At 46.5% G+C, this 257,625-nt stretch overlaps 5 protein-coding genes and 2 non-coding genes across 9 annotated transcripts; 2 read left to right on the top strand and 5 right to left on the bottom strand.

The window, feature by feature from the left end:
- Nucleotides 1-7,499: 7,499 nt before the first annotated feature.
- On the bottom strand, nucleotides 7,500-37,616 carry PSPH (phosphoserine phosphatase). 2 transcript variants are annotated; one of them, XM_030185744.1, is made up of 7 exons: nucleotides 37,377-37,616; nucleotides 35,651-35,810; nucleotides 22,485-22,644; nucleotides 18,689-18,823; nucleotides 14,817-14,962; nucleotides 12,113-12,261; nucleotides 7,500-7,643 (listed from the first exon to the last, which is right to left on the bottom strand). In XM_030185744.1, exons 2-7 carry the CDS (start codon nucleotides 35,652-35,654, stop codon nucleotides 7,500-7,502), a joined length of 738 nt encoding a protein of 245 aa, XP_030041604.1. In that variant the 5' UTR covers nucleotides 35,655-35,810; nucleotides 37,377-37,616. The 2 variants fall into 2 exon arrangements, with proteins under 2 accessions (XP_030041604.1, XP_030041605.1); XM_030185745.1 differs by lacking the exon at nucleotides 37,377-37,616 and adding an exon at nucleotides 36,926-36,974.
- Nucleotides 37,617-37,733: 117 nt separating this feature from the next.
- THAP2 (THAP domain containing 2) lies at nucleotides 37,734-68,787 on the top strand. Its single transcript, XM_030186192.1, has 3 exons — nucleotides 37,734-37,866; nucleotides 65,794-65,989; nucleotides 68,220-68,787. Exons 1-3 carry the CDS (start codon nucleotides 37,796-37,798, stop codon nucleotides 68,556-68,558), a joined length of 606 nt encoding a protein of 201 aa, XP_030042052.1. The 5' UTR covers nucleotides 37,734-37,795; the 3' UTR covers nucleotides 68,559-68,787.
- Nucleotides 68,788-74,491: 5,704 nt separating this feature from the next.
- On the bottom strand, nucleotides 74,492-178,310 carry CCT6A (chaperonin containing TCP1 subunit 6A). The gene is made up of 14 exons (XM_030222360.1): nucleotides 178,038-178,310; nucleotides 173,638-173,701; nucleotides 132,641-132,775; nucleotides 132,363-132,536; nucleotides 131,316-131,419; nucleotides 129,489-129,599; nucleotides 127,954-128,113; nucleotides 126,923-127,005; nucleotides 126,043-126,139; nucleotides 103,367-103,514; nucleotides 92,087-92,220; nucleotides 91,483-91,585; nucleotides 75,058-75,130; nucleotides 74,492-74,758 (listed from the first exon to the last, which is right to left on the bottom strand). Exons 1-14 carry the CDS (start codon nucleotides 178,172-178,174, stop codon nucleotides 74,686-74,688), a joined length of 1,596 nt encoding a protein of 531 aa, XP_030078220.1. The 5' UTR covers nucleotides 178,175-178,310; the 3' UTR covers nucleotides 74,492-74,685.
- Nucleotides 128,323-128,452, bottom strand: LOC115456928. Its single transcript, XR_003939953.1, has one exon. It is a non-coding gene; the product is annotated as a small nucleolar RNA SNORA22 (small nucleolar RNA).
- On the bottom strand, nucleotides 129,691-129,830 carry LOC115456926. The gene has a single exon (XR_003939951.1). It is a non-coding gene; the product is annotated as a small nucleolar RNA SNORA15 (small nucleolar RNA).
- Nucleotides 178,311-192,753: 14,443 nt separating the features above from the next.
- Nucleotides 192,754-232,796, bottom strand: NIPSNAP2 (nipsnap homolog 2). The gene is made up of 10 exons (XM_030186237.1): nucleotides 232,638-232,796; nucleotides 229,452-229,591; nucleotides 229,320-229,365; nucleotides 225,756-225,850; nucleotides 221,030-221,100; nucleotides 219,992-220,132; nucleotides 219,305-219,336; nucleotides 196,399-196,493; nucleotides 195,072-195,155; nucleotides 192,754-193,210 (listed from the first exon to the last, which is right to left on the bottom strand). The coding sequence occupies exons 1-10, from the start codon at nucleotides 232,718-232,720 to the stop codon at nucleotides 193,146-193,148; spliced, it is 852 nt and encodes a 283-aa protein (XP_030042097.1). The 5' UTR covers nucleotides 232,721-232,796; the 3' UTR covers nucleotides 192,754-193,145.
- A 71-nt stretch (nucleotides 232,797-232,867) lies between these two features.
- Nucleotides 232,868-240,711, top strand: MRPS17 (mitochondrial ribosomal protein S17). 2 transcript variants are annotated; one of them, XM_030186238.1, is made up of 3 exons: nucleotides 232,868-233,137; nucleotides 239,328-239,477; nucleotides 240,264-240,711. In XM_030186238.1, the coding sequence occupies exons 2-3, from the start codon at nucleotides 239,349-239,351 to the stop codon at nucleotides 240,555-240,557; spliced, it is 423 nt and encodes a 140-aa protein (XP_030042098.1). In that variant the 5' UTR covers nucleotides 232,868-233,137; nucleotides 239,328-239,348; the 3' UTR covers nucleotides 240,558-240,711. The 2 variants fall into 2 exon arrangements, with proteins under 2 accessions (XP_030042098.1, XP_030042099.1); XM_030186239.1 differs by having other exon boundaries at nucleotides 232,868-233,132.
- Nucleotides 240,712-257,625: the final 16,914 nt, after the last annotated feature.

Consider the following 257,625-nt stretch of genomic DNA (forward strand, 5'->3'; position numbering starts at 1 on the left):
TAATTTTGAGGGACTATGAAAGAGTTGATATTTTCACAGAAAAGACAGATGTCATTTACGTTGAGGTACCAGCAATTATACCCAGTCAGATTACTGACATGAAAAGAGTTCCAGAACAAATTCAAATTACTGAATCTAAAGAAATAATCCATCAGCAACAAGAAATCATTCCTGAACAGAGGATTTGTTTGGACGATGACCAAATATATACTATTGGTGAGCAACAAAAATTTATCATGACCTCTCACCATGAAAATGGCTATGTTATAGAGATATATAACAAAGAAGATATGTGTTTCATTCAGAAAGTGGAGAGTTATTATGCCAAAGAAGTATGGCTTTTAAAATAATGCTAAAATTTATTATAGTAAATAATTAATTGGTTACAATAAAAATTCTTTTATCCCAGTATTACAGAAAATTGAATTCTTGTTTATATCAGTCCAAATTTCAGTATAAGGATAATAAAATCAATCTTTCTCTCTCTCTCTCTCTCTCTCTCTCTCTGTTTTCCCTTCAGAAGCTGTCAGACTACTGAAGCTTAGTTATGTTCAATCATTTAATGCCTTATATTTTCTCTCTTACTTATCTGGTATTCTTCAACTCTGACCTCTAAGGGCACTTCACATAATTCTTTTTCTTTGGTATTTTTCTCAAATATTAATCATTTGCTCTTTGTAATGAATATCTATAACTCTTTGTGGTCCTTCACTGAAAATGTCTCTGTGCTATGTTTAAAGCATGTTTGACCCAAACAAACAGACACTTTTTAAAGTTTATAGCCCATTACGAGGGTTAAGCAAGCCTGTCTATAGTCTGTGAGAAAACCAAGACACAAGCTAGCTAATTGCCCTACTAAATAAGAAAAAAGAATGTTATACAAAGCTGACTGATCTGAAAAACCAAACAGCTCTATACATCTCCCTCTTTATGGTCCCTAGAAACGATAAGTGAAAACGGACCATAACTCAGTGAGGTTCTTCTCGAATGGCTTCCTATTCAGAATTGGCATGCAAAGCAACAAAGGGTAAAAGTTTATTTTACATCAGTGGTTTAGAAGGTGACATAGAGGGAGCGTGGAGCACCATAACTTTACTAACTGATAACATGCTGCTCTTAAAAAAGATTATAAGGCAAGAAGCAAAACAACAAAAACATACAGCAATAAGGCAAAAACCCAAGAGAGAGTAACAATGTTTTAAATCCAAATCCAAGAGAAGCCCACCAAGAGGAAAGCGTTTTCATAAAATTGGAAACAAAAGCATCTCCTGTAACAGCATATTTTAAATGCTGTGCTAATTTATACAGATCTTGTAATTTCTGTTCTATAAGCAGACTATTATTAGTTAAAAATAAAACAGCACATAGCTTATGAGAACAGAAGCATTATCAAACATGAAACAATCGGTTCCTTTAGTAATGTTAAAGCTGATTGTGCTAACTGAATAAAGGAATTAACATATGAGTTTACATCTAGTAAGCAGAAAGGACTTAGGGTCAGAAGGAGAGAAACAAAGAAAGAAATCATTATAACTCAAAATGTAACTTAATTAAAAATTATACAAATGAGTAATATTCTTTCAAATCAAACCAACAGTTTAAATGCTGGATTAGAATTTAACAGTTCATCCAGTAAATGGAGCAGGTCTTAAATCACACAAATGAGTCCAACTAAAGTCTCCTTCCAGCAATGCAGCTGTAGGTGGCACTGTTTGGATACTATAAGGTCCCGTATAGATTGGGTCTTGCCACATTTTATGGGTGAAATTCTTCTTATAAACCAGCTGGTCAGGTTGATATTTGTAAATTTGCAGTCAGGGTTTCACTTGGGAGATAACATCAAGCTTCTGAAAGGTGTCAACTTAGAGTAAATAAGGGTGCTTTGAATGAAAACAAACAGAGCAGACCAATGAGGACTTCATAGTTGTTTATAGGCATAAGGTCATAAAGGTCACGTTTCCAACAAGTGAAACAATCTACTGAATGTCGGCCCAGTTCCTTATCAAAATGCCATTAGCTCAATGCTGTTCTCAGGTTTTATACTTTATGCAATTCTAGTTATAGTTAATTTAGAATAAAGTCAATTGCTATTCTCTTTAGCCTTTCCTCATACGAGAGGAGTTCCATCCCCTTAATCATTTTGGCCTCTCTTCTTTGAACCTTTTCTAATTCTGCTGTATCTTTTTTTAGATACCGCGATTACTGTATATGCATTACAGCAGTCTGTTATGTTGTGTCAGATTGTGTTTTGTGGCTAAAGATTCACAATCATGTACCCTTACATGGTATTAAAACAGGGTTCTCAACCCAGCCCTTGGGACACAACCAGCCAGTCAGATTATCAGGATACCCACAATGAATATGCGTCACATAAAATTGCATGCACTGCTTCCATTGTATACAAATCTATCTCATGCATATTCATTGTGGATATCCTGAAAACCTGACTGACTGGGTGGGTCCCAAGGACTGGATGGAGATCCCCCGTATTAAAACAATAGCATAAAACATTCATGTTGGCCTACCTGTGTACATTCATTTGGGTTTCTACCAGGTACTTCTGACCCAACTTGGCCACTGTTTGGAAAACAGGATACTGGGCTAGATGGACCACTGGTCTGACCCAGTATGGCTACTCTTATGTTCTTATGTACATTCTTTAAATGTAGCTGTGTGCATGTAGTTTTCAGCACACCACCAGAATGCTTTGATTCTATATGGCTTTAAGCACATTTTCAGAAAGTACTTGTGTTTAACCGCTGAATATCCTCGGTTAGCGGTTAACTGGTTATATTGCGTGATATAACCAGCTATCCGCACATTTTTTTTAATGGTTTGAGTGGCAATATTTGGCCACGACAAACCCTGTAATATCTTTCTCCATTTTGATAACTGGCTAACTCTAACTTAGTCAGTTACCTTCCAACCAGCCATAAATAAACTGGATATTCAATGCCAGTCACCGGAATCGGCCCGGCATTGAAAATCTGGGCTTAGCGCAGATCGTGGGAGTTATTATCCAGTCTAACTACCGCAGTCTGAATATTGGCCCCAATGTGGTTAGTGCTGTGGCAGATCCCAGACAGCGCTTAGAGAGCTACTGCCGAATGTTTAGAAGCTGTAGCTGGATAGCTAGCAGTGAACTTAGGACGGCAAAAGGATACCAGGTAGCAGTGCTGATAATCGATGGAGCCTGGGTAACTCCTGGCAGGCTGCCTAATTGCCTAGACATTCAGGGGCCCTTTAACTAAGGTATGCTGAAAAATGGGCTGTCATAGTGTAAGTGCGTATTTTGGGTGCGCGCAGATGCATTTTTCAGAGCGCCTGTAAAAAGGCCCTTTTAAAATTTCTGCCAAAAATGGACGTGTGGCAAAATAAAAATTGGTGCACGTCCATTTTGGGTCTGAGACCTTACTGCCAGCCACTGACTTATCAGTAAGGTCTCACACAGTAACTGTGCGATAATCTTGTATGCATATAGAATGACGATTACCACCCGGTTTCTGCTGCGAGCCAGAAAATAAAAAGCATTTTCTGGGTTGCATAGCGAATGCGCGACAAAAATGAAATTACCACAAGGGCCACGTGGTAGCTGGGTGGGAACTCAAAATTGACACGCGTTGGAAACACGCAGGTGCCTGCGCAGCTTAGTAAAAGGACCCCTCAGTGCAGTATCCAGATAGACGCCAGCACTTATATCCAGACACAATTCGACCAGGGGTGGCCAATATTAACGAAGCACTGGCCACTGCCAGTCGAACATTGCCCCGATCATTTTTCCTGCCTTTTTGTCACCTAAAGAATTCTGTTTCCCTCTCCTGCTTCTGTCTTATGCCTTCCGCTGACTTTTTCCCATTTTACATTTCATCTGATTTTTTTTATGTCTGTTCTCCATTCCCCTCCAACCTTCTCAGGCACTTCTCACCTCACTCCTTTCTCCCCTCTATCACCACCTCTTCACTGATCACGCCATAAATAAAGTAACACATTATGGCTTTCCTCTCCATCTTTCTGTGGGATATTTATTTATTTATTGAGATTTACTCTAAGCAGTGTTCAGCAGGTACAGTTTAACATAGAACTTAGGGTCCTTTTTACTAAGCTGCGGAAGGGTCTACGTGCCAAAATGGAGTTACCGCAGGGCTCTTGCAGTAATTTCATTTATGCTGCGTGTCCGATATGCACAGTTAAAAATAATTTTTATTTTCGGCCGTGCGTATCGGACGCTTGCCAAGTTGCATTTGGCACACATTGGTCATTACTGCCCAGTTACTGCATGCGACATTACCACTAGGTCAATGGCTGACGGTAAGGTCACAGACCCAAAATGAACATGCAGCAATTTTGATTTTGCCACATGTCCATTTTCGGCAAAAATTTTAAAAAGGCATTTTTTACAGGTGCGCTGAAAAATGATTCTGCAAGAGCCCAAAATCCGTGCCTACACTACCGCAAGCCATTTTTCAGTGCACCTTAGTAAAAGGACCCCTTACAATATTGTTAACAGCATAACAATAGTAAAAGGCATTTTTTCCCCTCTGAAGGGACACCACCTTGTAGTGCTGGAGAGGCTTCTGTGTTTCAATGACTCAGAGGGCTATGCTGAAGGGTTACAAATATCAGACAGGCCTCTGAGGAGAAACCAGACAAAGAGTGTCCCAAACTAGGGAGAGTGGAAAGATGGCGACCTGAAGCTTGTATGGTCAACGGCCCAGTTGTCCTCTGAAGTTCTATCTTTGTTTACTTGAAATTTCCTCTCTTCATTTGCAGTTACCTTAACTGAGAGGAAGGGGACAATGGGGGGGGGGGGGGGGGGTCAGCCGCAGATGGCCAGCGTTTTGTCCCCTGTGCAGCAAGTGCGGGATCGCTATGCAACGAGCTGCCCACAGATGACTGGGTTGGTGAGTCCTTTGATTAGCGCTGGTGAAGGAGCGTCGATGCTCTTGGACCTGGAAACAACTTCATCACTCCTGAATCATTTAACCACCATGTCCAAAGGAGTGGAGGAGTGAGTTAGGAGTGTATGCTGAAACGGAAGTCGTTTACAGCTGAACTCGTGTCGGCTGTGCCACTCCTAAACCCGCAAGAGCTATCAGCTTGGAGTTTTTGGCTCCCGTGGAGGTTACATTGAATATCATCTGGAAGGCGCTCCAGGACCTAACAGTGGTAGTAAATAATTTTGTTTCAGATATAATCTTATTAGTGAGCCACATGGATAATCTAATCAAATCCTTTGAGAATGAAAAATTGATACAGCAAATGAAGTTCTACAGGAGTAGGAAAAGGTTAAGATTTTGAAAATGATAATAGACCAGAAAAATTTGAACAAAATGAATATTATTACAGATGATTAATATCGGTGACTGGGAAGGTAAGTGTCAAGCCCCTTACCTGTGCCGCCCTGCCCGCGGTGATGCCTCGCTCCACGGGCAGGGGAGAGCGGGGTATCGCGGGCTACAGGCGGCATGTTCGGAGAGGCTGGTCTGCCTGCTGGACGGGGCCGGTTCGCCGCTTTAGCGCGGTGGCGGCTGGAGAGCGCCGGTGCTGCCAAGATGGCCGGCGCTCGCAAGCTGAAGAGTCGCTTCCGGGCGCGGGGCCCGGGAGCATGGAGAACGCCCCCTCTGGGTCCGGATTGGCTGGTCGCGGCTGGACTCCGCCCTCTCTCGGTGACCAGCCTATCCGGAGCCCTGGGGTTCGGGTGGAGGCTCCACCTCCCGGACAGCTGATGGTAGTTTCCTGATGGAGGGGGCTATTTAAGGAGAACGCTGGCTGAACTCGTTGCTTCGGCTTCTGCTTATGTGGTTTCCTGAGTTCTGTATGTTTGGATTTCCTGCTTTGAACCTTGGATTGTACCTGGACTTTGCTTTTGTCTTCTGCCTGCCCTGAACCTTGGATTGTACCTGGACTTTGCATTTGCCTTCCGCCTGTCCTGAATCTGGGATTGTACCTGGACTTTGCTTTTGCCTTCCGCCTGCTCAGAACCTTGGATTGTACCTGGACTTTGCATTTGCCTTCCGCCTGCCCTGAACCTTGGATTGTACCTGGACTTTGCATTTGCCTTTCGCCTGCCCTGAATCTGGGATTGTACCTGGACTTTGCTTTTGCCTTCCGCCTGCCCAGAACCTTGGATTGTACCTGGACTTTGCATTTGCCTTCCGCCTGCCCTGAACCTTGGATTGGACCTGGACTTTGAGTTTTCCGGCTGCGTCCCTTTGGTGGGACCAGGACCTGGTCTTTGGTCATCTGTCTGCTTGCTATTTGGGGTTCGCTCTGCTCATCTTTGATATCTCCTATCCTGACTCTTCAGGTAAGATCAGAACTGTCTGGCTGCCAGACGTTGTTTGGCACAGGGGCTCACGTATCGGGGTCCAGGCCTGACAGTAAGGTACCGGGTAGATTAATTTTATTAATCACAATTAATTTATTTTTAATTTTGTGAAGCCTTACTTTGAAGATTTTTTTTCTCTTCTTTTACAAATCCACTTCGAAGGGTCTTTCTTTCTATTTATTTAGAGTATTTAAAAGCTTTTACTGGCTTTGTGGTATATTAAAATGTTAATAAACTTGTCATAATATTTAAATTAGTCTCTAAGGTTCTACAGACTCTGATGTTTTAGATATCCACAATTAATATGCATGAGATAGATTTGCATAGCAAGGAGGCAATATATGCAAATCAATCTCATGAATATTAACTGTGGATAATCTGAAAACCAGACTGGCTGGGGTTCCCCCGGGACAGGTTTTAGGAACCCCTGCTCTACTGGAAGTTTTACCCTCCTCCCTGAGGAATGTCCTGAAGAGACCTATAATGAGAGAGATAATGGAAACTTCCAGAGGGGTAGCCGTGTTAGTCTATAGCAGTAGGAATGTCACAGAGGAAGGTGGCACCTTATAGACCAGGGCTTCTTCAAGCTGTCCTGAGGAGCCTATAGCTTTCCAAGATATTCACTATGACTTTGCATGAAATTGATTTGCATATGTTGAAAATTGATCTCATGCATATTCACTATGGATATTCTAAAAACCCCATGGAATGCCCAGGTTTGGAAAGTCCCATTACAGACTAACTAGTTTATTTAAAGACATCAGTTTTTGAGGACAAAAATCCACTTTGTTAGATACATGAGACATTTAGAGGCATATTTTCAAAGCACTTTGGGAGGCTAAGTTCCATAGGTTTCTATGGAACTTTGGGAGGCTAAGTGCTTTGAAAATGAGCCTCTTAGGCTCCTATATCTGCAGCGTCCCAGCCAGTCATTGTTGACATTACAAACTTCTCACAAAAGCACGGGATAAATTCAGATCCTTTATTTACAGGGAATCACAGTCAGAGGTGGGCAAGATCCTCAAACCCACCGAAGTAAAAACGAGGGTACTTTATTACCTTTACACTGCCCACATCAAACAGTCTAAATTAAATCACTGCACAGCACAATTTTTTGTAAGTATAAAATATATTTATTTTCTATATATATATATATATTTCAAGGTAAGTGTTAAAAATATATATTATTTTGTATCATTTTATAGTTATCGTGATCCAGTTCCCTAAGAAGCTCGTCAAAGTCCGTGATGTACCACGTGGCTTTTTCCCTCACTTGCTGTCTTACTGCATTTCCTCCAAAACCAATAAACCCATCCTAGAAGAAACAAAAGAGAGAAGTTAAAATAAAGAAGAAGAAGATGGGCAGAAACTCAGGGGCCGATGCAGAAAGATTGATCATGGCGTCTAACACAAACATAATGCCTGATTTTTGCTCGCTGATGCAGTCAGCAAATTATATGTAAATTAGATCCATGCAGAACTTGCCTCCTAATCAGGGACCACGTACCAGACACGTGCACAAGGCAGTGGCGTAGCCACAGGGGGCCTGGGCCCCCCAAATTGGATCTGGAGCCTCTGGTTTGGCTGGCGAGATTCCTCAACCCCTGCCAGCTCAAGCCTCTCTCCAGCATTCGCGCATGTCAGTTTCACTAAAACCGAGAATGCACGCGACCTGAGGGGAGGCAGGGCAGGCAACACACAGAGAACAGCGTTGGAAAAAAGCTTCAGCTGGCAGGGGTTGGGGACCCCCTGCCAGCCAAGGTATGTGGGGCCGTGGTTGTGGCAGGGAGGCAGGGCAAACTGTGCCCCCCCCCACACACTTTGGGCTTCAGATCCCCCAAATGTTGAGTCTGGCTCAGTGGCGTTCCTAGGGGGGCTGACACCCGGGGCAGATCGCCGATGCGCCCCGCCCCCCCCCGGTGCAGCGCCCCCCCCCCGGAACAGCGCGACGCCCCCCCCCCCCCCCCCCACCGGCGAAAAACCCACCGATCCCCCGGCGAAATAACCCCCCCCCCCTGTTCCGGGCAAAGGGAGCATGAAAACGAAGAGCCGACAGGCGCGCGGCACCCCCCCCCCCCCAGCTGCTTGCACCCTGGGTGGACCGCCCCCACCGCCCCCCCCCCGTGGTACACCACTGGTCTGGCGACACCCCTGGCACAAGGTTCTGCACTAAGAGCAGCTAAAGCTATGCAAATGTCCAAGCAAAAAAAAAAAGGTATATGTACTGGAGTGTTATTCTGAAAATATCGCAAACAAAAATCCCACCAGTCTCTGGTAAAAAAATGTCAATTGTTCTCTACTGGAACCAGGACAACTGCTACCTAGACTAATAGCTCTTAATTATTTTTTTGAACGAGTACCCTCAGAATTTTTCACAATCTTCGGCAATTAGTAGTAACTTGCCCGGTGGTATAGCACTTCATTCATAAGGCTACTCTTACTTTTTAACACCATGTTACTTGCTATTAGTATCTTTTTTTGTGATACATTTACAACACCTGCACCAGCTGTGGTCATTAACCAATACTTTAAAATAGCACAGTCATTCAGAGAAACTGGACTTATCGTTGTGTCAGCGTCCTCAGTGACTCCATGCTCCAATGTGTCAAAGAGCAGAAATGAATATCTGACCGCCTTCCCTTGGAAGCGCCCGGTGCCGAGGGTTTCATCCTTCTTTCCTCAGGGACTTTGGTTAAAGTTGCCATCTATGCTGTTATCTCTCGTTAAGCTGCTGGACCAGCTTTAACCCGAGTCCCTGAGGAAAGAAGGTTGAAACCCGCGTTGGAAGCGTTGGGTGCTTCCAGGGGAAGGCGGTCAGATATTCATTTCTGCTCTTTGCAGGGCTGCCAAGAGACTGGGCCAGGCCCGGGGCAAGGCTGCCCCGGGGGCCCCTCCCTCGCCGCCCCGCCCCCCCGAGGTCGCCGCCGCCGCTCCCCCCTCCACCCCCGAGGTCGCCACCGCTCCCCCCCCCCCCGGAGGTCGCTGCCGCCGCTCCCCCCTCCGTCCACCACCGGGCCGGGCCCCCTGCATTGAAATCGCAGTCTCACCTCCTTGAAAGCAGCGCTGCAGGCAGCAGAACGCCTCCCTTCAGCCCTCCTTCCCTCCTTGTGTCCCGCCCTTGCGGAAGTTATGTCAGACGAGGGCGGGACACAGGGAGGGAAGGAGGATCGAAGGGAGGTGTTCTGCTGCCTTCAGCGCTGCTTTCATGGAGGTGAGACTGCGATTTCAATGCAGGGGGCAGACGGTCGACGACGGAGGGCGGGTGGGACTGTGGTGCCGGACCCGGGGAATTTTGTCCCCCCTGCCCCCCCCCCCCCCTCTTGTCGGCTATGGCTCTTTGACACATTGGAGCATGGAGTCAGTGAGGACGCTGACACAACGATAAGTCCAGTTTTTCTGAATGACTGTGCTATTTTAAAGTATTGGTTAATGACCACAGCTGGTGCAGGTGTTGTAAATGTATCACAAAAAAAGATACTAATAGCAGGTAACACGGTGTTAAAAAGTAAGAGTAGCCCTATGAATGAAGTGCTATACCACTGGGCAACAGTTACTACTAATTGCCGAAGATTGTGGAAATTTCTGAGCGTACTATTAGTCAGTGGCGTACCAAGGGGGGGCCGCTGGGGGCGGTCCGCCCCGGGTGCACGCCGCTAGGGGGTGCCGCAGCGCGCGCCTGCTCCTCCGCTTTCGCTAAACTTCGTTCGTTCGCTGCAGCCCTCTCTGCCCTGGAACAGGTTACTTCCTGTTCTGGGGCAGAGGGAGCTGCAGCGAACGAACGAAGTTTAGCAAACGTGGAGGAGCAGGCGCGCGCCGCAGCACCCCCCCCCCCACAGCGGTGTGCACCCGGGGGGGGTGTCATTTTGCCGGGGGGGGGAAGGTGTCTTCTAGCGGGGGGCGCGCTGCACCCGGGGGGGGGCGCATCGGCGCTCCGCCCCAGGTGCCATCCAGGCCAGGAACGCCACTGCTATTAGTCTAGGTAGCAGTTGTCCTGGTTCCAGTAGAGAATAATTCTGAAAATATCGGAATAACAAACATTTCTCTTTTAAAAAAGGTTTGGATGGCTTCCTAAAGGAAAAATCCACAGACCATTATTAAAATGGACTTGGGGAAAATCCACTGCTTATTTCTAGGACAAGCAGCATAAAATGTATTGCACTGTTTTGGGATCTTGTCAAGTACTTGTGACCTGGATTGGCCACTGTTGGAAACAGGATGCTGGGCTTGATGAACCTTCGGTCTGTCCCAGTATAGCAGTACTTATATACTTATGTATTTATTTATGCAAAGTTTCAGTAATACATCAATTCAGTATAATCCATGACAAGAAATTAAGCAAACAAATTCTTCCAAAAAGAAATTAAAGACATAAGATCTGAAATAAGAAACAAAAAGAAAGGAAATATACATTACCCTCCCCCCATGAATCAGCCTACACTTGTAACAAAAGCAAAAACCCCCGGGGGCTGCACTTCAGACTATTATTTATTTATTTATTTTTTACATTTTTATCGCACCTTTTCCCACTTATTAGTAGGCTCAAAGTGGCTTACATAGTTCCTGAGACGTGGTTACAGACTCCGGTGTGAACAAATACAGTATAGGGGTACTATCGGTAAATAGGTTGGGGTGATTCAGACAAAATGTTTGGGTGTGATCATGCCTCAGGGTTGAAAACTGTCCGTTTCCTGATTAAAATGCCATATTTCATTATTCGGTGTTTATGTCAGATACTGGGGGGTATGCCTTCTTGAACAGGTGAGTTTTTAGGTTTTATCGGATCCCTAGCTTCAAGAAATTCCAAAAGTTTGGGTCAAAAAACAAAGAAGACTTATTCTGAAACAAAACCACATATTATCACAAACATTTCTGTAAATAAAATCCTTGTGATGGTGGTACTTCGGGGCATAACGCTATAGCACATAGATACAGCTCTTGTCTGCTCAGACATGTGTGCAGAACTGTCACCTCCCCTGCTTGCAGGAAAAAGGACAGGCATTAAATCCTCACAGACACTACTGCCGGTCCCAGCTCGTCTCTTGGTGGCCCTGGAGCATTTCCTAAGGATGGTCCTTCAAATCTGAAGACTAGGTGGAACGCCCATCATGCCCATGCTCTGCCCACTGGTACAGCCCATTTGCTACCATGCACCATCCCCCTAATTCCGTAAAGCAAATATATATCTCAGAATTGTTATATAATGTTGTTAAAGGACTTTGGTATACAAATATAACCCAACCTAATTTGAACAACATGAAGCCAGGACAAAGTTGCCAAAAATCAGATTCATAGTTCTACAATCAAGTTTTGAAAGCTTGACTTCAATTCATCCTCCATAATTGACAATTTGCTTTAAAGTATCTTAGACTGTCCCCAAAATGACTGTATATTCTAATTAGATTGTAAGCTCTGTCGAGCAGGGACTGTCTCTTCATGTTCAAGTGTACAGCACTGCATACGTCTAGTAGCGCTATAGAAATGATAAGTAGTAGTAGTAGTCTTGGGATTCTGGAATCTTGCTACTCTTTGGGATTCCGGAATCTTGCTACTCTTTGTCATTATCCCTTATTTGTCCTGTTTGTCTGTCCTAACTAGATTGTAAGCTCTGTCGAGCAGGGACTGTCTCTTCATGTTCAAGTGTACAGCGCTGCATACGTCTAGTAGTGCTATAGAAATGATAAGTAGTAGTAGTAGTAATTTTCATAAGCTGTAAAACTTCCTATAGTGGCAGAATTAAAGTGAGTACTTATGGTGGGGCAATGCGTAATGTTTTTGAGTACTTACAGCAGGTGGGCAGGCTTCCATATCTGTAGCACCATCTCCAATCATCACCAGCTTTCTGAAGCCAAACTTTTCCTTCAGTAGGCCAATCACTTTTCCTTTTCCACCAGATTCTGCAGTTAGTTGGGACTCATCAAACCCAGCATACTCGCCTAAAAAAAACCCAGCATATTTTGAGATTTTGTTACTGCATTGTGGTTGAAAACCGGGAACCAGATTGTTACCACCTGCTCTATATTTGGAATTTCTTCAGAGGAGATCAAATGCAGGTACAAAGTCAAAGTCTTTTGTGTTGAAATATTGGGCACAACCGAATGGCCAAGTCATATGCAGTGAATAAGGAATTAGGATTTAGTGCAAACCTCACAGAATTTCAGGGTGAGTTACATTCAGGTGCAGTATGAATTTCCCTGACCCCAGGGGGCTTACAAGTTTGTACCTGAGGTAAAGGAGGGTTAAGTGGATTACCTAAGGTTGCAAGGAGCGGCAGTGGTGCTCTGAGTTGTACTCTAACCCTTAGACTACACCAACTGCACAAACAGATCCAAAATATATGGCTGTGTGGCCCTGTGTGTTTCAGGGTCATTGTTAGTCCACTTGGATACACAGAAAAGATCAACGATTTTGGTCCTTCTCATTCCATAAAGTGAGCTACGTAAAGCTGTTGTTTTTTCTTTTGCTATTTGTTAGCAATTGAGCTATTTCTGTAATTTGCTTCATATATTATGGGAAATTGTAATTTTCAACAATAGCATAATAAAAAAAGGAAAAGATCAACAATTAGGTTATCGATGATATAAATATTTAGCAAAACTGGATGCAAACCATTCTATGCAGAGAACAAACTACACACACACAAAAAATATATACAGTGGGGGAAATAAGTATTTGATCCCTTGCTGATTTTGTAAGTTTGCCCACTGACAAAGACATGAGCAGCCCATAATTGAAGGGTAGGTTATTGGTAACAGTGAGAGATAGCACATCACAAATTAAATCCGGAAAATCACATTGTGGAAAGTATATGAATTTATTTGCATTCTGCAGAGGGAAATAAGTATTTGATCCCCCACCAACCAGTAAGAGATCTGGCCCCTACAGACCAGGTAGATGCTCCAAATCAACTCGTTACCTGCATGACAGACAGCTGTCGGCAATGGTCACCTGTATGAAAGACACCTGTCCACAGACTCAGTGAATCAGTCAGACTCTAACCTCTACAAAATGGCCAAGAGCAAGGAGCTGTCTAAGGATGTCAGGGACAAGATCATACACCTGCACAAGGCTGGAATGGGCTACAAAACCATCAGTAAGACGCTGGGCGAGAAGGAGACAACTGTTGGTGCCATAGTAAGAAAATGGAAGAAGTACAAATGACTGTCAATCGACAAAGATCTGGGGCTCCACGCAAAATCTCACCTCGTGGGGTATCCTTGATCATGAGGAAGGTTAGAAATCAGCCTACAACTACAAGGGGGGAACTTGTCAATGATCTCAAGGCAGCTGGGACCACTGTCACCACGAAAACCATTGGTAACACATTACGACATAACGGATTGCAATCCTGCAGTGCCCGCAAGGTCCCCCTGCTCCGGAAGGCACATGTGACGGCCCGTCTGAAGTTTGCCAGTGAACACCTGGATGATGCCGAGAGTGATTGGGAGAAGGTGCTGTGGTCAGATGAGACAAAAATTGAGCTCTTTGGCATGAACTCAACTCGCCGTGTTTGGAGGAAGAGAAATGCTGCCTATGACCCAAAGAACACCGTCCCCACTGTCAAGCATGGAGGTGGAAATGTTATGTTTTGGGGGTGTTTCTCTGCTAAGGGCACAGGACTACTTCACCGCATCAATGGGAGAATGGATGGGGCCATGTACCGTACAATTCTGAGTGACAACCTCCTTCCCTCCGCCAGGGCCTTAAAAATGGGTCGTGGCTGGGTCTTCCAGCACGACAATGACCCAAAACATACAGCCAAGGCAACAAAGGAGTGGCTCAGGAAGAAGCACATTAGGGTCATGGAGTGGCCTAGCCAGTCACCAGACCTTAATCCCATTGAAAACTTATGGAGGGAGCTGAAGCTGCGAGTTGCCAAGCGACAGCCCAGAACTCTTAATGATTTAGAGATGATCTGCAAAGAGAAGTGGACCAAAATTCCTCCTGACATGTGTGCAAACCTCATCATCAACTACAGAAGACGTCTGACCGCTGTGCTTGCCAACAAGGGTTTTGCCACCAAGTATTAGGTCTTGTTTGCCAGAGGGATTAAATACTTATTTCCCTCTGCAGAATGCAAATAAATTCATATACTTTCCACAATGTGATTTTCCGGATTTAATTTGTGATGTGCTATCTCTCACTGTTACCAATAACCTACCCTTCAATTATGGGCTGCTCATGTCTTTGTCAGTGGGCAAACTTACAAAATCAGCAAGGGATCAAATACTTATTTCCCCCACTGTAAACAAAACAACATTAACAACACAAAATCATAAAACAGCAAAAATTATGAAAAACCAACACACTTGACTAAAATAAAACAAAACAAATATGTATTGTTTGTCCAAAATGCAGGTATCTGGTTTTCAAGAGCTGTTTGCTTTATCAGGTCTCCTTTCTAGTGGGTATAAATCCAGCTTAGAGTTCCCAGGAGGGATGGACCTCACTGAGACAATTATCTTTCAAGGCATGATGCTCTAGTTCTTACCATTAAAGTAAAACTTGAGCCTGTTAGCAAACACATTTGTTAATGGAATGTTCAGCCGTCTGGCTACGTTCTCCACGATGCACCGAAATCCTCCCGAAATCAAGAAGACCTCGACGTTTCTCTCATGTAGCCTGTGTACCAGCTCCCTGCAGAGAAAGAAGCCCAGGAGCATTATTATTATTCCATTTGTATCCCACATTTTCCCACCTATTTGCAGGCTCAATGTGGCTTACAGAGACCTGATATGGCATCGCCATTCCAGGGTAACAAATACAATTGGTGTTACAACAGGATCAAGGATGTGACAATAGATCTAAGCAAACAGTTATAGAAAGATGACTATCAGAATAGGGTGAAGTGTTGAAGTGTTATGGTTAAGCTATGGCTTCTCGTTATAGGCCTTGTTGAAGAGATAGGTTTTCAGAGATTTGCGAAAGTTAGTTATTTCATTGATCATTTTCAAGTCAGTTGGTAGTGCATTCCATAGCTGCGTACTCATGTAGGAGAAGCTAGTCGCATGTACTAGCTTGTATTTTAATCCTTTACAGTTGCGGAAGTGTAGGTTAAGGAATTTGCGGGCTGATCTATTAGCATTAATGGGAGGCAGGTCCACAAGGTCAAGCATGTAGTTCGGGGCATCTCCATGGATGATTTTGTGAACAATTAGTTAAACATTTAGGGGAAATGACCTAAAAATCATTTGTGTTTTGTCAGGATCTCAGCTAATGAGAGCTACCAGAGAAGACTTCTAGCACAGCCAAGGAGAAGAGGAAGGGATTTTGCATTTTACCTCACGCCTTTTTCAGTTATAGCTCAAGGCGAGTTACATTCAGGTACTGCAGGACCTGACTGATGGAAATTGTGCTTGTAAGCAAGGCTGGCCTTAGCAACTGTGGGGCTCTCTGCAGACCAGTTTTGTGTCCTCAATCCCATCACTCCCTCCCCACCGGTGGGACTTAAGATTTCAATCAAGATGTCAGGGATTTATTTATTTATTTCAGGCTGGCCTTGTGAGCGGGTGAAGCTGAAAAGGCAACAAAATTGTGTTATCCCTCTGAGAAGCGCAACACCAAAAGGGTGAGGGGGAACCAGAGGGAGGAGCTATAAGGACTGGCCAGTAGCACTGTGGGAGGAGTGTTGAGCATCAGTGCTGAGGAGCACAATCACCGAGGGAAAGGGAGAGAGGAGACCAAGAGGGAGATGGATATAGAAAAGGAAAAAACAGTTGGTCAGCTGCAAAGTTGACTCAGGCGCGGATCCCTGAGCAACCGCCTCTGTCACCGCTACTTAAGGCCAGCCTTCTCCTCCACTGCTAATTCCAGGCTTCATTCCTTTTCCTTCGCGGCACCTTATGCCTGGAATGGACTTCCTGAGCCTGTACGCCTAGCTCCATCTCTACCTGTTTTCAAATCTATGCTGAAAACCCACCTTTTCACCACTGCTTTTGGCTCCTAACTACTACTCAATTCCCCTATCCTTGTTCCTTTTCACCCAGTACTTTCCTCGCCCTCAATTGTCTTGTCTGTCTGTATTTTTAGATTGTAAACTCTATCGAGCAGGGACTGTCTCTCTGTGCAAGGTGTTCAGCTCTGCGTGCGTCTGGTAGCGCTATACAAATGTTAATAATAATAAAGTCCTAAATAATCAGTCAAGAGAAGCCGTTTCATACAGAACTGCTGAAGAGCTTTGAATGTACAAGTTCATTACTCTCACATTTTCTTTCAATGCAAAATGTCAACAATATTTGCCTCCTTGGTAATTTACATCCAGGCTAAAGGCACACTGTGAAGATCTCTCCTGTTTCCAAAGAATTAACTAGAAAGACAGCTACTAGTTACTCAAACAATAAAAGCTAGCTGACTACTCTGTAAAAGCAGTAACTTTTATTGTTCATTTAATTTTAGAAAATATGTCCCACACAAGGGGGCCCTTTTACTAAACTGTTTTTAAAAAAAAGGGCTTAGTGTGCTTTAATGTAGACTTTCCCACACACTAAGCCCATATTTAATGCATTAGTAAAATAAGACTTTTAATCTTTTTTTATTGCAGATCATGCGCTAATGTTGTCATTAGTGTACAGCAACTGTAAATAATTAACATGGGAGCAATTGCCGCTTCCTATTTAGGAGATGCTAAGGACCCCTTTTACAAACTAAAACCTAGCATGCGATAAACACTAAGGGGGGCATAATCGAATGGGGACGAGCATCTCTAATGGCGCCCATCTCTAAGGACGTCCCCACGAAGGGGCGGGGAAACACGTATTATCGAAACGAGATGGGCGTCCATCTTTCGTTTCGATAATAAGGGCGGGGACGCCCAAATCTCAACATTTAGGTCGACCTTAGAGATGGTCGTCCCCTGTTTTCGGCCATAATGGATACCAAGGACACCCATCTCAAAAACGAACAAATCCAAGCCCTTTGGTTGTTGGAGGAGCCAGCATTCGTAGTGCACTGGTCCCCCTCACATGCCAGGACACCAACCGGGCATGTGATCATCAAGGAACAAACAGAGATCTTATATTGTCCAATGGCCTCTAATCATTGCACAGTTTTTTTTTACGTGCCAATACATGACATGTTTTTTTATAAACTCACAATAATAAAAATAAACCACTTAACTTGAGCGGTATAGGGTCTCTATACCGCTCAAGTTAAGCGGTTTATTTTTGTTATTGTGAGCTCATAAAAAATATAGCATATATTGGCACGTAAAAAAAAGAAAAACTGTGCAGTGATTAGAGGCCATTGGACAAGAAAAGACCTCTGTTTTGTCTGTGATGGTCCTTAAGAGAATCTCTGAGCACATATAAAAAATATTTTCATTCAGCTGACACTAAAGGCTAGAGATTAAGTCTCACGATATGAAGTTCTAATGGTTAGACGCATGGATACTGTCACAATAGTATTTTATAAAGGAGCATAGGCACGTGCATTTCTGTATAGGACAGGATTCTAATGCACAGCCCGCTTGTTATAGAATTGTCTCCTTTTGGTGTAAGTGTCAGAGTCTAAGTGTGGCAGAAAGCCATTTAAATTTCCAGGGTTCTGTGAGTTACATGTGTAAGTGGGAGCCCTCCCTATGTCCTGCTCATGCTCCACCCTTCTGCACGCCCCCTTGCAAATGATTGCTATGTAAGTTAAGCAGGTACAGTAATACCTTGGTTTTCGTTGACTTTGGTTATTGTTGGTTTCGGTTTTCATCAATTTTTTCCTCGAAAAATTTGTCTCGGATTTCGTTGGTTGCCTTGGATTTTGTTGGTGTACCCACACGTGGCCTCACTGCTAATTTTGCGAAAACAAAGGGCGACCCATGCGTTCTCCTGCTCAGTGTGGGTCGCCCTTTACATTGATTCATATGGAAATAATTGCCTCGGTTTTTGTTGGTTTTGGATTTCGCCAATTGTTTTCGGACGGATTATCGACGAAAACCAAGGTATCACTGTATTTGCCGAATAGCTCTTAGGTGGCACTCTGGAATTCGTTGCCAGAGAATGTGGTAAAGGCAGTTAGCTTAGCGGAGTTTAAAAAAGGCTTGGCCGGCTTCCTAAAGGAAAAGTCCATAGACCGTTATTAAATGGACTTGGGGAAAATCCACTATTTCTGGGATAAGCAGTATAGAATGTTTTGTACATCTTGGGGATCTTGCCGGGTATTTGTGACCTGGATTGGCCACTGTTGGAAACAGGATGCTGGCCTCGATGGACCTTTGGTCATTCCCAGTATGGAAATACTTATGTACTTATGCTGGCATATAGGCATGCAACAGCTGTTAATGTGAGCAGCTAAACTAAAGAATTGCCCCATTTATCACTGAATTTCATATCGAGCTTGATGTCGACAGATGATATTTCAAGTCCCTGCACTTACTTTATTCCCTTCGTTAGCTTGGGAGGATGATTGTTAATTAGAGCTTCCACCTGCTGCCTGGAAGGCCGGATCAGCGCCAGACGTTCTGTTAAGGCAGCCTTGAAGGTCAGAGAGCCGCCCATCGCTCTGCGGGTCCTGAAACAGATGGCAAAACCTAACATCAGCCAGAAAGGTACTTCAGTGATAGGGAAACAGTGGACACTTGTTTGGCACATTAGCTTCTTAGCAGTTTGCTGAAATAAAATGTACTTGTAACTCTGCTGTTGGTGGAGTGGGGCTGCCTCCTCTCCTGTTGTAAGATTATTAATCTCCCTCAGTTCTTCAGAACTGGCCTAGTGGTTAGGGTGGTGGACTTTGGTCCTGAGGAACTGAGTTCAATTCCCACTTCAGGCACAGGCAGCTCCTTGTGACTCTGGGCAAGTCACTTAACCCTCCATTGCCCCATGTAAGCCGCATTGAGCCTGCCATGAGTGGGAAAGCGTGGGGTACAAATGTAATAATAAAAAATATATATATCAAGGGACAGGTGTTCCATGGGGTTTCTGCTGGTTTTAGAGATATGGAAAGGATGCTAATTACATCTTGCCTAAAAGGGCTATCATTAGTTGTAAAGGTGTGGGGTGGGGAGGGGAATGTGAATTGGGGTGTTTGGCACAGCCTGTGCACATTAGAGGGTCCTGAACCTCCCTCCCCCACCACAGTAGCCTTATATTTACCATCACTTCTGGAGAGATGGTGGAATGATTATGGGAGCTGTCCATCATGCTCCTTAGGATTCACTGGTTAGTTCCACAGCCCAATGCTGCTGTCCTTCGCCCTCCCCCCCCCCCCCCCTGCCCGCCCGCCCTCCCCATGGCTGTGTTCATGGCCACTATCTTGCCACTATTACTGTTTCCTGCTCCTCCAGCTAGAAATCAATTTAATTCCTCTTCCACAGCGCCTGATGAAAAATATATGTGCTGCCTAATGTAGCAGCTACGGAGGCATCCAAACCGGGAAATGTCAAGGACCCTGCCATCAAATGTGAGGGTGGATTGGGACCTGCTTGGCAGATTTGCCTGGGCTCTGCACTCCCTTCCCCTGGGGTCTGCCTTCTCCTAACAGGGCATAGGCATAGCTAGCTCTGCTGCAGATCCTCCATTCATAGGGAAAGGGAAGGGAAATGGGACTTGATATACCACCTTTCTGAGGTTTTTGCAACTACATTCAAAGTGGTTTACATATATTCAGGTACTTATTTTGTACCAGGGGCAATGGAGGGTTAAGTGACTTGTCCAGAGTCACAAGGAGCTACAGTGGGAATTGAACCCAGTTCCCCAGGATCAAAGTCCACTGCACTAACCACTAGGCTACTCCTCCACCTCCGATGGGGAAGGCTTAAGAACATGCCAGTTGTTGGCCCTGAATCCAGTCATGGTGGCTTCATCTATTCTGCAGCAGCTGGATGCCTTGGTGCTCTGCATAACTCTCTGTGCATTGAGATTATTATCTCTAGTTATCACCCTCTGGGCTGCACCCAAAAACATTTCTAGCCTCAAGCATCACTAATGCTTAAGTTACTCAGCCAGTGCAGCCTAACTAACAATAATGGAAAAGGATGTTCTCTTTATTCACAGTGTGAGTTATGATTGTAACCTGACAAATTACTTAATTCACTGACCTCCTTCCCTATTGTACCTTATTAATATTATTGAGTAGCAACCTTGTGTTCTCCTGACACATATATTATAATTAGGATTGTAACTTAGGCCTCCTTACGTGGTATTCCTTTGTTTTGATTCCCATAGCAATATAATTGTTTGACGTCCGCTCAGATTTTAGTCCTAGATTTGCGGGATATCAAATAAAATTGAAATGTATATGCGAGTGTGACTTCAACCTTGCTGTGAGGTGACAGCCTTTATACAGATCACTACATTATGTCCACATGCCAGCTTAGCTCTGGTTCAGTTCAAGAATAAGGTTTGTTTTCTTTTTCTTTTAGCAGTTTTCTTCTATTACTTTAACATTTGATTTTCCAGCTCAGTCAGAAACACTTCTGGCTCTGGTGCTATGAGCCTTCAAGAAAGGGTCTTAAGACGATGTATGAACAGTCCAATTTACTGATGTCCAAATCAATGAAATAACTCAAAGAGACTCAACATATACAGTCAAGGACAGTCAAGGTTCTTACTTTGGCACTAACCTAACTGACCTAACCCTGGATACTCAATGCTGACACTTGCATGGTTCCTGGCACTGAATATCCGGGTATGTGTGCTAACTTGAAAGTTAGCTGGGAGCTGGCCAATATTCAGACTGGTTCCTGGTTAATTTGGCCTATGAAGTTAAGAGAACAAAAAAGGCTGTGATAATGTTATGTATTTGCTTAGCCAGTTAGCTGACTGAAGGGGCATTAGGGGACAGTGGCGTACCAAGGGGGGGCGGTCTGCCCCGGGTGCATGCCGCTGGGGGGGTGCCGCACGCCGGTCAGCATCGTTGGTTTCCATGCTCCCTCTGCCCCGGAACAGGAAAAAAAAATAACCTGTTCCGGGGCAGAGGGAGCATGGAAACCAATGACGCTGACCAGTGCGCGGCACCCCCCAGCAGCGTGCACCCAGGGGGGGTTCTTTCGCCGGGGTGGGGGGTGTCCCTTCGCCGGGGGGGGCGCTGCTCCCGGGGGGGGGGGGGGGGGTGTCAGCGCCCCTGGGAACGCCACTGTTAGGGGATGGGATTTGATATACTGCCTTTCTGTGATTACAATCAAAGCAATTTACATATTATATACAGATACTTATTTTGTACCTGGGGCAGTAGAAGGTTAAGGGGCCCTTTTTCTAAGCCATGCAGGTGCCCTATACAAGCCCAACGTGCACCAATTCGGAATTACTGCCCGGCTACCGTGTGGCCCAGGCGGTAATTTCATATTTTACGTGCGTCCAGTATGTGCACTGGAAAATATATTTTATTTTCCGGCATGTGGTGCTAACCAGGCTGTAGTTGGCATTGTACACGCACTGACGATTACCGCCCGGTTAACGCATGACACCTTAGTGCTAAGTGAATGGGTGGCGGTAAGGTCTCAAGCCCAAAATGGATGCACACCAATTTTCATTTAGCTGCACGTCCATTTTCAGCAACAAAAAAAAAAAGGCCTTTTTTGGACCTGCGAGCATCCAAAATGTGTCTAAACCAGCGGAGGTCACTTTTTGGCACACCTTAGTAAAAGGACCCCTAAGTAACTAGCCAAGAGTCACAAAGAGCTGCAGTAGGAATCAAACCCGGTCCCCCTGGTTCTCAGACCACTGCATCAACCATTAGCCTACGCCTCCACACCACTGCAGCACGGTCCACTCCCAGATCATGCCTAACAGGTTAGGGAGTGGCACTGACATCACCCTATCTGACCAATCAGCAGAGAGAGTGTGTGGTAATGATCTTTGGTATATGCAGAATTAACCCTATGAAGTGCGGTTTCCCTCTGCACATTGTACCTACTGTTCCCGAGTGTAACTCACTTTGAACAACTACTGAAAATGTGCGAGTTAAATCCAAATACCTGGTTCTATGCTTGCTAATTAACTGGAATTCTTTCCCAGAAGCATTATATATTGTAAGCCACATTGAGCCTGCAAAGAGGTGGGAAAATGTGGGATACAAATGCAATAAAATAAATAAATAAACCTTATTAGCTAAAATATTATTCTAAAAAGGTTCACTCTGTCCTCCGAGTACTTCCAGATGCGTTAGGTACTGACTCGTCTGTCCCCATTCACATTGTCTACCCAATCAAACCCAAAACAGGAGCTGCTCGTACATTTCCGCCACAGCATTCCCAACACCACAGATCTTTGCCAGCTCGTCTATGCCTTCTTCTGTAATGACCGTGCTGTCCACGTCGAAGCAGACTGCGTTGGCATTGCGAAAGAGCTCTTTGAGCTCAGAGAGGGTTGCCATCCTCGCAGGAACCTTCAGCGCTGCAAGAGATGAAGGAGAAGGACAGGATAATGCAATGCTATGAATGACTTGTATTCTGCAATATCTCCAGTTAGATTCATCGAGGATTACAAGCAAAAAAAGAGATGGAATTACAAAAGAACATGAAAAATGCCAAACCTAAATACATCCTGTGCCTATGTCAGAAAATGTATGAGATTTCAGACGTTTCCTAAATAACAAAAAATAAGAAATAGTCAACCTTACATAATTTGGCAGCCCATTCCAAACCCTAATGGCTAGATATTTAAAAGAAGAATCTACATTTTTTTGACTCCTCTGCAACTTAGAAATAACATTTGAGCTAAACAAAAAGCCTTGCTGGATCTTGTTCCAACCTTTGTGAAGTAAGTTGCTGGTCTTGCTCAACAGCCCAACATCCAGGGGTCCGTGCCACTATCCTGCTTATTTTCGAAGGAGATGGCCGGCCATCTCCTAAACCCGGCCAAATCGGTATAATTGAAAGCTGATTTTGGCCAGCTCCAACTGCTTTCTGTTGCAGGGCCGGCCAAAGTTAAAGGGGGCGTTTCAGAAGGGTACGGAAGGCGGGACAGGGGCGTGGTTACAAGATGGCCAGCTTTGGCCGATAATGGAAAAAAGAAGGCCGGCTCTAACGAGCACTTGGCCGGCTTCACTTGGTCCATTTATTTTTAGGACCAAGCCTCAAAAAAGTGCCCCAATTGACCAGATGACCACCGGAGGGAATCGGGGATCACCTCCCCTTACTCCCCCAGTGGTCACCAACCCCCTCCCACCCAAAAAAAAAAAAAAATTTTAAACATTTTTTGCCAGCCTCTGTGCCAGCCTGAAATGTCATACCCAGCTCCCTGACAGCATTATGCAGGTCCCTGGAGCAGTTTTTTGTGGGTGCAGTGCACTTCAGGCAGGTGGACCCAGGCCCATCCCCCCCTACCTGTTACACTTGTGGTGGTAAATGGGAGCCCTCCAACCCCCCCCCCCAAAACCCACTGTACCCACATGTAGGTGCCCCTGTTCACCCCTTAGGGCAATGGTAGTGGTGTAGAGTTGTGGAGAGTGGGTTTTGGGGGGGATTTGGGGGGGCTTAGCACACAAGGTAAGGGAGCTATGCACCTGGGAGCAATTTTTGAAGTCCACTGCAGTGCACTACAAATGCTGGCTCCTCCCATGACCAAATGCCTTGGATCTGGCCGGGTTTGAGATCGCCGGCATTAGTTTCCATTATTGCTGGAAACCAATGCCGGCCATCTCTAAAGCCGGCCCAAATGCTGAGATTTGGCCGGCTCCGACCATATTATCGAAACGAAAGATAGCTGGCTATTTTATTTCGATAATACGGTTGGGACGCCGCTTTACGGGGCCGGCCATATAGATGGCCGGCACCATTCGATTATGCCCCTCCACGCTGCCCACTACAATTGTCATTGATCCCTTCTTCTAAGGCTCAAAAGAAAGACCAGGGATATAAAACAAGTCTTACACAGAGTGGAGGAGTGGCCTAGTGGTTAGGGTGGTGGACTTTGGTCCTGAGGAACTGAGTTTGATTCCCGGCACAGGCAGCTCCTTGTGATTCTGGGCAAGTCACTTAACCCTCCATTGCCCCATGTAAGCTGCATTGAGCCTGCCATGAGTGGGAAAGTGCGGGGTACAAATGTAACAAAACAAAAAAAATAGGTAAATACATATGTGTACAAAGCACAAATAATAGGTTTACATGAGTAAATGGCCCTCTATGGATAAGAAGGCTGCTACTGACATATGTATATCCTGGTACGCATTGATTTGAAGCAGGCATGTTCTGGGTGTCATACATGCAAGTTCTCTGGGTGCAGTGGGTACTGAGGGAAATTTGTATGGATTTCAGCACCCCTTAACTTCTCGTAAAGTTGGCTCCTCTGTTGGTTTACAGGGTGTTTATTTCTTATTTTGCAATGGCAAAACACATATACTTCAAACAATGTCCCTCCCTCCTCCCCCCCCCCCCTTGGCATTTCCCCTGCAAGTGTCAGCTCACTGTTCTTGGACCTAGGTTTAGGAGAAGTGATTGACAGGGAAATTCTGCATACATCTGCGGTGGTCAAAACCACTGACAAAAGCCAAAAATTGAAGTTTTGTAGTTCATGAAGGTTCAGTTTTGTGAAATCTGGCACTTGCACGCATAGGTAGAAAAAAAATGTCACTTACAGCAGTACTTGTCAACTCAATCCTTGGGGCACACCCAGCCAGTCAGGTTTTCAGGATATTTACATAGAATTTGCATGAGTTAGATTTGAATACCAAGGAAGTAGTGCAAGCAAATCTATCTTGTGCATATTCATTGTGGAAATCCTGAAAACCCGACTGGCTGGGTGTGACCTGAGGACTGGGTTGAGAACCACTAGTTTAAAGATATAACTGCTGTCAAATGTTTGAAGTTCTGAGTGATGTCACTTTTTTTTTGTTTTCAATGACTTTCTTTGTAAAATGACCCTTTCTGGAGCAGAACACTTTTTTGGTAGGAAGGAGCCAAACAAACCAATGTATGACCCCCTCCCCCAAGCTTTCCTGTTACTGATGCTGTGTTAGGCAAACGATTGGCGGAGTCACAGCCCAGTCCCATTCCACTGCTTACGATACTGCCAATTACACAAGGTTTTTCCTGCAGCCTTATATGTATTTTATTTTAACAACTCCAAATTCAGTGAGCTTTTTGTAAAATACCTTACAAAATTTTATTCTATTCATTTAAAATATCCAGAATGGACCATGACAACCTGTACAAAATTGGGCTTATAACTATACAGTTATATAAATAAATCTCGCTCCATATGAACAGTAGATTATGGTTTTGCGTATAGAATATCATCCTTTGTGTTTCACTTTGATTTTTTAAACTGTTTTTGTGTTTTTTTCATGTTTTTAAAAAAATGTTTTGCTTTCATTCTGGGACAACTAAAAGGAAACAAAGAACTTCCCACCTGCCCCAACTTTTCTAAAAGTTGTCCCCCTCCCTCAAATCAAAATGCGGACAAGAGTGATCCCAGTTGCTCCTGCCAAACCATACGACACTACTTTAGAATCTGGCATTGGTGCTTTTACCAGGTTTGTGAGGGAAGTGGGAGGCTGAAGGAAACGGGGAGAATTCTTTTTGGAAGGTGGTGGGGTAAGAACAGGAATTTTGTATTTATTGATTTATTTTTCATTTTAAGGTCACTCAAATGAAACAAAAGAAGCATTGAGCCTGCCATGAGTGGGAAAGCGCGGGGTACAAATGTAACAAACAAAAAAACAAACAGAAATGTAATTTTGTTTTGACTCATTTAATTTTAGAAATTCTAAAATATATTGTTTAAAATTAATGCCCCTTGGGTTCAAAATGGCACCAGTCCACCCCTAGTGGTATCAAAATGTTTAAACTAGAAGGGGAAAGTTGGTACAAAGGGGGGGGGGGGGTGGAGCTGTGCGGTTTTGACTGTTGGAGGGGGAATTACTGCTAACTTGTCAAGTTTTTGTACTGTTTATTGTACTTTCATGGTCATTAATAAAAGGTTTGAAATTAAAATAAAAGGGGAAGAGGTAAGCAAAAAATATGATCATTTTTTTGCACTCTGTGCTTTCTCCTGCTCCTTTAGACTGATAGCTTAATCAGAACCAGGCCTGATCTGCTGCCATGAGCTTTCATTCAGAACTACCCCCACCCCTCCTCACAATGTACTAGTCTGGTCACTGCAAAGACAGTATAATGTCTTTGTGAGACATGTCCCAGTAATCCTGATCAGGACTTGTTTGTGCTTGCTACACCAGTTCTGCTTGCATTCTAAGCCCAGGTTTTCTTAACAGTACCACCAAACTGCCAGGAATTAAGAGGTTCAGGTTACATGCACACATAAGCAGATTAAGGAAGCAGGAAAGCAATTACACCATCTGTAAACTCCACGTATTAAGAAATATGTTTAATCTTGAGCCTCAGTCTCAATTTCTTTAATTACACTAAGACACAATCCTGGCTGTCCCAGATTAACCTTTAGTCTTTACACCAAAAATGCATTATTGGATACCACACTTTTAAATATTAAGCCAGCGGTTCTCAAACTAATCAGGTTTTTAGTATATCCACAATGAATACGTCATGGCAGAGAGAGAAATGGGACAATACTGGATGGAATGGGAAAACACAGGAACAACACTGGATGACGGAGGGAATGTTGGAATGGAGAGAGACAGAGAGAGAGAAGGGAAGGCAATACTGGATTAGAAAGGGAGGGGGGGAGAGAGAGGTGGACTGGGGCAAGAGAGAGAAATTGGTCAATACTGGATGGGATGGGAAAGAGAGAGACATGGGGCAATACTAGATGAGGGAAGGGAGAAAGAGGAAATGCTGGAATGGAAAAAGGAGAGACAGAAAATGTTGGAGTGGTGCGAAGCGAGAGAGACAGGTGCAATACTGCATCGGAGAGGAGGGGGAGAGAGAGATAGGGGCAATGCTAGATGGTGGGAGAGAGAGAAAGAAAGAAATGGGGCATAATGGAGGGGAAGGAAGGGGAGAGAGAGAAGGCAATAATGCATAGGAGAGGGAGAGAGTTAGCAGTTAGCAGTAATGATGGTGTGGAGGGGGCCAGTGGAATGCTGCATGTCAGGGGCAGAGGCAGATGACACATGGGCAATGCTGGATGGTAGGAGGGGAGAGAGAGAGAGAGAGAGAGAGAGAGAGAGAGAGAGAGAGAGAGAGAGAGAGAGAGAATAAGGTGATGTTTCTGTTGGACTAACAATATATATTTTTGACTAGCTTTCGGGGCTTAAAATCTCCTTCCTTAGGGCAGAACAGTATACCATAACAGCAGTGTAGTGCTCCGAACTAAAGAAAGAGGTTTTGGCTGCTGAAAGCTAGTAAAAAAAATGTATTAATTAGTCCAATAAAAAGATACCACCTTATTTTACTTTGTTAATTTTTAATGCAGTGATTGAAATATGTCAGTTTTTGAAATGCATATCTGCCAGCTTTATATTTTGTACAGTGCAGGGGTCATGCATCACTGGTTCTATTTCTTTGGTGTTGCACTGCATGCAGAGTCTGGCTTCTTGGGGATTTCATTTAATTTTTGTGTACATATTTCTGTTTTTAGTTTGTGGTTTACTTATCCTATTCTTGGTGAGGGTCTACCTGTGTTTTGCATGTGTGAAAGAGAGCAGGTGTTCTGTTAACATCGAATGGGCTTGGAATGTTCTAGAAAACAGAGGGCGAGGAGGGTTCCCCTAGTGCAGCGCAGAAGTCCTTCACCAGTGTTCCTTGTTTTAGCCAAAGATTTAGAAGAGTAACTAAGGAACAATTTTGTGCCTAATTCTCTGATATTTAAAATGACCTTAAAAAATATGTTAAGATGGCTTTTAGGAGCTTGGCTTGACTGCTCTTATACATGGAATTTTGTAGAATAAGACACTTAAGGGGGAAGATATCAATGTGGGCTGAAGATAGGACCCGAAGTGGTGAACTGGATTAGGAACTGGTTGATGGGCAGACGCCAGAGGATGGTGGTAAATGGAGTTCGCTCGGAGGAGAGAAAGGTGAGTAGTGGAGTGCCTCAGGGATCGGTGCTGGGGCCGATTCTATTCAATATATTTGTGAGTGATATTGCCGAAGGCTTACAAGGTAAAGTTTGCCTTTTTGCGGATGACACCAAGATTTGCAACAGAGTGGACACCCCGGAGGGAGTGGAAAGCATGAAAAAAGATCTGCGGAAGCTAGAAGAATAGTCCAACGTTTGGCAATTAAAATTCAATGTGAAGAAATGCAAAGTGATGCACTTAGGGAGTAGAAATCCATGGGAGACATATGTGTTAGGCGGTGAGAGTCTGATAGGTACGGACGGGGAGAGGGATCTTGGGGTGATAGTATCTGAGGACCTGAAGGCGACGAAACAGTGTGACAAGGCGGTGGCCGTAGCTAGAAGATTGCTAGGCTGTATAGAGAGAGGTGTGACCAGTAGAAGAAAAGAGGTTTTAATACCCCTGTATAAGACGTTGGTGAGGCCCCACCTGGAGTATTGTGTTCAGTTTTGGAGGCCGTATCTTGTGAAGGATGTTAAAAAATGGAAGCGGTGCAAAGAAAAGCTACGAGAATGGTATGGGATTTGCGTTGACCTGAACATGTATACCCTGGAGGAAAGGAGAAACAGGGGTGATATGATACAGACGTTCAAATATTTGAAAGGTATTAATCTGCAAACGAACCTTGAAGTATTTTTTCACGGAGAGAGTGGTGATTGGAATGCCCTCCCGCGGGAGGTGGTGGAGAGGAAAACGGTAACGGAATTCAAACATGCGTGGGATAAACATAAAGGAATCCTCCTCAGAAGGAAGGGATCCCAAGAAGCTTAGCCAGTGGTGGGAGGCAGGGCTGGTGGTTGGGAGGCGGGGATAGTGCTGGGCAGACTTATACGGTCTGTGTCAGAGCCAGTGGTGGGAGGCGGGGCTGGTGGTTGGGAGGCGGGGATAGTGCTGGGCAGACTTATACGGTCTGTGCCCTGAAAAAGGGTATGATACATACCTGTAGCAGTTGTTCTCCGAGGACAGCAGGCTGATTGTTCTCACGACTGGGTTGACGTCCGCGGCAGCCCCCACCAACCGGAAGAAGCTTCGCGGGACGGTCGGCACGCAGGCCACGCCCACCGCGCATGCGCGGCCGCCTTCCCGCCCGTGCGCGACCGCTCCCGCCAGTTGAATGACAAGCAATAAAATATGAAACACACAACTCCAAAGGGGAGGAGGGAGGGTAGGTGAGAACAATCAGCCTGCTGTCCTCGGAGAACAACTGCTACAGGTATGTATCATACCCTTTCTCCGAGGACAAGCAGGCTGCTTGTTCTCACGACTGGGGTATCCCTAGCTCTCAGGCTCACTCAAAACAATAACCCAGGTCAATTGAACCTCGCAACGGCGAGGGTACAACAGAAATTGACCTACGAAGAACAACTAACTGAGAGTGCAGCCTGACCAGAATAAATTCGGGTCCTGGAGGGTGGAGTTGGATTTACACCCCAAACAGATTCTGCAACACCGACTGCCCGAACCGACTGTCGCGTCGGGTATCCTGCTGGAGGCAGTAATGAGATGTGAATGTGTGGACAGATGACCACGTCGCAGCCTTGCAGATCTCTTCAATAGTGGCTGACTTCAAGTGGGCCACCGACGCTGCCATGGCTCTGACACTATGAGCCGTGACATGACCCTCAAGAGTCAGCCCAGCCTGGGCGTAAGTGAAGGAAATGCAATCTGCTAGCCAATTGGAGATGGTGCGTTTTCCCGACAGCGACCCCTAGCCTGTTAGGGTCGAAAGAAATAAACAATTGGGCGGACTGTCTGTGGGGCTGTGTCCGCTCCAAGTAGAAGGCCAATGCTCTCTTGCAGTCCAATGTGTGCAACTGACGTTCAGCAGGGCGGGTATGCGGCCTGGGAAGAATGTTGGCAAGACAATTGACTGGTTAAGATGGAACTCCGACACCACCTTCGGCAGGAACTTTGGGTGAGTGCGGAGCACTACTCTGTTGTGATGAAATTTAGTATATGGAGCATGAGCTACTAGGGCTTGAAGCTCACTGACCCTACGAGCTGAAGTAACTGCCACCAAGAAAATGACCTTCCAGGTCAAGTACTTCAGATGGCAGGTATTCAGTGGCTCAAAAGGAGGTTTCATCAGCTGGGTGAGGACGACGTTGAGATCCCATGACACAGTAGGAGGCTTTATAGGGGGCTTTGACAAAAGCAAGCCTCTCATGAATCGAACGACTAAAGGCTCTCCAGAGATGGCTTTACCTTCCACACGATAATGGTAAGCACTAATCGCACTAAGGTGATTCCTTACTGAGTTGGTCTTGAGGCCAGACTCTGATAAGTGCAGAAGGTATTCAAGCAGGTTCTGTGCAGGGCAAGAACGAGGTTCTAGGGCCTTGCTCTCACACCAAACGACAAACCTCCTCCACTTGAAAAAGTAACTCTTTTTAGTGGAATCCTTCCTAGAGGCAAGCAAGACCCGGGAGACACCCTCAGACAGACCCAACGCAGCGAAGTCTACGCCCTCAACATCCAGGCCGTGAGAGCCAGGGATTGAAGGTTGGGGTGCAGCAACGCTCCGTCGTTCTGCGAAATGAGAGTCGGAAAACACTCCAATCTCCACGGTTCTTCGGAGGACAACTCCAGAAGAAGAGGGAACCAGAACTGACGGGGCCAAAAGGGCGCTATCAGAATCATGGTGCCGCGGTCTTGCTTGAGCTTCAGTAAGGTCTTCCCCACCAAAGGTATGGGAGGATAAGCATACAGGAGGCCGGTCCCCCAATGAAGGAGAAAGGCATCTGACGCTAGCCTGCCGTGTGTCTGAAGTCTGGAACAGAACAGAGGCAGCTTGTGGTTGGTCTGAGAGGCGAAAAGATCCACCGAGGGGGTGCCCCACTCTCGGAAGATCTTGCGTACCACTCTGGAATGGAGCGACCACTCGTGCGGTTGCATGACTCTGCTCAGTCTGTCGGCCAGACTGTTGTTTACGCCTGCCAGGTACGTGGCTTGGAGAAGCATGCCGAACCGACACGCCCAACGCCACATACCGACGGCTTCCTGACACAGGGGGCGAGATCCGGTGCCCCCCTGCTTGTTGACGTAATACATTGCAACCTGATTGTCTGTCCGAATTTGGATAATTTGGCAGGACAGCCGATCTCTGAAAGCCTTCAGTGCGTTCCAGATCGCTCGGAGCTCCAGGAGGTTGATCTGCAGATCCTTTTCCTGGAGGGACCACAGACCCTGGGTGTGAAGCCCATCGACATGGGCTCCCCACCCCAGGCGAGATGCATCCGTCGTCAGCACTTTCGTGGGCTGCGGGATTTGGAATGGACGTCCCAGGGTCAAATTGGTCCGTATGGTCCACCAGAGCAGTGAAGTGCGGCAACTGGTGGAGAGGCGGATGACATCCTCTAGATTCCCGGTGGCTTGAAACCACTGGGAAGCTAGGGTCCATTGAGCAGATCTCATGTGAAGACGAGCCATGGGAGTCACATGAACTGTGGAGGCCATATGACCCAGAAGTCTCAACATCTGCCGAGCTGTGATCTGCTGAGACGCTCTGGTCTGCGAAGCCAGGGCCAAGAGATTGGTGGCCCTCGCTTCGGGAAGGTAGGCCTGAGCCGTCTGGGAATTCAGCAGCGCTCCTATGAATTCCAGAGACTGAGTTGGCTGGAGATGGGACTTTGGGTAATTTATCACAAACCCCAGCAGCTCCAGAAGTTGAATAGTGCACTGCATGGACCGGAGGGCTCCGGCCTCCGAGGTGTTCTTGACCAGCCAATCGTCGAGATATGGGAACACGTGCACTCCCAGCTTGCGTAGGTAGGCCGCTACCACCACGAGGCACTTTGTAAACACTCGTGGGGCAGAGGCGAGCCCAAAGGGCAGCACACAATACTGAAAGTGCCGTGCGCCCAGGCGGAATCTGAGATACTGTCTGTGAGCTGGCAGTATCGGGATGTGAGTGTATGCGTCCTTTAAATCCAGGGAACATAGCCAATCGTTTTTCTGAATCATTGGCAGAAGGGTGCCCAAGGAAAGCATCCTGAACTTTTCTTTGACCAGGAATTTGTTCAGGCCTCTCAGGTCTAGGATGGGACGCATCCCCCCTGTTTTCTTTTCCACAAGGAAGTACCTGGAATAGAATCCCTGCCCTTCCTGCCCGGGTGGTACGGGCTCGACCGCATTGGCGCTGAGAAGGGCGGAGAGTTCCTCTGCAAGTACCTGCTTGTGATGGGAGCTGAAAGACTGAGCTCCCGGAGGACAATTTGGAGGCAGGGAGGCCAAATTCAGGGCGTATCCGCACCGCACTATTTGGAGAACCCACTGGTCGGAGGTTATGAGAGGCCACCTTTGGTGAAAAAATTTTAACCTCCCTCCGACCGGCAGATCGTCCGGTACGGACACTTGTAGGGCGGCTATGTTCCATGGATCCAGTCAAAAGCCCGTCCCTGGCTTTTGCTGTGGAGGCGCAGGGGGCTGCTTAGGCGCACGCTGTTGACGGGAACGAGCGCGCTGGGGCTGTCCCTGTGCCTGACGAGGCCTTCGGGCCGGCTGGTTGTACCTACGCTTCGCAAAAGAATAGGGTGCAGCCTGCCGGGCCCGGGAAAAACGCCCGCCCGCGGGGGCGGGTGCTGAAGGCGCCCGGTGGGAGAGCTTGTCGAGAGCGGTTTCCCGCTGATGCAGTTGGTCAACCATCTGCTCGACCTTCTCGCCAAAAATATTATCCCCCCGGCAAGGGACGTCAGCCAGTCTCTGCTGGGTGCGTTGTCCAGGTCAGAGGCACGCAGCCATGAGAGCCTGCGCATCACTATACCTTGGGCCGCAGCACGAGATGCCACGTCACAGGTGTCAAAAATCCCCCTGGACAGGAACTTTCTGCACGCCTTCAGCTGCCTGACCACCTCCTGATAAGGCCTGGACTGCTCCGGCGGGAGCTTATCGACCAGGTCCGCCAGCTGTTGCACATTGGTCGCATGTGGATGCTCATATAGAGCAGGTAAGATTGGATGCGGGTCACGAGCATGGAGGATTGGTAGGCCTTCCTCCCAAATGAGTCCAGAGTGCGAGACTCCCGCCCCGGGGGCGCCGAGGCGGTATCCCTCGAACTCCGTGCCCTCTTGAGAGCAGAATCCACGACCGCTGAGTCATGGGGCAACTGGGGCCGCATGAGCTCTGGGTCAGAGTGGATCCTGTACTGGGACTCTGCTTTCTTGGGAATGGTGGGGTTAGTTAGTGGTCGCACCCAGTTCCGAAGCAGCGTCTCCTTCAGGACATTGTGCAGCGGTACCGTGGAGGACTCTCTAGGTGGTGATGGATAGTCGAGGACCTCGAGCATCTCGGCCCTCGGCTCTTCCACAGAGACCACGGGAAAGGGAATGCTTATAGACATATCCCGCACAAAGGAGGCAAAGGAGAGACTCTCAGGAGGTGAGAGCTTCCTCTCCGGTGACGGCGTGGGGTCCGAGGGAAGGGCCCGTAGACTCCTCTGAGGAGAAATATCTCGGGTCCTCCTCTTCCCCCCACGAGTCCTCATCCTCGGTATCGGACATTAGCTCATGTAGCTGAGTCCGGTACCGGGCCCGGCTCGACGTCGAGGCACCGAGGTCTCGGTGTCGTCGAGCGGTGGACTCCCGCGCCGGCGGGGACGGAGCTCCCTCCATCGACGTCGACGGGGACTCCACCTGCGTGGCGGTCGAGACCGGCACCGCAAGCGGCGGCGGTGTCGACAGCCCCGGCGCCGGGCTAGAGCTCGCCGGCGCCACAGTCATCGGCGCCGGGGGCGCAAGCACCCCCGACGCCGGCACAGCCTGGCGCATCAGCCCTTCCAGGATCCCCGGAAGGATGGCTCTGAGGCACTCGTCCAGGCCCGCTGCCGGGAAAGGGCGGTGGGGCCGGTAAGGGTGTCGGTGCCAGAAGCTGCTGGGGGCCAGGAGACGGCACCGAGGTGCCGGAACCCCGACGCGTCGGTACCTCCACCACCGACGGAGATCTCTCCTCTCTGCGATGACGCTTCGGCGTCGACTCCTCTTCAGGGTGCACCGAGGGCTCCCGGTGACGGCGCTTCTTATCTTTTTTCCGGTGCACGTCACCGGTGCCGGAGGGCATGGAGGAGGAGGAGGTCGATCCCCCTCGGTCTCGAGGTACCGGGTCCGACAGGGTTCGGTCCCGTGGCTCACGAGTTGAGGGGAGTGACCGGGGCCGACTGCCCACGCGGCCTCTCAACCCCACTCTCACCGGCGGACCGGCGGGCCAACGGGACCTGTTCTCCTGGGGTCGCTGCCATCGGTGCCGATGTCTCGGGCATCGATACCGGTACCGAAGAACCGGCCTTCGATACCGATGCCGTCGAGGTCGACGTCGAGGGGCCGGCGCAAGTTCCAAAAAGACGGTCCCGCAGAACTTGCCTCGCAACCTGAGTCCGTTTCCGGAGACCGAGACACAAAGCGCACGACTTGAGATTGTGCTCCGGCCCGAGGCACTGGAGGCACCAAGCGTGGGTGTCGGTCTGCGAGATCGGCCGGCCGCAGCGACCACACTTTTTAAATCCACTCGGGACCTTCGAGGACATCGACGGAAAAATCGCGTCGGCGAAGTCAAAGTCGGCAATGGTGGCTAAAATCACACCACGAAAAAATCAACCGACCGAGCGGCCACTAGGCCGCAACGTGGCGTCCCCGCTAGAAAGCGAGGGAAAAGGGGGAGCGCGTGCTCCACACGCGCAAAAAAAAAATTTCTTTTTTTTTTTTAAAAACAATACAAATAAAAAACAGAGGGAACCGAACGGTCCAAGCGACGATCCGCGTAAACGCGGTCGAAAATCCGGCGGCTGAACAGAGAGAGAGGCAAACGCACCACTCTCTCAGTCGCGGGAAAAAAGTAACTGGCGGGAGCGGTCGCGCACGGGCGGGAAGGCGGCCGCGCATGCGCGGTGGGCGTGGCCTGCGTGCCGACCGTCCCGCGAAGCTTCTTCCGGTTGGTGGGGGCTGCCGCGGACGTCAACCCAGTCGTGAGAACAAGCAGCCTGCTTGTCCTCGGAGAAAGACAGGTACAAAATCAAGGTAAGGTATACACAAAAAATGGCGCATGTGAGTTTGTCTTGTTGGGCAGACTCGGTGGACCATGCAGGTCTTTTTCTGCCGTCATCTACTATGTTACTATGTTACTATGAATACCATTAATCCAGTTTATTAGTAACTAGGGGCCCTGTTTACGAAGCCGCGTTAAAGGCATGTTAGCGTCTTTAACGTGCGTTAACCATGTACAAGCCAACAATATCCCTATAGATGCCTACACGGTTAGCACGCAAACTAATTGTAGCGTGTTAAATGTGCAAACACGCCTTAGTAAACAGGGCCCTGGATCTCATTGCATAAAATGGGACCTGTGCTAAAATAACATTAGTAGTAAAATAATATATCTTAACTTTAGCCCATGTGGATAACTACACCCATATATGGTGTAAGTGCTGGTACTCACACATGTGGACGGATAGATGAAATTGCAAGTAGAGGTGTGCAGGCTGGCAAGTTGGGTTCTGCCTTTTGATTTTTACCTACTGCTGACTTCTCTCTCTCCTTAAGAAACTGTCACAAAAGGGTGCAAACTCCTCTCAGATGGCTTCTTCTGCTTAGTTGGCCTACAAAAATTGAAAATATGTATGAATTAATTCATGGCAAGTTGATTGAAGCTCTCAATATTCACTGCATATTGTAAAAAGATGGTGGACAAACACAGTCCTGTTACTTGACTCAGCTACTTCCTCTCTGGCCTTTATTCTTAGGTTTTCTTCCCTAGTTCTTTTTTAGTAATAATACATTTTTATTTCAGGTATTTACAGACTGAGGATAAGAAAGTACGCATCTTTATCATTCCTCTGACTCATTTTTTTTTTTCAGAAGAACTTACTACTACTACTACTTGACATTTCTAAAGCGCTACTAGGGTTACGCAGCGCTGTACAATTTAACATGGAAGGACAGTCCCTGCTCAAAGGAACTTACAATCTAAAGGACAAATGTACAGTCAGTCAAATAGGGGCAGTCTGCAGAATAATGACATCACACTTTGGGCCGCATTTACTAAGTTCTTTTCCCATTCCGTGTCTGAGTATAGAAAGCTATCTGCCCTAGAAAATCAGTATGAAAACACTAACTGTATCTATGTCAGGTATTTTCAGAAATCTAAGTGCACCTTGCTTTCAGTGACAGATTTTAGGGCATAACCAATAAACACACGCGCACACACACAAACTCCCCCCCCCCCCACTCCAATGCAAAAAATGAATATAGGTATTTACAGGATAAACACTGGCAGAACACCTTTTTCCTCAGTACTCTCAACCATCCCCTGACTTGTCTTATTCATCAGGTTTGATTCCTTGTCTGTGATGAGGACTCCATACTGACACAAGAGTATATTTTATTCCACCAGAAAAGGAAACCCAGCAATAATACCTGTGGCACAAGAACATCAATAAACACTGATTTTTTTTTAGAATCCTGAAAGAATTCACAATCTACTGGAAAATAAACATTTACAATATGTAAACACTTAAGGATTGATGGAAATAAGAAATCTGTGTATCTTGGATTAATGTACCAGACTATTATTGCTTTTTTTAAAACAGCTTTTTAAAAATATAATTTACAGTCCTCAAAGGTTTTATATATATATATATATATATATATATATATATATATATATATATATATATATTTTATTATTATTATTTTTTTTACATTACTTTCATACCTTGGATATGTAGGTTCAGAGTAGCTTCAGTGAGGCGCATCGCAATTTTATTTCCCTGAAATCAAATGTTCTTTATTTTTAGAGCTTCTGGTCCCTAGGTAGAAAGCCTACAACAGAATCTGTCTCCAAACCCCGGTATTAGCCCAATAAAACCTGATCTAGCAAAATGATGATTGCTATGTGTAGGATTGCATCAGCTAAGTAGCTGCTCACAGCCCGGCATACATACAGCCTTCCCATCAGCAGCAAGCAACCTGACAGCAGGAGATCCACAGACACAAATAACGAGACATAGCAACGAAAGGACGAACTGGCAGCGGTGACGTGCCCTGCACACTGTTCTGTTTTCTAAACACGATCTTGCGCATAATTCAGCCAGAACTTGTCCAGAAAAAAAAAAGAAAATCCATCCGTCTGTTCTGGAAAAAGCAAAATGGAATGAATGACCTACCCGAGTTGCCGGCTCCAGCTGTGAAATCTCCGAGAAACCCTATGGTGCACCGGCCTGTTGGTTGCCCTTGCCGGTCTGTGTGCAACCTCTGATTTCGGGACTGCTCTGCTCTGCTCTTCAGTGTCTAGTTCTTATAAAAACGGCTGAGTCAGATCTCCCATCCATCCTCCAACATTAACAGGGGAGGGAATTAAATAGACACCAAAAGCCCAATCCCTCCCGTCATTGCTCCGGACTGCCTTAACACCTGAAAGCCGGCCCACCTTAACAGCTGCCAGGAGAACAGGCAAGGAGGCGGGGCTTCCCCGTTACGTGCTATGAGCAGCTTAGCCCCACCCCCCCTGCCCAGCGGCCATATTGCTTATGGAAGATTCTGTAGCTCGGGGTCTACTCTGCTGCCCCCGCAGCGGTCGTACATCATGCCTACCAGCTGTGCAGCTTTCGACTGCACCAGCGCCTGGAAGAAAGACAGTAACATCAGTTTTCATCGGTAAGGCGGTTCTGTTGCTGCTCTTCTGGAATGCAACTGAGCTTCTCTCCAGTCTTTGCCAGCAAAAGGTTTTCTTTCTGTTATTAAACGAAGTAGTTGGACAGACAGGCAAAGTGTTCATTTTTCATGCATTGAAATGATATCTCATATGCTTGGGTGCAGTGAGGGCTCAGTAACAAATGACTGAAAATCCATTGCAACCTGTGTAAGTATTGGAGCCAGTGCTGTGGGTGCTTGAGCATCACCAAGATTGAGCAAACTCCATGCCTGGGTCCAGGGATGGAATAACTTCTATTGGGTTTAATACCCCCAATCAGAATTTTGAAAAGTGATCTCCTACGACTGTAATTACCTGTTGGAGGGTTTAAGAGCGATCTCCCAACTTTACATTAAATTGACATTTTGCCAAAGTGGAGGTTGTTTATATGTTATATGAGTATAAAGTACCAACTGGGTTACTAAGGCTTTTTTTTTTTTTTTTTTTTTCAAAATGTCATTCGGAATAGTTCAGTCAGTCAGAACTGAAAAGGAATATATCTCATCTAACGCTGTTGAGTGTTGAAGGCCCAGGAAGCGCGCTAAAATTACATAAAAAACTAAGTAATATTTACTAACAAATTGCTTTTTCTTTTACTTAAGAGGCCAGGGTGAGAATCACTAACACCCATTCCACATCATAAAACAGAAATCAGATTTTTATTTATGTATTTGCTGATATCTCAGTGTATGCATAATAGAATAAGAACTGAGCATTATTAACGGGGCCCAAGCACTTACCAGAGCTTTCAGTTCTAGTCTTTCATATATACATAACTTAACTGATTATGAACATACAATACTACCAACATACTTTAAGTTACAAAAAGCAGATGCAATGCAGTAGGACAGGACAAATAATATTTTAGGGTTGCTTTAAGCTGAATGGCCTTTCACCACTTATGTTTAATGAACTTAGTAACTAATGGGGAGCTTTTTATTTAAATAATGAGAAAATACTGACAGTTATGTACATTTCTCACACCTGCCTATGAGAAGCCCCACTATTCCAGAACAAGGCCAATTTTACAGGCCCTGGCCTGTAGCTCAACAATTGTCTTTTAAAAATCAGCCACAATGACCCTTAGTCATTCACAAGTGACTTAGAAAGAATTCAGACAAGCCATCCTTTAGAGTAGATAGTATTCCAAAAATCTTACCCATCCCAGAGGAAATTGTAGCTCACTGTAATAAATATTAATACATAAGAACATAAGAGTAGCCATACTGGGTCAGACCAATGGTCCATCTAGCCCAGTATCCTGTTTTCCAAATAGTGGCCAAGCCAGGTCACAAGTACCTGGCAGAAACCCAAATTACTGCTACTACTACTATTTAGCATTTCTATAGCGCTACACCGCTGTTAACACATCCTCTGGCAAAGAGTTCCAGAGCTTAACTTTTCTTTCAGTGAAAAAATATTTCCTCGTATTTGTTTTAAAAGTATTTCCATGTAACTTCCTCAAGTGCCCCCTAGTCTTTGTACTTTTGGAATGAGTGAAAAAAAAATCAATTTACTTCTACTCGTACCCAACTCAGGATTTTGTAGACCTCAATCCTATCTCCCTTCATCCGTCCCTTTTCCAAGCTGAAGAGCCCTAACCTTCTTAGCTTTTCCTCATACAAGAGGAGTGCCATCCCCTTTATCATTTTGGTCACTCTTCTTTGAATCTTTTCTAATTCCGCTATATCTTTCTTGAGATACGGCGACCAGAACTGAACACGATACTCAAGGTGCAGACGCATCATGGAGTGATACAAAGGCATTATAGTATTTTTGGTCTTATTCACCATCCCTTTCCTAATAATTCCTAGCATCCTGTTTGCTTTTTTGGCTGCCGCTGCCACTACACACTGAGCAGAAGATTTCAGTGTATTATCTACAACGAGAACCAGATATTTTGCTTGAGTACTGACCCCCCAAGGTAGACCAAGGGCGTAGCCACGGGCGGGCCTGGGCCCACCCAATTTGGGGTCAGGCCCGCCCAGCAGCAGACAGCAGTGTTCCTGACAGCGATTCCAGTCACAGGCTCGGCTCACAGTCGCAGCGATTCCCACACGCGGCCTGCCGGCTGCCGCTCAAGTTCAACAATCTCCTTGCAGCTACTAAAGCGCTAACCCGGAAGAGGAGAGACTTCCGGGTTAGTGCTTAGTAGCTGCAAGGAGATTGTTGAACTTGAGCGGCAGCCGGCAGGCAGTGTGTGGGAATCGCTGCGACTGCAAGCCTGCGACCGGAATCGCTGTCAGGAACAGAGAGAAGAAGAAGGAATAAAACTGAGCCTCAGGAGGACTCAGGCCTCCAGGACAGATTCTTTCCACCTCTAAAGGGAAGAGAATGCAGTAAATGGTAAGTCAGCAAGGATCTTGGGAAACTGCCTGCTATACCCTGAAAGAAATGCAAGGCAAGTAATGATGTTGTAAACACTACAATGCATCCGCTGAAGAAATCCTAACTACATCAAGTGTTCCCTTTTGCTACCTTTCACTTTGATCAATGTCTGTTACTGTCTGACCCTGTTGGGTTACCAATAAATTGGAGTTCAGGTCTTGGGGAAAACCATATCCCCAGGGTCAGTAGCATGGAATCTTGGTACTTTGTGGAATCCTGCCAGGTATTTGTGACCTGGATTTGGCACTGTTGAAAATAGGATACTGGGCTAGATGAACCTTTAATCTAACACAGTATGACGATTTTTATGTTCTTAAGTTACCTGTCAGTGTATGGAATGCACTGTTTTATACTAATATCCTTCGGTGGGAAATGTAGTAATCAAATACCAGGACATTTGTAAAGAGTGAAAGCCTTGAAGAAAATTCTTCCTTTCACCCCACAGGATCCGCCAGCTTTTCTTGTTTGTGTGACCCCAGAAACAGCTCTCGAGCAGGTGCTCCTGCCAGGGGTTCTACATGTGCATGAATACATTTAAAACTGCACTTAAGACATACTTGTTCACAGGGCTAGTGTTAGGGGGGAACAGACAGCTGCCGTGGGCCCCATAGCTTCAGGGGGGCCATGCAGTCCAGGCATCTTTTCCCCTTCTCCACACCACAGTCTGGCTCCTCCTCCTTTCCTGATCTTCTTTAAAAAAAAAGTATTTCCTTTCTCAGAGGAGGCCCCAGCGTGGCAGCCATTTTCACAAGCTGCCAGCAGCAGCCCCGAAGCTTTCCCTCACTGCTGCATTCCCCTCGGACTCAATTTCCTGTTTCTGCCTGGGGGGATCATAGCAGAGAGGGAAAGTGGGACAGTGGGAGGCAGCTTGAGGATGGCTGCCGCACCAGGGCCCCTCTGAGAAGGGAAGTAAAAATTTTAAGAAGACAACATGGTCTGAGGAAGGGAGGGAGACAGACTGTAGTAGGCAGAAGGGGAAGAGATGCGGTAGGGCAGAGAAAATATTGTGCCCACCCACTTTGGGCTCAGGCCCATCCAAATTTGGCTGTCTGGCTACGCCACTGAGGTAGGCCCTTGCATCAACAGAGGTAAGAGGTGTGACATTCAGTACCAAGATTAAGAAAACACCATGCATTTCATTTAAGGTTTTCCTGAACTATAGTACATAAAAGCTTGGAATCTTTACACCTTTTAGTGTTTACCCTGAGATTGTGTGGAATGGGGGGGTTAAAGAAAACTCTGTGCAAATGGTTATTTAGGAAGCTAAAAGCAGGTGCTCTTAACATATATTTTTTACTTGAGCTGCTGCATATAACACTCACCAAGATGCCTGTGCCCAGGGCTAAGGAACTACTTTGTGTACCTGAATGTAACTCACTCTGGCCCCAATGCTCAGAAGCAAATGCAGGTGCTAGAAGGCATTAGCTTCATACAAGTGCCCTCATTTACCACCACTGAATGCTCAGAACATATATTTTTCCTTGACCTTAATTATATTTATTTATTGGAATTTATTTACCACCTTTTTGAAGCAATTCAGTCAAGGCTGTGTACAATAAGAATAAAATCAAACATGAGCAATAGACAATTACAGCAGTAAAAACATTCAAAGTAGCATGCAAATCACATTTAAATGCTGTTTTTATAGATTCACCTTGCCACTTCAAGAAGAGCGCCCTGAACAAGGCTGCTCTTACAGCCACAAACCTTAGGCCAGCTCGGAGGTGGCATTAGGTAACCCGGCAAGCCATGAAGCAGCCTGGCAAGCCAGCCCAAGCAAGGGAGAAGAGGTTCACCCATATGCTGGCTGTCATGATGGGGGTGGTTGTGGTTTCCTTTCCTTTTAGTCTGTTAAAGTTTTTCTTTTGGATTGGCTATTACAACAGCTCTCTTGAACCCAGTCATTCACACCATTTCTATCATGGAGGTCTTTTTCCAAAATACTTTTCCAGCACTTCTTCCTCCCCCTTCCCACTGGTGTTCTGGGCATGTGCTGAAGAGCTGTGGTTAATGCAGAATTCAGCATATGCACCAGGCACCATCCTCTTCCTTTACTTCTGCTCATAGGTCGTAGCACACATATAATTTGCTTCCTGTTAGTGTTGAGCATTAGGAAGTAATTCCTCACTGCTGTTGCAGTGGTAATTTCTAGTGCTATTTTGTACCATGCTGGAGTTTTGAGCATCTCGGCCTTTGCGCTACCACAGGAAAGCTAATCTCTAAACAAAGATTAGAGTGAACTGTCATCAGAGCATAACTCTTGTGTGCCCCCCCTCCAACCCAAGCTTTCTTCAGTCTCAGGCTTGATACTCTCCAACCTCTCACCCCCCCCCCCCCCCCTTTGAAAGCAGTCTCACTCCCAAAGTAGCTTGAACTCCAAGGTCGAAGAGGAGATAAAATGTGTAGTAGAAGTAAATGCTGTTTATTCTTTCAAAATGTATAAAGAATAGGAGACATGCCATGACGTATAAAGTAGTACATTAAAACAAACAGAAAATTTCATTAAAAAAAGCATAGTTAATTGTAATTGTAGGAGGATGTTGGTAAAAGCAAAGAGCTGCATTCAAAAGTTGTACACATTTCTAGAGAAAAAGTTGATAGACTTAAGATAAGAGTTGGACAATGCCACTGCTGATATTTGGGAATATGCACCAGGGATAGTCTACTTTTTGGGGATCTTGTCAGGCATTTGTGACTGGCTTGGCTACTTTTCATGGATCTTTCTCCTAGCCAAAATGCCACTTATGTTGTAATGTAACCCCTCCCAATGCTTGATCTCCACCTCTCACATTGCAGGTTGTCCCCAGCTTTCTCTTTCCCCTTACCATAGGGAATGACACCCCTTTTCTCTCTTTATCCTGTCCATGGGGGATGATTCCCCCCCTTCTCTACATACCAAGACAAGCCCTCTCAACCCTTACCCCTAAGTATACAAATCCGATAGCTTATAAACTCTCCCCCCCCCCACCACAAGGGCACACACAGCTATCATATGCCTTCTTTTAGTAGACACCCCTCCTAGCTCTTTTTCTGAAATCCCTCTCGCCTTTAATGTGCACACATTCTGCCATAGCTATCACTGCCACTGCTGTGCCCCCTGGTGCACCCACAACCAAGTTTATTCAAGTCATTCGTCTCCCACCCTATAAATAGGTGTCTGGGAAGCTTACTTTCCGAGGGATATATTCCGTAACTTGACTCAATCAATGGTATTGAGCCGCACAGATTATTGCAATGGAATATATGCGGGTTGTAAAGTACAGCTTATGAAAAAACTCCAGACAGCCCAAAACACAGCTGCCAGACTGATGTTCAACAACAACAACAAAAAATTGGTATCGCTAAACTTCTTCTACTAAAACTACATTGGCTCCCTATCAAGGACCGCATTACTTTAAAAATTTGTTCTCTGGTCCACAAGATAATCTACGGTGATGCCCCAGGATATATGATTGAATAGATCTTCCAGCCATAAACAGTTCATCACGTACTTATCTGAACCTTCACTACCCAAGCTGTATTGGACTCAGATACAAATCAACCTATGCATCCAATTTTTCTTATTTAAGTATGCAAATGTGGAATGCATTACCATCAAAACTTCAAGCGAACTTTAAAGACCTATCTGTTTTGCAAGGCCTACCCTATTGATTCTACGTAAATCCTTCACCGCTACAATGCATCTATATATACATTGCAATGAATAGCTTATTTCCTTGTCCCTTATTGTATCCATTTACCCCTACCTTACCTGACCCTTTTTTCTAATTGTATTTGTTTAAAATCTACCGTATTTGGCTTCCACCATTACGGAATTTTGTAAGCCACATTGAGCCTGCTAATATGTGGGAAAATGCAGGATACAAATGTTACAAATAAATAAGAAGGGAAGGGGGTGATATGAGACATGAAATCAGAGCGGGAATGAGGGGAGAACTACAATGCTGTGAGAGAAAGGAGGGAAGGGGCAAAAACAGGAGGACAGTTAATACAGTTCCAGTTCACTACTAACGGGGTCTAGTCTCAGGGATATTCTTCAGTGAAGAGCAAGGTTTTAAGGTTGCACTTGAATTGTTAGATAGGATTGTAACCGAAGGTGGAGCAGCAGTTTGTTCCAAAGTTCTGGCCCCTGAACTGAGAAGATAGTGTACCTGGTGGAATTATGGACAATAGGTTGGGGAGAAGGAACTACATGTCTATGCTGCTGTGAGGACCATAGCATCCTAGAGCGGCAGTAAGGAGCCAAGATGTCAGAGAGGAAAGAGGGTTCACCGACCGCTGAATCTTGACAAGAAGGAGGGTATAGGTGACACAATAAGATACAGGCAGCCAATATGCTTGTTTCAGAAGAGGTGTAACATCAAATTTCTTGGATCCAGCGCTGAGTTTGATGGCGGTATTTTACATGAGCTGAAGGCGCTTGATATTCCACACTCTACTACCGCTGCATAGGGCATTACAGTAATCCAGGTGGCTGATGACAAGGGAAAGTGAATGATACATACCTGTAGCAGGTGTTCTCCGAGGACAGCAGGCTGATTGTTCTCACGACTGGGTGACGTCCGCGGCAGCCCCCACCAACCGGAAAAAGCTTCGCGGGCCGGTCGGCACGCCCACCGCGCATGCGCGGCCGTCTTCCCACCCGTGCGCGACCGCTCCCGCCAGTTGAATGACTAGCAAAAAAGATGAAACACACAACTCCAAAGGGGAGGAGGGAGGGTAGGTGAGAACAATCAGCCTGCTGTCCTCGGAGAACACCTGCTACAGGTATGTATCATTCACTTTCTCCGAGGACAAGCAGGCTGCTTGTTCTCACGACTGGGGTATCCCTAGCTCTCAGGCTCACTCAAAACAAGAACCCAGGTCAATTGAACCTCGCAACGGCGAGGGTACAACAGAAAATTGACCTACGAAGAACAACTAACTGAGAGTGCAGCCTGACCAGAATAAATTCGGGTCCTGGAGGGTGGAGTTGGATTTACACCCCAAACAGATTCTGCAGCACCGACTGCCCGAACCGACTGTCGCGTCGGGTATCCTGCTGGAGGCAATAATGTGATGTGAATGTGTGGACAGATGACCACGTCGCAGCCTTGCAAATCTCTTCAATAGTGGCTGACTTCAAGTGGGCCACCGACGCTGCCATGGCTCTAACACTGTGAGCCGTGACATGACCCTCAAGAGCCAGCCCAGCCTGGGCGTAAGTGAAGGAAATGCAATCTGCTAGCCAATTGGAGATGGTGCGTTTCCCGACAGCGACCCCTAGCCTGTTAGGGTCGAAAGAAATAAACAATTGGGCGGACTGTCTGTGGGGCTGAGTCCGCTCCAAGTAGAAGGCCAATGCTCTCTTGCAGTCCAATGTGTGCAACTGACGTTCAGCAGGGCGGGTATGCGGCCTGGGGAAGAATGTTGGCAAGACAATTGACTGGTTAAGATGGAACTCCGACACCACCTTCGGCAGGAACTTTGGGTGGGTGCGGAGCACTACTCTGTTATGATGAAATTTGGTATATGGAGCGTGAGCTACTAGGGCTTGAAGCTCACTGACCCTACGAGCTGAAGTAACTGCCACCAAGAAAATGACCTTCCAGGTCAAGTACTTCAGATGGCAGGTATTCAGTGGCTCAAAAGGAGGTTTCATCAGCTGGGTGAGGACGACGTTGAGATCCCATGACACTGTGGGAGGTTTGATAGGGGGCTTTGACAAGAGCAAGCCTCTCATGAATCGAACTACTAAGGGCTCTCCAGAGATGGCTTTACCTTCCACACGATAATGGTAAGCACTAATCGCACTAAGGTGATTCCTTACTGAGTTGGTCTTGAGACCAGACTCTGATAAGTGCAGAAGGTATTCAAGCAGGTTCTGTGCAGGACAAGAACGAGGTTCTAGGGCCTTGCTCTCACACCAAACGACAAACCTCCTCCACTTGAAAAAGTAACTCTTTTTAGTGGAATCCTTCCTAGAGGCAAGCAAGACACGGGAGACACCCTCAGACAGACCCAACGCAGCGAAGTCTACGCCCTCAACATCCAGGCCGTGAGAGCCAGGGATTGAAGGTTGGGGTGCAGCAACGCTCCGTCGTTCTGCGAGATGAGAGTCGGAAAACACTCCAATCTCCACGGTTCTTCGGAGGACAACTCCAGAAGAAGAGGAAACCAGATCTGACGAGGCCAAAAGGGCGCGATCAGAATCATGGTGCCGCGGTCTTGCTTGAGCTTCAGTAAGGTCTTCCCCACCAAAGGTATGGGAGGATAAGCATACAGGAGGCCGGTCCCCCAATGAAGGAGAAAGGCATCTGACGCTAGCCTGCCGTGTGTCTGAAGTCTGGAACAGAACAGAGGCAGCTTGTGGTTGGTCCGAGAGGCGAAAAGGTCCACCGAGGGGGTGCCCCACTCTCGGAAGATCTTGCGTACCACTCTGGAATGGAGCGACCACTCGTGCGGTTGCATGACTCTGCTCAGTCTGTCGGCCAGACTGTTGTTTACGCCTGCCAGGTATGTGGCTTGGAGAAGCATGCCGAACCGGCACGCTCAACGCCACATCCCGACGGCTTCCTGACACAGGGGGTGAGATCCGGTGCCCCCCTGCTTGTTGACGTAATACATTGCAACCTGATTGTCTGTCCGAATTTGGATAATTTGGTAGGACAGCCGATCTCTGAAAGCCTTCAGTGCGTTCCAGATCGCTCGGAGCTCCAGGAGGTTGATCTGCAGATCCTTTTCCTGGAGGGACCACAGACCCTGGGTGTGAAGCCCATCGACATGAGCGCCCCACCCCAGGCGAGATGCATCCGTCGTCAGCACTTTCGTGGGCTGCGGAATTTGGAATGGACGTCCCAGGGTCAAATTGGTCCGAATGGTCCACCAGAGCAGTGAAGTGCGGCAACTGGTGGAGAGGCGGATGACATCTTCTAGATTCCCGGTGGCTTGGAACCACTGGGAAGCTAGGGTCCATTGAGCAGATCTCATGTGAAGACGAGCCATGGGAGTCACATGAACTGTGGAGGCCATATGACCCAGAAGTCTCAACATCTGCCGAGCTGTGACCTGCTGAGACGCTCTGGTCTGCGAGGCCAGGGCCAGGAGATTGGTGGCCCTCGCTTCGGGAAGGTAGGCCTGAGCCGTCTGGGCACTCAGCAGAGCTCCTATGAATTCCAGAGACTGTGTTGGCTGGAGATGGGACTTTGGGTAATTTATCACAAACCCCAGCAGCTCCAGAAGTCGAGTAGTGCACTGCATAGACCGGAGGGCTCCCGCCTCCGAGGTGTTCTTGACCAGCCAATCATCGAGATATGGGAACACGTGCACTCCCAGCTTGCGTAGGTAGGCCGCTACCACCACGAGGCACTTTGTAAACACTCGTGGGGCAGAGGCGAGCCCAAAGGGCAGCACACAATACTGAAAGTGCCGTGCGCCCAGGCGGAATCTGAGATACTGTCTGTGAGCTGGCAGTATCGGGATGTGAGTGTATGCGTCCTTTAAATCCAGGGAACATAGCCAATCGTTTTTCTGAATCATTGGCAGAAGGGTGCCCAAGGAAAGCATCCTGAACTTTTCTTTGACCAGGAATTTGTTCAGGCCTCTCAGGTCTAGGATGGGACGCATCCCCCCTGTTTTCTTTTCCACAAGGAAGTACCTGGAATAGAATCCCTGCCCTTCCTGCCCGGGTGGTACGGGCTCGACCGCATTGGCGCTGAGAAGGGCGGAGAGTTCCTCTGCAAGTACCTGCTTGTGATGGGAGCTGAAAGATTGAGCTCCCGGAGGACAACTTGGTGGCAGGGAGGCCAAATTCAGGGCGTATCCGCACCGCACTATTTGGAGAACCCACTGGTCGGAGGTTATGAGAGGCCACCTTTGGTGAAAAAATTTTAACCTCCCCCCGACCGGCAGATCGTCCGGTACGGACACTTTGAGGGCGGCTATGTTCCCGTGGATCCAGTCAAAAGCCCGTCCCCGGCTTTTGCTGTGGAGGCACAGGGGGCTGCTTAGGCGCACGCTGTTGACGAGAACGAGCGCGCTGGGTCTGTCCCTGTGCCTGACGAGGCCTTCGGGCCGGCTGGTTGTACCTACGCTTTGCAAAAGAATAGGGTGCAGCCTGCCGGGCCCGGGAAAAACGTCCACCTGCTGAGGTGGATGCTGATTGCGCCCGGTGGGAGAGCTTGTCGAGGGCGGTTTCCCGCTGATGCAGTTGGTCCACCAGCTGCTCGACCTTCTCACCAAAAATGTTATCCCCCCGGCAAGGGACGTCGGCCAGTCTCTGCTGGGTGCGGTTGTCCAGGTCAGAGGCACGCAGCCATGAGAGCCTGCGCATCACTATACCTTGGGCCGCAGCACGAGAAGCCACGTCACAGGTGTCATAGATACCCCTGGACAGGAACTTTCTGCACGCCTTCAGCTGCCTGACCACCTCCTGATAAGGCCTGGACTGCTCCGGCGGGAGCTTATCGACCAGGTCCGCCAGTTGCTGCACATTGGTCCGCATGTGGATGCTCATATAGAGCAGGTATGACTGGATGCGGGTCACGAGCATGGAGGATTGATAGGCCTTCCTCCCAAACGAGTCCAGAGTGCGAGACTCCCGCCCCAGGGGCGCCGAGGCGGTATCCCTCGAACTCCGTGCCCTCTTGAGAGCAGAATCCACGACCGCCGAGTCATGGGGCAGTTGGGGCCGCATTAACTCTGGGTCAGAGTGGATCCTGTACTGGGACTCTGCTTTCTTGGGAATGGTGGGGTTAGTTAACGGTCGCACCCAGTTCCGAAGCAGTGTCTCCTTGAGGACATTGTGCAGCGGTACCGTGGAGGACTCTCTAGGTGGTGATGGATAGTCGAGGACCTCGAGCATCTCGGCCCTCGGCTCTTCCACAGAGACCACGGGGAAGGGAATGCTGATAGACATATCCCGCACAAAGGAGGCAAAGGAGAGACTCTCAGGAGGTGAGAGCTTCCTCTCCGGTGAAGGCGTGGGGTCCGAGGGAAGGCCCGTAGACTCCTCTGAGGAGAAATATCTAGGGTCCTCCTCTTCCCCCCACGAGGCCTCATCCTCGGTATCGGACATAAGCTCATGTAGCTGAGTCCTGAACCGGGCCCGGCTCGACGTCGAGGCACTGAGGTCTCGGTGTCGTCGAGCGGTGGACTCCCGCGCCGGCGGGGACGGAGCTCCCTCCATCGACGGGGACTCCACCTGCGTAGCAGTCGAGACCGGCGCCGCAAGCGGCGGCGGTGTCGACAGCCCCGGCGCCGGGCTAGAGCTCGCCGGCGCCACAGACATCGGCGCCGAGGGCGCAAGCACCCCCGGCGCCGGCACAGCCTGGCGCATCAGCCCTTCCAGGATCCCCGGAAGGATGGCTCTGAGGCACTCGTCCAGGCCCGCTGCCGGGAAAGGCGGTGGGGCCGGTAGGGGTGTCGGCGCCAGAAGCTGATGGGGGCCAGGAGACGGCACCGAGGTGCCGGAACCCTGACGCATCGGTACCTCCACAACCGACGGGGACCTCTCCTCTCGACGTGGACGCTTCGGCGTCGCCTCCTCTCCGATGTCCGGATGCACCGAGGGCGACCGGTGATGACGCTTCTTATCCTTCTTACGATGCACGTCACCGGCGCCGGGAGGTATGGAGGAGGAGGAGGACGATCCCCCTCGGTCTCGAGGAACCGGGTCAGACAGGGTTCGGTCCCGTGGACCACGGGCTGAGGGAGTGACCGGGGCCGACTGCCCACGCGGCCTCTCACCTCTACCCTCACCGGAGGACCGGCGGGCCGACGGGACCTGTTCTCCTGGGGTTGATGCCATCGGTGCCGATGTCTCGGGCATCGATACCGGTACCGAAGGACCGGGCGTCGATACCGATGCCGTCGAGGGGCCGGCGCAAGTTCCAAAAAGACGGTCCCGTAGAACTTGCCTCGCAACCTGAGTCCGTTTCCGGAGACCGAGACACAGGGGACACGACTTGAGATTGTGCTCCGGCCCGAGGCACTGGAGGCACCAAGCGTGGGTGTCGGTCTGCGAGATCGGCCGGCCGCACCGACCACACTTTTTAAATCCACTCGGGACCTTCGAGGACATCGACGGAAAAATCGCGTCGGCGAAGTCAAAGTCATCGATGGTGGCGGAAATCACACCTCGAAAAAGGGGAAAAACGACCGTGCGGCCACTAGGCCGCAACGCGGCGTCCCCGCTAGAAGCGAGGGAAAAAGGGGAGCGCGTGCTCCACACGCTCAGGTTTTTTTTTTTTTTTTTTAAAAGAAAACCGGGCGGTGTACAACCAAATAGAAAAAAGAAACGAAAAAATAAACGATTCGCGTAAACGCGATCGACTTTCCGGCGGCTGAGAATAGAGAGAGCGGCAAAGCACGACTCTCTCCAGACGCGGAAAAAAAGGAACTGGCGGGAGCGGTCGCGCACGGGCGGGAAGACGGCCGCGCATGCGCGGTGGGCGTGCCCTGCGTGCCGACCGTCCCGCAAAGCTTTTTCCGGTTGGTGGGGGCTGCCGCGGACGTCACCCAGTCGTGAGAACAAGCAGCCTGCTTGTCCTCGGAGAATGGATATGTACATTTAAGGCAGAGGGGTGCAGGGGCCGAATAGAATATCAACCTGAGTTTGTGGAAAGGAGCATTTCATGACTGTGGATATGAGGTGCGAAGGTAAGAACTATTGATGTGACCTCAAGGATCCTTGTGCTGTCTACTTGAGGGATAAGGACAGAAGAAAGCAGAATGGGTATCCTGAGGGACTTGTTTGAGTGTTTAGTAAAAAGGACTGCCTGAGATTTGCTGGGGTTAAGAAGCATGTTAGCCTGAAGCCAAGATGTGATTTGAGCAAGTTTCTGATTTAGCGCAGTTATTTGTGATGAGTCAGTGGCGTCTATAATACTGACCACCTGAATGTTATTGGTATTGTGTATTTCTGTCCCTTAGCCCCCCCAGGGAGGGAAAACATAGATAAGAAAGACTCCGTTAGGCGCAGCCAGTAAATTACCTTTATTAGTATCTCACAGAGCCAAAAAATATAAACAATAGTTCTCTTCCCTGGAGCAGGTTGTCAGTCAGCAACGCACATCCTGAAAGACAAGAATTGCTCAGCTAACACCTCCCCGACATCACATATATACTGTTGCAAATTACATTTCTCATAAATCATGTGATTTCCCCTAAACTGAAATCAGAAAGTAGCCTATACCATATATGGGTATATCAGTCTCTCCTGACATTGTGGGCACATGCACCCTTAGTGGCCATTGGCTAATCGGTTATCTGTTCTTCGTGCACAGCCAGAACAATACCCTTGTGTCCTCTCTCTATCTCCTAGCAACTTACAAGGTTACATCCACCCTATATGAAAAACATACTCAGCTGCAAACAAATGCTATGAAGTGTCAGTTCTCAGCTCCTGAGAAAGCAATGATTGTTACACAAGATGCTGAGTTAGTAGGCTAACATGTGAGAACCAAACTGACAGTACAGGCCTTAGGCCTAGCCCTTAGTAACAGGCCAAGCATAGGAAGGCATATACAGTATATACAAAAGCTGCAAGACTCAAGAATGAGTGCGCAGTGGTGTCAGGAAGATATTGAAAAGTGTGGGAGACAGGATGGATCCTTGTGGTACTCCAGACTAGAGAAAATGGTCCAGAGGTAGACATGTTATTACAGACCATATAAATATAGCCAGAGAGAAAGGAGGAAAACCAGGCAAGTGCAGTATTGCGTAAACCTATCTGAAAGAGCAGGTGAAGCAGAAGTGAATGAGCAATCAGATCAGACGCAGCAGTGAGATCAAGAGAAAGGAAAACTGATTTACCAGGATCAAGATGGTAGCAGATTTAAATAGTAATTCCTAGTAGAGTCGCTTTGGGTTGTGATTGGGTCTAAATGTGGTCTGTTTGGGATGTAATACACAAGCACTGTCCAAGTAGTCCAGCAGCTACATGTGAACTATCGATTCAGTAATTTCTGCTGTGAATACAAGGTTGGCGATGGGAGAATAGTCATTGTCACAGTCAGCTAATGATTTAGTAGTGTGTTATGTTTTTGGGCCGTATTGTTGCAGCTTTCTAGGCCAGTAGTACATAACCTTCTGAGAGGCTAGAAATCAACATGGTCAGAAGGAAAGGGAGAATGACTTCTGAGCACTTTTTTAAGAGGGGAGAGTGTCTCGGTTGTGGTGGGTAGAGTGGTGAGCTTCATAGACCTAAGGACTGAGGAAAGGCTGGAACTTATTTACTAGGATTTATTTTCTGCCTTTTTGAAGGAATTCACTCAAGGCGGTGTACAGTAAGAACAGATCAAACATGAGCAATAGGCAATTAAGTATGGCGTGGAGGGGTATAATCGAACAGGGCACCCAAGATTCCCTGAGGGCGTCCTCGCAGGACGTCCCCATGAAGGGGTGGGGAAACCTGTATTATCGAAACAAGATGGGCGGCCATCGTTTATTTCGATAATATGGTCAGGGACGCCCAAATCTCAACATTTAGGTTGACCTTAGAGATGGCTGTCCTCGGTTTTCCGCGATAATGGAAACCGAGGACGCCTATCTCAAAAACGACCAAATCCAACTCATTTGACCAAATGAGGATGGAGGAGCCAACATTCGTAGTGCACTGGTCCCCCTGGCATGCCAGGACACCAACCGGGCACCCTAGGGGGCACTGCAGTGGACTAACTGATGCACTAACTGAACGGAAAAAGCCCTTCCCTTACCGATTCGGAAAGGAATGGGCATGCATGAAGGAAATCGCAAGCAAATGAGCTGCTCGCTGTTAGCCCATTTGCACACAATTTCCTTCCTAAGGAGGGGAAGCCAGTGCAGAGCAGCCAAGTGTTATGCATGGCTGCTCTGCGCATGCCAAAGACAGCTTCATATACGCAGACAAGCTGCGTGTATAATAGCCGTCTACAACCTTACATAAATTGCCATCTACAACCTTAAAAAAACACAAGTCCAGGTGAAAACGTCCAAGTGCTCGTCAGGGACTTTTTTTTTTTTTTTTGAGTATGGGTGAAGGACGTCCAACTGTTAGGCGCCTTCGCTATGCCTCCGTCCCTGCGACGGACAGTTGAAGATGACCAAAAAGTGGATGTTTCTGTGAGGCCTTTGCTATGCCTCAGAGACCCCCTTTATTTGGATTTTGGATCACAAGTAGCAGCAGTGGGATTTGAACTGGCCACCTCTGGATTGCAAGACTAGTGCTCTAACCACTAGGCCACTCCTCCACTCCCTTGAAATTTGGCCATCCCTGGGGGGGGGGGGGGCAGTTCAGGACATTCAAAATGTAAGGATGTCCACACCTTCGCTATGCCTCTGCTGACACACACACACCTCTCTCCCCCCGCCCCCCCCCCCCCCCAGGGACTTGCATACTGCTGCGATGGACCCGAGTATGATATTTGAGGCTAGCAAAAAAGTGTTTTTAAGTTGTTTTTATCAGGGTGGGAGGGGGTTAGTCACCACTGGGGGAGTCAGGGGAGGTCATCCAGTCAGTTCGGGCACCTTTGTGATGCTTGGTTGTAACAAAAAATGGACCAAGTAAAGTCAGCCAAGTGCTTGTCAGGGACGCCCTTCTTTTTTCCATTATCGCTTGAGGACGCTCATCTGTTAGCCACGCCCCAGTCCCACCTTCACTACGCCTCTGACGCCCCCGGGAACTTTGGTTGTCCCCGCGATGGGAAGCAGTTGGGGACACCCAAAATCGGCTTTCGATTATGCCATCTCCCGATTTGAGTCAAAAGATGGGCACACTTCTCTTTCGAAAATAAGCCTGTTCGTATACTACTTACAATATCAGCCCAATATGTAATAGAACATTTTAATTGATAAAGGGTATGATACATACCTGTAGCAGTTGTTCTCCGAGGACAGCAGGCTGATTGTTCTCACGACTGGGTTGACGTCCGCGGCAGCCCCCACCAACCGGAAAAAGCTTCGCGGGACGGTCGGCACGCAGGGCACGCCCACCGCGCATGCGCGGCCGTCTTCCCGCCCGTGCGCGACCGCTCCCGCCAGTTGAATGACAAGCAATAAAGTATGAAACACAACTCCAAAGGGGAGGAGGGAGGGAAGGTGAGAACAATCAGCCTGCTGTCCTCGGAGAACAACTGCTACAGGTATGTATCATACCCTTTCTCCGAGGACAAGCAGGCTGCTTGTTCTCACGACTGGGGTATCCCTAGCTCTCAGGCTCACTCAAAACAATAACCCAGGTCAATTGAACCTCGCAACGGCGAGGGTACAACAGAAATTGACCTACGAAGAACAACTAACTGAGAGTGCAGCCTGACCAGAATAAATTCGGGTCCTGGAGGGTGGAGTTGGATTTACACCCCAAACAGATTCTGCAGCACCGACTGCCCGAACCGACTGTCGCGTCGGGTATCCTGCTGGAGGCAGTAATGAGATGTGAATGTGTGGACAGATGACCACGTCGCAGCCTTGCAGATCTCTTCAATAGTGGCTGACTTCAAGTGGGCCACCGACGCTGCCATGGCTCTGACACTATGAGCCGTGACATGACCCTCAAGAGTCAGCCCAGCCTGGGCGTAAGTGAAGGAAATGCAATCTGCTAGCCAATTAGAGATGGTGCGTTTCCCGACAGCGACCCCTAGCCTGTTAGGGTCGAAAGAAATAAACAATTGGGCGGACTGTCTGTGGGGCTGTGTCCGCTCCAAGTAGAAGGCCAATGCTCTCTTGCAGTCCAATGTGTGCAACTGACGTTCAGCAGGGCGGGTATGCGGCCTGGGGAAGAATGTTGGCAAGACAATTGACTGGTTAAGATGGAACTCCGACACCACCTTCGGCAGGAACTTTGGGTGAGTGCGGAGCACTACTCTGTTGTGATGAAATTTGGTATATGGAGCATGAGCTACTAGGGCTTGAAGCTCACTGACCCTACGAGCGGAAGTAACTGCCACCAGGAAAATGACCTTCCAGGTCAAGTACTTCAGATGGCAGGTATTCAGTGGCTCAAAAGGAGGTTTCATCAGCTGGGTGAGGACGACGTTGAGATCCCATGACACAGTAGGAGGCTTGATAGGGGGCTTTGACAAAAGCAAGCCTCTCATGAATCGAACGACTAAAGGCTCTCCAGAGATGGCTTTACCTTCCACACGATAATGGTAAGCACTAATCGCACTAAGGTGATTCCTTACTGAGTTGGTCTTGAGGCCAGACTCTGATAAGTGCAGAAGGTATTCAAGCAGGTTCTGTGCAGGGCAAGAACGAGGTTCTAGGGCCATGCTCTCACACCACACGACAAACCTCCTCCACTTGAAAAAGTAACTCTTTTTAGTGGAATCCTTCCTAGAGGCAAGCAAGACCCGGGAGACACCCTCAGACAGACCCAACGCAGTGAAGTCTACGCCCTCAACATCCAGGCCGTGAGAGCCAGAGACTGAAGGTTGGGGTGCAGCAACGCTCCGTCGTTCTGCGAAATGAGAGTCGGAAAACACTCCAATCTCCACGGTTCTTCGGAGGACAACTCCAGAAGAAGAGGGAACCAGATCTGACGGGGCCAAAAGGGCGCTATCAGAATCATGGTGCCGCGGTCTTGCTTGAGCTTCAGTAAGGTCTTCCCCACCAAAGGTATGGGAGGATAAGCATACAGGAGGCCGGTCCCCCAATGGAGGAGAAAGGCATCCGACGCTAGCCTGCCGTGTGCCTGAAGTCTGGAACAGAACAGAGGCAGCTTGTGGTTGGTCTGAGAGGCGAAAAGGTCCACCGAGGGGGTGCCCCACGCTCGGAAGATCTTGCGTACCACTCTGGCATGGAGCGACCACTCGTGCGGTTGCATGACTCTGCTCAGTCTGTCGGCCAGACTGTTGTTTACGCCTGCCAGGTATGTGGCTTGGAGGAGCATGCCGAACCGACACGCCCAACGCCACATCCCGACGGCCTCCTGGCACAGGGGGCGAGATCCGGTGCCCCCCTGCTTGTTGACGTAATACATTGCAACCTGATTGTCTGTCCGAATTTGGATAATTTGACAGGACAGCCGATCTCTGAAAGCCTTCAGTGCGTTCCAGATCGCTCGGAGCTCCAGGAGGTTGATCTGCAGATCCTTTTCCTGGAGGGACCACAGACCCTGAGTGTGGAGCCCATCGACATGGGCTCCCCACCCCAGGCGAGATGCATCCGTCGTCAGCACTTTCGTGGGCTGCGGAACTTGGAATGGACGTCCCAGGGTCAAATTGGTCCGGATGGTCCACCAGAGCAGTGAAGTGCGACAACTGGTGGAGAGGCGGATGACATCTTCTAGATTCCCGGTGGCTTGGAACCACTGGGAAGCTAGGGTCCATTGAGCAGATCTCATGTGAAGACGAGCCATGGGAGTCACATGAACTGTGGAGGCCATATGACCCAGAAGTCTCAACATCTGCCGAGCTGTGATCTGCTGAGACGCTCTGGTCTGCGAAGCCAGGGCCAAGAGATTGGTGGCCCTCGCTTCGGGAAGGTAGGCCTGAGCCGTCTGGGAATTCAGCAGCGCTCCTATGAATTCCAGAGACTGAGTTGGCTGGAGATGGGACTTTGGGTAATTTATCACAAACCCCAGCAGCTCCAGAAGTTGAATAGTGCACTGCATGGACCGGAGGGCTCCTGCCTCCGAGGTGTTCTTGACCAGCCAATCGTCGAGATATGGGAACACGTGCACTCCCAGCTTGCGTAGGTAGGCCGCTACCACCACGAGGCACTTTGTAAACACTCGTGGGGCAGAGGCGAGCCCAAAGGGCAGCACACAATACTGAAAGTGCCGTGCGCCCAGGCGGAATCTGAGATACTGTCTGTGAGCTGGCAGTATCGGGATGTGAGTGTATGCGTCCTTTAAATCCAGGGAACATAGCCAATCGTTTTTCTGAATCATTGGCAGAAGGGTGCCCAAGGAAAGCATCCTGAACTTTTCTTTGACCAGGAATTTGTTCAGGCCTCTCAGGTCTAGGATGGGACGCATCCCCCCTGTTTTCTTTTCCACAAGGAAGTACCTGGAATAGAATCCCTGCCCTTCCTGCCCGGGTGGTACGGGCTCGACCGCATTGGCGCTGAGAAGGGCGGAGAGTTCCTCTGCAAGTACCTGCTTGTGATGGGAGCTGAAAGACTGAGCTCCTGGAGGACAATTTGGAGGCAGGGAGGCCAAATTCAGGGCGTATCCGCACCGCACTATTTGGAGAACCCACTGGTCGGAGGTTATGAGAGGCCACCTTTGGTGAAAAAATTTTAACCTCCCTCCGACCGGCAGATCGTCCGGTACGGACACTTGTAGGGCGGCTATGTTCCCGTGGATCCAGTCAAAAGCCCGTCCCCGGCTTTTGCTGTGGAGGCGCAGGGGGCTGCTTAGGCGCACGCTGTTGACGAGAACGAGCGCGCTGGGGCTGTCCCTGTGCCTGACGAGGCCTTCGGGCCGGCTGGTTGTACCTACGCTTTGCAAAAGAATAGGGTGCAGCCTGCCGTGCCCGGGAAAAACGCCCACCCGTGGGGGCGGGTGCTGAAGGCGCCCGGTGGGAGAGCTTGTCGAGAGCGGTTTCCCGCTGATGCAGTTGGTCCACCATCTGCTCGACCTTCTCACCGAAAATGTTATCCCCCCGGCAAGGGACGTTGGCCAGTCTCTGCTGGGTGCGGTTGTCCAGGTCAGAGGCACGCAGCCATGAGAGCCTGCGCATCACTATACCTTGGGCCGCAGCACGAGATGCCACGTCACAGGTGTCAAAAATCCCCCTGGACAGGAACTTTCTGCACGCCTTCAGCTGCCTGACCACCTCCTGATAAGGCCTGGACTGCTCCGGCGGGAGCTTATCGACCAGGTCCGCCAGCTGTTGCACATTGGTCCGCATGTGGATGCTCATATAGAGCAGGTACGATTGGATGCGGGTCACGAGCATGGAGGACTGGTAGGCCTTCCTCCCAAATGAGTCCAGAGTGCGAGACTCCCGCCCCGGGGGCGCCGAGGCGGTATCCCTCGAACTCCGTGCCCTCTTGAGAGCAGAATCCACGACCGCTGAGTCATGGGGCAACTGGGGCCGCATGAGCTCTGGGTCAGAGTGGATCCTGTACTGGGACTCTGCTTTCTTGGGAATGGTGGGATTAGTTAATGGTCGCACCCAGTTCCGGAGCAGCGTCTCCTTCAGGACATTGTGCAGCGGTACCGTGGAGGACTCTCTAGGTGGTGATGGATAGTCGAGGACCTCGAGCATCTCGGCCCTCGGCTCTTCCACAGAGACCACGGGAAAGGGAATGCTTATAGACATATCCCGCACAAAGGAGGCAAAGGAGAGACTCTCAGGAGGTGAGAGCTTCCTCTCCGGTGACGGCGTGGGGTCCGAGGGAAGGCCCGTAGACTCCTCTGAGGAGAAATATCTCGGGTCCTCCTCTTCCCCCCACGAGTCCTCATCCTCGGTATCGGACATTAGCTCATGTAGCTGAGTCCGGTACCGGGCCCGGCTCGACGTCGAGGCACCGAGGCCTCGGTGTCGTCGAGCGGTGGACTCCCGCGCCGGCGGGGACGGAGCTCCCTCCATCGACGTCGACGGGGACTCCACCTGCGTGGCTGTCGAGACCGGCACCGCAAGCGGCGGCGGTGTCGACTGCCCCGGCGCCGGGCTAGAGCTCGCCGGCGCCACAGTCATCGGCGCCGAGGGCGCAAGCACCCCCGGCGCCGGCACAGCCTGGCGCATCAGCCCTTCCAGGAGCCCCGGAAGGATGGCTCTGAGGCACTCGTCCAGGCCCGCTGCCGAGAAAGGCGGTGGGGCCGGCAAGGGTGTCGGTGCCAGAAGCTGCTGGGGGCCAGGAGACGGCACCGAGGTGCCGGAACCCCGACGCGTCGGTACCTCCACCACCGACGGAGATCTCTCCTCTCTGTGATGACGCTTCGGCGTCGACACCTCCTCAGGCACCGAGGGCTCCCGGTGACGGCGCTTCTTGTCCTTCTTCCGGTGCACGTCACCGGTGCCGGAGGGCATGGAGGAGGAGGAGGTCGATCCCCCTCGGTCTCGAGGTACCGGGTCCGACAGGGTTCGGTCCCGTGGCTCACGAGTTGAGGGAGTGACCGGGGCCGACTGCCCACGCGGTCTCTCTACCCCACTCTCGCCGGCGGACCGGCGGGCCGACGGGACCTGTTCTCCTGGGGTCGCTGCCATCGGTGCCGATGTCTCGGGCATCGATACCGGTACCGAAGAACCGGCCTTCGATACCGATGCCGTCGAGGTCGACGTCGAGGGGCCGGCGCAAGTTCCAAAAAGACGGTCCCGCAGAACTTGCCTCGCAACCTGAGTCCGTTTCCGGAGACCGAGACACAAAGCACACGACTTGAGATTGTGCTCCGGCCCGAGGCACTGGAGGCACCAAGCGTGGGTGTCGGTCTGCGAGATCGGCCGGCCGCAGCGACCACACTTTTTAAATCCACTCGGGACCTTCGAGGACATCGACGGAAAAATCGCGTCGGCGAAGTCAAAGTCGGCAATGGTGGCTAAAATCACACCACGAAAATTGAAACCGACCGAGCGGCCACTAGGCCGCAACGAGGCGTCCCCGCTAGAAAGCGAGGGAAAAAGGAGGAGCGCGTGCTCCACACGCGCAAAATTCTTTTTTTTTTTTTTTTTTTTTTTGGATAACAAACGAAACTGAAAGAAGAAGAGGCCAAAAGGGCCAAGAGCGACGACCCGCGTAAACGCGGTCGAAAATTCCGGCGGCTGAAACGAGAGAGTTGCAAAAACACGACTCTCTCAGTCGCGGGAAAAAAGTAACTGGCGGGAGCGGTCGCGCACGGGCGGGAAGACGGCCGCGCATGCGCGGTGGGCGTGCCCTGCGTGCCGACCGTCCCGCGAAGCTTTTTCCGGTTGGTGGGGGCTGCCGCGGACGTCAACCCAGTCGTGAGAACAAGCAGCCTGCTTGTCCTCGGAGAATGAAGGGTACAAGCAAAGATGGAACATATAGATAGGTAAAAGAGTAAGAAAGTAAGGTGACTAATTTAAAGAAAGTTGCACATAAGGTCAGAGAGATGGTTAAATATTATCTCAGCTAGGGTAGGAGTGGATAAACGTCCTGGTGCAGTATCTGCAGCTTATGTCACTCCTTGTGTATGTGAGTGAGATTAACAAGTTAGTTATTTCTTCCATTAAAGGCCTGGTTGAAGAGCCAAGCTTTTATCTGCTTCCTGGCGGGAGCCAGAAATTAGAAAATATTACCAGGTGAGGGAGGCAGTGGATTGGGTGGTTGGTGTTGGGTGGATGGGCAGCTTGTGGCACAGGTTGAGAATTTTGGGTTTGAAATTTGCAGCTAGTTAATGAGCATTATGAGCTGTCCAGTTGGGCTTTAGAGGTAGGAGGGGTAGTAAAGGGTAGTAAGTGTTTTAAGAACTTTGTAAAGTACAGCAGTTAGGTGCCTTAGAAATATCTCAAACTCCCTCAGTACTATAACCTTTCTGAGCATACTCCTCATATTTTTGTTTACTCCTGTCCCCTTGCAGTACACCTCCCCAAGCTTACTGTCTCTTCCTTCTCTCCCCCCACCCGTCAATCACTTAGCACAGACATACACAACCATCTTGTCAGCCCCCAGGCAACACACACGCTTCTCTCCCAGCACCCCTAGCTTGCATTTCTCACCTCTATACTTTGGTGCATATACCCCCACCCAGACTTGTATCCATTTCCTCTCATCTACCTGCCTGCCACTCCCCCTAACACTGTGCACATGTTGGGGGGGGGGGGGGGGGGGGAGCAGTTGCACATCAGGTTTTGTCCTTCTGTGCCTCCCTATGTGGGAACTAGAGGCTGACCAAAGTTTAGTTTCTGCTTTCGCACCAAAACTGACCAGAAATCTAGGCTCAGCCTGAAGTACCTAAGCATTTACACCTGAAACTGAACCCCCTCTGTGGTAGTCTTTCTTTGGGCCTATCCTAGGAAGCCTTGGTCTATTGGTGGTGGTGGAGCAGGAATTAACCCTACTCATGCCTGGCCTGTGCTGCTGCTCCAATGGAAATGGCTGCTGAGACTGTCACGGGAGGTCTTGGCCGCCATTTGTGGCTGGAAACAGCACAGGCAGGGGCCTTGGTCCTGCAGGTTCTAATTGCAAAATAGTTGCCAAGACCTTCCGTGGCCGTCTCAGCTGTCATGTCCATTGGAGCAGGGGCAGGAACAAGCAAGGTTTGTTTCTGCCCCTGAAGAGACCACTAGACTAAGCCTTCTCAAAGTAAGCCTGATGAGGGCTCTTATTGGGGGGGGGGGGGGGGGGGGGGGGGGGATGGGTCAACATTTTTGTTCATGGTTTCATCTGAAACTGAGCAGCCAATTTGGTCACACATTGTTTCAGCCAAAACTCAAAATTGTGGGTTGTCAAGCTCAAATGGGACCTGTAGTTCAAATTCAACTGATCAGAACCAAATGTTGGCAGAAGGTGCTGCCTGTGCTAAAGAGCACCAGGGCAGGAGTGGGGTGACACAAGATAAAGAGGACAAGTGTTTGTGGGGTAGTATTGCTCCAGGTAGAATATAGGGGGGGGGGGGGGGGGAGAGAGAAGAGGGGTTTTTGGATCAGTTGCATCAAGCAGGGAAAATGGGCAGTGGTAGGCTTACATTATCCCTCCTCCTCAAGACCAGATCAACTTTTAAACTTATTGGGTTAGGGGTCTTGCCTCAATCAGGGCAAGTCAACAGCAGTTCCAAAAACTCAATGCTTGCATGGGCCAGACGTGTCTTTGCAACAGGAGCAGCTTGTTGCCACAGTTAAATCTTATATGCTTCCTGTTCACTACTCTGAGTGGGGGGTGTTAGAATTTCAGTAAGCTTGAGGCCATTGTGATCTATCACCTTCTTAGGCCTATGTGAATGTTTTTACAATGAGTTAGGAAAGATTAAAAACACTGCCAAAATGCACATACAAAGGAGTCAATTAAGAAAAGGTTTGGAAACCTGTGAACAGTAAGAGCAACTATCAGGGCCCTAGAGCAGGTGTTCTCCAAGGACAGCAGGCCCAGTATTCATAGGTGGATGTTAACCAACGGAGCCCAGTGCAGATGCTGCCTAGCAAGAACAGCTTTAAGAAAGTTCTAGAAGCATCCCACCACATACGCACTGGTACCTCTGGCTGCTGCTATAGTTGAAAAAAAGACAACACTAAGGTGAGGAGGAAGGATATGTAAGAATACTGGGCTAGCTGTCCTCAGCGAATATCTGCTACAGCTAAGTAATTTTACTTTCGCTGAGAACAAGCAGGCTCAATGTATTCTCACATGTGGGAATACCTACGTACCAGGCTTACTGAAAAACAATGATGTTAAGCCAACGGGGACTCAAAAACATCAAGGCCTTGAAGTCAATTAACCTGAAACTATATACAAAACTGGTGATGAAGGTGCAGCCAGGAACAGAACAAAACCAGGTCTATGAGAGTGAAGTTGGATCCTAGATAAACAAATTCTGCAGCACTGTCTGACCAAACCAGCTGTCATGTCAGGTGTCCTACTCAAGGCACTTGTGAGATGTGAATGTGTAGACTGAAGACCATGTCACAGCTTTGCAAATCTCTGCAATGGAGGCTTCTCTCAAGTGGGCTAACACCAGCCATGCCTCTAACACTATGAGCCACATGACCCTCGAGTCAGCCCAGGCATAAGTAAAGGAGATGCATCTGCGAACTGGACAGAGTACATGGTTGTCCAGGAGCACATGGTTCTCTGTGGAGTATCCTCAAAGGATACTATTGAAACAGGACATTTAGAGAAGTTTCAATAATGGTGAAAGAAAGCCAAGACTGGTTAATGGGAGAACAGGGTAAAGGATACAAATAATCCATATCACCTTCAAAACAGCTTGTAGATGCTAGGAAAGAACACAATTTGAAGTGTCTATATACAAATGCTAGAAGCCAAAAGAAAAAAGGAGAGTTGGAGAATATAGCACTAAATGAAGAGGTAGATATGATGTCTCTGAGATGCCTATTAAAAGGACACTTAAGAGAAATTATATTGCAATTATAGAGTGGATCAAATTGGAAGGTGGGGGGAAGGTTGTGCTATATGGTAAAGAGGGAATAGGGTCAAACAAAATATTCTACATGAAAGATGATAGCAGCATGGAATCCTTGTGGAAAGAAATTCCATATGTGAAGGGAAAGAGTGTAGTGGTAGGGCTATACTACCATCCGCCAGAACAGACAGATGAACTGTTTATAGAAATTATGAAAGCTGACAACTAGGGCAATATTACAATAGTGGGTGATTCAATTACCCCAATATTGACTGGATAAAATGCTACACCAGGGAGCACTAGGAAAGTAAAATTCTTAGATGCAATAAATGATTCTTGGAGCAACTGGTCCAAGAACTGACAAAGTTATTTTAGTTCTAGTCCTTAATGGAAGGCAGGGCATGGTACGAGAGAACTGTGTTGGATCCACTGAGAAACAGTGATCATATGATCAAATCTAAGCTTATATCTGGAGTGAGGTCACTAAAGAAATCTACTGTAGCAGCATTCAATTTTTCAAAGTGTGACTACTACAAAATGAGGAAAACTGTTAAAAAGTTGAAAGGGTCAGCTGCAAAGGTTAGGACTTTAAATCAGACGTGGTTGTTTAAAAATACCATTGTGGAATCCCAAATCAGATGTATTCCACATATTAACAAAGGTGGAAATAAGAGCAAAGGAAAGCCAGTGTGGTTAAAAAAGGTGAAATGAAAGAGGCTATTAGAGCCAAAAGAGCACCCTTCAAAGCATGGAAAACAGATACACATGAAGAGAATAAGAAACATAAGCAGTGTCAAGCTAGATGCAAAGTACTGATAAAGGCTAAAAGAATATGAAGAAAAACTTGCTGTGGAGACACACTCATAGTAACACCTTTTTAAGGTACATTAGAAGCAGAAAGCCTGCGAGGGAAGTTGTGGGTTAGTTAGATCATGAAGGAGCAAGAGGGGCACTCAGGAAGGACAAGGCCATAGCAGAGAGATTCAATCAATTATTTGCTTCGGTCTTTCCAGAAGATGTAAGAAATCTACCTGTACTGGAAATGGTTTTAAAGATGACGATGTGGAGGAACTGAAAGAAATCTCTGTGAACCTGAAAGACATACTGAGCCAAACTTACAAGTTAAGAGTGATAAATCACCTGGATTGGATGGCATACACTCCAGGGTACTGAAAGAACTCAAACATGAAATTGCTGATCTGTTAGGTTATACAGATCACTGTCATTAAAATTATCCGTAGTACCTGAAGATTGAAGGGTGGCCAATTTAATGCCGATTTTTAAAAAGGTTGTCCAGGAGTGATCTGGGAATTTAGACCGGCAAGTCTGACTTCAGTGCTGGGGAAAACAGTGGAAACTATTATAAAGAATAAACATGGTTTAATGGTACAGATTCAGCATGAGTTCAGCCAAGGGATGTCTTGCCTCTCCAATTTGCTTCATTTCTTTGAAAGCATAAATAAACTTGTGGATAAAGATGAGCCAGTTGATGTAGTGTATCTAAGAAACTCCTGAGACAGTTGAAAAGCCAATTATAGGAGAAAATGTCCTTCTATAGATTAGGAATTGGTTACTGGACAGAAAAGAGAGGGTAAATGGATGAAAACAAAAACTATAACCAGAAAATAGTGATAATGCAAAGCCAAGGCTTTGTCCTCAGCTGCATTTGTAAATAGAGAGAACAAGAATCAGGCTGATGCACTGTACCAATTTTGTGGGTCTATGGCAGTCACTCAATTACATTGAGTGCACCTTCTTAGACATAAAAAAAAAAAAAAAAAAATAAAGATGAACAGTGGCCAACTTAAATGCCTCAATTTTGAAGGTCAGAAAAAAAGGGTGAGAGACTGAGGCCAATGTTTAGGCCCTACAAGTGCAAAAACAATGAAAACTCTAAGGTCCGAAAAATCTAAGAAAATAAATAGGGAGGGAAAACTCAAAGCACTAAACCTGTATGGGAAAGGCATTAAAAAATTGAAAGAACTATGCGCTGAAGGGAGACTGCAAAAAATGTATCCTCTGCAGGAGACCAAGGTGCCTGCACTCACACTGTGGGACACTGCCAGAACTTTAAAACTATACACGCTACGCAGCCTCTGCACCTGCCTCCATCAGATGTTGTCACCCATATGTGAGAGACTACATTGGGTTTGCTTGTCCTCAAAGAATCCTTGCTACTATTTTGTACATCTAATAACTTAATTACTGAAAATTTATTCACCTTTTCATCCTTTCCCCTAATGCTGGATAAGAAGAAAAAGCTGGGCATACGAGCACCAAGTGGAGGAGCAGCCTAAGGATTACAGCAGCAAGATAAGAACCAGGGAAACCTGGTTCAAATTGCACTGTGGCTCCTTGTGGTTTTGGGAAAGTCACTTAGCTCTCCATTGTCGCAAGTAAAAACGTACAATTGACTAAGACCTCCTGGGACAGGAAATTACAATACCAGAATGTAACTTACCTTGCGTTAATACTGAAAAAGTTGAGAGCTAAATCCCAAATCCCTCCCCTTACTAAATAGGAAATGTAGATTGATGACAATTTTATTTATTTTTTTTAGATTCCCATTACAGGCCGAAAGGCGCAAGCAATGGATACAGCAAGTGAACAGGCAGAATTTCACCCCAAGCTTGCACACATTTCTATGTTCAAAGCATTTTGAAGCTTCCTGCTTTGACAGAACTGGGCAAACCGTGCGCCTAAGACATGATGCAGTGCCAACTTTATTTAATTTTTCTGCACATCTTCATCCAAAGGTATTTGAACACAATAAGTGAGGCATTTGCTCTGAGTCAGTTATTGCTGATGTATCTTTACATACTCTGAAAGGCAACAATGAAAAATACTTGCTGAATACCAAATTGCAAGCAGGTGTGTTACAATTGTTATTGGGGGTAGGGACTGCCTTACAGCAGTGGTCTTCACTAATTTTTACAACAGGGCCATGCTGGATCTAAACAAGCTGATGAAGGAGAATTACCAAGTATCTTCCCAAGCAGGGGTGGGGCACTCCTGACCAGTGTGCCAATGACACCCGTGCCATCTTCAAACTTTTCATTGAGGATATCCTCAAGGAGGTGGGTGTTTCCAAATGCATTCTCTTCTACTAAGAAGTGCCTTGACCTTCAGGCATGCACCTCTTCCCCCAATCTATTTCCCCCTTTCTGTCACAAGCTTGGGTAGAGGCACCAGGCCCAGATGGCTCTAGGGCCTGCTATTGGCCCCAGGCTTCCACTGAAGAATACTGCCTTAAATGTCTGAAAGTATCCTGAAAGCAGACCAGTAGAAGGGTAACACACTATTATTGAAGCGTAAAATCAAATAACCCCCCCCCCCCCCCCCCAACGTGGCCACATTTCACCTATAAGGCTGTGCAGAGGCACATAAGGCAAAATTAAAAGCCAAATCATAAAATTTTAAAGTCATAGACCAGTGTTTCCCCAAACTGTGTGCCACGCTGAACTCACAGGGGTGCCGTGGAAGGAGATGCAGAGGCGATGTGCTGCAGCCAGCTTGCAAGAGCTGCTTGTAAATTTTTTTTCTGAATTGTGCAAGCCAACTTTTGAGCCATCCAGCGCAGCTCATGCAGCAAGAGGAGGAAGTGAATGATGCACAGCAGGTCATTTCCTCCTCCTGCGCTGGCTTAACTGTTTATATGAACTGTGCAGTTCACATAAAAACAGTCAGGTATAAGTCTGTGCAGGAGAAGGAAGAGACCTGCTGTGCAGCCGGTCACTTCCTTCTTGCCATAGGAAGCAGGTGATGTGGAAGAGGTATATCAAACCCGCTCATGGTCTGGTGGCTAAGCTCCTCCCTCCCGTTTATTGGTAAAGGCATCTTTCTCCCCTTACACACAGCTGCCGGCACCGGTCCTGAAGCCAGAAAAGGTAGGACTCCATGCTGCTGGGGGGAGGGGAGAGACCTGTATAGCTGGAGAGGGTGCCATGTGCCTTGTTTGGCCTGTTGGGGGTGGGGGGTGGAGGAGGCGTGAAAAATTATTTGGACACCAAAAATGTTTGGGAAACACTGTCAGGCAATCAATAAATAAATTTAAAAACAAAATAAAAATCAAAATATTCCTTGTCTAAAACAAGAATGTAAAAACCACCAACAGGTTCATTGAAAACATTCATAATAAAATATAATCAACATGCATATAAGCATCTTAATCATTGGAATACATTTGAGAATGTGAATTGAATAATGTATAAGTGAACTAGAGTGGGTTGCAACACAAAGCAGAATATGATGATTTGTGATAGTGTTCATTAATGCTGTGTGATAGTGATATAATGAATCAGAACAAGATGACAATTGAAATGCACTTCCCTCTAGAGCAGTGAAGATAGCAATACACATACAAATTATATTGAAAGAAGTCTTAAAATCAATGACTCAGATTGAAATAAAAACGTTAGAAAACAAAATAGATGCTTCAGATTCAAAATAAAACCCATTAGAAATAGTAAGTCTCTGCATCAATAAACTGTGCATTACCCTTCTGCTCTTTGTGCGGTCTGCTCTATATCTTTGCATTTGCAGAGCCCTGCCTCCTATTGTTTCACTAGTATCTTAAAAGCTGCATTGATATTTGGGAACAAAAGACTGCATTTTCTAATGAAGCTAAGTTTGCTTTATAAAACAGCACACGAGCTAACATACATTTTACCCTCAAACTTTATTGGTGTGGGGCATTTCAGAGCAGTGGTCTTTATGCCTTGAAAGCTCCATGCATGAAGGCTGATAAAGGAAAGGAGGGCCAGCATAACTTCAAGTCTTGTTTCTGTTGGCCAACAGGGGTCTTACGTACTAATGCTTAATTGTATTGATAGTGTGTGCTTTAAAGTGATTTATCTGAGCAGTTAAAACCGTAGACCCGTGCTCTCATGTGTACAAAAGTTATATTTATCACAGGACAGCTTTAAAGAAAACCAGGAGTATCTTAAAATAAGGTATATGCCCCCTTTTTTCCTCCCACCTCTACAGATTTCACTTCCACAGAAGCTTGATGTCACTGATGTAGAACCTCTGCCTATTGCAGATCTCTCTACAAATACTCTTCATAAACAAAGCACCTGCAAGGACCATAATTATTGCCTACCAAGCCCATCTGCAGCAAAACGCAGGATCTGTGAATTGGAAAGGAAATTAGAGATTGCCCACAAGAAAATCAAAATCTATCGGCAAAGGGAGCGCAGAGTGAATAGGCGATGGACAGCAATGAATGATTTGGTGGAGAGTCTAAAAAATGGAAACATATTGTTATCAACCACTTCCCTGGAGACATTGGACTTAGAAAATATTATAGGAAAAATTTTATCGTGAACAGTTTAGGTATTTTGTACTGGCAATGGAAACATAAGGATTGGCATACAGGAAATATGCCGCAACAGACAAAATTTCCTTCTACATCCAAGGATAAATGACAAAGTAATATGTATAATTTTTGAGTGCCTGTCGCTTGTAATTATTAATGCTTGAGTCATTGCTGCCTGACCAAGAGAGTGACTGCCTCTAGATTTTTTTTTTTTTTTTGGGGGGGGGGGGGGGGGGGGGTGGGGGTTGGGAGGCACCACTGCTTTGTAGTTTCAAGTACTTTAGATTTCTTTTTTGTAGGCAGTGCTGTGGATTCTCAAGCTTAAATACAGCTCTCAAGTGTATCGGACCGGACTATCTGACCAGTAATGGCGTATCATTACGCTTGATGGTGCTGGAGACCTAAGCAGAGAGACCTTACAGCACCAACTTGAGATTGCTCAGCTAAGACAAACCTGCGCACACCAGGTGGACTTTGTTATTGTTAACTTCTGGGCTATAGGAGTATTGTTAATTAAAACCAAACTCTTGGTCCTGGATCATAGAAGTGCATGGAAATTCTTTACTTTTTATGTCTCGAAAGTAGAGATGAACAAGACAAAGTTTAGTCAAAGTACCTGACAGACAGCTGTATTTCAATGAATCAATAAAGTGAACAAAACTGCTGCTACATTGTAGAGTTAAACATTTCAGAAATTTGCATTCAAATTTAGTATTTTAACAGACTGAAAATAAAATTGATTAGGGCATATGCAAAAGTGAATAGGCAGTTGATTCATTACTACCTTTTATTTTTTTTTAAACATTTAAAACCCATTAAAATTTACTCCTTAGGCCTTCACATTGTTCAACTGTAGAAATTGTTTAGCTAATACTGATCTGACCCCTCAGGTGATAATTGTTCTGTCTACTTTCAGTGGGCTCCTCTAAGCAATTATCTGAGCATTCAACAAAAATTCATGCTTAACAAGTGTGTGTGTGTGTGTGGGGGGGGGGAGAGGCTATACATACACCATCTTTAAATCCTACCAACTAGCAATTTCAACTGTCAATTTTTGTTAAGAAATAGAAGTTACATGAAACTATTTTGAAGAAAAATCGGATAGATCCACCCCCAGAACACATCAGATCTGCAAAAAAACACAACTGATCACTATAAATGAGGGTAGCTGTCTACAGTACCTTTTCTACAACCTCGTCACTAAAGTCCTCATCTAAAGCTTACAAAAAACCCTTCATAAACCTGAAAGTAACAGAATGCACTGGACAGATGAAATAAAAACCTGTTCAGCTAAAGCTAATCTTTCAGAGAAGTATGACAAAAGGAGCAATTAGATGTTACCTGCTAATTGGCTTTCCTTTAGTTCCTCTAGAGCAGCAGCAGAACCAAATAGGAGGAACAGGCTAAATTAGCTCCGACTACCTGCAAGAAGGCTGGTATGGGGCTGAATCCCAACACTCCCATCTGTATTTTTTCTTTTTTTTGTAGAGTCCCGAAAAAGAACCAACAAAACACTTCATGAGAGCACAAGCTACAACCTCCCCCCCCAAATGACGAAACTACCATCTGCTGGGAGGGCTCCGTGGTGGTCTAGAGGGACTAAAGAAAAGCCAATTAGGTAAGATCTGAATGCTCCTTCCACAGCGTCCTTTTAGACTGGCACAGATGGGAAGTACCAGAGCAGCAACCATCATGGGTGGGACCCTCGGAGCCCTGTTGTCAGCACCCTGGCGAGCAAACACATCGAGGCGATAGTGGCACGTAAAGGAATGAAGAGAAGACTAGGCTGCAGTCTTACAAATTTCCATCGGAGAAACCAATGAAAGCTCCGCCCACGAAGCCACCAAAGCCAGAGTAGAATGGGCCTCCAAAAAGAAGGGTTCTGACAGCTGCCAAAGGTCCAGAATCCCCCCCACCCAGCAGCCCCCTGAAAAGATTGCACTCTCAGAAACTGCTACGCTGAGAACCACCTCCTCTACTAGCCTATAGCGACAAGCCTCCCTAAACCTAGATTTCCCATATGTGCCTCTGCTCACCAGACGAGGTCTATTCTCCGGAAGCCGAAGAACCTTAGTATCCCCTAGACTTCTGACCACGTTATCCAGATCCTCGCCAAACAAGAGGGAGCCTTGGAAGGGAACCTTACTCAATTTAGACTTGGACGCTGCATCCGCTGACCAGCCCCTGTGCCACGACGACCGTCAGGCTGCTACACCAAGAGCCATAGACTTAGAGGACGCACAGAGTAGATCATACAAGGCATCCTACAAGGAGGTGCCCTTCTCCAATTTGGTGGCCTCCTGATCCACTAAGGACCAATCATTTGACTCTGTCCAAAATGTGCTCAGCCCAATGAAACAGGCCCGGGCTACCAAACCCCAACAAACAGCCACCTGAACAAGGCAGCCACATCAAAACTCTGCTTAAGCAGCGCTTCCAGTTGACGATCCTGGGGGATCCTAAGGGCGGAGCCACCATCCACAGGCACCGTCGTCTTCTCTGTGACTGCTGAGACTACAGCATCCACTGTGGGGGGGATGGTAAGGACGTCTGTTCCTGCTCCGGAATGGGATAAAGGTGAACCATGGACTTTGCAACCCGAAAGCGGGCGTCGGGAGAAGCCCATTGCGCCTGGATGACATCCTGAATGTCCTGATGCATGGGGAAAGAGCAGGATATGCAAACCCCCTTAAGCAAGGGATCCACCATCTGAGGGAGATCAACGCCAGACGCCTAAATGGCGGTGGTTCCCACTGAAAATGGGGCCAACTGCCTGAACAGAACGGTCCTGCTGAAACCACACTGGAGTCAGTGCAGCCACCTGCCTGGACTCCCCACATCCCAACTCAGTGTGCTCCGGAGCTGCATAGAGGCCACAATGCCCTGCCACATCCACCCCCCAGTGCTGGTAAACTGCGCTGAGACCGCCACCAAGAAAGAAAAAAAACCCACAGGAATTCTGCGGCTCCCCGGAGAAGCGTCAGGGCAGCAGGAAACAACCGCCCGGGGGGGGGGGGGGGGGGGGAGAGAGAGAGAATAAAAAGTCTGCTACCCCCCCCCCCCTTTTGTTTAAACATACGGCTTCCCCACGGTAAAGCTCTGGTGACACTTGTTTCCTTTCTTTAACAGTCAGACCAGAAAGTAGCAGCAAGGCAGACTCCACACACTCCAAACTGCTGGTCTGCCTGAAGACAGAGCCAGACAGTTGAGGTTCACAAACCAAAGGTACCCGCAGCAGCAGGGTCCAAGTGTGTGTATTTTGGGGGGGGGGGGAGGACCCGACTACCCAGGTTTAACACCCCCAGGGTGAAAGAGACCCCTGCAGGCCTCAACCCCTATCCAGCAGGCAGACAAGAGGGAAGCAAAACCCAAAACTACCTCTGGCGTTTTCATTCCCCCCTCTTTTCGTAATTTAAATAAAGTGTCTTCTCTTACCCAGTAGCCCCAAGAAGAAAACTCAAGACAAAGAAAAAATCCCAGGGCCCACGAGTAACCAACTACACAGGCTTACCACACCTCCATCTGCCAAGACTGAGAACAGACTAGTTTCCTGAGGTCTGCACAGCCCACTTATAGGCTCACTTGAAGCTCAGTTTGTTCTCAGTCTCCATCTGCTGGTCGGAGTGCATAACCCATTTGTGCCGGTCTAGAGGGACGCTATGGAATGCAACTCTCATATGAGGAAAGGCTAAGGAGATTGGGATTCTTCAGTCTGAAGAGACGAGGGAAGACAGAGGTCTAAAAAATCCGAAGTGGAAAAGGTAAATGCGTACTTCTGTAAAAGTACAATGACTAGGGGATAAGCAATGAAGTTACTAAGACGTACACTCAGCATAGTTAAGCTTTGGAACTTGTCTCTGAAGGATGTGGTAAAAACAGCTTTGCTGGGTTTAAAAAAAAAAAAAAAAAAAAAAGATCTGGACAAATTCCTTAAGCCCATAAACCTTTCAGGCAAACCTGGAGCTACATTTTGGGATCCTGCTAGGTAACTGCGACCTGGATTGACCACTACTGGAAATAGGATGCTGGGTCAGATAGATCTTGGGCCTGATCCATCATGGCAATTTTTAGATACATTTGGAGACCCCCTCTCCCCCCCCCCCAAAAAAAAACAAAACAAAAGGGTGACATTTGAAGAACACCTTTCCAGCTATTACACAAAGGGGAAAAATGTATTATGCTTTGGGGCAGTGCAGCAGCCGGTGGCCTCGGAAATATTGTGCAGGAAGAATAATTTTAACAAAATATCTTAGAAACTAATGTACCATACTTGTAAGAAATTGAAGCTGAAGAGCTTTATGTATTTCATCAAGAGACCAGCTCCAAACATACCTTGAAAACATAAAATAGTTAAAGAGGGAAGTCTCCTATTACTGAAAATCTGTGGGAACATCTCAAACATGTAGTGCATACAAGAAGAACCAAGAATATTTCTGAGTTAGGAGTGGGAGGAATCCAAAGCAAGAACAGAAACAGCCAGCTACAGGAGACAGCTGGAAGCTGTTAGTTATGCCAACCAAGGTATTACAAGCATCTGCCATATTCATTGTTTGCTGGTTAACAGATCTTTCAAATTAAATCACAATGTTTTTGTATTAAGTTGCAGAAAGATGTATACTTTCATACCATGCAGAGATTATGCCTCCTTAAGGATTTGCTAAAAGATACAGACTGACCAAGGGTGCCTAGATTTGCATCCAGCTGTATTATAAACTTATTCTACAGGATTATAGCTTTTAGCACAGATCTCTATGGTTAACATCTTATAAGTTGACATCCATCCATGAAAAAGGTGTGCTTACAATTGAAAGATGCATTTGTTAGGCTGCACTTTCTGGGGAATTCTATATATGGCAACTGAAGTTGCATGCACTGCCGATTTGCACATACAACTTGATTAATGAGCCAATCGGTGCCAATAATTGGCTAACAACCAATTATTGGCGCTAATTGGCCTTGAGATTTACATGCCAATTGTATTCTATAACACTCCATGAGTAAATCCTATAGCATGTAAATTCAAAGGGGCATGGCCAGGGGTGTTCTCAGAATTTATGCACAGAATAAACTCCTTAGGCGCCGACATTTATACTTGTTTTCAGCAGGCTTAATTGCCATTGCCTTAAGTTAGGCGCCACTTATGCACTTAACACTACTCTATACAGGAGAAAGTGAGAGAGAAGCCAGCATCCTTCTTCCCTCTATTTTCACTTGGATCCCTAGTTGTTACATAAACTCACATTCCTAAGTCAAACCTAGCTAATTAATTCTTCCACTCCTCTCCACATTTTTCAAAGGCAGAGCTTTCCAGACTGGGTCGAGATCTCATATGGCATCCCAAAATCCATGGTTGGGATCGTGACCTGGTGGGCTTTCCCTTTAAGCATCATTATGCCTGGGGGGGGGGGGGGGTCACACAATTTTATTTGGCTGCAACAATCATGGGGTCACAGCCACAAAACAACTGATAAGCAGTGAACTAAGGCTGCTCTGTTACTGTTTTTTTTTCTTCCTTCATGCATCCTGGGATGTGCAACCCCACCCCAAAACCACCTTTACCACTGCTCCTGAGTCTTCTCTGTCGGAATCTCATATTATGATCCATTGTTCTGAAACTGTCTTATCTACTAAAGCTTCTAATACTGACATCCACACCATTTTGGTGGTATTTCTCCGATCACATCAATTCTACCTAAATCCTTTTGGAAGAAGCCTACAGAATTTTGAGATTTCACCTGGACTATTGTTTATGATTTGAATGTCATTGCTTCCTTCTACTCATGTCTCACCTAATGTTAGTTGTGCTTAGAGATTGTGAAATATTTCCTACTACAGAAAGTAACTGAAAATAACACTGTACCCAATGCATACACAGTCTACTGGATGTAAAGACCGAAGGGCTAAATGGTGCATTTCATTGCCAAACAAAACAGAACAAAACTTACTGTAGAATTTTTAATTTATTCCATATGAATAAGTCCAAGGTTTTACATTTGAGTGACTGGATTTACTGTAACAGTGAATAGAAAGTTCTTTGTTATGCTCTCTTAATTAATGGTGAGCTGGAGTTAATATTGTTATAGTGGGGAGTTATTTCGTGGAATTCCTCTTAATAGCCTTAACGGCAAATTCTGTTCAGCCTTTGAGAGAGGACATCCCAGCTCTCATGATCTCATCAACCAAGAGAATATTGCTAGCGATCACCGTACTGAAAAAGAAAATGTTTAACCAGGTCAGTTGCAGCAAACTGGCTACATGAACAAATCACAACCATCCTGCCGCTCCCATAGCTTCATTTTCTCTGCCTTCCTTAGTTTTAAAACGCTTTGCTAGCTGTAATTTAAAGCATATTAAGGAAAAGGGAGAGATGTTAAGGATAGAGTTTGATGCTAGGTTAGAAAGGCATTATGTCTCATGGAAGATGCACAGGAAACTTGCTCTTAGTCTTGTACAACCAAATAAACATGGAAATGTACACATATCAGACTGTATTAGTAATAATTTTACCAAGAGTGCAGGAGCTGTTTTTTAACACTGTAGTTATCCCAGATTCCAGCATCTGCTGCCACCATTGGTTCACCTGAAAAATATACATGCAATGTTAAACATTCTAAAAACTTGTCAGAACAAAGACATCACTTTCACTTGTGAGGTTGTTCTAATTTAATCCTAAACTCTCTGTAACCACTCTGATTCAGTGTTCTTAATATACACAAATCAAAGCGGCTTAATATTTATAGAAAGCCTTTCAGTCTTTTTGTAGCCCAAATTTTCATTCCGGGGGTGGCAACTACTAAACAGAATGGTAGACACTATTGAAAAAGAAATGAAGACTAAAAAAAGAGATCATCATTGTGCCTCTGTATAAGCTCCTGGTGTGACAGCACACTGAGCACAATTTGCTGTTCTGGTTACGCCATTTCAAAAAGCACTTAGAACTAGAAATGCTTCAGTGAAGGGTGACAAAGATGAACATCTTCCTTATGAAGAAAGGCCAAACAAGATTAAGGTTATTCAGCTTGGAGAAAACAAAACAAAAAAAACCTCAAAAGGGGGTATCACAGAATATATCAAATCATGAGTGTGTGTGTGTGTGTGTGGGGGGGGGGGGGGGGGGTGAATTAAATAGAGAATGGTTATTTAAACCTTTCAAACACAAAGAGAATACACCATGAAACTAATGATCAGCAGACTGAAAACAAGAGGTTTTTTTTTCCATGCAGCACAAAATTGTGAAATCTTTTTCTGGAGAATGTGGTCAAAGCAACAAACACAGGGAAATCTAAAAGAGGTTTGGCAATTTCCTAGAAGGAAAGTCTTTAACTTATTAGTTAGGTAGACTTGGGAGAGCCACCAATTTATGCCTGGAAATGAGTTATGAGAATCTACTTTTTAAGGCATCTATGGATGTACCTCATGGACATTGGTGTGGCACAGCATGACTTTTCTTATGTACTTGTGTAGTGTTAATTTATTTTCCTAAGCTTGCTCAAGTACACATTCATGCATATTACAAAAGCATTTCAGAGGAATGCCATGGCAAGTATGAATGGAAAACAAATGGCTTTCCATTTTTTCACTCTCCTTAGGTTAAAGGCTTACTAGATAGTGGTGTAATTTAAATTAGTTCTAAACAACTCTTCGTTGCTGGAACCTTTGCACCTCTAACCACTTGAGAATATGAAATATACTTCTACTTGGTTGTGTTCCATTCAGCTTCTTGATGGGGAAATGCTTACCTGTAATGGGAGTTCTCCACAGGTAAAGCAGGGGAATATAGTGATGTCCTTGGATGGATCCAGTGTTCCAGAGCTCTCCTCCCAACTCAAGAGGAACCTTTAGGCTTATGCTGAGCATGCTATGAGGGATAGGAGGGTAGGAGAGTGTAGGTACATTCCTTTGCTGTTCATTGAGAACCCCTATTTCTCTACGGCCAACCAGGGGACATACACACTGTTATGTAACGCCTAAGCACTACCCCTAGAACCCACCTGGGTTTAACCCTATGGACACCTAGAGTTGTGTCCTAGCACTGCTCAGGTCCACACGCACCTGCACACATGCTCCTACACTGGCACACCCTCCACCCACTGCACTGGGTTCCACTTGCCTCTGGGCTAATCTCCTACCCATAAGTTATTCAAGGGTGGTTTCTAAGGAAACTGGGGCCAGAATCCCAGGGGGGTCCCACAGTTCCTAGAAACACCCACAGACAGAATACAAACCAAGATTCTATTCAGTTCAGGACAACAGAGCTAACACACTATTAGGTTTATCATCATAAGGGTAGAACAGTGAATAGTAAAAAGATGTGAACAGCAAACAGTAGCAAGTAAAATAGGAATCAAACATTAAAACTAACTAAACACTGCCTTACTACCTAAGTAGTACCTGGGGAATTCAGGAAAGTAACTGTTCATAGGATTTGAACAGGGTCTCGGTGCACAGGTCCTCGCTCTCCACACTCCTACTTAGAGTAGCTTATTGTAATATTGCGAAACACGATTTTGCACAATTTCATTGTTTCGTGATTGACCAAGTAAAAGAAAATAAAAGAGGAGGCAACAGAGCCAAACGCCGCCTCCAAGCAGAACGGTGAATCTTCAGATTGAAATCTCTGGAACCAAATGGTTTAAACACCACAATACAATGGGCTTTCTGTGAAGCGGTCCCCTTAAAATGAAAACTAATGTTTTTAGTGTGATTTCTCTTTAAATTTGTTAACCAATAGTCACGCAAAAAGAAACTAATGGGCGTCAGTATTTAAGACGCCATTTTCAGTCACAATTTGTTTACAAAGAGAAACCGCACAAAACAAAAAAGTAAGTACTACATAGCAACAAGTGTAAATCGGAGACAGTATGTATGGGAGAGTGGCATTTTTATATTCTAGAGGCCGATTTCTTTTTCGATTCACAGACCATACATTGCAGTACGAGGTCATTTCCTTGATAAAGCCTAGAACGGCAAAACGGGACCCCATCGGAGGGAGTAGAAAGGAGTGTAACCATACTGTAACATTATGACACTAAGATAAGTGTTAGATATCGTTTGACAGTCATTTTGTGAATCATAAGTTATATTTTCACATGATATTGATGGAGGTTTTTTAGCCGATGAAGATTCCATCCCGACAAAACAGATTACAATATGTTCTGAACCGGGAATTCAGAGGCTTTTTCCACCAACAACATAAGTAAAAAAAAACAGCCACGCTACATAAGGCCATTTTTGTCGAATTAGAGAAATTCTAGCACATTCTGGCTAGATCTTAGGCTTCAGGGCCCAGAGCACCGACACTAAGGGCTTTTGAAGGTTACTCTCCTCTCATGGGTTTTCTTCTATCTTTGTGGAAGGTAAGCAAAAAGGAAAACAGATCTCTGCTACAGATGTAAACCACCTGCTGGCCAAACAAAGGAAATGCATTGAAGGGAAAAGTGTCATAAAACAACACTACAAGTCACAAGCATGAAAGTCCTCTGTTTCATGTATTCAGAAAGGCCAGACTGAAGAAATGTGTTTTAGAAGACTTCTAAATGTTAGGTAATCATTTGTAAACTTGATTTAGGAAGAGAATTCCAAATTTTGGTGCCTTGATAGAAGAAATTAGCAGAGTGAATTGTTTATATATCACATTCTTACAGATAGGGAAATAAACAAGATATTCTCTAGATGACGAAACAGAATTACAAGGGGGTAATTCAACAAAATTATTCATATATGATGGGGCTTGACCAAGGTGAAATTAGGCCTTACCTGCTAATTTTCTTTCCTCTAGACCCTCCAGACCGGTCAAGACGCTTGGGTTATGCTCGCCTACCAGCAGAGGGAGACTGAGAACACTAACTTCAAACTATGTACATATAACCTGTGCCTAGCCACCTGTCGTCAGTATCCGCTTAGCAAAGCAGAAAACCAAAAAACCTGAAAACGATAAACAAAACCCCTGTACCTGGAAAACCAATAGTCAAACACCAACAGTGTGCCTCTACAGACGGAACGTCCAAACGTCCCGCTCTGTACTGTTTTAGAGTCAAAGAAATTCTCTCCGACCACACTAAACTTGAAAGAATAGTCATAGCAGAACACGGCTCAAAATCACTTCTAATACACAGGGCGGGCTCTTGACCGGTCTGGAGGGTCTAGAGGAAAGAAAATTAGCAGGTAAGGCCTAATTTCACCTTCCTCTTCAACCCTCCAGACCGGTCAAGACGCTTGGGAAGTACCAAAGCAGTAGAAACTTAAGGGTGGGACCCTCGAAAAGCAGAAGACAACACAGCCGCTCCAAACCGAGCATCCTCTTTTGCCTGAACATCAAGTCTGTAATGCTTCACAAAGGAATGGATGGAAGACCACGCCGCTGCCTTACAAATATCCTGCGGAGGAATAAAACTACTTTCCGCCCAAGAAGCAGCTACCCCCCGAGTAGAATGAGCCTTAAGCACCGAGGGCACGGCACGGCGTTTCAACAAGTACGCCGACGCAATGGTCTCCTTCAACCACCTAGCCAGAGTAGCCTTGGAAGCTGCTGCCCCTTTTTTGGGACCTCCAAACAACACAAACAACCTATCCGATGCTCGAAAATCCTGCGTTCTGCGCAAATAAGACCGTAAAACGCGCCGTACATTCAACTTAGCCAGTCGACGTTGCGTAAGATCCCCAGCGCGATCCCCCAACACAGGCAAGGAAATCACCTGGTTGACATGAAAAGCCGACACCACCTTAGGCACAAAGGAAGGAACCGTCCGTAAAGTCACTTTCTCCTTAGCAAATGACAGAAAAGGCTCCCTGCAAGACAGAGCCTGGAGCTCTGAAATCCTACGCGCCGACGAAATGGCCACCAGAAAAACCGCCTTCAAAGTAAGATCCTTACATGTAATGGATGCCACGGGTTCAAACGGAGGTGCCACCAACGCCTCCAGAACCAAATTTAAATCCCAAGGCGGAACCAACGGACGACGAGGCGGCCGAATCAACTTCACTGCCTTCAGGAACCGCCCCACATCAGGAGAAGCCGCCAAGGAAACTCCCCGAATCTTACCTCTAAAACAAGACAAGGCAGAGACCTGCACTTTCTGGGAAGAGAGCGACAGTCCCCTCTCCAAGCCATCCTGCAGAAAATCCAAAACTTCCACCACCGAAGCACGCAAAGGGACATAAGCCCGCTCTTGACACCAATTCTCGAAGGTGCGCCACACTCGCACATACGCCAAAGACGTAGACCTCTTGCGAGACCGCAACATCGTATCAACCACTCTGGGCGAAAACCCTTTCTTTCTCAACCGGTGCCTCTCAAGAGCCAAGCCGTAAGCAAGAACGGAGAGGGATCTGCCATCTCTATCGGCCCCTGAACCAGTCGCACCCGAGGCCCCAAGGGAATCGGATCCTGCACCAGTAACCGCATCAGATCTCCGTACCACGGACGCCGGGGCCAATTGGGCGCTATCAGAACCACTAACCCCGAGTGACGACCGATCCGCTGTACCACGCGGCCCACCAGCGGCCACGGCGGGAACACGTAGAGCAGCTGCTGAGGTGGCCACGGAAGCACCAACGCGTCGATGCCCTCGGCTCGAGCATCCCTTCGACGACTGAAGAACCGAGAGACCTACGCATTGGCGGCCGACGCCATAAGATCCAACACTGGCCGACCCCACTGCAACACTATCTGCTCGAACACGGAGGGATGGAGAGCCCACTCTCCGGGATCCAACGTATGCCTGCTCAGATAATCTGCACTCACGTTGTCCACCCCTGCCACGTGTCCCGCTGACAGACTCTGCAGATGAACTTCTGCCCATGACAGCAACTCCGTCGCCTCTACCGCTAACCCGTGACTCTTTGTTCCCCCCTGTCGATTTACATAAGCGACGGCCGTGGCATTGTCTGAAAGAACCCTGACTGCCTTGCCGTCCAGAAGACTCTGAAAGGCCCGAAGAGCCAACCGAATAGCTCGCGTCTCCAGGCGATTGATGGACCAACTCGCCTCCTCCAAAGTCCAACGCCCTTGGGCCACCTGACCCAGACAATGCGCCCCCCATCCTGACAGACTCGCATCCGTGGTCAGCACCACCCAATCTGGAGTGTCCAACGGCATGCCCTTCGCTAGATTCGGAGAGTGGAGCCACCAGCGAAGACTGCACCGAGCCACCTCCGGCAGTGAGAGCCTCTCCTCCAAACTCTGAAACTGAGGAGACCAGCGAGACAACAACGCTACCTGTAACGGTCTCATGTGGGCCCTGGCCCAGGGTACCACCTCTATTGATGCCGCCATCAGACCCAGCACCCGAAGATACTCCCGCGCCGACGGCGCCCTCTGAGCTCGGAGCTGCCGGATCTGAGACTGTAGCTTGGAGATGCGAAACGCTGTCAAAAACACACGGCCTCTCTTCGTGTCGAAACGGACTCCCAAATACTCTAGGGACTGCGACGGAACGAGGTGACTCTTGGCCAGATTGACAACCCAACCGAGCGACTGCAGAAAGGACACCACCCGACCGGTGACCTCCTCGCTCTCTGATTTTGATTTGGCTCGAATCAACCAGTCGTCTAGGTACGGATGGACCAAAATGCCCTGCAAACGCAGCGCTGCCGCCACCACTACCATGACCTTGGAAAAGGTGCGAGGCGCCGTCGCCAGGCCGAACGGAAGAGCACAAAATTGAAAATGTCTCCCCAACACCACAAAGCGAAGAAAACGCTGGTGTGCCTCTAGGATGGGGATGTGCAAGTAAGCCTCCGTCAGATCTAAAGACGTCAGAAACTCTCCTTCCTGAACCGCTACAATGACCGAGCGCAGCGTCTCCATTCGAAAGGAAGGAACCTTCAGAGCCGCATTGACCTTCTTGAGGTCCAAAATGGGCCGAAAAGCATCCTCCTTTTTGGGAACTACGAAGTAGATGGAACAACAACCCGTACCTCGCTCTCCTGGAGGAACCGGAACTACTGCTCCTAACTCGACCAGATGCGCCAAGGTCTCTCGCACTGCTCTCGCCTTGCGCCTGGAATGACAAGGAGACACGAGAAAGAAATCGGGCAGAGGACCGTCGAACTCTAACGCGTAGCCGTCTCGCACAATCTGCAGCACCCACTGATCTGAGGTGATCTGGACCCACCTCTGGTAAAACAAGCGCAAACGAGCCCCCACGCGAACCAGAGGTTGGGTCCCCACACCATCATTGCGAAGGACGGGACGCTCCGGGCGTTCCCGACGAGGAACCTCGCCCTCCACGGCGACCACCGCGAAAGGACTGAGTTCTTTGGAAAAAACTACCCCTAGTCCCCCCGGAGGACCTGCCAGGCCGATATCGTCGAGCTTCCTGAAACCGTCCGCGCACCGCGGACCCCCTAGCAGCCTTAGGACGAAGCTCCGGAAGACGAGGAACCTTAGTATCACCAAGACCCCTCACCAACTTATCCAACTCTTCCCCAAAAAGCAAAGAACCTTTAAACGGCAGCGAACACAGCTTTGCCTTAGAAGCAGCATCAGCCATCCAGCCCCGCAACCACAGGGCCCGACGAGCAGCCACTGCCAGGGTCATGTTCTTAGCCGAAGCCCGTAACAAATCATACAGTGCATCAGCCATGAAGGACGACCCCATCTCCAACCTTGCCAAATCTTGAACTAAGGAGGCCCTATCAGCCGGCGGGTTATCCAGCAGCCGCTCCGCCCAGCGGAAACACGCCCGGGCCACCAGGCCTCCACAAACCGACGCCTGCAGCGCCAAAGCAGACAAATCAAAACTCCGCTTGAGAAACGTCTCCAATTTCCTGTCCTGCGGGTCCCGCAACACGGCCCCCCCATCCACAGGAATGGCCGTAGCCTTAGTCACAGCCGTCACCACGGCATCCACGGTCGGAGGCCGGAGGGAATCTCTATCCTCCAGCGGAAGCGGGTACAACTTAGCCATGGCCCGAGCCACCTTACACTGATCTTCTGGAGAACGCCACTCTTGGGTAATCATTTCCCTCAGATCCGCGTTCATAGGGAAAGTGCGAGATACCTGCCGAATCCCCTTCACCAAAGGATCCTGCGACCCGGCTGTCACTGGAGCTGATGCCTCAAACTTGAGAGTCGATGACACCTGCTCAATAAGTTCTGCCAACTCATCGCGGTGAAAAATGCGGACCACCGAAGGGTCCTCCCCAGGCACAGCAAGTTCCTTCTCATAACCAACCAACGGCCCCTCATCCTCCTCCAGGGGACTAAAATCGCCCTCTGACTCCGGAGGGGAAAAACTTTCCATGTCCTCCGACCACTCCAAACGTGGTCTCTTAACACTAGCACCCCCCGTCCCAAGACTAGGGGGCTCTGCTCGCGTCGGCCCCACCTGCCAGGCCTGGAACAAACTCCAAATAAAATCCGGCGGGAAACCCATCCGACCAGGACCGTCCCCCCCAGAAAAACCGGACAACTGACTGCCCAAAGGTCCTCCGACCAACTCCGGGCCTTGTGGTGCCGATTCCAAAATGGCGGCGGTTCCCGCCAAAATCGGGACCGCCGCCACGCTGCCAGACTGAGACACTGCCGGCTCTGGAGGGCCCGACGCGGGAACCTCCGCCGCTAACACCGGCGGAGCGGAGGAAGACGACTTCGGTTCGCCACAGAAACGGCAGGAACCGCCAACCACTTCAACCCCCCGGCGCGCACAAAATCTACATCGCAGCGGCTTTCCCGCCATCGCGCCTAAACAAACAGCTGACAGCCCACTCACCAGAAGCCTGCAAAACAGTGCCCCAAAGCAGCTGAACAACCCCGGAACCCGAGATTGCAGCTCACTCAGCTCTCCACACCGCTTGGGCCTTCGATCTCTGAGAGAGTTTTTTTTTTTTTTGTCAAAACTTTATTGCAGCCTGAAATTGAGCCCTACTGTTGCTAAAACTAAACGGCACTCAAGGCTGCAGGACAGAACTGCAGCCGAGGCACAAAGCTGCCCAAACGGGAGAGCCAGTTAGGGGGAGGGACCCGGCCACCCAGGTGTGACACCCCAAAGGGGACAATGGCAGGCCCCACCGGACCCACCAACCCCCAGCACACTAAAGTCTTCCAGGCACAGGGATAAAACTGAAAAACAGACCAAAAGAAGCTCCTAAATAATCTCTGAATCCTACCAGACCGGACAAGCTGCACAGGTTGCCTGTCTACCCTCTGCTGAGACTGAGAAGATACTGACGACAGGTGGCTAGGCACAGGTTATATGTACATAGTTTGAAGTTAGTGTTCTCAGTCTCCCTCTGCTGGTAGGCGAGCATAACCCAAGCGTCTTGACCGGTCTGGAGGGTTGAAGAGGAAACAGGATTTGGTGAATGAAAACACAATTTTAAAAACATTCTCTCTTATTGGTAACCAATGTAGCTCATAAAAAAGAGGAGTGGCTTTGGTGAACAGAGGAGATCTACATATAAGATGAGCAGCATTATTTTGAACTGTTTGTACTTTGAGACCACCTTTAAGTCTGGCATAGATGGAACTGCAATAGTCAGATTTGTTGAGGACAAGGGATTGAACCAAAGTACAAAACGGCCTCAATCTCTTTAGCTTCCAAAGCGAGTAAAAAGACACTCAAGGTCAACTTAGTGACTTGGTATTCAAGGGTAAGGAAACTATCTATTGTGAATCCCAAGATTTTCATTGATGACTCAAGGGAATAGCTTTTGTTAATAGTAAAGTTACTAAGATTCACAGGATGGTGAGGATTAGTTATAATTAGAAACTTAGTTTAATCCGTGTTGTTTAGTTTTAAATTAGAAGCCCATGATTTCATAAGTTTTATCCCTAGACTAATCATGTGAGTTATGTAAGTAATTACTTGGAGAATGGGATATAAATGGTGACATCAGCATATATGTATGTCAAAAGACCATGTTTTTCTAAAAGATGACCAAGAGGTATCATCATGTTAAACAAGATGGGGGAAAGAGAGAAACCCTGAGGGACCCCACAGCCAGGAGACCAAGTGGAAGAAAGTACACCTGATTGTTTGACTTGATACGACCTATATCTTAAGTCAAAAAAACATTTCAGGACAACTCCACATATTCAGGGCCCTGCAATGCCTGGATGTACGGCGCATTCTCTTCTGGTACTTGGAGGTCACCAAAGACTTCTGTCATTTGGATCATCTTTTTGTCCTGTTTGCCGGCCACAAGAAGAGGGACCAGGCGTCTAAGGCCATGGTGGCCTATTGGCTGATGGAGGCAATTGCTTTGGTCTACGTGGTGCTGGGGAAGTCAACACCACTGCTTGTGCAGGTGCATTCCACTAGGGCGCAAGCGACCTTCTTTGCAGAGTCCCAGTTGGTTTCTGTTGATGAGATTTGCCTGGACGCCACTTAGTCTTTGGTCCATATGTTCTCAAAGCATTACCAACTGGACGGCACGCGAGGATGCGGCGTTCAGGGCTTTGGTCTTGGCCGTTGGGGTTACTGTTTCCTTTCCCACTTGAGGACTGCTTTAATATATCCCACAAGTCTCAGGATTGGTCTGTGGGATGCTGTGGAAGGAAAATTCTTACCTGTTAATTTTCTTTCCATTAGTCCCAACAGATCAGTCCAGAGGCCCGCCTGTCTGTTCGCTGTTGAATCCTCTATGTTCTCCTCCTGTTAGGTTGCTGTTTCTGATTCTTTGGTTACAATAAAAAAAAAAAAAAAAAGCAAACAAATTTTTGACGAGACAATGACAGGCTTTGTCCCAGTACATAAGTACATAAGTAGTGCCATACTGGGAAAGACCAAAAGGTCCATCTAGCCCAGCATCCTGTCACCGACAGTGGCCAATCCAGGTCAAGGGCACCTGGCACGCTCCCCAAACGTAAAACATTCCAGACAAGTTATACCTAAAAATGAGGAATTTTTCCAGTCCATTTAATAGCGGTCTATGGACTTGTCCTTTAGGAATCTATCTAACCCCTTTTTAAACTCCGTCAAGCTAACCGCCCGTACCACGTTCTCCGGCAATGAATTCCAGAGTCTAATTACACGTTGGGTGAAGAAAAGTTTTCTCCGATTCGTTTTAAATTTACCACACTGTAGCTTCAACTCATGTCCTCTAGTCCTAGTATTTTTGGATAGCGTGAACAGTCGCTTCACATCCACCCGATCCATTCCACTCATTATTTTATACACTTCTATCATATCTCCCCTCAGCCATCTCTTCTCCAAGCTGAAAAGCCCTAGCCTTCTCAGCCTCTCTTCATAGGAAAGTCGTCCCATCCCCACTATCATTTTCGTCGCCCTTCGCTGTACCTTTTCCAATTCTACTATATCTTTTTTGAGATACGGAGACCAGTACTGAACACAATACTCCAGGTGCGGTCGCACCATGGAGCGATACAACGGCATTATAACATCCGCACACCTGGACTCCATACCCTTCTTAATAACACCCAACATTCTATTCGCTTTCCTAGCCGCAGCAGCACACTGAGCAGAAGGTTTCAGCGTATCATCGACGACGACACCCAGATCCCTTTCTTGATCCGTAACTCCTAACGCGGAACCTTGCAAGACGTAGCTATAATTCGGGTTCCTCTTACCCACATGCATCACTTTGCACTTGTCAACATTGAACTTCATCTGCCACTTGCACGCCCATTCTCCCAGTCTCGCAAGGTCCTCCTGTAATCGTTCACATTCCTCCTGCGACTTGACGACCCTGAATAATTTTGTGTCATCGGCGAATTTAATTACCTCACTAGTTATTCCCATCTCTAGGTCATTTATAAATACATTAAAAAGCAACGGACCCAGCACAGACCCCTGCGGGACCCCACTAACTACCCTCCTCCACTGAGAATACTGGCCACGCAATCCTACTCTCTGCTTCCTATCTTTCAACCAGTTCTTAATCCAGTGGAGTGCTCTCCTGCTGCGGAAGTGGAGGGCACTGAATATTTATTAATTTTAGGCTCTTTTCATCACTGCTTTGCTATCAACAATACTGAAATTAAGGCTGCTGCACAGTACCAGTGATCTCTCTATCTCCACCTGCTAGGAGAGGGACATAACCCACAAGTCTCTGGATCAATCTGTTGGGACTAATGGAAAGAAAATTAACAGGTAAGAATTAATTTTCCTTCTTAACTCCAAACTTTCTCTCTCCCGTTGCATTCCCAGTGATGTCAGGCAAACAGTTTCAACTCCAGTGTACAAAGTCAGGGCATTGCCTCCAAGTGGGTTAGTTAACACCTAGCTTGACAGCAGTGAACCTCCAAAATTGGAGAGTGACCAGTTGATTGGAGTAGCAGTGTAAGAACCATGGCATCCAGGTTCAGATCGCACTCATGCTCGTTGTGATTTTGAGCAAATCGTATAACCCTCCATTGTCTCGGGTACAGATCTAGATTACAAGCCTTCAAGGGACAGGAAAATAACCTGCTGTTTCCAAATGTAACTCTCCTTGAACTACTCTGAGAGGTGTGTGCTAAATCTGGTCGTCTCTCCCACCCCCCCTTTTTAACTTTAATTTTATTAAAGTTTTAACATATACATGTATGTGTTTCTCAGGAGCTTAATACAGTGCAAATTGAAAAAGGAATCAGTTACTCCAGGGTATATGGCGTCCTGTTTGACCCAATTAGATTGTAAGCTCTGTCGAGCAGGGACTGTCTCTTCATGTTCAAGTGTACAGCGCTGCGTACATCTAGTAGCGCTTTAGAAATAAGGGACAGACGCCAGAGGGTGGTGGTGAATGGAGTTTGCTCGGAGGAGGGAAAGGTGAGTAGTGGAGTGCCTCAGGGATCGGTGCTGGGGCCGATTCTGTTCAATATATTTGTGAGTGACATAGCCGAAGGGTTACAAAGTAAAGTTTGCCTTTTTGCGGATGACACCAAGATTTCCAACAGAGTGGACACCCAGGAGGGAGTGGAAAACATGAAAAAAGATCTGAAGAAGCTAGAAGAATGGTCTAACGTTTGGCAATTAAAATTCAATGCGAAGAAATGCAAAGTGATGCACTTAGGGAGTAGAAATCCAAGGGAGACGTATGTGTTAGGCGGGGAGAGGGATCTTGGGGTGATAGTATCTGAGGACCTGAAGGCGACGAAACAGTGCGACAAGGCGGTGGCCGTAGCTAGAAGATTGCTAGGATGTATAGAGAGAGGAGTGACCAGCAGGTTTTAATGCCCCTGTATAAGACGTTGGTGAGGCCCCACCTGGAGTATTGTGTTCAGTTTTGGAGGCCGTATCTTGCGAAGGATGTTAAAAAAATGGAAGCGGTGCAAAGAAAAGCTACGAGGATGGTATGGGATTTACGTTCCAAGACGTATGAAGAGAGGCTTGTTGACCTGAACATGTACACCCTGGAGGAAAGGAGGAACAGGGGTGATATGATACAGACGTTCAAATATTTGAAAGGTATTAATCCGCAAACGAATCTTTTCCGGAGATGGGAAGGCGGTAGAACGAGAGGACATGAAATGAGATTGAAGGGGGGCAGACTCAGGAAAGATGTCAGGAAGTATTTTTTCACGGAGAGGGTGAACGCTTGGAATGCCCTCCCGCGGGAGGTGGTGGAGATGAAAACGGTAACGGAGTTCAAACATGCAAGGGATATGCATAGAGGAATCCTGTGCAGAAGGAATGGATCCTCAGAAGCTTAGCTGAAATTGGGTGGCGGAGCAGGTGGGGGGAAGAGGGGGTGGTGGTTGGGAAGCAAGGATAGGGGAGGGCAGACTTATACGGTCTGTACCAGAACCGGTGATGGGAGGCGGGAAATACTGCTGGGCAGACTTATATGGTCTGTGCCCTGAAAAGGACAGGTACAAATTCAATTCAAGGTAAGGTATACACATATGAGTTTGTCTTGGGCAGACTGGATGGACCATGCAGGTCTTTTTCTGCCGTCATCTACTATGTTACTATGTATGTAGTAGTAGTATTCCATAATAGTCAAGAATATTTAAAATAATATGATCAACAGTATCAACGGCATTGGATAGATCAAATTGAAGTATTAATATATTGTTGACAAAACTTAATTCCCTCCTAAAGTTAGCTAAGAGGGTGGTAAGCACAGTTTCTCTACCATAAGAGGTCCTAAAACCAGATTGTGAACTATGCAAAATGGCCTGAAGCTGGAGATACTCCATAAGTTGGTGCATGACAAATCCTTCCATTACTTTAACAAGAGGAGGCTACTGGTCTATAGTTGGAAACTAAACAGGCTAGTTTGGGTATTTTTAGGTACAGGAGTCAAAATAATATTGACATTGTCAGAGGGAAAGAAACCTTCACACAACATCAAATTAAGATTTGAGTGCAAATGATGTAAGAATAAATCAGGAGCCAACTTGAGGAGATAAGCAGGGCACGTATCAAGCAATGCGAATTTGCTTGATTGACCTATCAGTAGTGATTGAATGAAAAACGGACCAGATTCTATCTGCTTAGAATGAGGCAGTAAAGGATCATGTAAATACTACTACTACTACTACTACTATTTAGCATTTCTATAGCGCTACAAGGCATACGCAGCGCTGCACAAACATAGAGGAAAGACAGTCCCTGCTCAAAGAGCTTACAATCTAATAGACAAAAAATAAATAAAGTAAGCAAATCAAATCAATTAATGTGAACGGGAAGGAGGAGAGGAGGGTAGGTGGAGGCGAGTGGTTACAAGTGGTTACGAGTCAAAAGCAATGTTAAAGAGGTGGGCTTTCAGTCTAGATTTAAAGGTGGCCAAAGATGGAGCTGCCTGTTCTGTCCAAATATTCTGTACATTTGTATTATACTGCCACCCTGTGGCAGGGGATTATATTATTTGACCCAGATCGCCTTTAGGGTCTGTCAGATGTGGCATATACGCTTAAGTCCCCTCCTCCCATTACATGCTCTGTGTGTCCCAGCTAGTCGCCCCTAGAATCAGGGCATCTTGGAAGCCTCCACTTCAAAGATGTCTGACCTAACCCTGCAACTACTGTCATATGCTCGAAGATATGTATAGATTTTACAAAATGGGAAGAAAGGTGGGAGAGGGGAGATATGATAGAGACATTTAAATACCTATGTGGCATAAATGCACAAGAGGCGAGTCTCTTTCAATTGAAGGAAAGCTCTGGAACCAGGGGGCATAAGATGAAAGTGAAAGGAGAGAGACTCAGAACTAACCTGAGGAATTCATTCTTCACAGAAAGGGGGGTAAATTCATGGAATGCAGTGGCGTAGCCACAGGTGGGCCTGGGAGGGCCAGGGCCCACCCATTTAGGGCTCAGGCCCACCCAACAGTACCACACGTTTAGCGCTAGCTGGTGGGGATCCCAAGCTCAGCCAGCTGAAGGCTTCCCCCTGAGGGTAACGAAAACACTATAGAGGAAATAAGTCTATAGATGAAGCTATTTTCCATTTAAAATAAGTAGCCAAGTGGTTGGCAGTAGGTGTGGGATCGGTTGAATTGGCTATTAGTTGAGTGTCCAATAAACTATTAACTAATGAGTAAAGTTTCCTCTAATCTCTACTATCCCTTCCTCTCCTCCTAGGAGATGATCCTCTGTGCTTGTCCCATGCATTCTTGGATTCAGATACAGTACTCATCTCCACTAACTCCACTTTGAGTTTCACACATCCACTACCCTTTCCTTAGAAAAATATTTCTTTAGATTACTCTTGAGTCTACCCCCTTTCACTTTCATCTTATACCTCCTTGTTGCAGAGCTTCCCTTTTTTTGAAAGGGGCCTATCTTGTATGCATTCAAGTCACAGAGGTATTTCAGTATTTATCATTTCTTCCCACTCCCACTTTTCTTCCGAAGTGTACATATTGAGATCTTAAAGTCTGTCCCCATATGTTTTATCCCAAAAAACAACAAGGCAAACGATCTGCAAAATCCAATGTCACAGCAATGTCACATATATAAACACTAAGTGCAATATAATAATAAAATATCTAAAATGTTACAAGTGCCGTGTTATAAAATGATGCACTTACTGTTATGTATGACAAACAATTATCAGTGCCCTTAAAGACTGACAGAAGCGCAATGAAATATTAATACAGCATCAGAGGAGAATACACGGTATCTTCAATATGTTTTATGCCACCCTCTGGATCGCCTCCATCCTGCTTACCTTCTTGAAGGTGCAGTACTCACTCAACTAGTTTACTACCGATGCACTGAACTGGCCCACAGTTGATAAAAATTCAACAGCTGACTGCTCACAGGAAATCTCACCATAGTTGAGAATTTCAGAAGCAATCTTGATGGTACATCTTAATCCTTCATATATATCTGTATCTTATGCTGAAATTTGTTGTCAAATTTGCAGCGCTTAAAGAAAACAAAATATATAATCACCAAGCATTCTGGCTGCATTTACCTGAAAATGATTTTTCACTTGCTTATCCCCCGGCACAGCTCTATCCCATTGCTTCCACAACCCAGCCTGAATGGCACACCTAACCAGGTCTGGGCATCAGGGAAACCACAACGAATATATATGAGATAAGGCTTGTATACACTGGAGATATACATGTGATATCCGCCGTTAAGGATCGAGCGGAAATTTGTCCAGTGATCCTGAAGAAACCGTGAATTTGAAACGCTGGCCGCCGTTGATCATGGTCTTAATCAACAAGGGAGCACAGAGACTGACTCGTCCTTGAGCTAAGTTTTGTTTAAATATTCTTTAGCCAATAAAGTCTGCACACAGAGGGTTTTTGGGCCGATGATGAGGAAGTCCAACCCCAGTGACTTTTTCAGCTGTCAAGGGGTTTCTCGAGGCCTTTTCTTCTTTAAGATAAGAGTACTTGCTTGAAGTAATAGATTTTTTGAGTACCTAATTAATTTTTGACTCTCAACCGACTGACCAAGGTAACTCACCCCTTATATAGACCCAGTAAAATATCTGCCAGGCTGCATGCTAAACTTTGGAAATGGAAAGGAGATATATTGATTCTGTGTATTACTTACAGAAAATGCAACAGCTAAATAGATCTTACCTGTGTTCAAATCCACACCAATAAGCTGACCTGATTCTGCATATTCGGTCTGAATTTTTACTAATGTTTCCTGAGGGTCATAGCCAGAGTTCTGAGCAAGAACCTTTAGAATAAAGAAATAAGATTAAAGGTTTTAGAAATAAAGTACAAAAACTGAACTTGTATAATGCATCTATCTTTTGAATATTGAATCTCAAAAGAAATGAACAAATCAAGAAAATATACATCTAAATTCAAGAAAGCTGTGTGTGTCATTTAATTAAGTTTCTGGATCACAGATCATTGAGAACTCAGTATTCAAACAGCACAACTATTTCAATTTTGATCTGCTCTCTTCATTGTAATGCTGCCTATCATATATACATATTGATTTAAAGACAAAAATATTTACAGCAGCAAAATGCTAAAAGAGTCTACACAAGTGCAACCAATATTTTTGAAGTTTATGCCACTTGAAATGGAAAAGTGTTTATAGACATTATGAAGACTTCCATTATTTCCTTATTCAACTTAATATTTACTCTCTCATGGAAGTAAGCAGACAATTCGTAGTTAAAAGTATTCTACTAAAACTGGATTGGACGTTTAGCAGAGCACACCATACCTTTGGAATGATGAGCAGAGCATCAGCAAATGCTTGGACACCGAGCTGGGCTCTGCCCTTGACAATGGGCTTGTGCTTAACTAGGGCATCTGCTATTGCCACTTCTAATGCACCAGCACCTGCAACAACACAACCTAAAAAAGAACAGGCAAGAGGCTTGAAACATTCTGATGAACAACCTTCTCAAACACCAATTTACTGTATTATCTTATTCACTTCAAGCTTATTTGAAGGTTTCAAAATGCTTGAAGTTTTGTCATATAAATAGGGATGTTTAAGTATTTGATTTTATCCATCTTAAATCCATACTTGGCCTTTAGCTTACACCTTTTATAGCAGGTTGTAGGCGAGTTACTTATTCCTTTCCCTGTGCCTGGAGAACTTAAATTACAATCGGAGTTTTACAGCGATGTGGAAGACCCCCCCCCCCCCCCCCCGATTTCCACTATTATTGCATACTAGTAAAAAAGCCCCGTTTCTGATGCAAATGAAACGGGGGCTAGCAATGTTTTCTTCTGTGTGCATGTGGGAGTGTGTGTGTCCCTGCCCTCTGGCCTCTCTCCCCTCCCCCCTCTGAGTCCTTCACTGTTACAGAGCCAGCGATTTGATTTCGTGCTCTGCTGTTTTCCTTCACTGACTGTGTTACAGAGAGGGCGGGGCAGACACTCATAGGGAAACCGGATATCTCGCCCCCTTCACACTTCCGGCTGGAGGCTTCATAGAACGTTGGTTTTGCCTTTTATAGAGAGAGATATGTTGAATGGAATGATTTCTGATCTTTTAAACAAAAGATATTAGACAAAGAAAACCTGAGTAAACACACTTTTTACTTATCTTGTTTGAATTGTTTACAATACTGCCCCCTTTTGGTGAAGTGATTGTTCTAAACCATAAAAGGTATATATGAGCTGTACTCTGGTTCTGACTCACTTTTTTAATAGCTATTTTAATATGCCACTTTGCATGTTATTTGGATGATGGCTTTTTTAGATTTATTACTTAATTAGCTTTTTAATGGTTTAGTATTATTTAATGTGGTTTCTATATGTGTCATGGCTGAATACAATTTTAATATGATTAGACAATTTGTTATCTTGCATTTATTTATGAATTTACATCTATCCATGTTTTGTCCCACAGTAGCAGCTCATGCTGGGTGGGTGAAAGCGAATGCTACATACCTGTAGAAGGTATTCTCCGAGGACAGCAGGCTAATTGTTCTCACTGATGGGTGACGTCCACGGCAGCCCCTCCAATCGGAACACTTTATAGCAAAGTCCTTTGCTAGTCCTCGCGCGCCGATGCGCACCGCGCATGCGCGGCCGTCTTCCCGCCCGAACCGGCTCGTGCCGACCTGTCTCATATGTAGCAAGACAAAGAGAAGGGAAGACACAACTCCAAAGGGGAGGCGGGCGGGTTTGTGAGAACAGTCAGCCTGCTGTCCTCGGAGAATACCTTCTACAGGTATGTAGCATTCGCTTTCTCCGAGGACAAGCAGGCTGCTTGTTCTCACTGATGGGGTATCCCTAGCCCCCAGGCTCACTCAAAACAACCACCATGGTAAATTGGGCCTCGCAACGGCGAGGACATAACTGAGATTGACCTAAAAAATTTACCAACTAACAGAGTGCAGCCTGGAACAGAACAAACATGGGCCTGGGGGGGGGGGGGGGGGGGGGGGGAGAGTTGGATTCTAAACCCCGAACAGATTCTGAAGCACTGACTGCCCGAACCGACTGTCGTGTCGGGTATCCTGCTGCAGGCAGTAATGAGATGTGAATGTGTGGACAGAAGACCACGTCGCAGCTTTGCAAATCTCTTCAATAGTGGCTGACTTCAAGTGGGCTACCGACGCTGCCATGGCTCTAACATTATGAGCCGTGACATGACCCTCAAGAGCCAGCCCAGCCTGGGCGTAAGTGAAGGAAATGCAATCTGCTAGCCAATTGGATATGGTGCATTTTCCCACAGCCACTCCCCTCCTGTTGGGATCAAAAGAAACAAACAATTGGGCGGACTGTCTGTTGGGCTGTGTGCGCTACAGATAGAAGGCCAATGCTCTCTTGCAGTCCAATGTGTGCAGCTGACGTTCAGCAGGGCAGGAATGAGGATGGGGAAAGAATGTTGGCAAGACAACTGACTGGTTCAGATGGAACTCCGACACAACATTTGGCAAAAACTTAGGGTGAGTGCGGAGGACTACTCTGTTATGATGAAATTTTGTGTAAGGGGCCTGGGCTACCAGGGCCTGAAGCTCACTGACTCTACGAGCTGAAGTAACTGCCACCAAGAAAATGACCTTCCAGGTCAAGTACTTCAGATGGCAGGAATTCAGTGGCTCAAAAGGAGGTTTCATCAGCTGGGTGAGAACGACATTGAGATCCCATGACACTGTAGGAGGCTTGACGGGGGGCTTTGACAAAAGCAAACCTCATGAAGCGAACAACTAAAGGCTGTCCTGAGATCAGCTTACCTTCCACACAGTAATGGTATGCACTGATTGCACTAAGGTGAACCCTTACAGAGTTGGTCTTGAGACCAGACTCAGACAAGTGCAGAAGGTATTCAAGCAGGGTCTGTGTAGGACAAGAGCGAGGATTTAGGGCCTTGCTGTCACACCAGACGGCAAACCTCCTCCATAGAAAGAAGTAACTCCTCTTAGTGGAATCTTTCCTGGAAGCAAGCAAGATACGGGAGACACCCTCTGACAGACCCAAAGAGGCAAAGTCTACGCTCTCAACATCCAGGCCGTGAGAGCCAGGGACCGGAGGTTGGGATGAAGAAGCGCCCCTTCGTCCTGTGTGATGAGGGTCGGAAAAAACTCCAATCTCCAAGGTTCTTCGGAGGACAACTCCAGAAGAAGAGGGAACCAGATCTGACGCGGCCAAAAAGGAGCAATCAATCATGGTGCCTCGGTCTTGCTAGAGTTTCAACAAAGTCTTCCCCACCAGAGGTATGGGAGGATAAGCATACAGCAGACCCTCCCCCCAGTCCAGGAGGAAGGCATCCGATGCCAGTCTGCCGTGGGCCTGAAGCCTGGAACAGAATTGAGGGACTTTGTGGTTGGCTCGAGATGCGAAAAGATCTACCAAGGGGGTGCCCCACTCCTGGAAGATCTGTCGCACTACACGGGAATTGAGCGACCATCGTGAGGTTGCATAATCCTGCTCAACCTGTTGGCCAGACTGTTGTTTACGCCTGCCAGATATGTGGCTTGGAGCACCATGCCGTGACGGCGAGCCCAGAGCCACATGCTGACGGCTTCCTGACACAGGGGGCGAGATCCGGTGCCCCCCTGCTTGTTGACGTAATACATGGCAACCTGGTTGTCTGTCTGAATTTGGATAATTTGGTGGGACAGCCGATCTCTGAAAGCCTTCAGAGTGTTCCAGATCGCTCGTAACTCCAGAAGATTGATCTGCAGATCGCGTTCCTGGAGGGACCAGCTTCCTTGGGTGTGAAGCCCATCGACATGAGCTCCCCACCCCAGGAGAGACGCATCCGTGGTCAGCACTTTTTGTGGCTGAGGAATTTGGAAAGGACGTCCCAGAGTCAAATAGGACCAAATCATCCACCAATACAGGGATTTGAGAAAACTCGTGGACAGGTGGATCACGTCTTCTAGATCCCCAGCAGCCTGAAACCACTGGGAAGCTAGGGTCCATTGAGCAGATCTCATGTGAAGGCGGGCCATGGGAGTCACATGAACTGTGGAGGCCATGTGGCCCAGCAATCTCAACATCTGCCGAGCTGTGATCTGCTGGGACGCTCGCACCCGCGAGACGAGGGACAACAAGTTGTTGGCTCTCGTCTCTGGGAGATAGGCGCGAGCCGTCCAAGAATCCAGCAGAGCTCCTATGAATTCGAGTTTCTGCACTGGGAGAAGATGGGACTTTGGATAATTTATCACAAACCCCAGTAGCTCCAGGAGGCGAATAGTCATCTGCATGGACTGCAGGGCTCCTGCCTCGGATGTGTTCTTCACCAGCCAATCGTCGAGATATGGGAACACGTGCACCCCCAGCCTGCGAAGTGCCGCTGCTACTACAGCCAAGCACTTTGTGAACACCCTGGGCGCAGAGGCGAGCCCAAAGGGTAGCACACAGTACTGGAAGTGATGTGTGCCCAGCTGAAATCGCAGATACTGTCTGTGAGCTGGCAGTATCGGGATGTGCGTATAGGCGTCCTTCAAGTCCAGAGAGCATAGCCAATCGTTTTCCTGAATCATGGGGAGAAGGGTGCCCAGGGAAAGCATCCTGAACTTTTCTTTGACCAGATATTTGTTCAGTGCCCTTAGGTCTAGGATGGGACACATCCCCCCTGTTTTCTTTTCCACAAGGAAGTACCTGGAATAGAATCCCAGCCCTTCCTGCCCGGATGGCACGGGCTCGACCGCATTGGCGCTGAGAAGGGCGGAGAGTTCCTCTGCAAGTACCTGCTTGTGCTGGAAGCTGTAAGACTGAGCTCCCGGTGGACAATTTGGAGGTTTTGAGGCCAAATTGAGGGTGTATCCTTGCCGGACTATTTGGAGAACCCACTGATCGGAGGTTATGAGAGGCCACCTTAGGTGAAAAGCTTTCAACCTCCCCCCGACTGGCAGGTCGCCCGGCACTGACACTTGGATGTCGGCTATGCTCTGCTGGAGCCAGTCAAAAGCTCGTCCCTTGCTTTTGCTGGGGAGCCGAGGGGCCTTGCTGAGGCGCACGCTGCTGACGAGAGCGAGCGCGCTGGGGCTTAGCCTGGGCCGCAGGCTGTCGAGAAGGAGGATTGTACCTACGCTTGCCAGAAGAGTAGGGAACAGTCTTCCTTCCCCAAAAAAATCTTCTACCTGTAGAGGTAGAGGCTGAAGGCTGCCGGCGGGAGAACTTGTCGAATGCGGTGTCCCGCTGGTGGAGCTGCTCTATCACCTGTTCGACTTTTTCTCCAAAAATATTATCCGCACTGCAAGGCGAGTCCGCAATCCGCTGCTGGATTCTATTCTCCAGGTCGGAGGCACGCAGCCATGAGAGTCTGCGCATCACCACACCTTGAGCAGCGGCCCTGGACGCAACATCAAAGGTGTCATACACCCCTCTGGCCAGGAATTTTCTGCACGCCTTCAGCTGCCTGACCACCTCCTGAAATGGCTTGGGTTGCTCAGGGGGGCGCTTGTCCACCAAGCCCACCAACTGCCGCACATTGTTCCGCATGTGTATGCTCGTGTAGAGCTGGTACGACTGAATTTTGGCCACGAGCATAGAAGAATGGTAGGCCTTCCTCCCAAAGGAGTCCAAGGTTCTAGAGTCCTTGCCCGGGGGCGCCGAAGCATGCTCCCTAGAACTCTTGGCCTTCTTTAGGGCCAAATCCACAACTCCAGAGTCGTGAGGCAACTGAGTGCGCATCAGCTCTGGGTCCCCATGGATTCGGTACTGGGACTCAATCTTCTTGGGGATGTTGGGATTACTTAATGGCTTGGTCCAGTTCGCCAGCAATGTCTTTTTGAGGACATGATGCATGGGTACTGTGGACGCTTCCTTAGGTGGAGAAGGATAGTCCAGGAGCTCAAACATTTCAGCCCTGGGCTCGTCCTCCACAACCACCGGGAAGGGGATGGCCGTAGACATCTCCCGGACAAAGGAAGCGAAAGACAGGCTCTCGGGAGGAGAAAGCTGCCTTTCAGGAGAGGAAGTGGGATCAGAAGGAAGACCCTCAGACTCCTCGTCAGAGAAATATCTGATGTCCTCTTCTTCTTCCCACGAGGCCTCACCATCGGTGTCAGACACAAGTTTACGGACCTGTGTCTGCAGCCGTGCCCGGCTCGACTCCGTGGAACCACGGCCACGATGGGAGCGTCGAGAGGTAGACTCCCTCGTCCGCATCGGCGAAGCTCCCTCCGCCGACGTAGTCGGGGAGCCTTCCTGGGAGGCTACCGCAGTCGGTACCACACGCGGCACCGATGTCGGAGACCTCACCCCGGGCAATGGGCCAGCCGGCGCCTCACTCGACGGTACCGGTGGCGCAAGCACCCCCGGTACCGGAGGGGAAGGGCGCAACAGCTCTCCCAGGATCTCTGGGAGAACGGCCCGGAGACTCTCGTGCAGGGCGGCTGTGGAGAAAAACATGGAAGCCGATGCAGGAGTCGGTCAGAGTCTGTTCCGGGCGTGGAGGCTGTTCCGGGCTGTCCAAGGTGGAGCGCATCGACACCTCCTGAACAGAGGGTGAGCGGTCCTCCCGGTGCCGATGCCTGCTGGGTGCCGACTCCCTCAGTGACCCAGAGCTCTCGGTACCGACGCGGGAAGGAGACCAGTGTCGATGCTTCTTTGACTTTTTCAAACGAAGCATGTCACCGGAGCTTCCCGGTACCGACGAGGAGGACGTAGAATCCAGCCGTCGCTTCCTCGGGGCCGAGGCCGAAGGTCGGTCGGTCTCGGGGGGGCTGTACCGCAGGAGCCCTCAGGGTAGGGGGAGACCCACCCGAAGGCTCACCGCCACCAGCAGGGGAATGGACAGCCCTCACCTGCACTCCAGACGAAGCACCACCGTCCGACGACATCAGCACTAGTGGAGGTCCCGGTACCACCGACGCAGCCTTCCGATGTCTCGGCCCCAACGATGCAGAGGATCGATGCCTCGATGCAAACGATACAGTCGCGGCCGAGGGCGGAGGTCTTGACGCTGTCGACGTCGACGCACTCGATACTCCCGGTGCCGATGCCGACGAAGAGCCCAAGAACAAAACGTTCCACTGGGCCAATCTCGCTACCTGAGTCCTTTTCTGTAAAAGGACGCAAAGACTACAGGCCTGCGGGCGGTGCCCAGCCCCCAGACACTGAAGACACGACGCGTGCCTATCTGTGAGCGAGATTACCCGGGCGCACTGGGTGCACTTCTTGAAGCTGCTGGGAGACTTCGATGACATGGGTGGAAAAATCACGCCACCGAAATCAACACTCGTAATTGCGGTAAGGCACAAAAAGAGGGGGAGAAAAAAACTCGACCCGAGGCCTCAAAGGGGCCTACCCCGAAACCGAAAGAAAACTTATCGGGGCCAAAACTAGAAATACGGGGAAGGGAAAAAGACCGTAAGGCCCTTCTCCGAAATCCCCCCCCCCCCTTTTTTTTTAAAGCAAAAAAGTTCAAAAGACGCACGAGGTCAACTTAAGGGGCGCGAACGGCGCAAACACGACCGTACCGAGCGCGGACAAAAGACTGACTGACTAACACGAGCCGGTTTGGGCGGGAAGACAGCCGCGCATGGGCGCGCGAGGACTAGCAAAGGCCTTTGCTAGTGAAGTTTCCGATTGGAGGGGCTGCCGTGGACGTCATCCATCAGTGAGAACAAGCAGCCTGCTGTCCTCGGAGAATACCTTCTACAGGTATGTAGCACTCGCTTTCTCTGAGGACAAGCAGGCTGCTTGTTCTCACAAATGGGGTATCCTTAGCCCCCAGGCTCACTCAAAACAACAAACATGGTCAATTGGGCCTCACAACGGCGAGGAAAGAACTGAGATTGACCTAAACTTTTTCAACTAACTGAGAGTGCAGCCTGGAACAGAATAAAAATGGGCCCAGGGGGGTGGAGTTGGATTCTAAACCCCGAACAGATTCTGCAGCACCGACTGCCCGAACCGACTATCGCGTCGGGTATCCTGCTGAAGGCAGTAGTGAGATGTGAATGTGTGGACAGAAGACCACGTCGCAGCCTTGCAAATCTCTTCAATAGTGGCTGACTTCAAGCAGGCCACTGACGCCGCCATGGCTCGAACACTATGAGCCGTGACATGACCCTCAAGAATCAGCCCAGCCTGGGCGTAAGTGAAGGAAATGCAATCTGCTAGACAATTGGATATGGTGCGTTTCCCGACAGCCACTCCCCTCCTGTTGGGATCAAAAGAAACAAAAAGTTGGGCGGACTGTCTGTGGGGGCTTGTCCGCTCCAGATAGGCCAATGCTCGCTTGCAGTCCAATGTGTGCAGCTGACGTTCAGCAGGGCGGGTATGAGGACAGGGAAAGAATGTTGGCAAGACAATTGACTGGTTCAGATGGAACTCAGACACCACCTTTGGCAAGAACTTAGGGTGAGTGCGGAGGACCACTCTGTTATGATGAAATTTGGTATAAGGAGCATGAGCAACCAAGGCTTGAAGCTCACTGACTCTGCGAGCTGAAGTAACTGCCACCAAGAAAATGACCTTCCAGGTCATGTACTTCAGATGACAGGAATCCAGTGGCTCAAAAGAAGGTTTCATCAGCTGGGTGAGAACGACACTGAGATCCCATGACACTGAAGGAGGTTTGACTGGGGGCTTTGACAAAAGCAAACCTCTCATGAAGCGAACAACTAAAGGCTGTCCCGAGATCGGCTTACCTTCCACATGGTAATGGTATGCACTAATCGCACTAAGATGAACCTTTACAGAGTTGATTTTAAGACCAGACTCCGATAAATGTAGAAGGTATTCAAGCAGGGTCTGTGTAGGACAAGAACGAGGATCTAAGGCCTTGCTATCACACCACACAGCAAACTGTCGCCAGAGGTAAAAATAACTCCTCTTGGTAGAATCTTTCCTGGAAGGAAGCAAGACTCGGGAGACACCCTCTGACAGACCCAAGGAGGCGAAGTCTACGCTCTCAACATCCAGGCTGTGAGGGCCAGAGAACGAAGGTTGGGATGGAGGAGCGCCCCCTCGTTCTGCGTGATGAGGGTTGGAAAGCAGTCCAATCTCCACGGTTCTTCGTAAGACAACTCCAGAAGAAAAGGGAACCAGATCTGACGAGGCCAAAAAGGAGCAATCAAAATCATGGTTCCCCTGTCTTGCTTGAGTTTCAGCAAAGTCCTCCCTATCAAAGGAATGGGAGGATACGCGTACAGGAGGCCTTCCCCCCAAAACAGAAGGAAAGCATCCGACGCCAGTCTGCCGTGGAACAGCCTGGAACAGAACTGAGGGACCTTGTGATTGGTCTGAGTGGCACCAGCAGGGGAATGGACAGCCCTCTCCTGCACTCCAGACATCGAAGCACCCTCTGACGATATCCTCAGGAGGAACGATCCCGGTCTCACAGCTGCACCAGACGATGACCTCGATACCGAAGGCCTCGATGTCGATACCGATGAACGCGGTACCAAAGTTGATGATGGGCGCGGTACCGAAGGCTCCGATGCCGAGGACCGCGAAACTGAGGATGTCGACGCACCGGATGAAGTCCCGAACAAACTGTTCCAGTGCGCTAATCTCACCGCCTGAGTTCTCCTCTTCAAAAGAAGACAGAGATTGCAGGCCTGAGGACGGTGCCCCCCCAGACACTGAAGGCAAGCGTGCCTATCAGTGAGCGAGATTATCCGGCCGCACTGGGTTCACGGTTTGAAGCCGCTGGAAGGCTTCGATGACATGGGCAGAAAAATCTCGCCGGCAAAATCGAAATCCGCGATGGTGAAAAAGGGGCACCAAAAACTCACCAAAAAACGAACGGGCAGCGAAAAAAGCCGCACTCGACCACGAAAGAAAACTTACGGGCCAACACTAGAAATAGAGGTAAAAGTAGAAAAATAAAAAGACAGCGAATCACGAGGGATCTCTAAGGGGTGCGGAGCGACCGAAAAAACAGCCGTCCCGAGCCATGGAAAAAAGGAGACTAGCGAACACGAGCGATTTCGGGAGGGAAGATGGCCGCGCATGCGCGCATCGCGGGCGAGAACTAGCAAACTCTCCGATCCGAGGGGCTGCCGTGGACGTAACCCATTTGTGAGAACAAGCAGCCTGCTTGTCCTCGGAGAATAAACAATTACAGCAGTAAAAATATTCAAAAACAATACATAGCATGGCATACTATTTACAATGTCAACACAATATGTAATAGAACATTATAATTGATAGCGAAGGGTAAAGCAAAGATGTAACATATAGATAGGTAAGAAAGTAAGTAAGTAAGAAGAGTTAGAAAATAAGGTGGCTGATTTAAATAAAGTTGCACATGAGGTCAGAGAAATGGTTAAATATTATCTCAGCTAGGGTAGGAGTGGATATTAATATGCACTTCCTCTAACAGAGGATCAGATGTAATCCTCCAAATCAGTGGTTTTCAACAATGAATATGCATGAGATATATTAGTATGCACTTCCTCCAACCAACAGAGCAGACCAAAGATAAAATAAACACAGCTTTATTAAAATCAGATGTCTAACGTGGCCACATTTTGCCTCCCATTGGCTGTGTAAGAGGCTTCACTTTCTATTACAAAAATACACATAAATACAAAAGTAAATAAAAAATAAAACTTCTCAATCATAAAAAGTATATATTAAGTTATAAGTTATCAATAAGTTAGTAAAATCTTATATTAATACAATAGTTGGTTAAAAAGGAAAACAAATGCAGACAGATAAATCTACTTACAAATACAAATCATAGTAAAATTAGTGTATTAATCACAATTAGTTAATTATCTTCCAAAACATGTATAAACAAAAAATGATTATACAAAACCTTAAAACTTAAAAAGGGACCTGTCAGGGTGTAATTATTGTGTATTTACTTTTTAAAAAAAGTTTGAAGTCCACTCTATCCAAGTGCTTTTCTAGGTGGGTAACAGTTAATACATACATAATTAAACCAAAAATACATAAAGAAATAGAAATACATTGTGATCAAACTTGTTTCATGCAGATCCACCATTGCTTTCAGTTAATCCAAGGACAAATGTCACAATGGTCTAAAATAACTCAACTGCCACTAAAAGCTTCAGGAAAGCTTTTAGCTTTTCAAATGAAGAAAAAGTTTGCATTCATTGCAATTCTTGTGGAATTCCATCGGCTTGCACATGCCACATAAAACATGAAAACACATGGATCCACCTCTGGTAAAATTGCTTTAAACATCCAACTGAGGTATTAGCACATGGGCCCCCTAAACCTTCACTGCATTGTCCAGGAACTTCCCAGTCCACTGCTTCCAGGCTCCTCTGTGGTTGACAAAAGGCCTGTCCCCTGACTAGGAACCTATTCTGCTGACAGCCACCTGGGAGTATTCCTAGCTTCCTGAAAATGGCCTCTATTTCCTAAGTGAGATCTCCTGGGGCAATCTTCCAGGAGTCTGGGCACATTTGACTTCCCAGATTGCTGTCCCAGTCATACGAATATTGCAGATTGTGGAAAAGCATTGTTCTACAACCCAGAAAATACAAGTTCACATTGTCAGACCCACTCCAACAAGTGCTGTATTCATTATAGCACTTAAAGAATGGGGAAAAAAATTAGCACATCAACACCAACTTCTAAAAATTTGGAAGAACCTTTTATTTACCATCATCGATTGCGTTTTTGACAGCACGCAGTCCATCTCTTACTGCATCCTTGATCTGGGTGAGTGTGTGGGTGTTTGGCCCCTTGATCAACAATGTTACAGAGCGTGGGTTGTCACACTTCTCAATAAAGGTATACTTCTCTTCACCCTGTGTGGGAAGAGGATGCATGTTTATTTGCTTAGTAAAACAAATACTCTGCCATATGCCAAATAATAGTTCAAAAATAATCAGTTTTCTGAGGAAGATTTTTCAAGATTCTAAGGCAAGAGGTACCAAATTTTGCAGTTTTTCCAAAATTCTGGAGTAATTATGCAGCACATATGTATATACTTGCATATTAAATTACGTGCATTTTTATTTTACTCTGTAAAAATAAAGCTATTTCCTGATACTGGTTTGCATGTCCAGTTAATTTGGTCCTATTTATGGGCAACAGGATTCTTAGCAATTGGTGTATGGAGGGTAAACAGAGAAGAATAGGGGAGAAAAACAGGAGACAAGATTTTAGGTAAGGCAAACAGAGGCGGCCATGGTAATATGTGAAACAAAGCAGCAAATGCCTGATTCATCTATCAAGATAGTGCTATTATAAAGCTGACAGCATGCTTTGGAAAGGAATTACATGGCAATACTTTTAAAGCAAATAGGAGAAAAGATTTTTTTCACTCAATATTTAAGCTTTGGAACTCTTTACCAGAGGACGTGGTAACAAAGGTCAGTATATATGGGTTTAAAGAGGTTTGTACAAATTCCTAGAGGAAAAATCCATAGCCTGCTATTGAGATAGAAATGAAAGTCACTGCTGAGCCTGGAATTGGTAGCATAGAATCTTGCTACTACCTGTGATTCTGCCAAATACTTGTGACCTGGATTGCCCATTGTTGGAAGCAGGATACTGGGCTAGATAGGACCACTGGTCTACCCTGGTATGGCTATTCTTATGTTTTTATGATTGCTGGCTTCTACCAGTGATTTGCACAGGCACCTTAAAGAGACTGATTTTCTAAAGTTTCTTTGCCCAGGAATACAGAGAAGGAAAAGAGCCTTAGTACAACAGTTTCTAAAAGAGCTATTGCTGATCTGGGAAGGGATTCCTCCCCCCCCCCCCCCCTTCCCAAAAAATAAAATCCACCCCCACTGCAGACAACATTGGATGGTTGGGAAAGAGATCTCAGCTGGTTAGGTTTTGGGGCTGGCTTCAAAATTTAATGAAAAATTGTCGAGACCTGTTCTAGTGGATCCAATCTGAGGCGCTTTGCTGACCTTGCTTCCTCTGGAGCTTTAGAATTTGAAAGCAGATCAAGTGCTAGAGACCCTTGTGCTCTTTTTAATAAGATTAGTGTAGCAATAGAACAAAACCTAGAGAAACAACTTCCTTCTTTAAGGGCCTCACCAGGACTCAAATTCAAACATGCCACCCTGCACCAGCCTAAATGCACTTTGAGAAACTACTGCAGTCTGAGCAACCAAGCCTGAAATTACTTCAGAAGAGGAAAGATAAAATGGCAGTCTTTCCTGCATTCTGAAGCAGAACAGTGGGCTAAGATGGCCGACTGTGGCAGTTCTTCATGCTGAAGTAACCAGAGAAGCCCTTTGAGAAATACCAGAAGGGCTGCCCCTGCACTCTATGCTGCCAAAGCAGAGCAGAATGATGAGCACTGCCCCAAAGCTCTGTAGGAGCTGCTACATCAGTAAAGCAAAGATACTTACCTGTAGCAGTTTTCTTTTCTCTGCGTTGAGGTGCGGTAGTTTTTTTCTGCGCACCTCTTAGGCCCAGGAAAGTCTTCAAGTTTTCGCTTTTTTCTCCTAATTTTTTATTATTGTCGTTAAAAAAAAAAAGTTCCCATAGTGTACTTTTAGCTTTGTCCCCTTTCAAGTTTCCTTTATATTTTTAGCTTTGTCCCCTTTCAAGTTTCCTTTATTTTTCGTTGCGGCCGGGTTAGTCCCTTATTTTTGTGCCCTTTTTTCTTTTATCAGGCACAATCACGTCTTTTGATTTCGCTGAAGCCGTTTTTCCTTCCATGTCATCGAAGACACCCAGCGGCTTCAAACGTTGTATTCGGTGCAACCGGATCATCTCAGGTACCGATACCCACGCCTGGTGTATCCAGTGCCTTGGGCCCGACCGTAGCCCAGCCGCTTGCAGTCTGTGTCTTCGTATGAAGAAACGGACCCAAGCGTCTCGAGAAGCCCAACGAGAAAAGCTTTTTGGGGCTCGGTCCGGTCCTTTGACGTCGACATCAGTACTGAGGTCGGAGTCAACATCGGGAGCGGAGGTAATGGCTGCTGAAAGACCAATTTGCGCTGGGAACAGTGAGGCCTTAAGTGAGCCTCCACCTGCCTCGAGGCCTCCTGTTATGTAGACCTCCCGTGGCCCACCTTCGTCGGACCCGGCCCTGAGGAGGCGTGAGGATTACACGTTATCCTCATCGGTACTGAGTCTCGATGACAGGCGTCGAGCGAAGGCAAAGCACCGTCATCGTTCTCCTTCGACACACGGTGCCGGGAGCTCCGGGGCATTGAGGGAATCGGCACCCGAGAAGCGTCGGCGCTGAGAGGATCGCTCCCCCTCTATTCAGGAGGTGCTGATGCGTCGGTCTTCTGGCAGCCTGGTACCTGCTCCCGAGCAGATTCTGCCACCGGCTCCTTTTCCGACCCCGAACCCTTGTCTGATGGCGGCATTCGACGAGGGTATCAGGGGCCTGCTTCCAGAGCTTCTGGAAGGATTGCTGCGCCTGTCTGCTTCGCTGTCGTGGGTGCTTGCGCCTCCCGTACCGTCTGCTGCAACGGCATCTGGCCCTTCGCCTGTGGTGAGGTCCCCGACCTCAGTGCCGCCTGCGTCGGTGGAGGAAGCTTCACTGCAGTCCAGGCAGGCGTCGACTTCTCGGCACCGCCAATCGAGGACGTCGCTCTTCGGCGTCGAGACAGTCTCAGTTTCGGACTGCTCTGAGGAATGTCTTGTCCGATACTGAAGATGAGTGTTCGTGGGAGGAAGAGGAAGATGAAGATCCCAGGTACTTTTCTTCTGATGAGTCCTATGGTATTGCCTCTGAACCTTCCCCTCCACCAGAAGGAGACTTTTTCCACCGGAGAGTCTATCCTTTACCTCTTTTGTCCGGGAAATGGCTGCAGCTATTCCCTTCCCTATGGAGGTTGAGGATGAACCCAGGGCGGAGATGCTCGAGGTCCTGGATTATCCTTCTCCGCCTAGAGAGGCTGCAACGGCTCCTTATGCGAAACTGGTCGTTCCCTCTGTCTAATCCCGTGATCCCAAAAAAAGCTGAATCCCAATATCTGATCCATGGTGAGCCTGGATTGATGAGATCTCAGCTACTTCACAATTCCATGGTGGTGGACTCCGCCCTCAAAAGTGTTGGAATGTAATTGTATTTTACATGCATTGCCTGTCACCTATTATTTCTCTGTGATTACTCTGTGACCTCTGATGTGAATTACTTAGAGAGGTCACATAGCTATGCAACTTCCTGTGGGGGTTAGATGCAGCACATGCAGCACATGGAGCACATGGAGCTCATGATCTCTCCTAACCTGAGAGGATCTATGGTGGTGTGAGCATCCATTACCATCTAAGCACATGGAAGGAGCTGATAAGACAAATGTATAGTAATATGTATATATAAGCCTGTCTGATTATAATCTAACTACAAACTGTGAGTAAACAGATGTTTTGTTACTTCAACTTTAAAGTGACTCAGCAGTGAATTATTCAGGGGTGAATGAGAGAGAGATGAAGAAAGAAATTAACATTTCTAAAGCTGAAGCTGTGTGTACTAAAATCTGCTAATTATTTACTACAAATAATCCAACAAAAGGGTTAAGGGCCCAGGGCCAGGAATTGAAAAAGAAGAGAAATATTACCAGGCAGAAAAAAAGGCCACATTTTTCTCTTAAGTTTTAAAGGAAAGATTCAGTCTGTCTCTCTCTCCCCCCACACAGCAGACAGAAGGCTAAGAAAATGGCTGAGGGAAGAAATTCACCATTTTTCTATTCTCTCAAGGTGCCTAAATTAACTGAGTTTAATTATCGGCAGTGGGAATTAAGATTCATATGTTTCCTTCGAGCAAAAAGATTAGATATATGCTTAGACCAAGACAGAACAGCTGAAAATATGGCTGAATGGGACAATGCAAACTATTATGTGAAGTGCATGCTTTTGGAAGCTCTCTCAGAGAAACAAGCCATATTAGTGGAGGGAAAAGATACACCAAAGGACATTTTATATAAACTGAGAACTATGTATGCAACTACATATGCAAAGCAGCAACCAATTTGGTTGGCAGAATTGAATGAAACCAAATTAAGGGATAAAAGTAAATGTAATGATCACATTATGCATCTTATGTCTTCATTTCAAAAGCTAGAACTTTCTGGAATTCCCATGTGTGATGCATTGAAAAGAGCATTTCTTTTTACCTCACTATCAAAGAAGTTTGATGTTTTTAGGTCTGTAAATGAGGCCATTGAAGGGCAATCTTTTGAACAGGCAACATCAAAACTAAGGCAGGAATGCATAATAAATGATTCTGAGGAGATGTGTTCTCAAAGCAAGTCAGAGAGAAATGAAACAAATTTCTTGGCAAAGAACAGAGGAAGGCGGAGCTATGGGAAAACTCCACCCAAGGGCAAGCTGATTTGCTACTCATGTGGAAAGGAGGGACATGTATCTAAATGGTGTAAGGAAACACAAAACACTCCCTCTAGCTCACCTAAGCCAATGGAACTAAAGAATTTTCAAACCAGGAAATGTATGAAGGACAAAGATAAACACAAGGGCTTTCTAATGGCAGAAAAATCTTGACTATGGTAAATAATAATTCAAATGAAAGTACTTGGATTTTGGATTCGGGGAGCACATGCCATTTAACCAATTGTAAGGATTTCTTTCAGGAAATGTGTCCAGAAGAAGGTATTCTTAAAACTGCAAACGCAGGGACTGCTAAGATCCAAGCAAAAGGTATTGGATTCTTAAAATGCAAAGTGTCTAATGAAGTTAAAGAAATTCCTGTAAGTGATGTCTTGTATATTCCCCAAGCAGTTTGCAATATGCTTAGTGTATCTACATTAGATAAGAAGGGATTTGTGATTCATTTTGAAAACAGTAAGTGCACAATCTCTAAAAATGATGAAGTGTATGCTGAAGCTTTTATGCATAATGATGTTTATAAGCTGAACATTTCAGGTGAAGCCTCACATATGGCGCAAGTAAGGAAGAATGATGGTAAATGTAGTCTGGAAATCTGGCACCGCCGCCTGGGACATCGTGATTCTAAGGTGATCCAGGATCTTTACAGTAAGCAACTGGCCACCGGCATTCAGATAAGTGCAGATGCTGGTAAAATTGAGAAATGCATAGACTGTGTTACTCAAAAGGTGTGAGACCCTCATTTCCTGCATACACAGGAAATAGGAGTAATAAAGTACTGGACTTAATACACAGTGACTTATGTGGACCGTTTAATATCCCATCATTGGGAAATAACAGATTTGTGCTAATATTCTTGGATGATTTCTCTAGATATTGTGTGGCCTATTTGCTGAAAGAGAAAAGTCAAGTCACAGACATGCTGAAGAAATACGTAGCCATGGTGAGCAATAAATTTGAAAGAAAACCAAAGGTTCTTCAGACCGACAATGGTGGTGAGTTCACTTCACAAAGCATGCGCACATTTCTAGAACAAAAAGGCATTCAGCATATCACAACAGTAGCTTATACACCAGAACAAAATTCTGTTGCAGAGAGAAAATTTAGGTCACTTGTGGAAATGACCAGATGTATGCTGTCAGATAGCAATCTCCCTAAAAGACTATGGGGGGAAGCCATTCTCACAGCAGTGTACCTACAAAACAGAATGCCAACTAAAGGCGCTGAGCGCACACCACATGAGACATGGCATGGTAGGAAGCCAAACCTGTCACACATAAGAACATTTGGAAGTACAGCATATGCTCATGTACCAAAGCAAAGAAGGCATAAGCTGGATTCCACAACAGAAAGGGGCATTTTAGTTGGCTATGCTCCAGGACACAAAGGATATAGAATTTTGAATCTGAAAACTGGCATTGTTGGCATAAGACATGTTACATATTTTGATGAAAACAAAAGGGTTGATAAAGGCTGGATTATCCCAGATGAGCCTTATCATCCAGAATATGAAACTAGAACCATAATAGACATGCCAGTGTATATAAATGCCATACCAAGGCAGATGTCTGAAAGCAACTCATCTGTATCTAACGAGGAACAGGCAGAGGAAGCAGACACAGAAAGGATCATTGAAGAAGACAGTACAGTTGGAGAAGGGGAATCAATTGGAGAAGGACTCTCAGATTTAGAGGATGCAGAAAGGTCAGACCAACCTGTTGTCAGACGCTCATCCAGGGAAAACAAAGGTGTTCCACCCCCAAGACTGTCTTACTTAACAAAGTCAGCAGAAGCTCAAGAGCCCTTAACATGGGATGAGATTGAGAAAATGCCAGCAGAAGAAGCTGCTGAATGGCATAAAGCTGCACAAGAAGAAATTGATGCATTGGATAAAAATAATACTTGGATTCTTACAAAATTACCTCCTGGCAAGAAAGCTATAGGATGCAAATGGGTATTCAAGTTAAAAAGGAATGCACAAGGAAAAGTGGAAAGGTATAAAGCCAGATTAGTGGCAAAGGGATATCTTCAAAAATATGGAGAAGATTTTGATGAAGTGTTTGCACCTGTAGTGAAACACACGACAATCAGAACACTTCTGAGCATTGCAGTCTCAAAAGGCATGCAAGTCAACCACATTGATGTGAAAACAGCGTTTCTTCACGGAGATATAACTGAAGACTTGTACATGGAACAACCAACAGGTTTCATAAATACAAAACAAAGACAGCTAGTGTGTAAATTAAACAAAGGTCTTTATGGATTAAAGCAAAGTGCAAAATGTTGGAATGATAAATTGCATGAAATATTGACAAATTTAGGATTTAAGCAAGGTGAAGCAGATAAATGTTTGTACACTAGGTGCACAAATGGACAATATGCATACATTTTAGCTTTTGTTGATGATCTGCTCATTGCAAGCGAAAGTGAGCAAGAGTACAAGGACATTGTAAAGTGTTTAAACCAGAATGTTGAGATAAAAGAACTTGGTAATGTGTCATACTATCTTGGTATAGAAATTGAGAAACAAAATGATGGTTCTTATCTTCTAAGCCAGAAGCAGAAAATAAATGAGCTTATTGAAAGTTTAGGTATGCAAGATGCCCAAGTTGTAAGCACTCCCATGATCACTGATTTTCTGAAGGATGAAACAGTAAGAGAACCTTTACCAGATAACATCCAATATAGATCAGCCATAGGTAAGCTTTTATATCTAGCTACCACATACAGGGCTGATATAGCAAATGCAGTAGGAATTTTGAGCAGAAGGGTCAGCTCACCTACCAAATCAGATTGGACTGCAGTTAAAAGGATGGTAAGGTATTTAAAGGGTACCATTGATTGTAAATTAAAGATTTCAGCCAATAGTAATCCAAAACTCATATGTTACTGTGATTCAGATTGGGCAGGGGATCATTCTGATTATAAATCCACAAGTGGATATGTGTTTATGTATGGAAATGTACAAATTTCATGGGCCAGTCATAAACAAAGTATTGTGAGTTTGTCTTCTACAGAAGCTGAATATGTGGCCGTATCGGAAGCGTGCAGAGAACTGATGTGGATTGAAAAACTTTTGCTGGATTTCGGAATAGCTGAAAAGAGACCAATCCAGATAATGGAAGATAATCAGAGCTGCATCCGACTGTCACAGAATGACAAGGTTCAGTCACGCACCAAGCACATCGCAACGAAATACCACAACGTGCGAGAGTTGGCAAAAGAAGGGGTCATCAGTCTACACTATTGTCACACAAGTGATATGACAGCTGACATCATGACCAAACCGTTACCCAGAGAACATTTTGTGAATCTGCGTATAAAGCTTGGACTTTGTATGAATAAATAATTGCATGACAGTTATGCATGAGAAGGGGTTTGTTGGAATGTAATTGTATTTTACATGCATTGCCTGTCACCTATTATTTCTCTGTGATTACTCTGTGACCTCTGATGTGAATTACTTAGAGAGGTCACATAGCTATGCAACTTCCTGTGGGGGTTAGATGCAGCACATGCAGCACATGGAGCACATGGAGCTCATGATCTCTCCTAACCTGAGAGGATCTATGGTGGTGTGAGCATCCATTACCATCTAAGCACATGGAAGGAGCTGATAAGACAAATGTATAGTAATATGTATATATAAGCCTGTCTGATTATAATCTAACTACAAACTGTGAGTAAACAGATGTTTTGTTACTTCAACTTTAAAGTGACTCAGCAGTGAATTATTCAGGGGTGAATGAGAGAGAGATGAAGAAAGAAATTAACATTTCTAAAGCTGAAGCTGTGTGTACTAAAATCTGCTAATTATTTACTACAAATAATCCAACAAAAAGAGCCAAGAGCACTAGGGACTATGCCTCGGTGCTCCCAGGCAGAGAATCTAGAACCTTGGACTGTTTTGGAAGGAAGACATATCAGGTCGATATGCTCGCTGCCAAGATTTGACATACCAGTTCTTCACGAGCGTCCACTTGCGGAACTCGGTGAGGCAACTGTCCAGCTTGGTTGATGTACTCCCTCCGGAGCAGGCCAAACTGCCCACAGGGAGCTCAGTCCTACAGCTCCCAGCACAAGCAGGTACTTGCAGAGGAACTCTCCGCTCTTCTACAGACCCAAGCGGTTGAACCAGTTCCACCAGGGGAAGAAGGGCTGGGATTCTATTCCAGGTACTTCCTTATGCAGAAGAAAACAGGGGGGATGCGTCCCATCCTAGACCTAAGGGACCTAACAAATTTCTTATCCGAGAAAAGTTCAGGATGGGTTCCCTAGGCACCCTTCTTCCCATGATTCAGGAAAACGATTGGCTATGCTCTCTAGACTTAAAGGATGCTTACACGCACATCTCGATACTTCCAGCTCAAACGGATTTCGGCTGGGAACACACCACTTTTAGTACCATGTACTGCCTTTTGGTCTGGCGTCTGCGCCCAAAGTGTTTACAAAATGCCTAGCTGTAGTCGCAGCATTGCTATGCAGACTGGGGGTATATGTGTTTCCTTATCTCGATTGGCTGGTGAAGAGCACCTCGAAGGAAGGTGCTCTGGAGTCCATGCGAATGACTATTCAAGTGCTGGAGCTACTGGGGTTCGTCATAAATTCCCAAGTCCCATCTCACCCCAGTCCAAAAATTGGAATTCACTGGAGCTCTGCTGAACAGACAGCTCGAGCTTATCTCCCCGAGGCAAGGGCGCACAACATTCTGTCCCTGGTGTCCATGGTTCGAGCGTCTCAGCAGGTCACGGCTCAGCAGATGTTGAGACTTCTGGGGCACACGGCCTCCAAAGTTCATGTAACGCCCATGGAACGTCTACATATGAGATCAGTTCAATGGACCTTAGCTTCCCAGTGGTTTCAAGCTGCGGGAGGTCTAAAGGATGTAATCCAACAGTCCACCCACTTTCGGAATTCTCTTCAGTGGTGGATGATTCGATTCAATTTGACTTTGGGGCGACCATTCCAAGTTCCTCAGCCACGAAAAGTGCTGACGGATGCATCTCTCCTGGGGTGGGGAGTTCATGTAGATGGGCTCCACACTCAGGGAGCCTGGTCGTTTCAGGAAAAAGGTCTGCAGATCAATCTCCTGGAATTAAGAGCGATCTGGAACGCTCTAAAGGATTTCACAGATCGGCTGTCCAACCGAATAATCTTAATTCAGACAATCAGGTTGCCATGTTTTACACCAACAAGCAGGGGGGCACCGGATCTTGCCCTCTGTGTCAGGAAGCCATTCAGATGTGTCTTTGGGCTCGCCATCACAGCATGTTTCTCCAAGCCACTTATTTAGCAGGCGTAAGTCTGGCCGACAGGTTGAGCAGGATAATGCAACCTCATGAGTGGTCACTGAACATGGGTGTAGTCCGCAAGATCTTCTGAGCGTGGGGCACCCCCTCGGTGGATCTTTTTGCCACTCAGATCAATCACAAGGTCCCTCAGTTCTGCTCCAGGCCCACGACAGACTAGCGTCAGATGCCTTTCTCCTACATTGGGGGAGAGGCCTTCTGTATGAGTATCCTCCCATACCTCCAGTGGGGAAGACTTTGCTGAAACTCAAGCAAGACTGCGGAACCACGATCCTGATTGCACCCTTCTGGCCGCATCAGATTTGGTTCCCTCTTCTTCTGGAGTTGTCCTCCGAAGAGCCGTGGAGATTGGACTGTTTTCCAACCCTCATCACTCAGAATGAGGGGTCGATTCTACATCCCAACCTCCAGTCTCCGTCTCTCATGGCCTGGATGTTGAGAGCTTAGAATTTGCCTCCTTGGGTCTTTCAGAGGGTGTCTTCCGAGTCTTGCTTGCTTCCAGAAAAAAGATTCCACGAAGGTTTTACTCTTTCAAATGGAGGTTTGCCGTCTGGTGTGACAGCAAGGCCCTAGATCCTCTTTCTTGTCCTACACAGACCCTGCTTGAATACCTTCTACACTTGTCAGTCTGGTCTCAAGCCCAACTCCATAAGAGTTCACCTTAGTGCGATTAGTGCTTTTCATCGCCGTGTAGAGGTAAGCCTATCACTGGACAGCCTTTAGTAGTTCGCTTCATGAGAGGTTTGCTTTTATCAAAGCCCCCTTTCAAACCTCCACCATTGTCATGGGATCTCAATGTCGTTCTCACTCAGCTGATGAAAGCTCCTTTTGAGCCACTGAATACCTGCCATCTGAAGTACTTGACCTGGAAGGTCATTTTCTTGGTGGCTGTTACTTCAGCTCGTAGGATCAGTGAGCTTCAGGCCTTGGTAGTACATGCACCTTATATCAAATTTCATCACAACAGAGTAGTCCTCCGCACACACCCTAAGTTCCTGCCAAAGGTGGTGTCAGAGTTCCATCTGAACCAGTCAATTGTCTTCCCAACATTCTTTCCCCGCCATCATACCCGTCCTGGTTTGCATACCTTGGACTGCAAGACAGCATTGGCCTTTTACGTGGAGTGGACAAAGTCCTTCAGACAGTCCGCCCAGTTTGTTTCTTTCGATCCCAACAGGAGGGGAGTCTCCATCGGAAAACACACAATCTCAAATTGGCTAGTGGATTGCAATTCCTTCACTTATGCCCAAGCTGTGCTGACTCTAGAGGGCCATGTCACAGCTCATAATGTTAGAGCCATGGCTGCGCCAGTGGCTCACTTAAAGTTAGCCTCCATTGAAAAGATTTGGAAGGCTGCAATGTGGTCATCAGTCCACACATTCACATCTCCCTACTGCCTTCAGAAGGATACCCGATGCGACAGTCGGTTTGGGCAGTCAGTGCTGCAGAATCTGTTTGGGGTTTAGAATCCAACTCCACCTCCCTAGACCCATTTTTGTTCTGTTCCAGGCTGCACTCTCAGTTAGTTGTTTATGGTTTCAGGTCAATCTAAGTTACAGTGGTGGAAATAAGTATTTGATCCCTTGCTGATTTTGTAAGTTTGCCCACTGACAAAGACATGAGCAGCCCATAATTGAAGGGTAGGTTATTGGTAACAGTGAGAGATAGCACATCACAAATTAAATCCGGAAAATCACATTGTGGAAAGTATATGAATTTATTTGCATTCTGCAGAGGGAAATAAGTATTTGATCCCCCACCAACCAGTAAGAGATCTGGCCCCTACAGACCAGGTAGATGCTCCAAATCAACTCGTTACCTGCATGACAGACAGCTGTCGGCAATGGTCACCTGTATGAAAGACACCTGTCCACAGACTCAGTGAATCAGTCAGACTCTAACCTCTACAAAATGGCCAAGAGCAAGGAGCTGTCTAAGGATGTCAGGGACAAGATCATACACCTGCACAAGGCTGGAATGGGCTACAAAACCATCAGTAAGACGCTGGGCGAGAAGGAGACAACTGTTGGTGCCATAGTAAGAAAATGGAAGAAGTACAAAATGACTGTCAATCGACAAAGATCTGGGGCTCCACGCAAAATCTCACCTCGTGGGGTATCCTTGATCATGAGGAAGGTTAGAAATCAGCCTACAACTACAAGGGGGGAACTTGTCAATGATCTCAAGGCAGCTGGGACCACTGTCACCACGAAAACCATTGGTAACACATTACGACATAACGGATTGCAATCCTGCAGTGCCCGCAAGGTCCCCCTGCTCCGGAAGGCACATGTGACAGCCCGTCTGAAGTTTGCCAGTGAACACCTGGATGATGCCGAGAGTGATTGGGAGAAGGTGCTGTGGTCAGATGAGACAAAAATTGAGCTCTTTGGCATGAACTCAACTCGCCGTGTTTGGAGGAAGAGAAATGCTGCCTATGACCCAAAGAACACCGTCCCCACTGTCAAGCATGGAGGTGGAAATGTTATGTTTTGGGGGTGTTTCTCTGCTAAGGGCACAGGACTACTTCACCGCATCAATGGGAGAATGGATGGGGCCATGTACCGTACAATTCTGAGTGACAACCTCCTTCCCTCCGCCAGGGCCTTAAAAATGGGTCGTGGCTGGGTCTTCCAGCACGACAATGACCCAAAACATACAGCCAAGGCAACAAAGGAGTGGCTCAGGAAGAAGCACATTAGGGTCATGGAGTGGCCTAGCCAGTCACCAGACCTTAATCCCATTGAAAACTTATGGAGGGAGCTGAAGCTGCGAGTTGCCAAGCGACAGCCCAGAACTCTTAATGATTTAGAGATGATCTGCAAAGAGGAGTGGACCAAAATTCCTCCTGACATGTGTGCAAACCTCATCATCAACTACAGAAGACGTCTGACCGCTGTGCTTGCCAACAAGGGTTTTGCCACCAAGTATTAGGTCTTGTTTGCCAGAGGGATTAAATACTTATTTCCCTCTGCAGAATGCAAATAAATTCATATACTTTCCACAATGTGATTTTCCGGATTTAATTTGTGATGTGCTCTCTCTCACTGTTACCAATAACCTACCCTTCAATTATGGGCTGCTCATGTCTTTGTCAGTGGGCAAACTTACAAAATCAGCAAGGGATCAAATACTTATTTCCACCACTGTATGTCCTTGCCATTGCGAGGCTCAATTGACCAAGGTGCTTTGTTTTGAGTAAGCCTGGTTGCTAGGGATACCCCACATGTGAGAACAAGCAGCCTGCTTGTCCTCGGAGAAAGCGAAGATACTTACCTGTAGCAGGTATTCTCAGAGGACAGCAGGTTGATTGTTCTCACAAACCCGCCCACTTCCCCCTTTGTGCATGACATCGAGGGCTTTTTTGAACATACAATTAAAGCTTTTTATATATGGAGGACCCACAACCAGAGTACTGGTGAATGGTAATGGTTTCAGCGACATTTCCGGTGCTTAGTGCAACTCGTCAGGGATGCCCACTGTCTCCTTTAACTATTTGCCGTAACAATGGACCCCGTTGATTTGGGCGTAAGTGGGAAACCTGTAAATTAATGGTGTTACAATGAATGTACACGAATTTAAGATCTCGGCATTTGACAATGATCTCTTGGTGCACTTAATTTCTCCAGCCCAGTCCCTGCCAGTGCTGCTGGAAGGTTTGGCAGAATATGGGTCATTTTCAGGCTCTAAGCTTAATATGATCAAATCAGAAGGGTTGCCTACAAATCCAGACCTCAGGAGATGGTGGGTCAGGGAGTTTCCACTGAAATGGGCAAATGGATTTACATCTGGGAATATTACTTACAGCTGACTCTCGATGCTTATACAGACGTAATATGGATTTGTTGATCCAACACAGTTGCCAACAATTAACCCTCTGGAATAGTTTGCCGATTTTGCTAAGTGGCAGGATTAGTCATATGATTTTATTCCCTAGGTGGTTATATGTATTTTGACACCTTCCACTACGTATATTACAAAGATAAAAAGCTTAGGAAGATGCTGACCCAATTTTTTTTTTTTGGGGGGGGGGGGGGGGGGGGGGGTGTGGAAACCAAAGATTCAGTTGGAGCAACTATATGGCAGCTGGAGGATAAGGGGGGGGGGGGGGGCTGGACCTACCAAACCTATGCTTATACAATTGAGCGTGCCTGCCTAGGTACCTAGCAGACTAGGTGTTAGGCTCAGAAGACTATATGCCATGGGGGATAGAACAGGACCTATTCTGGCCACTTCACACTCACTAATCTTCTTCATATAGCTACACCCTATGAGACTTACCTGGCAATACTTGGTAACTTTACTGCACCAGAATCCTTCTTGTACAGATATGACACCACTCATAGAAAACTCAGATTTTGGTCCAGGAACGGAGATGAGGATTTTCCATCACTGGACATCTAAAGGGGTGGTGTTACAACAAAACTCGGAAGGACGTAGATTGGACCATTATACATACCTGCAAATCTCCACTTATGTGTAGCATCTTCTGAGGCATGAATGTTCCAGTTATTAAAATGATTTTTTTTCCCTCAGGGAACTCTCACTGCACAGTTTCTAGTCTACATAGAGCAACAGTCTTAGCACAGTCAAGCAGGAATTATGCACATCTGACCCAGAAACAGAATGATGAATTTGGGGTGGGAGTCCGAAAGGGTGACATACTTAAATTCTTACAGATGATTCCCATATCTATACATAGTTCCCAGTATAGGGAAAGTCAATATAGGATCGTTACTAGAGCGTATTTTTGTCAAAAACAAGATTACTATGCGAGATGCCTCTCAACGGACACATGTATTAAATGTGGCTCATCAGATACCATCTTATCCCATGCGCTGTGGACTTGCCCCCTAATCAGATGGTACTGGATATGGCTGATGAGATATTGCGCCCAATTGCTGCACAGATCCATATATCTTTTCCCTAAGCACATACTTTTTGGAAATGTAGAGTGGGAGTCCACTTCGGCAGGCAGAACGCTTATTTCTGCATAAAGCTAGAATTGTAGGTTAAAAAAATGCATTATGCAACATTGGACACTGAATGCACCACCCACTTATTGGCAATGGAGAAATGCACTGCATACCTTAATGGCTGTTTGGAAATGTAGAGAGCGAGAGTCCACTTCAGCAAGCAGAATGCAACCCTGGACACTGAATGCACCACCCACCTATTGGCATTGGAGAAATGCATTGCATGGTTCTGGAGGCTCAAGTTGCATGTCATACTTTGAGAGAGATTTTGGGCTGTTTGGGAACCCTATATCTAATCGTTAAAACGACCAACACGTAGCTTAATCTTGAACCAAATGTTTCTGTAGGCAACTCACTGAGCTTCACCGAACAATCATTCAAGGGGGGGGGGGGGGGGGGGAGTATAGGTGCTTGTTTATATTAGCAATCTGGAGGGGGGAGCTATAAGATTCCAAGTTCCTCACCCATTGGTATGATAATTTGAATGATCTGATTCAGTCTATGCTCTATATGTCACTTGGTTTGATCTGACTAGTACATGTTTACACTTGTTGATATGCTTGGGGATTAAGCTGGTGTGGGTGGGAGATGAGTTAGACATGCCATTGTCTAGTTAGTTAAAACAGGATATTTCCTTGTATCTTGAATGTTTATTTACATTTCAATAAAAAAGATTTAACATAAGGGGAAGATAGATGCTCTCCTGATGCTTAACATGATTGAAAAGGGGGGGGGGGGGGGGGGGGGGGGGAGTTGTATCTATCTTTGGCAACTTCAGCTTCACCCTCAGGACCAAAAGGTGTAACTTCCTCATGGCCCTCCCTATTCTAAAGCCAGCTTCTGAAGTTTTCCACTCCACTGAGATGATTGCTTGAATTGCATGGTGCATTGGGAAGTCTTTGGTGTGCTTGTGGATTCCCTCAAAACTCCTGACTCCTTTGTCAGTGGTTTACAAATACTCAAGGTTTCCAATACCTGAAAAAAAATCAGGGCTCTTCAACCCAGGCCTCAGGACATACCCAAACAGCCAGAATTTCAGGATATTCACAATGAATATGTACAAGATACATTTGCATATAGAGGTAGTGCATGCATATTTATTCTGGATATCATGAAAACCTGACTAGCTGGGGAGGAAGTGACGTCACCTTCCATGTCGGCAGCCTAGCTCTAGAGCTCCCGCTCGTAGCACCCGTAAAAGGCAAATAGAATCGGCAAGCGGCTCCATCAGAGACATAAAGTGGGCAGAATCAACCTTCCACAGCAGATTAAACATGAGTAAGGCGAGCCAGTCGCGGAATAAAGAGGCAGAGCGACAGGCGAACAGCGGGCCCAGTAAAACGCCGAAGCGCCACGAGTCTCGGGCGCGAGCCTCGCCGTCGGACTCGGATTCCGCGCTTTCCTTAGCAGAGTCCAGACAGCCCCCGGCAAAAAAAGGCATTTCCAGCGAACTTCGCCAGCTTTTAACAAGCATACAGGACGACATCAAAACGTCCAAGGAAGAAATCCTGGATCGCATGGAGGTGATGAGCGTGGACCTTCGGGAACGGGGGGGCAGAGTTGAAGATGCCGAGCAGAAGCTTGACGAGCACTCTGAATCCCTGCAGCAGCACGAATCCCAACTCCGGGCCCTGGAAGTAAAGAATGCTGAATTAGCATACAAGTTGGATGATATCGAAAACAGAGGTAGGAGGAATAACCTCTGTTTTCGCGGAGTCCCGGAAGGGGGAGACATAGAAGATGTCCCAGATAGTAAAATCACTATGCGCCACCCTGCTGGGACCCGATGCAGAGGCGGTAATGATTGAACTGGATAGAGCACACAGAGCCCTAGGTCAACGGCAAGAACGCAGATCGCGGGATATCATCGCCCGATTCCATAAGTATGAGGTCAAAGAGCAGATCATCAACCGTGCACGGAAGGTGCAGGACTTAGAATACAATGGAGCCAAGATCTCGGTGTACCAGGACCTGTCTCAGTATACTTTACAACAGAGATGCCTGATGAAACCTGCATTGGAAGTGCTAACTAAACATCATTCGTCATACAGATGGGGATTTCCGTTTTCACTAAATTTTGAACTGAAGGGAACTAAACACAGAGTCCAACTGCTTTCGGAGGCTTGGGAAATCCTGCATGCGGCGGGGCTGGTTGCAACAAGAGCACCTCCAGGGGCGCTGGCGCCGGTGACGAAAGAAAAATTACAAAAATGGCAGCGGATTCCTGAGACCACCAAGCGGAGCAACCCAAAAAGAAAAGGAGAGGCATCTGAGACCTGAATGAACTCTGGGAGGATCAGAGAAATCGGCTGGCGCCAGACGTGCTACCCTGAGGCGACCTAAGGGATCTGCTGGACAATTGTGGTATAAACATAACTTGCCAAGATGGACTCTATAGTCAGTATTTGAGTTAAGGTTAATGTATATCATGCTAATTCTGTAGTTTAAATGAGAGGGAAGGGGGAGTGTGTAGCGGAAGTGTGGGGGGATAAGGTCATAAGGCAGGTAGAATAAAGGGGAAGGTATGTGTGGAGAAGTGGATGGAAGAGTTGAATAGGATGATTTAATAAGTGCTCACTGTTAAGCGTGGGGCAGTAAGGGAGATAGGATGTAAAGGGGGAGGAAAGGAGCTGCAGATAAAGGAGGAGCGAGGGAAGGGCGGGGGGACAGTGGGGCTGGGTTGTCGGGGATCTGGTGGATCACTTCCTCATATCCCACTCAGGGGACATAGATCCTCTGGCTGGTGTTTTAAGTTGGGGGTCAGGGTGGGCTAGGGGAGGGCGGGGGGAGTTTGGTGGAAGGGAGGAAGGGGGGTGGGAGATTTGCTGTGTACAGGAGGAAGCTCTTACCACTGAAGAGGCCAGGTCTACTGAACCTCTTTTAGGCACAATCTGGATGCAGAAGTTTTTTAAGGAGTTATCGCAGCTTAAACCACAGATAGTACTAGTGCAGGTGGGCCCCGAAAGGAATCCGTTACTTGGGAGTGAATTTAACAGCTAATCTATCTGACCTTTTTACAGCAAACTACAAAGGGTTGGCCAGAGTTCTTTCGGCTGACTTGGACAGATGGGGGGACTTGGAGTTATCATGGTTTGGCAGAATAGCCACTGTTAAGATGAATGTGCTGCCACGCTTACTATACCTATTCCAAGTCCTCCCGATAGTGTTACCTAGAAAGTTCCTTGCAACCTTGCAAGACCATATTGTACGCTTTATTTGGGCAGGGAAGAGGCCACGTCTATCACGATCTCTTTTATACCAGGATAAGAGATGGAGAGGGTTGGGGGTGCCTAACCTGGCCTGGTACTACCGAGCAGCCCAAGCACGCGCAGCCGTTGAATGGTTCCAGGAATATCCCGACAATGGGTACACAAAGAAGAACAATCTGCAGGTCCGAGACCACTTGGGACATTAATGTGGCTTCCTAGCCCGTTTAGATCACTTGGGGAGGGGGCATGTCCGGCCATTCAGGTAACGCTCTCATATTGGGATAGTCTTTTTCCACTGAAAAAATGTATGCTATCGCGTCTGTCCCCGATAGCATTTAATCCAATGTTCTACCCTGGGACTGAAAAAGGAGTGTTCACTAGATGGTATGGAGAGGGTTTGAGAACCTGGGGACAGTTGTTCGAGGGCAATTCACTGTTGTCCTTCGACGAAGCTGTGGCCAGATTCCCGGTAGTGGGAAGGGACGAATTTGCATATCAACAAGTAACCCATTTCCTCACCACACGGGCAGTCAGGGAGGTGGTGGCCAGGGAAAAGTTGCCTATGGAAGCAATATGTGAAGGACCTGCAACGACAAGTGGTTTCATATCTCGCTTATACAGTTGTACTAGACTGCAGGCGCCACGATATACACTTCAGAGGAAGTTGGCAGAGGGAGCTGGGCATGGAGATGACGGAGGCTGAGTGGGAGAGGATAGAACGGGCAGCAGTGGGAGTGTCCACTCATGTACCCTTCAAGGAAAATGCTATCAAGGTGCTGTTCCGGTGGTATTTGACGCCGGAGCGTCTCCGGCGCATATACCCTACCTTGTCTGGTGTGTGCTGGAGGGGCTGTGTGGTTAAGGGCACTATGGGGCATATGTGGTGGGCGTGTGCAAAGATACGGGCATTCTGGAAATCCATTCAGAATCGATTACAGAAATGGCTGGGATGCCCTATCCCTTGGAGCCCTGCCTTTTTCTTGTTCTCGGTTAAGGAGGCAAGTCTTTCACATGATCAGCAGATATTGACGAGGTATGCAACAAGTGCAGCTAGGATTGTAATTGCCACCTGTTGGAAAGTGTCCAAGACTCCTCCAATAGCGAGATGGCTTTCTAAATTAAGGTATGTTTGTGAGATGGAGAGGCTTCTAGCGGAGCGGCGTAACCAAACTTGCAGGTGTGGCATGCGATCTGGGAGCCTTTCCTGAATCATGTTTAGTACAACTGAGGACAGAGACTGGTAACAAGGTGGTTGGGTGGTCTGAATAGGCTGGGGGGAAGGTGGGAGGAGGGAGTTGGGGATTCTGGGGGAAAATCTGAAAAGTTTATAAAACAATGAAGTTCTACTGTGCTGCTCTTTGCAGTTTGGAATACTATTTCCTGGCGTCTCTTTTAGCGCTTTGGATTATGTACTTGTGTACAATGCTTTCCTATTGAACTCTGTACTGATTCTTTAATTTGACAATAAAGACTTCATGCAAATTAAAAAAAAAACCTGACTAGCTTAATGTGTCCAAAGGACTGAGTTGAGAACCTCTTCTCTAAGGTATCTGCCATCAAAACCCCTCTACCAATCCCACTGATTATACTGAGATGCTTTGAACCTCTCCAGAAGCTAGCAACTGTGCTTCCCAATATTTTAATCAGGATCTCAGACTGTGAGGGTCCTTCAGTTCTGTGTCTGCTTAATATATAGTTCTTGTGCAAACAAAGGACAAACTTTCCAATACCCTGCAAAGACAGCTCCTGACCAACCAGGGCCCCCCTCTGGGGACAGAATGAGAGGAGCAGCAAGTTAATCCTCTGGACCACAGGAAACATGTAAGCTTACTGGGGACAGTATGCAATATGTAAACTGCTTTGGCTGTACCACAGAAAGGCAATTATCAATAATCTAAAAACATAAGACAAAATGGCTGCTGCTCTTGCACCTTTTCTCCCATATGGCTGTAAGCAGGACTGCCAGTAACAACCTCCTGGGAATCGCTGGACATGAGCCATAACAGGTGGATGTGAAGCGTCTGTTCTCGCTTTCCAAAAATACTAGGACTAGGGGGTATACGATGAAACTACAGTGTAGTAAATTTAAAACAAATCGATGAAAATGTTTCTTCACAAAACGCATAATTAAACTCTGGAATTCGTTGCCGGAGAACATGGTGAAGGCGGTTAGCTTAGCAGAGTTTAAAAAGGGGTTGGACGGTTTCCTAAATGACAAGTCCATAAACCACTAATAAATGGGCTTGGGAAAAATCCATAATTCCAGGAACAACATGTATAGAATTGTTTGTACCTTTGGGAAGCTGCCAGGTGCCCTTGGCCTCGATTGGCCGCTGTCGTGGACAGGATGCTGAGCTCGATGGACCTTTGGTCTTTTCCCAATGTGGCATTACTTATGTACTTATAAGGCTGACACTGCAACCAACAGAGGACTTTTAACCCCCGCAGCAAGCAATGCATACTTCTGCACAGCTACAGCATTCCTCCAACTGGGAGCATCGTTTTAACATGCTCTGAAAGCATCTCCCAGGCTGTAGTGGCATCTGATCTATGAGAATAATCTTTTTCATGCCAAAAGGCTGCCACCACAGCTGTGACTCACACTGCCCCAATCTAGAGGCTTTTAACTGAGAGAAGGCAACGGCATGGTACCAGCTTGCCTGTTTCACTCCAGACACTGCTCCCTTTCCTCACAGCTGCACAAAGCTGACTTCCTTGGGGATGGGTCAAAGAATCCTTACTAATGCCACTATACTGGTACAGACCTGATCCATTACAACAGAGGGGACGAGAAACTGTAGTAGCTATTGGAGCTCCCTCCTGCCACAGGCTGTTCAAGCCTGAGGCAAGAAAGGAATTTATTTATTAAGAAAGTTAAGGAAATTGAAGCCAGAAGACAGAGGGGTTAACAAGAAAGAGGGGGAAGAAAGAACTCCAAAACCAATGCAGTCCACTTGGCGAGGGAAGGGACCAAGACTCTTCCACATATTCGGAGCAATCAAATTCTGGCACGACCCTGGATCCCCTCCAACTCAACTGAGTGACCTGTACTCCAACTGGGTCCAGGGGCCCTTATACCAAAATCAGCTCTCTGCTGCACACAGAATTTTGGTGCGCTTTTGCTGCACAGTGCATCTTATAGGGCAGAGCTCACAGTTCATCCATCTCCATCTGCTGGCTGAGGAACATAACCCATGAATTCTGGACTGGTCTGGTGGATGAAAAGGCATACAGTACACAGATCATGGCTAAACATGGCTAGGTCACCCAGTTTGGTGACTGTAAGGCCTCCCATGTATCGCAGAGATGGTGAGCTGGTATCCCGATAGTTAACATCACCTGGCTAGCATAAGCTGGAAAGGGACAACCTTAGAACCGGCCCTCTACCAAGTAAGGAAATGACCTATCAAAAGCTGATAAGAGACTGAAGGAGGAATGCATAAAGTTGATGGGAAAAAAACCTCATTGCTTTGCCATTTCTAAGAAATCTGCAAATACAACGTTCACATTAACAACTTTATGAAGTTCCACACAGGACTGATGAGTCTACTTATGGGAACATGAATGCACGAACACCCCGTCAGAATCCCCTTACATAACCCAGTATCTGGAACCCAGATAAGACTTTATTAAAAGTGGTAGTAAGAACACTATTTAGCTATATGGAATGAAGCCTTGGGGGAAACATACACCTTCCAGCAGTGGAAACTAACATTTAAATCTTTGCTTAAAGTCTCGATTTCTAGCTCCATGATCGAGAATGCACATAAAATATTATACTGCTGGTATTACACCCCACACCGCATTGCAAAGATGTTCAGAGGAAGTTCAGCTACAAGCTGGCAGCAGTGCGATGCTATAGGAGACATGTTCCACATTTGGTGGGCCTGCACACATGCCCAGACATACTGGACTATGCTTTTGAAATTTTTGTCTGAGGTCACTGGGGTGACCTATCCAATGAAGATGGACTATTGTTTGCTACACTTTAAACCTAAAGGAGTTCAAAACTCAATACATCAGTTTGCTGGACAACTGTTTGTGGCAGGCAAGCTGGTGTTAGCAGCGGCTTGGAAACAACCGTCACTGCCGGGCCTTCAGAAAGTCTTGCAGAAATTAGACTATATCTGCCTTATGTCAAAACTTACAGCACTACGGAATGGTCGTCTAGTACAACATCAAAAGACTTGGAAGCTCTATGAACAATGGTTATCCTCCCGAAATAATACGGGGTAGTAAAGTATATGACATTAATGAGTGGGCTAAAGCGATGGGGGAGGGGGGGGGGTCTTGTAAAACAGAAAGAGTGGAACTAGTAATGTGAAATAGCTCAAGAAATGTGATTACTAATATGGCTGTATTAGAAATGTTCTATGCTTTGATATGTTTATATATGAAAATAATAAAATAAATGGTTAAAAAAAAAAAAAAGTGGTAGTAAGGGTGTTTACAGCATTATCAGCTCATGAGAAGTAATGTATCTTTACTGTTAATGTGCATGTATTACCTGATACATACCAGTGTGTACTCATAGACAAGACCAGCATGTCCCAAACACTCTGGTGTGAGGTCATCTACAGAGTTCATAGCTGTTCCACCACAAGCCAGGGTTAATCTGTAAAAATTAAAACCAAACACAATGCCAACTTAAGTATACTACAGCAAATATCTTGGGGCAAATAAGTTTGGAAAAGAGCTTAGTGCTCCCAAATCTAAGATATCCACTGAAGAAAAATGTAACAATTTTACAGTGAATTTAACTTAATAGGAAACTAGTAAGAAAGGCCCGTTTCTGAAACAAATGAAACGGGCGCTAGCAAGGTTTTCCTGCTCAACTCTCATGTCGCTGCGGTCCTCCGGGGTTCTACTGCAGGGGCAGTGACGTGAGGAGTCAAGGATGCAGAGCTGACAGGCGATGGCTGCCTGCGGTGCCCCGCTTCCTTTTTAACACAGCTAACGTCAGACGGAGGGGGGAGCAGCAGCGATCTGTGGTGGAGGCTTGAGTACCGGGTGCGGCAACGTTGGGGGGGGGGGGGGTCATACCCACGCCCTCGACGTCATCACGTTGTGACGTGAGGGCGGGGCAGACACATGGGGAAAAATTCCGATCTATGCCACCTTGGAAGTTGCAGCTTCATTAGAACGTTGGGGTTGCGAATTATGTGCGGAAGGGGCGTGGCTGAGGGCGGGTCTATGAGTGACAGTGAGTGGTGCATGAGTGACAGTGAGTGGTGCTGACAGTCTAGCCTACCAACAGTGCAGGGCTTCAGTGTTTCCCTGCCACAGAGTGAGCTTCAGAATGTTTTGAGGTGAGAATTATTTATATAGAGAACTATAGGCACAAAGCATGACCAATGTGAAAATGAAAGCAAAGCAGACAATTACTTAACAGACTGACCTCTCCATATTTCTTCTTTTAGCTCTGCGCAGAGCTAGGATTCCTTCTTTTGCAAGTGCATCTAAAGAAAATGGGTCAATACCCTACAACAAAATAAGAGACTACTTAATAGAGTATGCAACTTTAGCAAACAAGCAGATTTCACCCTTTCTTAAGAGTCTTAACTCATGAAAGATTTGTGCTTTAAGGGCCAAGAAAGTGGAGTAATAACATGACATAAAAACAAAATATGGTTAACAGAATAACCAAAACTTGAGCACGGTAGATTGTAGGACTCTACCAGGAATGAAGGTCTGACTACTATCAGATCTGTTTTTCCTCTCACTTCTTCCTAAAGATCCTATGAAGTAAATACTTAGCCACAGTGGTCAGTCTTTTTTAAATTGCTGACAGCTGCAGGCAAAATTATCCCCTGATATTAAGTGCTGGCCTATGTCCTGGCATGGGCACTGAATATCTGGGGCTAAATGTATGTGTGCTGTCTGCTGGAGCTTATGCAGGTCCCAGCTGATATTGAGTGGGGACCCGCATAACTATTTAAAGGCTCTATGGAATCCCCATCACTTCCTCTAGCCCACCGCCATGCAGAACCCCTGACCACCCCCCCCTTCCAGTCTAGGCAGGTGCCTGTAGGAACCCCATGGCCTACCATAGCTCCCTCTTGGTCCAGTGGGGTTGCTGGGGACAAGAGCAAAGCCCCCTCACGCCTGCCTTTTGTGGCTGCATATGGAAAATGGCTGCCACAACCTCTCTCGCGGTACTTGGACTACAAGGCTGCTGTAAGGTGCACATTAATAAGAGGCCACAACTGCTATCTGCTATTTTCAAGTATGTTACTGCTCCATGCACCCACCATCCTCTCCACAAAAAAGTTCTTTCCTCACCATGCTCCTTGGGATCATTCCCAAGTCTGTCTAAAAGCTGATCTTTGGTGTTAACGCTATTAAATTAAAGACCTATTTCATAATAGTAAGCAGATGCATTTGACTGCCAAGCACGAAGGACAATATGAATAATTCAACAAATCTTACCTTTTGGTTAATGACAACAAAACCTTTATCTGAATCACCACAGACTTTCCTTTTCATTTCTATAATTCTGTTTACTCTGTCTTCAATAAATTTTCTTTCTGCTTTTACCAATTTCTCTCTCTCATCCGCACTCTTGTAGAAGAAACCAGAGTTCACCTCTCTATGAAAAGGGTAGAAAAAAAATAAGATTTTTTAATTCTCTCTGAAAAATGTAGAGCGCTTGCTCCCACTTTGTAAGAACCTGAAAAGCTGTTTCTTGTAGTCTGGGTTACAGCCAGTGTTCTATCACAAGCGTTCCAATGAGCTTTTTGATACTAATCCATTTACACAAAACAAACTAGCCCTTTTAGAATTCAATAAACTTCACCACAATGTACTGTACTTATGAATACATGTAAAAGAAATATTTCTTCCAATGCAGAGGAAAAGCACAGGACTTAATGTAGCACAGAGTTGTAACCAAGGAACTACAAAGTACACTTGGCTGTTCACTGTGCAGCTGAGCAGATACTGCCCAAATCTGCATACTAGGTGAGAGAAACAAGATCTTGTAAACCTCTAACAGGCGTTTTCAACAACAGAATTAATCAAGCACTAGTAGGTGACATCTAATGGCAGAGGGGCAAACCTGCTCTCCCACAGTTCAGAACTTTGGTCAGAGTTCTAAGCATACACAGAGGTCAGTTCACAAAGCTCTAGAAAGCAACTCCTGAGAGGGGAGTGGGAGAGACTGCATGTCTGATTTTCTGCTAACCACAGAAAGCATGTGTCACACAGGAGCAACATTGTTTTTTCTAGCAAAAAGCAGGACTGAGTTAGGCACACCAGTGGCTCCAAGTTTAGAGCTGCTCAACTGTACTTCATTCGATTTTGAGAGCAGCCCACACTGACAGAACAAGTTCTGCTAGTTTAAAGGAGCAGACTGGCCAGAACAAATTGACCTTAGCCACTGTCTGCTACTGAAGCTTGGTCAAGACAGTAATGTAAAGAATGGCGCAAAAAACATTCAGTGGGCTTCTGCCCACAACTTCTGATTATTTTTCCTCATTCGATCTGCAACTGGGCCTCCTCAGTGTTCTCTCCATGACCTTTTAAAAGGGCACAGTATCCGGCTAACTTACATAGTAACATAGTAAATGACAGCAGATAAAGACCTGTATGGTCCATCCAGTCTGCCCAACAAGATACTTTATATGTATCTTGTTTGATTTGTCCTCGCCTTAACAGAAAACTTTAAAATACTGAACCGTCCTTCCCCGCCCAGCTTCAAGAAATGTTTAGGAGAACAATGCTCCTTGAACACTGGAGTTGGTTCAGATTTGAAATTGCTGCATCCAAAATATCTTTTCAAAATCACAGTCTATTATATCTAGCAAACATAGCTGAACTAAAAATATTCTAAATGCTACTCTCCCCCCCCCCCACCCCAAGATGTAAATCTTTTTAACACCCCCCTCCCCACACTGGTGTAAAGGGGAAAGACACTCCTTTCAGTGTCAAGAATTTTAAATCTAGGTCACGTATGTACTACTTACGTCTTCTCATATTCTAATGATACATTGCAGGTGAGAATATAAACATTTTCAAGTCTCTTCTTCATGTCGGGATGGCGAGCACCATGATCTAAAACCAAGCCTCTGATCAACCTAGAGGAAGAAACAAATAATTCAAAAACAGATGGAATCGAAAGGCTCACATCTGCATTATAAGAAATTGAGATGTAAAACAGTATTTGTCATGTATTCACTTTTGATATGTCTACACATGATCACCCGAGAAGAGCACATGGTTAGTAACATTTCAAATGTGACATTTACTTTAGCATGGTGTCTGACTGTATCAACTATTACAGAAGTTAACACAGAATTCATCCATGCCATACAATTTACACAATACCACCTTTCCATTTTAGAAACACAAATTAACTTGTTCTCCAAAAATATTTGATACTTCTGTCTTGTCTCTCCATCTGACTCTCTTTAGAAGAGATCCAGAAGGTGTAATATTTTTGTTTGTTGAATATCAGTGATTTCAAAAGGAACCGTTTCTTTGATTTAATTTACTTACTATTGCTCTTTTAATCAGATATGTCTATAAAACCTGCACAAGTGTCTCCATGGAAAATTAAAAAGCACTTCAGTCTCCAGCTACTTCCATGAACAGCAAGCAGGAATTCAATATTAGGGAGAAGACTTGGGTTTGAACAGTTTTAACATCTTTTAAAGAGACTAACGCAAAATTTAGGTTTCAATAACCACTGCTCTAAGTAATTTAAATTTCAGTTGTGCTATACTTTTGTCCTGAAAAGAGCTGGGGTTAGAGGAGGGCCCTTGAAAAAGCCAGTAAGTGAAACATGGTATATGTTGGACAGGTATTTCCCTGACTGATTTGGCCATCTTTATAATAAGGTAAGTGATGATTTGACATTAGAATGCAGGAATAGTGATATGAAAATCTCCCTTTGTTATTATAAGGACCAATAATGAAGAGGGTACATAAAGCTTGGAGGCTCAGTGGTGTCAAGGATTTTGTGAATGTATCAAGGTTGGAGGACACGCTGGACACAAATTATGAATTAAGCAAACACACACATTATGCTAATGTATTTATAAAGGTCATACTAAATGTTTTAACAAACACCGTACATATCTGTTTTTATTCATACAGTAACTACTTGGCAAAAACCAGACATCAATTAATAACTTCCAATCCCTCTAGCCAGACTCCTCTGGGCTGTCAAATGTAAATAACGCTTGATGTCTTATACCACTTGTTACCATTTTGAGTTAGCATTGTCAATGTAAAGTTCCTCCTCCTGACGCAGCTCGGCAAAACAAGGGAGTCCTTGTTGGGTCTGGGATTTAAGCCTATAGAAGCCTGTACGTATCTACTTGGATACGGACATTCATGTCTGGAGTAACACTGGTGTTGGACGTTGCTGTATAAGATATGGAGTATTTTTTGGGCATGCCAGACTCTATCCTATGGAACTGATTTTTGAGCGTTTAGAGTAGAAAATTGAGTAGAGACAATACTACATTTTGTACAATTTTTGTTAAGTTGCGAGTGGCTGGTTTTTTTAGCAGTGGCTTTTTCTCTTTGTCAAGGAGTTGTTTTCTACTGATGTTTTTGCAGTCCACCGCAAAGCCGATGACAGTTAGCCCTAATGGGTTTTATATTGTAAAAGTCTATGACTTTCCCTGGGCAGTTGAAGCTTATTTGTTTAGTTACAAGGTGATTGTAGTAGTATTTTCTCTCTCAATTTCCAGAGAGAAATATTGTTTGTAGTTCTATAAAATGTAAACAAACACCATTTAAAATGCAACAGCTTTTGCTGCTACAGAAAATTTAATGTTACCTACGTTGTGTCACTTTCCGTTTTGTGTTTCATTTCCATAATTTCAACCATATGGAGATCAATAGGTTCACCGGCTTTTCTTATAGCCAAAACAGAATCCACTACTGCCTAAAATATAATTGGGCATGTGTTAAATCACATATCTAGAACAGCCTTCACTTGAATGAAAACTTAAAATTGGGTAGTATTTTACATATACATTCATTTTCCCTTTTGTTCTGTACACAGTTACCCATATATAAAGTATATGCTGAACTTTGTTGTGTATGTCTTCACAAGACAGTCTGCAAATGTTGAATTTTACACTTCATTCAAATCTATGTATAATGAATCCATCTACAACTACAGTTCTAAACACACTACACTGATGCAGATGCTGACGTGTGGCAGAATAACTGCTAGCTTCAAACTCTAACAACCTAGACCATGCTGAACAAATCAAAGTGAAACCTTACCGTGTAAGACAACTAAACATCCCAACAGAATTCATCCATTCTCTCAAGTGTTTAAAAACTAACCAATATAGTATTTTAACAAAAAACTTTTTCTGATCTGGCCGAGAAGACAATCTAAATAGTTTTTTTTTTTTTTTTTTTAAACAAGGTTAGAGGTTATTTGTTTAATGGGTGAAAGGTTCACAGGGTGGGAAAGAGAGGGATAGGCTCAAAAATCATGAACATGGAATTGCTATCAATATATATACATTTTTATTTCACTTGTTGGAATGCGTGTAGTTTTGATAATAGGTAAAACAACAGGATGCATTCCTTTAATTGGTAAAACTACTGAACTTTTGACATGTTTGCACTCAAGTTCTTTTATATGATTAATGGCTTACTTCTTTATCATTCTTTAATAAAAAGAATTAAACATAACTAAAATTTTAATAACATTTAAACACAACATCCAGATGCTCAGAGTATATAGGTCCTCTTGTCTCATCAGCAAGGTAGGTATTGTAAAGCTCAAATAAAAATTTGCAATACTTTAAACAATGAACTCCAAATTATGTTAATGAGAATCTCCCACCCTAATAACCTACAGAACTTGCCTCTGTCAGAACATCAGCCAACTCTGCATGAACCTTGGTACGTAGTGATGTTCTGGCAACATTGACAAGGGTTTCCCTATCCATTTCCTTGCATGCTTTGACACGATCCAAAACCTCAAGTGCTTTTTCTTTAGCAGCTTCAAACCCTTCAGTCACAATTCTGGGGTGTAGACCCTGTTAGAAAGAAAAACAAAGTGCATAATTAACAAGCTATACATTTAATGAAAACTGAATTGTATTACCAAAGGCTGAATGTAAGAGATCCATTTTCAACATACCTCAGAAATATAAAGGTCAGCCTGTTTCAGGAGCTCACCAATGATAAGAACATTTGAAGTTGTACCGTCCCCTGTGATGTCATCCTGCGCAGTTGCTACTTTTGCTATCAAGGAGGCTGTAGGATGTTGAATTTGCTATAAAAAAATAAAAGGCACTCAATACTACAAGCTTTCAAACCAGGTGCATTACAACTACATAGTATGAATCAATTAGATTTTTAGTATTTCAGCACTTCAGTCAAAGTTGCTACAATGACTCACATTCAAAACAACTTCCCAGGAGTAAAAAACAAAAAACAAACAAGTTAACAGGTACAGGTGAACTTTTAATCAAGGCCAGAGGGTCATTTATTTCCAACTATTTCAAGTCAAGAGGTAGAGTATTACTATGGATTAAGAACTGGTTGAAAGATAGGAAGCAGAGAGTAGGACTGAATAGTCAGTATTCTCAGTGGAGAAGGGTAGTTAGTGGGGTCCCCCAGGGGTCTGTGCTGGGACCGCTGCTTTTTAACACACTTATAAATGACCTAGAGATGGGAGTGACTAGTGAGGTAATTAAATTCGCAGATGACACAAAACTATTCAGGATCATCAAGTCGCAGGAGGAGTGTGAAAGATTACAGGACCACCTCACGAGACTGGGAGATTGGGCGTGCAAGTGGCAGATGAAGTTCAATGTTGACAAGTGCAAAGTGATGCATGTGGGTAAAAGGAACCCGAATTACTGCTATGTCACGCAAGGTTCCGCGTTAGGAGTCACATACCTAGAAAGGGATCTGGGAGTTATCGTGGATAAGACGTTTAAAACTTCTGCTCAGTGTGCTGCAGCGGCTAAAAAAGCACACAGAATGTTGGGTATTATTAGGAAAGGGATGGAAAACAAACACGAGGACGTTATAATGCCGTTGTATCGCTCCATGGTGCAACCGCACCTAGAATAGTGTGTCCAATTCTGGTCGCCGCATCTCAAAAAAGATATAAAGGAATTGGAGAAGGTGCAGAGAAGGGCGACGAAAATGATAAAGGGAATGGAACGACTTCCCTATGAGGAAAGGCTGAGGTTAGGGCTCTTCAGCTTGGAGAAAAGGTGGCTGAGGGGTGATATGATAGAAGTCTACAAGATAATGAGCGTAATAGAGCGGACAGATGTGAAGCGTTTGTTTACACTTTCAAACAGCAACAAAACCAGGGGACACAAGATGAAGCTAGAATATGGTAGATTTAAAACAAATAGGAGAAAGTTTTTCTTTACTCAGCGTGTAGCTAGACTCTGGAACTTGTTGCCGGAAAATGTAGTGACAGTGGCTGGCCTTATGGAATTTAAAGGGGGTTTGGGCAGATTCCTGAGGGAAAAATCCATTGAACATTAAGAATTTTTTTTTTTTTGGGGGGGGGGGGGGGGGGGGGGTGCCGGGTTCTTGAAGCCTGGATTGGCCACTGTCGGAGACAGGATGCTGGGCTTGATGGACCCTTGGTCCATCATGTGTGGCAGTGCTCATGTACTTAAGTCATCAGATTGCTAGAAAAATCCCAGTGATTAACCAAAAGAAATTTTTATCTAATACCATTTTCTATGTCTGCAATAACTGTATAACTCGAGATAGGCAAAGATGTGTAAACTACTGAACTGTAAGCTTTGTACTAATGTAGACACCACCAGAAAATAAGATCTCATTACTTTCTTACAATACTCTAAACAATGAGAAAAAGGACCTTAGAAATTAAACCTTCTCAAATACAATACTACTACAATAGTAGGTTAATTACTTAAGAATAGTCCTACTGGGCCAGACCAATGTCCCATCTAGCCAAGTATTCTGCTTCCCACAGTGGCCACTCCAGGTCACAAGTACCTCAAAGAAACCCAAAGAGAAGATTCTTTTTAATTCACTGGTCAAAAGAGATTTATACACACTATCAAAAAACCACATCAACACTCTTCCATCAGCCCCGGAGACCTTGGTTTCACTAAAAGCTGCATCAGGGGACACAAGGAGAAATTAGTTCTTGCCCAATAATTTTTCTTTCCTTTAGTCCTTTCCACTATTCCAGAAACTGTGGACAGGTTACCTGATGCTAAGGTCCACCTTGGGGGTCAGCACTCAAGAAAAAGATCTAGATGTGATAAGTAGTAGTAGTAGATAATATGCTGAACTCTTCTGCTCAGTGTGTGATGGCAGCCAAAAAAGCAAACAGGATGCTAGGAATTATTAGGAGAGGGATGATGAATAAGACAGACAATACTATAATGCCTCTTTATCGTTCCATAGTGCAACCACACCTTGAGTATTGCATTCAGTTCTGGTAGCAGTATCTAAAACAAACAAAAAAATAATAATAAAAAAATAATAATAATAAAAAAAAAAAAAAAATATATATATATATATATATATATATATATATATATAGTGGAATTAGAAAAGGTTCAAAGAAGAACGACCTAAATGATAAAGGGGGGGAACTCCTCTCATATGAGGAAAGGCTAAAGAGGTTAGGGCTTTTCAGCCTGGAAAAGAAACGGATGAAGAGATATGATTTAGGTTTACAAAATCCTGACTGGTGTAGAACGAATAGAAGTAAATCGATTTTTTTTTATTTTTTATTAAGTTATCAAATTTATACAAGCATATCAAACTTGAACAGAAAGTTGGTTAATTAGAATCACATTACATCAATAAAAAATAATACTACATATATCTTTTTCTCTATTAGCCAAACATAAGTCCTCAAAAATGGAGTTCAAAATGTCATATGTTCAAGAACAATATGTATTAAGAGAGTTAACAGACATGTGCTTGATCCTATATATAATAATAATAATAATAATTCAAGAGCTAATTATTGTTGGAGGTTCTGCTCCAACAACCCTTCTTGCTGTAATAAATGACTCAAATTGGGAGGGATCATAAAATACAAATTTTTCAGAATGATAGTTAACTAAACATTTACAAGGAAATTTAAGAAAAAAAGTTGCTCCCAAATGAAACGTTTCTTGCTTCTTTTGAAGAAATCTTTTACGGCGTGCTTGGGTCTCCCTTGAGACATCTGGATAAACAGAGATCTTTAATCCTTTAAATAAATTTATCTCAATTTTTGTAAAACATTTTTAATATCCATATTTTGTCTGGCGACAAAGCTACTGTCGCTACCAAAGTAGCTGGTGTTATCTGATCAATATCTGATGTTTCTAATAATGTCGTAACATCCAAAGGTTGATTTTCTTGTAATGGAAGATTCCTAGGAGGTAGGTAATAAACTTGAGCGAAAGGGGGGATATTTTCCTTCCCTATTTGGATAATATCTTTGAAGTAAGATTTTAGCATCTCTCTTGGAAACACTGAAGATAAGTAAGGAAAATTTATAAACCGAAGTTTATTACTTCTAGAATAGTTCTCCAAATTTTCTGTCTTCCGTCTTAAATTTGTTAAATCTTTAAGCATAGTATTTTGTACTTCTTGCTGAATCTTCTTCTCTTGCTTATGGACTTGCAAATTCAATAATTTAACTTTCTCCTCTATTTGATCAAGATCTTGTTTTATCTTATGAATCTGGGGGACTAACGCCTTCCCTAGATCAACAATCAGTGTCCAAAGATTATCCAATGTGACTTCAGGAGGTTCAACTATCTGTAATAATGAAAATGAAATAGTTTCTACCTCTGTTTGTTGTGGAACGATACCTGCCAAAATTGACGCATTTTCCTCCTCTGTCGTTGTTTCGACCGCCATGGCTAACACAGCTTCCACTTGGTCTAATCTCGCCTCTTGTCTTCCTTGTCCTGTGACTGCTTCGGAACTCAGGTTCGGAGACACCATCTTTGGGGAGCTAGTTCCACATGGCTGAGGAGGGGGGAGAGGTGCTCTATCGTCAGGGCTCAAAGAAACTTCCAGCCCAGGACCCTCTTGTAGGCCTTCAACTACCACGGAGACTGTCTGCGGGCCGCTCACTGACGTTCTAGGATCAGGAGTCCTCTACAAAAAGGAATCAATCGGGCCAACAAGAGTAGGGGGATTTGGCCAATGGGAGGCTGAGGCAGCGGCTTTTCCCTTCTCTAAGGCATAGCTATAAGTTTTAAGGAAAATTTTGTGAGAGCTCAAACACACGTCTGCTTCACTCGGCAGCCATTCTGAACTCAGTAAATCGATTTTTTACTTGTTTCAGAAGTACAAAGACTTGGGGACACTCAAGTTACATGGAAATACTTCTAAAACAAAGAGGAGGAAATATTTTTCACTCAATATAGTTAAGCTCTGGAACTCTGCCAGAGGCTGCGATAACAGCAGTTAGCATGGTAAAATTATGTATCATACCTGATAATTTTCTTTCCATTAATCATAGCTGATCAATCCATAGACTGGTGGGTTGTGTCCATCTACCAGCAGGTGGAGATAGAGAGCAAACTTTTGCCTCCCTATATGTGGTCATGTGCTGCCGGAAACTCCTCAGTATGTCGATATCAAAGCTCCATCCGCAGGACTCAGCACTTAAGAGAATTACACCCACAAAGGGACACTCTGCCCAGCTCACCACCGCCGAAACGGGGGAGGGGAATTAACCCAGCTCATCCCCACACAAGTGGGGGAGGGGAATCCGTCCAGCTCATCCCCGCGGAGCGGGGGAGGGACACCACACCCGCCGATGCGGGGGGATCTGGCTTATCCTGCAACCGCAACCGCGGGAGGAGCTGACTGACCCTAACACCGCCGAAGCGGGAGGGGTACAAAGCTGCCCTACAGCCGCACGAAGCGGGAGGGAGTGCCGGCAGAATTTTAAGTCTCAATCCAGCCCCGTAAAACGGAGGGGAGAGGAATGTAGCAGCTCACTGTAACACAAACTCGTCTCAACTCTTGAAGAATCGAAGTGAAAAAACTTGAACACGAAGTCTTTCTGAAGTAACTGAAGACTAAACTTGAACCTGAAATGCAACCAGAATAAAAACAGTACAGATATCTGGGAGGGGCTATGGATTGATCAGCTATGATTAATGGAAAGAAAATTATCAGGTATGATACATAATTTTACCTTCCATATCATCATGCTGATCAATCCATAGACTGGTGGGATGTACCGAAGCAGTACTCACCCAGGGCGGGACATTGAAATCCCTGAACTCAACACAATCTCCAAACCGGGCCTCCGCCCGTGCCGCCACAGTCAAGCGGTAATGCTTGGAGAATGTATGGGCCGATGCCCAAGTTGCCGCCTTGCATATCTCTTCCAAGGAGACGGACCCGGCCTCTGCCATCGAGGCCGCCTGAGCTCTAGTGGAGTGAGCCTTCAGCTGTATAGGCGGCACCTTCCCCGCGGCCACATAAGCCGCTGCAATGGCTTCCTTGACCCATCTTGCCACTGTAGGCTTAGCAGCCTGCAGACCCTTACGAGGACCTGCAAACAGGACAAACAGATGATCCGATTTCCGGAAATCATTGGTGACTTCCAAGTATCTGATAATGACTCGTCTCACATCCAGATATTTAAGAGCAGAGTACTCCTCTGGGTAGTCCTCCCTACGAAAGGAAGGGAGACAGAGCTGCTGATTCACATGGAAGCGAGAAACAATCTTGGGCAGGAAGGAAGGCACTGTGCGAATAGACACTCCTGCCTCAGTGAACTGTAGAAAAGGCTCTCGACATGAGAGTGCCTGGAGCTCGGAAACTCTTCTGGCTGAAGTGATAGCCACCAAAAAGACTGCTTTCAACGTCAGGTCTTTCAGAGATGCCCTCAACAAGGGTTCAAAAGGCGGCTTCTGTAATGCTCTTAGCACCAGGTTGAAATTCCACGCAGGCACCACTGAGTGCAGAGGAGGGCGCAGGTGCTTAACTCCCTTGAGAAAACGCACCACATCTGGCTGCGAAGCCAGGGAAGCACCCTTCAGGCGGCCCCTGAAGCAAGCCAGGGCCGCTACCTGGACTTTAAGGGAACTGAGCGACAGGCCTTTCTCCAGACCTTCTTGCAGGAATGCCAACACTGAAGAAATTGGAGCAGTGAATGGAGAAAATGAGCCTGCTTCACCGCGCTGCAAAGGTACGCCAAACCCTGGCGTAAGCAGTCTTCCTCAGACGCTGCCGCTCAATAGCCAGGCCGCAAGACCAAAGGGGGAGGATCCTCCATCACCACGGGACCCTTATGCAACAGGCCCTGCTCCACTGGCAGCCGCAGAGGATGGTCCACTGAGAGCCTGATCAAGTCCGCATACCAGGGACGTCTGGGCCAGTCTGGACCCACCAGGATTATCCGGCCTGGATGCTTTGCCACCTGGCCTAGCACCCTGCCCAACATGAGTCAGGGCGGGAACACATAGAGAAGCTCTTGTGCCGGCCACTGTTGGAGAAGAGCATCTACTCCCAGGGAGCGAGGGTCCCGTCCTCTGCTGAAAAAGCGCGGCACTTGGCAATAGGCCGATGACGCCATCAGGACTAAACTCGGCTGGCCCCAGCGCTTCGTGATGCCCAAGAACGCCTGAGCAAATAGCTGCCACTCTCCGGGCTCCAAGGTATGGCGACTGAGAAAGTCCGCCTTGACATTCATGACTCCGGCAAAGAGAGCCGCTGACAGCTGTGCCAGGTTCACTTCCACCCACTGGCATAGATTCATGGCCTCCTTGGCTAGAGGGGCGCTCTTGGTACCTCCCTGGCGGTTGACATAGGCCACAGCCGTGGCATTGTCCGACAGGACCCGTACTGGCTTCAACGCCAGTACCGGGATGAACTCCAACATAGAGAGCTGCATGGGGACGGGGTTTGCGGGATTCCCGCGGGGACGGAGGCAGTTCCTGCGGGGTTCCCGCGGGGATGGAAGCAGTTCTGTGGGGTTCCTGCGGGGACGGAGGCAGTTCCTGCGGGGTTCCCAAGGGGATGGAAGCAGTTCTGCAGGCTTCCCATGGAAGTGTAAGCTGCACCTGCACCAGCCTCTCATCTACCGAATACCAATTTCTTTGAGTGCTGTCTCTTCCTCCTCCTCTTCTTCCTTGCTTTAACAGCATAAATGTGGAAAGTCTTCCATTAAGGAGGTGGTAGAGTCACAAATGATGACGGAATTCAAAAAGGCGTGGGATGAACACAGAGGATCTCTAATTAGAAAACGGAAGTTATATAAAAGCTAACCTTAAATGGCTGCATGTATGTGGATGTGTCAAGTCACGCTTAGATGGCGACTCTGGCTGTGATGAACTAGGGCTGATACCTGGCAGACTTGTATGGTCTGTGTCTCATACATGGCAATCTGGTGTAGGATGGGCTGGAAAGGGCTTAGACAGCAACTTCAGTGGCTGGAACATGAGGACAGTGCTGGACAGACTTTTACGGTCTGTGTCCCACAAATGAGAACATGAATAGGCTGGAGTGGCAGGGCCGTGCCGATGCGGTAAGCGGGGTAAGCACCGCAGGCGGACACTGAGGGAACCAAGAGCGCGAAGGGAAGAGAGACGTCGGCAGCGCTCCGTTTTCACAGATGCTGCTGCGACTGCAAGTAAAAGATTTAAAGGCCCCCAGGGCACGCAGCGATCATCTTCACGGGGGGGAGAGGGGCGCGCGCGCCAACTGTTCTTCTGCTGGGGGGGCGCCAACTGTTCTTCTGCGGGGGGGGGGGGGGGGGGGCGCCAACAGTTCGTCTGCGGGGGGGGGGGGGGGGGGGGGGGCGGCATAGACCCTTGGCACGGGCCTGTGGAGTGGGCTTCGATGGCAACTCCAGCAGTTGGAACATAAGGATGGGACCAGATAGACTTCTGTGGTCTTTGTTCCAGAAACACGAAAGACCATAATCAAGTATATACAATGGGGGAAATAAGTATTTGATCCCTTGCTGATTTTGTAAGTTTGCCCACTGACAAAGACATGAGCAGCCCATAATTGAAGGGTAGGTTATTGGTAACAGTGAGAGATAGCACATCACAAATTAAATCCGGAAAATCACATTGTGGAAAGTATATGAATTTATTTGCATTCTGCAGAGGGAAATAAGTATTTGATCCCCCACCAACCAGTAAGAGATCTGGCCCCTACAGACCAGGTAGATGCTCCAAATCAACTCGTTACCTGCATGACAGACAGCTGTCGGCAATGGTCACCTGTATGAAAGACACCTGTCCACAGACTCAGTGAATCAGTCAGACTCTAACCTCTACAAAATGGCCAAGAGCAAGGAGCTGTCTAAGGATGTCAGGGACAAGATCATACACCTGCACAAGGCTGGAATGGGCTACAAAACCATCAGTAAGACGCTGGGCGAGAAGGAGACAACTGTTGGTGCCATAGTAAGAAAATGAATGAAGTACAAAATGACTGTCAATCGACAAAGATCTGGGGCTCCACGCAAAATCTCACCTCGTGGGGTATCCTTGATCATGAGGAAGGTTAGAAATCAGCCTACAACTACAAGGGGGGAACTTGTCAATGATCTCAAGGCAGCTGGGACCACTGTCACCACGAAAACCATTGGTAACACATTACGACATAACGGATTGCAATCCTGCAGTGCCCGCAAGGTCCCCCTGCTCCGGAAGGCACATGTGACGGCCCGTCTGAAGTTTGCCAGTGAACACCTGGATGATGCCGAGAGTGATTGGGAGAAGGTGCTGTGGTCAGATGAGACAAAAATTGAGCTCTTTGGCATGAACTCAACTCGCCGTGTTTGGAGGAAGAGAAATGCTGCCTATGACCCAAAGAACACCGTCCCCACTGTCAAGCATGGAGGTGGAAATGTTATGTTTTGGGGGTGTTTCTCTGCTAAGGGCACAGGACTACTTCACAGCATCAATGGGAGAATGGATGGGGCCATGTACCGTACAATTCTGAGTGACAACCTCCTTCCCTCCGCCAGGGCCTTAAAAATGGGTCGTGGCTGGGTCTTCCAGCACGACAATGACCCAAAACATACAGCCAAGGCAACAAAGGAGTGGCTCAGGAAGAAGCACATTAGGGTCATGGAGTGGCCTAGCCAGTCACCAGACCTTAATCCCATTGAAAACTTATGGAGGGAGCTGAAGCTGCGAGTTGCCAAGCGACAGCCCAGAACTCTTAATGATTTAGAGATGATCTGCAAAGAGGAGTGGACCAAAATTCCTCCTGACATGTGTGCAAACCTCATCATCAACTACAGAAGACGTCTGACCGCTGTGCTTGCCAACAAGGGTTTTGCCACCAAGTATTAGGTCTTGTTTGCCAGAGGGATTAAATACTTATTTCCCTCTGCAGAATGCAAATAAATTCATATACTTTCCACAATGTGATTTTCCGGATTTAATTTGTGATGTGCTATCTCTCACTGTTACCAATAACCTACCCTTCAATTATGGGCTGCTCATGTCTTTGTCAGTGGGCAAACTTACAAAATCAGCAAGGGATCAAATACTTATTTCCCCCACTGTAATATCACACTCGTTGATTTAATGATGAATTGATCATGAGTGTGACTATTGGGCAGAGTGGATGGACTGTTCAGGTCTATTTGCTGTCACTTACTATGTTATTATTAATCCTCTTTGCTCTCAGACTGGTGCACAGACCTCAGCTCTGACACAGGCACAAGAATCAGATGTCACCTGACCTACTGGCGCGTGCATGTGGCGACCTCTCAGCACACACTGCCAGTGAATCAGAGACAAATCTTACATGTGCGCACCAGAGTGTTCCAAGTTCCAACTTCCGTTCCTTCCTTGCCTACAGTGCTGTGGCTCAAATCCAGAGAGAGACTGAGGGAGCTGACTGGAATTTTCTTTTATGTACCATTAAATTCTTACGGGGATGGGTGGGCATGGGTTAAATTTTTACGGGGATGGGTGGGGACGGGTTGGGATGGTTTAAATTTTTGCGGGGATGGGTGGGGATGGGTAAGATTCCAGTGGGGACGGGTGGGGACGGGTAAAATTCCAACAGGGACGGGCGGGGATGGGTAAGATTTCTGTCCCCGTGCAACTCTCTACTCCAACAGCACCAACCGAATGGCTCTGAGTTCCAGGAGGTTGATAGACCACTTTGCCTCTGCAGGAGACCAGAGCCCCTGCGCTGTCCTTCCCAAGCAGTGGGCTCCCCAGCCCATCAAAGAGGCGTCTGTCGTGACGACAATCCACTCCGGGGTCACCAGAGGCATTCCCGCAGACAACTTGTCTGTCTGCGTCCACCAGCTCAGCGCCTTGCGCACTGCTGGGTCCAAGGGAAGGCGCACAGCATAATCCTCCGACATCGGAGTCCAGCGCAGCAGCAGAGATTGTTGTAGTGGTCTCATATGAGCCCTGGCCCAGGGCACTACATCCATCGTGGCCGTCATAGAGCCCAACAGCTGCACATAGTCCCAAGCCCGAATAGGAGAGGCTACTAGGAACTGGTCCACCTGAGCCTGAAGCTTGACAATCCGATTGTCTGGCAGGAACACTCTGCCCACATGGGTGTCGAATCGAACTCCCAGATACTCCAGGGACTGAGTCGGGCGCAGCTGGCTTTTCTCCCAGTTGATGATCCACCTCAGGGAGCTCAAAAGAGCAACCACCCGGTTCACAGCTTTGCCGCACTCTGCATAAGAGGGGGCTTGTATCAACCAGTCGTCCAGATAAGGATGGACTTGAACTCCTTCCTTCCTCAGGAAGGCCGCGATGACCACCATTACTTTGGAGAAGGTCCGCGGAGCAGTAGCCAACCCGAACGGGAGGGCTCTGAACTGGAAGTGTCGGCCCAGTACTGCAAAACGCAGAAAGCGTTGATGAGGAGGCCAGATGGGAATATGCAAGAACGCTTCCTTGATGACCAAGGATGCCAGGAACTCTCCTGCCTTCACTGCCGCTATAACAGAGCGGAGGGTCTCCATGCGAAAGTGCCGAACTTTCAAGGCCCAATGGACCCCTTGAGGTCGAGGATAGGCCGTACAGAACCTCCTTTCTTTGGAATCACAAAGAAAATGGAGTAACGTCCCTTGCCAAGCTGATTTTCTGGCACCGGAACGACCACCCCCAGGCGGATCAGATTGTCCAAGGTCTGCTGCACTGCCACAGCTTTGACCGGAGACTTGCAGGGAGAGAGTACAAACCCGTCTTTTAAGGGTCGGCAGAACTCTAGCTTGTAGCCGTCTCTGATGACTTCCAGCACCCAAGCGTCTGAAGTTATTGTGGTCCACTCGCCCATAAACGAGGACAGCCGTCCTCCAATCTGCACTGGGGCGTGGACCAAGGCCCCGTCATTGGGTACGAGACCCTGGGGGAGGACCGGAGGGAGCACCTCCGGGACGGCGGTCTCTGCGAAAGGAATGCTGCTTGGGGGAGAAGTTCCTCTTGAAGGAAGAGGGGGCAGAGGAGCCCGACCTGCCCGGGCGGTACAGACAGTCTTCCTGAAACCGTCCTCTGGAGGTACCAGGGCGAGTACTAGCCCGAGCTCTGACCTCTGGTAACTTCTTGCCCTTAGACGTGCCGAGATCGGTCACGATCTTGTCCAGCTCGACCCCAAAGAGCAGCTTGCCTTTAAAAGGCAATCTAGCCAGGCGGGATTTAGAGGCGTGGTCAGCAGAACAATGCTTCAGCCAATGCCACCGCCGCGCAGAGATTGTCTGAGCCATGCCTTTAGCTGAGGCTCTCAAGACATCATACAGCAAGTCTGCCAAATAGGCTAAGCCCGATTCCAGGGCCGGCCAATCAGCCCTCAAGGAATGATCCGAGGGGGAAGCCCACTGCACCATAGTCAGGCACGCCCTGGCCACATAGGAGCCGCAAACTGAGGCCTGCAAACTTAAAGCAGCCGCCTCAAAGGACGACCTTAAGGCCGCCTCCAATCTTCTGTCTTGGGCGTCCTTTAGGGCCGTGCCACCTTCCACTGGCAACGCCATTTTCTTAGTCACCGCAATGATTAAAGAATCCACGGTAGGCCACAGAAAGGCCTCACGTTCACTTTCAGGCAAAGGATAGAGGCGGGACATAGCCCTAGCCACTTTAAGGCTCGCTTCCGGGACATCCCATTGAGCCGAAATTAAGGTGTGCATGGCATCATGCACGTGGAAGGTTCTAGGCGGGCGTTTCGTCCCCAGCATAATGGCAGAGCCAACAGGGGCTGAGGGAGAGACGTCCTCCGGAGAGGAAATCTTCAAAATGCCCATGGCCTGCACTAACAGGTTGGGCAAATCCTCTGAGCTAAAGAGCCGCGCTGCAGAGGGGTCATCCGCTCCATCCGAGCGGGGATCCGTCTCCTCCAAGGAATCCGCAAAGGACCGTTGGGAGAACTCAGATACGCTGCCCTCATCTACATCGGAGGAGACAAAGTCCTCCAAGGCCTGGGAATCAACCCGAGGGCGTTTACCTCTGGGAACCTCAACCTCTTTACCAGACGAGGGAGCAGGAGCAGCGTTTTGCATAAGGAAGGCCTGATGCAGCAGCAAAACAAACTCGGGGGAGAAACCCCCCAGACTGTGCACTTCCGCAGCCTGGGCAACAGCCCTAGACGCACCCTCAACCGGCGCTCGCAAGAGCGGGGGAGAGACATGCTGCGCATCCAAAATGGCGTCCGGCGCGACACTCCGCGAAGGAGCCGCGCGGGAAGAGCGGCACTTAACTTTAGCCGCTTTGGTGCCGTTGCCCAAATTAAGGGCGTTCATGGCATTAATGTCTCCAACCTCAAGGGCGGCCCAAGAAGAAGCCGTCCAAGCCGCGTGGCCGGCCAAGATGGCGGAGGCGAGGAGCGGGGGATGGGCGTTTATGGCGGGAAAAACCGCCACGCCGGATGAAGGACCGGGACATTCATCGGTCACGAAACTGTCACCCAACAAGGGCGAATCAGGCTTTAAGACCCCCGCAACCCCTCTAGAAGCGCTCAAGCGACCCGGGGAGCGACTCTTTACGCCCTCCGACGCCATATGCCACGTGGAGATAAATCGGGGAACCCCCTGCCCGCTACAAAAAGGTAAAAATTACCTGCTTTCCGCTCCGAGCTGTAACGACCTGGTGTCCCAGTGAGTAGCTGCAATGAACGTTTAAATAAACGTCGAAATAAACGCCTTTAAGGACGTTCAAAAAATTTTTTTTTTTTTTTTTTAACGGAGCCAGCGGGAGGGGGGAGAAAAGGAGGGACCTGGCACCACCAGGTTTGCACTTGCTCAAAAGAGCCCTCAACCCCAGGCACTCAACAAAACCTAAAAATTAGGCTTGGAGGCCTAGCCAGAGCTGCTGCTGTGTGTGACCACCACCTGCTGAGATAGAGAACATACTGAGGAGTTTCCGGCAGCACATGACCACATATAGGGAGGCAAAAGTTTGCTCTCTATCTCCACCTGCTGGTAGATGGACACAACCCACCAGTCTATGGATTGATCAGCATGATGATATGGAAATCTGGGTTTAAAAAAAGGTTTGGAGAAGTTCCTGGAGGAAAAGTCCACAGTATTCTATTAGACAGACATGGGGAAGCAACTGCTTGCCCTGGGATTTGTAGCATGGAATGTTGCCACAATTTGGGTTTCTGCCAGGTACTTGTGACCTGGCTTGGCCACTGTTTGGACAGGATACTGGACTAGATGGACCATTGGTCTGACCCAGTATGGCTACTCTTATGTTCTTAGTTGTGTCCATCAACCAGCAGATAGAGAACTGAAAACAAAATAAGCAGAGACCTCTCTTGACATCCAGTCCCTCAGTATTTACATAGACAAGTAGGAAGGAGAAACTCAGAACAAAAACAACCTTAAAACTCACTAACCTGACAAGCAAACATGTGAGGACCTCTCATCTCTAGACAACTTGTACAGAACCAGAGATATGCAGGATGAATCATGCAAGGCGACAGTCATTACTTAACCCATTACTCTGCACTGACTAAACATCTCAAAAACCTTGGGTGGGCCTCTGGAATTGTAGAAAGTAATAAAGGAAAGAAAATGATTAGGTAAGACCTGATTTTTTTTTCTATTACGTAGCTTTCCGAACCTCAAACCTGTAGGATGTTCAAAAGCAATCCATACGAGTGGGATCCTGGTGCTGCCACCCTGAGGACCAAAGCTCCATATTTCTGAGCGCACCGCAACGTCTACCCTGTAGTGCTCGTCAAAGGTCGCTGCCTTGCTAATATCCACTCGAAACAGCAAGGTAGTCTCTGCCCAGGATGTCACTGTATGAATGAGCCTACAAGGTCTGAGAAGCCTGCTTTCCCACAAGCAAATAAGCTGATCGATAGTCTCCTTCAGTCATCTAGCAATTCTGGGCTTGGAAGCCAAGAGGCCAAGCCTCTGTTTACCAAAAAGCACAGTCTGTCCGATTTGCGAAATTCATTTGTGACTTCCAGATATCCGAGGGCTCTACACTCATCGAGAAGCTTCAAGAAAAGTAGTGAGCCTCTTCGTTCTCTCTGCAAAAGGATGGGCGCTCTACAGATTGGTCAAGATGAAATGCTGATAACATTTTTAGAAGTAAGGAACCATATGCAGGGAGACCCTCGCCTTCGAAAAGCAAAGAAAGGGATCCTGACCAGAGAGCCTAAAGCTACAAAACCTTACGCGCTGATGCAACAAGCCACCAACAAAGCTGTCTATCATAAAGATCTTTCAAATGAGGCCAAAGCACTAAATTTAAAGTACTACTACTACTACTTAACATTTCTAGAGCGCTACTAGGGTTACGCAGCGCTGTACAGATTAACAAAAGGACAGTCCCTGCTCCAAGGAGCTTACAATCTAATGGGCGAAATGTCAAGTAGGGGCAGTCCAGATTTCCTGGTTCCATTTTGGAAATGGTGTACGCAAGGGAGGCCTAAGCGGCCTGCTCACTGCAAAAAATCAAATACCTAGGTGAGTCTCCTGTAGTTGACTCCTGAAACGAGCCAAAACAGCAACCTGAACTTTCAGAGAACCTAACCCCTGAAGAAATGCTACGATGTGCACAATCTGAGCATAGAAGGGAGAAAGTCCATGCTCAGAACACCAGCCCTCAAACGTCCTCCACACCTCACATACTCCATGGAGGTAGACAGTTTCAGAGTCTAAAGCAAGGTAGCAATGGCCGAATCAGAATAACCTGTCTCAACCAAGCCCTTTCAATGGCCAAGCCGTAAGACTAAGGGGCACAGACGCTCCATGAGCACTGGACCTTGCTTCAGAAGGTTGTCTAACTGCGGTACCTAGGGACGACCCCCGTCTAGCAGTCGAATCAGGTCCGTTTACCACAGCCTCTGTGGCCAATATGGGGCTACATTATTCGACCCCAAAGCAATCCTTTTCAAGACACGGCCTACCATGGGCCAAGGAAAGAAGACATATAGTAGATGCCTCTCTAGACAGGACTGCAATAGGGCACTGATCCCCACTAAGCCTGGTTCATTCCAACAGCTGAAAAACTGGGGCACATTGGCATTCTTTATTATTGCCATCAAGTCCCAGAGGCAGAGAACCCCCACCAGTACATTATCAGGTTTATTAAAAAACTTGCTATCCCACATATAAATTTCTATGCGGCTTAGAGACTAATTATAGGAGAAAAAAAGATAGCAAAGGAAGGGAGAAATGGAACTCCATTATTGATAGAGGATATAGCCATCTATCCCCCCTTCAATCTGTTCAGAACTCTGCTGCACGTCTTATATTCCGCCAAAACCGATATACTCATATCACCCCTCTTCTCAGGTCACTTCACTGGCTTCTAATCCGATACCGCATTCAGTTCAAGCGCCTTCTTACCTACAAATGTACTCAATCTGCTGCCCCTCACTACCTCTCTACCCTCATCTCCCCTTATGTTCCCACCCGATACCTCCGTTCACAGGACAAATCCCTCCTCTCAGTACCCTTCTCCACCACTGCCAACTCCAGGCTCCGCCCATTCTGCCTCGCCTCACCCTATGCCTGGAACAACCTTCCTGAGCCCCTACGTCAAGCCCCCTCCCTGCCCATCTTCAAGTCTCTGCTTAAAGCCCACCTTTTCAATGCTGCCTTCGGCACCTAACTCTTACCTTCAGGATATCCGGACTGCCCCAAATTGACTGCCCCCATCGTATCGTCTACTCACTTGCACTTTAGATTGTAAGCTCTTTAAGCAGGGCCTGTCCTTTTATGTTAAATTGTACAGCGCTGCGTAACCCTAGTAGCGCTTTAGAAATGTTAAGTAATAGTAGTAGTATAGCAGACAAGGGAAGGATAAATAAATCTGAGCTGACCAATAGGCACTGCCCTGGAGACAGTCTTAGCATGTTGAAAATGCAACTTCATAAAGAAATGTTTTAAGGTCTGTTTTAAACATTGTCGAAAATGTCCATGTTCCGAGATAATGAGGCAGGAAATTCCATAGGGTGGGGCCTACTACTGAAAAACAAAAAACAAAAAAAAAATCTTGTGTAGTGTCATACCAAATAGATGGTACCATTAACAAATGCTGCCGAGATGAACGGAGACACGTTGGGGCGTAAATGGTGTCAGCAGCCATGCTAAACAAGAGGGAATTCTAGAGTTTAATTTTGAACACCAATAAAAGAATTTTATAAATGATCCTACATGTAACCAGGAGCCAATGTGCATCCATGAAACCCCTGGCTGGATAGTTCCCATTCCCCTGGGTCCAAGGAGTGCCTGCTGAGAAAGTCCGTGATGCTGACAAGCAGAGATTTTTCTCCTTCCAACTCATGAAGGAGGCCACCTCCATCACCATTGGATGACTGCAAGTCCCACTTTACACGTTGATATAAGCCACTGCTGTCCTTTGTCAGAGAAAACTCAGACCATGGCCCTCACCATAAAGGGAGCAAAGTCTGCAGAAGGAATTCTGCACTGCCCTGAGTTCCAAGCCATTTATTGACAGACTCTGATCCATCCAGTTGCCCTTTGCCAAATGGAACTTGTAATGAGCTCCCCCAACCCAATCTGCTGGCATTCATTGTCACCATCTCCCACTGTGTTAGAGGAAAACAAGCTCAGACGGTCAAATTCCTGGGCATCAACTACCACTGCATACTCCGTATGGCAACCAGCATCCAAGGAAGATGAAGGTCATACTTTTGTGACCCCGAAGCCCAGCGGCTGAGAAGAGATTCAGGCTTAATTTCAGAGGACACAGGGACAAAGCTTGACCCTGCAAACCCTGACCATACTGGCCAATCTTAAACAGTAGATATAAAAACTAGTATATCTATAAATACACACATGAAAAATGAAAATAAGAAATATGATTACTGTAAACAAAACTCAAGGACCAGAGTGACCTTCAAAGCACACAAATATATATATATAAACACGAGTCATAGCATTTTGCTAAAATGTACTTTTCTTTCAAATACATTAATGCTGGCATTATTTTAAATATATTTATATACAGTAAGGAAAACATATATATATAAAAAAACCTCTTAAATCTGCAGCTGGTGTGCTGGCCCATTGGTCTGCAAAATTCATCAGTGTTCTTGTTCTCAGATTTCTTCATACACTATCTTACTACCATCCACCAACAAAGTCACTGGGTTACAGCAGAATTACTAGTGATTTCAAATCACCAACAACTGAAAACACTAACCACACTGTTTAGCAGAGAGAACTCTCATTCTACAATTTCTGGCCAGTAGGAGGCTTCAGTGAGCAGAGATGCCTACTCCTCTGCTGGTTTCCATGTGAAATTAGCAAGTATAGGACCAGCAGAAGTCATGCAATTGTTGGGTCAGCTGTAGTTCTGAAAGGAGGAGTAAGAGGCAGCAGTGGGTGAGATTACAGTGGGTGCTGGAGAGAGATTAAGCCAGAGAAAGGGGGAGGAGGGAAGAGGATGAAAACACAAAATGATGTAAAAAGGGTGGAAGGTAAGGGGAAGGAAAGTTGATTGTAGCATAAAAACATTCTAGAAACTAAGGTACTTCAGCTGATTGTTTGCCTAGGCCCCACCAAAGAGTTAAACCCAGCATTTTTACTATTTTGCAATCAGGAGGAATTTCTGACTAATCTCTTACAATGTGACACAAATAATAGTGGCCTAATCCAAATATGTTATTTAAAATCCTCCTCTTTAGTGTCTCAGAAATACTCGGGGGGGAGGGGGGGGGGGGGAGGCTTATGACAACAATTAAGGAACATATCCCTGGTGCTGTCTGAAATACCTTATGCTTAATCTTCCGACCCTGAATTATACACCACCTCTTTCAACCACGAGTCGAGGCAGTTTACATACCATTGTACTTGCATTGTCGCTAAGGAGAAATTAGATCTTACCTGCTAATTTGCTTTCCTTTAGTCCCTCCGGACCGGACCAGGATTGGACTGATGGGTTGTGCTCGTCTACCAGCAGGTGGAGACTGAGAAAAAACTCTGACTCTAGAGAGCCAATAGGAGCCCTGGCCATGTGACCTTAGCCTCAGTATTTGAATAACAAAGCAGGAAAGAAAGAAAGACCTTCTGTGCCGTATGGAATCCTAGCAGCCACAAAGCACTCGGCAATGCCAAGTATCAGAGCTCACCAGCAACTCTCCCCAGAGAAGTGGTATGGCTCACTTGTACTATAGCTCACCAGCAACTCTCCCCAGAGAAGTGGTATGGCTCACGTATAATATAGCTCACCCGCAACTCTCACCAGAGAAGTGGTATGGCTCACGTATAATATAGCTCACCAGCAACTCTCACCAGAGAAGTGGTATGGCCCACTTAAGATTTTATATATATTCCATCAACTGAGCTTACCAGCAACTCTCACCAGAAAAGTGGTAAATCATATTTAAGGTTTTATAGATATTCCAGCAACTGAGCTCAGCCACAACTCTCACCAGAGAAGTGGTATGGCGTATTTAAGGTTTTATAGATAGATTCCAGCAATTGAGCTCACCAGCAACCACCAGAGAAGTGATATAGACCACGTAAAGTTCTGTATATATATAGTATTGTTCCACGAATCGTAAAGGAATGAATACACTTCCTACTTAATAAAAGAAGCTAAAGAGTAGAGAGAACATGGGAGGGGCCTGGTCCGGTCCGGAGGGACTAAAGGAAAGCAAATTAGCAGGTAAGATCTAATTTCTCCTTCCTTAGCGTCCCTCCGGACCGGACCAGGATTGGACTGATGGGAAGTACCAAAGCAGTAATCTGAAGGGAGGGACCCTATGAAAACTGCAGAGAAATGTTCATGCTGCATAGGCCACCTGGCGACAACTAACATGTAGTGTGTCCCAATGAGCAAATAAAATGAAACTAGGACTAAGTTGCCAACTTACCAATGTGCACCGAGAGCACCAAAAATCGCCATAGTAAGAATAGAGCCCGCTTCTGAAGTTGTGGAATATGTTGTAATACGCTGTGGAACTGCCCTCTCAGCGAGAAGAGAAAGACATTCTCATTTCCTTGATCCTTCGCGATATAGCGGGTTAGAAACAATGAAAAACTTTTACGCCTACTGGCTAGAAGGACAAAACCAATAAGAAAAAACCGATTGGGAAAGGTGAAAATTTTAAACTACAGCAGACCGAAAAGAAGTTACCAGCCGTAGAAGTATTCCACACATAGATCTACTTGCTGCAATGGTTACTAGGAAACACTGCTTGAAGAGGAAAACTTTATAGAAAAAGTTATGGCTACTAGAAAACAGAACTTTAAGAGTCTGTTCACCTAGCTGGTGGACGAAGAGGGGGGTACAGGTGCAGGACTCCTTTAAGAAACCGCTTTGACAGTGGATGCTGCATAAGCGTGCGGTTGTCAACAGTATCATGCATCACTGATAGAGCTGCCAAATGAACTCTAATGGATGAGTAAGACAGACAAGATTTCGCAAGATGCAGAAGACATTCCAAAACATGCAAAATGGATATTGTTTGTGGAATGAAGTGGCGAGAGGAGCACCACAGAGTGAACTGTCGCCACTTTGATTCATAGGACTTTAATGTAGATTTCTGTCTGGAAGCAATTAAAACTTGAAGTACTTCCTGCGAAGATATCAAAGATGTTGCGGACCCAGTAACCACGCCATAAGTAGAGTGATTGGGGGTCCGGATGTAGAAGGGTGCCTTGGTTCTGCGTAAACACCTAGTGAGATGACGGAAGAAACGCATAAAGAAGGTTGAAAAACCCCTGCTGGACGTTGGCATCTGTCCCTGTCTCCGTCAAGACTGTTGCTGAATGGAAGAAGCAAGAAATGTTCGTGAGCCTGAAGGCAAAAAGAGATAGCCCTGAAGTGTCGCAGTGAGGAAGTAAGGCTGAAAAAATGAGAGTCCATTCACCTAAATGCAGGGTGACACAACTAAGAAAAAATGAGTACAAACTCAAGAGTATACTCTTAACTCCTCCTTGGCGGATGACATAACCCATTGCCATGGCAAGGACCAACATAGCTCTCTCCGCCTTGTTTGTCAGTAGGGAAAACAAAATTCAACCGAAGGTAAAACGAATTGCTGAGGTCCCCCAGAAAAAAATATATACAAACAAGCTTCTGCCAAAAAGTGTACTGCACGAAGCATCCCAATGACAGAACTAAGGTTCTTGAGATAACTAGATGACACTTAAATAGCGCGATTGATGACCCTGAGATTCGCAATAGGATGAAGGAAAATTCCTTCTTGGGCATTAGAAAGTAAAATTGCATTCTGCAGAATAGAGCGAGGAAATGGCCGAAGGCCCAAGGTCACCAAGAAAATATAAACTGGGATGTTTGCAGAGGAGACAAAAGACTGTGCGCCAACCTGACTAAACAAAGAGAAAATCAGAGATATCTGATGAGAGATCAACTGAGAGGCCTGGCTACAATCACCACCCAACCTAGAGACTGTAAGAAATGCAACACCCGGTGCGTGACCTGAGAAACTCTGCTGATAAGACTTTCTCCAATCAGGCAGTCGTCTAGGTAGAATGAAATGACCCTAAGAGCGCAATGAACATCCTCTTAGATCTATAAAAGAACGGAAGAGAGAGTACTGCTGAAAATGACCGGTAATGCATAAGCAAAAAACTAGCCATTCTCTGGATCCTGAGGAGAAGAGGAAGGGTGACCAAGGACACCAGTTAAATAGGGCTACAAACTCCAACCCTATCTCTATGGCGTTCCATAGCTTGGGTAAGTTCTGAATATAGAAAGTTCTGAATATAGGAGTCCACCAGCTATGGTAGTATGCTCCGGACAGAAAAAAATTGTCCCAGTATGAACGTCTGATTCACCGGCCTGTAATTTCTTGGATCTCCCTAATCCACATAACACTAATCCACGTACCACGGTCATGCGTCCTCCCTCACTGAGATGTAGATTGTAAACTCCTTTGAGCAGGGAACGTCCTTCTTTGTTAATTTGTACAGCGCTGCGTAACCCTAGTAGCGCTCTAGAAATGTTAAGTAGTAGTAGTAGTAGTACCAGACTCACACCCAATAGATATGAATGTTGAGCTTGTTTCAGGTTAAAACACCGAACCTAGGCCCAGGGTCCCCAGTGTTCCTAGTGGTGAACAGCCATGGCAAATATTGTATGCGTTAGTTTGCAGAATTACTGCAAAGCCTTGCTTTTGGAGCAGAGATTTCTGTTCGATACTCTCGTGAGAGGTTTTTTTTTTTTTTTTTTTTAACTTTAATGCTGTTCTGGCTGTAGAAAGGTGGACATTTGAGCTTCCCCAGAATGGCAAAACTTATGTACCTATGCCCATTAGATATGAATGCTGGACTTGATGGACTTTAGGCCTTACCCAGCATAACCATACTTATGTACCTATGGCATAAATACACAGGAAGTGAGTGAATCCCCTGCCAATTGAAAGAACACTCTGGAGTGAAGGCGCATAGAATGAAAATGAAAAAGGACAAACTTGGAAATTACCTGTAACGAAAAAAATGAAGTTGTGCCACAGCCACTTGGTGAAGGCAGTGTAGACAAGACTGTATCTGAATTCAAGAAGCTTGATATAACATCAGGTCTCTAAGGAAGAGGAAGAGATAGCAGATGGTGTGTATAGGCATACTGGACCAAACCAGGATGTTTATAATCTGCCAATGCTGAACTGATAGAGTAGAGACAAACACGAGTAGATGGTTTGAGGACCGTCCACTATCTTTAAGTGAAAAGATGACTTTATTCTCTAAGTGACCATATGTCCTGTAAAAACCAGAAGAAAGCTAAAATGAAATATGAGAGGCTTCAAGGCAGTTGGAAAAGAAGGGAAGACATGAATAAAGCATGCCTGCTAAGGCAGCTGAGTGATTGGGAGCTTGGTAGACAGGACTGTCCCTCAGAGAATATGAAAGAGCTGATATATCCCCATGGCATCTGAACAATATACTGTATGCCTCTAGAGAAGGCTTCTTAAAGTCGGAAAAAGAAAACACTGTATAACACTACAGCCATTGAGAGTGATTGTCTGTTAAGTTCTTAAAACACTATATAACATCATAGGCATGGAGTAAAATGCTTGAAAGGAACTAAGATATTATGGTCAGAATTGCAAAGTATCAATCAATTGACTCTTAGACAATGTAGTCCTATTCACCAGGGAATGAGAAAGACAGAAATTTACTCTATGCCTATAGAGAAAGTTTCTAAAGTTCTTAAAACACTGTATAATACTACAGCTATTGAGGAAAATGCTTGAAATGAATTATGATATTATGATAAGATGTAGATTTTCCACCAGGCAATGAAAAATGACTGAGCACCAGAAAAAACTAGTGTTAACAGCCCCGTGATACATAGAAATTTAAAAGAAGAAAAGCTTGTTATATATCCATATATGAAAGGAGCCCCCTTTCAACCAAATATTGCCTGCTGATGTGAAGAGCATTTTAGAATACGCCGTTCAGCACATACAAAAGTGTACACATCTTGGAGCCGAACTGCTCTATGAACTGCAGCCTTACCTTCAGCAGAGAGATCCCTGACTGATAAGATGGAGGGAGAAACAAAATGGCCGCCGTTCGCGCCACTGGCCCTGTGGCGATCGTCGACAGCACCGCCCCGACACCTCCGAACAAGCGGAGCCCAGTGGAACGGCGAAGAAGAAACAACAGCCGGCGAAAAGGCCCCGAATAAACGGAAGGCAGCACCGGACCCGAAGAAACCTTGAAGGGATGAGCAAAATTTACACGTTCCGGCTGCATGAACTGCGCGACGCTGACCGACAGCAGCTGTTTGAACTTTTAAGCCATATCGGAAAAAAACAGGTGGCCGCGCTTACGCGGTTCGCACCTTTCTTTTTTTTTTTTTCATTTGTTTAAACTGCCGCCGCCAAAACGCAAGAAAATGGAGGAAATTAAATCTGACGAGAAAAATCGCTGTTTAAAGTCACAGACAGGGTATGATACATACCTGTAGCAGTTGTTCTCCGAGGACAGCAGGCTGATTGTTCTCACGACTGGGTTGACGTCCCGCGGCAGCCCCCCACCAACCGGAAAGAAGCTTCGCGGGACGGTCGGCCGCAGGCCACCGCCCACCGCGCATGCGCGGCCGCCTTCCCGCCCGTGCGCGACCGCTCCCGCCAGTTGAATGACAAGCAATAAAATATGAAACACACAACTCCAAAGGGGAGGAGGGAGGGTAGGTGAGAACAATCAGCCTGCTGTCCTCGGAGAACACTGCTACAGGTATGTATCATACCTTTCTCCGAGGACAAGCAGGCTGCTTGTTCTCACGACTGGGGTATCCCTAGCTCTCAGGCTCACTCAAACAGTAACCCAGGTCAATTGAACCTCGCAACGGCGAGGGTACAACAGAAATTGACCTACGAAGAACAACTAACTGAGAGTGCAGCCTGACCAGAATAAATTCGGGTCCTGGAGGGTGGAGTTGGATTTACACCCCAAACAGATTCTGCAACACAGACTGCCCGAACCGACTGTCGCGTCGGGTATCCTGCTGGAGGCAGTAATGAGATGTGAATGTGTGGACAGATGACCACGTCGCAGCCTTGCAGATCTCTTCAATAGTGGCTGACTTCAAGTGGGCCACCGACGCTGCCATGGCTCTGACACTATGAGCCGTGACATGACCCTCAAGAGCCAGCCCAGCCTGGGCGTAAGTGAAGGAAATGCAATCTGCTAGCCAATTGGAGATGGTGCGTTTCCCGACAGCGACCCCTAGCCTGTTAGGGTCGAAAGAAATAAACAATTGGGCGGACTGTCTGTTGGCTGTGTCCGCTCCAAGTAGAAGGCCAATGCTCTCTTGCAGTCCAATGTGTGCAACTGACGTTCAGCAGGGCGGGTATGCGGCCATGGGGAAGAATGTTGGCAAGACAATTGACTGGTAAGATGGAACTCCGACACCACCTTCGGCAGGAACTTTGGGTGAGTGCGGAGCACTACTCTGTTGTGATGAAATTTAGTATATGGAGCATGAGCTACTAGGGCTTGAAGCTCACTGACCCTACGAGCTGAAGTAACTGCCACCAAGAAAATGACCTTCCAGGTCAAGTACTTCAGATGGCAGGTATTCAGTGGCTCAAAAGGAGGTTTCATCAGCTGGGTGAGGACGACCGTTGAGATCCCATGACACAGTAGGAGGCTTGATAGGGGGCTTGACAAAAGCAAGCCTCTCATGAATCGAACGACTAAAGGCTCTCCAGAGATGGCTTTACCTTCCACACGATAATGGTAAGCACTAATCGCACTAAGGTGATTCCTACTGAGTTGGTCTTGAGGCCAGACTCTGATAAGTGCAGAAGGTATTCAAGCAGGTTCTGTGCAGGGCAAGAACGAGGTTCTAGGGCCTTGCTCTCACACCAAACGACAAACCTCCTCCACTTGAAAAAGTAACTCTTTTTAGTGGAATCCTTCCTAGAGGCAAGCAAGACCCGGGAGACACCCTCAGACAGACCAACGCAGCGAAGTCTACGCCCCTCAACATCCAGGCCGTGAGAGCCAGGGATTGAAGGTTGGGTGGCAGCAACGCTCCGTCGTTCTGCGAAATGAGAGTCGGAAAACACTCCAATCTCCACGGTTCTTCGGAGGACAACTCCAGAAGAAGAGGGAACCAGATCTGACGGGGCCAAAGGGCGCTATCAGAATCATGGTGCCGCGGTCCTTGCTTGAGCTTCAGTAAGGTCTTCCCACCAAAGGTATGGGAGGATAAGCATACAGGAGGCCGGTCCCCCAATGAAGGAGAAAGGCATCTGACGCTAGCCTGCCGTGTGTCTGAAGTCTGGAACAGAACAGAGGCAGCTTGTGGTTGGTCTGAGAGGCGAAAAGATCCACCGAGGGGGTGCCCCACTCTCGGAAAGATCTTGCGTACACTCTGGAATGGAGCGACCACTCGTGCGGTTGCAGGACTCTGCTCAGTCTGTCGGCCAGACTGTGTTTACGCCTGCCAGGTACGGGCTTGGAGAAGCATGCCGAACCGACACGCCCCAACGCCAACATACCGACGGCTTCCTGACACAGGGGCGAAGATCCGGTGCCCCACTGCTTGTTGACGTAATACATTGCAACCTGATTGTCTGTCCGAACTTTGGATAATTTGGCAGGACAGCCGATCTCTGAAAGCCTTCAGTGAGTTCTAGATCGCTCGGAGCTCCAGGAGGTGATCTGCAGATCCTTTTCCTGGAGGGACCACAGACCCTGGGTGTGAAGCCCATCGAACCATGGGCTCCCCACCCCAGGCGAGATGCATCCGTCGTCAGCACTTTCGTGGGCCTGCGGAATTTGGAATGGCGTCCCAGGGTCAAATTGGTCCGTATGGTCCACCAGAGCAGTGAAGTGCGGCAACTGGTGGAGAGGCGGATGACATCCTCTAGATTCCCGGTGGCTTGGAACCACTGGGAAGCTAGGGTCCATTGAGCAGATCTCATGTGAAGACGAGCCATGGGAGTCACATGAACTGTGGAGGCCATATGACCCAGAAGTCTCAACATCTGCCGAGCTGTGATCTGCTGAGACGCTCTGGTCTGCGAAGCCAGGGCCAAGAGATTGGTGGCCTCGCTTCGGGAAGGTAGGCCTGAGCCGTCTGGGAATTCAGCAGCGCTCCTATGAATTCCAGAGACTGAGTTGGCTGGAGATGGGACTTTGGGTAATTTATCACAAACCCCAGCAGCTCCAGAAGTTGAATAGTGCACTGCATGGACCGGAGGGCTCCGGCCCTCCGAGGTGTTCTTGACCAGCCAATCGTCGAGATATGGGAACACGTGCACTCCCAGCTTTCGTAGGTAGGCCGCTACCACCACGAGGCACTTTGTAAACACTCGGGGGGCAGAGGCGAGCCCAAAGGGCAGCACACAATACTGAAAGTGCCGTGCGCCCAGGCGGAATCTGAGATACTGTCCGTGAGCTGGCAGTATCGGGAGTGAGTGTATGCGTCCTTTAAATCCAGGGAACATAGCCAATCGTTTTTTCTGAATCATTGGCAGAAGGGTGCCCAAGGAAAGCATCCTGAACTTTTCTTTGACCAGGAATTTGTTCAGGCCTCTCAGGTCTAGGATGGGACGCATCCCCCCTGTTTCTTTTCCACAAGGAAGTACCTGGAATAGAATCCCTGCCCTTCCTGCCCGGGTGGTACGGGCTCGACCGCATTGGCGCTGAGAAGGGCGGAGAGTTCCTCTGCAAGTACCTGCTTATTGATGGGAGCTGAAAGACTGAGCTCCCGGGGGACAATTTGGAGGCAGGGAGGCCAAATTCAGGGCGTATCCGTACCGCACTATTTGGAGAACCCACTGGTCGGAGGTTATGAGAGGCCACCTTTGGTGAAAGAATTTTAACCTCCCTACGACCGGCAGGGGTCGTCCGGTACGGACACTTGTAGGGCGGCTATGTTCCCATGGATCCAGTCAAAAGCCCGTCCCCGGCTTTTGCTGTGGAGGCGCAGGGGGCTGCTTAGGGCGCACGCTGTTGACGGGAACGAGCGCGCTGGGGCTGTCCCTGTGCCTGACGAGGCCTTCGGGCCGGCTGGTTGTACCTACGCTTCGCAAAAGAATAGGGTGCAGCCTGCCGAGCCCGGGAAAAACGCCCGCCCGCAGGGGCGGGTGCTGAAGGCGCCCGGTGGAGAGCTGTCGAGAGCGGTTCCCGCTGATGCAGTTGGTCAACCATCTGCTCGACCTTCTCGCCAAAAATATTATCCCCCCCGGCAAGGGACGTCATGTGGATGCTCATATGAGGCAGGTAAGATTGGATGCGGGTCACGAGCATGGAGGATTGGTAGGCCTTCCTCCCAAATGAGTCCAGAGTGCGAGACTCCCGCCCCGGGGGCGCCGAGGCGGTATCCCTCGAACTCCGTGCCCTCTTGAGAGCAGAATCCACGACCGCTGAGTCATGGGGCAACTGGGGCCGCATGAGCTCTGGGTCAGAGTGGATCCTGTACTGGGACTCTGCTTTCTTGGGAATGGTGGGTTAGTTAGTGGTCGCACCCAGTTCCGAAGCAGCGTCTCCTTCAGGACATTGTGCAGCGGTACCGTGGAGGACTCTCTAGGTGGTGATGGATAGTCGAGGACCTCGAGCATCTCGGCCCTCGGCTCTTCCACAGAGACCACGGGAAAGGGAATGCTTATAGACATATCCCGCACAAAGGAGGCAAAGGAGGAGACTCTCAGGAGGTGAGAGCTTCCTCTCCGGTGACGGCGTGGGGTCCGAGGGAAGGCCCGTAGACTCCTCTGAGGAGAAATATCTCGGGTCCTCCTCTTCCCCCCACGAGTCCTCATCCTCAGGTATCGGACATTAGCTCATGTAGCTGAGTCCGGTACCGGGCCCGGCTCGACGTCGAGGCACCGAGGTCTCGGTGTCGTCGAGCGGTGGACTCCCGCGCCGGCGGGGACGGAGCTCCCTCCATCGACGTCGACTCCACCTGCGTGGCGGTCGAGACCGGCACCGCAAGCGGCGGCGGTGTCGACAGCCCCGGCGCCCGGGCTAGAGCTCGCCGGCGCCACAAGTCCATCGGCGCCGGGGGCGCAAGCACCCCCGACGCCGGCACAGCCTGGCGCATCAGCCCTTCCAGGATCCCCGGAAGGATGGCTCTGAGGCACTCGTCCAGGCCGCTGCCGGGAAAGGCGGGTGGGGCCGGTAAGGGTGTCGGTGCCAGAAGCTGCTGGGGGCCAGGAGACGGCACCGAGGGTGCCGGAACCCCGACGCGTCGGGTACCTCCACCACCGACGGAGATCTATCCTCTCTGCGATGACGCTTCGGCGTCGACTCCTCTTCAGGGTGCACCGAGGGCTCCCGGTGACGGCGCTTCTTATCTTTTTTTCCGGTGCACGTCACCGGCGCCGGAGGGCATGGAGGGAGGAGGAGGTCGATCCCACCTCGGTCTCGAGGTACCGGGTCCGACAGGGTTCGGTCCACGTGGCTCACGAGCTGAGGGAGTGACCGGGGCCGACTGCCCACGCGGCCTCTCAACCCCACTCTCACCGGCGGACCGGCGGGCCGACGGGACCTGTTCTCCTGGGGTCGCTGCCATCGGTGCCGATGTCTCGGGCATCGATACCGGTACCGAAGACCCGGCCTTCGATACCGATGCCGTCGAGGTCGACGTCGAGGGGGCCGGCGCAAGTTCCAAAAAGACGGTCCCGCAGAACTTGCCTCGCAACCTTAGTCGTTTTCCGGAGACCGAGACACAGCGCGCACGACTTGAGATTGTGCTCCGGCCCGAGGCACTGGAGGCACCAAGCGTGGGTGTCGGTCTGCGAGATCGGCCGGACCGCAGCGACCACACTTTTTAAATCCACTCGGGACCTTCGAGGGACATCGACGAAAAAATCGCGTCGGCGAAGTCAAAGTCGGCAATGGTGGCTAAAAATCACACCACGAAAAAACTAGCCGACCGAGCGGCCACTAGGCCGCAACGAGGCGTCCCCGCTGGAAGCGAGGGAAAAGGGGAGCGCGTGCTCCACACGCGCGAAAATCTTTTTTTTTTTTTTTTTTGTTAACAGTACAAAGAAAGAAAAGAAAGAGGAACCGAACGGGTCAAAGCAACGATCCGCGTAAACGCGGTCGAAAAATCCGGCGGCTGAACGGAGAGAGAGGCAATTGCACAACTCTCTCCAGTCGCGGAAAAAAAGTAACTGGCGGGAGCGGTCGCGCATGGGCGGGAAGGCGGTCCGCGCATGCGCGGTGGGCGTGGCCTGCGTGCCAACCGTCCCGCGAAGCTTCTTCCGGTTGGTGGGGGCTGCCGCGGACGTCAACCCAGTCGTGAGAACAAGCAGCCTGCTTGTCCTCGGAGAAACTGAATTATTTCTTCTGTTTTTTTTTTTTTTTTTTTTATAACCCCTCAATCATAATAAAACACTGGAGCTGCCTGCTCGTTAGAAGTCTGGGGAAAGACAGGCTGCTTCTTTGGAATTTCCTTTATTTGATTAATTCTTTTAAAAGCAGCTGCCTGTTAAAAGTGGCTGCCTCTCCCAAAAACGGTACACCTTTCCAGAGAAAGGGACGGCCCTTCCCTGCTAAGCCAGGGAGATGGGGAGGAAGGGGGGTGGACTCGAGACACCCGAGTTTAACACCCCCGAGGCTGTCAAAGAAAGAGAAAGGAAACCCTGTCAAGCCTCTAAATAAGATTCCAGGCACAGAAGAATTATCACAAATATCTGTAATATCTAAAGAGAAAGGAGAGAGACTAATGGCTCACTTCCTACCTGCTGGGAGACTGAGAAAATACTGAGGCTAAGGTCACATGGCCAGGGCTCCTATTGGCTCTCTAGAGTCAGAGTTTTTTCTCAGTCTCCACCTGCTGGTAGGCGAGCACAACCCATCAGTCCAATCCTGGTCCGGTCCGGAGGGACGCTAAGGAATGGGCATATTCACTAATTAAGAAGCAAACGTAGTAAGTCATCTGTTCAACAGTATCTCCCGTACCCCTCTCAGATAACATAAATAACCACTAATATTCATGAGCTCGATTCTGTGTCATCAAGTAGGCTGATGCAGTCATGGGGATTGTTACCATGAACCAACTCGAAAAACAGTGCATATGTGAGTGCATGATACTTACAGAAAGATAGTGGAGCATGCTACTGCATACTGCCCTGAGCTTCTGCCTTTGTTTCTGTGCTGGAGTGACTGATGAAAAACAGTAAAGTCTAGAGAGTGACTCTTTGTCACTGCATTTTCCTTTCTGCTCGGGAAAGTCAGAAGCTGTGCTGTTTGTGCTTACTAGAATGAGCAGTAATCTGTGCACTTTTCAGGAGGAAAGCTACAAACTGCTCAAGAAAATTTCCTTCTGTTTATGGCTGAACTGTTCCAGAGTGATGTTATTGCAATCATATAGGTTTAAAAGGGTTTTGAAAAAATGGCAAGTTTATTAAAAAATAAATAAAAATGTTTTAGTTTTTTTGTACTTTTTAATAAACTTGCCCTTGGGTTAGGGAGCAACCACAGAGATTCCAGAATTTCGTTTCAAAAGGGTTTTTTTTATTTTTAAGAAAAAAAAACTCTTTAGCAAGTTTGTCGTATGTGGCTCTGTAAGTTTATTTATTGGTGCTTATATACTACATAATTGGAATGCTAATTATTCAGTACTATGTGGCTTATAATAACTAAGACTAGAAATGCATACAATATATTTTTACAAGTATGAAGAAAACAAAGTGAGATTTTGAAAAGAGCAAACAAAAAAATAACATTTGCTATTTAGTTGTCTAAATGTAAAAGTTTGCTAAAACGTAATGCCTTGAGAAATTTGCAAAATAGTTGGTAATCCATTTTCTCTCATTAGGGATGGTGTTCTACCACCAATTTGAACCTGTATGTGAGAAATCTCTGCTCAATATGGATTTATATATGATGTATTTATAACTAGAAAAATGTATGAGAGTTTTTTGATCTAGTAGACATATTGATGGTAGGTAAATCTATTAGCTTCATCATGTAATCTGGGCTCATGCCATAATTTTGTAGATGAATGTACATGTTTTAAAAGATGATTTTGGCTTTGATTGGTAGCCAATGTAATTTAGATAATAGTAGTGATGCCCTATCAAATTTTGAAGCTTTGCATAAAAGTCCAGCAGCAGTATTTAAGGTAGTTTGAAGTTTTTTGATGAGGGATTCCTTATTCCCTAAATAGACTGAGTTGCAGTAATCCAATTGTGAAATGACTGTTTGAACAAGGGAATGAAAAGAAGAAAATGGGCAGAAAGATCTGATTCTTTTCAGTTTCCATAAAGATCTAAAGGCTTTGGTTACTACGGAATTAACTTGATTGGAATTGGATGATGATGATCCCAAGAATTTTCAAATTATGTTTCAATGGATAGTTAGTCTGATGGTAAAACTGGTTTGATTGTGGAAGTTAGAAATTATGAGAAATGTAGTTATCTCCCCATCACGAAACGCCTAGTCACCCACCTGGGGTTATCCCACGCCCTCTTAGAGGGTCTATCCACAGCACAGCTCACCTGCCACTTGTGTTCTACACTAGCACCCTCCTTCCACCAACTGGGTCACAACCGCCTCTGGGCAAGTCTCCCGCTCTCAAATTATCCCCAGGGATTTCTAGGTTACTGGGGCCACACTCCGTGGTCTCATAGTTCCCAGAAAGCACTCACAGACCCAACACACAAACTACCAAGATTCTTTATCAGTCCACACAGGCAGAGTCAACAAACTAAACAGATTTATTGTCACACTTGAATGAACAAAAAAAAAAAGTGCAATCAGCAAACAAGTAACTGAAATACAAATCAATTAACATTAACTAAACATTTGGTTACTTCCTAAAAAGTACCTGAGTGATAAGAACATATATAACTGTTGTTTACAGGGCTTCAGCAAAGAGCTCTCTCTCTTTCTTCTCCCAGGCTGAAACTGAAGTAACAGCCAGCAACTGCTGGGTAATTTCAAACTCTAGGCCAATCAGAGCCCAGAACAGTCAAGCTTCAAATAAAACTACAGGCATTTCCTTTATCTGTATGCTAAATAAAAAAAAGAGATCAGTCCTCTGTAATAGCATTAAGCATAAACATACACCACCTGATGGCCAAACTAGAGACATGCACTTCAAGATTTAATAAAGGCAATTTTACAAGCTTAACACACACTGTTCTGTCACACTCCCTATTTAATTTTAAATGGAAGGATGTTATCCAATTCTCCATGAGATCCAAAATTGATTCAATACTGGAGAGGACATCCTGAATGAATGTCAAAGGGAAGACAGTTAACGTCGTCAGCTTATATAAAAGACTGCAAACCTTGGTGATGGTCTTGTAGGCAGACTCCCAGAAGAAGTCGGCCAAGGGGCGGGCAAACTCGAGTTTGTAGCCAACCCAAATGACCTCCAAGACCCATTTGTCAGAACTTACCCTAGCCCATTCCCCCAGGAAATGGGACAGCTGTCCCCCAACAACTGGTAGGGAAAGGACAAGGGCCCCATCACTGCGAGACTCTTGCTGCAGAAAACGAGACCTCTGGAAGGTTCCCGCGCATCCTGTACTATAGCGCTCTGCCTCCCGGAACAGATGCATTCCAGCATGGAAGCCCATCCTTGGTCTATCTACAGGTAGGCACTGACATTTAGAATCCCCCAGCGCCTTTATCTCTTCCAGATCCTCTCCGAAGAGGAGTTTCCCCCGGAATGGCAACCTCACCAGGTGCTTAGAGGTCACATCCGCCGCCCAATGCTGCAACTAAATCCAGTGGCATGCCATGACTGCCAACAAAGCCACTTTGCTGAAGCTCGAAGCAGATCATAAAGAAAATCCGCCAAGTAGGCCAAACCAGATTCCAGGGCCGGAAGGAAGCCAACAAGCTCCTCTGCAGAAGAGGCCTTCTGCACCCATGAGAGGCATATTCAGGCTGCATATACAACCATCTGAATGCTCAACACCACCATCTCAAAAGAAAATCTGAAGTGATGACTCCAACTTATGGTTCTGTGGATCCTTAAAATGCCGTACCGCCCTCAACCAGTAAGGTTGTCTTTTTAGTAACCGCCGCAACCAAAGAGTCTACCATAGGCAGTCTTAGGGACTCCAAGTCCAACGCAGCAGAAAGAGGAGGCACACGATCGCCCAGGCCACCCGCAAACTTGCTTCTGGCATGTCCCATTGCACCAAGATGAAGACTTTCATAACCTAATGAAATTTGGTGGTGCTTTTGGTCCCAGACCTGATAGAGGGGGGTGGGCGGTGGCCCAGCCACAGCATCAGGTGAAGAGATATCCAAAATCTCGAACGCCTGGATTATCAGGACGGGAAGTTCATCCTTCCGAAACAAGAGTCCCACCGTGGTGTCATTCCCCTCTTCTGGCATTTCCCCCTCCTCAAAAAGGTCCCTGGCCCCTTGAGGGCAGACCCCAGAAAGGAAGGCGTCATTCGTGTCTGAAGCAATGGAGGAGTCATCCAGATCTAAGGCCTCAACCTGGGCCCACTTGGCTAACAGGGGCTGATGAAAGGAAAGAGGTCGGGGGGAGGGGAGGAGAGATGCGACACTGTGAGGACCCCCTGCCCGTTTCAACATGAAAGCTTGTGCACAAAAAGCACAAACTCCGGTGAGAAAGGAGCACTGTTGCCCCCAGTATTCCCCTCGCACATGGGGGTCAGTCAATGCATGAGTCTGCTCAGCCTGGCTGTCCCACTGCCACGTACTGCACCGAACGCAGCTGGGCAGACAAAATGGTTCCCATTGGGAAACAGGCACCCAAAAATCCCACCAAAACGGAAATCAGCTCCTCGTTTAATTGGGCTACCCGCTACCAGCGGCTGCATGTCCAGCACTTTTTGGTGCGTGTATGTTTCACACTCCTCTTCCCGACGCTGCTCTCTGGCTCCCACACCGACATAAGGAGTGCTGAGAGGCGAACCCAGTCAAACTCCCCCTCCCTCTCCGGGAGGAGCTCCCAGTGCTGCACAGCACTCCTCCGTCTTTTTTTTTTTTTTTTTTTTTAAACTGCCCTGCAGACACATCAACAGGTTTTGTGATTTTTTTTTTTTTTTTTTGAAAGGCAGGAGATCACTGCAGCCAGACAAACCAAGGCACAGATGTTAGGGAGCATGGCGGGGGCGTGGGGAGGAGGACCTGGCACCACAAGGTGTACCTCAACTATCCCAAGATCTGGGACATCAAACCCTGATCCAGGCTCAAAACAAGGTCCGGGGAATGGGTTAGGACCTGGATCTATCCAGAGCTGAACGGCTATGACGCTCCACCTGCTAGATAGAGAGAATACCAATGTTAAGTTGGCTGCACCAGCTTAACCATGGTGGCGCTCTCTGTCTCCACCTGCTGGTAGAGGGATATAACCCACAAGCTCTGGACTGATCTGTGAGGCGCTATGGAAAATCAAATAATTTCAGAGGGAGACTATGAAAACAAAAATGATTTTCTGAAATCCATAGTAAACTGTTGAATGTTTGCAGTGTAGGATTTTCCTTTTCTCTAGTACTGAATGAAAGTCTTGACATCTTGACACTGCAAGGATTACTTTGTTCAGAAGTCTCAGTGCTCAGATATCTGCGTTTTCAAAAGAAATATTAATAAGGAGATCTCAGAAAACCCTCTGCAAACATTTTTTAAAAATGTAGCATTTAACACCGTTTTTAGGATTTAAATCATACCAGAAAGAAATCCCTATATTATAGCTGGCTAAGGTTCTATGTTCCATAGGTATCTGACATTGCTGTTGACAGGTCAAACGCATCTAGTTCTGAAGTGTATTGCTGCTGACAGGCTGTACTGAGCTCAAACCATGTCAAATGGTGAAATTAGGCCTTACCTGCTAATTTTCTTTCCTCTAGACCCTCCAGACCGGTCAAGACGCTTGGGTTATGCTCGCCTACCAGCAGAGGGAGACTGAGAACACAAAACTTGAGACTATGTACTTATAACCTGTGCCTAGCCATCTATAGCCAGTATACACTTAGCAAAGCAGAGAATAAAAACACAACTGTGAAACTAGAAACCCCTGTACCTGGAAAACCCAAGGACAAGTACCAACAGTGTGCTGAAAACAGACAAGACGTCACAGCGTCCCGCTCTGTAATGTCTTAGAGTCAAAGAATTCTCTCTGACCACACAAAACCTTAAAGGAATAGTCCTAGCAGAACACGGCTCAAAATACTGCTATCCCTATACACGGCTCAAAATACTGTTATGCAAAGACACGGCTGAGGAATACTTCTGCGAAAAGAACGGGTGGGCTCCTGACCGGTCTGGAGGGTCTAGAGGAAAGAAAATTAGCAGGTAAGGCCTAATTTCACCTTCCTCATCAACCCTCCAGACCGGTCAAGACGCTTGGGACGTACCAAAGCAGTATCCCAACTAAGGGCGGGACCCACGAAAAGCAGAAGACAACACAGCCGCTCCAAACCGGGCATCTTCTTTCGCCTGAACATCAAGTCTGTAATGCTTCACAAAGGAATGGATGGAGGACCACACCGCTGCCCTACAAATATCCTGCGGTGGAATAAAACTAGCTTCCGCCCAAGAAGCGGCTACTCCCCGAGTAGAATGTGCCTTAAGTAAAGAGGGCACTGCCCGACGCCTCAACAAATAAGCCGAAGCAATAGTCTCCTTCAACCATCTAGCCAGAGTAGCCTTGGAGGCAGCTTCACCTTTCTTGGGACCTCCAAACAAAACAAACAACCTGTCCGAAGATCGAAAATCTTGGGTTCTGCTCAAATATGACCGCAAGACGCGCCGCACATCCAACTTAGCCAAACGACGCTGCAAGGGATCCCCAGCACGATCCCCCAACACTGGCAACGAAATCACCTGATTGACATGAAAAAAAGACACCACCTTAGGAACAAAGGAAGGAACCGTGCGTAAAGTCACTTTCTCTTTGGCAAAGGACAGAAAAGGCTCTCTGCAAGATAAAGCCTGAAGCTCCGAAATCCTACGCGCTGAAGAAATAGCCACCAAAAAGACTGTCTTCAAAGTAAGGTCCTTACACGTAATGGAAGGCAAGGGTTCAAACGGAGGCCCCGCCAGAGCCTCCAAGACCAAATTTAAATCCCAAGACGGAACCACCGGGCGGCGAGGCGGCCGAAGCAACTTCACTGCCTTCAAAAACCGCCCCACGTCTGGAGAAGCCGCCAAGGATACTCCCCGAACCTTACCTCTAAAACAAGACAAGGCTGACACCTGAACCTTCAGAGAGGAGAGCGAAAGCCCCCTATCCAAACCATCCTGAAGAAAATCCAACACTTCCACTGCCGAAACGCGCAACGGGGCATAGCCCCGCTCCTGACACCAATTCTCGAAAATGCGCCACACCGCACATATGCCAAGGAAGTAGACCTCTTACGAGACCGCAACATTGTATCAATCACCCTGGCCGAGAACCTTTGCGTCTTAACGGTGCCTTTCAAGAGCCAAGCCATAAGCAAGAACGAGAGGGGTCGGCCATCTCGATCGGCCCCTGAACCAATCTCACCCGAGGCCCCAGGGGAATCGGATCCTGCACCAGCAACCGCATCAGATCTCCGTACCACGGACGCCGGGGCCAATTGGGCGCTAATCAGAACTACTAATCCCGAGTGACGACCGATCCGCTGGACCACGCGGCCCACCAGCAGCCACGGCGGAAACACGTAGAGCAACTGCTGAGTCGGCCACGGAAGGACCAGCGCGTCGATGCCCTCGGCCCGAGAATCTCTTCGACGACTGAAGAACCGAGAGACTTGTGCATTGGCGGACGACGCCATTAGATCCAACACCGGTCGACCCCACTGTAACACTATCCGCTCGAACACGGAGGGATGGAGAGCCCACTCTCCGGGATCCAACGTGTGCCTGCTCAGATAATCCGTGCTCACGTTGTCCACCCCTGCCACGTGCCCCGCCGAGAGACTCTGCAGATGTGCTTCTGCCCACACCAGCAACTCTGCTGCCTCTACCGCTAAACCGGGACTCTTCGTTCCTCCCTGTCGATTCACATACGCCACGGCTGTGGCATTGTCGGAAAGCACCCTGACTGCCTTGCCGTCTACCAGACTCTGAAAGGACCGAAGAGCCAACCGAATTGCACGCGTCTCCAGACGATTGATGGACCAACATGCCTCCTCCACTGTCCAAAGTCCCTGGGCCACCTGTCCCAGACAATGCGCCCCCCAGCCCATCAAACTCGCATCCGTGGTCATCACCACCCAATGTGGAGTGGCCAGCGGCATGCCCTTCGCTAGGTTCGGAGAATGGAGCCACCAGCTGAGACTGCGACGAACCACCTCCGACAGAGAGAGACTCTCCTCCAGATCCTGCGACTGAGGGGACCAACGAGACAACAACGCACCCTGCAGCTGCCTCATATGCGCCCTGGCCCAGGGAACTACCTCTATTGATGCGGCCATCAGACCCAACACCTGAAGGTACTCCCGCGCCGACGGTGCCCTCTGGGCTCGGAAATGACGGATCTGAGCTTGCAGCTTGGACATGCGAGAGGGAGTCAAGAACACCCGGCCTCTCTTCGTGTCGAAACGGACTCCCAGATACTCGAGAGACTGCGACGGCACTAGGTGACTCTTGGCCAGATTGACAACCCAGCCCAGAGATTGCAAAAAGGACACCACCCGACCGGTGACCTCCTTGCTCTCCGACCTTGACTTGGCCCGAATCAACCAGTCGTCTAGGTACGGGTGCACCAAAATGCCCTGCAACCGCAGAGCTGCTGCCACCACGACCATCACCTTGGAGAAGGTTCGAGGAGCAGTGGCCAGGCCGAAGGGAAGCGCGCAAAACTGAAAATGTCTCCCTAGCACCACAAAGCGAAGAAAACGCTGATGCGCCTCCAGGATGGGGATGTGCAAATACGCTTCTGTCAGATCTAGAGAAGTCAGAAATTCCCCTTCCTGAACCGCTACAATGACGGAGCGTAACGTTTCCATCCGAAAGGAAGGAACCTTTAGGGCTGCATTGACCTTCTTGAGATCCAAAATGGGACGAAAAGCGTCCTCTTTTTTGGGAACCACGAAGTATATGGAATAACATCCCTTTCCTTTCTCTGCTGGAGGAACAGGTACTACAGCCCCTAAATCTACCAGGCGCGACAGAGTATCTCGGACCGCTCTCGCCTTGCGCCGAGAATGACAGGGAGACACGAGAAAGAAGTCGGACAGAGGTCTGTCGAACTCTAGCGCGTACCCGTCTCGGACTATTTGCAGCACCCACTGGTCTGACGTGATCTGGGCCCATCTCTGGTAAAACAAGCGTAAGCGAGCCCCCACGCGGACCAGAGGCTGGGCCCCCAAACCATCATTGAGAAGGACGGGACGCACCGGACGCTCCCGAAGAGAAACCTCGCCCTCCACGACAGCCACCGCGAAAGGACTGGGTTCTCTGAAAGAAACGACCCTAGTCCCACCAGAATATCTACCAGGCCGATACCGCTTAGCTTCCTGAAACCGTCCACGACCCGCGGATCCCCTAGAAGCCTTAGGGCGAAGCTCCGGAAGCCGAGGAACCTTAGCGTCACTAAGACCTCTCACCAACTTATCCAACTCTTCACCAAACAGCAAAGAGCCTTTAAACGGAAGCGAACACAACTTGGCCTTGGACGCAGCATCCGCCATCCAGCCTCTTAACCACAGGGCCAGACGAGCTGCCACCGCTAGAGACATGTTCTTTGCCGAGGCCCGCAACAAATCATACAGCGCATCCGCCAAAAAGGAGGACCCCAACTCCAACTTTGCCAGATCTTGAGTCAAAGAGGCTCTATCTAAGAGCCGCTCCGCCCAACGGAAACAAGCCCGCGCCACCAGACCTCCACAGACCGACGCCTGCAACGCCAGAGCCGACAAATCAAAACTGCGCTTTAGGAAAGTCTCCAATTTTCTATCCTGAGGGTCTCGCAACGCAGCCCCTCCATCCACCGGAATCGCCGTAGCCTTAGTCACTGCCGTCACCACGGCATCCACGGTCGGAGGCTTGAAAGAATCTCTATCTTCCTGCGGCAGGGGATAAAGCTTAGCCATGGCCCGAGCCACCTTACATGGCGCCTCCGGCGCCTGCCACTCCTGAGTAATCATTTCTCTCAAATCCGCATTCATAGGGAAAGTACACGACACCCGTCTGATCCCCTTAACCAACGGATCCTGCTTCCCGGCCTCTAACGGAGCTGCCGCCGGATCAAATTTGAGGGTCGCAACCACCTGATCAATCAGCTCTGACAATTCATCTCGCTGAAAAATGCGCACCACCGAGGGATCCTCCCCAGGCAGCGCAAGCTCCTTATCATAGCCAGCCAGCGACCCCTCCTGCTCTCCTAGAAGGCTAAAGTCACCCTCCGACTCCGGAGGCGAAAAATCTTCTAACTCCTCAGACCACTCTACACGTGGTCTCTTCGCGCTAGCCCCCCCCGTCCCCAAGACTAAGGGGCTCGCTCGAGTCGGCCCCGCCTGCCAAGCCTGAAATAAATTCCAAATGAAATCCGGGGGAAACCCGATCCTACCCAGGCATCGCCCCCCGAAAGGCGCTGAAAATTGACTGCCCTGCAGTCCCCCGACTCCGTTGGGCCCATGCAGCGCCGAATCCAAATGGCGGCGGTTCCCGCCAAAAAACGGAAACCGCCGCAGGGCCGCTAGTCAAAGGCGCCGCAACCTCTGGGACGCAAGTCGCGGGAACCTCCGCCGCTAACACCAGGCGGTACGGAGGATTGCGGCTTTGGCTCCCCGCAAAAACGACAAGTGCTGCCCACCGCGTCAACGCCCGACGCGCACTACGATCTACACCGAAGCGGTCTCCCTGACATCTTCGCGAAGCCCAGCTGACCGCCAACAACAAGTGCCTCAATAGTAAGAACAAAGAAAAAACTCACCCCGAGCAGGAAAAACTCAGCGCCTTGACCACAGCTGAACAGCTCCGTCTCTCCGGAGTGCAGCTCCAATAGCTCTCCCCAGCGTTTGGGCCTGACTCTTTTTTTTTTTTTTTTCAATCAAACTTTACTGCAGCCTTTAATTTGAGCCTTGCTGCTGCTAACACCATCTGGCACTCAAGGCTGCAGTATACAAACTGCAGCCGAGGCACAAAGCTGCCCAAACGGAGAGCCAGACCGGGGGAGGGACCCGGCCACCCGGGTGTGACACCCCAAAGGGGACAATGACGGGCCCCAGCGGACCCGCAACCCCTAGCACACCAAAATCTTCCAGGCACAGGGATCCATTGGAAATAGCACAGAAACAAAGGAAAACTCTGAAAATTAACTCAAAAACCTATCCAGATCGGGCAAGCTGCACAGGCTGCCTGTCTACCCTCTGCTGAGACTGAGAAAATACTGGCTATAGATGGCTAGGCACAGGTTATAAGTACATAGTCTCAAGTTTTGTGTTCTCAGTCTCCCTCTGCTGGTAGGCGAGCATAACCCAAGCGTCTTGACCGGTCTGGAGGGTTGATGAGGAAGTTGGTGGTTTCTTGGCACAGTGGTGGCAAAGTGCCCGATGACTACTGGTTCACTCCAAGTTTGGTCAGACGCTAGCCATTTCACAGTGTGTTATTTACAACCTCAGTCTTCTGTTTGATGCTTCCCGCCTGAATGGAAACAGGAAATTGCATCAGACAGAAGGCTGTTGGATCAGCACAGCAGCAGTGTGTAGGAATTGCCTTGGGCTTCTGAAGACCTATGGAGGGAATAACTTTTAAAAGGTACACGGGGAGGGGGGGAGAGGAGGACAGGAGAGAAAGACAGAAGTCTGACCTGGGGGGGGGGGGGGGGGGGGCTACAAGAGATATGGAAATACAGACATGGTAATCTGCGGGAAATGCTTTTGTTTTATCACACTAAAAAGTTTTTCTTCTTCCTGTAATCAGGGTAAACTCTTCAAAATGTTTACCATTACGTGGATTATCGCATGTCCCCATCCCCATGTCATTCTTTAGTCCTTTTTCTCCTCTAAGCGCATTGTGACATAGTGAGATTTCATATAAAAATGTTTCTGGTGGCATTTACTTTAGTGCATAACTTACAAAGCAAACCACAGTAGAGTCAAGGAAGATTTTCAAGTTGTTTAGAAAACTTATGTTATTGTGATTTTTTTTAAATGCACTCTAAATATCTTCAGGTATCATTAGAATATACAGTACAAAAACTATCAGCACCTTAGGGAAAAAATTCCATTAGTGTATGAACTGAGTTAAAGACAGCTATTCTCTTTGTGCATAGTTATATACACCACCATTATACTTTTTTTTGTACATTTACATACCAACATTTACTTCCCACTATGAATGTAACAAACATCAAGACAAAACCATAGCCATACTTCCCTTGGACTCACCATTTCATGGAGTAACACGTTACCATCTTTAGTAAGCTTTATGTCCCCAGCACCAGACACAAGCCTGCAGAAGACAAAAATAAGACCCCAAAACATCATTTGCATATAGCACTTACACCCTCCGAGATCACTGCAAATGGACTGTGTTGGTGGCTGTCTCTATGGCCCCTTTACCACTTACAGTTGCCATATTCTATCTTTTGTTAAGTTGTGGGAAGTGGTGGTGGTGGGGAACTGTTCGATAATTCAGTAATTACCCTATGATCCCCTCCTTATTTCCTGTTAATTAACCTAAAAGGGCAAAAAGACACTGAGGGGTATGTTTACTAAGGCGTGTTAGTGTTATTAATGTGCCTTTAAAGTTAAGTGCATTAAACACTAACACACCAAAACATTGCTATGGGTGCATTAGTGTTTAACACGCGTTAAAATCTCTAACATGCCTATAGCTCACCTTAGTAAACACAGCCCCGTGATTTTTAATACTGGGGAGGGGGGAACTGGGAATATTTTGTATTATATAGATGTCTTTATCCTCTTCTCGTGGGCTTGGAGGGGCTTACTTCTCTTTCAGAAGTATATTTAGTTCTATTGTAAACCCCTAAGTAAAAACAATTTTATAGGCAGTATAGCAAATAAAGATGAACTATTGGCAAGTTGTAAGGGTTTTTTCTAATTTAAAAAATTTTTTTTTAACTGGATTAAATGCCTCCGATTGCCTTGAAAGAGTTATCCTCTCCTACACAGCAGTGAAGAAATAATGCAGTTATACTAAAATTAAAAAGAATAAAAGCCCTTGACGTGTTTATATCTCAAAGTCAAAGGGAGAGGTTGACCGATGTGAAAAGACAGTAAAACTTTAGTTGAGAGGCTCTATATCTGATAATGGGTGAGAAAGTCAATATCTTTGTTAAACTCTTTTGTTAGCTTCAAACTGCTTCATAATCCTAATTTCAAATTCTCCTTGTCCAGAATAGTTTTTTGTGTCATACTTTTGATGGACTCTGGTCTCTGAAAGCTGATGCCTTACTGTATCAGTCAATGAAGTACTACCTGTCTGCATCATTCTAATTTCAAATGGTTTCCATTCTCAAAGTTTCCTTTGATTATCTCAATTGTGAAGTCTTTAATAATGAAACACACTGTTTTTCTCTGTAATATGTTGTGCTACAATGACCACTACATTAATAGCCATACTATCAGACCAATGGTCCATCTAGCCCACTGTTTCTAACAGTGGCCAAGCAAGGTCACAAGTACCTGGCAGAAACCCAAATTGTGGCAACATTCAATGCTACCAATCAGAGGGCAAGCAGTTGCATCCCCATGTCTGTCTCAATAGCAGAATATGGACTTTTCCTCCAGGAACTTGCTGGATCATGTATAGCATATGTACATATGAGCCCTAAATTACTTTTTTGTGGCCTTAAAGCTATGTCAAATTACCCCCCCCCCCCCAACTCCTTTGTTGGAACAGTAATAGTATATTACAGGTAGCTAACTACCACTACGAATCATTTCTATAGTGCTACTAGACACACACAAGGCATATGTAGGTGCTTTCTCTGTCCCTGGTGGGCTCACAATCTGAAGTGTTTTCTTTTGTATCTGGGGCAATGGACGGTTAAATCATTTGCCCAAGGGTCACAAGGAGCTGCAGTGGGAATTAAACCCAGTTCCCCAGCTCACTGCACTAACAAATGCAACAAATAAAATAAACCATTAGGCTACTCCTCTACACTTGGGTTCAATGTATTAGAGTTTGCATAAATGTATTGTTCCATTACTAATCTGAATAATCCAAAAGCAATTCACAGATATTAAATTGTATATGACACCTTTTTATAGTTATAAAAAAGTTTGGACAACTGGTGAAAAATGAAGTTCATCTATTCCAGAGGTTCAATTAACCAAGCTGTCAAGTCTAGTGTTCGCATATCTGATGTACTAGAGTACCATGATTTTGGGTTATCAGATCTTCGTTTAGTGGCAAAGCCACGGAGCACCAACTTAACATTTGTCTTAGAAACGGGTACCAGGGCTGTCTTGGCATATTTGGCAAGCTGCGGAATTAGAAAAGATTAAAAAAAAAGAGCGACCAAAATGATAAAGTGGATGGAACTCCCCTTGTGTGAGAAAATGCTAAAGAGATTAGGGCTCTTCAGCTTGGAAAAGAGACAGATGAGGAGGAAGATATGATTAAGGTCTACAAAATCCTGAGTGGTGTAGAATGAGAATAAAAGTAAATCGATTTTTTACTCATTCCAAAAGTACAAAGACTAGGGGACACCCAAGGAAGTTAAATGGAAATACTTTTAAAACAAATAGGAGGAAATATTTTTTCACTCAACAAATAGTCAAACTCTGGAATTCTTTGCCGGAGGATGTAGTAAGAGCGTACCTAGGTTTAAAAAAAGGTTTGGACAAGTTCCTGGAGGAAAAGTCCATATTCTGCTATTGAGACAGACATGGGGATGCAACTGCTTGCCCTGGGATTGGTAGCATGGAATGCTGCTACCATTTGGGTTTCTGCCAGCTACTTGTGACCTTGCTTGGCCACTGTTGGAAACAGGATACTGGGCTACATGGACCACTGGCCTGACAGTATGGCTACTCTTATGTTCTTAAGTGTTCTGGAAATCAATGGAATTGGCAGAAAAGCATAAAGAAGTCCTGTTTTCTATGAAATGAAGAATGCATCTGCTGCTTTTCTGTATGAGGTTGGATATTTTGAGCACAACTTCCAGCTTTTCGCATTAACTGATGAGAAGAGATCTATTTCTAATAGTGTCCCCCATTTTCAAAATAGGATTGAATAATTGTGTTCTGCTGTGGGAATCTATCATCATGTTCAGTATTCATGGAAGACACAATGCTATTGAGAATTTAGTTAAGTCACTAGATTGCATATGTTGGTGGTAGCCTCTTCACAAATGGTTTGGATCCTACGCCTCCCTGCTTGTTAACATAGTACACTGCTACTTGATTGCCCATCTGTACACTTATGATTTGATTCTTTAACTGATACTATATGTTCGCTAATGAACTAACCAAGTGCCCTGTGCGAGAAGATGATTGAGATGTGATTCCCTTCTGTGAGACAACAGGAATAGATCGCTTTGGTCACCAATCAATGCAAAATGCCCAAAGTTTGGTTTCATATCCCTGTATCATAAATTAACAAAATAATTTCAAGACAAAGTTTGGCTCAAAACATCCAACCTCAAATACCTGCAGAAGCTTTCCGAAAACGCTGAGGAACTCAAGTTACATATATTTTCATATGAAATTACAATTATTTAAATCAAAAGCAGTTAGCAGCTCCAAATTACACATTCAGTGCCTGTATCTTTGATTTTGGCAAACCCAAATACAGTGCACTGCAGATGTCAATACGTGATATCACAAAACTTTGTACCACAGCCCAAAAATAACATTGTGGTAACATAGGTTGCAACTTAGCTAACGGATGAAGCTGAAAAAATGCTGACTTATCCACCTGCTTGATTCTTCATAGATAGTAGAGTCGAAAATTAAGCTCAATACATGCATACATTCCTGTACTGGCAACACAGAATCACGCAAGCTCACAGACCGACATTGCAAAAGATCTGGATCCTTTCCCACAAACATAGATCCTATACTATACCTACACGTTCCTAAAAAATTTCACCCAACGAAGTCATATAGATGTTGAACAATAAAGCTGAAAGTGCAGAACCTTGAGGCACTCCCTTAGTAACTGGCTTCATTGTAGATATGTCTCCCTTGCTAATGACTTGCATCTGACAACTCTTCCAAAAAGAAGGAAACCAGTTCCACAAATCTCTATTCGTTTAAGCTTTAATAACAAAGGATCATTATCAACTGTGTTGTGCAGACTGGATGGACCGCACAGGTCTTTATCTGCCGTCATTTACTATGTTACATTCAAATTCAAACTGAAAATCTATTCTGAACAGCAACAAAACAAAAATCTCTATGACAAGACCTAGAGTTGAGCCCCCTATGTCTAGAAAATAATTCCCCGCCCCATCGCCCAATGTAGAGCCAAACCTTATTTTTGCGGCAGAAAACGGCTTCTCTGGCGCTCGCGCGGCCACGAGGATCAGCCCTGAAACCAGAATACCCAGCTACGTAAAAGACGTTATGCACGCTCCATAGAATGCACAATTTCAACATTAGGAAATGTGCGTATAAAGCGCAAACTCTTTTGTTACGACTAGTGTGGTCTATGGGATCCTACGCAAGTTGCAAAAACTTCATCGGTTGGTGAGCAACCGGTAACGGTAAACACCGCCCTGCCTCACCCCATCCCCACGTCTCCAAGACACACCACAGCCCCTCTTCCCAAAACCTGACATACCAACAACCCAACCCTTTCGGCATTCTTAACGTACATTTTCATAGTGCCTTTAGGCCCCAAGTTGGTCCGTAGAACGTCCTGCAGACCGCGTGCCGCACTGATGTTCACAGCCAGCGCAGCCTGGGCTCTTGCCACCTCAGCTTTAGGGTTCAGAGCCTTTACGGCAGCCATACTGAGAGAAGGTGCGTATCCCCAAAGAAACGGAATACACCCGAGGCTGACTTGGCGGCCCACCACCCTCACCACGCTCCTCAGCTCCAACGAAAGGAAGAAGAATGTACTTCGGTCACACGCTCACGCGTCGCTTCTAGAACAATCTAACTTGCTCGCCTGGAGCTTCCCACCCCGCTATGTAAAATGTGATTGGTGGAAGCAGGCCGCGGTCGCCAGGGCTTCGTGAGGCAATTGGTGGGGTTTAAGGAGCGTCAGTTCTCGCGCGACATCGTTACCTTTTGTCGCCTTCGGGGCCGCGCAGCAGAGTGGATTAGCGCCGCCGGAAGCTCAGCTCACTCAGTGCCAGTGCTGGACGCCCTAAACGCAAAAATAACTGTAGGGTGGTATCTAACGTACAAGAGCTGTGATGCAAGACTAGTGCCTTTGGTTACAAACATTTAAAATTAAAAAATAAAAAGCGATACAAAATATAAGAAAAATCAGTGATTTAATAATGAAGCATACAATACTTACTACTCTTACTATAAGAGCTAGCTCTGTCTGTGCCAGTGGCTCCTGAACCCCCAAGCTCATTCAGTGTAGCCAGGAGGTTGTAACTTGCTTATTATTAAGTGATATGGATCCCTTTCTGACTACTATATACAGCTGTATATAATATTTCTTTTAACATGCTTGTTCACATAAAAATTAAAGACTAAAAATAGAACTGCTGAGTTACCCATTCAAGGAAGGAGACTTTGGCTGGTCCTGGATTTCTGCCATCCGCATCTTGGTACATTATGCCAGTGGCATAGCCAGGCAGCTAATTTTGGGTGGGCACAAAGTTTTCTCTGCCCCACCCTATTCCTAACTCAAGATATAAATTATACTGTCTCTGAAGGGGGCCAGAAATCCCTTTTACCAAGCTTGTCAGGTAGAAGCAACATCCTTAAGCCACTGATGCCAGCACCCCACACGCATTTAGTTTGCGGTGGCTGTCATCGACTGCAGAGCTTGGGAGAAGGGAGTTCTGGACATTGTTGGATGAATTCGACAGCTGGGCATGCTTGGGGAACCCCACCAGCTATATAGCAAGGGTCAGGACCGATCGTCATTGTGCTGGAGCCCAGGTCAGAAAATAAAGGAGGGCCCCCCTCCCTTAACCATTCTCCTCTTTGTCTCCCCTCCAATTTCCCCACCTGCCATTACTATCACACCACAAAGGGTACAGGAGTGCACACTATGTGGTAACAATATCAAAATGCTTGCCACACTATAAATCAATTTATTGTATCAACATATATAATTTTGTTTAATTTTTAAAGATGAAGCATCATATATGGCTCTAAAATGAATTACTGGATCTCCTGTAATGCACAGCTATTCTAGATATGAAGCTCTCCAATTATCATTTTACCTTTTACATAAAAATGCACTTCTGAAACAAACTTAAAAAAAAAAAGACAACAAAACAGCAACCAGTTCACTTATGTAAGAATGCAGATTATTGCACTGTAGAGACTTGGGTCAATACACCGACAGACCATCACCAAATACGGACAGGATCACAAATTAGAAATAAAAATATTTAGACAAAAATTAAGCTGGGAACCCCAAGACCTTCAACTTTGAGTGTACTGCAACACTGGAGAAAGGAAAAACTTCCTGAGCCCCTACGTCTTGCCCCATCCTTGGCCACCTTTAAATCTAGACTGAAAGCCTACCTCTTTAATATTGCTTTTGACTCGTAACCACTTGTAACCACTCGCCTCCACCTACCCTCCTCTCCTCCTTCCTGTACACATTAATTGATTTGATTGCTTTTTTTTTTTGTCTATTAGATTGTAAGCTCTTTGAGCAGGGACTGTCTTTCTTCTATGTTTGTGCAGCGCTGCATACGCCTTGTAGCGCTATAGAAATGCTAAATAGTAGTAGTAGAAAAACAGAAATGCATTTCCTTTTCTACTGAACACAATGCAAAGACATTTACTATGCATAGTTCCCAAAGCTAACATATTCCATTAAAAGCACTCAAAATTATTTTTTTTCTATTGTAGTCTGGACATTTTGTTTTTCCATCATGTTGGTTCTGGTTTCTCTTTTCTACTTTCCTGTCTGCTAATTCTCCTTCAAGCGGCTACTGTCTTTATATCTTTTCTCCTCTCTCCTGTCTATTCCCTCACTACATCTCCTCTGACATATTGATGGTTCCTTTTCAGCTCTTTCCTCTTTTTTCTTTTCTGCTGTCAGCTCAAATTTCACCCTCTATCACCTTTTTCCTCCTTTTCACTTTTCAGCCACCTATCAAATTTCCATCTTCTCTCATCCACTAGCTCTCCCACTACCCATCTCAAACCTTCCCAAGCCCATCGTCTTTCATCTTTAATCTAATCCTCATTACCGTATTTCTACTCTCCCTAATCACTATTCTCTCATTCATTTCCTTGCCACCCCACAGTTTCACCATCCCCTTCACTCTTCTAGTCCAGCAGCTGCTCCCTTTCTCCCCTCTGGTAGTCTGAATCTCTCTGTCCTTTCTCTCTTCCCTCCTGCTCACTCCCATTTGTCCAGCATTTCTCCCTCTCTTCCCTCACTTCTACTGTCTGGCATCTCTCCATCACTCCCTTCTGCTTCTGGATCCAACATCTCCCTCTTTCTCTCCTCTCCACCTCCTGTGTATCTCTCCTTCTCTCTCATCTACCCCCATGTCCTTCACCCTTCTTGTCCTCTATGTATCTCCCCTTCCCTTCAATCTTTATGTCCAACATTCCTCCCTCTCTCTAACCCTCCCCTCTACCCTTATGTCCAACAATTCTCCCCTCCCCCTCCGTGCAGCATCTCTCCTTCCCTACCCCACCTCAAACCATCCTTCTATGAATAGGTCCCTGGCAGTGGCAGCATGGAGGGGTGCAGGCCTACAACACCCTCGCTTAAGCATCACTCTTACTTGAACAGGTCCCTGGCAGCGATTCTCACACACACTGTCTGCCGCTAAGCCAGAAGCCTCCTTTCTGCCATGTGCTGCCAGCGCCTAGACTATTTCCTCCTATTTGTTTTAAAAATATTTCCATATAACTTCCTTGAGTGTCCCCCTAGTCTTTGTATTTTTGGAATGAGTAAAAAATTGATTTAGTTCTACTTGTTCTACACCACTCAGGAATTTGTAGACCTCAATCATATCTCTCCTCGTCCGTCTCTCCTCCAAGATGAAGAGCCCTAACCTCTCCAACCTTTCCTCATACGAGAGGAGTTCCATCCCCTTTATCATTTTGGTCGCTCTTCTTTGAACCTTTTCCAAATTCGCTATAACTTTTTGAGAAACAGCAACCAGAACTGAATGCAATAGTATTTTCAGTCTTATTGACCATCCTTTCCTAATAATTCCTAGCATCCTGTTTGCTTTTTTTGGCCGCCACCGCACCCTTTCCTAGTCCTCTCTATTACTTCCCACAACTCCACTCCCAGCTTCTGTCCCCATTACTCAACCTTTTTTCCCCCTATAACTGCTTTCTGCCTCTTCTAAACCTTCACAGCAGAATTCTCTATCCCTGTCAGAAACCCATTTTAATCTCATTCACCCCTTCCTAGACCTCTCTATTTCTCTCCCTACAGCTCCACTCTCAGCTGGTCCCCATCACGCAGCCTCTCTTCCCCATAGAGCTCCTTTCTGCCACCTCCAGCTCTTCACAGCTGCGTTCTCTCAGCCAGTAACCCCTTTCAAACCACTTCACCCATTCCCTGCCGCCTCTATTCCTCTCCCAGTGCTTCTCGGCCGATAATGGAAAAAAGAAGGGCATCCCTGACGAGCATTTGGTTGACTATACTTGGTCCATTTCTTTTCACAACCAAACCTCGAAAAGGTGCCTGAACTGACTAGATGACCACTGGAGAGAATGGGGGATGACCTCCCCTTACTCCCCCAGTGGTCACCAACCCCCTCCCACACAAAAAAAACATTAAAAAAACATATTTTTCCAGCCTCTATGCCAGCCTCAAATGTCATACCTAGTTCCGTCACAGCAGTATGCAGGTCCCTGGAGCAGCTTTTAGTGGGTGCAGTGCACTTCAGGCAGGTGGACCCAGGCCCATCCCCCCCCCCCCCCCCACCTGTTACACTTGTGGTGGTAAATGGGAGCCCTCCAAAACCCACTGTACCCACATGTAGGTGCCCCCCTTCATCCCTAATGGCTATGGTAGTGGTGTACACTTGTGGGTAGTGGGTTTTAGGGGGGGTTTGGGGGGCTCAGCACCCAAGGTAAGGGAGCTATGTACCTGGGAGCAATTTGTGAAGTCCACTGCAGTGCCCCCTAGAGTGCCCGGTTGGTGTCCTGGCATGTGAGGAGGACCAGCGCACTACGAATGCTGGCTCCTCCCACGACCAAAGGGCTTGGATTTGGTTGCTTTTGAGATGGGTGTCCTCGGTTTCCATTATGGCTGAAAACCGGGGACGACCATCTCTATGGTCGATCATCTCAACATTTAGGTTGACTATCTCTAAGGTTGACCTGAATGTTGAGATTTGGGCGTCCCTGACCGTATTATCTAAACGAAAGATGTACGTCCATCTTGTTTCGATAATACGGGTTTCCCCGCCCCTTTGCCGGAACGTCCTTAGAGATGGTCGTCCCCGTTCGATTATGCTCCTCTAAATGACCTATTCAGTCTGCCCATCCATACCATCTACTATTCACATCAGCTACACATACTGGAGCAGGGCTTGCTTATCTACTCCTACTCTATCTGAGATCATTTTCATGCACCTTTTCTAACTCCACGTGCAATTTGTGCTTAAGGTTTATTACATTGTATTCTGCCTAGACACGTTATCTATCTATCTATATGACAATAACACAATAAAAACTTAAAATATGACATCAACCTAGACAAAAAACACAAACAAATAATACTCCTGCTGGTACTGACAAAATTAAAAGTAGGACTCAAAACAGTATGTGAGCCATCACTCTATATTCACAAATTATTTCGAAAATAATACACCCTTCAACAAGTTTCTAAACATAGCTGGGTCTGTGGTCATACTAATATGTACAGGCAACTAATTTCATAAGTGGACCAGTGATCCGAAAAGATCCCTTTCTAGTTTCCTCAAAATGGATCGGAAAAGTGACAACAGCCTTCTCCCAGTTGTTGACTGGGAGAGTATATTTTGAGTACAGTAGAAAGATAAAATGCTGATTATTTTTTTTAACTTTATATTTTTATTCAAATAAAACATACAAAACAATATAATCGAACAGAACACATCCGGTATACCAATCATACAAACCCCTTTACCCCTCCCCCACCACCCAAGATCCAGACAGCTAGTCCAAACTAAGGGCCCTGTTTACTAAGCAGCGTTATTGGCACGTTAACATTTTTAGCGCGTGTGCTAAGTGTAGGCGTGCTAAAAACACTAACGCACCTTAGTAAAAGGGCCCTAAAAGCCTAGTGGGAATGAGAAGAAATACTTTCAATATAATTGTCTCATTAATTAGCAACCAATTAAATTTGTAAGGAACAGGGGTAATACGCTTAAAAATGAGAACAGCCTGAAATCAATTAGGTAGCAGCAGTCTGGATGACCTGCAAAGATTTTAAGCTTGAGACTGGAAATCCTAAATAAAGTGAATTACAATAATTTAATCCACTGAAAACAAAGGATTGTACAACACATCTAAAATGTGATGAAATATAACCTTTCAATGTACTTAACATAATGCAATTTAAGAATTTTTTTAATTGCATTACTTATTTGTTCTTCAAAAGATAGTTGAGAATCCAAAATATGTCCCAGACTTCGAGATTGGAATCATGTTACTGCACAGCTGAAAATGTAAAGGAAACTTTTGTTCATATACCTCCCCTATCTGTTTTCTCTACAATCAAAAGCCAACTTATTCAGATCTAGTCAAATCCGCAATAGAAACTCTGAGAGAGACTTCAAGATACGTCTAATAGCTTGATCAATGGATATATCAAAAGGAAAAAAAGAATTGAATGTTATCAGCATATATGTGACCATCTCTGGAAAAAGGTGACTGAAGTAGCAGATTCAAAATACGTTGAGAATGGCTGATTTTTCAAGTTGTGGGTCCCATAAACAGTCTATAAAAGTTACATGTTTGAATGTCTGTATCTTTTCCTCTATTGTTATAAAATACTTTTCTATTTTTCCATATAAAAGGATGGGGTTTGAATTGTTGTATTGTTTGCTCTTCTTTAGTGTGTATGCAATGATCTTAATTTATAACAAAGAAGGATAGGACAGATATTAAACAATACTGCAGATCCTTGCGGAACTCCTGTGATCAACTCTTAACCCAGAGCATTGATCTCCAATCCAGACCTCCTGATTTCTGCCTTCCAAAAATGAAGTGAACCACTCCAATACTATTTCCAAAAGGCCACATGCTTTCAAATGATGAACGAAAATAAGACAGTTGACAGTATCAAGTACACCTGAAATGTCAACCATAACCAGAAAATAATTATAACAATCCATGCCTTGTCTCATAGCACAGATTTTAGAGTAATAAAGATTTGGAACTATGGCAAAAGCTATATTGGAATAGGTCTAGAATTTGTGCTCTTTCCATGAAGTTAGTTAACTGAGATAAAACAACTTTGTCAATGATTTTTGCAAGTATAGGTAGAACAGCAATTGGTCTCTAATTAGCAGGATTTGATAAATACAAGGAGGGCTTTTTCAATGAAAGTCTCACAGACACAATCTTCACGTAATCTGGTAATTTGATTGACAATAGTAAGTCACCCTTATTTTTTTAGCTAATGCCTGTTATTCTATCCTATATGTTGCACCTCCGTTTACACTCTATGCTTTCTTTTTAGCTGCTGTGTTGACATTGTAAGTCGCATACTATGTTATAATATGTATTGTTATTTGAATTTTTACACTACCGTAAATGTCTATTGCGCTTATGCCCAGCTTGTTCTGACTACACACAGCCTTGAGTGAATTTCCTCAAAACAGGCAGTAAATGAATCCTAATAAATAAATTCCAAGCTCTTGGAAAAAGGCGATTGTATATGTGCACTGAGAAGAAAGTATAAAGCTAAGGACCTTATATTAATTTAGATAGGATGCTACTAAATGACAGGAGTGACTGCTTCCATTTGCCTTGGAACAACAGTTCTTGTGCACAATGGGGCCAATATTCAAATGCGGCTAACCAGATAAGCGATAGCAAGAGAAATATTCAGTGGCACTAGCTGGATAGTGCCACTGAATATTTCCCTCTGACCGCACTGGCACTATCCAGACAGTGCTGGGGTAGTGATACTCAGACCACCAGATGAAATTAGGACAGCAGAAAGGCTGCTCTAACTTTAGTTAGTGGTCTCAATCACTGCCGACCAGATAGAACCACTGGTTAACATAGTAAATGACGGTAGATAAAGACCTGTATGGTCCATCCAGTCTGCCCAACAAGATAAAGCGAATGCTACATACCTGTAGAAGGTATTCTCCGAGGACAGCAGGCTGATTGTTCTCACTGATGGGTGACGTCCACGGCAGCCCCTCCAATCGGAATCTTCACTAGCAAAGTCCTTTGCTAGCCCTCGCGCGCCCGCGCGCACCGCGCATGCGCGGCCGTCTTCCCGCCCGAAACCGGCTCGAGCCGGCCAGTCCAGTATGTAGCAAGACAAAACTCTTAAGGGAAGACACAACTCCAAAGGGGAGGCGGGCGGGTTTGTGAGAACAATCAGCCTGCTGTCCTCGGAGAATACCTTCTACAGGTATGTAGCATTCGCTTTCTCCGAGGACAAGCAGGCTGCTTGTTCTCACTGATGGGGTATCCCTAGCCCCCAGGCTCACTCAAAACAACAACCATGGTCAATTGGGCCTCGCAACGGCGAGGACATAACAGAAATTGACCTAAAAATTTACCAACTAACTGAGAGTGTAGCCTGGAACAGAACAAACAGGGCCCTCGGGGGGTGGAGTTGGATCCTAAAGCCCAAACAGGTTCTGAAGAACTGACTGCCCGAACCGACTGTCGCGTCGGGTATCCTGCTGCAGGCAGTAATGGGATGTGAATGTGTGGACAGAAGCCCACGTCGCAGCTTTGCAAATTTCTTCAATGGAGGCTGACTTCAAGTGGGCTACCGACGCAGCCATGGCTCTAACATTATGAGCCGTGACATGACCCTCAAGAGCCAGCCCCGCCTGGGCGTAAGTGAAGGAAATGCAATCTGCTAGCCAATTGGATATGGTGCGTTTCCCTACAGCCACTCCCCTCCTATTGGGGTCAAAAGAAACAAACAATTGGGCGGACTGTCTGTGGGGCTGTGTCCGCTCCAAGTAGAAGGCCAATGCTCTCTTGCAGTCCAAAGTGTGCAGCTGACGTTCAGCAGGGCAGGAATGAGGACGGGGAAAGAATGTTGGCAAGACAATTGACTGGTTCAGATGGAACTCCGACACGACCTTTGGCAGAAACTTAGGGTGAGTACGGAGGACTACTCTGTTGTGATGAAATTTGGTGTAAGGGGCCTGGGCTACCAGGGCCTGAAGCTCACTGACTCTACGAGCTGAAGTAACTGCCACCAAGAAAATGACCTTCCAGGTCAAGTACTTCAGATGGCAGGAATTCAGTGGCTCAAAAGGAGGTTTCATCAGCTGGGTGAGAACGACATTGAGATCCCATGACACTGTAGGAGGCTTGACAGGGGGCTTTGACAAAAGCAAACCTCTCATAAAGCGAACAACTAAAGGCTGTCCTGAGATCGGCTTACCTTCCACATGGTAATGGTATGCACTGATTGCACTAAGGTGAACTCTTACAGAGTTGGTCTTGAGACCAGACTCAGACAAGTGCAGAAGGTATTCAAGCAGGGTCTGTGTAGGACAAGAGCGAGGATCTAGGGCCTTGCTGTCACACCAGACGGCAAACCTCCTCCAATGAAAGAAGTAACTTCTCTTAGTGGAGTCTTTCCTGGAAGCAAGCAAGATGCGGGAGACACCCTCTGGCAGACCCAAAGAGGCAAAGTCTACGCCCTCAACATCCAGGCCGTGAGAGCCAGGGACCGGAGGTTGGGATGCAGAAGAGCCCCTTCGTCCTGCGTGATGAGGGTCGGAAAACACTCCAATCTCCACGGTTCTTCGGAGGATAATTCCAGAAGAAGAGGGAACCAGATCTGACGCGGCCAAAAAGGAGCAATCAGGATCATGGTGCCTCGGTCTTGCTTGAGTTTCAACAAAGTCTTCCCCACCAGAGGAATGGGAGGATAAGCATACAGCAGGCCCTCCCCCCAATCGAGGAGGAAGGCATCCGATGCCAGTCTGCCGGTGGCCTGAAGCCTGGAACAGAACTGAGGGACTTTGTGGTTTGCTCGAGATGCGAAGAGATCCACCAAGGGGGTGCCCCACGCTTGGAAGATCTGGCGCACCACTCGGGAGTTGAGCGACCACTCGTGAGGTTGCATAATCCTGCTCAACCTGTCGGCCAGACTGTTGTTTACGCCTGCCAGATATGTGGCTTGGAGCACCATGCCGTGACGGCGAGCCCAGGTCCACATGCTGACGGCTTCCTGACACAGGGGGCGAGATCCGGTGCCCCCCTGCTTGTTTACATAATACATGGCAACCTGGTTGTCTGTCTGAATTTGAATAATTTGGTGGGACAGCCGATGTCTGAAAGCCTTCAGAGCGTTCCAGATCGCTCGTAACTCCAGAAGATTGATCTGTAGATCGCGTTCCTGGAGGGACCAGCTTCCTTGAGTGTGGAGCCCATCGACATGAGCTCCCCATCCCAGGAGAGACGCATCCGTGGTCAGCACTTTTTGTGGCTGAGGAATTTGGAAGGGACGTCCCAGAGTCAAATTGGTCCAAATCGTCCACCAATACAGGGATTCGAGAAAACTCGTGGACAGGTGGATCACGTCCTCTAGACCCCCAGCGGCCTGATACCACTGGGAGGCTAGGGTCCATTGAGCAGATCTCATGTGAAGGCGGGCCATGGGAGTCACATGAACTGTGGAGGCCATGTGGCCCAGCAATCTCAACATCTGCCGAGCTGTGATCTGCTGGGACGCTCGCACCCGGGAGACGAGGGACAACAAGTTGTTGGCTCTCGTCTCTGGGAGATAGGCGCGAGCCGTCCGAGAATCCAGCAGAGCTCCTATGAATTCGAGGTTCTGCACTGGAAGAAGATGGGACTTTGGGTAATTTATCACAAACCCCAGTAGCTCCAGAAGGCGAATAGTCATCTGCATGGACTGCAGGGCTCCTGCCTCGGACGTGCTCTTTACCAGCCAATCGTCGAGATATGGGAACACGTGTACTCCCAGCCTGCGAAGTGCCGCCGCTACCACAGCTAGGCACTTTGTGAACACCCTGGGCGCAGAGGCGAGCCCAAAGGGTAGCACACAGTACTGGAAGTGGCGTGTGCCCAACTGAAATCGCAGATACTGTCTGTGAGCTGGCAGTATCGGGATATGTGTGTAGGCATCCTTCAAGTCCAGAGAGCATAGCCAATCGTTTTGCTGAATCATGGGGAGAAGGGTGCCCAGGGAAAGCATCCTGAACTTTTCTTTTACGAGATATTTGTTCAGGGCCCTTAGGTCTAGGATGGGACGCATCCCCCCTGTTTTCTTTTCCACAAGGAAGTACCTGGAATAGAATCCCAGCCCTTCTTGCCCAGATGGCACGGGCTCGACCGCATTGGCGCTGAGAAGGGCGGAGAGTTCCTCTGCAAGTACCCTCTTGTGTTGGAAGCTGTAAGACTGAGCTCCCGGTGGACAATTTGGAGGTTTTGAGGTCAAATTGAGGGTGTACCCCTGCCGGACTATTTGCAGAACCCACTGATCGGAGGTTATGAGAGGCCACCTTTGGTGAAAAGCTTTCAACCTCCCTCCGACTGGCAGGTCGCCCGGCACGGACACTTGGATGTCGGCTATGCTCTGCTGGAGCCAGTCAAAAGCTCGCCCCTTGCTTTTGCTGGGGAGCCGCGGGGCCTTGCTGAGTCGCACGCTGCTGACGAGAGCGAGCGCGCTGGGGCTTAGCCTTGGCCGCAGGCTGTCGGGAAGGAGGATTGTACCTACGCTTGCCAGAAGAGTAGGGAACAGTCTTCCTTCCCCCGAAAAATCGTCTACCTGTAGAGGTAGAAGCTGAAGGCTGCCGGCGGGCGAATTTGTCGAATGCGGTGTCCCGCTGGTGGAGAGACTCTACCACCTGTTCGACTTTTTCGCCAAAAATGTTGTCCGCACGGCAAGGCGAGTCCGCAATCCGCTGCTGGATTCTATTCTCCAGGTCGGCGGCACGCAGCCATGAGAGCCTGCGCATCACCACACCTTGAGCAGCGGCCCTGGACGCAACATCAAAAGTGTCATAAACTCCTCTGGCCAGGAATTTTCTGCACGCCTTCAGCTGCCTGACCACCTCCTGAAAAGGCTTGGCTTGCTCAGGGGGAAGAGCATCAACCAAGCCCGCCAACTGCCGCACATTGTTCCGCATGTGTATGCTCGTGTAGAGCTGGTAAGACTGGATCTTGGACACGAGCATAGAGGAATGGTAGGCCTTCCTCCCAAAGGAGTCTAAGGTTCTAGCGTCCTTGCCCGGGGGCGCCGAAGCATGTTCCCTAGAACTCTTAGCCTTCTTTAGGGCCAAATCCACAACTCCAGAGTCGTGAGGCAACTGAGTGCGCATCAGCTCTGGGTCCCCATGGATCCGGTACTGGGACTCGATCTTCTTGGGAATGTGGGGATTAGTTAAGGGTTTCGTCCAGTTCGCAAGCAATGTCTTTTTTAGGACATGGTGCAAGGGAACGGTGGACGCTTCCTTAGGTGGAGGATAGTCCAGGAGCTCAAACATTTCAGCCCTGGGCTCGTCCTCCACAACCACCGGGAAGGGGATGGCCGTAGACATCTCCCGGACAAAGGAAGCAAAAGACAGACTCTCGGGAGGAGAAAGCTGTCTTTCAGGAGAGGGAGTGGGATCAGAAGGAAGACCCTCAGACTCCTCGTCAGAGAAATATCTAGGATCTTCCTCTTCCTCCCACGAGGCCTCACCCTCGGTGTCAGACACAAGTTCACGAACCTGTGTCTGCAACCTCGCCCTGCTCGACTCAGTGGAGCCACGTCCACGATGGGGGCGTCGAGAGGTAGACTCCCTCGCCCGCATCGGCGAAGCTCCCTCCGCCGACGTAGTCGGGGAGCCTTCCTGGGAGGTGGCCGCTGCCGGCACCGCACGCGGTACCGACGTCGGGGACCTCAACCTGGGCGATGGGCCAGCCGGCGCCACGCTCGACGGTCGGAGGGCAAGCACCGCCGTACCGGAGGGGTAGGGCGCAACAGCTCTCCCAGAATCTCTGGGAGAACGGCCCGGAGGCTCTCGTTTAGAGCGGCTGCAGAGAAAGGCTGTGAGGTCGATGCAGGCGTCGACGTCAGGACCTGTTCCGGGCGAGGAGGCTGTTCCGGGCTGTCCAGAGTGGAGCGCATCGACACCTCTTGGACAGAGGGTGAGCGGTCCTCTCGGTGCCGATGCCTGCTGGGTGCCGAATCCCTCGGCGACCCAGAGCTCTCGGTGCCGACGCGGGGAGGAGACCAGTGTCGATGCTTCTTCGACTTCTTCCGAAGCATGTCACCGGAGCTCCCCGGCACCGACGAGGAGGACGTAGAATCCATCCGTCGCTTCCTCGGGGCCGAGGCCGAAGAAGGTCGGTCTCGGGGGGGCTGTACCGCAGGAGCCCTCAGGGTGGGAGGAGACCCACCCGAAGGCTCACCGCCACCAGCAGGGGAATGGACAGCCCTCACCTGCACTCCTGACGATGCACCACCGTCCGACGACATCAGCAGACGAGGTCCCGGTACCACCGGCGTCGATGCAGCTATCCGATGTCTCGGCGCCGATGCAGAGGCCCGATGCCTCGATGCACTCGATGCAAGGGCGGCTGAGGAAGATGGTCTGGACGCTGACGACGTCGATGCACTCGAAGATCCCGGTGCCGATGCCGACGAAGAGCCCGAGAACAAAACGTTCCACTGGGCTAGTCTCGCTACCTGAGTCCGCCTTTGAAGCAGGGAACACAGACTACAGTTCTGAGGGCGGTGCTCGGCCCCCAGACACTGAAGACACGACGAGTGTCGATCAGTGAGCGAGATAACCCGGGCGCACTGGGTGCACTTCTTGAAGCCGCTGGAAGGCTTCGATGTCATGGGCGGAAAAATCACGCCGGCGAAATCAAAGTCCGAAATGACGGAAAAAGAGCACCAAAAACTTTAGAGGGAGAAAATCTCGACCGAGGCCGAAAAGAGGCCTACCCCGACGACGAAAGAAAACTTATCGGGGCCAAAAGCTGGAAATACGGGGAGGATTGAAACGGAACCCGGTGGAGGGGTTCCGGAGCACTTCCCGAGTAGAAGAAAAGCTTTTCCGAAGAAAAAACACGTTCAACAATATGGACGCGCGAGGTCGACTCTCCGGGGCTCGACACGGCGAAAAATACGACCGTACCGAGTGCGGACAAAAGAAGACTGGCCGGCTCGAGCCGGTTTCGGGCGGGAAGACGGCCGCGCATGCGCGGTGCGCGCGGGGGCTAGCAAAGGACTTTGCTAGTGAAGATTCCGATTGGAGGGGCTGCCGTGGACGTCACCCATCAGTGAGAACAAGCAGCCTGCTTGTCCTCGGAGAAACTCATTTACATGGTATGTGATACTTTACATGTATACCTGAGTTTGATTTGTCCTTGCCTGTCTCAGGGCACAGGCTGTAGAAGTCTGCCCAGCACTCTTCTTGTACTAAGTTCTGAAGCTAACGTTGAAGCCCCTTCAAATTTACACTCCAGCCCATCCCTATCTATTCAGTCACGATCAGGGCGTAGACCATGGAAGTCTGCCCAGCTCCCGTTCTATTTCCCAATTACCGGCGGAATTATCCAATTCTGGATATACAACGATGGCCGGCATCGTTTTATTTTTGTTAAACTGAAGCAGCCTGTATTGCGGCTTAATAATCGGGCTAAATGACTTTATCAAGGCAGTCAATTACCACCTACGGCCTGGAAGCCAATATAGCTCAACCTGAAATGAAGGAATCATGTTTTAGGAGACAAAACTCAGCATGGGGCTTGGCCATAGCACCAGATAATGAAACTTGTTTAAGTTTGTTATCTAATGGGGCTAATGGGCTCAGTTACATCCTGAAGGTGATGCATTGTAAATCTGGAAGAGGAGGGTTGCCAATGGTTTCGTTTCCAGTCCACAGTCAGTGTGAGGATTGACAAACCTGGGCACCTTTTGGAAGGTAGAATAAAATACTGGAGATGAAAAACAAAAGCAGCAGAATACAGGAAAGTCAATAAAAGATAAATCTGTATTAAGTCATACCCAACGTGTGTTAAATAGAACATATATTTTCACATCCCTTCCCTTTAACATTTATCCTTTAGCGTTAGACCCCTCCTGTATCTTTAAAAATGTTGATTGTGCTTTACATATATAGAAATTTATTGTTAATGAAAATGTCCTCTATATTATTTCTTTAGGCACTAAAAGAACTCTGTTGAGTAGTTACTGGTTTGGGTCATTGTAGGAAAGTGTTCTAAGTACAGGAAAAAGAAAAACCCCAAACTGCCAAGCATTTATGTACTGGCAACATCTTTATTTATTTCACAGGACAGCACAAGGCTGAGGTTGGAACTGTTTATAAAACATGATTGTTTCTAATACAATCTTTAAAACAGCTGAGCGTTTTACATTTCCAAATATTATTATAAAGTAGAATTGATTTTTCCATTTCTGCACAGAAAATCTCGTTAGTCTGCCCACAGCAGATTGCATTCTTTTTGAAATTTCAGTTTCTAGACACCATTTGACAACCCCAAAGTAGCATTTCCTCTCTGACAGATTTCTAAAAGCATAAATGTAATCTGACTTTGAAACAGGGGAACTTTAAATGTATCCGCTTCCCTTTTCTATAATATTCATTATTCCAAATTAAGAATAAATCAGCATTACTTTTCTGGACAGTTCACTGAAGGGGGGAAATCTTCAGTGGGATCATGATTCTGGATTCCATTTCCTGAATAAGGGGCACTGAAAAAGAGGAAACACACAACACATTAAGTAATTAACACCGTGTATTAATTAAACTCTACTTATCTCCTCTTACGAGATTCTCTCAAATTCAGAATTGTCTTATATTTTGTCAGCTAAAGGGCAGCACAAGATTTATTTCCTAGTGTTCCAATTCAAAAATTTTCTTAACCCAAGGCCAGACCCACCCATTAGGCAGCACTAGTCAGTTGCTTAGATGGTAAGGTGTGTGGGGGTGGGGGTGGGGGGGGGGGCTGTAGCAGGCAAAGTTAATTGACAGGGTTTGCCTAAGGTGCCCAATACCCTTGTACTGGCCATGATTTTACTTATCAAAATTACACCCCAGCAGCTTTTATTTTAATTTAAATTGGAGGCTTCATAATTCAGGCACCTGCAGCCTCAGAGCATTATTTAAGTGTGTTTCCATTTTCCATAGTATTATTGTTGCAAACTTGCCAAGGCGACACATTCTGAAGCGCAGGACATGACAGTAGATGTCCTAGTCCAGGGGTAGGCAACTCCGGTCCTCGAGAGCCGCAGGCAGGTCAGGTTTTCAGGATATCCACAATGAATATGCAGGAGATAGATTTGCATACCATGGAGGCAGTGCTTGCAAATCTATCTCCTGCATAATGATTGTGGATATCCTGAAAACCTGACCTGCTTGCGGCTCTCGAGAACCGGAGTTGCCTACCCCTGTCCTAGTCAATCAGGCAGCCCAAAGGAAAGTCTACCTCCTTATTCTATAACGTGAACACCTCAGATTAGGGATTACTATCACCTTCATGCATGAATATTATACATTCGTGTGAAAGTGCTGGTTGGGCACTAAGTGGTCTTTTATAATCTTAATGTGTAACTCGCATAGCACTAAATGAAAGGGGGCGATCTGATGGGCAGGGCATGCGCATCTCCCACAATTACACATACATGTTATAGAATAGCATCATTTACACGCAAAAGCGCAGCATTTAGGCACTCACATTTATGGCTGCCATAAACATGACGCAAGTTGGTGTGCCTAAATGTTGATCTAAGGCAGTATTCTATAATGGAATCTGGGCACCCAGATCCCGTTATAGAATCTGTGCTTACAGGTTACTTGCCCCATACAGCTTAACAACCAGTGCCCTGCCTTAGGAGGGAGAAGGGAGAATAATGAATGGTCTTGGTAGTACAGAGCAGTGGCGTAGCCACAGGTGGGCTTGGATGGGCTGGGGCCCACCCACTTAGAGCTCAGGCTCACCCAACAGTAGCACATGTTTAGTGGTAACTAGTGGGGATCCCAAGCTCTGTCAGCCAAAGACTTCCCCCTGATGGTAACGAAAATGCTACTGTCCATGATACCGGCACCTGTGCATGCTCAGTTTTCAGCGCCTACCTGCTGCAGACTGCCAAGGTGGAAAGAAGCATTTTCCTGCCAGCTGAGAAATATTTTTGGTGGTGGTGGGGAGAGAACACTTGGTGCCCGCCCTTTTCTTGTCTAGGCCCACCCAAAATCTGTTGTCTGGCTACGCCCCTGGTACAGAGTAGCTGAACAGAGCTTCTCTTTGTTTTCTTTCAGTAGAGAGAGTTTGGTTTGCCTTAGCACTATCTTCCTGGGGAAGAAAGAGTAGAAAAATAGGAAACATGACTGGGAAAAAAATTAATAGGCATATTATTGCAGTTAATTTATGGCACTTTGCATAAAGTAACTCAAAAGGGGCAGCCCCAAATCCAGACAAAGTTCAGCTAATGAGATTGCACTGTCTGTGCTAACAGTCCAACATGGAAAATTGATTTTGTTAATTTAGAGTTATTTGTTCATAAAATACCTTGGGAACTACACAAATTTAAGCATTTATTTCTACCTATAGATTACCTGTATAATAAACACATTCATCCCAGCCCTCTTTCTGCCATGCTGCATTCCTTGTATCATCCCTGCTCTGCAGGTCTTTGTAAGCTTGTGGGGGGGAGGGGAGAAAAAAAAAAGACAAACAGCTTATTTGAGGACCAAATGAAAACGTTACTGTTCACTCTAGTTTCTGCTTTAATAAAATTAGTATGCTTCAAATGGGTGGACCATGACTCAATGCCAAATCTCAGTGTTACAATGAGTAATGTAAGGGATACTAAGCATATTCCCTATTAAGACAAATAATCTCTTCTTGTCTCTGGCCCAGGCATCTTACTATTCATAAGCATTTTAAGGTAAATCCACGCAACACGCAATTCTGCTGTAGTATCCTGGATACCTTCTTCATAATACTGCTTTTCTACATATCACATTATTTTTATTACTGTGAATTTCTATACATCACTAGAGGCATTGTTAATTCTTCCATTCTTTTTCACAAACACAGAATGATTGTGATCATAGTTTTAATTTGCTCATTGCTTTGATGCTTCATATAGCAGCCACCATGAACTGTGGGCTCTTTCTAATTCACAGTACTTCACTAAATACATGCTTTCATCCAAACACTTCACAAGCAAATTAAACAGTTACTTAAAATTGAGCCAGTAAGTTTTAGCATTAGGTTTTTTTTTTTTTTTTTTTTGGGGTGGGGGGGTGGGGGGGCGTTGTATCACATAACCAGAAAGAACAGGAGGATGATTGCAGTCTATAGGATGAGGCTAAGGTTGGAAATCCTCTTAAGATGCCAGATGGTAAGAAGAAAATAAATCACTATATTATAAGACACAGCATGGACATCTGACAGAATTACAATCACAAAACACATTCAAACACTGCACTACTGTGCTGGCTATTAAAATCTTTTGCAAAGACATCTTCAAGACCATTCAACACATACACCAGAAAACTGAGTTTGTGAGCGAAGATGACTAGGAACTGGAGTACTCATTTTTAAATACTGATTCTGCCATGGACATTCCCCAAGATCTAAGCAAGTCACTACCTCTCACCGTCTTAGATTATAAACTCTTTTGGGGTAGGGATTCTAGTACATTATCCTAGACCAGGGGTTCTTAACCCAGTTCTTGGGACATACCTAGCCAGTCGGGTTTTCAGGGTGTCCACAATAAATCAGAATGAGAGAAATTTACATGCACTGCCTCCATCGTATGCACATCTCTCTCATACATATTCATTACCCAATTGACTACATGTTTCCCTGAGGACTGGGTTGGGAACCCATGTCCTAGACCAAAACCACGTAAGTGTCAAAATAATAAGACTATACCCCAGAGGTGGTGCACCATATATAGCTGGCCAATCTGTGAAAAAAAACCAGCAACAGCTTCTTCGTTTTCCTGCCGAAAGCGAATAGCACGGGCCCTGGAAGGAATGAGATGGATCATAAACAGAAAAATAATGTATACAGCACACAGAGAACTGAAGATGTGTTTCTATATTTCATGGCACTTAATAGATGGTGATTTTTCCAGTACTAAGCAAACCTTACCATCTAGTCATGAGGAATGGATAGAGTGACCAATAGCCACCAGAAAAGCTGCACCCCTATGCAACAAGTGTCTCTGTGACCACCAAAAGACAAATAATGATCGAGGATATATTTGTATTTATAAAAAGATACCGTCTGTGCATGTATGACTTCCACACAGACATTTCAGAAAACTGATCACAGCTAGGTAGTGGAATAATATACGGCACTTCTAAGAAGCTTGGGAACCTTTTCATAAAGATTACAGGAACATGAATGATATTAAAAAGTGTGGTCTTTCTGAGTGCTTACATTTGTGTGAGACACAGTCTAGGTTATCTTGCTGGTGTGGTTTATAATTGATTTCTAAATGGAGGAGGAAATAAAAATAAGAGGTATATGGATGTTACTTGACAGATAAAGGACTATATGATGAAATACTATGCAATATGACTGTGTAATTAATACGTTTATTCAACAGTTTTGTCAGAAAACTTAATGCATGGTAAAGAAAGTATCTGTACAGTATCTGCAGGGGACATGTTGGGCACACCCCCAGCTTGTAGTACAAAGCCTTTGCACTTTTACTGCGTGCTAGTTTTTACTGTTAAAAGCACAAAAAGTGCAAACTTATAACACTTCAGTAAATAGACCCCTAAATGTTTTAGTTATTGTGCAATCATATACAGTAATCTAATTCTATAATAAAATGTCTGCTTCTAGACCAGTTTAGCCCAGGCATTGTAGTGACAGTCCTCGGCCAAGGTTTGTGTACCATAATTCTTTCCACAATCCTAAAATCACGAACTCCAAACCATGTCACTAGGTGACACTGCTGCTTAACTGGTACACCCTCCCCTCACCACCTCACCTTGCATCCTCTATGGCATCCCTAGCCTTTGTTGGACCAGGGAGTAGAAGACTTAACCCAAGAATAAAAAGGAGAAATTAGACCTTACCTGCTACTTTGCTTTCCTTTAGTCCCTTCAGACTAGCCCAGAGAAGACAGAGAGGATGGGTTATGCACTCCTACCAGCAGGCTGAGACTTAATACCAATTCTTGAGAGAGCCTGTAACTACAATGGGCCATCCCTAAGAGAGTCAGTAAGGAAGGTCCCAAAGCAGAGAAACCAGAACCACCAAGAACATCCATCTGCGCTCCTTTCTCCTAGGAAAACCACACCTGTAACAACTTGGTAGGCTGTGAGAATAATAGCACTGCTCCTCCAATTGTTTTACTTTAACTTTTTTTGTTTTTGTGGTACTTGTTTGGTAACATACTACACAAAAACAGACAAAACAAAAACTCTGGCCAACTCATCACAGATGGAGAGGAACTAGAAATCCATCAACAGCTGCTAGCGAAATCCACCACTTGGACTACCAAACAGCAGACGTGAATACCAAGAGACAAAGGGTGAGATCTGGGCCGGTCTGGAAGAACTAAAGGAAAGCAAATTAGCAGATGAGGTCTAATTTCTCCTTCCTCAACGTTCCTCCAGACTGGCCTAGAGAAGACAGATAAGCAGTAATAAAGCAGTGACATCTTGGGTGGGAATCTCGGAGTCCTGCAGAAAAGACCTGAGTCCCGAAACCTGCATCCTGACACGCCTACACGTCCACTCTATAGTGATGAATGAAGGAATGCAACGAAGAACCCATTGCAGCTCTACAAATGTCCAGCTGTAGCACCAGAGAGCTCTCTGCCCATGATGCCATATGACCCCTAGTAGAATGGGCCTTGAGAACCTCTGGAACCGTCCTGCCAGCCAAGATTATGCAGAAGCTATAGCATTCTTAATCCACCATGCAATAGTAGGCTTAGAAGCTGCCAACCCTTTGCTACCTCCACCAAAAAAGGATAAAAAGTCACTGAGCGAAAAAAATTCTCCATCCTACTCAAGTACACCTTCACCACTCTCCTAACATCTAGCCTGTACAACTGCCTCTGCTCCTCAGAGCCATCACGCCTACTGAGGACCGACAACAAGACCGACTGGTTCACATGAAAAGCTGAAAGTACCTTAGGAAGAAAAGAGGGTACTGGATGCAAGACCACTTTCTCCTTAGAGAAAACCAGAAAAAGGTTGCTGGAACGACAAGGCTTGCAACTCCAATACATGTCACGCGGACAAAATAGCCACCAGAAAAAGTTTTCAAAGGTGCTTAAGAGAACAAGTAGAGAGAGGTTCGAAAGGACAGCACAACAAACCAGAGCCCATATGACCAAACAGAGATCCCAAAAAGGGACAAAAGGACTGCAAGAGGGAAATGATTGAGACAAACCCCTTTCAGAAAACAGATAAAGTCTGCATGAGCAGACAGAGGGCTTCCCTTAAAGCTGGCCCTGAAAACAAGACTATGCTGCAACCTGCACTTTGAGGAAGCATACAAGGTGGCCTGATGATCCTCACACCAGTTCTCAAAAATACACCAGATACAGACATATGCCAGTGAAGCAGAGCATCTGCGAGACTGCAGCATGGTATAAATCACTGTTCCTGAATAACCACACTTCTTCAAACATGCCCTTTCAAGGGCCAAGCCGTAAGACAAAACCCGATCTGGGTCAGGCATCCTAACCGGTCCTAGAGGAAGAAGACCTGGAAAGACACCGACAACCGCAACAGACCTTCCAGGACCATGCACATCGGATCGGCATGGCATACAGCAGCCTCAGTCAATCCGGAGCCACCATGATCACTAGACCGAGGTGACACTTGATTGGCATCATTCAGAAGATCGGAGGCCATGGGAGAGAAGCTCGCTCAGTCATGGCTGCAGCAGTACATCCAGGCCCGCTAAACCTCTTTCCTTTCTTCGACTGAAGAACCGAGGAATCTTAGTATTCCCGGATGTTGCCATGAGATCCAACACTGGGAGACCCCATGTGCAGACTATGCAAGGTAAAATTATGCATCATACCTGATAATTTTCTTTCCATTAATCATAGCTGATCAATCCATAGACTGGTGGGTTGTGTCCATCTACCAGCAGGTGGAGATAGAGAGCAATCCTTTTGCCTCCCTATATGTGGTCATGTGCTGCCGGAAACTCCTAAGTATGTCGATATCCAAGCTCCATCCGCAGGACTCAGCACTTAGAGAATTACACCCACAAAGGGACACTCTGCCCAGCTCACCACCGCCGAAACGGGGGTGGGGAATTAACCCAGCTCATCCCCACACAAGTGGGGGAGGGGAATCCGTCCAGCTCATCCCCGCTGAGCGGGGGAGGGACACCACACCCGCCGATGCGGGGGGATCTGGCTTATCCTGCAACCGCAACCGCGGGAGGAGCTGACTGACCCTAACACCGCCGAAGCGGGAGGGGTACAAAGCTGCCCTACAGCTGCACGAAGCGGGAGGGAGCGCCGGCAGAATTTAAGTCTCAATCCAGCCCCGTAAAACGGAGGGGAGAGGAATGCAGCAGCTCACTGTAACACAAACTCGTCTCAACTCTTGAAGAATCCATTGAAAAACTTGAACACGAAGTCCTCCTGAACAGGAACTGAAGACTAAACTTGAACCTGAAATGCAACCAGAATATAAACAATACAGATATCTGGGAGGGGCTATGGATTGATCAGCTATGATTAATGGAAAGAAAATTATCAGGTATGATACATAATTTTACCTTCCATATCATCATGCTGATCAATCCATAGACTGGTGGGATGTACCGAAGCAGTACTCACCCAGGGCGGGACATAGAAATCCCTGACCGCAACACTGAAGCTCCAAACCGGGCCTCCGCCCGAGCAGCCACAGTCAAGCGGTAATGCCTGGATTAGGTATGGGCCGATGCCCAAGTTGCCGCCTTGCAAATCTCTTCCAAGGAGACGGACCCGGCCTCTGCCATCGAGGCCACCTGAGCTCTAGTGGAGTGAGCCTTCAGCTGGATAGGCAGCACCTTCCCCGCGGCCACATAAGCCGCTGCGATGGCTTCCTTGACCCATCTTGCCACTGTAGGCTTAGCAGCCTGCAGACCCTTACGAGGACCTGCAAACAGGACAAACAGATGATCCGACTTCCGGAAATCATTGGTCACTTCCAAGTATCTGATGATGACTCGTCTCACATCCAGATATTTGAGAGCAGAGTATTCCTCTGGGTAGTCCTCCCTACGAAAGGAAGGGAGACAGAGCTGCTGATTCACATGGAAGCGAGAAACAATCTTGGGCAGGAAGGAAGGCACTGTGCGAATAGGCACTCCTGCCTCAGTGAACTGCAGAAAGGGCTCTCGACATGAGAGTGCCTGGAGCTCGGAAACTCTTTTGGCTGAAGTGATAGCCACCAAAAAGACTGCTTTCAACGTCAGGTCTTTCAGAGATGCCCTTGACAAGGGTTCAAAAGGCGGCTTCTGCAAGGCTCTTAGCACCAGGTTGAGATTCCACACAGGCACCACTGAGTGCAGAGGAGGGCGCAGGTGATTAACTCCCTTGAGAAAGCGCACCACATCTGGCTGCGAAGCCAGGGAAGCACCCTTCAGGCGGCCCCTGAAGCAAGCCAGAGCCGCTACCTGGACTTTAAGGGAACTGAGCGACAGGCCTTTCTCCAGACCTTCTTGCAGGAATGCCAACACTGAAGAAATTGGAGTAGTGAAGGGAGAAAGTGAGCCTGCTTCACACCACGCTGGAAAGGTACGCCAAACCCTGGCGTAAGCAGTAGAAGTAGAGCGCTTCCTCGCTCTCAGCATAGTGGCGATGACCTTGTCTGAGAAGCCCTTCTTTCTCAGACGCTGCCGCTCAATAGCCAGGCCGTAAGACCAAAGGGGGAGGGATCCTCCATCACCACGGGACCCTGATGCAACAGGCCCTGCTCCACTGGCAGCCGCAGAGGATCGTCCACTGAGAGCCTGATCAAGTCCGCATACCAGGGACGTCTGGGCCAGTCCGGACCCACCAGGATTATCCGGCCCGGATGCTTTGCCACCCGGTCTAGCACCCTGCCCAACATGGGCCAGGGCGGGAACACATAGAGAAGCTCCTGTGTCGACCACTGTTGGAGAAGAGCATCTACTCCCAGGGATCGAGGGTCCCGTCCTCTGCTGAAAAAGCGCGGCACTTGGCAATTGGCCGATGACGCCATCAGATCTAGGCTCGGCTGGCCCCAGCGCTTCGTGATGTCCAAGAACGCCTGAGCAGATAGCTGCCACTCTCCGGGAGCTTCCGCCCACTGGCATAGATTCATGGCCTCCTTGGCTAGAGGGGCGCTCTTGGTACCTCCCTGGCGGTTGACATAGGCCACAGCCGTGGCATTGTCCGACAGGACCCGTACTGGCTTCAACGCCAGTACCGGGATGAACTCCAAAAGCGCCAACCTAATGGCTCTGAGTTCCAGGAGGTTGATAGACCACTTTGCCTCTGCAGGAGACCAGAGCCCCTGCGCTGTCCTTCCCAAGCAGTGGGCTCCCCAGCCCGACAAAGAGGCGTCCGTCGTGACGACAATCCACTCCGGGGTCACCAGAGGCATTCCTGCAGACAACTTGTCTGTCTGCAGCCACCAGCTCAGCGCCTTGCGCACTGCTGGGTCCAAGGGAAGGCGCACAGCATAATCCTCCGACACCGGAGTCCAGCGCTGCAGCAGAGAGTGTTGTAGTGGTCTCATATGAGCCCTGGCCCAGGGCACTACTTCCATCGTGGCCGTCATAGAGCCCAACAGCTGCACATAGTCCCAAGCCCGAAGAGGAGAGGCTACTAGGAACTGGTCCACCTGAGCCTGAAGTTTGACAATCCGATTGTCCGGCAGGAACACTCTGCCCACTTGGGTGTCGAATCGAACTCCCAGATACTGCAGGGACTGAGTCGGGCGCAGCTGGCTCTTCTCCCAGTTGATGATCCACCCCAGGGAGCTCAAAAGAGTAATCACCTGGTCCACAGCTTTGCCGCACTCTGCATAAGAGGGGGCTCGGATCAACCAGTCGTCCAGATAAGGATGGACTTGTACTCCTTCCTTCCTCAGGAAGGCCGCGATGACCACCATTACTTTGGAGAAGGTCCGCGGAGCAGTAGCCAACCCGAAAGGGAGGGCTCTGAACTGGAAGTGTCGGCCCAGGACTGCAAAACGCAGAAAGCATTGATGAGGAGGCCAGATGGGAATATGCAGGTACGCTTCCTTGAAGTCCAAGGAAGCCAAGAACTCCCCTGCCTTCACTGCCGCTATAACAGAGCGGAGAGTCTCCATGCGAGAGTGCCGCACTTTCAAGGCCCGATTGACCCCTTGAGGTCGAGGATAGGCCGGACAGAATCTCCTTTCTTTGGTACCACAAAGTAAATGGAGTAACGTCCCTTGCCAATCTGATTTTCTGGCACCGGAACGACCGCACCCAGGCGTATCAGGTTGTCCAAGGTCTGCTGCACTGCCACAGCTTTGACCGGAGACTTGCAGGGAGAGAGTACAAACCCGTCTCTTAAGGGTCGGCAGAACTCTAACTTGTAGCCGTCTCTGATGACTTCCAGAACCCAAGTGTCTGAAGTTACCCTGGTCCACTCGCCCAGAAACGAGGACAGGCGTCCTCCAATCTGCACTGGGCCATGGACCAGGGTCCCGTCATTGGGTACGAGACCCTGGGGGAGGACCGGAGGGCGCACCTCCGGGACGGCGGTCTCTGCGAAAGGAATGCTGCTTGGGGGAGAAGTTCCTTTTGAAGGAAGAGGGGGCAGAGGAGCCCGACTTGCCCGGGCGGTACCGACGGGCTTCCTGAAACCATCCTCTGGAGATACCGGGGCGAGCACTGGCCCGAGCCCTGACCTCTGGTAACCTCTTGCCCTTAGACGTGCCGAGATCGGTCACGATTTTGTCCAGCTCAACCCCAAAGAGCAGCTTGCCTTTAAAAGGCAACTTAGCCAGGCGGGACTTAGAGGCGTGGTCTGCAGACCAATGTTTCAGCCAAAGCCAGCGCCGCGCAGAGACTGTCTAAGCCATACCTTTAGCCGAGGCTCTCAAGACATCATACAGTAAGTCTGCCAAATAAGCCAAGCCAAGCCGGCCAATCAGCCCTCAAGGAAGGATCCGAGGGGGAAGCCCACTGCACCATCGTCAGGCACGCCCTGGCCACATAGGAGCCGCAAACTGAGGCCTGCAAACTTAAGGCAGCCGCCTCGAAGGACGACCTTAAAGCCGCTTCCAATCTTCTGTCTTGGGCGTCCTTTAGGGCCGTGCCACCTTCCACCGGCAACGCCGTTTTCTTAGTCACCGCAGTGATTAAAGAATCCACGGTAGGCCAAATAAAGGCCTCACTCACGTTCACTTTCAGGCAAAGGATAGAGGCGGGACATAGCCCTAGCCACTTTGAGGCTCGCTTCCGGGACATCCCATTGAGCCGAAATTAAGGTGTGCATGGCATCATGCACGTGGAAGGTTCTAGGCGGGCGCTTCGTCCCCAGCATAATGGCAGAGCCAACAGGGGCTGAGGGAGAGACGTCCTCTGGCGAGGAAATCTTCAAATTGCTCATGGCCTGCACTAACAGGTTGGGCAAATCCTCTGAGCGAAAGATCCGTGCTGCAGAGGGGTCATCCGCTCCATCCGAGCGGGAATCCGTCTCCTCCAAGGAATCCCCAAAGGACCGTTGGGAGAACTCAGATACGCTGCCCTCATCTACATCAGAGGAAACAGAGTCCTCTAAGGCCTGGGAATCCACCCGAGGGTGTTTACTTCCGGGGACCTCAACCCCTTTATCGGACAAGGGAGAAGGGGCAGCGTTTTGCATAAGAAAGGCCTGATGCAGCAGCAAAATAAACTCGGGGGAGAAACCCCCCAGACTGTGCACTTCAGCAGCCTGGGCCACAGCCCTAGATGCACCCTCAACCGGCGCTCGCAAGAGCGGGGGAGAAACATGCTGCGCATCCAAGATGGCGTCCGGCGCGACACTCCGTGAAGGAGCCGCGCGGGAAGAACGGCGCTTAACTTTAGCCGCTTTTCTGCCATCGCCCAAATGAAGGGCGGCCATGGCATTAACGTCTCCCACCTCAAGGGCGGCCCAACAAGAAGCCGTCCGAGCAGCGTGGCCGGCCAAGATGGCGGAGGCGAGCAGCGGGGGATGGGCGTTTATGGCGGGAAAAACCGCCGCACCCGAGGAAGAACCGGGACACTGACCGGCCTCCAAACTGACACCCAACAAGGGCGAATAAGACTTTAAAACCCCCGCATCCCCGCTAGACGCGCACACGCGGTCCGGGGAGCGATTCTTTGCGCCCTCGCCCTCCGACGCCATCAGCCACGTGGAGATCAATCGGGGAACCCCCTGCCCGCTACAAAAAGGTAAAAATTACCTGCTTTCCGCTCCGAGCTGTAACGACCTGGTGTCCCAGTGAGTAGCTGCAATAAACGTTTAAATAAACGTCGAAATAAACACCCTTAAGGACGTCAAAAAAAAATTTTTTTTTTTTTAAACGGAGCCAGCGGGAGGGGGGAGAAAAGGAGGGACCTGGCGCCACCAGGTTTGCACTTGCTCAAGAAGAGCCCTCAACCCCAGGCACTCAACAAAACCTAAAAATTAGGCTTGGAGGCCTAGCCAGAGCTGCTGCTGTGTGTGACCACCACCTGCTGAGATAGAGAACATACTGAGGAGTTTCCGGCAGCACATGACCACATATAGGTAGGCAAAAGGATTGCTCTCTATCTCCACCTGCTGGTAGATGGACACAACCCACCAGTCTATGGATTGATCAGCATGATGATATGGAATTGAATGTTTCTTGGTCCAGACTCTATTTTTCTGATTCCAGAATATTCCTGCTGAGGAAATCTGCTTGAACGTTTTTCATTCCGGTCACATAAGCAGCCAATAGGTCCACTAGATGATACTCTACTCAGACAGGGTCCTCAGCAAGATCATCATCTTGATGGTTGACATAAGATACGGCTGTTGTGTTGTCAGACAAGACTCTCATGGCTCTTCCGTAAAGGAGGTTCTAAAAGGCCTGCAGGGCCAGCTGATTCGCCCTGGTCTCCAGCCTGTTGATTGACCAAAGTGAAGAAATCTCTGATGACATTCCCAAATCAGGATATGCAGACAGGCTTCCATCAAGTCTAGAGAAGTGAAAAACACTCCCTTTCTTACTGCCACAATAACCAAGAAAAGAGTTTTCATGTGAAAAAAGTGGACACCTTGAGAGCCCTATTGATCCCTTTCAGGTCTAAGATAACAAAAGGTGCCCTCCTTTTTCAGAACCACAAAGCAAATCGAATAACAGCAAGTACCTATCTCCCAGGTCAGAATAGGACAGGCTGCCCGTAACTGGATCAGCCTTCCCAAAATCTCCCGAACGCCATCTGCCTATATCCAAGATTGACAGGGTGACTCCAGGAAGGTGTCCGCAAGGGGATGCGCAAACTCCAAGGCAGAGTTGTTGCGAACAACCTTGAGGATCCACTGGTTCAAAGCTATCTGGGCCCACTTCTGATAGAAGTCTCACAAGCGAGCTCCCAATGGAACCAGATAATGGGCCCTGACACCTTCACTGGGCTCCTTTTCATTTTTGAGGCGCTCCGGAGCCAGTGTCCCTGCCGCCACACCGGCCTCCACAAAAGAACAGAGTGCTGGATAAACCTATCCCACTGAGCACTGCCAATTCTACCCAGACGAAAACATTGGACATCCTGAAAATGCCTTCTGGCTGAACCTCACCCCCCCCCCCCCCTGCTTTAGGGCAGTCCTCCAGCAGCTGAAGAATCTTAGTCTCCCCCAGGCTCCTCACCAGCTTATCTAGCTCTTCGTCAAACGGAAGAGAACCTCGAAAAGGAAATTTACTCAATTTGGACTTGGAAGCCACATCCGCTGACCAGCTCCAAAGCCAGAGAGACCGTCTCATAGAGACACCTCAAAGGCAATGCATTTGGCCAATGCTCTCAGCAGGTCATACAAAAGAGTAAATAAAGTGGCAGAGCTCACTTCCAGCTTTGCCACCTCAGAATCTACCAGTGAAAAATCATCCAAAGTCCTATCCAAAACCCTCTCTGACCAACAAAAACACAAACTGGTCACCAAACCACCGCAAATGGCTGTCTGCACCATCAGGGCTAAAACATCAAAAGCTATGCTTCAGCAAGATCTCCATTCTGTAATCCTGAGGATCCTTCAGAGCAGTACCTCTATCCACTTTAACAGTCATCTTCTTAGTAACCACTGAAACCACCGCATCTACCACAGGAGGCTTCAACATCTCTCTATCCTGCTCTGGAAGGGGATACAATCAGATTATGGAATCAATCTCACAGATAGGGTATGATACATACCTGTAGCAGGTGTTCTCCGAGGACAGCAGGCTGATTGTTCTCACGACTGGGTGACGTCCGCGGCAGCCCCCACCAACCGGAAAAAAGCTTCGCGGGACGGTCGGGACGCAGGGCACGCCCACCGCGCATGCGCGGCCGTCTTCTCGCCCGTGCGCGACCGCTCCCGCCAGTTGAATAACTAGCAAAAGATGAAACACACAACTCCAAAGGGGAGGAGGGAGGGTAGGTGAGAACAATCAGCCTGCTGTCCTCGGAGAACACCTGCTACAGGTATGTATCATACCCTTTCTCCGAGGACAAGCAGGCTGCTTGTTCTCACGACTGGGGTATCCCTAGCTCTCAGGCTCACTCAAAACAAGAACCCAGGTCAATTGAACCTCGCAACGGCGAGGGAACAACAGAAATTGACCTACGAAGAACAACTAACTGAGAGTGCAGCCTGACCAGAATAAATTCGGGTCCTGGAGGGTGGAGTTGGATTTACACCCCAAACAGATTCTGCAGCACCGACTGCCCGAACCGACTGTCGCGTCGGGTATCCTGCTGGAGGCAGTAATGAGATGTGAATGTGTGGACAGATGACCACGTCGCAGCCTTGCAGATCTCTTCAATAGTGGCTGACTTCAAGTGGGCCACCGACGCTGCCATGGCTCTGACACTATGAGCCGTGACATGACCCTCAAGAGTCAGCCCAGCCTGGGCGTAAGTGAAGGAAATGCAATCTGCTAGCCAATTGGAGATGGTGCGTTTCCCGACAGCGACCCCTAGCCTGTTAGGGTCGAAAGAAACAAACAATTGGGCGGACTGTCTGTGGGGCTGTGTCCGCTCCAAGTAGAAGGCCAATGCTCTCTTGCAGTCCAATGTGTGCAACTGACGTTCAGCAGGGCGGGTATGCGGCCTGGGGAAGAATGTTGGCAAGACAATTGACTGGTTAAGATGGAACTCCGACACCACCTTCGGCAGGAACTTTGGGTGGGTGCGGAGCACTACTCTGTTGTGATGAAATTTGGTATACGGAGCATGAGCAACCAGGGCTTGAAGCTCACTGACCCTACGAGCTGAAGTAACTGCCACCAAGAAAATGACCTTCCAGGTCAAGTACTTCAGATGGCAGGAATTCAGTGGCTCAAAAGGAGGTTTCATCAGCTGGGTGAGGACGACGTTGAGATCCCATGACACTGTAGGAGGCTTGATAGGGGGCTTTGACAAAAGCAAGCCTCGCATGAATCGAACGACTAAAGGCTCTCCAGAGATGGCTTTACCTTCCACCCGATAATGGTAAGCACTAATCGCACTAAGGTGATTCCTTACTGAGTTGGTCTTGAGGCCAGACTCTGATAAGTGCAGAAGGTATTCAAGCAGGTTCTGTGCAGGGCAAGAACGAGGTTCTAGGGCCTTGCTCTCACACCAAACGACAAACCTCCTCCACTTGAAAAAGTAACTCTTTTTAGTGGAATCCTTCCTAGAGGCAAGCAAGACCCGGGAGACACCCTCAGACAGACCCAACGCAGCGAAGTCTACGCCCTCAACATCCAGGCCGTGAGAGCCAGGGATTGAAGGTTGGGGTGCAGCAACGCTCCGTCGTTCTGCGAAATGAGAGTCGGAAAACACTCCAATCTCCACGGTTCTTCTGAGGACAACTCCAGAAGAAGAGGGAACCAGATCTGACGGGGCCAAAAGGGCGCTATCAGAATCATGGTGCCGCGGTCTTGCTTGAGCTTCAGTAAGGTCTTCCCCACCAAAGGTATGGGAGGATAAGCATACAGGAGGCCGGTCCCCCAATGAAGGAGAAAGGCGTCCGACGCTAGCCTGCCGTGTGCCTGAAATCTGGAACAGAACAGAGGCAGCTTGTGGTTGGTCTGAGAGGCGAAAAGGTCCACCGAGGGGGTGCCCCACGCTCGGAAGATCTTGCGTACCACTCTGGCATGGAGAGACCACTCGTGCGGTTGCAATACTCTGCTCAGTCTGTCGGCCAGACTGTTGTTTACGCCTGCCAGGTACGTGGCTTGGAGGAGCATGCGAACTGACACGCCCAACGCCACATCCCGACGGCCTCCTGACACAGGGGGCGAGATCCGGTGCCCCCCTGCTTGTTGACGTAATACATTGCAACCTGATTGTCTGTCCGAATTTGGATAATTTGGCAGGACAGCCGATCTCTGAAAGCCTTCAGTGCGTTCCAGATCGCTCGGAGCTCCAGGAGGTTGATCTGCAGATCCTTTCCCTGGAGGGACCACAGACCCTGGGTATGAAGCCCATCGACATGGGCTCCCCACCCCAGGTGAGATGCATCCGTCGTCAGCACTTTCGTGGGCTGCGGAATTTGGAATGGACGTCCCAGGGTCAAATTGGTCCGGATGGTCCACCAGAGCAGTGAAGTGCGGCAACTGGTGGAGAGGCGGATGACATCTTCTAGATTCCCGGTGGCTTGAAACCACTGGGAAGCTAGGGTCCATTGAGCAGATCTCATGTGAAGACGAGCCATGGGAGTCACATGAACTGTGGAGGCCATATGACCCAGAAGTCTCAACATCTGCCGAGCTGTGATCTGCTGAGACGCTCTGGTCTGCGAAGCCAGGGCTAAGAGATTGGTAGCCCTCGCTTCGGGAAGGTAGGCCTGAGCCGTCTGGGTATTCAGCAGCGCTCCTATGAATTCCAGAGACTGAGTAGGCTGGAGATGGGACTTTGGGTAATTGATCACAAACCCCAGCAGCTCCAGAAGTTGAATAGTGCACTGCATGGACCGGAGGGCTCCTGCCTCCGAGGTGCTCTTGACCAGCCAATCGTCGAGATATGGGAACACGTGCACTCCCAGCTTGCGTAGATACGCCGCCACCACCACGAGGCACTTTGTAAACACTCGTGGGGCAGAGGCGAGCCCAAAGGGCAGCACACAATACTGAAAGTGCCGTGCGCCCAGGCGGAATCTAAGATACTGTCTGTGAGCTGGCAGTATCGGGATGTGAGTGTATGCGTCCTTTAAATCCAGGGAAAATAGCCAATCGTTTTTCTGAATCATTGGCAGAAGGGTGCCCAAGGAAAGCATCCTGAACTTTTCTTTGACCAGGAATTTGTTCAGGCCTCTCAGGTCTAGGATGGGACGCATCCCCCCTGTTTTCTTTTCCACAAGGAAGTACCTGGAATAGAATCCCCGCCCTTCCTGCCCGGGTGGTACGGGCTCGACCGCATTGGCGCTGAGAAGGGCGGAGAGTTCCTCTGCAAGTACCTGCTTGTGGCGGGAGCTGAAAGACTGAGCTCCCGGAGGGCAATTTGGAGGCAGGGAGGCCAAATTCAGGGCGTATCCGCACCGCACTATTTGGAGAACCCACTGGTCGGAGGTTATGAGAGGCCACCTTTGGTGAAAAAAGTTTAACCTCCCTCCGACCGGCAGATCGTCCGGTACGGACAACTGTAGGGCGGCTATGTTCCCATGGATCCAGTCAAAAGCCCGTCCCCGGCGTTTGCTGTGGAGGCGCAGGGGGCTGCTTAGGCGCACGCTGTTGACGAGAACGAGCGCGCTGGGGCTGTCCCTGTGCCTGACGAGGCCTTCGGGCCGGCTGGTTGTACCTACGCTTCGCAAAAGAATAGGGTGCAGCCTGCCGGGCCCGGGAAAAACGTCCACCTGTGGAGGTGGATGCTGAAGGCGCCCGGTGGGAGAGCTTGTCGAGAGCGGTTTCCCGCTGATGCAGTTGGTCCACCATCTGCTCGACCTTCTCACCAAAAATGTTATCCCCCCGGCAAGGGACGTCGGCCAGTCTCTGCTGGGTGCGGTTGTCCAGGTCAGAGGCGCGCAGCCATGAGAGCCTGCGCATCACTATACCTTGGGCCGCAGCACGAGATGCCACGTCACAGGTGTCATAAATACCCCTGGACAGGAACTTTCTGCACGCCTTCAGCTGCCTGACCACCTCCTGATAAGGCCTGGACTGCTCCGGCGGGAGCTTCTCGACCAGGTCCGCCAGTTGTTGCACATAGGTCCGCATGTGAATGCTCATATAGAGCAGGTATGATTGGATGCGGGTCACGAGCATGGAGGATTGGTAGGCCTTCCTCCCAAACGAGTCCAGAGTGCGAGACTCCCGCCCCGGGGGCGCCGAGGCGGTATCCCTCGAACTCCGTGCCCTCTTGAGAGCAGAATCCACGACCGCTGAGTCATGGGGCAATTGGGGCCGCATGAGCTCTGGGTCAGAGTGGATCCTGTACTGGGACTCTGCTTTCTTGGGAATGGTGGGGTTAGTTAATGGTCGCACCCAGTTCCGAAGTAGCGTCTCCTTTAGGACATTGTGCAGCGGCACCGTGGAGGACTCTCTAGGTGGAGATGGATAGTCGAGGACCTCGAGCATCTCGGCCCTCGGCTCTTCCACAGAGACCACGGGGAAGGGAATGCTGATAGACATATCCCGCACAAAGGAGGCAAAAGAGAGACTCTCAGGAGGTGAGAGCTTCCTCTCCGGTGAAGGCGTGGGGTCCGAGGGAAGGCCCGTAGACTCCTCTGAGGAGAAATATCTAGGGTCCTCCTCTTCCCCCCACGAGTCCTCATCCTCGGTATCGGACATTAGCTCATGTAGCTGAGTCCTGAACCGGGCCCGGCTCGACGTCGAGGCACCGAGGTCTCGGTGTCGTCGAGCGGTGGACTCCCGCGCCGGCGGGGACGGAGCTCCCTCCATCGACGTCGACGGGGACTCCACCTGCGTGGCGGTCGAGACCGACGCCGCAAGCGGCGGCGGTGTCGACGGCCCCGGCGCCGGGCTAGAGCTCACCGGCGCCACAGTCATCGGCGCCGAGGGCGCAAGCACCCCCGGCGCCGGCACAGCCTGGCGCATCAGTCCTTCCAGGATCCCCGGAAGGATGGCTCTGAGGCACTCGTCTAGGCCCGCTGCCGGGAAAGGCGGTGGGGCCGGTAAGGGTGTCGGTGCCGGAAGCTGCTGGGGGCCAGGAGACGGCACCGAGGTGCCGGAACCCCGACGCGTCGGTACCTCCACAACCGACGGAGACCTCTCCTCTCGACGATGACGCTTCGGCGTCGCCTCCTCTCCGACATCCGGATGCACCGAGGGCGACCGGTGACGGCGCTTCTTATCTTTCTTCCGATGCCCGTCACCGGTGCCGGAAGGCATGGAGGAGGAGGAGGTCGATCCCCCTCGGTCTCGAGGTACCGGGTCAGACAGGGTTCGGTCCCGTGGCCCACGAGCTGAGGGAGTGACCGGGGCCGATTGCCCACGCGGCCTCTCACCCCCACTCTCACCGGCGGACCGGCGGGCCGACGGGACCTGTTCTCCTGGGGTCGCTGCCATCGGTGCCGATGTCTTGGGCATCGATACCAGTACCGAAGGACCGGCCGTCGATACCGATGCCGTCGAGGTCGACGTCGAGGGGCCGGCGCAAGTTCCAAAAAGACGGTCCCGCAGAACTTGCCTCGCAACCTGAGTCCGTTTCCGGAGACCTAGACACAAAGAACACGACTTGAGATTGTGCTCCGGCCCGAGGCACTGGAGGCACCAAGCGTGGGTGTCGGTTTGTGAGATCGGCCGGCCGCAGCGACCACACTTTTTAAATCCACTCGGGACCTTCGCGGACATCGACGGAAAAATCGCGTCGGCGAAGTCGAAGTCGTCAATGGTGGCTGGAATCACACCATGGAAAAAGAAACGACCGAGCGACCACTAGGCCGCAACGTGGCGTCCCCGCTAGAAGCGAGGGAAAAAGGGGAGCGCGTGCTCCACACGCGCAGGTTTTTTTTTTTTTTTTGAAACAAAAAGGGAAACCGTACGGTAACCAGAAGCAAAGCGACGATCCGCGTAAACGCGATCGAGAAAATCCGGCGGCTGAAAACAGAGAGAGAGTGGCAAAAGCACAACTCTCTCCAGTCGCGGAAAAAAAGGAACTGGCGGGAGCGGTCGCGCACGGGCGGGAAGACGGCCGCGCATGCGCGGTGGGCGTGCCCTGCGTCCAGACCGTCCCGCGAAGCTTTTTTCCGGTTGGTGGGGGCTGCCGCGGACGTCACCCAGTCGTGAGAACAAGCAGCCTGCTTGTCCTCGGAGAAGTCTTTAGATTTATTATTTAGAACCCCTTAATACAGGTCGAGAAACAAAAACCAAAACATACATAAAAACACACAAAAAGAACCACAAAACTACATACATAGCCATAACATACTCATACAACAATTCAAAGAGAACATGGGACTTTCCTGCCTTCTGAATACCCTTAACCAGTCCATCTTTGCATTTGCATCATGAACCCTAGCTGGTCAGAAGACGTTGCAGTTTAGCGTATTTGTGCCATTAAGGATTCAATGGCTTGGATGTTGAACAATATTCTGTTGGTAGACATTTTGCTATAACATTAAGAAATTTACCAGACCCCTAAAGCAGGCCTTGTGCCAAAAGACGGCCGCGTCGGGTCATTTTTCAACTTGTTTACAATAAAGACTCTTCGATATCCTCCTTGAATCCACCTCGCTTTTTTGTTCATTGTTACATAAGGTTGCTCCTCCTTTGTTCTTGATTCTCTTAGGAATGGCACACCACAGTTATAGGCTCTCAGTATTCTCAGTCTCCACCTGCAGGTAGGAGTGCATAATCCATCAGTCTTCTCTGTCGTCTCTGGGCTGGTATGGAGGGATTGTAAGGAATATCTGTTTTATCCCATAACATCAATTATTGCATATTTTGTATACTCGATGTTAAATTGCAACATATTTGATGAAACCGAGATCATAAATTGTGATTTGCTGCACAAACATTGTATCAACTCAAAATACATCAGAGAAGTGGAAATAATCCAGAAAGACAAATTATGAAATACTATAACTTTGTTGGCAATGTTTTTTTTGTGTCCCAGTTAATAGTGAACTTATCTGTACAGCTCACAAATTAAGACAACTACTGCATTACAATGTCAAATAATCAGGTCATATAAACTACTCTACTCAAATGTAATACTTGGCAGATTGACTTACACATGACTTTGGGTGTATTACATCAACATACTTGTTTTAAAAAATTCTCAGTTACACAATTCCTAGCTTAACCAATTTATAGCAGACCAGAATTGACCATTTGAAACAATTTTTGAATTACTTCAATTTAATAATAAATTTGTGTGTATATTAGGGGAAAGAATTACAATTTCATTTTATTTTTCAAAGTAAATTATGAGTATTGGTAACTGATTAGTTGGGATTTAGAAAGATTGGTCCGATTTTGTCAACTTTAATGGAAAAAAAAAACTTACATGTCTTTTTAAACATGATAAAAATCCAATATATACATGAAACGATCACTGACTTTTATGTTTCACCTACATATTAAAATACAAATATTAAGCTTTCAATAAATCAAAAAACAGATTTTTATCTTCCAAATGTAAAAGCCAGATCCAAACACAAATCTCTTAGTTGGATAGGCAGCTTCATGCTTGTGCACAGCCTCTGCTCAACCAAGGATTTCTGCTTGGATCAAGCTTTTAATTAGAACAGTAAGTGCCTGAAATTTTCCCAATAATGCAGTTAATGGTTAAAAACTAAATCTATCTTTAGGCAAGTTTCACCAGGGCAAAGTGCTCACTGCTGTCACAATGTCTCTCTGCCTATCTATATGCATGTACCAGGAGAGAGTTTTGGTTGACATCTGGCAAGAGTTTCTTACTATGGTGCCAATGCTTCTGCCAAATTTCATCCAAATCTGTTTTGGGGAAGGCCCTTGATTAATGTATTGGGTAAACTGGGACCACCATCCATTATTTCAGAGGAGGTGGTGAGAACTGGATTCTAAAACATAAGTTGATTAGGAAATTCGCCTTCCGTCACATCATAAACGTACAATTCTCCAACTTGTTCAAGCTAATTTCTGTTCAATTTCTGAGGAGACCATAGTATTTTAGGAAGCTCCCATTTAATCACTTGCACTACTGTTTTTTTTTTAATTACATTTGTACCCCGCGTTTGTGGCACTATAGAAATGATAAGTAGTAGTAGTAAATGGAGAAATTAGATCTTACCTGCTAATTTGCTTTCCTTTAGTCCCTCCGGACCGGACCAGGATTGGACTGAACTCTCACCAGAGAAGTGGTATGTCCCTTTTGTAGGAAAGCTCACCAGCAACTCCTACCAGAGAAGTGGTATGGCTCATTTGAATTAGAACTCACCAGCAACTCTCAGCACAGAAGTGCTAAGGACCTCAAAGTTCTATACATATATAGATATATACATACATATATATTCCAGCAACTGAACCCACCAGCAACTCCGACCAGAGACGTGGCATGGTCCACTTAAAGTCCTATATATGTACAAGCGTCTTTTTTTTTTTTTTTTTTTTGAATACCCCATTGAAAAAGTGACAAAATATGGGGGGGCCTGGTCCGGTCCGGAGGGACTAAAGGAAAGCAAATTAGCAGGTAAGATCTAATTTCTCCTTCCTTAGCGTCCCTCCGGACCGGACCAGGATTGGACTGATGGGTTGCTGGTAGGCGTGCACAACCCATCAGTCCAATCCTGGTCCGGTCCGGAGGGACGCTAAGGAATAGGGTATTATTGTGCTGATCCTCATGAAAGCCTGAAGGAGGTAGCACACTGATACATGGAAAACATGACTACAGCACAAAGAACATCCCTAAAGAAGGTAATATCAAAACACTTGTGCACGACAATAGAAAACAGCATATAAAAATGACGACAAAAGATGCGCACTAAGGTCCTCCCAAGGAGTATCCCTAACCACATCCTCTCCAAAAGTCATTACATGATGTGATACCCGCAAGCTTAACCGGAGTAGCCTCCGCACTCTGGAATACACTCCCTGAAAGGCTCAGCTTCACAAAAAACTCTCTCTACTTCAGAAAGCAGGTGAAAGCTTGGCTCTTCAATTAGGCCTTTAATGGAAGAAGTAACTAACTTGTTAGTCTCACTCATACACACACAAGGATTGACACGGGCTGCACATACTGCAGCAGGACATGTTTATCCACTCCTACCCTTGCTGAGATAATATTTAACCATCTCGCTGACCTCATGTGCACCTTTCTTTAAATTAGTCACCTTATTTTCTAACTCCTCTTACTCTCTTCCCTATCTATATGTTAACCATCTCTCTGACCTCATGTGAACTTTCTTTAAAATTAGTCACCTTACTTTATAACTCCTCTTACTCTCTTACCTAGCCATATTTTCCATCTTTGCTTATACACTACACCGTCATTTAAAATGTTATATTATGTATACTGTGCCAGAGCCGGTGGTTGGGAGGCGGGGCTGGTGGTTGGGAGGCGGCCAGAGCCGGTGGTTGGGAGGCGGGGCTGGTGGTTGGGAGGCAGGGATAGTGCTGGGCAGACTTATACGGTCTGTGTCCTGAAGAGCACAGGTACAAATCAAAGTAGGGTATACACAAAAAGTAGCACGTATGAGTTTATCTTGTTGAGCAGACTGGATGGACCATGCAGGTCTTTTTCTGCCGTCATCTACTATGTTACTATGTATTGTGTTGGTATTGTAAATAGTATACTATACCATACTTTGTTTTGTTATTTGAATGTTTTTACTGCTATAATTGTCTATTGCTCATGTTTGATTTATTCTTATTGTATATCACCTGAGTGAATTGCTTCAAAAAGGCGGTAAATAAATACAAATAAATACAATTTCAGGATTTATTAAAATGTCTCTAATAGAGGTCCAACGCCAATATGAAAAGCAACGGCAACAAGGGGCAACCCTGACGAGTTCCCCGCTGGACCTCAAAAGATTGTGAGAAAATATCATTGACCAATAGAAAAGCCTTAGGAGTCAAGTAGAGGATCTTTACCGCCATAGAGAAAAAAACCATCTATACCATAAGTTTGTAAGGTCTGAAACAAGAAACCCCAGTGTACATGGTCAAATGCCTTTTCTGCATCAAAGCAGATTAACAGAGAAGACAGATGGCCCCTCTGCACAGCTTCCAACAAAGCCAAAAATCTTACAGATGTTTTTAGTATCCGTTCTGCGCCAAACAAACCCCTCCTGAGAAACATCTACTACAGTGGACAAGCGAGTGGCCAGGATTTTCGCAAAAAGCTTAGCCTCCAAGTTTAATAAGGAAATGGGTCGATAAGACGTAGGCAAACAAGGATCTCTTCTGTCTTGAATTGCTAAAACCAACTCATCCTATGTGAATTGAGCGTTCAAAATCTCCGCTTGTTCAGATGATACTCACGGGAGCTGAACATTCCCTAAATTTAACAAAACATCTAGCGTGTCCTCCTTCGAAGGGGAATACAAATCCTTATAGAATTGTGTGAATACCTTGTTAATCTCCAAGTCTGAGTTGGTTTTCCCCTTTCGTCCTGAAGTTGCAGTATCTGAGATGGACCCTGTCTAGTTGAAATCAAGTGTGAAAGCATCTTTCCACACTTGCTCCCATGTCTATAAAGCCGATATTTATAATACATTACCGATTTAATGGCACGTTGATGTAATAATGTGTTCAGCACTGCTTGAAACACCAAGAAAGCCATCCCAGCTGACTCTGATCTCTGTTGTCCTACAGCCACTCAGTCCTAAATTACTTGCTTTTCTAACTGCAGGATTTCCTTATCCCTCAATCTCTGTTTTCGGGTGGCATAAACCAAAATATCACCCCATCAATACCACCTTTGCTATGTTCCAAAAAAGAATGGGCTGATGCTCATGATTTGAATTATGTGTTCTAAAGCTGTTCCACTTCTCCACCAAAAATGCACGGAATGACTAATCCCAATAAAGGTCTATTGGAAATCTCCAGTGAAAAGTCCTGCGCTCCACAGGATTAAATTCCAACGAAACCCAGATCATCGCATGATCAGAGATTCCATAAGGACCAATCCCCGATGTTACCAATGTTTAGAAAAAAAAAATCTCGAAAAAAAAAAAATCAGTTCCGGACTGTGTTGAATGAGCCCGAGAAAGGTGGGTATAATCCCGTTCTCCGGCATGAAATAACCGCCAAGAGTCAACCAGATCTATAGTGTCACAGGGCAAAGGCAACCCCCCCTCGACGGCTGAATCCTCAAATCCCCCTTGTGGTGTGATCTAGAGAGAGCACCAGTTTTAGAAAAGTGCATGTAGGGATAATAATGTAGAAACCTGCTCCAGATGTAGAAACAGTTTCCCAAACATCACTGCTCCCTCTGTTAAGAACCCGACCGCAATTCTGCAAAGACATCCATTCCCTCCTTCCCCTACCCCAGCCACAACCACTCCAATGCTAGCCCTCAGAGGCCCAATTCCCCTCATCACTGAAAGTCTAATGAGCACACTCCCAGCTCCTGACCTACTCTCCGGGCTTAATTGGGGGGGGGGGGGGGGGGGGAGGTCCCTGGGAAATCGTGGGGCAGGACCATCCAAATGGAAGTTGGACTCTTAGCATTAATACCACAATATTACTGCTAGAGATCTTGCTGGATATTTTGGAATTCTGGTTCATTGAAGCAGGAGCGAGAGGGCATTGCTCCCAACTCACAAGACTACATGGAGCCCCAATAAGTCCAGGGGGGGTCTGCCTCACACTGGGAGGTTGCCCACACAATGGGAGGCAGACATTGGGATATACAGCTACCAGGTACAGCAAACAAGGGAAGCTGTAAATATCGATGACTATCATTTTCAGTACAGACATGAATATTTAAAAAAAAGTATTTATGTATACTCGATATACCTGCGCTCATAGTAATTATATCAAGGCGGTTCACAATCCTTAGTGTACAAAAAGAGGAAAAGAAAAAAAAATGCACATCTGTATTGCAGGTCTGCCCAGGACACTCCCTCTCCTCACATCCCTCTTGATATCTGAACACAGCTAACTTCCCCACATGTATAAATGCTGTATCAGAACAGGGGCCAGTCACATCTGGGCCTCTCCAGATGGAATGGCATTAATGTGGAGGAGTGGCCTAGTGGTTAGGGTGGTGGACTTTGGTCCTGGGGAACTGAGTTTGATTCCTGGCACAGGCAGCTCCTTGTGACTCTGGGCAAGTCACTTAACCCTCCATTGCCTGCAGCATTGAGCCTGCCATGAGTGGGAAAAAGTGTGGGGTACAAATGTAACAAAAATAAATAAATAATGTAATTGGACGTGTTAGTTGCCACTTTCCCTGATTAGAGTACAACAGGTCTGTTATTATGGATATCACCCTTACTACTACTGTATTATATTATGCTTACTGCCTTTTGTTATATAAACAATTTGGGGTCCTTACTTGGAGGACGAAAGAATAAAAGAAAATAGAATCTATTAAAGGGGTTTAACAGGAAACAAATCAAACCTTCTGCAATAACTGAGAATCAGATAATGGCTACAAATGAAGCCAGTATCTGGTAGATAAGAAGTGTTAAAATAAAGGCAAAATGTTTATCCAAAGCGTAAGTCCTTGGAAAGATATTTTTATAAACATCCCTGCAAATGAACTCCTTTCTTTTTAAGGCGTACCCGTTAGGTTATACAGTACTCACCAATTGTTGCCCCATTCTATCATTGTTCCAGGCTGAAAGAAAAATAAAAAGATATATATTACAATTAGTTCATCTGTAAAAATGTTTTGGAGCACAATATACCAAGGTATTCTCCTAAAAAAAAAAAAGAGCGGCTAAAACTGAAAGGCTTATCCTAAAACCATGAGGTTTATGTCTAGTCTCTGTTCACCGCTTGGTTGTAGTTTATTGGATTAACCACTTTCTTCCTGAGCACCTGCAATGCACAAAGAGGACCTCCTTGCACCTACTCCTGCATCTGCGGTGTATCCCTATGGGACTCCTTCCAAAATTCTCTCATGGAGGTTCATTTTTAAAGAACATTAACTTTGTAAGTCAATGTGATTAGAAAATGAGTACCCTAATAACAGTCAAAATCTGCCAACATTTTAACATTCATAATTTCTTTTAAGAAGGGAAGTAGTTTTTACTAAGCAAATGTCCATTTTGGCTAAATAATAGTTTTATTCCATCACATTCACGGCTCACTATTCTAAAGAGTGATTGTAGCATGATATGATCAACAAAAACAAAAACAATTTTTGTTGGAGAAGCATGACAATATAAAACAATCACATAAGTAATGAACACAAAGAACATTAATTACTCTAAAAAAAAAAAAATCATCATTTATTCCTGACTTAAAGCTAATGACTGTTGTGTGCTTACCCTTAGCTGATAAGATCTCAGTTCATAAATACTGGGTCCCTTCCTGGGTACAGGTTCATTCCAGAAGCTGAACTCCAAGAGAAGCTGATTCTTGCGAGACAGTAGCATATTATTCCTCTCTTTACGAAACGCCAAAAATTCCTGTTAAAGAAGAACATATATTCAAATACTGAAAACTCAGGATATCTTGACTGGCTTTACAGCTTTTAAATTTGCTTAGGAGCACAAGATTTCTCCAACTATTACAGTGTCATTGCTCTACAAGACAAAAGGGGTTAATATGGAAGTCTTCCTCCTATCAAGTATCCCTCCCATGGAAGGCCCCCAGCCAAGGGATAAAGCACCTGGCCAGAAACTTTCTTACAGACTTACGAAGATAGAGATATCCATTTCTAAATCACAATGTATATTTTTTGTATTATTTTACAATCTTTTCTGCCAGCACTGACTTCTAAGGGGTAACAAGCACATCTAGCCATTTTTGGCCAAGAGCATAGACAACCTCTGGTGTTGGTCTTGGCATGACACCAAGATTTTGAATGAAAAAATGCAGCTTGCTTTTACCTTCCCCCAGGGACTGCAAACATCACCTCCATAATTCTTAACCCCAGGTTCCTGATATTGCTTCTGTCCCTGAGATTTCCATTTATCAACCACTAAGCCATCTGGTCTTCCCGAATAATCATGCTTCTCCTATGATGGCAGAATTCTATTCCCTCATATTTTAAGATATTCTGTATTATGCTCTTATACAAGATGAAATCTCATTTGACCCACTAAAGGTGACTATTAAGATTCTAATGCATGCAACATCAGAATCTATACTAACTACACCATTCAATGCCATAAAAAAAAAAAAAAAACTCAAGAAATACTGATTTAAATGCCAAGGGCTGATACTTTAGTTTTGCCTAGCAGTCTGCTGTCTTTTTAAGGGAAAAAAAATGAGGCAATCAAGCAAAGGTTGAATGTTCTAAAACAAACTAATTATATCCAAACATGGGTAAAAAAAAAAAAAAAGGGGGGGGAGGGTGTTACCTTGTTTTGCCTGAGCTTATTCATGACCTCTGTGAGTGCTGGGTAACCTCCCTCATACCGCCAGAGATGCACTGAAAAAACAAGTGTTGCACTGTCAAAGGCTCCTCAACAGATTTCAGTCACCATATAATCTATTCAGGCACAAAGGCTCTTTCTGGCTGCAAAATTACTCAGAATTATTGGCCTTTTCTCTGAGATCTGAGTGTAGTGTCTAAGCCATGAGCTAGAGACGGTTCATTCTTAATCTTTTGGTTGAAACTGCAAACATGTATATACTGGGGGAGAGAAGGAATCAACAGCCTGCTATCCAATCTCCACTGGGAATACTTTTGTTAACATCACAACCACTGCAATCAAAGCAAGAGGATTAAACCTCTTGTTAAAAAAAACAAACATGCAAACATCCAAAGCAGGGGCTGACTGACCATTCAGGAAACTGGGCAGTGCCCGAGGGCCCAGAGGATCTTCCTGGATGCCCATTGTTCTTCCCATTCCCACACACTACCCTCCTGCCGTGGCCATCACTGCTGCTGCTGTTACAGCAGCGGCGGTGGCAAAAACAGAAATAAAGATCGCGGAGCCGCACTGTTCCTCCTGTTCGCAGCTGCCGGTCCCGCCTTCCTCTAACAATTTCCTGTTCCGGGGCAGAGCCGGTCAGCTGTGAGCGGGAAGTGAACGGTGCAGCCCCACAATCTTTTTTTTTCTATTTTTGCTGCCACTGCTGAAACAGCAGCAGTGGCTGCGGCAGGGGGGTATGGGGTGGGAGTGGGGATAAACCTGGTCCTGGTGTGCCACTAGTAGGGGGGGGAGAGAGGGTTTGGGTGTTGGGTGGGCCTGAAAAAAAAAAGAATGCTACACTGGAGGGGGGAGGGTGTGATTGTGAGGGTAGGGTGGAAGAGTAGGGATATGGGGATTAGGTGGGGTGACAGTGGGGACATATAAATTGAGCAGGGATAAGAAGGACCCCAGGTACAGGGTGATAGGGAAGGACAATGGATGCAGAATGGAGTGGGGAGGGGGAACATGCTGGTTGAGGAGAGGGGACAGATGTCAGATAAAAAGAGGGAGAGAAGGGACAGACACTGGATGAAGGAGAGAAGAGACATATGCCAGATGGAAATGGGGAGAGGAGGGACAGACGCTGGATGAAGGGGAGAGAGGTGATAAAAGCTGGATGGAAGGGGGAGAGAGGATGCAGATGTTGGGTGGAACTGGGAAGAGAGAAGGACCTGAGTGGATGGAAGTGAGGAGAGAGAGGGGCCTGATGTTGGATGAAGAAAAAGAGGAGAGACTCTGGATGGAAGTGAGGAGAGAGAAGGGTCAGATGCTGGATGGAAAGGGGGCAGACACTGGATGGAAAGGGGGGAGGAGGCAGATGCTGGATGGAAAGGGGGGAGAGAGGGGTAGACGCTGGACGGAAAGGGGAGAGAGAGGGGTAGACGCTGGACGGAAAGGGGAAAGAGAGGGAGCAGATGCTGGATGGAAAGGGAGGGGGAGAGAGGGATAGACACTGGCGAGAGTTAAGAAGAGATCGAGGAAAGAAGCAACAAGAGACTAGGACCAACACAATTAGAAAAAAGTAAACGGTCAGACAACAAAGGTAGGAAAAATAAATTTTATTTTTAGTTTAGTTTAGTAGAAAGTAGTGTGGTAGCTGTGTTAAAGAAAATGGAAATAAGATGATATCTTTATTGGACTAATTGTAATACTTTTTTGACTAATGTTTGGAGATCCAACCCTCCTTTCTCATGTCAGAACAGAATACCTTAATAGCAGTATACTGTCCTGACCTGAGGAAAGAGGTTTTGGCCTCTGAAAGCTAACTGGAAAATATATTTGATCCAATAAATTGGTATCATATGTTCCATTTTTTTGTTTTATGTGTAGTTGTTAACCTATAATATAGTGCTTGAAATATGTCAGTTTTTGAAATTTGCATCTGCGGCCTGGGAGTAGCAGCAGCGCAGCAGGTAGGAAAGAACCGGGATGGTGGGGGCGTCGGGCAATGGCCAGGCAGGGGGCCCAGACCACTCAGTCTGCCCGATCCAAAAGAGCTGCAACGCATTCAGCAATATACCAGGGATTCCATCATCAGTAACAGGAAATGAGCTCTGTATAGTTTGGCACAAACCAGTCAAGTAGTGAGTGTAGCCTAATGTCTCCCAGATGCCAAGGTAAGGCTAGAAAACTAGATGCCGTCAGTCTGAACAAGTTTCGTTGCAATTACTCTACAAGGAATTTATGTCCTTTTTGATTTTTTTTTTAATTAAGAAATGTAATTAAAAACAAAACATTTTTGTGGGAGTAGCATGACCAAAACACATTATACCATGCGGATTGCAAGCTGTTCTGTCACTTCACACTGGCTCCTTCCTATTCCATTAACAACATTCTGGAGCTTTCAAGGTCAGCACTGCTGTTGCTCACAATTCATGTTAACTGTATAAAACCAGAGTTTACATTATATCCAGCCACATCCCACTGTAGACAACCAAAAGCTAATCCTGCTGGTCAAAGTTCTCTCTAATTTTTGCTGGCCCATGTGCACATGAAAAACATTTTGTGCATGAGTTTTCAGCCTTGACTTGATGTGTCTGTGTTCGCAATAAAGAAAGCCAACAAAAAAATTCTGTATGCAGAGAAAACACTGCTGCTAGCGTGCTATATAATAACTCTGTGCTTTACACTCCTTTGAGGGAAGCTTTATACCAAAAAGGGGCTATGCTCAAGCGTCATGATGGCAGCACTATATATGCCATATTCCACTGTATATATCAGTGGTTCCTACACCTGTCCTGGGGGAGCTGCAGCCAGTCAGGTTTTCTGGATATCTGCAATGAATATTCACGAGATTGATTTGCATGCACTGCTTCCACTGCATGCAAAACTTCTCTCATGCATATTCAATGTGAATATCCAGAAAACCTGACTAGCTGGGGTTCCCCCAGGGCAGGTTTGGGAACCACAGGTATATACCCTTCAGGAGTAATATTATGTTTTTTCTGCATTCTCACACCAACTGAATACAGAGCTTACCACTGCTGAACCTTTTCCTATCAGAGGAGAGTGAGAAACATAGAAAGCTCCAGGACTATGCCAGGTCTAAATCCCCTGGGAACATCTACTTAGGAATAGGCTACAGAGGACCACAAAAGTAGGACACAGAATGTGACCCCTTAAAAAGAAAATGTTTAAAGAAACAATTATGGGAATTTTAATGTCTGGGCTTTTACTTTCATCCATTCATTACACTTATTTTCAAGGCAAGTTAATAAACAACTTCACCTAAAAAGAAATAAAGCGCTGAAAAGTCTACAATGAAGGGGGTCCAATACTTCCACAAACGAGCCAAAGATATCAAAACACACAAAGGTGGAAGAATGCCAGATCCAAAAAGACCAGTCCTGAGGCCAGGGTAGTAAGTTTATTAGGACCCTACACGGTCCGTGTTTCGGCTACAAAGACTTCATCAGGGGTCTCTTGAGTATTGTGTAACCCTTACTTCCTGAATGTGTGAAGCAAAGTGATTCACAATGAACCTTTGTGTGAGCTATCACTTCTAAAGAAGCACAACCCACTTCAGTTTCTAAAGCTCCCAAAAACATGCCCGGACACATTCAGGAAGTAAGGGTTACACAATAGTCAAGAGACCCCTGTTGAAGGCTTTGTAGCCGTGGCTTCAGGACTGGGCTTTCTGGATCTGGCATTCTTCCACCTTTGTATGTTTTGAAAAGTCTACAATGACATTTTATTAGTGATTTGGATCTCTGTTTTATTTTTTTACCACCTTGTTGTTCAGAACAGAACCTTGAAATGAAGAAAACACTGCGTGAAAGCGCAAAGCCAGGCTTCTTCATCTATGAGACAAATTCTATGGTGCTACAACAAACTTTGGATATTAAAAGGCATGTTTACTAAAGGGTGTTAGGATTTATTTTACCATTAACCGCCTTGCTCTGTTTGACATATAAAGGCAGTAAATCAAGTCACAAATAAATAAATCTGGAGTTAACAAGGATTTCAGTGTGTATTAGTCTTCTTGAGGGAATGTTTTATGCAGGTTGTACGCAGCAACTGCTACGATTTAACATGGTAGCACTTTAGCGACTCCTATATAGGAGGCGCTAGATGATCCAGCATTAGCTCAGCTGCTATCCAGTTAACATGGGTTACCTAAAATGTGCTGGGATGTTTCCATGCACATGGCACGCCTTCTCCTGGAAAAATTCCTTAAACTTTTCTTAACACGAGCGCTAACAGGTATATTACTGTACAACACCTTAATGCCGTTATGTGGTACACTTGTCAGCACGTGATAAGGGCTTAATGCCCTTTAGCAAACATGCCCACTAATTTGGTAGAAATAATATTCTAACAGCAAGGGGTACACTCTACATAAACCATGGTAAAACAATTAGAATTATATTGGGACAATATTTGGGGATAAAAATGTAAACTGTTTTATTTTCATCTGAAGTGTGTCTTGGACTAGTAACTATTTTTAAGCTAATCGCACTTGTCCAAGAAAAGGCAAAGTGAAATGATTGTTCATCATGCTTGCACAAATCAAAGGGTTAAAAGGATGCATACCAGTAATCAACTAAAAATCTTCCTTCCTACTCCTAGCAAGTTGAAGAGAAGAAAGCAGTCACACATGCCCCATACATTTCACTGTACAGCGTTACTGGTTAGCGTTTTATAGCCAATTGTACTTCCAAGCTCGTACCAGCCTGATCTTGGTCTCCGTACCACGTGTTCCAAGTTCCCACCAGGGTACAAGGGTAGATTTTTTCTTCATGAATCTGTGGCAGCACCTCTTCACTTAAAAACAAGGAAGATCGATACTAGGTTGCATCCTTTAGGAAGCCCAAATAACTGTTATGCATCATATATTGCATCCATCATCATCTTATGATGGCATTCATCTTTTATCAGGGGTGGGAAACCTGACCTCAAGGGCTGTAAGCCAGTTGGGTTTCAGGACATTCCAAATGAATATACATGTCAGAAGTATATGGGTTTTTCCAATGTGTGCAAATATCTCATATGCATATTCATGGAGGATATCCTGAAAACCAAACCAATGTGAAGTTCTCAAGGGCCACAGGATTCCCACCTCTGGTCTACATCAAGTCATGAACCTCTCTCAGGCTTTGTTATTAAATTAATAGAATTCAACACACATTAGATTAAGATTAAACATAACATGTGGTATAAGTCTCCTGAGGCAGATGGCCATATCTAACAGCTATTAGTCTATCTGGGTAGCAATGGAAACATGCTCGATACAACATTGTTCTCTACTCATAGGGCCAGATGAAATAAAGGGCTTTCCCCATTTACCATTTAAAACATATCATCTTATGTTAAGATATACTCATTTAGTCTTAAGTTGTGTACAGATGTTGCATGATGCACGTGACTATATCAGCATATATTCTGATGCTGGTTCATTAACTTACAACTACAAAATGTTTTTCTGAGCTAGCCCTTATTTTATTGTCCATTATCTTAAAAAACAGTGGCTGAGCTAAAATACACTAATACAATAAAACTGGTTGTATAACATGCCAATCTGTCCAAACTATGTTATTTTCCTGGACAGCTTGTATTCTCTATCTTTATCCTTCCAGTCAAAATCAGTCACTGACCAGCAGCAGAAGGAAGGAAGGGCATTGCAGGGTCCAGAATGAAAAGTATATTAGCAGTACCTAGAAAAGCTAGGAAATATTCCTCATCCGTGGCAGTTATTGTCTGTAGTTCACAGTTTTTCTGTTAACATTTCTATTTATATAATTCTTCAAAGTGCAAAGCAAATATGCATGTTTTGTAATATTGATGTTGCATGTTTTAGTCATACAAGAGTGACAGTAAACTAAAACAGACATTATTAGAGTGTTTTTCTATCTTTGCAGTCTTATTAGGTACTCAGTTACAACTTACTTTCTGTTTACTGCTTCTACAATAACTCCAGAACTCTGCCCTCAGTTCGACTGTTTTAGCTAATAGAACTTCATATTCTATTAAGCAGGATGCATGGTTATAAGGTTGACAAAAATGAGATGTGCTTTAGCTGCCATATGTAAATTGGTTCCTCAAAATGTATTCTTAATATTTGTTGCAGCAGCTTTGAGAAAACCTAAGCTGTGTTCTTAGAACATGAGTTCTGACCTAGGGCTATAACCACCTCAAAAGACATCCATAATGAATATTCATCAGCTCTCTCTGAACTGATATTGTCTAATTTGTAGAGCTTGGTTACCTTGTAAATTGGTCCTGATTTGGGGCCAGAGCTGAAAACCTGGTACTTAAAAGACCACTATAAATATTGCTCTCCAAATCAGGTGCATAACTAATCCTGGCCTTGGATCTGTGGATAGTAAATACAGCATAAAAACTGCCTTCTTAAAAATGCTATTTGCCCTGTGGTTAAGGAAACTGGAATGGTTCAGACTAATGTATCAGGGTGTCATCTGACCTCAATATTTAGAAATTGGCCACCATACACTATGTATTTTGCTATGTGTATCTTCTATTTACAGCACAATGGCAAAACAGCAGGTTTATCTGACTACCCAATTTAACTGAAAGGAAAAACGTGGGCAACATTCTTCACAGCCCAAGATGCCTTCCGATCTCAAAGCAGAACACCTTCCATACCTCTTTGTTAGATTAAACACCGGGCTTGTAAGGACCAGAGAAGATGAAAGTAATGTGTGGAATGGCCTACTTGTAGAGAACAATACTGTAAAGGCAGACGTAGAGGGTAATGGTAGAACATAACAGAGGGTGGGTAAAAGACTTTGGTACTGGAGGGGGGGGGGGGGGAGAGCAAGAATTGGCACTGTGAGAATTTATATGCTCATTTACCCAAAGTGGTGGACAACCAAAGAGGAAGACAACTCGAAAGACTGGAGAGGTCAACCAGTCCTTACTTATTATCATGTACTATGTTACTATACCTCCAGCTCTGGCTCAGTATCCTTGTTTAACCCTGCTGAATTTTGGTAGCCCTTTTCTGGACCACCTAGAATCTGGATGCTTAGATAGTGGTGAGTTACATTCAATTCCACAATCAGTATTAAACAAGCTGTCAAAGGTATGTATAACTATTTGTATGCATGCACGCATTATTTCCATATGCATATTTAAGAAAGCTTATGATCTTTGTAGTTGTATGTCTTACCAACACAATGTCTCCTTAAACCATTAAGGAAATGCACTAACTGGAAGGAGGATTAGTGGCTGTCTAGGCCATCTGAAGTGTTTATATTACAAAACACTGTGGCTCTACTGCTCTCTATAACTTGGAGAGCATGAACTTTAAGTCCATTGAGTTCTATCTTCTTGAAACTACTGAGGTCTGATGCCTTTAATTAACCCTCTGACCCTAAGCAAGTCACTTCTTCTCCCTCTGCTCTACTTTCAACTGGAAGCTCTTTACATCTGAATATTCATCTTGCAGAGTTATTAGTGTACACAAGCTGGTACAATGGTATTCAAGTTCAGGGAAATACAAGAATTCAACCCACTATACCCCTATTTTATGAAAGTCGCCAAAATTTGTGCATGCAAATTTGGGCGTGTGCACAATTTAATTGAAAAATGAGCTAATTAGCACAAATTGGCTTTAACAAGCAATTACTGGCACTAATTAGATTTAATTGGCATTTATGTGTGTCGATTTAGGCACAGAATCTGCGCCTAAAATTTACGTGCGATCTGAAAAAGGGGGTGTGGAAATTGGAAGTGCATGGGCAGAATGTATGTGTTCCTAAAATTAATGCGCATTGTTATAGAATAACAGGGATATGCGCCTAATTTAGGCCACCATGTTTCAACTGGTGCAAAAATGGCAGCGGCTAAATTTAGATGTGATTCCTGTTCATAAGTGCTATTCTACAAACCACGCCTAACTTTAAGTGCAGCTTATAGAATAGCGCTTTTATCAGCGCCAATTTTTTTCGTGCTATATATAGAACCTAGCCCTTAGTGGATGAGTCCATATACTCTTTGGGGGAGGGGGATGAGGTTTTCATTTAAAAAGACAGTGGAGCATTATACATACATCTTTCCAAATTTAAGATTTCAGTGCAGAAGCAGAGCTGTACAGCTACAATTGTTCTCCTTTTGTCAAAACACAGAGCCTAAAGAGAACATTTTTACATAGAGCATACGTTTATCAAAAGTTAATGCCAATAGGAACAAAATGAGCCGTTCTTACATTCCTCTGAAACTTTATTATACACAGACATTGCTGCTGGCTCTGCACCCTCCTGAATTTACTCACCAGAGCTTGTTGTAGGTTTCCAGGCATTCCGGCTTTACATTATGAACTGAAAGAACAATTCAGCCATTACACAAAAATAGAAAAGAGTAAAAATTAGAAATATACATAATACGCACAAAAAACAAGAATTACATTGGATTTTGTATAAGCTGCTGGTTTCCTTTTTGGACAGAAGATTGGAGTGTGCATCTTTTCTGGGATCGACCTTCCGAACAAACAATGACTTTAACCAGCTGTCTTCTCTGGCTTTTTGAGTTGATGAGGCCAGTCCCCTGTGCATTAAATGACAGTTCAGTAAATTCATTATCAGCTCCCTTGCATTTAATAATGGGGTTCTTTTACTAAGCTGTGCTAAAAACAAACCTTAGTATGCCCTTTCCTGCATGTAAACCTCAATTTCCTTTTCTTTTTTTGCATTAATGGCCATGAACTAAGAATGCCATTTTTACAAAAAATTACCATGTGAGTACATTTTGTAAGTGGTAAGGGCTCCTGTGTAATCCATTAGCTACTACCATTTGCTAATTAGTTAGTGCGCAGTAATGTAGGTGTGCTAACTGGTTAGGACAAGGTAAAATAAATGCGCTAACCAGTTAGCTCAGGAATGCTGACAAAAAATTATCAGAAAATTTATTAGCATGCGGTTAACATGCGCAGATTTCCAAGTTACAGCAGGACCAAGTGCATCCCGCGGTATTCCATTCTTTTGCTGCGTTAGATGCAAAAAGGCCCCAACATTAGTTTCAATATATATTGCATATTACCTTCCTTTTAAAGTTATCTAATTCCCCTTGAATTTCATTCCCTCACAAATGCAATATCACACCATATTTACCTAACTAGAAACACCTATTATAGACAAAACATTTACTTAAAGCAGTGGTTCTCAACCCAGCCTTAGATGTTATACCGTCATGTTTTCAGGATATCCACATTCATTGCTGGTGTCCACAAAACTCAACTAGGTTTGGAAAATGTTTGGCAGAAAAGTCCATAAACCTAGTAAGGTAGACCTCGGGAAAGCAGCATGGAATCTTGCTCCTTTTTTTTTTTTTTTAAAGTCTAGATTGGCCACTGTTGGAAACAGGATACTGAGCTAGATGGACCATTGTCGGTATGATCCAATAGAACAATGTTTATTTTCTTATGGGTACTCAGGAACGGGTTGAGAGTCACTGACAAAGTAATAATGCTCACTACCAAGGGCTTTGCCAAAGGAGGCGGGACTGGTGGTTGGGAGGCGGGAAATACTGCTGCACAGACTTATATGGTCTGTGCCCTGAAAAAGACAGGTACAAATCAAGGTAAGGTATACACATGAGTTTATCGTGGGCAGACTAGATGGACCGTGCAGGTCTTTTTCTGCCGTCATCTACTATGTTACTATGTTACTATGTAAGTTAGGTGCTGAGCAGGTGTATTCTATAACAGTGAGTGTAGATTTTTGGTCCGCTATTTTCATGACCATGGCCACGTCCTTTTTGGTAGCTCGTATTAGAATTTACATACATCACTTTACAGAATATGCCTAGCAAGTTATGCGCTTAAATTCTAATTAATGACAATTAGTATCAATAATTGCTTAAGTGGCATTTGTCGGCACTGATCAGCTTGTTACGTAATTAAATTGCTTGCGCAAATCCAAAATATGACTGGATTTGCGTACGTAATTTTGGTCACACTATGAAGAATCCGGGGGAAAGTCTCATGTCATAGTGCATTTGCTGCAGACCCTGCATCATTTTGATAACCCTTTGCTGAACCTCCTGGAATCAGGATGGTTAGGTAGTGGTGAGTTGCATCTAATTCCAAAGTTAAGAATTATTAAATACATTGATGAAGCTATGCGTAACTATATGTATGTATGCAGCATTTCCATTACACTTATCAGCTAATTTAAGATCTGGCTGGGGTTTCTGGCAATACTTATGTTGTTTTAGAATGTGCTGTGCATGAAAATAATCCAACATCCAATGATCCCTTAACTGAAAACACAACATAAATCAAATACTAACTTGGAAAACTGTCAAGATATGAAAACATATGGCAAAGTATTCTCTGGGACAACAAGACAAGTCTTAATTTTACCCTTGAAATGCAGCGGAGAGAAAAAAACTCAAAAAGAGGATTAAATAATAATATTAGAAAATTACTTTTGGATGTAAATGTTCATCATGATTTTGAAAAAAAAAAGGAGGCACAAAGTGCAGAACAGCTACTACATCATGTTGTCCATGAATGTTGGGATTCTTTAGTATTAAGGATGACCAAAGAAAACTACAAAGCCCAACAAAGGATGGTTTTAGGAAAGAAACTTGAGCCAAGAAGGTCGGATGAATGCAAAAGACAAACAACCGGACCTCTCAGATATTTTTATTTATTTGTAGCATTTGTATCCCACATTTCCCCACCTATTTGCAGGCTCAATGTGGCTTACATTATGCCGTGATGGCGATCGCCATTCCGGGTACAGAATTTCAGATGGTAATACATTTAGGTGCATACATTCGTGGTACGGGAGAGTACATTTTAGTAATGCATACAAATGACGTTGCATTAAAGTGCATACATACATGGTACAGAGTAATAATGCATTAAGACATTGCATAGAGGTTTCTAAGTGATAAAGAGGCATATTTTCAAAGCACTTTGGGAGGCTAAGTTCCATATGTTTGTATGGAACTTTGGGAGGCTAAGTGCTTTGAAAATAAGCCTCAAAGTGAGTTGTAGCATAAGTTAGGTCATCGACTATAGAGATGTCGTTATCAATTTAGAAAAAAGGTTGGTAGTGCATATTGTGTAGCTTTCTTTAATAGCAATGAGCTTTGACAGTCAAGCGGTAAGAGTTCGGTTTTGTCTAGTTCATGTAGAGTCTGTTTGTTTTGTATTTAGGATGGAACGTTATGGTAAGCCTTCTTGAACTGTATAGCAGGGCAGAAGCAAGATGCATGGTCGCTCGGTCAACAGGCCCGCAGCGTAAACACAGCAAAAATGCCCAGTACACCCAGGGCGCTGGAACCTAGGACCACGCGTAGCCCTCTCTCTCCTGCCCCCAGTGACCTTCAGCCGAGAATTTTTTCTCCTACTGCGGGCCGGGGAACCCAGGCCGACACTACCCACAATCCACTTAAACCCGCCACGGCCCTGATCCACATCTCCTCCCTTCCGACTACCCTCCGCAGCCCACGGACCAGCAGGCACCAAGCCACCGCCGCAGCTCTCTGCGAGTCCAAGCCCGAATACGGAACCCCATAGACAGCGCTCGGTTCCCTTTTCCTCCCCTGCTCCAAGACGCGCGTCCGCCCGATCCTCGCTGACCTGAGTAGAAAGATTCGGTGCCCTGCCACCGTCGCCGCCCTGCTAAGTCCTGTCCCCGCCGTCTGCAGCGCTCCCGTCGCCATTTTAGTTCAGGGCTCAGGCGGGTGAGCAGCAGTTTTAGCACTGGTTTGAGCACTGGCAGTCTGACGGCGCAAGCTGTAGTCCCAACCTCCGGCCGGTAGGGGGCGCGCGTGGCATACAGAGTTTATATTCCCTTTTCCTATGTTTCTCCTACTTACTATTTTCTACAAGGCCAATTACTAACCAAGGAGATTACACTACCCTCCTTATTACTAACTCTACCCAAAGTGTAACTGCGCCACCATCAGGCACCTGGTGCTGGGGCTTTAAGGAGCGCGTGCGAGAGAGAGAGATTCTTGATGACGCCACCGGAAGTGTGTAGACGTGGAGTGCGGAAGTTACCTACCGGTCCTCCTACTGAGGTGACCTGACCGGAGGAGCGGGAGGAAGCGTGGTTGTGAATTATTTTTGAGGGTGAGGTGAGTGAATATTAGGCATTAGGAGCACTCAATCCGGAGAGAATAGGCTATACTTTGTGGGGTAGTAGACAGCTGATAGTTTTAAGGCCTTGTTTTTTTGGAGGGGTTGGATAGAGAGTGTTAGATGGGGGATAGCGATAGTAAAGGTGCCTCGTTGAACCTGAGGAATAGAGCTAATTTTCTTCCTAATAGAGCAGCGGACTGAGAATTAGCGAAAAGCTAGTTTCAAATCCATTTGCTGCTCTTGTGACCTTGGGCAAGTCACTTAACCCTCCATTTGTCTCAGGTACAGACTTAGATTGTAAGGTCTCAGGGGACAGGAAATACCTGGTTTGAAACTGAATGTCGGGCGAGTTACATCCAAAATCTCTTCCCCCTGTACACTCTCTCCTGGGCTGCAGTATCTAGAATGTGGCACTTTATTGTTGAAAAGAAAGCCATGTTCTTATGGCCGAAGCTTTGCTTCTTTTCTTGATCTTGAGTAGGGTAGGGTTGATCCTCTTGGTTTTTGCAATTTTAAGAAACAGTCTTGGTGGCAAATCAGCTGATTTAGTAACGGAAGGCTGGATAAAAGAAAAAAGCAGAGGAGTTTGGAACAAAACAATATTAAAACAGTAAAGATGTGGAAATATTGGCGAAACTGAAAGGAAAACAGAGGATAGAGAAATTTGGTGCATCAACGTTGTTAACTGATGATGATGTGGTGATTGTGCAATGAACCAAGTTAGTTAGTCCACACTGCTGGGACCTCTTGTCAGATGCATTATGTAGTTTAGAAAGCTTATCTTTGACTAATTCATATGTTCAATGAAAGCTATCATGTCCTGGAAAGAATCCAGTTTGCTTTTATGTCCATAAGAGTACCTCTTTAAATTGGTTAAGTGATGGAGGTTAACTAGAAACAGGCAGGTGTTGAAAGACTTATGTATGAGGATATGATGAGAATACTAAGTCCCAGAAATCTTAGTTGCCAGGCCAAGAGCAGGCCCAAATTTAGGCAATAGGTAAATGCGTTTGGTACCAGATTTTCACAGGTGCTGGTTGTTTTGATGCTGATTTTATACAGGTCTGTTGACACCTATAAGAATAGCCATAGTGGATCAGACCAATGATCCATCTATCCCGGTATCCTACTTCCAACAGGGCTAATCCAGGCCGCAAATACCTGGCAGAAACCCAATTAGTAGCAACATTCCATGCTATCATAGAAAAAGTTCAAGAAAATACACCCTAGGACCTATGGCTCAATACATATGTGCTTACAGACCAGCTTTGGCCCCTGCCCTCTTGAAGGGTCTTCCTGGTAACAAGAAGCCCATGTGGGAGGAGGGAGTTGGGCATTATCTCAAAATGTTCCTGCTGCTGTCTGTACTGCACCTGATGGAGATGATGGGGACATAGTGTGTGGTCAGGGGCAATGATTTTGGGGGATATCTTCTTTTATCCATGTAGCATCCTTCGTCACGTTTTCTTTTTTATTAAATCATGTGTGTTGCATTTCTGTGGGTAGTGATGAGGTTCTGTGAAATATGCTGTCACAACTTGGCATTGTGACTTGCAGGGGTTTGTGCTGTTTTCTTCTAATTGGGATTCTGTTTAATGTTTACTCCTTTAAAAGCTTTTGTTTAAAATCAGGTGGTTGGTGGAATATTTCTTCTAGTAGTTCATCCACCAGTGGCAAACATTGTAGTCATTTATGATTTTCATTAAATTTTCTAGTTCTGGATTTTATATTGCTATAAGTGTGACCCATTTTATGGGCCTCCTTTTCTTGTACTGCAGTAGAATTTCTCTAGGTGTTTTGAGTGAAGATGCAAATTTCTTTTGAATTTTATTTTATTAAAAGTAGAATTAATATACCACCATTTGAATAGTATTGACATCATGGTAGTTTGCAAACCCAGAGTTGCTACAAATGCAAAAACACAGCCAGAAATTGAACAATAGTAGCTGTATACACAAGAATACTGACAATGCTTGAGTGCTTTACCTGCACGCCTAATTCTTTGAGGAGATGATATAGTCTAATAGCCTTTGGTAAGGATTGTTAGAGCTTTGAAATGTTGTTTGTGTCCTTTGGGTCTGAATAAATATAGAGGTATAGTGGACATATGTGGAAACTGGAGCTGTGGTGATAGTTGGACCTGTTAATTGGATTTTTGTTTAAAGGTGCTTGTAGGTGTTCATTGAGACTGTAGCATCCATCAGCTGTATTGCTTCCCCTCTCCCTTCTCTTCACTGAGTAATAATGGCATATGCAGCAGCTTAGTGCTTAGTTTCTGTATACTGTTTAAACCCAGTGTAACCTCACTAATTGGATGGAGGAAAGGGATGTGGATTTAGTTCATATTTTTCAGTAATAGCTCAAGGTGAGGTACAGTAGGAGTTTCTATATCCCTTGAGGGCTTAACACTCTAAGGGTTAATTCTATGAAATAGGTACTAACGTGTATGCGTGCATACACTAGTTTAGAATACTAGTATATACGCCTCTGCCAAATTCCCGCTTAAGTGCTGATCTGTATTTACACATCTTGCATAGCGTGTATTTGAAAGGGGAGTGTATACGTGGGAAGAGCCTGGATGAGACTAGAGACTTGCATGGGAATGGGGTTCGCGGGGATCCCGTGGGGGGGGGGGGGACGGAAGCAGTTCCTGCGGGATCCCGTGGGGGGGGGGGGGGGGACACAGAAGCAATTCCTGCGGGAGCCCGTGGGGGGACGGGACACAGAAGCAGTTCCTGCAGGGATCCTGTGGAAGTGTACGCTGCACTTGTGCCAGTCTCTTACCTACCGAGTACCAAGTTCTTTGTTCTGCCTCCTCCTCGCTTTAACAGCACATATGCGGAAAGGCACCATTAAGGAGGTAGTAGAGACATAAATGGTGACGGAATTCAAAAAGGTGTGGGATGAACACAGAGAGGCATATTTTCAAAGCACTTAGCCTTCCAAAGTTCCATAGAAACCTATGGAACTTTGGAAGGCTAAGTGCTTTGAAAATATGTCTGAGTATCTCTAATTAGAAAATGGAAGTTATAAAAAATCTAAACTTAAATGACTGCATGTGTTTGGATGTGTCGAGTGACGCTTAGGTGGCAACTTTGGCTGTGATGAACTAGGGCCAATACTGGGCAGACTGCCATTGTCTGTGTCTCATATATGGCAATCTGGTTTAGAATGGGCTAGAAAGGGCTTGGACAACAACTGTAGTGGCTGGAACATGAGGACAGTGCTGGACAAACATTTACAGTCTGTGTCCCACAAATGAGAAGACAAATAGACTGGAATGGGTTTCGATGGCAACTCCAGCAGTTGGAACATAACGATAGGGCCAGGTGGACTTCTATGGTCTGTGTCCCAGAAATGCCAAAGACCATAAACAAGTATATAATAATCACATTCATTGTTGATTTAATTATGAATTGATGAGTGTGACTATTGGGCAGACTGGATGGACCAAGTTTTTATCTGCCCTCACTTACTGTGTTACTGTTAATCCTTTCTGTTCCCGGGCTGATGCACAGATCTCAGCTCTGACACAAGCATCAGATGTCACCTGACACTGGCGTGTGCATATGGCGACCTCTCAGCACACAGTACCAGTGAATCAGAGACAAGTTTTACATGTGCTCACTAGTGTTCTAAGTTCCAACTTCCATTCCTTACTTGCCTGTAGTACTGCGGGTCGAAAACAGAGAGAGACTGAGAAAGCCGACTGGAATTTTTTAAATGTTATGTACCATTAAATTCTTGTTGGACTGAGTGGGGACAGGTTAAATTCTTGCAGGGATGGGTAAAATTCCTGCGGGGACAAGTAAAATTTCTGTCCCCATGCAACTCTCTAGATGGGACTCACTTTCATGGGCACCTGAAGTTACACCAGCTCTGACTGGTGTAAATGATTGCACCTAAATACCTGTTATCCTAGTATTCTATAAAGAAAAATAGGTGTCAGCTTTCCTTTCTAGAATAGGTTCCTACCAGGCGCCCAGTTACAAAATTGCCCTCCATGTTTATAGCTGAGCCAGTGAAGGGTAAGCACTTGCCCAAGATCACAAGGCGTTGCAGTGGGATTACTCCTCCAATAGCTAGTCACAGAGATATTAAGCAAGTCAAATAAAAAGTTATCACTAGTAACTTTGACCCTTATTTCTGTGTATCCAATTGAGCTAACATGGCAGCCACAATTCTTCATTTACATTCCCTTGGCTCTAACCCTCGACTTCTCTTCGCCACACTGAACTCTCTTCTCCAAGTGCCTCTGTCCCAAATTCCCCCTTCTCTTTCTCCTCAGACCCTAGCTGAGTACTTCCACGATAAAATCCGTAAGATTAACCTTGAATTTTCATCCAAACCCGCCGTACCTCTCTCTCCCTTAATCAGCACCCTCCACTCTCCTTCCTCTCTTTCTTTTTTCTCCTCTGAAGTTTCTGCTGAGGAAACTGCCCTTCTTCTTTCCTCCTCTAAATGTACTACCTGTTCATCTGATCCCATCCCCACTCATCTACTTGGCACTATCTCTCCTATCATCCCTGTCATCTGTCACATCCTTAATCTCTCACTCTCCACTGCAACTGTTCCTATGGCCTTCAAACATGCTGTTGTCACTCCACTCCTTAAAAAACCCTTCCTGTCCCTCCAACTGTCGCCCCATCTCCCTTCTTCCCTTCCTCTCCAAATTACTTGAACACGCTGTTCACCGCTGCTGTCTCAACTTTCTTTCTTCTCAACCTATTCTTGACCCACTCCAATCTGGTTTCCGCCCTCTTCACTCCACTGAAACTGCACTTATGAAAGTCTCTAATGACCTGCTGCTGGCTAAATCCAGAGGTCTCTATTCTATCCTTATCCTTCTTGACCTATCTGCTGCTTTCGACACTGTTGACCATGCCATACTCCTTGATACGCTATCCTCATTTGGATTCCAGGGCCCTGTTCTTTCCTGGTTCTCCTCTTACCTCTCACTTCGCACTTTGTGTTCACTCTGGTGGTTCCTCTTCAACTTCCATCCCGCTTTCCGTTGGTGTCCCCCAGAGTTCTGTCCTTGGACCCCTCCTTTTCTCCATCTACACCTCTTCCCTTGGTGCCCTGATTTCATCTCATGACTTTCAATACCATCTTTATGCAGATGACTCTCAAATCTACATCTCCACCCCTGAAATCTCAACAGTAATCCAGGACAAAATTTCATCCTGCTTATCTGACATTGCTGCTTGGATGTCTCAACGCCATCTGAAGCTAAACATGACTAAAACTGAACTTCTCATTTCCCCCCCTAAATCCACCTCCCCTTTTCCCCCTTTCTCTATTGTTAATGGCTCTCACATCCTCCCTGTCTCCTCGGCTCGTAACCTTGGAGTAATCTTTGATTCCTCTCTCTCCTTCTCTGCACATATTCAACAGATCGTCAAAACCTGTCGTTTCTTTATCTACAATATTTGCAAGATCCGCCCCTTCCTTTCTGAATACGCTACCAGAACCCTTATCCAAACCCTTGTCACCTCTCGTTTGGATTATGGCAATTTACTTCTCACTGGTCTTCCTCTCAGCCATCTCTAGTCTGTCCAAAATTCTGCAGCACGACTTATTTTCTGCCAAAATCGTTATACCCACACTAGCCCATTCCTCAAGTCACTTCACTGGCTCCCTGTCTGCCTCCGCATACAATTCAAACTTCTCTTACTGACCTTTAAGTGCATGCACTCTGCAGCTCCCCATTACCTCTCTACTCTCATCTCTCCCTACATTCCTCCCTGTGAACTCCGCTCACTGGACAAATCTCTCTTGTTGCCCCCTTCTCCTCCACTGCTAACTCCAGGCTTCGTCCCTTTTCCCTCGCGGCACCCTATGCCTGGAATAAACTTCCTGAGCCTGTACCTCTAGCTCCATCTCTACCTGTTTTCAAATCTATGCTGAAAACCCACCTTTTCACCACTGCTTTTGGCTCCTAGCTACTACTCAATTGCCTCCCCCCTTGTACCTTCTCACCCAGTACTTCCCTTGCCCTTAATTGTCTTGTCTGTCTGTATTTTTAGATTGTAAGCTCTATAGAGCAGGTACTGTCTCTCTGTGTCAGGTGTTCAGCGCTGCATGCGTCTGGTAGCACTATACAAATGTTAATAATAATAATTATTTTTGTAGTGCATAGCAATTAGCTTTAAAAATAACTACTTCATTTTGCTTGCTATCCAGTTCCAAGTGACTGCAGTCAAGATGTCAACTCAAGTGAAACGTGCAGCTGTCCATGCAAAATGGATTGTAGGAAAAGTTATAGGCACAAAGATGCGGAAAACTGCTAAAGTACGAGTCACCAGGCTTGTACTGGACCCTTACTTGCTGAAGGTGAGGGAAGACCTTTTTTTTGTCTTTTTACAGGGGATTTAATCTTCCCAGCTTTGCCAAGGACTTAGTGGTTTTGTATACGGCAAGACAAGATGGGTGGGGGTGAAGAAGGAATGGGGAAGGAGCTGCATAGCAGGGTATTAACACTCATATTACATATTATTCAGGTTCTCTATCTCTGCCAGATGCTAAGAAGGGACTGTCCTTAGCTTATGACTCCAGTCACTTAAAGCAGCCAAAGGGGATTGGTAATCACTTTCCCTCATTTCCCCAAATTCTTGTGGTTTGATCTGATGATTTATTCCTTGCTACCCTTTCCTTCACACTTATTGTTCTGCAGAAATTACTTTGACTATGCTATTACGGGTATAGCTGTTAGTAATTGGGGTATAGACCTCCTCCAAAGGTTACCACAGATCTCTTAATGTTGGAAGGTATTTCTAAAATTTTAAATGCAATGGCTTGCTTTCCACCGAGTCAGAGTTTCAGGGTATCCACAGACTGCATGAGACTGATCAATGTGCTGCTTTCCTGGTTTGCAAATCCGGTCTGTTACATTATTAATTGTGGATGTCCTGAAAATTGGACTAGCTGGGTGTTACCTGAAGAATGGATTGAAACTCCACTCTCCCCTACAGCAACATCTGTATCCCCAGTGTATGCAAAAGGCAGCTATCTCTTTAATTATTTTAGCTCAGTCTAGTACATTGTTTCTATTTGTAAATTTTAGTTTTGTGCTGTGAAAGCTAACATCTAATATATTTTGTTTTCTCTTCTTAACAATAGTTTTATAATAAACGGAAAACCTACTTTGCTCATGATGCCCTGGAGCAATGTACAGTTGGAGATGTTGTTCTTCTGAAAGCATTACCTGAGAGAAGGAGCAAACATGTGAAACATGAACTAGCTGAGATTGTATACAAAGTTGGGAATGTCATAGATCCAATTACTGGAAAGCCTTGTGCAGGAAGTAAACTGCGAGATGAACTGATGGACACCGTATGTCTAACTGAAAAACTCCAAGGGCTGAACCTCGAAACATCCCAGCACCAGGAAAAGGGGGAGAAATCTGAGCTTTGAAGGATCAATGCTATTTAAGTGGCTGAAATTTGTACTGAAAGCTTCTGTGTGCAGCAGTGAACTCTTTAGACTTAAGCAAAGCTAGCAAGAGAGTCTAATGTTGTAATTGAAATGTTAATTTTTCTATTTTATAAAAAGGAATAATTATATTGAGGATGAGTGCTAGCTTGATGTCTGATGCCCTGGCAAAATGATAAGAATTCTATTCCCAAGGGTTTTTTTTTTTTTTTAGTAATTTCATTGTTACTGTGAGTGTTCCTAGGTTTAACTGCTCAGAAAGCTCTTAGGAATTCTTATTCATTAGCAATGCAGAGCCATGTAAAGGTTCTTATTGAAGTAAGGATAAGAGCCTACTCCTATCTCCCACTGTGGTCAGAAAATTAGCCTATCAGCTCTGATGAACTGTATGTGAATCTGAGCTGATCTACACAATCTTGGACTATAATAAGAGCACTCCAGTGAAGCCAGCGAGTTCCACTGATGCTTGATTGTGGTGGTGGTGATGGGAGGAAGTTATTTCTTTTAGAAGTGTTCTACTCTGTCTCAGGCTAGAAAGGTGTCATGGGGAGGAGTGGAGGGAATTGTGTAAGGAAGATGTGAATTGGAGGAATAGCCTAATACCACAGTGGGCTGAGAACCTGGGGACCTAGGTTCAGTTCCCACTGTGCCTCTTTGTGACCCTGGGCACGTCACTTAACTCTCCATTGCCCCAGGTATAAAAACTTAGATTGGTTAAAGGGTAATGGTTTATTTTTAAATAGCAAATGTGAACAAATTGTATTCTCCAATCCCAATACAACCCCCTCCTATACTAGATAAAACTCTACTGGCTTACAAGGAATCTATTAGAATTTTAGGCATTATTTTTTATTCCAAATTGACCTTTAAAAATCAGATTGACAGCATCATACACTCCTTGCTTTTTGCGCTCGCTCATATCCGCTCAGCTCAGTTTGACCATTTCTACAAACTTATCCATTTGCTTGTTCTTGCATTGATAATTTTAAGGCTTGATTATTGCAATTCCTTATAAGCCAGCCTTCCGCTCCGTTCCCTCAAATGGCTTCAATTGATATAATCCACCTCAGTGAAACTTATTTATCATGCCCACCGATTCAGCCGTGTTACCCCTCTTCTTTATCGTGAGCACTGGCTCCCAGTTTCTTATCTTATGGGATACAAAATTCTAATGCTGGCCTTAAGGGTCAGAACCCATCTGCTCCCGCATTCTTGGACAAGCTCCTGGTTCCTTATTCCCCTTCCCATACTCTTGTCATCTTCAGATAACTTACTTTGTGTCCCCTCACTGAGATCTTTACACTTAGAAGAGAGAAGAAACATGACGGCAGATAAAGGCCATAGGGGTTACAGAGGATGGGCCATAACTCTTCCTTTTCCTAAGCGATCCCACACTTGACTCTTTTTCTCGTGAGACTGCTTTTAGTTATTTAGGACCTAGAACATGAAAAGATCTCCTGCACTCAGAATCAATATGTGCCAGGAGGGAGGGAAGGAAGGGGGGCCTGGAACTCAGAGGGGAGGAGCAGGAGGGAGGGCGGGGGCATGGAACTCTGAGGAGAGGGAGGGGGGGGCCTGGAACTCTGAGGAGAGGGAGGGGGGGCCTGGAACTCAGAGGGGAGGAGCGGGAGGGAGGGCGGGGGCCTCCTGAAGCTTTCCCTACTTCTTCTTCTTAGGTTGGTTGGTTTTGTTTCTTTTTTTCCCAACCCATCAGTACCCACAGAATGCATTTGTTTTTAATTGTTGTAAACAGCCTAGTTGCCTGTACAGGCTTTATTTGTGGCATAGCAAGTGTATGGAAATAAACCCACTAGGGACAGAGAAAGTATCTGCATATAATAAATGTAACCCACTTTGGTTGTACCACAGAAAGGTGGTATATCAAATCCATGACCCTCTAGCTTGAGGGTTCTCAACCTTGACTCTGTGGGATTACAGCCAGGTCTAGTTCTTAGAGTAACCACAATATTCACATATATTTGATACCTTGGACCGAGCATATTCACAAATATAGTTGTTGATTAGTCTGTGTGGTCATCCTGAAAACCAGCCCTGCCCTGTTTGCAGGTGTTGTTTTAATACACATGCAAAGCTTCATGTGGAAGGTATTCTGATTAAAATATATAGCAGTAATTCATAGAACACAGTTGAGAGGGTTCCTGATTCTTCAGACTACCTATATTAGAACAGCTGTTTTTATTTATTTATTGCATTTGTATCCCACCTATTTGCAGGCTCAATGTGGCTTACATAGTTTTGTTATGACATTGTCATTCCAGAATATCAGATACAGTTAGTGGTGTGTAGAGATTAAGTAGGGAAGAAAGAGGAAGTGATTGGGCGGGTGATAGTAGAAGTGGATTTTCATAACTGGTTGGATTGGGAAAGTGAATTAGTGAAGCTGTTGGTTATCGTTGTAGGCCTTGTTGAAGAAGTTTATGCGATGATCCAGCAAAAGACCAAACAACCCATAGAATTTTTATTTTTTCCTTAGCATTCCAGTAGGACATGTAGAGGAAATCCTTGCGCATCTAGAATCCTATGGAAAATAAATACACTAATACTGTATTTAGTCTTGTGTACGCTTTAACCAGAAAGTGTTGTATTGGCTTTATTCTGAGGGTGCTTCATTGTTATAAATTTATCCTTTACATTTGCTGTGTGCCATTTCTTCAAAGTCACCTTCAGTTACTCTATAGTATGTACCGTGTGTAGACTAGCACAGAAGTTCATAGTAACATAGTAGATGACGGCAGAAAAAGACCTGCACGGTCCATCAAGTCTGCCCAACAAGATAACTCATATTTGCTGCTTTTTGTGTATACCCTACTTTGATTTGTACCTGTGCTCTTCAAGGCACAGACCGTATAAGTCTGCCCAGCACTACCCTCACCTCCCAACCACCAGCCCTGCCTCCCAACCATCGGCTCTGGCACAGACCGTACAAGTCTGTCCAGCACTATCCCCGCCTCCCAACCACCAGCCCCGCCTCCCGATCTTGACTAAGCTCCTGAGGATCCATTCCTTCGGCACAGGATTCCTTTATGCTTATCCCACGCATGTTTGAATTCTGTTACCGTTTTCATTTCCACCACCTCCTGCGGGAGGGCATTCCAAGCATCCACTACTCTCTCCGTGAAATGGTAGAACAGTAAGGGAACAAGATCAGTGCAATAATTATTCTTGAGATATAACTACTGGTGCTACCTTAAGACCACATGCCAAAAATTTCCAACTTGCTTGGAATTTGGCAATGCTTTCTATCTCACCCCAACTATAGGGAGGATAACAGACCTCACCCTATAGGCTGCCTGGAAAAGTCCTTTGGCTCCCTCTGTGTGACAGGTCTTTCCTTTCTCTCAGAGACTCCAAGCTGAAGTTTTCCAGCTGGACCTGGATAAGGTCATGTAGATAGGCTGCCTGCTCCAATGTGTCTTCCTTCAGCCTGTATTCAATGTGGATGATTATCAGTGATGAAGTCGGAATGCACACAGCTCTTCTTTGGAACGCTCTTAGCTGAAGTTAAGATGCTACCCAATACGCCACATTCTTAGTTCAGTTCCTTTATGAGCATTGAGGGCTTTAGCACCTCAGTAATACTCAGAGGGACTACAAGTAGGCAGGAATGCTGGTGGTCTGAACTCAGTAAACTTGACCATTGACAGTCACAAGGTATTTAGTATTATACATACTCTTCTAGTGAAGAACACATGATCTGACAATACAGCAAATGCTACATACCTGTAGAAGGTATTCTCCGAGGACAGCAGGCTGATTGTTCCCAGTCATGCCTTGGACTCCTAGCAGTCTGGTTTTCAGGAACAAGTATGAATGAGAGATTGGCCTTCAGCAGAGGTAGTGCATGCAAATCAGCTCATGAATATTCATTTTGGATATACTTAGAGCCTGACTGGCTCAGGTTTGGGAATCTCTGAGCTAGCAGATGCATTCAAGAACATGTGTTGTGGCCACCCCCACCACTCAGTGCAGGCACTCTTTTCCCACCCTGTTTTCTTCTCCCCATTCTTTTCTCAGGGCCTGTGCTGTCACTCTTCACCACTGTTGCCAACTCCGTGATTTTACTGCTATCAAAAAAAAATGCCGTTAGCAAGTGATTGGGCTCCTTCTTGTATTTTGGGTAACCCACACACCGTCGCCGGCACTGGGCGATGATCAGATTCAGCGATGCTGCTGCATTGATAATGGCATGGCGTAAGTGCGTGGCGCTTCCTCTGGTGCTTTGTCGCTGAAAAAATAAATAAGAAGAATGCCCGTGCCCGGCCTTCCCCACAGGGTACATACAGTACACACAGACACGCTCACACACATGATGAAATTGAAAATAAAAGTTTTTATAGATATAGGGAAGGGAAAGCAGCTGCTGTGAAACACCTTACACCCCCTGCTGCTGATGTCACTGGCAAGTTGCAACTGGTATGCAACATGAAGGCACAATGCAGCTACTGGAGGAACCCAAATGAGGCTTGAATTTGAAACTTCCTGCTGTTTTTTCAAATTCAGGCCTCATTTTAAAGTAACCAATAAAGCAAGCTGGGACAATGATATCAGCTCTCAGCTTTATGCTGTAGTCTCTTCTGTCAGGCCCATTTAGTTCAGTTTTCACGGATTTACTTTTGGGCTGAAAAGTTTTGGACCCAAGTCTATTTTAGGGCTGCTTTTCAGCACCAGTTGGGCTGAAAAAAATTTTGGACACTTGGCAACCCTGCTCTTCAGAGTATTTATTCCTCCCCAGCAGACTGTGCATGTGCACCTTACCTAATAGCAACAGACAGATATTTCCAGGCCTCACGTGCATTATATTTATAGATGATTGCAGATTCCTTCTCTCATCTGAATTTTACCAGATGAGCAAAGTTACTGTGATTTGAAAATGCCTTAGAACTTTAAAATGTTCTGCAGCCATCTGAGAACACTATCAATTTCAGTCTCTGTGGAATCATAATTTTGCTATTTTAGACTGAGACCTTCAAAACCTCTACCTATGGAGTAATACTAATATTACAACCACTTCGTTTCAGGTGACTGTTTTCACTTGAAATGTATTTGTTATTCAATGTTCTTTATCATTAGACCATCACTTTCCAAACTGGTCAGACTGGGACAGTAAAAAAAAAAAAAAAAATGCCATTGAGCCTGCACTATTATTAGGACTGCATGGGCTCCAGAGAAGGTGAGGGGTGGTGGCAGCATTCCAGCCTCTGCCATTATATGAAGGCTGGAAGCAGTGGTACGGACAGCAAGGTAAGGCTGTTGGTTGCCTGCTTGTGGCTGCTAAAATGAGGTCAGAGAAACATGGTTTTCTAGCACTGTGCTAGATGTTGGGCCTTAAGTGGGAAAAGCATAGTTCATGGAATTCTTTCCAATCTTGTGTGTGTGTGCAGTTGTCTCTGTGTTTGACTTGGCCACCTCCTCCATGTTCATGGGGGTTGGCAGTGGAAGCTGAGGGGTAGATGAGGAGTGGGGTAGTTCTGGAAGGAGAGGCAGTTTGAAAGGAATTCCTTAACTGCTATGATTCATTGTTTCTATACTGTAGAAGCTGGAATGGCGTGCATGGGGCCTTTTTTTGGGTGTTGAGGGGGAGCTCCTTTTTTTCTTTGGAACCCCCCAGTCCAGTATGGTCTATTTTGAACTCATTGCATCTTTCATCTGGTTTTTCATCCTGTTCTTTTTAATTTTCACAGACTTATTTTGCCCCAAGACAAACTGACATTCTCAATTTCTTATTTATAATTTCCATTGGGTTGGAAATTATAAAAGGACCTTTCTTTAGTGTCCTTCCAGACTGGCCAGAGCATGCCTACCAGCAGATGGAGACTGAGAATTCCTGATTCTTGAGTGAGCCCATAAATACCTAGTACCGCCCGTCAAATAATTAGTATTTCTCATTCTTGAGCAGGTAGTGGACACGGTGAGCCTTTCAGTCTCAGGGGGAGTGGCAGGGGTTTAGATTTTCTTCTGTCTAGGTTATTTTTCCCTTCAAACTTTGGGGGAGGGGAGGACAATATTGGTAGTTCTTTGTGTGCTCCCTTCAGTGTTTCTAGTAGATTGGTGGGGCTAAGGTGTGAAGGGGTTCTCTGATGCCTGGGGGTTGCATACTCGGATAGCTGAGTCCCTCCCTCCATCCTCCTCCTATTCTCTCGGTAGAGAGTTGAGGGTTTTCTTGTGCCTCGGTCTCTTCAAGGGAGGGAAACCTAAAGTGCTGTGGGAAACAGCAACTGTAAAAAAAAAAAAAAGGAAGCCCTTAGTGTCAAAGTGTTTCCCTAGCTGTCTTTCTTGCAGAACTAGTTCACATGGGGGGGGGGGGGTCTTTGAGGCTTTGCTGGAGTTATCAAGAGCCGGGAGTCAGGAGTGGACAGGCTGTGGAGGGGCCGTAGCATGTTGGGAGGCTGCACATTTTGTGGTGTTTCTTAGGCAGCAGGACCTTCTGCCTCATTGACTTCCAGCATTTCTTGGGTGCAGGACTCAGATACTTTGGTCAGTGCAGATTCAGATCCTGCACCGCTAATACCAGCAGGCCTGATTTTGGTGGGAACCACTGCCATTCTTGAGCCTGCAGCCATGGCACTTAGCCTTTGTGGTTTTGTCTGTTCCTGCAGGTCATGGGGATGTGAAGAGCAGCTCTATAGGGCTGGGTTTTCCCCTGGAGTTAATTTTGGCAACGTACAAAGCCGTTTCTCTCAAAAGGGATGAGCCCCAGCCAGATTTGGTTTTGGGCGCATTCCTGGGAGCTCCCTCCTTTTCCAAGCATCAGAGGGTCTCCAGGGAGAAGGAGGAGGAGCTTCTGATGGTCTGGAACATTATGGATTCTGAGTCCCTTTTGGAACAAAGAGGTCATGAGCCTACCTTGGAGGCTCCGAAGCTAGAGGATACTGTGAAAGGACCCTTCTTGTTGGATGACTTGCCCTCAGGCAAGGACTTTTCTGTAGTTAGGATTTTTCACAGGGAAAATTTACAGGAGTTGTTTTCCTTAATGCCTTCCACTCTGAATTTTGATGCTGAACCTGCTGTTGTGGAGGCACAGAAGGTGGGCCCCCTTGTGAAGGGTAGGTATCAAGAAGAGCAGTAGGTCCTTTCCTATGCATCAGGATATTAGGGACATCCTTTAGGCTCAAACAGTTACCCCAGATGCTCTTTTTCTGTTTAGCACAGTCTATGATCAAGCTGCATCCTGTGCTGGAACAGGATAGGGAGATTCTTAAGCCTCGTTGTAGATGCAGTAGTTCTGCAGTGACTAAAAAGACTACTCTGCCCCTGGCAGCATGGCCTTGAAGGGTCCTCAGGATTGTAGGATAGAGACTCTTCTGAAACGCAGTTTTGATATTTCTGCTCTTGCGGTGCTGGAGGCTTGGTAGCCAGAGTGTGTTTTAGATGGGCTGAGAAAGTCTTGGATAGGAAAGTTGATGACTTTTCAGTGGTTTCCCATGAAGTTACTAGGCTTGAGATTGGGTTCTGCATTTCTGGTGGACACCATGTATGATTTACTTGGGGCTTCATCGAAATTGATGGCCATAGGCGTTGCAACCAGAAAATCTCTGGCTTCGTGGTTTGTTCGCCAATGTGGTTTCCAAATCCAAACTGAGTAAGTTTCCTTTTAGAGGCTTTTTGTTTAGTGTCACTGAAACTTTTCACCAACTTATTCAGCAACTCACCAAAATGCCCTGTTTGCTAAAAGATTGTCCTAAATCGCTGGGGTGGGGATTCTCAGCTGCTAGGAATTATTCTCAAAATGTCCAACACTATCTCCCCAGTAGGGTAGGTGGCCGTCAGTATAGTTGGGCTTTTTTTTTTTTCCAGTGTTCTTGGTCCTTTCATGGGGGGAGGCAGGGAGGCTGAAGCTGGTTTCTCACAGCAGGTCCATAATTCCAAGTGAAAGTGTTGGGGCTCAGTTAAGAGATTTCTACTGGAACTGGGCCCAGATAACTTTGGAGCAGTGGGTTTTCAATGTCCTTTGCAAAGGATACGCTTGGAATTTGTGCACCCTCTTCCAGATGCCTTTTTTTCATGCTCCCTGTTAGTCTCCAGCAAAGGTGGAGGTGGTTAGGGACATGATGGAAAGGTTATTGCAGCTATGGGCTATTTATCTGGTTTCACAAAACTAGTTAGGGACCAGTCGTTACTCTATTTACTTTGTAGAGGGTACTTTTTGGCCCATTTTGGATCTCAAGAGAATCAATTATGCGCTCAAAGTTCCAAGTTTTCGTATGGAAACTCTTGGTTTGTTCAATGTGGCAGTTCACTCAGGGGAGTTCTTCACATCATTGGATGTGATAGAGGCATACCTTCACTTTCCAATTTGTCAGACCCATCAGAGGTTCATTCATTTTGCTGTTTGTGCGCTGCCTTTTGGTCTGCTGACATCCCCTTGGACGGTTTCCAGATCATGGTGGTGGCCCTGCACAAGGAGGGGATTTTAGTGCTTTTGGATTACTGTAATATTGTTTAGATAAACAAGTATTTTAAAAGCTTCAAACTGTACAAAATACTGCTTTACAGTTAATGTATTCTCTGATAGTTTATCATCGTATTACATAAAAACCTATTGGCTTCCAGTATATGCTACAGTCTCTTAGAAATTTAAAAGAAAATCTTTGGCACTGCACCATTATACTTACTCAATTACTACTTCCTTCAGATGTCTACTAAATCTATTAGGAATCCATTAGATCAGAACCTTCTTTTTTTTACATTTTAAATCCAATTTAAACACATACTTTTATGAATTGGCCTATGGGTCAATAAATCCTGACAGTTAAATCTGGTAAGCTTGTAAAGAAAGCACTCTGTCAGTTCCTTATACCTTGTATCTTATCCTGAATCTTTCATTTGGCCTTTTTTGAGTGATTGTGTTACAATTTGACCTTTCTATAAAATGGCATTCCTTTTTTAATCTGTTTGACCTTTTAATGTAACTGTAAACTGCTTTGATCAGCTTCTGGCAAGTAGTAGATCAAACACTTGAATAAAAAAAAGCTTTTGCCTATCCCCCTTTGAAAAACAAAAAGACTTAAACTTGGAGTTTTTAGGTCTCTTATCCGTAGTAGATTATATGCAATTTAGTAGAAGTCTCAAGACACAATTATTTAGAAAATATGTACTGAATGCTAGAGAATATTTTAAAGTAGTGTGGTATATTGTTTTAAGTATTACTGTTTTCTATTAGGTTTTTGAATTATGCTGAAAATAGTTATTTTATTACTACTATTGTATGATCCTGGTGATTGTCCAACTTCTTTAAAAATATGCATAGAACCGAGAAGTTGACAGCAGAATATGCCATGTTGTAATTTAATCAACTATCCAGATACATTACATTTAATCTGAGCAAAGTTGTAGCAGGAGAGTTGTCAGTCTGCTACTCAGGTACTGCAATTCCTGGGTTGGGTGATCAATCCACTCGTATGTCACTTGTCACCCTCTCAAATCTTGGGATACCCAGTGGTGTGTTTTGACATGCTTCAGGGCTGAGTTTTCCTCCCAGCAGTGAGAATTCAGAAGCAACAGACCCAGGTACTTGATCTTTGGGGTAAATTTTCAAAGGCCAGGGATTAGCTTCACAATCTTGCATTCAAGGTGGCCATGTTGGAGGTAGTCCAGTGGGCCAGAGTTCATATGAGGCCCTTACAGTGGTCTCTGCAGATGGTGCCCTCAATTACAGTCCTTTTTAGAGGTCAGATTGCCACTTTGGGCTTGAGAGAAGTTGTTTATGATGGTGTTTACACTTTTGAAGGGAGTCAGTCGGAGTCTGTTGCAGTGGACGGTGGTGACTACAGGTGCCACCCTTAAGGGCTGGGGATCCCAATGTTTTGGTCAGCTCAGGGCTGCTGGTCCCAGGAGTCAACAGATTAGAAACTTGAGCCAGCCAGTTGGTGCTTCAGGAATTCTGAGTCCTTCAGGGCAGGGCAGGGCAGTCAGAATTCTGTCCAACAATGCCAAAATGGTGGCATATGTCAGCAGTCTATTGACAAAGGAAATGGCACTTCTCATGGCCTGGGTGGAGAATCATCTCTCAGATCTGTTGGCTGAACACGTGGCGGGCGGGCGGGCGGGTGGGGGGGGGGGAACATCCAGGTGGATTTTCTCAGTAGGCATGACCTGAATCTTAGGGAGTGAAGTCTAAGTTATTAGGCCTACAATGCCATCATTTGCTGGTGGGGCAGTCTAGTAATGGACCTGATGGCAACACATGAGAATGCCAAGGTCCCGTGATTCTTCAGTCATGGGAAATACTGGAAATCAGAGGGCATTGATGCCCTGATTTAACGATGGCTGGCCGTTCTGCATTATGTGTTTCCTCCATGACCTGTGTTGGGTCAAGTCATTCAGAGGATTGAACTTCATGGTGACCATGAGGCTTTGGTGGCTCCAGACTGGCCAAGTAGCTCGTGGTATGTGGACTACATGCATCTGGTATTGGACGGACCACTGCAGTTACTGGTCTCAGTGGACCTATTGGCTTAGAGGCCAGTGGCTCTGCCAGACCGAAATCAATTTTGTCTTATGGCTTGGCTCATGAAAGGGCCCAGCTGAAGAAGAGGCTATTCATATAAAGCAGTGTTTTCAAAACCTGGTCTTGGAGGCAACCCAGCCATTTTGGTTTTCAGGATATCTACAATGAATATTCATGAGAGGGATTTCCATCTAGTTGAAGATGAAGGAGAGCACAGATGCAAGGTTTTGTTGTGTACCTTGTGTTGGGAACATAACGCTAATTCTCTGAGTGGCATTACAGGGTATTTGTGGGCTCACTCAAGAATCGGGCACTTTCAGTCTGCATCTGCTGGTAGGTGTACTGAACCCATGAGTCTTTTCTGGGGACTAAAGGAAAGCAAATTAGCAGGTAAGACCTAATTTCTCATTTCTGTATTCTCTGCCTATCTTTCTATTGAATAAGGTCTTTTTGGTCATGATCATATTCCTGCTCTATGTAGTTTTCTATAATAAAGTTTGATGCACTCAAGTACAGAACTTGGCCATCTCGCCACTAGGGGATGCTGCTGATCAGAGCAAGAACAAGAGCACTTCCCATACTGCACTCTGAAGACACAAGTACGTTCATCTTCATTCCCTTTTATGAACATTTTAGCAGTGACATCCCACTGATGAACTATGCTTCTGTGTAGTTTGTGCTAGATACTTAGAAACATTGACAATGACAGCAGAAAAGGACCATTTTGGCTCATTCAGTATGTCCATTTGGTTGCCTAGGTTGGGAGGGCAAGTTGGTACCTAAGTGTCATTATAAAATTGCCCCAGAAAACTTGTTGACAGACTATAATGCATCCATTTATACATACACCTGCTAAATGTGGGTGTGTATTTTATAACCTGTGTGTATATCCATGGTCTGCACAAATTTATGTCGCTTCCCAGGTTGTGTACAAGTATGTACCTACTTGCCTTTCCAAGTTTATTACCAATTTGATACACCACATCATGGGAAAACCTAAGCAGTTTACAAGCAAACATCAAAACTTCAGAAAGGAACTACAATTAGGACAGGTCAGAGAAATGGGTCCTAAGAGGGAAGGGGAAAGAAGGAAAGAACAGAAGAGAAATGTTGGCATATCCGCAGGCTGAAAAATGCTAACCAGACTGAAAGGATTAATCCGTAAAAGCCTTTGCAAATAGATAAGTCTTTAGCCTACTCTTAAATTTATCTAGAGATGTCTCCAAATGCATGTGTAATGGAAGATTATTCCAGAGTTGAGTGCTGCCACTCTGAACAATCTGGCATGAGTGAATCCCAAGTGGACATCATGAAGGCCAGGAACCACCAGCTGATTCTGTTGTGATGAATGAAGAGAACGGGTGGATAAATATGGACATAGATGATATGCGAGATAGGATGGCACACCTGTTGTCCTTAAAGAATAGAAGAACCTTGTAGACTATCTGGAAAGAAATTGGCAGCCAATGCTCAAGAGTGGAAGAATGGAGTGAGATGGTCGCAGCTCCAAGATCCCATAAGCAAATGGTGAGCAGAATTCTGAACCATCAGGAAGACAATGGATATCACAAGTCCGGGACCCTAAGAAAAGGGAGTTATAGTAATCCGACCTCGATGTAATCAGAGAATGGACAAGAACTCAAAGCGTAAAAGGGGTAAGAATATTATGGCCCTGGTAAAGAATTTCTAGTTTATAGTAGCAAGCCCTCACTACCATACTCATGTGAGTCTGAAACAGAGAAAAATCTAGGAAGATAAAGAACATATGGCCTATCCAGTCTGCCCATCCATGCCATCTATTCTCCCTATCACTCCCTTAGAGATCCTATATACTTGTCCCAAGTTCTCTTAAATTCAGATACTGTTTTTGCCTTCGTGACTTCCACAGGGAGGCCGTTCCACGAATTCACCACCCTTTCCATGAAGAAGTATTTCCTCAGGTTACTTCTGAGTCTATCTCCTTTAACCTTCATCCTATGCTCCTTCCTTCCAAGGAGACTCGCCTCCTGTGCATTTATGCCGCATAGGTATTTAAACGTTTATCATATCTCCCACCTTTCTTCCAGAGTATACATATTGAGATCTTTAAATCTGTCCCCATACGCTTTGTGGTGAAGACCACTGACCATTTTAGTAGCTGCCTTCTGAACTGAATCAATCCTATTTATATCTTTGTGAAGATGCAAGTCTCCAGAATTGTACACAATATTCTAAATGAAGTCTCGCCAGATTCTTATACAGGGCATCACTGCCTCCTTTTTTCCTACTGGACATTCCTTTCTCTGTGCACCCAAGCATCCTTCTAGCTTTCACTGTTGCCTTTTCTATCTGTTTGGCCACCTTAAGATCATCACATATGATCACACCCAAGTCCTGCTCCTCTTTCGTTCACAAATTTTTCACCCCCTAACGTACCGTTCCCTTGGGTTTTTGCCCAAATGCATGACCCTGCATTTTTTAACATTAAATCTAAGCTGCCAAATTTCAGACCATTCCTGTAGTTTTGCCAAGTCCTTCCTCATGTTATCCACACCATCAGGAGTATTTACCCTGTTGCAGAGTTTGGTATCATCCGCAAAGAGGCAAACCTTACCAGACATCTCTTTAGCAATATCACTTATAAAAATGTTAAAAAGAGTGATCCCAAGAACCGAATCTTGCGTACACCACTGGTAACATCTTTTTCCTCAGAATGAGCTCCATTTACCACTACCCTCTGTTGTCTTCCACTCAACCAGTTCCTAACCCAATCAGTCACTTTTAGGACCCATACAGAGTGCACTCAGTTTATTTCTTAGTCCATGCGGAGCCATGTCAAAGGCTCTGCTAAAATCTAAATACACTATATCTAGCGCTGTCCTTCAAATCCAATTCTCTGGTCACCCAGTCAAAGAATTTAATCAGATTTGAATGACAATTCCTGCCTCTAGTGAAACCGTGTTGCCTCGAGCTCTGTAATTTATTTATTTTATATTACACTTGTATCCCACATTTTCCCACCTATTTTCAGACTCAATGTGGCTTACAAAGATCTGTTATGACATCGCCATTCCAGGGTAAAGATACAATTGGTGTTACAAAGAGATCGAGGATGACAAAAAAAGAGCTAGGCAAACAGTTCAGAAAAGGGAGGAGTGGTGAAGTGTTATAATTATGCTATGGATTCTCGTGGTAGGCCTTGTTGAAGAGAGAGGTTTTCAGAGATTTGCGAAAGTGAGTTATATCGTTAATTGTTTTCAAGTTAGTTGGATTCCAAAAACTATACCTTTTTTTTCTGTTTTAAAAGCGTTTCCATTAATTTACTTACCACAGCAGTCAGATCTTACCAGCCTATAGTTCCCAACCTCTTCCTTCCCCTTTTGTGGCGAGGGACCACATCTGCTCTTCTCCAGTCCTCCGGGACCACGCCTGATTCTAGAGAAGCATTGAAAAGATCAGTCAGTGGAGCCTCTAGAACTTCCCTAAGTTCTTTCAGTACCCTCGGATGTATTTAATCCAGCCCCATCGCTTTATCAACCTTTAGTTCAGCCAGCACCTCATGAGCACAGTCTTCTGAAAACCATTCAAGGACTACCACCCCTCCATTATTATTTGTGATTGTCTTCTGTGGTCCTACTCCTGGCCCTTCAGCAGTGAACACAGAACAGAAATATTTGTTAAACAATTTTGCCTTATCTTTATCTGCATCTTCCTCTCCTTCACCTTTGAGTCTCACAATGCTACTTTTGCACTTCTTTCTATCACTAGCATATCTAAAAAATGTCTTGTTCCTCCATTTTAGCGAATTTCTATTTTTTCTTCCATTTGCATCTTTCCTTTCCTACCAGCTTCTCTTAGCTTTTTCAGTTATTGTTGCCTGTCTTTTCTTCAATCTCTTGTAGTTTATAAAGGCTAACCTTACTTTCCTTACCTTTTCAGCTACAACTTTTGAGAACCAACGAGGCCCCCTTTTCCTCTTATTTTTATTTACTTTCCTTACAAAAGGTTTGTTACTCTTACAGTAGCTCCTTTAAATTTTGCCCACTGTTTTCCAAATTCTTGCAGATGTTCCCATCCAGACAGCAATTCCTTGAGATAATTCCCCATCTGAATAAAGTTTGTTTGTTTTTTTAAGTCTAGGATCTTCACTTTAGAATGAACCTTCTCCACATATTAAACCACACCATCTGGTGATCACTGGATGCCAAATGATCACTTACTATAATATCAGAAACACTCTCCCCATTAGTAAGCACTAAGTTCAGTATGGCCCCATCCTGTGTTGGTTCCATGACCAACTGCTGGAATAGTTCCTCCTGTAGACAATTTAGGATCTCCTTGCTTCTAAAAGACCCTCCAATAGGGATATCCAATCAATATCAACCATGTTAAAATCACTTAGTCGTAGTACTTCCCCTTTCACAGCTATATTTTGAATGTCTTCAATTAAATCTCTGTCCACATCTATCTGTCAAGTGGGCCTGTATATCACACCAATGTAATATACATTTACTATTCCCTTTTTTACAGATTGAGTCATAGTGCCTCTTCCTGTAGGTCCTGAAAGGACATAGTGGACTCAAATGTAACCCCAAGTACTCTAGTGGATGATACCAAGGGGAGAAGTTCCAGAGAGGAGCAATGGAAGAGAAAAAGAGGAGGTTGCCATATAACAGAGTGAAGCCCTAGACTTCTGGATTCAGTTTCAGTCAGTAAGACTGAAGTCAACCTGCCACTTGAGATAATTGGGAGTTAAGCAAGAGCAATGATTGCAGAGAAGTATCAGTGTAGCTATGATCTGAATATCATCGGCCTATGCATACAGTGTCATACCCAGTGAATGTATAAGGGTGAGCAGTGGTGTCATAAACCCAACCAATGTGGGGGTCAAAACTGACCCCTCAGGGACACAAGGTACCTGATAGGGGGCAGAATCTGTATCATGCCAGTGAACAATAAATGATCTATCGTGGGAGCCAAACCAGGATGAAAGTTCAAGTAAGGCTAATCTTGGCAATGTGATGAAGGAGTAGTTTATAGACCACTAGGTCAAATGTTGCAGTTAGAGCCAAGGAAATAAGGACAGTAATCTGGCACATATCCATGTTATGAAGAATAACTGAACATATCCCTAAGAGCACAGTCTCAGTGCTGTGGCAGCGCCAAAACTCAGATGGGGATGAAGACGCTGATGATTTTCCAAGTATTCAGCAAGTTGCTTAAACATACTATTCTTTCTGCCATTTTGGAAACAATAACTGTACAAAAGGCCGGAAGCTTTTGGACCCTGAACTACTTAAATTTAGGTAAAATATATGCCGTTTTCCACTGAGGGGGAACGACATTCTGAGATAGAATAAGGTGAAAATAGCTGAAACAAAGGAAAGAGAGTAGATACAAATGTCATCGTAAGAGAAGGGAGAGGGTCTTGGTGAGCAGTGGTCAGACGTTGACATTGAAAAGAAACTGTTAACGATGCAGCAGAGGGTATATCAAGAAAACTCAAGACCCAGAGGAGGAATTGACACAGTAGAAGTCACTGCAGGCGGTATAGCAGAAAGAAGCTGTTCGATTTTAGCAGTAAAGTGCACCGCCAAGTGGTAGGCCATCAAAATGGCATCGTTCATGGCAGTGTTGGTAGTAAGGGTATGAAAAATGCTATAAAGCTAATGCTAAATAGTAGTCCTAAATTAAAGGTATAGCAGCAGTGGTCACTGTTTGCATTTATAGTCAATGCTGCTAACTGTATGTATAGTAGTGCTGAACATACATATTAATTTAAATGCTGGTGCTGGTCTTTAAACGTCACCATCACTGATTATTAACCTCTCCCCCATAGTTTACAACTGCCTGTCTTACACTTTTTTAGACAGAATTAATGAATGAAATATGGCATAAATATGGAAATGATTAGTTATGGCCTGGAAAAATCTAAAATCTCAGAAAAGACTCCTGCAAACCTGCAAGAAAGGTTTATCTGGGGGCCCAAAATCTTTCCAAAATGGGGGGGGGGGGGTGTGTGTGTGTATATATATATATACATATATATAGGGGGGGGGAACAAGCCCCCCCCCCTGAAAAAATGGCCCAATGCATTTCTAAGGAAGGAGTTCCAGCTCCTGTACCATTAGAAAATGGCATACAGTGAAACCTAGCAGTTAATGAATTCCTTCTTTCAAACTTTCACTTATCTCTACACTCCCAACCCCCCAAACTGCCCCCATCCCAACCTTCCTGCACAAACTGCTCCAGCACTCTGCAAATTGCTCCCCAACCCTTAAAGCTAACTGGTGTAACTGCCCCACCACACCACAAGGTGCCCCCACTCCCATATACTACTCACCTGCAGCTAATTCACTCCCTCCCCCACAAACTACAGTGGTGGAGACAAGCTGAGTGGCAGTAAGCAACTGGGGTTACTAATTTTCTCTGCTAGTTTAATCCAAAGATCTTTTTTTCCACCTATAGCTAACATTTAACTGAATCTTCCTGTCTATGTGAGTTTCTGCTTTGGAAAAACTAATTATCTGCAACTCAAGCAAAAGAAAACAAAACAACAAAAAGCCTCCAGTATAATAAGTATCTCATTCACATTTGTAGCTG

This window comes from Microcaecilia unicolor, chromosome 13 (genome assembly GCF_901765095.1).
Source record: "Microcaecilia unicolor chromosome 13, aMicUni1.1, whole genome shotgun sequence".
In the NCBI taxonomy this organism is placed as follows: Eukaryota; Metazoa; Chordata; class Amphibia; order Gymnophiona; family Siphonopidae; genus Microcaecilia; species Microcaecilia unicolor.

Bases quoted from the DNA above. Each gene is read 5' to 3' on its own strand.
- PSPH (XM_030185744.1), bottom strand. The intron at 12,262-14,816 runs GTAAGAACTAGA...GGTTTTTTTTAG, and splicing joins GCTCAAGTTTTACTTTAATG to GCGAGTATGCTGGGTTTGAT. The intron at 7,644-12,112 runs GTAAGTACTCAA...TGTTTCTTCTAG, and splicing joins TGGAAGCCTGCCCACCTGCT to GATGGGTTTATTGGTTTTGG.
- NIPSNAP2 (XM_030186237.1), bottom strand. From the start codon at position 232,720: ATGGCGACGGGAGCGCTGCAGACGGCGGGGACAGGACTTAGCAGGGCG. The intron at 229,366-229,451 runs GTAATTCTTGTT...TTGTTCTTTCAG, and splicing joins CAGCTTATACAAAATCCAAT to TTCATAATGTAAAGCCGGAA. The intron at 219,337-219,991 runs GTAAGCACACAA...TTTTTCTTTCAG, and splicing joins TGAGATCTTATCAGCTAAGG to CCTGGAACAATGATAGAATG.
- MRPS17 (XM_030186238.1), top strand. From the start codon at position 239,349: ATGTCAACTCAAGTGAAACGTGCAGCTGTCCATGCAAAATGGATTGTA. The intron at 239,478-240,263 runs GTGAGGGAAGAC...TCTTAACAATAG, and splicing joins TGGACCCTTACTTGCTGAAG to TTTTATAATAAACGGAAAAC.
- CCT6A (XM_030222360.1), bottom strand. From the start codon at position 178,174: ATGGCTGCCGTAAAGGCTCTGAACCCTAAAGCTGAGGTGGCAAGAGCC. The intron at 75,131-91,482 runs GTAAGATCTATT...TATATTTTTCAG, and splicing joins TGGTGTGGATTTGAACACAG to GTGAACCAATGGTGGCAGCA. The intron at 74,759-75,057 runs GTAAAATTATTA...TTTCTTTTTCAG, and splicing joins AAACAGCTCCTGCACTCTTG to TACGGTGATCGCTAGCAATA.
- THAP2 (XM_030186192.1), top strand. From the start codon at position 37,796: ATGCCTACCAGCTGTGCAGCTTTCGACTGCACCAGCGCCTGGAAGAAA. The intron at 37,867-65,793 runs GTAAGGCGGTTC...TATTTTTTTTAG, and splicing joins AGTAACATCAGTTTTCATCG to ATTCCCATTACAGGCCGAAA. The intron at 65,990-68,219 runs GTATTTGAACAC...CCACCTCTACAG, and splicing joins CTGCACATCTTCATCCAAAG to ATTTCACTTCCACAGAAGCT.